Here is a 285,794-nt window from a genome sequence, read left to right on the forward strand (position 1 = left end):
GCAATTCCCTATTTGATTTTCCTAAGTATCTTTCCGAATAAGATTGTAATAATAAATATTAAAAGACGTCATTAATCAAATGATATCAATTATATACTCTTATTCCATTTATAATTTCCTCAACATCTTTTCGGATAAGATTATAATAATAAATAATAAAGACATCATCAATTAAATAATATCAAATAACATCATCTAATTTTCATATTGTTTTCCTTCTCTACATTTATATTGATATGGAATTCGACAAATATAGATTTCATTTTTAAAAATTTGTTACACCTTTGAGAAAAGCCAAGCACTTTTCTCCCGCCAACAGCCAACTAAATAGCCACGTGTAATGCATGCATCTGGAACATAGACGGCTATATCTCAACCATATCTCTAAAATATTTATATTAATCTCTTTTCAAACGCAAATTTCCAACTTGCACTAATTAAAAATAAAATAGGGAAGAAAGAGAAAAGTTTCTTTAATTTAAAAAAGGGGAAAAAAGAAAAGGCAAGTTGATAGATGGGCCACAAGAGCAAGCAACATGCTCCTTGATCTTTCCAACCCACCCATTGCATCTTTTATTATTATTAGTTTTTTAATATGATGGTATATTATTGTAGGGGTGTGATTGGGGTGCCCCAATTTTCTTTGCCCCATCGGCCTTTTTAAAGGAGTGGGTGAGCTCATTGTGGAAATACAAGGGTACCCCCCTACTTTTTGAGGTGTCAACATATAAAGTTGTATACCTTCCTCCGTCAATATTTTTTTAAGGCGAAGTAAAAATTTGTCTCCTTGAAAAATAAAAAATCCATGAAAACTTAAATATTTTAAAATTTTATTTATTTTTTAAAGTAATAAAAGGTTTTTTTTTTTATAAAAATAAAATAATTGATATTTATTTTTTAATTAAATAAAAAATTCAAAATATTTAACTTTTTTTATTTAGTTAAAAATAGTAACATAATTAAAATAAAATTATTATCAATAAATTTAATTATATTGGTTGATATTAATAGATTGTTTTTAATTAAATAAAAAATATAAAATATTTTGACTTTTTCTATTCAGTAAAAAAAAAATATCACTGGTCTCTTTTGAGATAACATTTTGTTTTTATTTTTAATTATAAATTGAAAGACAAACTGAAATCTAAGAATAATATTCATACAATAAAAATATTAATAAATATTAAATAACTTCTCATTTAAATCAAAATAAAACTTTTTAGACAAGCAGCATTTCATTGATTTTTGTATTAACCTCTCTATTAAAATGTAAATCAAAACATTGATTGAATCAAAATAAAAAGCTTTTAATTTTCTTAAAAAACTAACTCAATCTAATAATATTGTCAATTTTTAATTCTTTTTTTGTTTCTTATTTTTTTATGATATCACTTGTATAAGTTAGTCAAAAGTCCCTTCTATTCACTGAAATTTCCTTCCACATGCATAGAAGATAGATATCTTGGATCAAAGTCAAGACTAATAAATGGTGTGAACAAAATGAGATGAGATTGAAACTTGAGAGGGTAGTTTGGGGGTTTGAAATGCAATAGAAAAGGGAAAGGTCCCTTTTATCAAGTAGAAGATTACTTTAAAAAAATTTATTCAAAAGAGACTCCAAAAAGCACCCCTAAAGAAAAGTGCATCTCTTTTCCGAGAAAAAGGAACGAAAATTCTTCTTTGTCTACATAAAATATTGGAAAAGGTGTTGGAAATGAGGCTGCTTTTGGGTTGATTTATTATAAGATTCCTTTATTAAAGCAAATAACACCTTATCAACACCTGCTTTTTCCTCACAACAACAACTGAAAGCCACCCGAACCCCACAACACCCCTGGTTTTTTTGGAAACGACAAAGTTGTCTTCAAATCCACAGAAATGAGAAACCCTGAAAAGATGAGTTGAAGCAAAAGAGGAAGAGCATTACCTTTAGGAGCATCCAACTTTTGGGATCAATATGCCCTTCACCATTCTTCATTATTTCACAATTTCTTTGTCTGACCCACATGCTTTTTTTTTTTTTTTTTTTTTTTTTCTTGTTTTTGCCATTATTTATTTATTTTTTTCTAATTATGTAGATGTGTGTGTGAGTGATTGTGTCGCCTGCGGGGAACAAGCTAGGTCACCCATGAAATGTGATTGGATATAAAATCTGTTTGGAGGCATGTGCTGTTTTCTTTTCATCAATCATGGTAACCCTTCATTTTAATGATGGGAGGAATTGACTCACAGATCACAGATTCAGCCTTTGCTTTTACGCTATTCATTTTTCTTGTTATATATCGCTAGTTTTGAAAACCCTTATCAGAGAAGAAAAGAAAAAATATAGAATAAATCCAAAATAGCATGATAAATTATCTCTCTCTATATCTATATTTTTAAGTAATAAGACTCTATTGGGCATAATATAATTATGCTTTTATGGAATTTATCAAAAACTTTAGGATAAAAAAGTTTTAAAGAACAAAAAGTAATAGAGTTGCGATAAGTACTAAAGATATTTTGGGTAAAAAAAAACCCCAAAACCCTCTTGATCTCCTTGAACTTATTCTAAAGAAGACTTAAATCAAAAGTTACATTGGCTATCAAACAGGCTTTGGAAAAGTGAAAGAAGTTGGAGAAAAAGTGGAGCAATTAAACAATTTATTGAATTGATGGGCGTTGAAAAAGATGGGTGCTTGAAACCACCCCAAATTTCACCTAATTAACCGGATAGAGTTCAGACACATGCATCAGAGCATGCCCATCACCATGGCCAACATGTAACTTCCAGAGAGCTTCCCTGTAACAATTCATTTTTTGGAGGTATACGATGTGGCATTATAGTCCATAGAAAGTAAATGGATGGAGATGTTTGATTGAAAAAACAAAAACAATAATTATATCAATAATAATAATAATAAGGTTTTAGCTTTAGCTTTATCTCTTTATGCTCTCCCATGTCCCACCCACACACCTCCATGGCTCAGTACGCAACCTAACTGGCTTTGGACCCACAATTAGAGGGACTTTCCAACACTAGTAAAGGGTGCTTTGCTTATATGGAGTAGTGATGTGTACAAAAAGCTCAGCATCACCTTTTTCACGCTACCTACCTGGTTCCTGGCGGCTGTCACATGTATAATTTTGTGTTATGTTTATGTGTGTTTGTGGTTTTGGGCGCTTTTGTTGTTATCATCCCCTATAAATACCATTGGTTTCTTGGTCTCTTTCCTTCAACCATGAAAATTTTCTATCTCCTCTGAGAAATTCCATCCCTTTCTATCATGGCAAACCAGGTCCATGCCGCCCAGGATGCGCCGGGAATCAAGCTGTTTGGGGCAACGATTGCGTTGCATGGGGGAGAGGTAAAGGAGGAAGCGAATAACAAAGGTGATCACAAGGAAGAAAAGAGGCCTGAAAAGATCATACCATGCCCAAGATGCAAGAGCATGGAGACCAAATTTTGTTACTTCAATAATTATAATGTTAACCAGCCTCGTCACTTCTGTAAGGGTTGCCAGAGGTACTGGACCGCCGGTGGAGCCCTGAGGAACGTGCCCGTCGGAGCTGGTCGCCGGAAAAGTAAGCCGCCCTGTCGTGGTGTGGCCGGGTTCTTGGAGAGTTGCTTGTTTGATGCTTCAGCTGGGGTGCACCAGTTTGACCTCGAAGGCGTTGTGGTCGAGGAGTGGCACATGGGTGGTTTCCGGCATGCTTTCCCGGCTAAGAGGCGGAGGAGCAGCTCATCGGGAGGTCAAACTTGTTGATCTTTATCTTCTTCTTTTTATTAATTCTAAATATATACTAGTTGAAAAAAAAAAAAAAAAAACCAGAAATGTTGGGTAGTGGTGGTTAAGGGTGTACATACAGGCCGGCTTTATTTCAATTAGATATTATTATAGTGTAATATATATATATATATATATATATGGAATCCAATTCAATCAAGTGGATGATAAGTATTATCTGGTGTTGCAGTGCATATTCAAGATATATGATTTCTCTATTCAGCTGTTGAGAGATGTACATATACATATTGAAGATACCCATCTCCTTGGCCACAAACAAAAAAAAAATATATGGATCAGGGAGGGTCTGATCCAATTATAATGAATTTGAGGCCATGGAGATCATTCAAACCATCGATGGTGATAGGCTATAGTATATACTGATTAATTATAATCAAACCAATCTGGAAGATGGGTTGAAGCTGTATATGTTACTGTGTCTGGTCTTTTCATGTAGGCGTGGTAAGTACTCCTTGCAGAACTTACCCAAGTACATGTATAAAATCAGATGGGAAATTGATAATCCGATTGAACAAATTTTTATAGAAATTAAAATTGATGTATCTATCGACTATACCCGTAAGAGTAGAATCTTCTTCTTCTAAGTTCATGATGTTAGATAATAACAATTGTACTGAAGCATAAAACCAAAGATTGAAAAGGCAAGGCTTTATCCACATGATTGCCTACATATATCATGGCTATTAATACATCTTTCAGGAGATGAAAAGGCTTATGGTCCCTCGGACACGCCATGGCTCAATTTGGAAGAGGAAGGCTCAATGTCTTCCACCCAGAAATCCCCGCCTTTTGATCCAAAGCTCCAGCGTTCTGAATAGTGTGCCGAACTTTCTGCAAGGTTCCTGCCCTTGACCTTTTATTATAATAATCATATGCATAATTTAATGCCAACAAAAATATTTGAAAATAGAAAAACAATCAATAAGGGATGTCTCTAAAAGGTAAAGAATGTGAATATATAGAATATGCCGCGGGCATATCATCTTGCAAATATTTTCACCCTAACTGACCCTCTCTCTCTCTCTCTCCCTCTTCCTTTCTTTTTCTTTATCACTCTCAAGACAATTATTGCCAGCCCAGCCAAGAAGGTTAGTCAATGTGATCATGCAATTAATCAAGCATTTAGGACATGGGAGAGAGAATTCAATTCAAAATTTGGCAATTGGAAAGACTGGGTTTCGGCTAGCTTAAATGTAACGCGTTTGCCTTTAGAACAAGGGAAGTGGAGTAATAGACGGAAGAACATACCAAAGACCAACACATGTGTAATTTATTTCAATGTATCAAATATATGAGAACATAAATGAGGTGCTTTGACTTTATTGACACAAGAGTAAGGTTTCATACGATGACACTTTGTACCGATCGAATTAAGAATGTCTATAACATGTCGGATGACATGTCATAATCAAGATAAAGAGATGAATGGGAATGCTTGCGAGATTGAGTAGAATGTCGGTGCTATATATAGGCTAGTGATGGGAGGGTGAGAACAGTACACGAATTCAAGTGTACACACACAGCAACCATGCAGGTGGTAAATTTTAGTGCAAAAATTCAAGTGTGAGATTTCATCAAGTTGAGATTTTTTTCCTTCAAAATGGATGACTTGATGCCTTGAAAAGAGGTTCGTAAGTGGAGGATTGATTCTTTTTAGGATTTTCTTTGATTATAGAAACCATGATGCATATGGAGGCATTTATGATGTCTCCTCCTGTGAAAATGGCAAATGCTTTAAAAACACCTTAAATGGGGAAGTGTGACTTTCTCCAACTTGTTAACACACGCATGGACACAATGCCGCAAATATGGTGCGACATTTTAGGATTGTAAATCATGATTTCATTAGTACTAGTTGTTTCTCAGTAGCAGATTGTGTCTTGTAGGTAAATGTTGGAAACCAGAGTTGATTAATTCCACTAACATTTACCATTGTAGCTACGATCGACCTAAATGCAATTATGGATAAATGGCTGACGATGAAACACTCAACCAAACAGTACATCAACCCAAGAACAATATTAGAACGTACCGCTTATAATTAACTGGATTGCATTACATTTAAGTATGTAACTTCACTGCCTCAATTATGAGTTCATTACATAATGAAACAGACACCAAACTATTCCAAACCAATAATCCAAGACCCCACCAAGCGTAGTATTTAATTTCCATATGCACCCACAAAGCCAGCAAATTAAAACCCCACCCTCATTAATACATTCTTTTGGATCAAGGAAAAAAGAAAAAAGAAAAACCCAATGTTTATTTAGCAAGCAAGTTGTGATTCTTGGATCACTTTGTTTATATCAATCCTGTGGGGAGGATGCCAAGTTCCTTGAGGACTTCAGGGCACTCGGAAAGAGATTCCTGCCTCAAGAAGCCAAGAGGATTAGCCAGACGATCTGAAGAGGCCATGCCATTGTTGGAAGCCAGGCTGATTCTTGCACTCCTCCTCGCAAACATGCCGCGGCTAATCTCCGAGCACTCGGGCTTGCTGCTCTTGATTAGCTGAACCTCGCACACCTCCTCCTCATGCTCTCCTTCCACCGGAAGCCTGTATGAACCGGTCTCATCGGTTTCGCCATCAATGCTGTATGTTACGCTTCCACCTTCACGGTCTCTGCACTCCAGCCGCACCTTGGCACCTGCATTCAATCACACCAATATATAATATATACGAGAGGAGTTTTGAGAAGTATGAAACATATAATGATATAATTCGAAGACGTACCAGGCACGTACTCGCTGACTCTAGTTATAAACTGGATGCGACAGGTGTCACAGTAGACCTGGCCCTTAACAAAGAAGTGGGGTTCGGCACGGACGGAGGCCTGGAAGGAGAGAAAGCAAAGGGCAGTGGCCAGGAGGATAACAGCCTGAAGAGACCTTGCCATTGTTGCTGTATGTGTTGGGATGGAGAGTTAATGCAGAGATGACTGGTATCGAGGACGAAGAGAGAGGGGGTGTTTTTTATAAGGGCTGTAGGGAGGTTGTTGGTTCATTTGTTTCTCGCGGTTATGTTTTGTGAGGTTATTATCTCTCTCCCTTTCTCATGGCTCCAAATTTTTATTTGACCCGTTCTTTTCTTTCCTGCCCTTTTCCATAATTAACCCCTACAAACCCGGCAGATTGTTCCTCTGTCTCTTGGAGAAACAATTTCAATTTTGCTATTTTTATTTTTATTTTTATTTTTTTTAATTTTAATAATATTTAAATTCTTAAAAGCAAAAATGAATAAATGATTTCATTTTTCCATGTTTTCTTATCTTTTTCTTATATTTAATAATATTTTTAACTAGTAATATATATATATTTGTAATAATAAAATTATTTATACTATAATTAATTTTATGTACTAAATTTAATATATAAAAATAATTATTAATTAATGTGGATATATATATTATTTACATATAATAATATTATCAATAAATGATTTTGCATTATTTTTAAATAATAATATTTATAACAAAATATGTAAATTATGTTTATATACTAATAATTAAAAAACTATTTCGACCTTTGTCTTCAATTTTATTTTTAAATTATTTCAGTTAACTATTTTTGAAAAATAAAAATTAAATTTTGTTTTATATTGTGAAATTTATCATATAGGAAAACAACTATCTTTTGTTTTACATATCACTTATAAATTCAAACCACAAATTTTTTAATTTGTATGGATAAATTATATTATAAATGATGAATTACATGGTGGGAAATTAATTTCAATATTTGTAAATTATATTTAAATGTTAGTCTTTTAATTGTAAAGTGTGTTTGAAGGTGAGGAATTGTGGACTCCACATTTCGGCTCAATGCGTTTCCCACTCGAAGGCGAGCTCAATTTTGATTTCGAAAAATTGATTTTATTTATAAAATCAAAAATGACTTGGAGTCGCCACTTATTTTTGTTTTTATTTTTAAAGGGTAAACAAAATAAGAAAGAAAAACCCTAAGTGTGACTCCTTGTTTTGGAAAAGACGGTCTGTGAAAAACCAGATCGGGTTCGGGGGTCAGGTTACTCATCGGGAAGGTACGGTAAAGACCGTAGCACCCCTCTAAGCCTCTAAAGTCAGGTCTCTACTAATAAAATGAAGCGATCATGGCGATGGATGAGTAAAACAGTGAATACCCGGAACTATCATGCACATAGGAAAATCAAACATGCATATAGAAATACCAGAATGGGAATAGATACGTACCCGGACAAAGAACTTTCATGCGCTATCAAGATAGGGTTAGTGCACAATTAAGGAATAATAGCATGCATGTCAGAGAGCAGGGTAAATAAATCATGTATGATAACCAAGTCAATCAATCAGATCAATCAATAGATCATAAGATCATATATGTGGGGCCCCCACCAAAGCCTGATTATTTTTGCATGGACCAAATCCGTAAATTCCATTATTCAAAATTACAAAATTTGATTCTTTGCTTATTTCAAAACATTTTTAAAACAGATGAGGTGTGAAAATGCTTGCCAGAAGGAAAGATGACAACAAAATTTTATTGGAAATGAGACTCTTGGGTGATCTTAAAATTCTAAGGATGAAAGATAGGATGCTTTGAAATGGTTTTAAATAAAAGAGGTTATAAAACGAGGATCCGGACATGCCTGACGGGGGAAGTTGGATCGCCCCCCTCTCCCATCCGGCGTCAGGCGTCGGATGTGAGACATCCGGAAAAGGCGGAAGGTCGACGAACAGAATTCCGGATGCAAGGCATCCGGAGAAGGGAATGGCGGCCGAACAGAAATCTCCCCCCGGGTGGAATGATGGCGGGGCAGGGGGTTCCGGATGTGAGACATCCGAAAAAAGTAAAATGGCGGCTGGGGCAGGATCCGGATGTGAGACATCCGGATAAGGTGGGATGTTGGCCGGATAGGGGTTCCGGACTTGAGACATCCGGATAAGGTAGGGGTGTTGGCCGAATAGGATTCCGGACGTGAGACATCCAGATAGGGAATGAGAGGAAAATGGGTGTGGTGGAGGATGCTTGATTCCTGTAAGCTTGAGTGAGGAAACAAGTATGACGACCTAGAGAGAGAGAGAGGTGGATAGATGAACGATGGGTATGGTGGATAAAAGGAAAAAGCATGGGGATGAAATGACGACACGCTTGGATGAGAATAGAGATAGGGGTCATGCAGAGTGAAGACATGTGCATGGACATAAACACAATGGACAGGCCACCAGCAGACGTGCCTTCACGTCTAGCCGACGAATATGCCTGGTAGCATGCAACCTCGGGTGTTTGCTGACTGTGAAAGCTTGGAGGAAACTGAGAAGGCCTGTTCTCATCATCACTGAAAACCCAGATTCTAGCCACAAGGTTAAGAGCCTTGAAGCTTCATGGAAAGCAGTTGAGACCTTGGAGCCTTGAGTATGCACTCACGGAGGAAAAGAAAACAAGGGGATAACAAGATAGCAATAAGAAGAAGAACGTGAAGACTTTAACAAGCATATCGGACCCATTTCATCATTTCATCCATGGGTCCAACATACAGTGAGTTAAGATGGAAAAATACTCGTCAGAATAGAGCATAAAACATAGCAAACTCTTCCAATATTTAATCAATAGTCACCAAAACAGAACAACCCAACAAGCAGAAATAAAAAATAAAAAAAAAAATCACTGAGAATCAGACCTGGACAATATAAAAAATGGAAAATATACAAAAAAAAAACGAATGGTCATACCTGAAAATCTTCCTTCTCAGCTCTGTGTCTTGGACTCCCCAGCAACTCCACGCTCCTTTGTTCTTAGCTTCTTCTTCCAGTTCAACCAATACTCCTTTCCTCTCCAGAACTCTCAGAGAAACTCCTCTGCCTTCTTCTACGTGAATGTCTTTCCTCTCTCCTTAGCTTCTTCTTCAAGTTCAACCAATACTCCTTTCCTCTTCAACTCCCAGAAAAACCTCTCCGTTTTCTTTTTCTCCACCCCTGTTCCCCCCTTCTGTTTCCTCCTAACCTCCTTTCTTCTCCCCCTCGTATCTTCTTTTGCAAGCCACCCTTCTACACTCTACAATGTTGTCACCTCAAACGATCTCAGCAGCAGCCACCTTTCCTTCTCTCCCATCGGCGCCTCCTGACGGCCTATGGGACCCCCTTCCAGAAAGTCCCTCCACGTGTCAAAGTCCTATTGCAACTTCAAAAAGCGAGGTTGATTCTTTATGGCCACTAAGGATGTGACACGTGGCCCGCTGGGATGGTGACACCTGGCAAAATGGAGCTATTGAAAAACGAGCCCCAAATAAGGGTTTACAGGAATATTTTAATTTTTAAACGTATAATTTATTGTGACATCAAAATATTAAGGGTCAAAATAGTTTAAAGATAAAAATCAAAATATTTTTCTAATAAATATCTACTACTTTTAAAAATATTTTCTTCAGGTGTCACTTTCTCTGCTTTAGTCCATCCACTTATTCTCGTAGGCAATAGTGCGCATCCTTTGTAGCAGCAGTATGCATAGCCAATTAGCCATTAGCCATTAGCCACCCAATAGAGACCACGGAAGTTTGGTTTATCCAGGAAAGTGGAACGATTCGCTTGTCGCATGTTTGATGTTTCCCCACTACCCATCACATTATTTTGTGGGATGAGATTTTTTAAATGCCTGGGATTGAGGGCCGTCCCTTCAAGCATCCTAAGTTTCGAAAAACACTTTCAACAAAAATAAAAATAAAAACTCAAAAACGTTTTTAAAATGTTAAAATCTTACTTATACTGTTTTTCCAAAACACTAAATAAATAATTTTTTTAAAAAAAATATTTCAAATGGGAACACTGATAAACGTGTAAGGCGTGCGCACTTATGAGTGCGCACAAGCTGGAGGATAAATTTTCTTTCTTCTACACAAGTGCTGCCTAATCTTGCTGCAAGGCTTCTTTAATTTGCTTCTCTTAACAAATTCACTGGGAACTTCTTTAATTTTGAATTGACTTGGGTGGAAAATTTCTATAAAATTTTGAAACACACTCATTGTTAACTAGAAAATTGCACAGCTTCTTCGGTGTACACGGCTGTTCAGACTACAGATTTTTATCAAAAGACAAATATCAAGCTTAAAGAATTACAGATTATAAATTAGAAATCAAGTATTTCCTCATCGAAAGTTGCTGAAAACAAAATAGACATCTACCATTTGAATCCAAACTTGAGTGAGAAAAACAAAATCCCGTCTCTAATAAGCTCCCAACCACACCACAACTTTATGATCCTAGGTAATCTTAGTATTTGCACCGATTTGAAGGCTTCAATCATTTCCTAATATTCTAAAAGCTATGTTTTCTAAAAGAAACCTTTTCATAAGGCAAAATTAATAAAGGTTACATTTTCATTTGAGCAAATAGTAGGGCAAACTATAGCAACTTATCATTTTCCTTAATTTTATATGGGACTGGTTTAGCAGTAGTGGCAGCAATACGATCGCTCGCCCTATTTTTTAATAGAAGAATTTATATACCAATTAAGTCAAGGTAGAGCATCCAAATATAGAAACCATGAGCAAGCTTAACCAAGGGGGAGGCAGGGATCTAGAGTTAAAAAAAATAAAATAAATACAATTTGAAACTTTAAAAAACAATGAAAGAAGATCTGGGTTGAGACAAAAAAAAAAGGGTGGTGGGGAAAGAGAGAAACAGTAAATAAAATTTTCATTGAACAAAAGGCTACAGTGATGGGGAGGGGAGAGGGGCTTCAGGGAAGCAAATGGTTTAGAAATGTTCAACATCATACAACTATCAAAACAATACACGCGATTGGAATGGAAGGATATAAATTTGACACTCTTCAGAACTACAAAATAACCCAAGGATTATTCAGGCATCAAATACTCTCCCCATTACATGCAATATATCCCAGGTTATCGTCTGCTTCACTGCAAGAAAATTATAATGGAAATCCATGTGAACAAAAGTCAAAAACCCAAAGATATAAACCACCACAAACTTCAAAAACCTAAGTTACCTCTGCGTTTTCATTCCCACCAGCCCTAGCAGAGGTTTCCAGCTTCCAGCTCTCTTCTGCTTAATAAAAATAATGACCAAATAACATAAACACCATTATACACAATTAAAACATATAGTACCCCATTCCTTGCACCACTAGTGAAAAAAGTTACTCATAGATGAGTGGATATAAAATGGAATATATGACACTATTTTACAAAGAATAGTAACACAGATGCAATGACAGAGACAGCATTCTAATTTGCAATACCAACAAATTGCATAAACTTCACGAGCTTGGAAACATAATCAAATGATGGTGTAGAAAAACATGTTACCCTTCCAAAGTTCACCATTTTAAGTCTAGGCAATAGTGTAACTTCGCTCAATTAGGATTTCTATTATGTCAAACCTTCCACCTAGAAACAGAATAAGAAAACTAGAAACTTAAGACGCAATTAAAGCTTTCAGCACAGTAGACCTCAAAGTACTTTTACTACTCGCACATCCTGATGTGATATCTTGCACTTGCAGACCTTTATGTCTTTGGCAATGTTTCTTGATGAATGACAATATTGTTGAAGCATTTTCTCATAAATATACAATGCAATTCATTAGAAGCGAACCATGAAATATCATATCATCTAAACTTTTCCAGCTAACTTATTAGTGCTCTGCCATTTAAATTTATATTTCCTACCATGTCTTCAAATCTGAAATCTTTTACACGATACTCCGTCTGTCAGATTCTAACCTGCACACTTAACAATGAAATGAAGTACAAATCCAAAGCTTTTAACTCAAATATGATCCCATGATTCAGCAATCAGATATTGCAATGTGCAAACCCTCCAAAGAAAGTGAATAAGACTAGAGAATAAGCATATCACGTTATATATGCAGAAAGCAACAAACTCTTTATGCACAAACAATAAAATCAATGTATTTTGACAGAGAGAAAGCAAAAAATAAAGAGCAGGATTAAGGCCTGGTTTTGATTGGATTCTAAAAGTCAAAAACCCTCTTTTTTTAAAATGATTTTGGCCTAAAAAAAATAAAAGCTTAAGATGGAAGCAAAAAGATGTTATTTCTCGTAGTCACTTTTTGTCTTATGCAAGGAGTTATTTTGTATTTAATAAAACTTTGTCAATAACAATATTGTCCCTTTAAATTTATGACTTTGGCTTCAGGTTCTGCTTCTAGTTGATCAAACACAAAAGGCTGTCTAAGAACACAACAGGTGCAGTAGAAAGACAATCAAGCAGATTGTATATGCTCATTACGAAAAAATCAATCCTTCAACTATCATAATTTGGTTTAATTCTATGCATATATTCTTGGAAGAATTATTATTTACCATCATCCCCTGGGATGTCAGTAGTCCACAAGGTCAGGTTGTCCCTCAGAAGTTGCATAATCAATGTGCTATCCTTGTAAGACTCCTCATTCAGAGTATCCAACTCTGAGATAGCTTCATCAAAAGCTTGCTTTGCGAGGTGGCAGGCCCTTTCAGGGGAGTTAATAAGTTACCATGTAAACAGTTTCAAATGGACAAAAAATCAAAAGACACAAAAAAGGGACTATTACAGAACTCTCTCTGAAGATTACGATAGGAATACCTTTCAGGGGAGTTCATAATTTCATAGTAAAAAACAGAGAAGTTCAAGGCCAAACCCAGCCGAATGGGATGTGTGGGAGATAAATCAGCCTCTGCTGTCGTAGAAGCTGTCTGCAAACCCAATCACACAAATGGATGAATATTTCAAATAACTCAACTTGACAAAACTAATTCTGGAACTCGGAGAGCTATTTAGCATTTCATAGTACAACAAAGATAGTTGACACCCACAAATTTATTAAACAATCACACACATCTAGTACCAAAAACCTGTCAGCAGGAGATGGTCCAGAACCTTCTTATCCTCTTGTCCCTTTCCCATTGTCCAAAAAACTGATATTTACATGATAAGTGTGTAATGAAGACAAAAAGGATCTAGCAACGCCTATAGAAAAGAGGATCTAGCAGGGTTGAAAAGAAGGAAAATCAAGAAAGGACATCTGTGTTACAAGGGTACTCATCATATGCAGCTTAGAAGGTGTGTCTACCTGTTGGAATCATCAAAGACATGCACAAACCCCTCAGTTGTCTAAGTGTCACACCTTATGATGGAATAAAGGATAAACATGGAAAGTTCACTCATTATCCATGCGACACATGAACAAATTACAATGCATCCCAGAAACTAGTAAACAGATTTAAGGCCGCATTCATCTCTTCCTTGATAAGTGAGACCTCCTAGGAGCGGGTCTAAAAGTGTCATGTCCAACACAGATCTGGTATTCATGTCATGCACCTCTCTTGCACTTCATATACTCGTGTAACTTAAAAAGAAAATGAATAAATATAATCTCTCTCACCCAGAACTTGCACAATAATAGGTTCTCAGCAAGGACACATGTATGGCCAACGCCTTAAAATAAAAACACAGAGAGTCGTATGCACAGAACAATTGATCAAATAAGGTTCCCAAATCGATCAAAGTTTCTACAAGCAATAACTTTTTGCCCCAGTAAATCGAACCATTACAAGGTGATAATATACCAAGAATTATAGCATTTGAAGCAACCCAAGCCACACAGAAAATAAAATCTCGTTCTTGCAATTTTATACATGCATCAACCAAGAACTTATAAATTAGACCCTCACAGCATCAAACAACACATACCTGATAAGCTTTCAGTGACTGATCAGCAGCCTCTTTCTTCTCGTTCCCAGACTTAAACTCCGCCAAATACCGATAATAGTCGCCTTTCCTGCAACCACACACGAACCCAAACCCTAAAAATCTCCCAAACTAGAGCATAAATCATCGTCAGAACCAAAAATACTCACATTTTGTAGTAAAAAACGGTAGATTCACCGGCCGAAGAAGATGGAATGAGATGCTCATCAATAACAGTCATAATTTCACTGCAAATTCCAGAAAGCTCCGATTCTACCTTTTGCCTGTACTCCTTGATCCGCTTCGCATTCTGATCGTTCCCTTTCGCTTCCTCCTTCTGCTCGATCGATGAAAGAATCCTCCAGGAAGCCCTCCGGGCGCCGATCACGTTCTTAAAGCCAACCGAGAGCAGGTTCCGCTCCTCCACGGTCAATTCCACGTCCAGCTTCGCCACTTTCTTCATGGAATCCACCATTTCTACCAAAAAAAAAAACAGAGTAAAATTAAGGTAGTGATCAGATAATTGGAAACCCTAACTCTAACAGTGAGAGTGCGGTAATTCGAGATCCACAAACAGGAGAAAGAGAGATGGAAACCGTCATAGCGCTCGGCTTGCTCGGCGAGCTTGGCGACGTAGACGAAGGTGTCGCGGTCTTTGGAGGAGGCCATCACCGATCTCTCAGAGATTAGCTTTTCTGCTTCCCCTCTCTCTCTTCCTGTGGGATCAGTATGTGTGTATGGTATTCAAAATGGTAGGATCGGGAGCAGAAGAAAAAAGAATGGGCGGGGACCCGTAATCACACGCGCGCACCTTTGCCACCTCACTTACACTTCCCACCGATAGCCTACGAATACAAATTCCCTTTTTTATTCAAATTATTTAAACCATCTGATTTTAATTTTTTTTTTTTTTTTAATTTGAGAAATCTCCGATTCTCCATAATGGTCATGTGATGGGTTGGTTTGTTATGAACCATTATTGGGAGAGTTGCCATGTTTTTAGGCTTTTTCCATAAAAGAAAAATTTTGGAATTTGTGTCCCGCAACTTGACAACAACTGTCATGCAGTACTCACCTACTCTTACATGGATAGATCTTGGGAAACTTCTCTCTCTTCTTCCTTTTTCCAAATTTTAGTTTCCATCCTGTACTACTCCATTTTGGTAAAAACATTTTCTCCAAAAATTTCGAAATTTGGGGGTTCCCTTGGAAGATTGTGTGAATGGGTATGCCAAATGTGAGAGCACAAAAATACCGAAAGAAAAAGTGCCAAAATGAAAGAATCTAAAATTATGTAGCATAGTGGCATGGGCCTCGCTCCCATTGGTGGTAGGTTTGAAAATTCAATGGTCACAAATAGAGTCATCATCACAAAAACGACAAGGAACCCACCCCCACCACTTGGAAGGATCGTCTCACCAATCACCAAAATGAGTGTATCAAAATTTAGCTTCAACATGCCTATCCAATTCTAAGAAATTCTTTTAAATCTAACTAGATTTTTTGTACTAATTTGGGTAACTTTATTCAACCTTATAAATTTTTAAAAAGATTAATATAAAAATTAATTATAAAAGTTTTATTTTATCTTATATATAAAAAAAAAACTTTTATATTTAATAAAAAAATATTACTAATATTACTTTTTAAAAATTATATGAAACTTACTAAAATGTACTAAAAATTTAATCACATAATTTTAGCTCAATTAACAAAAAAAGAACAACCGGGTTCCATTCCTTGTCATATCAATTAGCAAGATGAAAGGAAAAAGGAATGGATGAAAATGGATTGAGTATGAGAATTGTTGTAATTGAGACAAACATGGAAAGAATAATGAATTACGGATGGCTCAAAAATACCAAGAGAAGCAGGAAATGAAAGAATAGGAGTCCAGGTGAGGCAAAATGAGATTCTTGCTTCCATTGAAATCTGCCTTTTCAGATTTGACCTTCTATAATTAAGATTATTTTAATAAAATTAATCAATTAAGTATAAAAACTTTTCTTACATTAAAAAAAATCTTCTCATTTCTCGGAATTCAATGGAGGCATCCTATTAAATGGAGCTAAAATCAATTAATAAAGGGAAATGTACAATCTTTCAATGGAGGCATAAAAATTAATAGGACATTATCATTCAAGTAGTAAGGTGATTCTCTAAACATGGGTGCATATAAATATTCATTATAATGTAAATAAATGTGTGCATATCTAGTTATGCATATTTATAGGTGAGAATATATAGATAGGTAAAATCCAGCATAACTTCATCATGTAATGTTAATACAATGTTGTTTAGCAATGCTACTTGAATAATAATGTCCTATTAATTTTTATGCTGTGGCAAATTAGTAAAAGTATCTTGTATAGTTCACAACCACAGCACAAGTATGGGTTTGGTGGTACTTTAATGGATCAAGATTTGCAAATCTTGATCTTCTGTACATTCAGAAGTGGTTGGGTTTAGACCCCCAGGTCAAGATGAAAGGAGAGTCTGATGGCCGTTGAGAATTTCAAATCCACTAATAGACAAATGATTTCTTAAAGATTTCCCATCAAGAAACTTCGATTGGTAAAGGGCTATGTCATGAAAACAAATCATGAGAAATGTGACAAATAGAATACTATGGAAAGTCAAGGGGAAGATTGAATAAATTGTAACTTTATTGGTCACTTTGCAGGAGAATTACTTTTTAACTCCTTCCTTCAAGAATTTGAGCCATCATGTTGGACTACTGTGTTCCAACTTTTGTTAAGCAGACTGATTATAGCCCAATGTATAGATACAGAATACCCACAAAAATCTTCAGTAGCAAGTTTTTGAAGACCAGGCTGATAGCAACTAAGTTGCACTTGCACCAAATCTTTTATTCCTCTCCTGGAAATGTGGACAAAGAGGAGCTCAAGGAAATAGCTAATGCTGGTGACAGTGAGCAGCCATTTCCCAACCAACAGAGTTCCAACAAAGAATCCAAACAGGCTCTGTCCCCCTTCCTCTTTCATGGCACCAAATCCCTTCAAACCACTTTAGCAAGTAAGCAAGCCATATTTGGCCAACAGAAATTACATGAAATGTCATGAGTCATGACTGCCTGAATAGGCTGAAATCAGACATAGCATGGAACCATAAACTAGGAGTTAACCACTCCATGCTTTAACCAAAACAAAATGCTTCAGCCCCAAGCAAAGACAGATTTTACAGCACTATGCCAACACTCTGGAAGTCATACAAGAAATTAAGGAGCAAACAAACGAAGTTCAACCTTCTTTTCTTCATAAACAAAATTAAATTTTTATTCTACAATTTATGGTATACATAACACACAAGTCTGTGAGAGAGATACAAACAAAAATATGTGAATGTGTGATTTATTCTAAATCTTTATGTGTGCATAAAAGGCACTTCAGTGAAAAGTATACATAGATGTTGTAGACACAATGACACAAAAGAGGCCCTTCTGGCAGAAAAACGTAAACTTAGTAAGACAAATGCTTCAGCATGCATTAAAAAAGGGGTGATGCAGTTCCAACTTTCTAGCAAAAGAGTAAATCATTTGGTAAGCCAACATCATGAGAGAGAGATTTTATCAATGACCAAGATAAATAAAATTATGAATTGTTATATTGCATCATTGTACAAACATGTTTCAGCTGTATAGGCACTCACACTTTGCTATAAGTTAGCAGCAATGAATGTAGAAGATTCTTGTTGCTTCAGGCTTTCAGCAACATGAGCAACCACTCCCACACCAGCATTGTAGAGCCATTCATTTTTCACCTGAATTGTGATAACAATAATAAAGTTATTGATTGGAATAGAGGAATAAATATTCAAAAATGAGAACAGAAAATTCAGTGATTAGTACATGAATGTTGTTATGGGCGAAGAAGGGCCAGAAGGCTGAATGAAAGCTGACGTCAACTTTTTTCCATCCTAGCTGTTGTAAGCCATGTATCATTTCCTCTGTTGGCAAACTGAAACTGTCACTCTTGTTTGTCATGGGGCAGCAATTAAAGATTCACTGATAATTTTTGGATCATCATATCTCTGGGCAAAGATATTAACCTTCCAAAATTTCATGATATTCTACTGTACTTTGTGTGCTGGGAGCATTTTGTGCTGCCTCCTTTGCTTTGGCTGCTTCTGGAGGAAAATGGGGACCGTCAGACAAAACTGGTGGACAATACTCCACATCTACAACATGCTTGTAACCATCCAAAGAACGGCGAGGGGGCTGCAAAATAGGAAATGTCAAAATGTTACAGAAACTTACAACATACTCCTGGTTCGATAATTATATATCAACCATTTAGGTTTCGTTCAATAATTCAATCACCGCTCCTTCCAGGTTTAGAAACAGCAAATAAGAAAGAAGAACGGCAAAGCCTTAATCCCAATTATTCAGTCAGCTATGTGAATTGTTCTTTTCCCTTCTGCTCTAACCAGGGCAAAGAAACAATGCTGCATGAAAAGTTAAAATTACTGGTTACTGAGATCCAACAGACTTAGGCCCTACTCAGCACACCACTTGCAAGGTATAGAAGATGTTAGTTGTTACAGTGCTTATACACATGGTGACACTATGGGTTAAAGACATTGATAGGCTAAAAACTGTCAACAGAAGTCACTGCTTCCTTAGGAAGATATGCAGGAAGCTGGTCCTACTTAAAACTAAAATGTTTACATGAACATAAAGAGTTCATGAATTTTATGGAAGGACAAAATTAACCATTCATCATTACTTATCCAATGTTCTATACAGCTGAAAACTATTCCCATATTATTGATCAGTCTCAAAACCTTCACCCCAGATTTAAGGCTTTGTCATGGTGTGGATTCACTTCCACCGACAACCCAATCTGATCTTTCATTAATCCCTCCTTTAATCAAAGGCTCACACCTAGAGCAATGCAATGAGAAATATATCAGAATATGGCATGGTTCAATAAGAGAAATCACCAAATCACCTTAACAAGTTCTGTCTCCCTACGAATAGAGGATGTGCGCCATCCAACCATATCTGGATAGTGTTGAGGAAACCAGTCCTCCAAAGCAAGAGAGAACAACCAGACAAATATTTTAAATGACCAGATAATTATGATAATAATATATACATATATAGTGGATACGATCGTAAGAGACATTAGCATAAAGAATGCGACAGCTAAATGCGCCCAGAGCAGCTCTGCAAGACAAACAAAAACACATTAAAGATATTAAATAAATTGGTTAAGATGATTATTTTATAGTAATGAATCATAAAGAGCCTTCCTCACATAAATTTTCCATCTTCACAGTCGGATGCCATCCTCAGAAGAAGAGGTGGTTTGTTGGGTTTACCATCAGTGAGAAATAGCTGACTTCCAGTTCGACCAGCAAAAATAGGAGCAATTGGTGCAGCAATTTTTTCTAAGATGGGAACCCCCAGTAGAAATGGAAGCTGAAAAACAGTCACAAACAATAAAATAACTTAATTGTGACGTTGCATTCCAATTTACCAATTAGCCATTCTTAAAAATCATAAATTCTTCCTTCATAAATGTATAATCTATGAAATTGAAGAAGCATGAGCACAAGCATAAGCAAGGGCCACAAGCAGAGTTTGAAAGCAACACAATATGTGCTATGAATATAGAAACATACCAAGCATAAGTCTAAAATTTCATATAAGTACTAATTCTGAAAGCAAATATAAAATTTTATTTACAATATTAGTTAAGAATGAAGTTACTATCTATAACAGATCATGGATCAGATGATTAGAAACATGATAAATAAAAATTATAAATGCATGAAATAAATAATAGAGACTTAGAAACTAACATATATGATTACAATGCGTGAAAATCAAATCTTACATGCAGAGGGGGTAATTCCATTACTCACTTTGGGGACCTATAACCAATTTTCAATTATCATGAAAAAAATTCTCAGACCTGGATAAACAAAATTTTTTGGAATGGCAAATAGCGATGTTATGATACTGCTATAATTTTAATTCAAACACAACCTAAACAAATATCAAAACCAATCAATGAAATTGCATCTTTGGTTCTACAAGAAGGTATAATTCATATTATTTCTTCCTTTTTGATAAGATTCTGGAAAGCCATGAACTCCACCTATTTACACAGTCCTCTTGTTAAAAGCTAGCTATGCTGTCTCTTCTGGTTTGGGAGTTCAGCAAAAACTAATGACAAGCTTATTCATTTCATTATAAACAGATCAGAACTCTTTTTGCTTTGTCAGTTTGTACATGTTTGGGGGTACTTCATGGATGATGCTCACATGTAATTAACCATCTAATTCCATCATGTATGGGAAACCTGATGAATTGAAATTGACAATGAAAAATGTTGGTATCATTCATTTAAGTCCCACTATCTAATGGAACATATATAATGGAATCGTGTCAAACAAATGAGTCTATTAAAAGCATACCATGCTGGCCTTGGGGTAAATACTCTAATGTGAAGAAATAGAATTTACTAATGCTTTGAGGTGATTAGTTAACAAATAGATGGTATTTATGTTACATCATTCCCTATTGCTTGAAATGATCCCTTAAAAAAATTATTTTAGATTGGGAAAAAACGAAAAAAGAGGATTGAGAACAAGAACTGTAGGAGTTGGCAATTTGTTCAATCTGAGTCTAGGCCTTACCAAATATTTTGAAAACTCGAAGATGTAACAAACAATTTGTTAAAAGGGAACAAAATGATTTTGGCAAAAGCCAAAGCATTGATAAGTAGAAAGCAAATATTTAACCCAAACCTCTAGCACACTCTCATCTTCTTACTTGGGTCTTCCTTTGGGTGCTTGTTTCAAGGATGTGGCGGTTTGGGATGGTGTAGAGGAGAGGATAAGGAAAAGACTTCCGATTTGGAAAAGGCAGTATATTTCCAAAAGTGGTAGACTTACCTTGATCCGGAGCACTCTATCCAGTATGCTTATCTATTGAGAGTGAGATTGAGGTTGGAGTGGATCCAAAGGGATTTTCTATGGGGAGGTGGGGCCCTTGAGAGGAAGCCCCATTTAGTAGATTGGTCTATTGTTTGTTCAAATAAATGAAAGGGTGGTTTGGGTGGTGAGGAATTTGGCGTTGTTGAATAAGGCTCTTCCATGCAAATGGAGTTGGCATTTTGCAGTGAAAAGGAAGGCTTTGTGGAGGCAAGTTATCCGTGGGAAGTATAGGGAAGAAAAGGGTGGATGGCAGTCTTGTGAAGTGAGAGGAAGTTTTGGGGTTGGTTTGTGGAAAGCCATCAAGAGAGATTGGGATGTGATAGGCAGTAATATGGTTTATTCTGTGGGGAATGGGAGGAGAGTTAGATTTTGGAAGGACAGGTGGGGTGGAGATTTTCCTTTGTATACTTCTTTTCCCTTCTTATTTTCTATTTCCTTGTCTAAGAAGGCTTGGGTGGAGGATGTGTCGAACCACTCTAAAGGGGGAGTGTGGGTTCCTCGGTTCTCCAAGTGGCTTAACGATTGGGAGGTGTTCAATGTGGAGCTTTTTTTCCTGAGATTGCAAGGAAAGAGGGTGTGTAGTGATGTGGAAAATCAAGTAGTTTGGACAAAGTCAAAGGACGGTAGATTTTCTGTCAAGTCTCTCTATAAGGCTTTGGAATCGGAAAGACAAGGGGATTTTCTTGCAAGAGTAATTTGAAACTCTTAGGTGTCGCCGAAGGTGAGTTTTTTTGCTTAGGAAGTTACGTGGAAAAAGGTTTTAACCTTAGATCGGATTCAGAGGAGATGGTGGCCTTTGGCTAATAGATATTACTTGTGTCTTTTAGAGGAAGAGTCTATTGATCACATCCTCTTGCATTATGAGTTGGCAAGGAGCTTATGAAACTTGCTATTTTCCCTGTTTGGGGTGGCATGGATGCTTCCATCCTTAGAGAGGCGTTATTAGGGTGGCTTGGATCTTGTGTGGGAAAGAAGAGGAAGAAAGTATGGCTATCAGTTCCCTTGTGCCTTTTTTGAATAGTTTGGAAAGAAAGAAATAGTAGGGCTTTTGAAAATGAAGATCATTTGATTCAATGGTGTAAATCTTTTTTCCTTTTTAACTTGTGGGCATGGGCTAAGGGGTTTTTAGTCTCCCGCCCCCCTTCTATTGTGATTTTGTAGATTGGTTGGACTCTGATTGAGGGGGTGGTTTTTTTTGTTGATCCCTACTTCTTTTTTAGGCATTCTTTAGCCTCCTTTGTATACCTCCTGTGTGCTTTGGGGCGCTTCCTTGATGTGCCTTTTATTTTTAATATATTGTTGTTTGTTCATCAAAAAAGATTTAACCCAGACCTAGGTCTTGAGATCCAGATGCAGAAGCTAGGATTCTCTGGGAACTAGAGGAGGTTCGCTTCCCTTGAAAATTATGTGATAGCAGAAATCAATTATTCATTAGTTTCTAGAAACGAAAAAACACTAATTTTTTTCATAAAAGAACTTCCAACCACATTTTAATGAGAACTTTTAATTGTAGGGCTAGTTTCCTCATTGTCTCAACTACTAGGCTGTTAAAGACAATCTATTTAACACGCGGAAGACTTTACTCGTTTTAACTTTTGCACAGTTCTTCAACCTTTGACACGAAATATGGGATGAAAAATAATAATTTCTGTCTATTAGATTGACTATACACAGTTTATATAGGAAATTACAAGAGAAGAAATAGGAAACAAGAGACATAATAGGAAACTAACTTATTCCTAAATCATAAAACTATCTATTTATAGAAATATAAAACTAATAAAACTATCTATTTACAGAAATAGGAAACTAACATAATAGGAAAATAATTCTCCTATTCTATTTACAGCTCAACAACCTTCAATGCTAGTTTAACATGAAATGCTTATATAACCTGATCCTGGATACATCTGCCACAGCTAATCAAATCCCCATAAGTTTAACAAAATATCCCAAGCCCGTGTCCAATGGAAGAACTCCAACAACCCAACAACCCAAAAAATTAAAAAAAGAAAAAAAAATGATAATTTCTTTCTTTTCCCCTTCTTTAGACTTAGACCTTTGTATTCTAAACCCATAGCTTGTGGATTTCAAGCCTCAGTTGCTGGAAACTGTAAAAGTCTAATTTAGAATCAGACCTTCAAGTGTTTCAGTCTAAGATATCAGCATCCACAGGTCTGCCTCTCAGTTGAAACACTTGGATCTGAACCAATACTACTTCAGTTGAGCTACCAACCAAGTACATAAAAGGAAGATTTTGCCATAACCAATAATATCAAACTAAACACATGGGCAGACAACTATACTTTTCACCTGAAAAGGTTCAGAAGTTCTAACCTTAGATATGTTTCACTCCTATATTTCTAAATACTCAGACACTGGTCAGCTTGTAATGTATTAAAAAGAAAAAGGCCATGATGGCCAAGAGGAAATATGAACATGTAACTTTAACATCTCCATCAGAACCATGCTAAAGTGCAACAAAATAATCAGATCCATCCATGGCAGAACATGAAGTATGTGGATAACTTTGATCAGAAGATGCACCAACACATCAAGATTGACATATATTTTGGTTAACTGTTATATAATAATATCAACAATATAAGCTATACCCGTTGGAACAGACCTGCTTTTTCCCTCTCACCCCTAGATGTGGAGTTGCCAAGGTAATAAAATTGATTGGCTCCAATCCAGCAATCATACCTCGTCTTGAAGAGCATGATGATTGTGAATTTTCTTTCTTAGAATTCTTAAGATCATCAGATTGACTAATGCTTGAAGTGTTTGGTGTATACAGGACAGCAATTGCATATCTTGCAAACAAACCACCAAGGGAATGGGCTAAAAAGGAGATCCTTTTTAAGCTCTGTGTCTTTTGCACAACTTGCATAACCTGTTTATGGCAAAAGTCATTGATGATGTAACAGAATTAGGTCATTACTAAATGCAGCCACAGGCTATACCAAATGTAAATCAGAGGTTTTCACACACACAAATATTCCAAGACTTACTTCATCCGCTAATCGTTTTCCAGCTCCATCAATCCCACCGAAGGTTTTTGTGTAAGTATTAGATGAACTTACTGCGCAAATCAAAATAGTCTTAAGTCTTTCAAAACTCGCAAAATGTATCCAATCCACACATACACGTCAGAAAATTCGAAAAAAAAAAAATGTTCACATCTACGCTAACAAAAATCATCCATAGAACCTATTTCTAACTATTTAGTGTTCACCTAGTGTAACTAAAGCTTCTAACCCAGTGCTACACTGAAAACAAATCTACACAGAGAAGAGGTTGCTTTTAAAAATGTAAACATACTTGAAATTCGAAACCTCTTCCTAGAAGCTCTTCTTCAAAAGCATCCCATCCCTAGTTTTACAAAAGAAAAGTTTTTGGTCTCAAAACACTATACTTTAATAGTGCTCTAGTGTGTAACTTAACATGCACTAAAGCACTTTGTTAGTCAGAAAGAATGTTTAGGCAATTAAAAAGCTCTGTCAAATGGGAACACAGTTTCATCAATACAAATTTTGTTATGTCATTGTCTATCTTGATAATTTCTTCAGTAATAGAATAGGATTATAGCTCTTCTCACACTAATTCAATCTTTATCCTTTTCCATCTATATCACTCCCTATTAGAACTAGAACTATTACACACCAATTCATTCTTCAATTGGCTTCATTCTTGCTCTTCTTGGCAGTGTTCTGAATAACTTCTCTACTACTTTACCACCAATTGATAATATGCCAACATTTTCTCATATCTGATAATTTATCAAATGGAAAGGGAATAAAGGAGAAACACTGAAAATATTAAGACGAACATACCATAAATTAAAAGTTTCTTCCCAGACGCTTTTTCAACTCTGCTTCTGCATATGTCCAATCACTTGGGCTGCATTAGTAAAAGGGAATGACTTTTAGAGCCTCTAACCAACAGAAACATAATATTTCAAGTAACAATAAAAAAATAAAATGGCTGATAGAAGGCAATTTAGGAAAGATAATGGCAACAGAAGCTCAAAAATGTTTAAAACACAAACACAAAACTATATTTTCTTTTCCTTTATTTTACCCTTATGACGACAATTCCTTTTTTTCTAATTTGGGGACATACTACTCTGTGAATTGCTTTTCCTGAGAATATACCTAGCCAAGATGCCATGAACAAGGACAAGGAGATGATCAGGTTCATGCTTCCCATGCATAAAGCCCCTGGGTGATGCAGCATTTCCTTGAGTGGTACTCATAGCTTGAGCTCTGAGGCTTTTATGCTTCCAAGTACTGTTTATGCCTGCACAACATATATGTATATATTTAGTTTTTTTCTAATTGATAAGTAAGAATATGTGTATGTTTAGACAGACATTTAAAGCAGCATCACCCAAATACAGACAAAGCAGACAAGATGCACCCAAAGGAAAAATATGCTTGCACAAGTTTATAAAACACCCTCCACCGAAGGGAAAAAGGCAATTTAAAAGAAAGCTAGTGTGTGTTCACATGCTTAAACTATCGTAGAATAATATATCTAAAACATGAGCAAAGAAATAAAATAATATGCAGTTGTTTGGACACTTTCAAGCAAACAATACTTAAGTAAATGGCATTCCAGATGTTTATGACACTAGAGACATATGTCAACTTTTATAGAAGTGTTCACTTCTATTTACTTAAAAAAATGTGCAGAAGCACAAGAGTGTTTTTTTTTTTTTTTTTTTGTGGAAAATATTATATGGTTACTACTATCATATTTTCTTTATTCTATGATTCTTCTGTATGTGAATACATAATTAACATAGTTAAGTAAATTCAGAGCACACATTTAGTTTGCCCATGTCTGAATATTGTGAGTTTATGATTGGTCATTCAGAGTCCAAGCGAGAGTACATCAACCATGTCTGTTTCAGAGATCATAGCTAGCAACAGTTTTGGATGTCAACAGGAGTTATATCCGATCCTTTTCACTGTTTTTATCTGAAATTGATGGATGAAAGATTTTGTTCATACATTTTTTTTTTCCTTTTTGTGATAGACAAACAGAAGATATATTAAACAGTGCTTAACAAAATGGGAGCATCCTACATACACAGGGGGATACAAATTCTGCCATTATGCTATATCAAAATGCACCAAAACAAACATAGAAAGGTCATTCTCCAAACCTTCTTACCCCACTTATCCACACCTCTACCATGTCATCCCAACAGAAACTCTGTAATCATTGCAATACCAACTTATTAGACAAACTCCATATAGTTCTGGAATGTTTTGGATTGTAATAATGATGTGCTTCTGTTTCCAGAACTTCAAACTTTCCATATCTTTCATAACTTTAGCATAATCCAAAACTCACAAACTCCAACTCCTTTAATATAAAAGCCTAAATGAGGCACTGTCTGGATGTTACAATGGATGCCATGAACTCATAAGTAATTCACTAACCCTTTGTTTTTTATTATACAGGCAACAAGCACGGATCCACACCATTAGACTACTTGCTAAAGCAGCTTAGCCCCTCCCTTCACCAACCCCCAACCACTGCACCCCCAAAAGAATCCTTTTTTTTCTTTTCTCTTTTTTTTTTTCCCTTTTTTTTTATAAGCGAGTAACCTTCCATAGCCAAGCCCGGACTCAATCCTCAAGGTGTTGACCACCTCACAACAACCAACACCGGGTAAATTCAAGGTATCATCAGTAGCAGGATTTGAACCCAACCCAAAACCATGTGCCACTTACTGGGACCACACTTCCGGGCTACCCTGGCGGGTACCCCAAAAGAATCCCTTCCTCCCGCCAATGCAGTGGAATTCTCTTTAACACTATTAATTGACGATTTGCACCAGACAGCAATTACTAGCTTTCTCAAATTATTACCACAAATTAGTGGCAGCAAGCACAGGTAACTATTGCTGAAAATAACTGCCTTCTAATAGGGATTTGAGATTGAAAAGTCATGGAATAGCGATTCTTTGCTTCTGCCAACATGCCCAAATACAGGATGTAGAACCAATTCTAAATTCTGTTGTATTTCCCACAATGCCCCGTTTAGAGAAATTTGAGCTAAGTAAAAATTAAAGGGAAATTAAAAATAAATTTCAGTTGGAGTAAGAAACTCTTACCGAGAATTCAACATGGCATTTGCAGTTCTGAATTATCATGTTAAAGTATCAAATTTGCCCTCAAATTTTCGCGGAGATTTCAAACACTGCCTTCAATTATTCGCTAATTAGGACTGGCAAACTACACTGAACCTAGTGCGAAACCAAAAGGGAAAAAAAAAAGTTTCCAAGTATTCACTTCTTTTCCCAGAAACCAAACGGAGAATCATCTGAAAATGGCATGGAATTTCATTTCCTAAATCAAATTCCGATCACAACCCAAACAATCAGCGAAAAGGGAAAAAAACAAACAAAAAAAACAAACAAAAAAGACAAACAAAAACGCCAACAATTAAGTCAATGAAAAGAAAGAAAGAAAGAAATATACCAGAGAAGGTCAAACCCTGACGATGATAAAAGGAGGAACAAGAATGCGAAGAGGAAGGAGGCGAAGAATAAGAATGAGAGGAGGATCCTACATGTCCATGTCCATGCCCTCCATTTTTTAGATGAAGCCTCGAAGAGTAACGGCAACGAGCGTGAATAAGAGACGCCGTTGCCATATATATATGAAAAAAACCCACCAACCAAAACAGACAAGAGAGAGATGAATTCGGGTCTCTTAGGTCAGCATGGACACCATGATCTTCGTTATCCTAAACTCAGCGGCTCAGCCCCATGCCCTGGCTGATTCTAATTTCAGTCAGCCTTGGACTTTCGCGAAGATGCCTCTCTCCCTATCTTTAGGACTTGGTTCCACCTTCCATGCTCTTCATTACATACCTGTGCTTGGGCTTTGGGAATCGGGAATTGGGAATTGGGAATTGGGAGGAGAAGATGATGATGACGACACTTGTGTGTTATCTACGGCCGCGCCTACAGGACAAATTCATCCTGAATCATTAAGCATCACTGGAACTGGACCCTTTTTTGTCACTTACTCGACCCACAAAATTAAGGATATCAAATTTTATTAATCGGTTCAATTCAATGAATCCATTAATGTTTCAATTTTTAACTTTTTGAGAAAAATAGGATAAGAGAAGTAACATATGAAGTCTGACGTTATTCTTTTACTAAAATGGTTGTTTATTTATCGATGTGGGAATCTGGGTGAGATTAATTTTCATGGGCCTGGAGGATGGTTTGTTGAAGTACATATCCTTGATCCTGTCATCCGTACGTCATCACCAACCACCTCCCATATTGAAGAGAAAATACAGGTTATATAATGATTTTCATATTTTATGCTCTTTGTAGTTAGGGTTTTAAATTCTTGGGCAAATGTATTAATAGATTTTTAATTTTTTGATGGATGAAAAAAAGTTTTGGTGGATGCGTTTATAATTTTTTTTAACTTTATTAAAAATATTTTTAATATAAATTAACAATAATATTATTTATTGTAAATTGTTTTCAAAAATTGTTTTTGTAAAAATTTTCATTGATATTGGCAATTTGGCATGAAAAAATATTTTCAATCCCTATATTTGGAAGTAAGGTTGTACCTAGAGTGGATTGGGCCGGTTTGATGGTTAACCCAAGTCCAGCTCAAATAAAAAAAAATTAATAATGAATTTAACTTTTATCTTAAGATAGTTAATTCAATTCTAACCAAATCTTATTTTTCTAATTTCTTATTGTATCTAAATTGATTATATTAAAATCGAGTTAGTTGAATTAAAGTCAAGTTGATTGTATTATATAATTCAAAGTTCGCCCATAATTTTTTTAAAAAAAATATCTATATTTTATTAAAATTTAAATAATAAATAAGACAAAATCTCAAAAATAATAAGTTAATAAAAAATATATATATTTTTAGAAAATTTAAAAAGATATGATATAATTATAATTTTATATTTTTAAAATTTTTTAAAAATATTATTATATAGAAAACTATATATTGTAAATACTATAATCATATCAAATGGGATTGGGTTAGATTCAAATTGTAAGCATTACACATTCAACCCAAGTATTAAAAATGGTTACTCAAATCCATCCGCACATAGGATTGGGTCGGGTCAACCCGCCCAATTGTAGCAGTAGTCGAAGGAGTTTTGCCCTTTTCCTTTTTCCTAGTCATATTTTCCCTTCCTTGTGTTGCGGCGCCATCTTTTTGCCAACTGGCCTGGACAGCTGGAAAGCTCCCTGGGTTTTTATTTTTTGAATTCAGACTCTTATCTTTGTATAATTTTGACCCTGCCCCTCTGACGCATGCAAGGTTGCTTTCTAGTATATGTTTCCGTACCACACGTAATTACACAAAATCATAATATTTATCAAAGAATCTAATGACAAACTCTTCTATTTGGAAATGAAACAAGAATCCAAATTGAAAAGCAAAATTTACAGTTCTTCCATCAAGCATCTTTACAACATCATATTACGTACACTCATGAAAAGAAATATTCTAAAGAACGGATATACAGAGAAGACAATGTCTTAATACTTCATCACATTATAGAGCAAGCGTTGGGGTTTTCATCACTGAACATCGCTTCAGCCCTTGCATCAATGACGGTTGAATGGATGGGCTGATGATAGTAACCATGATCATGGCCATTGTAGCCGTGCTTGTAGTAGTTGTATGAAGAAGACGGCCGAGAGTCACTGTATGCGAATGGAAAGCGACGACGATGATGATGATGATAATAGTTCTGATAGAACTGATCGGTATAGTTGTAGTACTCTGGGTTGTAAGGAAACGGCCATAGTTCGGCCTTTCTTCCGGTCTTCCTCACTGCTTTGAGAACCTTCTTCTGGTCTGCCCATCCCATTACAGTCACCTTCTGCATGGCCATGTCCACGTCTATATCATCTATTCCTGGTATTCATTCCAAATCCATAAACCAATTAAGCTCTTTTTAGAAATCAATGAAATGCGACTCATTTCAGATATTTTTATGAAGATCCATGGAAGGTGATATTGGTTAAGATCTGTGCCATCTAAAATAATGAAGATGAGAAAATTAAAAAGAAAATATACATACCATCAAGTTTTTGAAGAGCTTTCCTTATCTTGCTCTCGCACCCTGCACAATCCATGTGCACTCTCATCTCTACTATCTGAAATCAAAAATAGAGAAACAGTTCAAGCATGATATAGTTTTGGTAAGCCAAAAGAAAAGTATATATAGAGACATCAACATAATCATATATAGTTAAGACAAGATCATCTTCAGATTAACCCATAAAAATATTCAAGTATTTTTCTCTCAACATAACCAACTCCTTGGCTTATTTCTCTCATTTGCTGTATACATTGATAGAGATGGATAGAAGAGAGACAGAAGAGAGGAGAGAGAATGAGAGAAGAGGCCTCACCGTCATGTTGGGAACCGGGGACTGAGGCTTCTGTCTTGAGGTTAGGGAGGATATGAATTAATGTGTAGGGAGTGCATGAGTATATTTATAAGGAAGAAGGGTGGTAGTGAATATCCTCTTCAAAAAGAAAGCGCAGCAAATAAAGCGAACGAAGGTGATAAGAAAGAATACTTCATTGAAATGGTCCTGCCGCAATTCCTTTTCTTAAGCCTTTCATCTTCTGTAGCTTGCTTGATTTCCAAGGGACAAAGCGTGTGGAGGACCTCAAAACTGGAAAGCACATAGAAGCTGCTTAGAAGGTATAACGGACCACAGCCCAACAACTTGCTGGCTTTACAGGGTTAAGCATTTGCTTCGCTCACTCAACAAAACGCTCAAATATATGTAATATAATATTAAGATACGTAAAATGGTGAATTATATAATATTGAATGGAGGCCGGCCTTGATCTCGGTCGTTGGCGGTGTAGGGTGCTGGGTAATTCATATGATGTTGACTCCATTAATGCAAGCTAATGATGCCAAACAGACCCACACCCAGCTTATTAATCAATGTTGCATTTCTGTTGCCCATGAGAATCGTCAAAGGAGAGAGACAAAGAACGAAAGTTCTGGAAAGGAGTTTTCAGCCAAAAAAAATAATAATAATTAACATATTTTTGAGAGGCCTCCTTCAAAGTACTTTCCCAGACGTTGTTTTTGTAAAAGTATCCATCTCTCTCATTTCAGAGAAACTCATCCTAAGGCTGAAAGGTGGACTCAAGTCAGCGGTTGATTTAAGGGGTTTTTTTTTTTTTTTTTTTCTTCCCAATTTTAGTGGAGAGAGAGGAGACACAATGTTATTAAATTAATAAAGTCAAAATTAATTACCAAAAGGAAAGAAGAACTTGTCTAGACTCTAGACCACAGCAGTTGTAGCACGTTTTTTATTGTAGAGTGGAGAGGGTTTAGAGAAAAGGAAATTTAGATAAAGAAAATATTGCAGAGGGACATACAAATCTACAAAGGCAAGTTGAAATTGATATGATGGCGAAATGTGGTATACTCACTAGTCACTACCCTATTCACAGTACTTCCCAAAAATTCCATTCAGAGCGTGTCTTAAATCCCATATCAAGTGATGCCTTAGCTAGGAATGGCAATTCCTCTAAAGGGGTCCTGTTTATGTCTTACCAGAACCTAGACGTTCTACCACATGGATCAACCTAAACCCGACATGAATAATCATCATGTTAAAACACAAACTCAAATATCACTTAATTATTAAATATGTAACATATCATATAATTCATTTAATAATAAAATTAAGTTAAATCTTGTAGAAGTCCATCAGATTATTTTTTAATTAAACATGTTTATAATTCAATTAACATATTTATTTAAAAATAAATTTAAATTAAGTTAAACATTATTAAATAATTTGAAGTGATAATTATATAATTAACAAGATTATTAAATAAGTCAATTCAAATTAAATTCATATTATATAAATTGACCCAAAAACTACTTATTTCTTGAACAGAGTATATGGGTGAATATAAATTTAACTCAAACTCAATTATATTCAATTCAAACTCATGATAAATGTATTGGATTCAAGTTGTCTTGGTGAATCTAATCAAACTTTGTCACCCCTAATCTTAACATCCCCTTTACCCATAAAAGAAATGTCCATTAAAGCAATTAATAAGTGATATTAGATTATTAGTAATAAAAGAAAATAACAATTATACACTCTCCTTTGGGATACAAAAAAGATTTATTTACAATACAAATATTTGAAATCTAAAACCTGAAAAGCATTTGAAGTCAACTTCTCCAGAAAGAGATTCTATGGCTCAAAATTTCTTTTTCTTTTTGGAATTGTTCTTTTCATGCTCACCTTTCACAGGACCACTTTGATTATAGATCAGAAATCCCTTCTTTAACAAAGCTGAGAAAGCTTATTAAGGAGTGAATATGAATACAGATTTTCTATGATTTGGATTAAATAAAATCATATCAGATTGCTGCATGCCTTCAATGGTATATCTGAGGAGATGATACCAATGGGGATATTTGAAAATGCATAGAGTCGTATATCCGAGGAGAAACCAATGGAGGACTCTAAAAAACCAGCCCGTTTCCCACCTCCAATGTTTTTTCTGCTAAGAAAATATTAAAGAAAACGACTTTTGTTTTATATATTTATCTTATCATAAAAAATCCAAAATATAATTGAAATTAATTAGTTAAATTAATTTGAACAAATATATAAAAATAATGTATTGTTTTTAATTTTTAATTTTTTATCTTTCATTCTATTTTATTTCCTCAATATTTTTCTTCAATTTTCCAAAAACCATGCATAGTATTACGCTATGTGTAGCTCCTTAAAAAGTCTAAGGGAAAATAAAAGGAAAAATATTATAAAAAAAAAAAAGTCAAAAAAGCAAAAAAATTGATTTAAATTCAATAAATTATTTTTATATATTTTTTCAAATTCATTTTATTTATTTTCTTCCATAAAAATATATATATATATATATATAAATTTTTAATTAATTTTAATTATATTTTATTTTCTTTTGAATTTCCTATAGCAAGATGCTTCATTGCATGGAGAAAAGAATAAAGAGAATTTCACGTAGTTGCAGACGCTTAAAACACAAGGCTCTAGACAAAGATGAGGGCCATTCCAAAGTGAACTGCCAGAAGTGGTGGTTAATTCAATGCTAATCACTTCGTTTGGTCCAATTTAATATGTCTTGTGTGTGTGGTTGCCCAATATAAAGAGTCTAGTTGTTTACTCCAGAGTAGCAATTCAAAAGGAACTTACAGAATACCATCGATCATGGCAGAGAAGGAAGGAGGAATTGTCAAGACTGGCCATGAAGAGGGGATGAGAATGGCAGTTGCACTTCTTGAGGAGTTTGGACTCCCCCTGGGACTTCTCCCCCTTGTAGACGTGATTGAAGTAGGATTTGTTAGGAGCACCGGCTACATGTGGATCCTGCAAAAGAAGAAGGTGGAACACAACTTCAAGATGATTAGCAAGCTTGTGAGTTATGACACTGAAATAAGAGGTTATATTGACAAGAAGCATATCAAGAAGCTCAAGGGAGTGAAGGCCAAGGAGCTCATGCTCTGGCCTCCGGTCAATGACATAACTGTTGATAGTCCCAAAATTCACTTCAAGAGCCTCGCTGGCATCACCAAGACCTTCCCAGCCGAGGCGTTTGCTGCCGGCCAGTAAACACATTTGGAGTATTTAGTACTTCATGGTCCACCAGGAGTTGGAAACAGCTCCATAATAGCAAACTATCCTTTTCTTTCTATCTATGTTTTTCAGGGGTGGATTTCATCCATTGTTCAATTACTTTCGTATTGAAGGTTGTGTGTTTTAGAGGGATTTCTCAAAGGGCTTTGAGGAAATAAAGATTTAGTGGTTTAAGGTATCCTTTTAATGGAAGGGGTTTGTTGCCCATGTAACTGATAAAACAATTATGGACGATCTTGACTTGCAGAAACAAAGGACTTTATGCAGTACAAAACAATAAAGGAAATAATTTATCTAGTCTTTTAGAGAAATTGGAAACAAGAAGAATCCAGTATCTATTTATTTCTCCATATATTTCTTGATCCAAAATTGAGAATAAGAAAAGCTAGTTAATAATGTTTCATCCCTCTCGATGAATCTACTCATCTTTTGGTTAATGGAGAAGAGAATAGGAATTCCAGGATCAGTTCTGGAGCCTCCATTAGAAAAACTAAACCTGAAACCTGCAGCAGAATTGTAAAGTTGGAATGCTATAGGCAGTGTGTGTCCCTAAACTAAGCTCCATAAGGTTCCACTTGATTATTCAGAGTCTCGTCTGAAAAACCATTGTCCCAACATCGTCATAAATCACTATTTGGAGTCACTAATCAACAATCAGTTATACTAACCATGTTCTGCCATTCCATTCTATCTGCAGCCAGATTTTGTGTTAAATCATATAGATATCATGTCTCCTCCCAAGCTCAAAGCTATTTTTTACCTTTCTTTCTCCACAAAAACAAGAATTCTCTGAAAATCCACATCTGAAAATGAAGTCAAACAAAACGCAGAAAGTTATCCCAGACCCACTGGTCCACACACCGAACAGAATCTCAATTTCTTAAAATACATTCAGCCGAAAGACTAGCAGAAGATTCTCAATTCAACACAACCTCACTCACACTGTCAAATCCCCTTTTGCCATTCTTTCTATGTACAACTATATTCTCTAATATATCATTGGCCAATGTGGAATCTCTCACTAAGGTCCTTGTCCATGGGGCAACTTCAACATAAACAACACTAATCACTAGTCCATAAAGCATTCTTTCGACTCAAATTTCATAATAAGGTAAAACCATGATCCCTCTTAAGATTCATAAAATCTCACAAAACAAGATGTGCTCAAAATGCTGACTTACGGGAAACACATATACAATGCAATTAAACATTAATACTGCATGCACAAGGGAAGGCAAAATGAATCAAAATTATATTGCACAAATGCATGACTAACATCTTTCTATAACAGCATTCATCTCCTCAATAATGCAATCTTTTCAAATCAAAAGGCAATGAAGTAAAAATATTACAAATTAGATTAGGAATTTAGGGCAACCATTTGTCAGACTCATTAGCTTCACTTTGCAATAACAATGGAGAAGAAAAGAGAGCATGGAAAAGTACCAGGGAAACAGGAAAAGTAATAATCATCCCCTTGCAAACCAGTCTAATGATCTTCAACTGTTCAACTCTTTTAAGAGAAACATACTCAACTCCCCATCTTGAGGGTAAAAATTGAAGGCAAGCCAAGACATTTTAATGCTCTATCAATTTCATAAGAAAAGAAAGAAAGTAGGAAAAATTAAAGCTTGAAGTGATTTTTGTCACAAGTCAAACCAATATTCTCCAACTGCACCATTAAATTTCTATTAACCATACAAGGGAATCAAGCCCATAATTTAGTTTTTAAGGATTTTGCAACTAACACAAAGCAGAGCACATCCTGATTTTGAATAAAAAAATTAATCCAAGGAATTAAGTAAATTCAGTAATGAAAATAGTTTTTCATATCTTAGTCTTTAAACTCTGTTATCTTGATTATATTGGTCACTCTACTGCAAATCTAGCTTGCTTAAGAGGTTGATCACAGCCTCCATATGTTAACTTATACATGGTAATCAACCTCTGTGCCTTCAACCTCATGAAGAAAGAGGTTCACATGCTTTACAATATCATCAAGGACATCCAGTCATTGAGCCTAGTAGAAAAGTTAAATCCGTTTGTTATAAGAAAAACCAACTATACAACTTCAATACATGGATCAGCTACTTTTGGTGCATTTGGTATGTGTCTGAACCTTATACCGGTATCCAGCTAAGTTTGAGTTAAGAAATACTCCCATAAAAGAGGACAGCATAAATTAACACTACTTACCTATTCTGGGTAAAAAATCTCACTTGAATCAAATGTTTGTCCAACAAAAAGCACCTACTGCAAATTAAACATACAATAATAGATTTTAAAAAATATGTTCATGCTCTGTTTGATTAGACCAATAAAAGAAAAAAAAATATCAGGTTTCATTGCTGAGAAAAGGAGGGGAAAGAAAAGAAATGACAGCTGAACCTTAGAGCCCTCATATATGTAGAGGCCAGAGAAAAGAAGTCTTCCTTCAATTGACCCTGATAAAACTATATGACGGTAGAATTTTTGGAAGCCGAAACAATAGAAAATATAAAACTCAAACTTTTCTATCGCTGTTTTTATTCTTTTCTTCATTCCCTCTTGTTGTATTAGCAACCAAATCAATGGTGTAGGGATTGAAAAGGAAGAAGAACGGGTCAATTTGCCAAGGAAAAACTAAAAAAGATAGGTAGTAGACTATTGTAGAGAAGACATCTATAGAGCCAAATGATAGTATCACTAGATAATCACAATTTTTTTGTATCATGTGTTTTAGGATTTTCTTTTTTCTTAACAAAAAAAGAAAGCAATGTCTTTCTTGTTGATGCACGATTTGAAATATGTTGAAACTGTCCCTCCAGTCATGTCATTGCTGACTCGAGAATGTATTAAGCACCATTTCTTTGGCACTGGAACCTCTCACAAACACCCAGAGTTGAAAACATGCAGATCCAACAGGGTATTGTAGTGCCCCTTCTCAATTTCATCCTCTTTAACATGATGAAGGAGAAGGGTTTCAATAACAAAATCCTCCCAATCAATTCCATTTTTTTTTGTTTTCCTCCTTTTCTTCTTAGCATGTAGATGTTCCTCAGAGGAAAACTCTTCCGTGTCACCCATATTAGCCTTTGATGGATACATAATCTTACTGATGCGCAACTTAGCAGCATTTATCTTTTCTCTCCTCTGTTCATATGCCAAGCATCCAGAAACAAAAGATGGAGGCAAAGCATCCAATCCTACATCTTTCTCCAATATCTGCTCAAGCAAAAGCTTTTTACTCATATTTGATTTTCCATTCCACCACTCATTCATTGCAGGAGGATCATACTCTCTCCTCCTTTTTCTGCTGTGATCCCCACCATTCTCTCCAACAGGGTTAACTCGAGAATCCTCATTCAAAAACCTGGAATAAATCACAGATAAGCATTCATGCGAAAGCTTGAGCTTGTCTGAGTTATCAATGTCCAACCCACTCTCACTGTCTGCCTCAAAATACTGAGAGTCATTTTCCATGTCATAACCTTGTGGAATATAGTCAAATTCTTTGTTCAAACAATCACTAACAACACCATCCAAATCAAATCCGCCACCCTCCAAATTCTCCCTCCTTTTCCCAGGCAGCAACCTCGACTTCATCTCCATATACTGAATCACAAAAGGTGCATTCTTGATTATATTCTTAGTGGAAACATCCTTCCCCCAGGGCAATGCTTGGGCAACTTTCACAAGAGCCTCTGAAAGCTCTTTATACCTCAACCTAGTTGTAGCCACTCCAGCATGAATTTCATTTGCTATATTCTCAATCCGAACATCGACTTGATTCAATTCTGCAACAAACATTAAAATGGCTGCAATCATTGGCAGCGGCCTCCGCCCCGTTGTCAAAAACCACTTCACTGCACATTGCACCAAAAATGTCCCTTGTTTAAGCATTTTATTCACCTTATCCTTGGAAACCCTATTCAAACTCCCACATTGTCCAAACGCCAATTCCAAGGAATTCACAATGTCAATATCCGGCAATTTCAAATTCAAAAATTCAACAACGCGGCGAATCATTTGCCCTAGCTCATAAACATCGGAACCAATCACCGACCCCACTTCAGCAATAGACAATGCTCGATTGCTCTGCCGCCTTACAACATACGAGCAAGCACCAACAAGGACAGGAAGCCAGTCGCCTTGACCGAACTCTCCTTCAGTAATGGTGGCAACCATTGTCCTGACCTCATTCGACTTCTCACTCGAAAACCCTAACTTGAAAAGCAAGTCATCGATGAGTTTCTGGGCTTCAAAGATTTTCTTGTCCTTGTAGTTCAAGGAGCTGCCGGTGCCCGTTGTGCCAACACGGACGAATGTACCCTGAGGACCATTGAGGCCACCCAATTGGGGATCATAGTTGTCGAAAGGTTGGACGAGTCCACAAGATGAGCACACCAACGAGCCCGTTACATCGTCCCGAATCAAAGCCTCCTTTTTGCAACCTTTGCAGGAGCCGGAGGCCTCCATCTGGAGGCTGTTTGTTTGCCAAGAAAACTAGGTTTGCAACAAATAATTAATATTTTGACATTAGGTTCTAAAACCTCGCCAAAAAAGGTCAACAATAATTTTCTTGCCAAAATTTCCTTTATATGCTCAAAAAGACCAAAGGAGAAGCCCTCCAAGCCTTCAAACCTTTGAAGATTTTACATTTGCTATTTAGCTCTAAAATCTTGCAACAGGGAGCGTGTTTGTGTTTCTTTTTCTTAATTAATTCTTAAAGGTCTATAATTCTTAATTTTTATATTTAATTTTATTATGAAAAAAATTAAAATTATTAAAAAAATCATATTTTTTAAATTACTTAATTCTTATTTTTTAAAATTAAATAAATAAAAATTATTTGATGTAAAATATAAAAGTAATTTCTTAGATTACAAATTGATGTAAAGTGTAAAAGTAATTTCTTAGCCCTGCAAATGAAAGAAAATGAATTTAATTTTTTTATTAATAATCAAACAAGTGAAAAACATTTATATTCTTTTTCTTAATTTTTTATTTCTTTTCAATTTTCTTTTTCTCGCATTTTCTGGAACCAAACATAATCTTAAATTTATTTTTATTTTTTTCTTCTTCTTTTTTTCCCTCAATTTCCTTTAATTCTTATTTCCTATCGAACTTTCTAGGAACAAACATTACCTAAATATGCCGTTTGATATTGTGACCCACAGATTCAACAATATCATTCAGCAACAAAGGATTGATCTGTGGCATCTCCTGAGAAAAACTTACCATTGTTTGGTTGCTGAGAAAGCCAAGGAAGACGGATTACAATAAGATATTGAATGTGTGATTTTTGTATTCTTCCCTGCCTTTTCTCTCAGAGACCAAAGGGAGGGTTAGGGTTTAGGGTTTAGGTTTACAAAAGGCAAATGTAGATTGCAAAGATAGTATATTTACATCTAATTAAAAAATTAACAGAGGAGTTCAATCCTTCCATGTGATGAATACAGATGAGGTCCACCTTCAGCCTGATTTTACCGCCAATCTGTATGTCTCACTCTCACCTGATTGTAGTGAACTGAGGAAATGTAGTTTTCCATTTGAAACATTGGTACGTGAATTTCGATAGAAATGGGAAATAATAACATTAAGGGCAAAAGGCACATTTTGAACTGAGATGTTCTTAAAAGACAAATGACAAATGAAAGTAGATGCTCATGCTTCGAACAACTAACAAGAAACTAGCCCTGCAGGACAAGATAAAATTTGGATGGCTAACAGCCTAACACTCCATCCTAAGAGAAAAGTTCCCATGCAGCTAAACTAAATCTTCCATGTCCCATCAACTACTGGACTGCCGCAACTCTGGGCGAACAAAATCTGCATCTGGAGGCACTGACATGTCAACAGTTGGTCTCAGACTCTCAATTGAGCACAGACTTCAATGGCTCCATGAACCGGATCAGACAAGAAGTTGCTAATAAGATCCTGGTTGACAGAGGCGCTCATGTCCACTGCCACTAAAGCCTGTTGGGTGATAATGTAGTCCAAGCGTGGGGCCCATTTTCTTGATCCCAACCTTGCCGTTGTCGAACAGATATCAACCATGAATGAGACTTCCCGGGCATGCATAAAGGGATTCAGAGAATCAACGGATTCAATCAGACTTTCATTGATAATTTCTGAGTATGAATGCCCCTTTCTCCTCAAGACCTCAATCTGGATTTTTATAATTTTAGAAAATTATTTAGAAAAATACAATAGACTGGAAAGAAATTATGTGCTTTTGTGTAGCCACCAGTCTGGGAAACATGCTAAGCTATTGAAAGCAGCCAAAAGAGATGGGAGTTATTACCTGAGACATCATTAGTGCCACAAAAACCCCAGCAGTGAAAGGATATAATGGACCTAAGTCACCTTTAAGCCGAACCCTTCAAACATGCTCACCAACTTTTTCCACATTCGTGTTTGATCAATCTTTACCCATTGGAAAAGCTGGCAGGCCCTCCTTCTGTTAACAGGGTGCAATCAGAACTTCTCATTAATAACATCTTTTCATTAATGAACAGGCAAAAATAATGCACTATAAATCTCTACAAGATAAATCTTTTGATGTGCAATCAGAAAGGTAGCAATTCATGGGGACCAACGTACATAAAATCGTCGCCCGGCCAACACAACACTACGAATCTCACTCCCACTAGCAACATCTTCATAACACTCATACAGGATGTCCATACAATGATAAAATGATGCACTATATGCAATCTCAATTTTTTTTTCCCATCCTCTGACAAGGAGTTGTATACAGCCAGCATGCCCGATTGAAACACACAAGCAAGAAAAATTTACAAGTCTCCATACTACCAAAAGTGCAAGTAAAACAGGTTACACACACCACAGACCAAAGACAAGAATGTAACCTTTGCAGAGATGTTCTTTGATATTATTCCTGTAATGCACTCAACACTGTTCTTGTAAGCCAGATCTTCATTCATTCCATTCTCGGTATACCTTCTAAACAGGGACTCCACAACTCCATGAACAGCACCAAGTAGAATCCCTACAGGTTAAAGAAGTAACAAGACACCATTAAAAATAATGAAGTAAAACCACAAAAAAAAATTAAGAAAACTAAAAATTTAAAATCAATATATATATAGAAGACGACTGAGCTCACCCCGCTCTCCAAAAATGTCACTCTTATACTCCTACTCTAATGTAGTGGCAAATGTAAAAGGAGAACCAAGGGCAACTGACCATCCCAAGGCAACATCTGTAGCTCTACCATCAACATCCTGCTCAATAATTAAAAAAACCAAATATTCAATATGAAACTTGTTTTATAAATTCCATAATTAAAATCTGACTAAATAAGTCTCATCAAAATAGAAAGATAAAATGCAGGTTTGAGAGAAGTACCTGATGAACAGAAAAACCGGAATTGATTCCTGCACCATTTACCTCTTTGCCCTGAACATACAGTCTTCTCACAGAAGGCTGCATTCCCTTGGGACATACAGTAATTACACTGATGTTTTCAGGAAAATCAAGCCCCAGAGACTGTAAATGTCCAAGAAGAAAACCATGGGAAAGTCCAAGCATGCTGTTTGGTTTCATGTGGGAGAACACCTTCTCATAGCTATGATCAGCCTGCAGCAAAGAAGGAAACTCAAAACCACCAAAATAGCTCAAGACATCTAGAAATAGACCATTGAAATGAACATGTTAATGGACTGTGTTCTCAAAATCTTTAAGCACGGGAGGAAATTCAAAACCATCGTAATGGAAATGCATAGAATTAGAGAATTAAAATGGAATGTGGTAAAATGTCCTTGCATCATGTGCAAGAAAAGCTCATTAGAGATTCAGCCACAAGCAATATGAAACTTAACTTTATTTGCTGAAAAGTTACAATTCACAACACAGAACAGATTCATTTGAAGCCAACAAATCATATACACTAAAGCCCCAACCTGTAAATAGCTCAGATAAGCCTTTATTGAGTTGTATCAATTTAAGACCTGTAATAACGAATAAGAATAAAACTCCCAAGTCTTTGTTCTCTGTTGAGTAATGTAAAGTGAAAAAAAAAAAAAAAAAAAGAAGGGATTAACCAATTGGATGGCTTCCAGCTCCAAGAAAAACAAAACCAAGCTTCATTAAAATTCCTCCAGGTTTGAAGTTTCTTTTGTCCATTTTTTGTTTATCGCCTTTAATTGATTTCTACAAGTATTGACCTAATAATTAACATCACAAAAAAAATTTAATAGGCAAATGGAGTTTTACTTAACACAGTACATATATTATAGGCAAAGGGAATGTTAATTAACATAGTACACTTCTTTCCTTTTATAGGAAAAAGGAATTTTACTTACCATCATACGCATGTTATGCTGAGGAGGATATTGAAGAGAGATGCTAAAAGGGAGGATCATTAGCACCCCCTACCCACTGTCTATGAAAGTATAAATTAAATTTCAACAGAAAAAAAAAATGCCCACCTCAACGGCATAATACAATTGAGATATCTCAGTTGACAATGATTCACCCTGGTTAAAAAACATTACGTCCATGTTGGCAAGCCTGCCTTGTAAGCTAATCCCCAGACCCAAACTCTTGGTGGCATCTCAAGAATCAATTCCAAATAATTCCCTACCTTCCATATCATTCTCTTTGATTTAATCAAGATGAAACCAATCTCTCTATTTCAGTTTTTTTGGTGTCTGATATTAGGCTAACTAATTTGGTCTCCCTCCATCCCACACACTAAAGCATGACCCCAAAAATTTTCCTTCTTTATTTAGTATATATGCAACTTCATCTTTTTGGGTCAGTTTGTTCTCTAATGGCTTTGCTAATTGTACTATTTGATACTTAATGAAATAAAAAACATGCCATCTGCCAACATCAAGAAATATTTGTGAAGAAGCAAAATCTTTATTAGACTCTGACAAATATTTCTCTCAACTCATGTGAGTGCAGTCCCCAAATGAAAGGGGAATTCTTTTGTTCAATAAATGAAGGTTCTTAGCCATTTGAATAATTGAACCTAATTTACTCTGTTGCCCTTTTAATAGTATAATAGTAACCCCATTAATGCACTCACCATCGGAGCTATGTTCAAAAGTGGCAGCTCTCTATTCTCCTCTGTTTCATGCAGTTACTTTTTCCATTATCCAATGCATATCAGAATGAGATCTTGACAGGAAAAAAGATAAAACACTCAGAGGAAGACTCCATTGGTTTACCTCAAAGATATTTTCAAATCTATCTTAAGAATATGTTAGTTTACAGAATTTTCAAAATCAACTTCCTTATCCTACTATTTTTTTTTTTCTTTTTGGAGCAAATGATCTAATGTATCAACCATATATCATGTACATGATCCACATTGCACCCATGACATGGGAATAGTGAATGTTACTAATGCTACCACCACCATTGATCATTTGTATTCCTTTCTAAACATTGCATAAGGCCCTCAACCAACGAAAAGGACTAAGACTGACGAACTAAGTCATGTGCTACCAAAACAAGAAAAGAGCAATGCAGGACTTTCCACAATCTACCAACCTGTGCTGAATCAAAAATCAATAACAACACAAGATCACTGCCAGCAATGGTTTCCCATATATCACCCAGAGTTCCATTCTCTTCAGTGAATCCAGCAGCATGAGCTTCAGCTAAACACCGAGAACCCTCCCTTAATCCAATCTGTATTACCAAAAACCAACAGCATAAGAGAGCCACTCAATTGACTGATAAACCACTTAGAATGTCTAAAATACAACAAACAAATAAGAAGAGAAACTCACCTTGACCACAATATCCGATTTAGCCTCTGCAAGAGAATCCCTCGGGTTCTGAACTTGGGCTGGAACCTATAAAAAAAAGGGTAATGGCGTGAGTAGAAAGAAGACAAAAGTGAAATGTAAATATTTCAAAAGTACAGTATAAACAAAATCTTAAGACATGAGAACAATTGCTTGACCATACTCGTGGCACACAAAATCAACCAAACCAACAAGCAGAATCTCAATGATTGATCTACAGATATTGAGATGAAGAATCCACCAATTTCAAAACATCTTGATAGCACATAATTCAGGATTCACAATAGAACATCACCGACAAAATTCAGAAGAATCAGAACAATCCCATGAGTGTGGACAGAATGATGGCACAAAAGAAATTAGATCAACCAGAGAACCCCAACCAATAACTCCAATCTGTTTGATCCCCTTGAATGCATCAGGCAACAGATGAAATAAATCACGCCCTCCTCTGACAATATACTGCCAAAGAAAAAACAGAATATAAAGATCACTAGCATCGAAAAGAAAAGTTATACATCGTTCCTTTGCTGAAGAAATGCAGGAAAAGGGAAAGGCGAATTGAAACAGAACTCATTTACCTTCCTGTTCCCACGTTTTCTCGGTAACCAAATGGAGAGAGCAAACGTTTCGAATTTACCTCGTCGTGACCAGCCAGAGCGATCTTCTCCTTCTTGAACACGGAGGTTTCGAAATCGAGCGACGTCGTGGGGAGAACAGACGGAAGTGATACCATGCGAACTGAGAGAGAGGGACGTCCAATGGCGGGAGCACGTGAAATGAGGGTTTCAGGGTGGTCGAAGACGACGGTGAGGACCCTAGCTTAAATCCTAGGTTTTTGGAGAACGCCTTACATGGTGATGAAGAAGACAGCGGTGCCGGAGCAGACACTCCAGGGGTAAAGGAGGTGGTCGCCGCCATCAACGCGCAGTGATGAACGCCAGTACAAAAGCCAAGTTTTTGTCGAGTAGGGGTTGCAGAAGGTGATTGATAGAATGATAGGAAGGAACGTTTGAGTTAGAACGGCGTCGTTCAGCGCTTAAGGGATTTGAAACGACTAGTTTTAGTTTGGAATGGACCCAGCTTTGTGGGATTTCAGCCACGTGCTTTTAAGTGAGAAAGAAAACAAAAAAAAACTTGTGTCTCGACTGGGTGGCCAACTTCAATTGAATTAAGTATATTAAATATGATTTTTCAAAACAACAATTTTATTATAAATTTTTTACTTTTTTAAATTTTTTCAAAATATTATATGTGTTTTTAAATCCCCACCTTGTGGCACATTAACACTTGTAATTGTTCTTCAATGTAGTCGAGTCCTATGTGATATCAAGTCGAGTTGGATGGTGTTAGACTTTATGGATTGAATTTGTATAAGAGTTGGTTCATTTAGTCACATATGTTGTATGGAATTTAAATATATATTTTTGTTTTTACGTTTGATTTTAGATTAACCTACATTAAGTTATATTTGATGAATTGGTTTAAAATTTGATCTATTTGTAACTTATCTTAAACGTGTAAGGGTGACGAAGTTAGATACAATTAGTCAATATGATTCAAACTTAATATATTTTCCATCAATTTGAGTTTAAATCAAATTCAAATCAACTTATATGACTCATTTAATGAATATATAGTTTTTAGATCAACTTTCATTACATGAATTTGATATGAATTAACCTAATTGACCTATTGAATAATTTAATTGATTAACTTAATTATATCTTCAAGTTTATTAACAATTTGATTTTAATTTTATTTATTTTTATATTGAATTATACACATATTTGGTTATATATTAATTATATAATCATATACAAAATCTAATTCTACTTAATTAATAAATAAGTTTTAGATATTATATGTGTTTATGCTTTTTACATTGCTATATTTGTAATGTTTCACATTTGATAGGAAAAAAAGTTTTTTAATGTTACATAAGTACGAATTTCTGTTAACATTGTGAATGAGTTTTAAAATCGTGGAGGCCCATTTAGGCATAAAGTTGACAATATCTATATAGTTTGATGCGAATCATCATAAATGATATTAGAGTCAAATCCCCAACTTCGATGTGGGGGTTTGTTTAGGTCAACAGGATATGTGTTGTTTGTTTGATCAAATAATTCCGTAGAATATAACGATGTTGTGTTTATATATACAAGTGTTTGTGGTATCTTATATTCAATAGGGACAAATCAGATGAGGGAAAATGTTATTAGCATTATATAAGTATAAACTCCTTTTAACATAATAGATGTGTTTTAAAATTGTGAAAATCTTTAAATTTAAAATAGATAATATCTATATAGTTAGGTGGTCGGTCATTTAAAATTAAGTTTCACCTGCCATTGAATTTATTTTTGTTAAATTTATAAACGTGTGAAGTATAGAAAAGACAAACTTTCTAAAAGTAGTGATAAGATTGATTGTTAATGCTAACTAATGTGATTTTGGATGGGTGGTTGAATGATAAAGACGGAAGAAAGAAACAAAGATGTGACATTTAGCGTCACTAATATAGTTTTAGTTGATTAAATAAAAGAAAATAAATAATTGTTTTTATTATTTATTATTTATTTATTTTATGTGGTGTTTGATAATTGATGTGACATCATACCGCCACCGGCTTATAATTATTGTATAAAATTAATCAAAAGTCGGAATAAGTAAGGATGAATAAAATATTAAAACTTTTGCGTATAGTCAGCCTGATTAAAAATAAAATGTGAGGTATGATTGATTAATGCACAATGATACTTTTTTAAGATATTTCTAAAATCAAATTATTTTAATAAATATGATTTTTCTTATTTTTTTTAATTTTAAATTTTTTTATAGGAAACAACAGAGAATATGAAAAATATTTTTAAAATTTTACATTTATATACTTGATGCATGATTTCCTAAGTGCTTTGTGGTTTCGTTGTAACCAAGGTAAAAATGCTACTTTTTCTTAAATAAAAATATCGTTACTAAAAATATTTAAAAATGGGTCTCAACTTAAAAACAATTTTTAAAACCAATAAGTTTGAAGTCAAATAAAACCTATCATTTTCTATTTTTTAAAAATAAAAAAATACATCCAAATAGTCCCTCGGAAAACGTTTTTTCAAATAGTTTTTGAAAACTTTCCAAAAATAGTTTATGTTTTATAAATAAAAGTATGGTTTAAGAATATGAATTGTTCTTAACTTTTTTTTTTACTTTTTTATTTTTATGTTTTTAAATATTTATTTAAAATTATTTTTATCCTAATACTTTATTTATGATGATATACAACTATTTTTAAAAACAATTTTTAATAAATAAATAAAAACGTTTTCTAAAATCACTATTAAACAGATTTTAAAGAGTCAATTTGAGAGTGATTATAAAAAATATTTTTAACATTTAAATGATAAAAAAATTTAAATATTAGAAATATTAAAAATGTTTTTTAAAATGATCGTAAAACATACTATTAAACAAATTTTAAAAATAGATACAAATATGCTGATAGTTTTAAATTTATTTTTTCATTAGGTGTCTTCATTTTATTCTTCTTACCCTCTATTAAAAAATGTCACAATCCAAAGGAGAGAGAGAGATGCATGAACAGAGTGGGTTTAAAAACCAAAAGACTAATAGAGTAATAAGGAATGCTGAGTGACTTGAATCCGGACAATCCTCCAAATTTAAAAAAATCATAATTTTGCATAAGAGAAAGCGCCATCGTGGAAAGCAGTGACCACTTCCGAGACATATAAAAAAACAAAGGGAAGACTTCCGCACCCAACTAAAGCCAAGTCTTCCAATAAACAAGTAGCAAAGTTTTGTTTGTCTTTGTTAATGGTCGGATGGAATCTTGATATTGATGAAAAGCTGATGGGGAGAAGCCAATTGGCCCTTGTAAAGCAAGGGGCCATAGCCTCACTTGACTTTCTGCCATTTTTGTTTATCTTTTGGCCTACCTAAACAATACATTTCCAATCTCAAATCAATATCATCTAAAAATAATAGTTTTGTTTTGTTCATAAATTTTATTTTTGCTTTTATCTTCACTCCATATGCTGATGTAGATTTTATCATACATACTAATAAAGAAATTGTTGTTAGGAATGGTCCAAACGTGGCCTTAAAGTGGAAGCAAGAGAACAGGGGTATTTTGGTCTTTTAACACATGCTGCACCAGAAGATATAATAGCCGGAACACCTCCACAGGTCTCACACACACACACACATCCTCTTCTCGAGACTCTCTTCCAAAGCCTCTCTCACTGCCTTTGTCCGTTTTACAAATTCCTAGGGTTTTGATTCGTTTCTTTGAATATTCATCGATTCTCCAGCCGGGTCTGGCAGATTTTGCCTCCATCCACCAAAAACGTCTCTGTTTTCCAATCTCGAAATGCTCCAATTCAAGACCATAAAGAAGAAAATGTGGATGTTCTCTCACTGATCTCGCTTCCTAACACTCTTGTCTTCTTACGTAATGGAAGGTATGTCCCTGACCATAACCGCACGCACCGTACTCAGCACCAAAGATCGTCAACGCAAGCTCCGTTTCCGCACACTCTCTTTCTGGTTCGCACCCACGACTCGACCTCCCGGTTTGAGCTTTTTCGGGTCAGGTTAATCCCAAACTATGGCTTCGAGCTCCTGGAACTCACGCTCTTCACATGGGTCCGATTTTTTTCAAGTGTTCGACCCGTTTTCGCAGAATAAAGGAGGGTACGGTGGGGTTTTGCGGGGTGGGTCTTTAGTGTTGGATTCTGAGAAAAGAGAGCTCGTGAAAGCTCCGGTGAGAGCGGTGAAAAAGGGGGTGTCGGAGGCGAAGGCTATGGCGGCCTTGAAGAATCATAGCGAGGCGGAGAGGAGAAGAAGAGAGAGAATCAATGGTCATCTCTCCACGCTTCGCGGCTTCGTGCCATGCACTGAAAAGGTTATTTATTTTCCATGTAGGTTATGATCAATAATTGTTGATATTATAGTCGCTGTCAATCTTGTGTTTGCCTTTTTTAATTTACTTGTTGCATCATTTTTTAAGTGCATATAGGTTTTTGGCAAGAAATAGATTACTGATATCAACCATGAACCGCCTTATGAAGTTTCTGAAAATGGAGAATTGTTTCAAATAGATGCAGATCAAATATTAATATCCATTTGGGAAAAAACAGAATCTTGAGTGAAAGTCTGATAAAATATTTCCAGTTACTTGGTAGATATTTGAGATATCAACTTATTGACAGAGATTTAAGACCATAGTTTCTGAAACCATCTTTGAAATTTGGAGAACTTTTGGTTGATATTATTGTTTTTGTTTTTTTGGGTGTTATCTACTGAATAATTGCTTAGTATTGTGACATAAAGAATGGCAGCAGTCCTAATTGTTATTGTTGCAGTATGTTTAATCATTCTTGAACTGTTTATCCAGTTTTTTTTTCCCTTGAATATATTCCTCAGGATTTCTAAAATCAATTGCAGAATGAAGAAAGTTAACATGGAGCAGAGTGGTTTATTCGGAGAGTTTGCTAAATCTTTTATGTTTTCTGGTTTTATTTTGAAGTGCTTTTAAGACTAATTATTTCTTGCAAAATTAGCTTTTCAAATTACTTGATTTGGAAAGAATGAGGAAAAGGTGAGAAAAGGTCATGCTTGAGAAGGTTCTTGGAAGTGTTAGGAGCTAAGAACTATTTGGATTAGTTGAAATTGGTTGTATATTTTTAGCACTTATGTGATGTCGTGACAACATAAAACATCATATTCAAAATTATATTTTCTTCTTCTTTTCTTCAATTTCCCCAACAACCAAATGGGAATTTAAGAGATGTTGACAAATTATGAGAGGATTGCAGGGCAGAGGCAACATTTTTTTTTTCTGCCTTTCATTTTGTTCTTATTCAAACACTAAGCATGAATTACCTCCACATTATGGTAGGCTTCCAAATTTAGGGGGTTGCAATAATTTGTTCTGGGTGATTTGTCTTGAAGAAATAAAGAAATTCTATGATATCAGGAAGATTTAATGTGCTTTGCTTGCGATTAGCTTGGTGTTGTGAATAAATGTAGTTAGGTTCTATATTTTTCATTACTTATTCAGGCTAGCCCATGAGGCCTAGATTGAAAGGAAGTATAAAAGAAGTATTTTGTTATCAAATAGAAGGCAAGAGCTGGTAAATGTGTTTGTGTGTGCACTAGTTTAAGGCACGGAAGAACAGAAAAGAGATGGCTTGTGGATGGCATAGAAATTCCTGAGGTCTTAATTAATGTTTTTGCCTTAGTCAAAAGCACCTATAATAAAGAAAGCTAAGGTCCATTTCATGATAAGTCCAACCTACTATTTTATTGGATATCCTTAGAGAAGTTCGACAAGTGTGCCCATGAGAGTTATTGCTAATTTATTAAATGCTTGGTTCATTGTCAAAGGTTGCAGTCGGTACAAGACTGTATATGTAATTGAAAGTGATTGCTAGTGATTATTATTGGATGGTGGAGCACCATACCAGCTGTTCTGCTACGTATCCCATTTTGAGATATTTATACATAGCTTCGATGTGTCTTGGTTAACTATATTTACGTGTGTATGTATGCATGCGTGACTAAATATTATGGTTAGGAGCATAAGCAACAAACAGATGTTTTCCATTCCATTTCCAAACCTTTTTTTTTAAAGATTATCATAATTTTCTTTTATAGCTATTTTGTTCTTCTGATATTGCAAGCTTGAAAAGTTGACTTGTATAAAATAAATTTAACAACTAATTTAAAAAAAAAAAGAAGAGAAAAGAAAAAAATAAAGAAAAGAAAAGAAAGAAGATGCTTGAGAAGTGGACTGACACAAAGGAGTCACCGAGTATTCATTTTGCTTGACTGGGCATGTGTTCATATGGTGTCAGCACTCATGAACATGAGCCAATTCCTTATGCTCTGGACTTGAGTTGACTTAGCCAATACTAAGGGTTGAGCATGTCATGATCTAACTGAAATGGAAGAAATAAATTTGGAAAAGGTATTCACTTCCTGACTGAGGTTGTTTCTTTTTCATTTCTTCGTTTTCTTTTGTGTGTGAATTTGCTTTCCTTTCCTATAGCCACCATAATCATATGGTAATCTGAACACCCTGCTGTTGTGCTGGTGCCCTTATCATTAAATAAAACACGCTGTGGTTTATGAATTTTAACCGTTTTCTTATTACAATATAATTATTATGAACTTTGAACTTGAATATTATGACATTAACCAATCTTATGTGACAATATGGTTATTTAAAAGCTATAACACTAGAGTATATCAACTTTTTGATCTTGTTTCTTTACAGTCAATATCATCTTTAGATGTTTCAACTGAAAACTAAAATTCACATAATTCTTGCCTAAACCTTTTCCATCGGAGGAATTCTCTGGTCTAAGTGTTAAACAGAAAAAGGGTGGGATCTTATAAATATATTCTTCCTAGAACTGCTTTTGCTGAGTCTATTTTCTCATCAATTCCTCAGTTCTTTTAAATTTGTTTTCTCAGTTTGATAATCTGAATGAATAATTCCTATTTCATGCATGAACAAAAATGATTAAGTGATTTTTGTTTGTTCCTCAATATCCTATTTATTTAACTGAGGTTGACTTGTTGGTCGTAGATGGACAAAGCTACATTGCTTGCCGAAGTTATCCAGCAAGTGAAAGAACTGAAGAAGAATGCTGCAGAAGCCAGTAAAGGTTTACTGCTTCCAATGGAAGTTGATGAAGTAAGAGTAGAACCACATGATGACGGAACAGGAGATGGAACTTCTTATTTCATGGCATCTGTCTGTTGCGATTACAGCTCTCGGCTTCTCTCTGATATAAGACAAGCCCTTGATGCCCTCAATATAACTACAGTGAAGTCAGAAATCTCCAGTTTGGGAGGGCGGATGAAAAGCATGTTTATTTTCACAAGCTGCAAAAAACACAAGAGCAATGATTCTGAGGCACACCGGCTTCTTGCAAGTTCTGTCCATCAGGCCCTCAGTTCTGTCCTAGACAAAGTTTCTGTGACAGCAGAATTCTCGCCCAGAACACCACATCCAAACAAGAGGCGAAGGGTTTCCTTTTTTGATTCTTTGAGCTCGTCTTCCTGAGAGCATAGATCTTGGGGTGGTGAATTCTCTCTCTATATATACATATGGTGATCCTGTATCTGTATATCCCGAATGACAATGCAATATATCTACTTTGTAAGTGTAATATGTTACAAAACACGGCCTGTGGGCTGATGAATGATGATAAAATGCAGGAGTATCTGCAGCTGCAAACATGAACATGAATGTATCATGCGTGGAAAGCATTCTCCCATGTGCATGACATTTAAATGTATCATAAATGAATTTTCATGGCTCCATAATCCAACGTGCTTTCTGCAATTTTCTTCTATTCGATCATTCCATTATGATTGTGTTGTTGTCACTTAAAAGTTACAATAGGAAAAATTCAACTTCTGAGAAGAGCCATGGAAGAAAATACATGTAACATTGTAGCAAACATTAAAAGTTGAGGTTAGTAAAACTTAATACTAATCATTTAATCACTTGGTTTTTAGTTGTCTTACTTAATTTTAAATAGAACCTTAATGTTTAATAGTACTAAATATTAGGTTGTTTGTTTTTATAGTATTTTATTTCTATTAAATATTAAAAAAAAATTATTTAGAAAAAATTACATATTTTGGTTTTTTATATTTAATAAAAAATAAAAAAATAGAAAAATAAACTATCTAAATTCTGAAAACAAATCGTTTTCACTAAAAACCCAAAAAAAAATATTACCTTAGTTTAATTTTTTTTATTGCTAAATTAATATATTTATTTTTATTAATTTTAATTAATATTTAATTTCATTAATTGTAATTAATATTTGCTTTCAATTGATAAATTTATCTTTATATATATATATATATATTAAAAGTATTATAGATGTAAAATAATTAAAAAAATTTATAACAAAAAATAAATGGTATGTGCTATTTAGTTCGGCTTAAAATTTAAAAGCTTTTTTTTTTTTTTAAACTCAATAAATTTTTCTATGTCTATTCTAATTTTGTTCACAAAGTTTATGATTCAAAATAATAATAATAATAAAAAAAATTAATATGTAAGTAAAATAGGAGAACAAATATTTGAGATAATGAGTTATTTGATTTAATAGTTATATTTATTTATTTATTTTTAACTTTTAACTTGTAATATGAAATTATTTTATCCAATATATTTAATAATTTAAATTAAAATATTAAGATATTATTTGAGTAATTATCTTTTTTTTTTTTTTTACTTTAGTTTGATGATGAAATTAATATTAGAATCACAATTTTTTTAAAAAGTGATATTATTATTTTGTCAAACATAAAATAAATTTTTACATAATTTGAAATAAAATTTTCTAAAACACAATATTTTTCTTAACATTTATATTCAAGTATTTTTCAAAAAAATAAACAAAAAAAGCTTCTATTGAACTTAAAAAAAAAAAAAGCTTTTGACTTAGAAAAAAACGGATTGCAGAAGAATGTTAAGTTATTCAATTTCAATCCCGTAAGAATCACAAAACTCCACAAATTCCATTGTGTTGCTTAAATCTCAGTGAGATTTGTACCCTAAAAAAATTGTGAAAGCTACTAAGACCTTTGTAATCGTAACCGCAGAAGACAAAAAATAAATAAATAAATAAAAATAAGAGAAAAACCAATTCTAAGAAATCGAGGAGGCTCGTTCACTTTCATCGTCTCGCCCAAATTGCAAATTTGCAATACCGGAGGTGGGGGAGAGAGAGAGAGGAATCAGATCCGACCCGATCAGACTCGGAGTTCTTTTCTCACAGACCGTACCATCTTTTGTGACGCAGAGAGCGATAAAGTTGAAGTCTTTCTTGCGTATGATTTTGCCCTCCTTTTTTTTTTTTCTTTTTTTTTGTTGAGAAAATTTTGGATAAATCAGGATGGAATTTGTTTGTTTTTTTACTCTCTTTCTTCAACGTACTTTGTTTCCCCTTCCTGGTATCTCTGTTTTGGGTTGAATTTAATTTTGCTGAGGTTCGTTCAGATTAAAGTTTTTGCCCTTTTGTAAATTTTTTGATCGAAATACTATGTTTCATGTGATGTTTTGATTGATTCGTGTTTAGAATAGCTCGGTTGCATGCAGGATTTGATTGATTCTGACTTAAACAATGTGTGTTTTTCTGTGCTTTGCCTATACCTTTAATTTACTTGAATCATAATAGCAGGTATGGCGGGGCAGGAGAGCGGTGCCGTACTTCAATTTGCGCCCTTTCAAAGTTCTGTTGATGAGGGTTTCTGGCATAGATTATCGTCATTGAAACTCAACAAACTGGGCATTGATGATTCCCCAATTTCAATCACCGGTTAGGGTTTCTTTATCCTTGGAAAAATTTACTTTGTTTGCCTTATTAATTAGCTCATGATGGTCGTTCTCAATAATTTATGGAATTCTAATGTTCTGTTTACTCGGTGAACGAAATTGAATTAATGGAATGGGAAGGAAAAATGAATTGATTTAAGTTGTTTCCTCTTGTTGGGCAGTAGGAAGAATTTAAACAGGAAGGAATTTCTATTGGTACCTTTTGCCACTGTTGTTGTAAAAACAAAGGATAAATCTCTACATTAAAATTTACATTTTTTTTCCTCCATTGTGAACACCAGAATTCAATTTTTTAGGAAAGTTTATTCCCCCTCATCCCAATCCTACATCCCAAAAGCAATGCAACTTTAGAAGAATCTTGCATCTGGGTGAGGGATCCTTAGGGAACGTTGTAGTTGAGTTTTTATTTTCTTTCTATTGTTTAGACCTTCTCTTGTATCTACAGCGATCAGTTTGGTTGCTCAGAAAGTTTGGGGAGGGAGGACCAATTATTGAATATCATACATTATAAGTAATTGAAATAGCTGAATCAGGTTTAATTGAGTGCAGGTTGTTCTTTGGGTCCCAAATTCTGAGAAATCTTCAAATTTGCAATTTCTTTTCTTTTCCTACCTGTTTTCTGAGCAAAAAAAAAAAAAAAATGGAGCATAAATGTGAATCAAACTATTCAAACATTGTACTATGGGGTGAAATTATCCTAATTAAGATTGGAACTTGACCCCTAAACTTATGTTGTTTTTTGCGGAACTGTGGGTTCTATGCAAGAGGGCCTTGATGTTATTTGATGTAGTGAGGTGTGGACTGACTTTGTGACAGGTTTCTATGCTCCATGCTCACATTCTCAAGTATCAAATCATTTAACTCTTCTTGCTGAATCATTGCCCCCTGAACCAAGTGAGCAATCATCAACTCCGCCGATAAGTCGTGGGAACAGGAATAGATGCTCTGTTCCAGGCATCCTTTATAACACAAATACATTGGAGAGCTTCCATGCCCTTGATAAACAAAGTTTGCTAAAGGCTGAAGCAGAGAAGGTATATGATATATCTTAATCAAATGGGTTCTATTCTTGATTTCTTATAGTTTATATTGAGGATGCATTGTTGCACTGATGACCAGTTCTATCTTGCAATCATCCTAGAAAGTTGCAAGTAGGTTAAAATCGATTGACCCAGGTTCTTTTAAAGGGTGGGAAAACTGCGGAAAGAAGAAAGTGAGCATATTTGTAGTCTTTATTTTCTGTTTATGGGTTAATAAAAATGATACAAGTTGTTGTTGTCTTTTTTCTTTTTTCCTGGTTTGGGTCTCTGGAATCAAGACACTTGGAAATTGGCTCTGAATTGCTTTTTATTTGTGTTTCTTTTCCTTCATTTGTGAACAAACAAACAAAGCTTAAATGGAAACACATATCTCACATCATTAGCTTACTTTTGATTGACAATTAGATTTGGAATGACATTCATTCTGGAAAAGCAGAGGAGGACTGTTCTGTACTCTCAAGGTTCCTTCTTATCTCATTTGCGGATCTAAAAAAATGGAGCTTCCATTACTGGTTTGCTTTCCCTGCTTTGGTGCTTGATCCTCCAGCAACCTTGGTTGATTTGAAGCCAGCTTCACAGTGGTTCAGCCTAGAAGAGGTGCTTAGATTATAGAGTTGTTGGAAATATAATAATTAACCTTTTAATACTACTTTTTCTTAATTTTCACATTATTGTGGCAACATATAGGCAGAGTCGGTGTCAGCAGCCTGTAATGAGTGGCGTAACTCAAGCTCAACAGCTGGTAACTTTGTCCTTGGCTATTATGACTTTACTTTCTGTATTTCACTCCCAATTTCTAAATCATATGACTCTACTGCAGATGTGCCATTCTTTCTAGTCAGTATAGCTTCAAACTCACGTGCTACCATTAGGCATCTAAAAGACTGGGAAGCCTGTCAAGAGGATGGCCATAAGGTCTGTCTGCATGACCTTTATCATTCTTTAGAATGCTTATGCTTGCCTTTTCAAATTGATAAGGCAATTCTTGTAGATTGTTAAATTGATCAACATCTGGGATAAATTATCAAAATGTAGAAGTTCTAGATGCCTGTTTCTAAAAGCTATTATACATTGTACTGGCAGTTGCTGTTTGGTTTTTATGACCCATGTCATCTTCCAAAAAATCCCGGTTGGCCTCTTCGCAACTTCCTTGTACTGATTTATTCAAGATGGAATATAAAAAAGGTTCAGTTTTTATGTTATCGAGAGAACCGTGGATTCGCGGATCTGGGGTTATCCCTTGTTGGTGAAGCACAGATTTCGGCTCCCCAAGGTAGAGCCGCAGAAATTGGGTAACAGTTCTGCTCTGTTTGTTGGTTTCTCATTTTTAATTGCCAGAACTGGTTTTTATGACCCTACTTTGCTAAATTTGTGAACAATGTTCTCTTAGAATGGAGGGATGAGCTGCATGTTCCTAATGTGGTGGGATGGGAGCTTAACAGAGGGAAGAAAGTATACAGGTGTATTGGCCTTGCTAAATCCATGGATCCAACTAGGTATGTTATCAGACTTTTGATTCCATGGTCTGTAGCATTAATACATTTACCTCAGCGTTTTCTGACAATGTTTGCAGGTTGGCAATATCTGCCGCAGATTTGAATTTAAAACTAATGAGATGGCGTGCTTTGCCATCTCTAAACCTAAATATCTTGTCCACCATGAAGTGTCTTCTCTTAGGAGCAGGTACCCTCGGATGCCAGGTTGCGCGCATGCTTATGGTGAGTGCTAGAGAAGATGTGACTGAATTTTCTGATTCAATTTCTTGGCTGATGAAAAACTATTTAATTTTGCAGGCTTGGGGTGTCAGAAAAATTACACTACTGGATAATGGTAAAGTGGCTATGTCTAATCCATTGAGGCAGTCCCTATATACATTGGATGACTGCCTTAATGGTGGTGAGTTTAAAGCCTTAGCAGCAGTCAATAGTCTAAAGCGAATATTTCCAGCTGTGGTAATTGATTTTACTCATCATGCCTTTATGAGCTAGGTACAAGTAAGCAAAAGGTGGATATCTCAAACTATGTATTTTTGCTGTTGCTTTTATCAGGAAGCAGAAGGTGTTGTGATGGCAATCCCAATGCCTGGGCATCCAGTTCCTAGCCAAGAAGAGGAAAGTGTGCTGGATGATTGTAGACGCCTTTGTGAATTGATTGAATCTCATGATGCAGTTTTCTTGCTGACTGATACAAGGGAAAGTCGATGGCTTCCAACACTTCTTTGTGCCCATGCTAACAAGGTTGATCCCTTTAATCTCACTTCATTCAAAATTTTATTTTTGGCACTGCACTCTTGATTCATTCAAGCTTGGGTCAAGTTTTAATCAAGCATGATTCTCATCTGTCTGGCCTGAATAGTTGTACTGTTGATTCTTTGAGAAAGTATCTTAATTTTGTGTCATTTTTTTTCCTATGCAGATGACAATTACTGCAGCTTTAGGGTTTGATAGCTTCTTGGTTATGCGTCATGGAGCTGGTCCTCTTAGCTCTACCATTGACAATAGAGCTGAAGCTATGAATGCTTTATCTGCTGATATGAGCAAATTTTCTCTAACTGACAGCGATGGAGGGCAGAGATTGGGTTGTTACTTCTGCAATGATGTGGTTGCCCCTGTTGATGTAATTGTCTTAAGTGAAATTGGTTTAATTATGTAGATAGATAGATAGATGGATGGATGGAGAGAGCCAACATCCAGCCACAACTGGGATAGAGCAACTTATTCTTAAACTCCTTAATAACTTTTTGTGGGGTTTATGTTTTGTGAAGCCTATTATTGTGTAAGATGTCCCTCTTATGCCTGTCATGCATACCAATTATTGAGTTGAGTGGATATTGTTAATTTATCTCTAATTTAAGCATTTTTGTTTTTGTTCTTTAAACTAAAATATGAGATTATGGATTAGATGACTAAGGATATATAGCCAATATGGTATTTGATACATGACATGCATGAGAGGGGAATGTAATTCAACATGGTTTGACAAAATATACTTCGACAAAAGTTATGAAGGAGTCTGAGGGTAAGAAGTTTGGCATCATGTATCATCCTGATTGCTTATATTCTTTGTGCAGTCAACTTCCAACCGAACTTTGGACCAGCAATGCACTGTTACACGTCCAGGGCTTGCTCCTATTGCTTCGGCTCTTGCTGTAGAGCTTTTAGTAGGAATCCTACATCATCCTCATGGGTAAATCCTTGATAATTATGTGACAAAGCCTTGTTGTTTGATCATTTTTTTTGGGTTCTTTATGTAATGTGTGATCTTGTGTCCAACCATGCATGTGTAGGATATTTGCAGAAGGTGAGAATGCAAACTCTAGCAGCAATGGAATCAATGAGCAACCACTGGGTATTTTACCCCATCAAATTCGAGGTTCCCTTGCTCAGTTTTCTCAGATGACACTTGTGGGTCATTCCTCAAATAGTTGCACAGCTTGTTGTGATACTGTAAGTTCATATGATCCATAATGCCCTAAATCAGTGATTTAGCAAGCGCTTATATGTTGCAACTTAATGTATTACTATTTAGCAATGTTGTCCTTGGCTTTCTTTGCAAGCTGCTTTTGACTTTATGTTTGTTTAATTATTCTATACCTTCACTACTGTCGTGGCTGCCATTTTGTTCGTCATATGTTTCATTATCTAGGTGCTAAACATATTTATCTGGCTGCCATTTTAAGTGTATCTTATGATGCAATGTCCAATATGAGACAGAGAAGAGAATGACAAAGTGGTGTCCTATGTTTGCATGCCAGGATTATCCAATTTATGATTCTTGGGCAGTCCATATTGCTACACCCTCTCCTGCCACCAGCAAAATAAAAAAATGATTGTACTCCTGTTGGTATTGGAAGTGTAGACAGAAAAAGCTTGTATAACAAGATAGAAGTTCAGTGGAAAGGAGATGTGGTGGGGATGGGGGAGGTTCCAATTTAGATCCCATGCAATAACCAGAAAGAAAAAGACATTAGCTATAGAAAATATATATTATGTATAAATTCATAGGAAGACTGTAGGAGCGTTACATTTTTAGTTCCAAGGATTAATATGTTGGTATGTCAAACATTGAATACGTATAATTATAAAAGCAACACGTTGAAAAATCTTTTTAAATGATACTTGTTGTAATGATCTGTGTGAGATTGCTTATCTCAATATAATCTCCCTGTTGTATATTCTTTCCAATATGGTTATGAATTCCCATCACATTGAACTGTTCAGGTGGTGTCAGAGTACCGGAAAAGAGGCTTGGACTTTATCCTCCAAGCGATCAACCACCCAACCTATCTGGAAGATCTCACTGGATTGACAGAGCTGATGAAATCGGCGAGCTCATTCAAATTGGACTGGGATAATGACACGGATGCTGATGATGATGATTGTGTAGAAATCTAAGGTATTTCTTTTGAAATAGCTAAGTTGCAACTGGTCCAATTCTCTTCAATTGTACAAAATCCAAAGCAGGAAAGCAAACCCCTAATTGATATTCTTTCTGGGCTTGATCCTTAGACTTCAGTAGTGTTTGAAAGATTCCCTGAAAATTGATTCAGGTGCTCTGTGTATGACATAGCAATTGAGCATACTAATCATGTATCATGGAGATACTAATTGTTAGTGTCGGTTAACGTATTTGGATCTTTTATTCTCATTGATGTGTTTTTCAAGGGATGGAATCCAAATTATAATGTCATTTATACATGTTTTTAATGACTATCTCTGATTGATTGTGGGAGTTATAAGCCTGTTAGAGAATGTTTTAAAAAAAATAATTTTTAGTTTTTATTTTTTATTTTTATGTTTTTAAGAATAAAAGGAATGAGAAATGTTATTAACCTATTTTTTATATTTTAAAATATTTTATTTTTAATTATTATTTATATTAATATAATTATTTTTTAAAACATTTTTTATATAAAAAAAGGTGAAAATAATTAAAATATATTTTCTGAAAATTATTGTCTAGTCTGGAAATAGACTAAAATCTCTTTTGATGATCATTGTGCATGGGCGGTGGAGGCTTTCTTTCCCATAAGCTATGCACTGAGTCCCCCCATGGGCCGCATTGCTAGTTTTATCCAGGGCCCAATAGCCACATGTGTGTCATTTTGGTAACTTTTGAGAAATCTCATGTAGATTTGTGCAAAGATTTGTAGAATTCAGAAATGCAAAAGAATCCAAATTTAGTTTCAAACCAAAAATTGATCAAAGGAATCAAGCTGGTGGTTAAACTCCATTTAGTCGAAGCTAATCCGAACTGAATTCTGGTGTGCAACTCTTAAATTTAAGCTTTTTATAAAATATTTGCAAACTCATGGCATGTCCGCACCAGTGGTCTAGTGGTAGAATAGTACCCTGCCACGGTACAGACCCGGGTTCGATTCCCGGCTGGTGCAACCTTTAATTTTTGGTCCAAGTTGTGCATTACAAACTTGGGTTTTTTTAGCTTTTTTTTTTAAAAAAAGCTTTCCCAATACATGGAGAGCAACAAATTCCGACTCTTTTCAATGAATCCCCTGTTGTCATATCTCATATAAGAAAAGCCAAAATGGGTCATCGGTCAAAACAATGGCAACATGGAGCTCAAGAAGCATTCAGAACAATGATAATTTGCCCTGCTAAATCCAAATATACTGCAAAAACTTAGATGAAGTATCATCATGTCATCTCCTTTTGTGATCCTGCATGTGCTGCTCTATTGCCACTCAAATCATTTACCGCAACTTGGCAATGGGTGGTTTCCTCCCTCCCATCACCATATTTCTCTCTTCACGTGCTTGGTTGGTTTAAGATTTCAAAAATAGTTTCAAATGCAAATGCATGATAACGACTAGAAATTGGTGATTTTTCTTAACATATTTTCAATCCAAATTTATAAAGAAAAAGTTGACGGTATAATACTCCATATTCATCTCAATAAATATTCTAAGGAAAAGGCCGACACGTAGGAAAATGTATAATTAGGTAGGGAAGGAGGACGAAAAGGAAACGAAAAATTTTCCCATTTTTGAGTAGATGGTATGCGGATGGTTGTCTAGATTAAAACAAACATCGGATTCAAGTGCCTGGTGGAGATGGAACGACAATCCAAATGTCGTAATAAAACCGAAAACAAAAAGGGATACGAAATTTGAAATTTTCTAGTGGATGAAATTCAACGCAGAGAAATTAAAACCTTGGTCTGGTGGGAGCTAGTCAGGGGCCAAAATCTGACCTATCATTTCAACTAACGTTAGGCATAAGTTGGCAGCCTAAAAAAGCTGCCTACATTCTACTATTCAACCCCTGTACGATCTCCTTTTTCTTTGATAATGGAAAAGTTGCAGATTTCCTAACAAAAAAAATCTGATCAAGCCGATCTCAATGATGTCAAAATCAAGCAGGTTACATTGACATTTTTCAGTGTCTAAACAGAAGCTGTACATCTTGGGGCTTCAACTTGCCCTGAAGAACGTGTTGGGGTTGGGGGGCCTCAGGTGAAGCTTCCAGCTTTGGGGTCACAAATAGGATAAGAGCAGAGGAGTCAAGAGTCGTACCACTATCAAGTGGCCTTTTCACTTTTTAGCCTCCATCCAGTTACTTTCCTTCTTGTATGGCATACCCACATGGCATTCCAATGAAGGAAGAGCGTGCACTCACTCACCCTCGCTTTGGTGCAATATGGGGTTTTGATTTTTGGCGTCTCTGGTCTGAAAACCCATCATAATGGAGCAGTGGGGGCATTGGGGCATTCATTTTTGCAAGACTACTTCCACCTCTCATACGCTTCTTCATTAGTGGAATCCCCATTTTGAGCCCCGACCTTTCTCTCTTTTTTGGGGTCCTTTTTTCGAAATAAAAATCACTTATCATTATCCCACGTGTTTTGGGAGATCAGTAAGTGGAGTTATAAGCTTACCAAGTGTCAATACTCGGATTCTGCGACTTGCCACATGACTCTAGTGGCCGTGCTGAGACTTGAGAGTCTTGAAAAAGATCATGTAAGGCCCCTAGACCTAGATTGTGAGAGAGAGAGAGAGAGCATAAACAATTTTTTTCTGAAGTCCATGCAGCCGGCTGCTTGTCTTGTCCAATTATTGACAAATAAAAAGGAAGAATTCTTTTTGAAAAGGTGACATACGTGTACATGGGAAAGTCCTTGACAGAATACGGATTGAAACTGGAAGCTTCAGCCCTGGGCACTCAGACAGCACATGGTTAAAGCTATTCATTTGGTCAAATATGCATCAAAGTTTCTTACCCCTTCGTTGCATTCTTTCATCCTTCCTTGTCACCTTTCCCATGAGTAATTAAGTATCATTTGGCCTTCCTCCTTGGGTCAATTTTACAAGTTACTCCTTTATTCAAATTTACTGTTCACCTCTGATTCTTGGATGACTAAGGGAATTTGATTATTAGAATAATTTAATTGGAGTCACGAAATCCTTCGAGATCCTACCAAGTGGGCTCGCCCTCACGAGGGTTCATTGAATACCTTTACGCATACCTTTACCATATGTAAGCTTTACGTACCTTTAGATAAGGGCAAAATTTGCCCATATCTTTAAGAAGATTTTATGTTAAAAGTTTCCATTAAAAATGGGTACTTACATGAAAAATATGTGAATTTTAGACATGAATTAAATATAAGTTATTAGAATAGGGTGGATGCTCAAGTTAGTTTGACCCAATTCAATTCAACCAAATAAGAGATAAAGGGGAGAAGTTTTTGGGGATGAGACTTTTTATTTTATTTTTTTCCTGAAAAAAGAAAGACATAAAGATTTTTGTAAAAAAAAATATGAAAAACTTTTATGTTGTGAAATGGAATAAATTTTTTATTTTACTATGATTCTATTTACGATTTGAAACGAAAAATTAAATAGTAAAACAATTAATTCATTTATGACATAAGTTTTATTGGATATTATTTGAGACATACAACTTTTTCCTTTTAAACAAAGAGACTACTAAATATGTTGATATAATTCATTAATTAAATACTAAATTAAGATATAAAGTGGTAGCAAGCAGAATGCTTGTCTGATTATCATATAAATTTGAAAACACTGGCCGAAATCAACGTACTTCAAAGGGTTGGAGCAAGTGGGGATTGGATTCAATGAAGATAGGGAATTTGAAAGACCACTCAAATATCAACAGATGGCAAATGAAAGAGGTAAAAAGATGAATGCCTGATCATGTGGGTGTGGTACACCTCATACAAGCACCATATGCTTTCGTTTTTTGGGTTTATTCAACCACAAGCTATATGCTTAATTCTGGTAACTGTTTTACACGTGGTACAAATGGATGCTGATGGCTTACATGTACGGCGATATTGTAGACTTGTAGTGGATTATGACGTGGATGTGCCATGTAAGCAACTCCCATCCCCTCTTTATGCAATCCCACCCAAATTTTGGACAAAAAGAGAGGCCAATTTGGGTTGTTGTTGGTGCCTTGGTGGGAAAGTGCTGCACTAGCTACGAATGTCATCCCAATCCCAATATATGTTACTCTTCTAAAGTTTTAAAACTACAATTTGATATTATTAATTGTCTAATAAGAGAATTAAGCCGGAATATTTGTTAAATATAGGTTATATAAATTCGATAAAACCTCTATACTTATCTGACATCATCGATATTATTTTTTAAAAATTATGATCGTGACTTAAACTTCAAATTATTTTAAACGGGCATAAATCAATCATGTGATAATTGGAGCACATTATAATATTTTCTTACAAATTTTAGGAGTTTATATAGGTTTCAAAATTAAAAAAGAAATTATAAAATTTAAAAGAATAAAAATATTTTTATTTTTATTATATGAATTACAAATTAACCATGTAGGATTTGACATTATGGAGTAGATCTATTTACAAAATAAAAGAGGGTTTTCTAAAGCTTGTGTCACGTGCCATAAATGCTGCCCATGGTGAATAAATGAATTAAGGTTTAGAAAAATAATCTGTGAAGGAAGATAGTGGTGTATGCTTAAATGGAAACAATGAATGAAGCTTCATGGGGCGTCAGGTTTTGATGCATCCGAGAAACTTGTCCAATTGAAATCAGATTGGTAGGTACTCCTCCAATGTCTGTCTTTTTCAATTTCCCTAACTTTATCATAACTTTCATTGAAAAATAATTATACCCTTTTATTCAGAATCTGATTTCAATTGCAGGAGTTTAAGTTTGAAACTAATTTTAAAAAGGATTAAAAACATTTTTTTTATAAAAAAATGTTAGGTGTTTGAGAAATTTTTGAAAATCATTTTAAAATCTTCTAAAAAATAACTTTTTTTATTATTATTATTAATAGTATATTCTAAAAATATTATTTAAATATTTTTAATTTATATTGAAATATCAAATGATGTTTTTAAAAAACATTTATGGTGAGAGTACTACTAACAAAAAGATTGATATTCTTTGTATAAAATAAATCAATATGATACCAATTAGGCTTCATATTAATAATTAAGTAGAATTGAAAGGAGGAAAAAAATAAAAATGTACAAAATTATATATTTCAAAATCCTTCTTTATTTAATAAAAGATAAAAATAAAAAATATATTATTTTTTTTTTGTTGATTGTGTTTTTTTTTTAGTTTTCTCTTAAAAGTAATTTGTTTTTAAATTTTAATTTTTTTTTATGATTTGTTATAATTTTTTTATTAAATAAAAAAAATCAAAATATTTGATTTTTTTAATATAAAAAATAATTAATTAATTTTTTATTTAAATTTTTTAATACTTAAAAAAATAAAATATTACAAAAATAAATAATATTATGTTTATTACGGTTAAGTATTATTTAATTTTAAATTGTATCCATTTTTAAAATTAAGTGAAAAAAACAAACAGCCCCTTCCTAAAATTTTTGAAACATCTTGGAAATAACATGGGAGAAAACTAGTGGATAAAAAAATCGAAACTTATAATTTCTATTTCTGAAAATCTAAAAAGAAAGGAAAAATTAGTGAATGAGGGAAGAGAGGCGGATGATTCTATAATTTGGTCAGGTGATTGAATGAAAGCACGATGGCACTTTTAGTAATAATTGTGGTGAAGGGGAGGCAGAGGGGGAATAGAAACCCAATAGTGGGCGATGTTAAAATTCAAGTAGCTATCACAGTTGCTAAAAATTGAATAAAAGGACACTGATTGGGCTCTGCATGTGCACCCTCTCTGCTCGCTCAGTCCTTCGCCCTCTAAGTCGTCTTCCTTCTTGTCTCGTTTCCATTCTTTTGATTCTCTCTCCTAAAAGTCAGTACCAAAACCCACTTGTATATGTACAAAATAAACCCACATCCTTTTCTCTCAATTTCTGTTATCTCTATATCTCGATATGTCTCCTCTTCAACAACCACCAACCCTCTCTGATTCTTTTTCTTCTTCTTCTTCTTCTGCGTCTGCGTCTGCTTCCTGGTTCTTTCCCTACCCTAAGCTCCGGTTCTTCACCCGCATACGCCGCTTCCTCCGCTCTAAATCTTTAGCCAAACGCTCTTCTCCCTCTGCCCGCTTCGAGGAGGAGACGGTCATTGAAGGGATGGGGGAGGAAGAGGAGTCGTTGGGGTTGCAGAGATCGGTGAAGAGGCTTCACTTTGGGAGCTGGGAGGAGAAGGAGGTTGCCGCTATGGAGATCAGGAGACTCGCCCAGGAAGATGTCAAGACCAGGAAGTCGCTGGCGGAGCTCGGCGTTGTACCGCCCTTGGTGGCGATGGTTGGTTCGCCTGTCGTCGGGCGCCGGAGGTTGGCGGTTCAGACTTTGATCGAGCTCGCTAATGGAACATACACGTGAGTTGTTTGAACCTCTCCAGTTAATCTCAATTTATTTTTATTAATCTACTGATTTTGATCGGAAAGTGGGATAAATTCACGTGAGCACCACGTGCTTACCTCCTGAATAATTCATAGAGTGATATGATTTAAATCATAGTAGATGGGTCACACATATTTTTGTTGAATTATAACTTTATAATACAATCTTTTGTAGGTGTTCTTAAGCAATCAAACCAAGGTGAACCCCATTTGAATAACAAATTTGCTGCACAAACATGTATCTAAAATTTCGAATTTGATATTAAACATAGGCATAAAAACGATAACATAAGATAGGATATTCATAATTTGGAAAAATAGAAACAAATTAATTATTGAAAAGTGGGCCAGTTGGTTGTATCAATTTGACTTTTGGGGAATAGGCACATCCAAAAACGCAGCCCACACAGTCCACCTTATAACAGACTATTTTGCAGCCCACCAAAATTGTGATGAGTTGAAAGACGACCAAATCTGATTGAACTAAAGAAAATTGGGCGACATCCACTAAGTGCGCTGACTGTCCACTAAGGTCCACAGTGGTAGGAAGAGTGGTAGCAAGTTTGGGGACGAAGTTCATTTTTTATATGTATAGATTAATTAAGAATAATCAAGTTTTGAATAGATTAATCAAGGGTCGTCCATGAGATTGTTATTGTAGTTGCTCAGATTCCATTTGATCTCTCCTAGTCAATCTTCAATATTTATGTCATATTGTTGACCTTCACTCTCCAATAATAGAGGCTCAATTTTCAAAACCCCCTTGAAATCTATGGGCAATAATAAACCCTTTCTTTATTTTCTCTTGGATTTAAAGTTTGACAAAAAAATTGTGATTCCATTATTGACTCTTTCCTCCATTGCTGTTCATTTTTCCAGGAACAAGGCCCTCATGGTGGAAGCAGGACTCCTATCAAACCTACCACAAAACACAGACACCATAGATGAGTCAACAATGCATGAATTCGCACGGCTCCTGCTGTCGATATCTTTTCTAGCCAACACCCAATTCCCTCTCAATTCAACCGAAATTCTCCCATTTCTTGTGGCCATTCTTGAGTCGGGTTCAAGCATTGAAACCAAAGAGTCATGTATATGCACTCTGTACAATCTCTCTGCCGTGTTAGACAATTCTGGGCCTTTGGTCAATGGTGGGGTGGTGCAGTCTCTTTTGAGGTTGGTATCAGTAAAGGAAGTCTCCGAGAAAGCACTAGCCACACTAGGGAACTTGGTTGTGACCATGATGGGGAAAAAGGCAGTGGAGAATAGTACATTGGTGCCTGAGAGTTTGATAGAGATCATGACATGGGAGGACAAGCCCAAGTGCCAAGAACTGTCTGCATACATACTGATGATCCTAGCTCATCAAAGCTCAGTACAACGACAAAAAATGGCTAAGGCAGGGATTGTCCCTGTGCTGCTTGAAGTGGCCTTATTGGGAAGTCCTCTAGCTCAAAAAAGAGTACTAAAACTATTACAGTGGTTCAAAGACGAGCGGCAAACAAGAATGGGGCCTCATTCCGGGCCACAGGCCGGGAGGTATGTGATGGGTTCGCCCGTGAACCAGAGGGAGACGCTTGAAGGAAAGAAACTGATGAAGACGATGGTAAAGCAAAGTCTAAATAAGAATATGGAGATGATTACACGACGGGCTAATGCTGCAACCGCTGCTTCCACGCTCAAGACCTTGGTTATCAGCACAAGTTCCAAGAGCTTGCCTTACTAGAAGGCTCATAGATCATAGCGCACACGATATTCAAACTTCCATTGGAAATTAATGCCCAGAACTGGAAGTCATGGAATGGATGGTCTGTCACCTTTCATTTTTGGAATGCATGCATTTCTTGTACAATGGATTAGTTTGTTGTACATTATGGAAAATAACTTTTTTTTTTGGTTTTCCAATATGGAAAACTATGAATTTTTTTTGGGATCAGAGAAAATGTCACATTTGAGAATCAAGCCTTGCCATTCTTTATATTGGAAGTCAACATTCATCTATTATGAATACTCTTAATATATACCAATAGAAGGAAGTGGGGATCAAGAAGAATGAACTTGTCTTGTCACGGACGGGTTGTACAAGTCCATTGTGGCCTGATATGAATGAACTTGTCATATCATAAATCATACAACAATGAAATATTACCAACTGATTGTGACTTACGTCTATCGGTTTTCACAAGTGGAGGGTCAATATCATTCTTGTTGGAGAAAAAAACAGGTTTACATCATTCTTTTTTAAGACAAACTAAGAATTTAAACGAAAATTTTCTTATACAACTGGCTAAATTTATTTCTCTATTATATAAATAATAACTAATTTAAAAATATATGATTAATTAATAAAAGAAGTTATGCCCAAAGTTACGTTATTAATTTTAACAACAAAAATTATCTTTTAAATTCTAACAAAATAAAAAAAATAGAGATATGAAGTATGCCGAAGTCCTTTTTATTTTAAAATTTTCTAGATAAAATGAAGGAATATTTTATCATTAAACTTTGCATCTCAATAGTTAAAGTGTGAAATAAACTTTATATTAATGGATGATGCATAAGCAATGAAATCAAAGTGCATACAAATATGATTAGACACGAGTAATGACATTAATGTACAAAAGAATAAAACCAAAATAAAAAATAATAATATCTAATTTGATACAAAGTAATAGGACCTGAATATATATGTGATACATATGATTAGTTGTGTTTTTAAGTATATCCCAAATGAATACTTGAATCAATGTAAATAAGAGGGGATGGACAAGATGTCAAGAACGACCTTGCCTTGTCTTGGACGGATCGTAAAAGTCATCTGGATTGGGATTAATTTGGTTTAGAAGGATTTTTATAGGAGTAGTGTAGTTTTTTTAAAAATCATATCATAAAATAATTTTAAAATTATTGTTTTATTTATTTATTTTTTAAAAAACAAGTACAATATAAAAATATATATAAAATAAAATCGTCTTTTCAAAAGAAGAGTTTATAATGAAAATCGAATTTAATACTAAAAGTAAACTTAACTTTTCAAAGTACAAGTTTCATATAAAAACGAATTTAGCAAAACAATATTAAAATAATTGATGAAAGATATCTTATTTTTTATTTATTTTTTAAACAACCACTCTTTATATATATATATATATATATATATATATATATATATATATATATATATATATATATATTAATTCCCTCGTTTAGAAGTGGCCTGTATGGGTTTAAAAAATGATGTGGATTAGGCTTGTGGTTTGGTTTAGTTTAAAAGTGGATTGCTCAATGAAAAGACATGATTGGATGTTTCTTTAGATATGGTGGACAATACTTGTTAAAACTTGTGATTAATGCATGTAAAAAAAAATAAAAAAAAATAAATTGCATTTTAATACGTATCAATAAGTATTCATCACATCTAATAATAAAAATTATAGGAAAATTAAGTAGTGGGATATTATATCAATTTGTATTCGTCATCTTTAGGTAGTAAAGCTAATGATGATCATATAACACTATCTACGGATACATGCACATAGCAAAGTATTTGTATTTCAAAATCTTTTAAAAATGTAAACTCGTCAAACATATGCTGGATTGCTACAAAAAATGAAATGAAGTGGAATCAAATCATTTCCAAACAAGCGTGATTTTAGTCTCTTGCAATTTTGTCCTTGATGCTATTTATATTTAGAGAGTACATCTAATAGTCTTTGTTATTAGCTCAAGAGTTTAACTAATCAAGTTTTGATGATTATTAAATAAAATTAAGTTAATTAATAGTTTAAATTAACCAATTAAAGTTATCAGGTTTAAATTGGAAAATCTAAAAGAAAGTTCAAGCAATTATTAAAGAAAGTCAACATCATGAAAACTTAGATTTCTTCAAGAATTGAAGTGTTCTAAGAAAATCTATAAGATGGTACTTATTGGTGTGCTTAGGTCTAAAACTTGTTCATGTACTTAAAAGCTAGTTTTCATATTTACTTTAGCTTAAAATAGTTGTTTTTATATAAATTTGGATGAATATTTGTTTTAATTCCAAATTTTCAGCCAAATTCTTTCTAAACTTATTCAAAAAGGTCTTTAAAAAAATTACACAAGTTGTTGAAAGTTTTAGGCCTTAAATTTGATCTTTTTAGACATTTTTAGGTGTAACCTATAGTTGAGGTGCAGTTGGTTGAGACTTTGCCTTTACCGATCGAGAATCGATTGAGGATTAATCAAAACTTTGATTAACCTTAAAAACCCTAATAGTCAAATAACTAGTTAATCGATTGAATTGAAACTTGATCAATTGAGGTGTTTTTATGATTTTTTTTTAGTTCTTAAGCTGAAAAATGTATAAATTGAAGAGCTCCACTACATTTATGAACAAAAGAACAATAATATTCAATAAAAAAACTTCTCTTTTCTCACGTTCAAAGCTCTTTTTACAAGCACATTGATTCCCAACTTTCAAATTTCTTGGTGCACCTTACAAATCGATCATAGTTTCTTTTGTATTGTGAGTTAAGCTTATACCTAAGATTGATAACATTAAAACCTTTATTATCTACTTATTTTGAGTGAAAAGCCGTGTCACGTAAGTGAAGTACTTGAAAGGATTGTACCATTGGAGCTCATGAATCTAATTGTAAAACTTAAAAGCTTGTGTTGGATGCTTAACTAGTGAAACCTTCGTTTGATTAAGAGATTTAGAAGAGTGAATGTAAATGGATTATTAAACCAAGTTTGCATTTTTTTCTCCTTATCCTATACTTATTTGCTATCTTATTAATTATCTCTTGACATTTTGTTTTTAGTTGATTATTTTTTGAAAATATTTTAACACTCAATTCAACCTCCCTTCTCCCTCATTAGTGATTTACGTAATTTAATTAGCCATTTTTCATATCTATTTATGTCTTGGAATTCGACCTTCCTCCTTTTAGATGATTTATGTAATTTAATTAGCCATTTTTCACATTTGTTTATGTATTGGTTTAGGATAAATTGAAAGTGATAGATGAAAAAACTATACTTGGAAACTGAAGAGGTAGTGCAAAGGCTTGAGCCTAATTCTCATTTTTTTTAAAACTTTTATTCAAGTTCATTCTAAGTTAACAAAAAAATGCAAAAGAAGATCACATGTGGCGTACGTGGAGTAGGGGTATCACATTGAAATTTACCAAATAATAAAAAGAGAACAAATTTTCAAGCATTGTTATTTTCCAAATAAGTTTAAATGATGTTTGTTTTTTAACTTAATATTGAATGTAATTTGCTTTTAAAATTTAAATATTTTGTTTTTAATTTTTAAATTTTTTATTTATTTTTAAAATGTTTTGATGGAATAAAAAAGTTAAAATATTTTGTCTTTTATTACATATTGAAAACAACTTTTTGAAATAACCAAAGCACAATCTCAACATGACTTTCACCCTATTAATATTTAATGCTTAATAAAAATAAAATAATAAAAAACAAATAACTTAATACTTAATATTATTAAGTTGTATTTAGAGTTAAATTAAATTAAGTTTTATTTAGATTTAAGTAAAAAAAACAAAATGCTATTGTACTATGTTAATACCTACAATTTTCTTCATGCCTTTGGCATGACACCTTATGGTTTTTATTAAATCCATCTCAAATTTGTTTGAAGCATGCAATTTGACTAACCATTGTGCTATTCCGTCAAAAGCATTTTCAAAAGTCATAAAAAAATTTGAGAGCTTAAAATTTTAGGCAAAATAACAAGAAAATGTTTCTATTTTTCACACCAATAATTAAAAAGAAAAAAGGTTTTTGGTATTGTAGGTGCAAACATCTACATCATCGAGTCTTTTAAAATTTGGAAAGTACTAATGAGTTAGAAGATATAAATTTTAATATAAAAAGTATATTTTCTTCTTAAATTTTGACGAATGCTCGAGTACCTTATAATATGTCTTACATGTTTAAGTTGACTTAAACACTAGTTAGGCCAAATCTCGCTCTAATATCAAATGATGCGGGGCTACTTATATACACTCTCAAAAGCTTAAGCTAATGGAGGGTAGAGGAGCCTTACATATAAAGCCCAACCAACTTTAATAATCAATCAGTGTGAGACATTCCACGATAACTAATCCCAAAGAAGTCAAATCAACTAGTATCATAAAACATTTAAATTACATACAAATTCTAGACTTGTAATACTTGGTTACTTATGGTAAATATTTATATGAGTTTTTATTTTCCAAGTGTTGTAAGTTGTGAAGACATTAAAGGGGTTTGGAATAAATAGGAGGGACAAATGATGGAAAAAGATATTTCATCTTTTAGTTCTAAATTTGTAGTCAATAGAATTTTTTTTTGAGAGTTTCTATGGCGGATTCCAAGTTTTCTTAAGTTAGACATGTTCTATCCTCAATTATTTCTTGCTTTATGCTATGTTAAACAGGGGCTACGGTTTCATAACTTTCAAACGCGTCGACGGGGCCCTGCTTGCTCTCAAGGAGCCAAGCAAAAAAATCGACGGTCGTATGACCGTTACGCAGCTCGCTGCCGCCGGAAGATGTGGGCCCTCGGGGACTGGGGCGCCGGGGGATGTTGCAATGCGGAGAATTTAAATAACCGGCATTCCCCAAGAAATGTCATCGGAGTGCCTCTTAAGGCATTTCTCAACGTATGGGGAGATCGAGGAGGGTCCTTTTGGGTTCGATAAGCATACAGGAAAATCAAAGGGGTTCGCCTTTTTTGCTTACAAGACAGAGGAAAGCGCAAAAGCAGCAGTTTTGCATCCAATAAAAAATATTGATGGGCATCAGATAGTCTGCAAGTATGCAGGCGAAGGGAAAAAAGGAAATCATGGGGGCAGCACCAAATGTTGGGGTCGGTGGAATTCAGGCCTCAATTGGGTTCCCGGGAAATGATGCTCTCCAGCCGTTAACAACGCTTGGTTCACAGTACGGCGGACCCAGAGGTCTGTCTTCCCATGGGGGTTTCCCTCAGGTTGGAGGGGGAGTGGCGGTTTTACCGCACCACCAGCACCCTTTCTCCATTGGTGGTCCGGCGTTGACACCAATTGGGAGTCGGGCGCCCCCATCACTAGGTAGTGGTGGTGCATATGTTGGTGGAACGGGAGGAGCTTATGGTGTGGGATCTCAGTACGGTGGCCCGAGATCTGGTGAGTCTTCACAGCATAGGTACGTTTTCTCTTTCTTTTCTGTCAGTATAGCTTCACGAATTTCTTGCTCTGCTAAAAACTGCTGCCAGAAGTTGCTGTTTGTCTTTTCAGGAAGCGGTTGGGTTGCTGCGATTATTGGTTTTCACGCCAAAGTTCTTTTGCATGCGACTTGTTTGTCATTTTGTTGGTTTTTGGCTGATATCTTTTCTTAAGATGCTCTTGTACTAAACTTTGGTGTTTGGTTTTGATTATTGGTGGTCTTTAATTTGGGTAATGGATTTTTGCCAGCTTGTCTTTTGCGAGCATTGCAATGGTTTTTCACCCGTCCCTTTCAAACATTACAATTCCCTTTTTACCTATCTCCCCAGACGGGCCAGACCCCACCCCCACCATTGGTTGTGCCCATGAAATATTGTTTTATTTCTCTATTTCCCTATTCTTTTTCCGGGTCATGGCGGCTTCTATTATGAATTTATGATGTAGACCTGTGGTTGCCTCTGAGGTGCTTTTGGATGATCATGTTCGAGGATTAATGTGTTTTTTTCAAGACAAAAACACACACCTATATCAGGTGTCTTTCTCCCCCCAAAGAATCAAACATGCCGACGTGGACCTTTCAAGCTCCACCCTGACTCCTTGCCACCCGGGTCAAGCCTATTAGAAATGAGTTTACTTTTTGTTTAGCATATTGTATACATAAATGCTTTGCATTAGACACTGTGATTTACTACATTTTTACAATATTGTTTGCCTTTTTTTTAGCATGAGTTTTGAATCAAGGATTTTATGCCCCAAATTCTTTGTAGCATTAGCCTTATTTCCTTCATGTACTTTTGGTATTTGCTCCATTTAGTAGTTTGTTTTAATGATGGCTGGTATTATGTTATTATTATTAATTATTTTACTGCAAATACTACTATTATTATTCCCATCATTATCATTATTGATTAGGTGAAGTACGGTATTTACATGCAATGTACAAGGGCTTATTGCATCATTAGATTGAAGGGCAAAATTATCCTTACTAGTCGTTTTAAGTACTAGTATCTTGGTTATTTTGATGAGAGATGGTTATTTTGATGAGAGATCACATATCTCTAGGAGTTAGGATTTGTAAAATTAACCTTTACAAGCCTCTCAACTCTATGTCATACCTTAACGTGCTAGTGAAGAAATGTATCACATTGGAGAAGAATCAAATGGATTCCTTTTTTGATGGGAATGAATCTCTATGGCCTATGAAAGAAAATGAAGAGAAGGAAATTTTTTTGAGAGCCTTAGTTCCCCTAGACTAATTATTAATAAATAGTGCTATTTGGGTCTTATTTAGGATTTGGGAAGGTTCTTTATTTATTTATTTATATATTTTTTAAAGGTTGTGAGGGGTGAGGGGATTTTTTCATTAAGTTTTGAGCTTTTAATTTTAAAAAGAAAGCTCCTATTTTCTTTAAATTCCGTTATTTGGAAGATCTAAAAAATAAGAGTCTTAATAACTTGTTTTGAACGAAACTCAGACTAAGGAGGGAAATTTTTGCCAAAACTTGTTTCCAAGACAAAGTTAAGCTATTGGCAATTCATAGGATAAATGCCTGCCAAAGTTTTCAAGTTTTTGGAAGTATTTTTCAGTTTCAATTGGAATCATTTTCAAAACTCATGGGCAACATGCTTTGCATAATTCTGATATATGTTCTTTAAAATGTTTTCCAAGCTTTTTGTGCCACAGTATGTAAACATTTTCACAGGTACGTTTGTTCTTTCATTAAAATTTCCACCCTATTTTTTCCTTATGCTGTCTCTTGGTTTTGCCAGGGGTTCCAATTAGGTCTCTTATTTGGGTTGCAAACATTTCTACACCTCACATTTTCCATACATTTGTGGATTCATGTTGATAGTTTTTGTTCTATCCTTGATTTTGAAAACTATGTAATAGCCTATGTTTTGGAATGTTAAGGCATCCATCATATGTATACTATAGAAGAAGAAAAGAATGAAAGGTGGGATCAATAAGCAATAGCCTGCATGCTTTCCAAAGAGAAAAAGTAGGTAAAACTGTAGAACGTGCACCTCTTTGGCAAATGAAATGTCATTCATCTTTTAATCTCATTTTCCTATGCAAAGCAATAGCCTGCTTTTAGTTGTTGTTTTGATGTCATGAATTCAGAGATTGAAAATTTTGGTTTGATTTGTATTCACTCGTGTACATTTATTGCTGCTTCTCTTCCTCTGCTCGTAAAACTTGTGGTGTTCTTTGTGATGGCTGTTACTGCAATTTACAAGTATTGGTACAGAATCTAGATTCAGTACTTTAAAGAAAAAGGAAAAAAATGTAGTACTTGTGTGATCAAATGGCTATTCTCTTGTTTCTTAAATTGCTCCACTTCCTCTGGCCTTGGCTGTTACTGCAATTTTAAGTATTAGTATAGGTTCTAGATTCAGTAAAAAATGTAGTACTTCTGCGATCAAATGGCTATTTTGTTGTTTAAAGAATAAATGCTCATCTTCCGAAGCTAGGTTTATACTTGTGCTTTGCATGCTGCTATAAATCTCTTTATGGTATACTTGCCATGGATCAATCCTGATCTATACTTGAAATAATTGTTTCTTCACATATGTGCTCACACAGATATATAGGACATTGGTGTGGGTGGGATGGGAAACCTTGGCATCAGTTGTGAGACATGTTCATTACAGGGATTTCTTCAATATTATCATACAGACCTAATAGTCTCGTTTCCTGCTCACATGCACTGCACGCGCAATCCTATGTGCCCATGATTCTGTAGTATTACTAGTAGTTTTATTGTTGTTGTTTTCATTTTGTTGTAATTATAACAAATTGCTATTGTGCTATTACCAGAATAATTTATACAAGGTGGTAGTCCAATGTATGCCAATAGAGAATGAGAAATTAAGGGCATTAGGTCCTGTCACCTATCAAAAAAAGAGAAGGAAATATATTCTAGAACATCTCTTATGAATCTTCAAAGTTTTTGAAATATTGAAAATATTGCTGCAAGAAGGGCTAAATACTAGTGGAATTTTGATCTATGACCAATCTTCTGCTTCGATATTGTTTACTTGTAATCATTGAACTAGACTTTAGGTTCATTTCTCCTCTCAATTAAACAAAATCTTAGGGGGATATGCTTGCAATGTTTTTCTTTTTTCTTTTTTCGTTTTAAAGGCTTATATTGTATACATTTAGAGGTTGTTTGATAATACCTTTTCTTTGTTGTACACCAAGAGTGCCCCAGGCAAGTGTAGGATATATAAAATGGTGCCAAACAAAAAGGGGGCACAACATGAGTACAGAGACAGTATATGGGAACACCATGAGTGCCCAAGGCTATACACTGAAACATGACCTATTAATAAAATTCAACTAGAGAGATCAAACCCTCACAGGAACTGAGAACAATCCCAGAAAGTTCTCAAGAAAAATTTCTTAGTGACTGATCTTCCTGCTTCTCTTCTCTAAAAATTCCAGTATTATGCTCTCTCTAGATGCACCAGAATTGGCAGGAGGAGGATTCTGTCCATACTTCTCTCTCTCTTTCCCACCCCAGGACTGTCCCATTCTCAAAGTAAAACTCTTAACATTTCTAGGAAGAATCTAATGGATAGCAAGCTAAAAGAAAAGATTCTTAAATAAGTGAGGATTATCACAATGATAAGAATGTGATTCCCAACTCTCTCCTTGCACTGAGAGCATCCAATTACCAAGGCAAGAAGAAAAACGGAACATGAAAAAGAATCGAGGCTGCCTGCTCCTGTCAAAAAAAAAAAAAAAAAAAAAAAAAACAAAAAATCAAGATGTCAAACCCCCAACAAATCCTAGATCAATCATTTCTGGTTGCTGGTTCAGAGCACACCTCCTTTTGGAGGTTCTGTGATTGCGCTCCCTCCAAATGCACCAAAGTATATGCCCAAGGAGAGGCAATCTCCATGCCCTTTTGCACCACTTTCCCATACCTTTATTGTCTCTGCCTAAAAGTAACTCCCTTATTATCCTTGGAGGTGCCTACTGCAGGCCCAACAAAGAGAGGAGACCCTAAAGTATAAGCGCCTTACAGGATGGAGGATATGCTTCATTAACTCTTTCATATCCTTGAACAAAGAGCCTCTATTTACCAAGGACCAACTCCTACTCATGAGCTGATCAACTGTAAAAAAAATTTCAACTGTTTTCTAGGCAAAAAAACAAGCCTCTAAGATGCCTTTAGAGGTGCCCTAATTCCCACACATCCTTTTGTAGGGAACTTCTATGAAACATCACAAGGAAGAACAAGAATACTTTACATCCTTTGCACCTCTTTCCACTAATCTATCCTTAACATCCCTCGCAAGGTTACTGAATGAGTATGCTCAAGCAAGCCACCCTATCAATTGTGAAAAATAGAAAAATGGTCCTATCCATTACTTAATAAAATAATTTGACTTAATAGAATATGCTTAGTGAAATTAAAAAAAAAGGGACTTAATAGAACAATGTTAATAGAACTTCACAAATTTTATATTGATAAAATGTATTTTTCCCTTTTTCTCCTTCAAAATCAAAGCCTTTTCCAACTTTTTCTCTTTGTTCAACTTGTGGTGGACCCAATATCTTCCCATCACTTTTATTCTTTGTGAAATGTCTTTAATCTACATTTTGGTCATGGAGCTTTTATTTGTGAAGCTAAGAATTATTCGAGGGGCATACTGTTTATTTATTTTAACCCAAATATTGATTTTGTATAAGGATTTTGCACATATATAATAGATAATTTAATTATGATGTTATTTGTCTACTTGTCAAACATGGCTAAAATCATTGGCCTCAAAGTCCATAGTAACCTTACAAGTTTTTTTTTCTTTCTCTTCTTTAATTTTTTATGACTTTCATAAATTTATTTATTGATTTCTTGTAATGCTGGCTGAATTCATATTCAAGAACCTTAAAAGGCCAGTGGGAAAAGAATTCTTTGGATGTATATGGATAATTTATGTAGTCTCATGATGCATGAAATACGAGCAACTTGAGTCCTAGTCCTTTTTACCGTTGTTAGAAATTTAGCCAACATTATTTGCTCCAAAATCCATAACTATCTTTGATTATTCATTTTCTTTTTTTTTTTCCTCACAATATTTTGGGTGGTTTTTTTTGTTCTTTAGTGTATTATTATTTTGGCGTTTGTTTTCATTGTAGTGTTTGTTGGAACACATATTATCGTTTCAAGATAAAAGGAAAGTAAATTTTGGAAGTCTAATTTATACAAAGCCCTTGTGAAAGTTATGAGAAAATAGTGTAGAATGTAATTATTTATTTAGTGATGATTTTTAATCTCTAGTTTTTTGTAACTTCAAAATTTGAACTAGTGTTCATTACTAGCCTACTTGCAATGAATGAAGATGTCAGTTGTCATCTCCATGCAACATCACTTCATCAATGGCATACCCTAATCATAAGTTGATCAATAATTAGAAGTTTCCCATTGTAGCCTTTCACAATAAAGAGTCGGAGCAACTGAAACTCAAATTTCTTTAGAGAGTGCTTAGGATAATGAAAATAAAGGATTTAAATGTTAGAACTTATTCCTCTTTCCATTGACTATATCTAGCCTTTTCTTCCTTGCTTTTGGGTGCTTTTGGTGACGCTAACATGGCCAAGCCATGAGGTCTTCTTTTGCTTTTTCTCCTTGCTGAATTGTTTTAGGCTCTTCATCATTTTTCAAGTTCCTTATTTTTGTTTTTGTTACCAAACTCCTGTCTAACCAGCATGTCTTTACCACTTTCTCTGTGAGTTTGATAGGAATAATGAAGTGTTTGCCTTTCACATTTCAGTAAATTGTTTAAGAATGCATTCTGCTGTACTAGACTCGAAATATTTTGCTCATGCTCATCCTGGTTGGTTGCTTTGATTATCCAGTGATTTGGGTGTAGTTTTCTTGTCTGTTGTGTATATAAATACTCTGTTGTGGTGGGCTTGGATGAACTAACCATGTTTCAGGAGGCTGTTTCCCTCGCAACTGTTTATGTCAATTTTGGTGGAATGCCGCCACAAGACATTTTGGGCATTTGAAGCTTGTTGGATAGCCAGTGGAGAAGCTGTATAATAAACAAAGATCAAATGGAGGACAGAATGCATTCTTCATATTTGAGACTGGTTACTTATAACATTTCACAGTTTTTTTACTTACAAATTGTGTAAAGTATTGAATGGACAATTTGGAGGCCACAAGTCACAAAGCAGCTACCACAGCTCACAGGCACTACTCTGTGTGCCAATTAAGGATTTTTCTAAGTTCTGTGGCACCGCCAGCAGTGGATGAACTGAATCCAGATGCTACAACACCTGAACCCATCCTTTGGAATATATATATATATATATATATATATATATATATATAAATTGCACGAGAATTCAAGGACCTGTTTTATAATAACATAGAAAGTGTTAGAATAGTTCTCAAAAATGATTTTTGGGAGTGATTATGAAAAATAGTTTTTCAATTTATTCTTTGTGAATGCAGTTAAAAAAATAAAATTCTTTCCAAGACTAATTACCAAACCCTAAAATTTCACAACTCAGAAAAAAGAATTATTCACTTCATAAAATCATGACTTGCCGCTTAGGCGGTAGTCCTTCATTATTATTGAAAAAAAAAAAAAGATTTTTAGAGATAAAAGGCTAATGCGGCTTGTGAGATAAGATCATAAGAATTCTATTAAATTCAAAATTCATGTGGTTGATATGTGTAATTGTAAAGTGATTTATATATATATATTAAAGTTTTTATCATTACCTGTTTATCCATATGCTAACTTTGATGTTAGGCTTAGTTATGTTTGCATCGGGAAAGTTTGATAGAAAATATAAGAAAAAAAAAAAGAAAAAGGAAAAATGGGAAGAGAAACAGCGTATAAAGATAAAAAAAAAAATTAAAATCAATAAATTATTTTTATATTATATTTTAAACTTATTTTAATTATTTCATTTTTTTCATATAAAAATTAAATAATTTAAAAATATATAAGTTTTTTTTATTAATTTTAATTATATTTAATTATTTTTTAGAGTACAAATAAATAGGAAAACAATAAAAAATATATATATTAAATTTTTTTTTAAAAAAAAAAAATTAACTCTCTGGTACCAATCATAGTGTTAATATTTATATAAGAAAAATTAATGCCGATAATGGGATGAACTTGAAGCCCGGATTTGGAGGTGGTCCGTTTTGTATCAATGCAAGTAGGCCGTTAGACCGGTTGGGTGCCGCCAATGGCCAAGTGATCCAAGCATTCTCAAAATCAAATCAAATACATACAAAGGAAAATCCTCTCCATTTTTAGACGCTTGCCTTCATTTGGAATTTTCTCTACTTATACGTCACCTTGCCTCCCTTACTTATTGTCACAAATTTCTGTTTTGCCTCTGGGTTTTCATTGTTGAGTATTTTCTGTCCTTTTGTCTTCTCTTTCAGTTCTTGCTTCACTGATTATTTTTTGAATTTTATGTTTTGCTCTTCCTTTTTCTGGATCAAAGTTTGATAGTTTGCAATAGGTGTAAACCTGTTTTGCATGTTGATGATTTGGGGCTGTTTCAGTCTTGCACTGGTTTTTTTTATCTTCTTGCCTCCGTTTGGTGGCTAAGAAAATGAAGGAAAGGGAAAAGGAAATAGCCTTTGAGGTCTATGGTCTCTGTTGTTTTGCTCTGTGTGTTTATGAGACACTTGTTAGTTCAAAATCTCGTTTCTTTTAGGGTCATCAATGATAAAAATTTGTATTTTTTCCTTTTACATTGTTTCTCAGGAACAACTAGGTAGACGATTTATACTGTTTTGTAGAAAAACCCTATGCATTTTTTTACGAGGACAAGCTGTACAGTTTGGTAGAAAAACCCTATACATTCTATTTATGAGGACATTCTTGTATTAGTTATAAAAATTATGTTCTTATGATCTATTTAAACATTTAGAAGATCAAAATTAAGTTGAGAAATTAGAGGAATGAGGTCCACTACTTCAGTTGGAACATAGACATCTTGCATTAACTAAAATATCAGGACTTCGCATGATTTAATAAATTGTATTCAGAAATTGGTTCCTTGGGCTTTTCTTGAAGAGGATTAATTTTCAAAGTATATGGGTTAACATTTCATTTGATTTGTAGGATTCAAAGTGTAAATACTAAACCCTTATCACATTATGATTGCTTAAGATCCATTTACATGCCCATATGACAGAATATTGGATGTAATAGATTATGGTATTCTTTTTTTTTCTTTTGTTCTCTTTGTTTATTACCTTTTTCTCCATATATCCTACTGATGTGTTTAGGAGCTTATTACCTTTTTATTACTTTATCACATTATGATTCCTTAAGGCAACATGTTTGGATGGTGATCAAAGCCTTGATCCATCGAGAACCTTTAACAAGTTGTTTGTTGCTTACATGGTTTTTTATTTTTTTAAGTCATTGCTTCATTGTAATGCTTCCCACCTTTCCTACCTTCCTCTCTGTGCATGTCCATATTCGGGTGCTTTAGAAAAAAATCATCTTAAGGGACTTTGGACAGTTTTTATAAACTGTCTTTAGGTGCTGTTGGCATAATTTGGGTTTTAATGCTTCTTGTACTAGATGAATTCACTCTCTGCATAGAATGGTTACATGTGAATGGATTGATATTCGTATGCTTATTGCATTATGTTTCTACCAGATAATTATAAAGCTGATGGATTTCAACCTAGCAACACACCACCAGCTAACCTTGCAAATTCACTATGTAATCTTGACTATGCATTCATCAGAATAACTACATATATGTAAATCTCTATATTTAAGTTAAAAGAATTATATCGTCAGTTTTACCTCTCAGGAAATAGAGATCGAAGAAACCAATTTCGTAAGAGTCATTTTTGTTTAGTATGGATTTCATAGATAAAGGTGTAGCCTGGGCTAGGAACATATGCGAAACGTTTGAAGCTATGTGCTTGGAGGTGGATGATATCATGTACAAGGTATTCTTTTTTTCTTTTACACATGTTTTGTTCTTAAGGTCACTCCATTTTATTGACATTGAGATGGTTGTTTTTTTGAGAAATTACTAATTTTTGAGTGTGGTGCATTGATCATGTCCTGGTGAGTTTTTTAATGCTGTTGCCTGATGTGTTCTTTTTAATTTACAAAGTTAAGAGCAAACTTTTGTGTATCTATTGTTTGTATTCAGTGTTGAATTTTAATTTGTTTGATATGATTTTTTTGAACTTCAACTAAATCACAAGTTTCTGCCTGAGTTGTGGGACATGCTTTATTCTCTAGACAGCTATTTAAAAATTTTGAAAAACTAAAAGCTAGAGTTCCTTTTGAAAAATAAATTCATCCCAAGAATTTCTGAACATGCATAACATCAGTTTCCTGTGAACTGCAGCATGCAGAACAAGCAATGGGTAGCCAAGACGATATGTCACTCCCAACCTCATATGAGTTTGCAGGGTGCAAATTTTTCAGGAAGGCAGTGGAAAGTAGTAAACTTGTAAATGCCATTGCTCATCCTTCAAGTGCTCTGCTATCTTCTAGTTCTGTTACTTGCAATGAATCTTCCAAGTGTAAAGGTTGGGATATTGATCTTATCCCTGGTGATGCCTTGTATGCAGAAACAGTTAGTAAGTTTGTTATCCTGATTTGTGTGTTTATTTGTTTCCTTCTATCTTTCCCCCTTTTGATTTTTGTATATGCTGGCACAGACAACCCTGCAGCCTATGGGACTGTATCTGCATTAAAGCTTTCCCAAGATGGGTTTGAGGCCTACAATAAATTTGCTGAGTCAGAGCTTTCTGTTTCTCTTCTTGAAATTGGTAACTTGGCATGTATTTCTTTTCTTGTTCTTCCTTCTTTTTATCTGATGATGGAATTTGTTTATGCTTCTGCAGTTTTGTTGCATTTATTCTGGTGTTTTGATATGTTAAATTGTATTGAAACATAGTTTCTCAACGTTAATCTCTTTTTTAGATGCATGGATTGCAAATCTGCCCCATAACATTCCTTGTTTCTTTATTGTACTCTTTCTTATGTTGTAACTTACTCAGAATATAGTGCATTTTATTTTTATTGCTAAATGTTTTGGTTCAATATCCAGATCCTTAGTGCTCAGTGTGTTCTTGCATCTTTGCCAACTGGAATCAGTCACTTTGTTAGAGGCAGAACCTTCAATATGTTTACCACTAGTTTTCTGACAGCCCTAATGTTCAACTTTTTGCGAAAAAAAAATGTTTATTTTTGAGAGTGGAAGAGAGGAGTGACAGAGTAGAAGAAAAAATGAGAGAAACCCCACAGAAGGAAAAAGATAAAAAAGAATGAAGGAGACCCAAAAAAGAATGCTGAGAGTGCAAAAAAAATAATGAGGAACCAGGCCAAGCAGAACTTTCCATTGGTTAAAAAAAATGGGGACATCTTGAATACTGGTTCTCAGATGTCTATAGGCATTCTGTTTTTGAAATAAGGTATGGTTTTAGCAAGGGTGAGAAGCTGTCTTTTGAAGCCATTCCATTCAATAGGGCAAGAATCCCAGAAAATGTGATTAAATGATTGTCAAGTGTTTCAATTACCTATAATAAAACAAAAATGAACTTCTAATCCATCAATTGATGCTGATTTTGTTCACTTAATCTAATAAGTAGGACTAATTAGATTATGGATCATGACCCCTGCAAATGCAAGCCAAGTGGACTGCATATCTATACTGAATCCCTGCTGAGATCTTCAGTCGTCAGCTTCTGGTGCATTTGTTTCCCTGAAAACTCTATTGGGTTGTGATGTGGTTGGATTATAAGCATGATACATATCTATAGGGATTTCTTGATTTTTATGGAAAATGAGACTAGGATGGAGTCTATCAATAATGTTGAAGAAGCATTAAAATTACAATTGTAATCTTGTATGATATTGATGCAAATATGTGCCTGCAAGAGATTGCTGAAGAAATTCTATGCTGCTTATTTCTCAGAATTCAGCATTCCACTAGAAACTAAAGCAAGCAAGCTACTTTAGTTTGGGCAGTCACAGAATTTTATTATTAGCATATCAGTGACCTAGTACATTAAACAAAGCATTAGCTGGAATTTTTCAGATTAACATGGCAGCAATCATCTACCCAGCTGAAGATCATTTCTGTGTAATATTTTAATATGAAAGCTATATAACATTTTGGACTTGTCTAGGGGTTTGCCCTATTTGTTTGGTAACCCTCTTGCTTCCAAACTAATCGTTATGATATTACACACTCTATATGTTTTTTTTTGGACAAGATTATTGATAACATCACCTCCTGCCTTTCAAAATTGTTGCAGGAATTACCAATGTTGCTGAGCCAAGCATGACAACCATCCGGGCAAACGATAAGTTGAAGCTTGATGAAAATTACACTGTAGTGGAGAGTCATGAACGTTGTTCTGCCTCTTGTAAGGCAGCAAATCATAGATATTGCAAGGTATATGTTCCTCAACTTTGGTCCCCTACAGTGTCTTGAACTTGGAATGTCATGCAATTTTTGAACTCTTGCTCTCCACCTGCATCAACAATGACATATTTCCCTATCTATTTTTTTTTTTAAAAAAAAACTGCAGGAGTCTCAAGTCTCGAAGACAAGGTTAGCGAGAGGGGAGGATAACAAGCTGCAAGCAGGAGATGTTGATGCGGGATCCAATCAACAGAAGGGTCATGATTTGTGGGAATCTGAGTGGGTGCTTGTCTAGATAAATTACCACTGGTTTAAGGATGCTTTAAATTGTGGGAGAAGGTGGATTGGGGTTTTCTTGATGGAGTATTTTTAATGCTTTTATGGACATAACGAAATTTTGTTTTGTTACTTGAATTTTCAGACAAGAGTAGTCATATTGACAAAAATTCAACAAACTGATAGGGAAACAATGTTAATGGTGAATGAGTGCTTCAAATATACCTTTTCTATTGGATGAGAGAATCCTAACCCTAGTTTATGATCTTTGTTGATGTCATGCAGAACATGTGGAAAATGCGCATGTTTTGTTGGGCCACAAATTCCATGAGCTGTTCCTATAAGAAGCCCTGTGCAGGTGATAAACTACATTTCCTATCTCCATGTGTCCCCCTCTCACTTTGTGACTCATAACATTTCAATGATGATGCCCCCTTTCTATAAGCTTTATCATCACTAAAATATTTAGTTGTAAAGAATTCCAAAAGCATTCCAAAAACGGTAATGTTTTCAAAAGGAGGGGCTACTCCACCTCCTTCCATTTAGTTTGAGCCTTTTGAGATCAGGATTCAGGGTTGGATTATGGTTAGGTTGATGTGAGTTGCTTTTCCAAGTGAGAGAAATGAAGTCCAAGTGTTTCTTTGTCTATTCTTATTAAATTAGTCCGGATATTTTCAGCCGTTAGTTTCAGAGAAAAATGTGTTTTTTTTTCCCGAGAAAAATTAAATCTAAAAATACCCAAATAATTGAAGGATGGAGATGGTGTAGGACATTTGAGTTTGTTTCCTTTATTTATGAACACATTTTCAATGAGCAGAAGCTAAGAGGCAAATTCTAATATCAAATATAAATTTGCAAAAAACCAAATTTATAATTTTTGAATCCATCAACAGAGGAAGAAATGGTGTTTAGGATTAAAATATAAAGGGTTACCATAAAAATAAAAGCGTGGGGAAATGCGGTGGAGATTGGGTCGCGGGGGAATCGAAGGAACATGGCGGACCTTGGGTTGGGTCCCCCGTTTTCAAAGGCTCTACCATTCCACTTTCCAATTTCTCCCTCCCGTTTTCACTCTGCACCAAGGTCTCTCACCATGGCTGCCGATCATCCCCATTCCTACTCCTTTTCTAACCCTAACCCTATTCCTGACCCATCAACTTCCCAGCCTTCCTTGCTCGTCTTCTCAGGTCAGTCTTCCTCTCTCCTTTTCATGCTCAGTTTGTTTCCCGCTGAACAATGGCAGAAAATGTATGAAAAGAGGGTCTCTTTTTTCTACGAAGACCAAAATGTTGGTTAACCTCCGATTTTTGTTTGTTTGTTTGTTTATTCATATCCTTGTTGCTGTAGAAATGTTTGATTATGTTAAGAATTGATTGAGAACTTTCGTATTATCCTTCTTTCCAATTTTTGGTTCCTCTTTGGCTTGCAAATGTCATTGTATTCCTCTTGCCTGATTAGGTTGTTAATTGTGAGTAATTGTTATATATAAAAAAATATATATATATATGACCTAAAATTTATCAGGTATTTTTAGTTGGGACTTCTTCATTATGCATGTGTACTCCTCCATGCCCAAATGTACTTCTTCTTCCACTGTAAGAGATTTAAAATTGAATTTTCTTACTGGTAGAAACTTCTTTCTTCTTCAAGAAAAGAGGAGTACTAGTGGTTCTTTTTGTTTTAATTTTTTCCCTTGTATAAATTACAAAAGATCACCCATTGTATTATGACTTTTTTATTTCCTTTTTTTCATTAGTTTAGGTGATGATTCAATGCTTTCCATTGGAATTTAGGTAGTAACATTGACAATAGTTGTGACTCTGCCGTGCCTATATAAACACACACACACGCACACAACTCATGCAACTAAAGGCATGAGTTGTAGAGGGCACCACTACGTCAGAATTAGACCCTTGTTAGAAATTCTAGATTAGATGACCTGGTTTCCATGATAGGACGTTAAACATGTCTATTTGGAAAAAATTGTTTGGGCTTAGAATTGCTTGTTATTGAATTTTTTTCTTCTTCTGTTGCAATTCCATGTCAGGGAAACATCATAGTGTACAGTAATGATGCAAACATAGGTTGCTCTTTGAACTAAAAGGTACTTGGTACCAAACTCTTCTTTATTCTTTTGACTAGACTTCAGCAGCTTCAACTTTTCTGCCTACACAAAACAAGATGTGTAGGAGAAAGAAGGGAGCTTTTCTTTAGGAGAGGGTGAGCGAGTTTAAAGCTTACCCCTCTTGAATAGTTGTGGGGTGCAGAAAAGAGAGAGTTTAAAGTTTAAGGGTTCTAGCTGGAGACAGAAAGCAAGAGCCTTGTGGCCTGTGGTAAGTAATAGAAACATCAAATATTTCACAGGCTGGCAATTGGAATAGGAGTTATAATCATGTGCAGAGTATAGCAATTGATAAGTATGATAGGTTAAATAGGAGGATATCTGTGCAAGGATTTCCCCTTCTTTCAGCACTTGAGCTTGTAGTTTGTTGGTAGGAGCTTTCACTGGATGGATTAGAGCTTGAATCTATTTGTGTTGATGGGTGGACCTTGATTGGGAAGGTGTTTTGAGTTTTGTTTAAGAGCAGGTTGAAGGAGCTTTGAAGGGCATGAAAGGGAAATGTTGCTTGGGAGCTTGTCACAACTATTATAATTATTTGGCTAGAGATAGAACATTAACAAAATTCCTTGATTTGTGTACAATGGAAAAGAAGACAGTGGACCACTTATTGTGGCATTGCCCAGTGGTGATAGGATTTTGGTTGATGCTGTTCTTTCTGTTTGGGTCTGATCAGTGATGCCAAGTTCTGGAGTGGAGATGTTTAGCAGTTGCATGAAGCTTTTGCTGAGAAGAAGATGAGGAGAGTGGTTCCAATGTGTAAGTTAGTGGATTTTGTTGAATGTGATGAATACAAGATGTTTGAAGGAAGGGATGATGTAGGACAACTCTAGGATGGTTGCCTACACTCAAGGGTAGGTGGGCTAGGGTTTTATTTTTAGGGTGTAAGGAGAGGAACAAGGAATAAACTTTATGATAGAGAAAATTATAAGATAAGAAATAGAGAGAAAGAAGAAACAATGAAGAAGAGATGGAAAACCTTAGAGTCTCACGAAGGCCTTCTAGGAGTCTCACCTAGAAGAAAATCAATGGAGTCTCACCATTGAGGATTGCAACCTTGCAATAAAAGAAAGTATAATATTATTCATCAAAATTCATTCCTTTGATTTACATTGATTAGCCTATTTATAGGCTTCTCTAAGAAATCCAAAGTCTACTAGGACTCTAATAACCTATTCTACTAGGACTCTAATAACCAATTCTACTAGGACTCTAATAACCTATCATGACTCAAATTCTAATTATATTATAACTCAACTAGCTAATCCTAATTAGACTCCAACAAATACCAATCCCTATTCAATTCTAATTAATATTAATCCTACTTAAAGTTTACTTAGGTCTTCCCTTTCTTCCTTGAATAAACTTTAAAAGGCTTTCCCCCATCAAGGGAGCTCCTAATGGATGAACTAAAGCTCCTTATTCTTAGATCTTTATTTCATTGGCTTTCTATTTATCATCATTTTTGGATTTTTTTGGATAATTTATTTGGATGCTTTATACCGTAGCTGATCTTCTACTTTTTTCTTTACATGATCTGATGTAGCTGATCTTTTCTGTGTCTGTTATGCTCATGCATATCTGTGTGTAATTGAGCTGTGCCCTTTTTGTGCTCTTTATTGTCATTGTTATCCATCTAGAAGAAAAAAGAAACTTGGTTGCCAATCAAATTAATGGTTTGTTGTGAACAACTATTATTAATAGTGAAAAGATTTATCCAGTACCTTGAACTTCTCCAGGTGGCACTGCCTTTAATGGTGTTGTGGAAGAGCTTAAAAAATTAACAACTTGTGTTGCACATGTTCTCCCTGTTTCTGATGATGGAGGGAGTACTGCTGAGATCGTTCGTGTGCTTGGTAAGTTTCATCAGTATATGATTTCATTTCTTTATTGTTTTTTCTTCTTCTTCCTTTTTTTTTTTTTTTTGGCATTATGAAATATCTGTAATTACTAGAAACTGAACACAAATGTGGGGGGTGTGGATGTGTTGTGGCGAAAACATGGAACCAAAAGTTGGGGTAATTTCAGGGTCACAGCATCCCAGTGCAATTTTATCTTGATACCCACTCTTTGAAAGGACATTGATTCTTTCATCAGCATCTCTGGAATAAGCTAAATGCATGGTGTTCCTAGTAAATATTCAACTTATATTTGCTTGATGAGAAAATGCCATTTCCAAGTCAATTTTGTTAGTTTGTTACTGGATTCGCCTTTTATAATTAGGTTTTTGGTACCATTTTCCTTGGAATATCAAGTCCTTTGTCTTTTATCAAAGTCTTGTTTGTTCCTTCTTTCTTTTTGCCCCTTTCATGCTATAGAATGGATCTGTTTCCTCAAGATGAGAGAAAATAACTGGTTGGATATGTTTTAGGTGGCCCAGCAGTTGGAGACATACGATCAAGATGTTTGAGATTGTCTGACCAAAGTACTTCAGAGGCTCTTGCTGTGCGCAAATTGCTTGGTCATCGCTTGCCTCTTGATGCACAAGCAGCCAAATTAGAATGGTACAAGAACAATATTTCTACAGTAATTCTTCTTTATTACTTCGTATTATGTGCTGTAACATTGTCTGGCAACATTAACTACATTAACAAGAAGCACCTCCTTGCTCTCAACCCCAAATCCATGTACAACTAGGATAAAAACAAAATTCAACCTTGAAAATTGTAGGTTTTGTCAGTCAAGTTTTGGTATTGATATGGTTTATTATTTATCATATTTGACATATTATTTAATTCTACTAATGAAGTTATTGGGTTACTTTGAATTTCCTCTTTTATGTGATAGGTATCTACTTTGATGGGGTTTATTGAGTAATAGTATGATCCATTGAGGATATGACAGGTATCAGATTGTGGAAGGAGAGCATGCTCTTTGGGAAGGGGTATCAAAGCCCTACAGGGAAACAATTCGATCTTTTTTAGCTTACTTTCAGAATCAGGTATGCTAATCCTGTAATGGTGTTGGATTGTAAGTAATAATGATTCGTGAAAACTTGCTTTTGTTATATGTTCAGCAGAGCTTCATATTGTCAATGTATGTTGCATCTTATTGCAACTTTGGGCTACAATTGGTATCAATCCCACAACATATCAACCCACACCTCCTTGTCTTATCTGCCTTTTTGTGTCTCATTATGTTGTTCTAATCCAAATTTTTAATTGCTTTTTTTTTTTTTTTTAAATTTTTTGAACCACTGCTTCTTATGCAATTTATATGTTATACCTTTTACATATACAGATTCTTCGACGGTCTAAGGAATCATTTTGTTTCAGTAATGGCAGGTACTTTGTCTTTTTAGTTGGATCAGACCAGAGCTTTTATTTATGATGAAAATAGTATTTTTGGAATTTTGGTGAATGGTAGAGTACATAAAGGTCAATTGTATACTGTGGGTCGCTCTTTTGGTGGCCTTTTTTTAATATATTTTACTTTTTTATCTATCAATAATAAAAAAAAAAATAAAGATCAATTGGAATTTATATGCCATTGGTTCAATGGCTCATGATGAGACGGTTTCAGATTGGCTGACAGGGCAGGAACCACTATTTTGGTTTTTGCATTTGTTGTTTTGTAGCATTCATAAATACTTGTTAGCTTTTGGCCTTGTTTGTGGCCATTGTCCCTGTGGGAGCTAATGTTTGCCCCTTTAATATGTTTTGCTTGCCTATCCCCCCAGCGCCCCCACCAACCTACCCCAAAAAAAGGAATCTTGCTATAACATGCCCAGTAACGATATTAATTGATTCATCTGGATCATATCCTTTTTTTTTGTAAGTCATTAATGTGGAAAATAATTCTTCTATTTTGAAGGAGAGCTGAACTGTAAGAAGTTGGACAGAAACTCACATCAGCAATGGAGAGATTTTAGTTTTTATCAAACTTAGGAAACCATTTGGGAACCTTTGCCATGAAGTTCTTGATGTGTTGAAATTCTTTAGCCCAAACATGAAGGAACTCTTCCTGTCACAATAAATGAATAAAAAATGTTTGGTATTTAGCTTACCTATTCACCTTTGGAAAATCGATTAGTGTCTTAATCTTTGTACTTATTATTTTTTATGTTGTGACTGACATAGGAAAACTTTGAGAATCAGATTATTTTGGATTCTCAGAAAACACTTGCAATCAGCTTTTCCACTTTCATATGCACAAATGTCTTCCAGGAGTCATTCTCATATAAAACACACCTTGAACAATATTTTTACTTTGTGATTACTTATTTCACTAACTTTTGATGCTATGCTCGCTTCTTATTTCCTCCTTGGTCAAGCCAGATTTCTAATGCATTGTTGTTATATTCTCATTCCTTATCATCAAGATTGGGTTATAGTTATGACTTAACTGACTCTCCTCATGTTCGCAGCATTGGGAATTTTTTCTTTGCAGGAGCTCGCATATTCTTTGACTCTTTAGATGCTGCAATATTTTTGTTTTCACGTGTTTCAGATCTTCCCACAGAAAGTCTTATCCTTCCAGTAATTTCCACCAATGACAGGTTTACACTGGGATGTGAATTGTGGGTATGGTTATCAGTTTAATTGATCTAGTTTTTATGTGTCACAGGTTGCATACATACCTTGTCATCAGTATCAATTTGCAAATGATATATTTATGGTCCATTTATTGTTATTACCATTGAGAACGTGGTTGATAGTTCATGAGATGTGGTGTTTGTACATATATTTTGTCAAATACATCTCTATGTATCAAAATAGAAAAAAGGTAACTTATTTGAATTATTCATTTCACTCCTTTCAAGAACTGAAATGTTTTGGAACATGTTTTAAAATTCAAGGAAACATGTTTCATACTCAAATGCTCTGAACGTTTTTTTTTGTTTTTTTGATAGATTCAAATGCTCTGAATGTTTTGAACTAGGTTTTATCTTTTTTGTTTTGTCCAACTCAAGGACCCTTACCATGCTTTAAAGTTTTGCATTATGATTATTAAGTTCAATCTTTCTGAAAACTGAAACATTTAGAAACATGTTTCAAATGCATGACAATGAGGAAAAATCTTATGGAAATGGTGAGAGGAGATTTTGAACTGAAAGTAACACTTGTGAAAAATAAAGAAAAGGAATGTTTAGGGTAACTTGTGGAAACCATAACAACACTTGTGCAAGGAGTACTTCTTTTCCTTTTTTTCTTTTTAGTTTCAACACCTGCTGGCTCTGAGATAATTGTCTAATAAAATTGTTAGTTTTGAATGGTAGTCTTAAATGGAGTGGGAGAGGCTTGTAGCCACATTTTGTGGAAGTTGGTCTGTCAATTTTATTAGTTGGGAGAGTTACTCGGCAGGAGCCTTGGAGATATATTCATTTTTGTTCAAGGAATTAATGTCTTTTTCCAAATACTACCTTGTCATAGAGATATTTTCATTTCTTATGACAGGGGAACTTTGTCTTGAGCTCTTGAATGAGAATTACATGGTGATATAGCAGACTGTTTTAGTTTTTTACTGCAGTTGGACATGATCTCTCTCTCTCTCTCCATATATATATGTGTGTGTGTTTTGTATAACATTTAGGAGGCTTCCCTCCCCTTATTTTACCCATTGTCTTGTTAGTACATTCATTAGTATTAGGGAGCATGATATGCATATTGAACCCAACTTCTACAAGTGTAAACTTTTAGGAAATTTGGTAATTCATCATGGTATTAGAGTCTGGTTTGACAGGAGGTCATGGGTTTGAGCCACCTCTCCTTTACCAATTCCATGGTATCTCCCCATGTGTGGGTATAAGGTCGCACATGAGGGAGGGTGTTAAGGAGCATTATATGCATATTGAGCCCAAATCCTATAAGCTTGTAAACTTTTAGGAAAATTGGTGATTCAACAATTGGTGTAAAGATATAACTAGGATAGTGTAACCACTGTAAATATAGATTAATGGATTGGATTTCAAATTCATATCTACATCTTTTCCAAGTCATTTTTGTACTAAATACTGAAGAAGTAGCAAGACAGTCATGCTAAGGGAACAAGTAGATTGAATGTCCTCACCAGTCAATAATTTATAGGTTGGGTATTGGTAAATTAGATAATGGGAGAAACCTGTTCTTTGAAAAATAGTAAAAACCTCTTGAAGTAGGCTTTAGCATTTGAACCATTGAGTTTGCTTTAACAAAAGTGATCTAAGCAGTAATCAAATCTTTCCAGAGGCAAAATGTTAACTGTGATTTACATGGGATCAGATCATGTTAATAGCTAATAATTTATAGGTTGTAGGTCAGATCTCAATGTTTTACTGATTTTCTGTTCATTTCTTAACTGTGTTAGGATACCATTTTCTAGCTTAAAGAAAATGATAATAATAATGATGATGATGATGATGATGATGATGATGATGACTATGACGACAACGATGATGATGATAACATTAATAATAGTAACGATAATGATAATAATAACTTTGAAAGACTATAATGAATAAGTTTCTTCTAACCAAAAAGTGGACTTTTTTAATCATTCTGAACCTAATGTTTTTTTCCCTAAAAGGCACATACAGTAGTTCCATGTCTACAATTAATCCTCTGAACTGTTAGTCTTGGCCTTATTTTCATTGGCTTATTTTGAATATGGATTGCATTTACAATTGGTTACATCATATTGTGTCCCTAAATCTCTTTTTTCATCTTGTTACTTGTTAAGATGATAAGGATAATAGTGATGACACTAATCATGAAAACTCTTCGATCCTATACTTAACATTATCTTTGCTCATCTTTAACTCAACCAATGATACCATATAGTTTTCAAGAAAATGTTGCATTATACTTATCTGTCATGTGATTTGGGAGTTTTTCCATCATTACATTTATGTTTATTTCTTTTTTGAAATTTACAATTAGGATGGATCTATTATACGTGGTCAGAATGAGATATCTCATCCAACAAGTGGATCCATGCAACCAATAAACAAGGTACAAATGTATCCTCATCATAATGGGGAAGCATATGTTCCCTGCTGGTTTCTTGTTAAATCATTTTCTGTCTCAAACTACGCCATTTTGTCTTCCATATTCTTGTTTTTCTTACCGGGATGCATTAATGGACTCATTTAGTCTAAGATGTTTGTTCTGTCCCAAGAATCTCCTTGGCCTTCTCTTGTCAACTGATGTCATTGGAGCAGAACCCTTTCCAAGATGACCTGGCTCAATCCTCCCTCTGGATTTCTTTTGACTGCTTTTGAAAAAGGCTCCCAACATTGCCCTTAAAGCTTCTCCTGTCTGCTGTGTAACTGTCGTACAATGACTATAATAAGTATGAAATAGAACGTTTCAAGTACTCAATCTGATCACTATGACCTTATTCTTCAAAAGCATTATTTTTTGGATGTTGATTTTCATGTTTTTGGATTCAATATCCATTGTTGGACACCAAAAAAAAAAAACCCTTCTCCATTGATAGTCACAACAACTATGATGTCTGAGGTGACAGTGTGAAAAAGATGGTGGTTGCATGTTGGCAATTATGTAGTTATCTGGAGGGGATATGAATTCTTCTTGATTTGAATTGAGAATAACTAGTTATAGGATTACTTCAATTTCCTTAACTTTTGGGTTAAAAATCATATTTTCTTTTGAGATGTAAGTAATTTTGTGGAAATCCAAATTCAAGATGTTAAACTCCCAAATTATGGATTTGTTTTAGGGGATTATTTTTCATATGCAATCCTTGAATTCAAGTGCATTGCTGTCACATTTACATTATACAATATTTTCTTATTTATTTGAGTTTTGGATTTATGAATAGGAAATCTCTTCAGTTCGACCTCTACCTTCAGCAATAAAGCGGGTGTTCTATATGTCAAGTGAAGGAAGAAATTTGTTGCATGAGGTGAATGATGTTTTATACGGTTCTTGGTTCTTCGTATGTTATACAAGAGATGATATTATTGTTGCATTTTATTCCAATATCTTTATTTGGCATATGCTATTATTCTGCTATACAAGCAGTTCTGTCTATGATATTCATCTTATCCAATGTGACGACTGATGTTAATTACCATTTGGACCTGAGATTGAAAAAGGTTTTTGTCATTGGTGTGTAATAATATGATTCATACTTCTTTTATTTGCAAGGGATATTTCAATTTTCTTCCAATGAATTGCATACATGTATCAAAAGCAATTTTTGTGATTGAACATACCAAGTGCTCACTTTCCAGGTATATCTATGGAACTAAATAAGCATATCTATGGAACTAAGTATAGTTTCTTTTAATCAATCATTGAGGTTCATATAAGGGGTTAGATGGCCTGACAGTTTAAGATCAGGTGTAGTTCTCTTCATCTGAAATAGAAATCTTTCCAGGTCTTCTTATATGCGTATAGGAATAGAATATTGTTGGATTTTTCTTTTTTCATAAGTTTAATCAATATAGAAAAGTCTTCAAAGAGCATATAGATAATACTAGACCATGGATTGGTTAGAGAAAAAATAGCTTCTTTGCTAAAACTAGACTTGATGGCCACATGCTAGGCAGATTCAGTTCCTTTATTTTGAGTCCTATATTTGTTACTGCTTATTTATTTAAAGTTCCAAATTTTAAGTCTTGGTTGTGTTTCTCTTCATTGCTACTATAGCAGTAAATTACCAATGGCTTTTTTACATTTAGGCTTTATTCGATGATTGAGATTTATTTGATTTAACGGAAATAGTTATATCTTTTAGAGTTAGTGAAGGATTCATTGGAAATTTATAGCTTTAAGCTCTCCTTTAAAAGCATGGTTGCACCACTTTTGGAGTTAATGAAAGATCCGGAAGAAATCACTCTCTCTCTCTCTCAATGTTGATTTCTCGGCCCTCTTAATTGTTTTCTTTCTCCACTTTTCATGAGTGATTGTGAACTGTTCTTTGCGGTTTGGGCCGAATTCACATATTGAACTGTCAAGGGGTGATCTCTAAATCTCTCTTTGATTATTTTCTTTCTCTACTTTTCATTTATGATTATTAACTGTTCTTTGTGGTTTTGGCGGAATTAATATATTGAACTATCAAACCAATCTCTTTTCCAAATTTCTAAACTCTTAAACCAATCCACAATAAACCCCCAAACTAATCTCTATGCAAGTTGTTCTGATATACACTGCAGTAATAAACCTTACCAATGATACTAATTGTTGATTCTTGAAAATTTTACAGTGATTATTGGACATATTTATGCAAGCCCCAAAACTGTGGTTATATATTTTAATGAAACTCTGTAATTTTGTGATTTCATTTATTTTGACTTTGTCCTTTAGAAAGTTCAGTATTTTGTTTTTGTTTGTTTGTCTGTTAGTTTTGTTCTTTTTTTTTTTTTTTGAGTTCAACCTCCTTTGACCCAAATTTTTTTACCTACCTTTGGAGACATTAGTAGTTATACGCAATTGCAAGATTTCAGTTTTTACTATTTTCATTAGTGGTCATTTTTCTTCTTTTGGAATTAAATTCCATTTTTCTGGTGTGGTGGTAAACATCTCTGGATGCCAAGCGCAAATGTGCAGGCTTGAGTCTTGAGAGTGGCCACTTCTTGCAAAAGTGCCAGAGGATAGGACCATATCCAACTGTGTCCTCCTAGGTCCCTCCTTTGGTGGGATTAATAACGGGTAATGGACTTTTTATTCTATTGCAGTATGGCGAAAAATATTATTTACACATATTCAATATTGGCATATTTTTATACCATGTGAAATGTGCATGTCTATGGTTCATATCTTCAAACTTTTCGTAATTTCTTTACTTTTATTGTACAGGTGTTCCCCACAGCAAACCCAGCTGTGCTGGACCAGTTAAGCAATGTAGATTGCATTGTTTATGCTATGGGCTCCCTCTTTACTTCCATTTGCCCATCACTGGTAACATCCTAGACCATTCATGGGCACTTTATTTTGTTATTTCATTTTGTGAAGCTGTCGGAACATGATGAATTTGTCTCTAACTTTGTTGCATGGTGATTTTATAATTTGATTTAATTAATTTTGTTGCCGTTTGATTTAGTTAAATCCTCTTGTTTTGTGCTGACTAGAACCCATTTCCTCAATCCATCTCTCTTGCAATGACTTATGGTTCTTTTTCTTGTTTATCGTTTAGGACAATATATCATTCAGCAGAAATTTCTCTATTAGAAACATGGGAAATTTGTCTACTTCTATCTTCTTATTGATCATGTCCCATTATAGGTATTACTTGGCATAGGGGAGATTATCTCTTCAAGCTCTTGTTTGAAGGTACTCTCTCTCTCTCTGTGTTTCTTTTTCTTGTTTAAACTGAAGCGATTAAGCATGCGTATGAATATGATATAGGCTATTAAGAAGTTGTCTTACTACCTCATTTATGTGCTATGTCCAAGATTTGGAGTTTGCATCCCTACTAGGTGCCAGTGAAATTCTTTGGATGTATGGATATCTTCTAGTTTGCTCAGGGATGTAGTCTTGACACCTAATATGGTTATTATTATGCAGGGTTTAACAATATTATGTTGAATTGATTTTTTTTTTTTTAATATTAGGTACTTCTGTTGAATGGTACACATGATCGAGAAACTAGTGGCTTCTCTGCTTCTAGATTTGTATCTGCCATTACAGATGCTCTAAATCGAACTTATGGAGATCCTCAGAATCGTCTTAAGAACCCTGTAAGTAAATAGATTCAGTTACAGATGAGATTTCACATGTCAAGAATTGGTTGTCATAAGACCTGATCAACAGATCTGTTGATGCACTTAATTATTAAGGTGAATCGTTTCAAAACTCATGCAGTGATCTTGCCTCAAGGAACTGAGTGCTATTATAAATAGGGACGGTATTTGTATTGGATTTATCTTTTAATAGTCAAGCGTATGCACTATTATAAACTGCAGTGCTGGATTTAGCAGATATAGTCTATGTTAGGATGAATTCCATAGAACACTGATTTCTTCTAGAAGTTCATGATTTATTTGGACTACTTTTCAGCAATTTTAACATTGTTTGAATGCATTAATAAGGTTTTGGCTTCCCTCTTGTCAGTCTATACTGATATCTCATGCATGTTACTTAATCAAGTTGGATTGCTCTTCTTGAACAACTTGAGCACCATCTCCTTGCACTAACGAGCTTCTTGTGTAAGAATGTGGTGAAAATCAACCATGCCATGATGTTAATCACTGACCTTGCCTGATGTATTTGTTAGTGTAATTTACAATATTAGCTATCTGCTGCTTACACCCGGACTTGATGTTCAATTAACTATATGCATATCTACTGTTCTTTCCCTGCATTTTTTTTCTGTGGAATGTTTGTCAGGGCTGTCTATATGGTTGCCGGAACAATGATATTGGCTTCTATTTTCAATTTTTTTAAAATTTTTTTTAGATGGTATAATCTTAGGGGTAAAACTGGAAGGAAATATTGATTTTGGCATCCTCTCTCTCTCTCTCTTCCTTTCTTTTTTGTATTTTAATATGCATCGTTCAATAACCTCATGAGTTTTACCCAGAATAATATAACAATTTTCGCAAATTTTTTATTTTTCTTTTTGAATATGTATATGTTGCACAAAAATCTCATGAATTTTGATGTTAATTGGTCATGTTATTATATAATTAGTATCCAAAATAGGTATATTTATGACATATACCTTCAAGCTAATAAGATGCTAACAACCTTTACTTCACTGTGTAAGTAAAGGTTTTCTATCCAGAATTACCTTTATTGCTGTTGCTGTCGTTTTTATGTTTTCTATCCTGAATTACCTTTCTTGGATATGTAAGAAGTTCGAATTTAAACTCATATATCACATGGAATTTTACTAGAAGGTGTTTAGTAGTTTATTCAGCTAAAGCCAAAAAACAAAAAAAAAGGGTTCTTGTGCTTGTGTTAGTTTGCTTAATGAAATTTCGACCATGATTCAGATACACTGTCTTTGGGTTTTTCTTGAATGTATTCCCTTTTTTACTTGTTTTTCCTTTTCAATTTTGTTCTATGTATTCATTTTCTTTGTTTATTTTTTCTTTTTCTGATTGAGAGTCTACTATTGAAGTTGCTTTTAAGAAACAAACATCTCTTGTAAATCTTGATATTTCCACCAAAAGTTTATGAAAAAGAAAAATATGTATGCAATTACTTTCTTCTGGATCATTGGGGGGTTTTTTTTAATGTACCTTCATGCTATGATATGTAATCTTAACATTAAAAGGTTACCCTAGTGTACCCACAAAGATAAAAAGGGAAACATCTCATTTACTGGAAGCCATTCTCTCTTTGCAGCCAAGTCAGTATATCAATACTCTTCTAGTGCCCAAAGATGGTCAAATTCCTGTAGATGTTCAATGCTTGGCTTCACAAGGAATCTTTCATGTGGTGCGTATGCCTTCCACTTTCATTTAGAGTATCTGATTTAGCATCAAACAAAAGATCTGCAGTTGTTGTAGAGACAGTATTTATAAATTCCATACTTCAACTTTGAATTTAAAATGGTCTTGAAAAATATAGGTATGATTGTGTTTATGAGAAAGATTGAAGTTGCAATAGCTGTTTTATTCAAGATTTGCTTTACTTAAGCCTCTTTATTTGTTCTATTCAAAATTTACTTAAGCCTTTTTGTTCAATCAATTGATGGAATGCGACAATCCTAACTTGTTGGCTTCAGCTTTTCTTCAATTTCATGGACATGATTGGTTTCCCTTGCTGTCAATAACCTGCAGAAAGAAAAGTTCCTTCATGAGGCTAAATTATTGGTTGACACCCTTTTTGAAATGGTATTGTTGGTGCCATCAGAGTGGCCTTGTTAAGTCAGCATCTTAACAATTTGAACTCTGAAGGCAGCTCGGGAGGAGTCCTGTAACTTTTCATGCTTGTTATGCAACTACTGCTATCCTTATTTATGCCTATTGAGGTACTAATGTGGTTTGATTCTTGCAGATAACTGTGGATTCAATATGTGATCCCGACATGGGTATAATTTTTGACCCAAAATCATTAATAAGAGCTCTGGCAGATTTGATAGGCAGACAAACGACCACAAATGTTATAGAGGCACAGTGAATCTATGGAAGCACAAACAATATTAGCAAGCTGGTTAAATTACACATGACACCTGATCTTGCTTCATGTCAGGTCCATTTTGAGATGTTTAGCACATCTTGTAGTGATTCCAAAAAATGAAAATATCGTGGGATTCTCAGAATCTCAGATAGATTTGTTCTGCCTCATGTATCCAGCATGTGAAATTGATTCAAGGGGATATTTGAAGACATAACCCATTTGGTTTTTATCAACTGATAAATGGGGAAGCCTGGTTCCCCTGCTCTGTGTTTCAAATTCCGTGAAATACTTGGTGTTGTATGTTTGTTCCTCGAGTTTTTCCCTTCAATCCAGTAAATATGGTGCAGTTGCGGTTCCCCCGAGTGCAGAAAGGGAAACCATGAAATGTGCAGAATTTAAGATGTATTTATGTATTCTGAATATGCAAACTTCAAAACATGATTATATTGTTCTCTGTAAGTAAATTTGATTTGCATTTTGTACCCTTTTCCTGAAATTATGAGTCATGGATGATGTCCCTGCATTTAAGTTATCTCGTGGCTAAGAAGGTGCTAATTTATATCTCAGCAGGTTAAATCATGGATCATGGTTATTGGACGCCATATCAACCAGCATTCTTGGCTACTGCCTTCCAAAATTCTTCCTTATTGTCACCTGGTTGGTTTCTTCCATGCTCGTGTCTCTCCGCACGGTTGCCTCTTGCAGTGCTGGAGACATGGTTTGAGAAACCCAGACACTAAGATGAACAAATCCTATGAAAGACGCTAAGGTACTGTAGCAGCATCGACGAAATCCAAATTTGGACTGCTGATTATGTTTGATGAAATTTAAATATAAATAAATGGGATCTAAATCTGAACCTTGAGGGTAAAAATAAGTGAGATTAAATTACTATGGTACAAATAAATGAAATTGTGATATAAATATTAAAACTTGAAAATTTATATCTGACATTGTAATCTTTAAAAATACATTTCTGTCTGGAAGATGGAACCAACCCTTCCACTTCACCAGTTTCAAGCCAATAAGTTAATTTCAGGTGTACTGTCAGACCATCAGACTCAAGTGATCTCATTTTACGTAGACACGATGGCATGAATTGTTTTCACAATCAGTCACGTCTGCCGTGCCCAGCAAGGTACGGCCAGTTAACTGACTACAAAATTGGGTTTTGGATGGTTCTCACTTCCAAGTTTGCAGCTCGCACTAGATGAAAACAAAACCAAGCGTATAACACAATCACACAGGACAATAGGACCTTCAAATTTAAGTTCATTATTATTTTATCAAGTTCCAAAATGTTTGCAAACAGAGGTTAATAGAATAATGTAACCATGAGATAATACAGAAGTGAACTCTAGCGCAACAGAGCGGCGTACGGAACCAGACTTGGTTGTCTAGATCATAGACATCTTACCGGACAAACTGGGGAATTGGGTCTGTCTCCATTTGCATAATTCATGTCATGGTAAGAATGCTGTTTGACAGAAGGGTGTGTCCGGGAAGCAACTGCATTTTCTATATATACCTACGCCTCTGAAGGATTTATAGAATCATATTCAGAACATCATCATTACAAGATTTTTCTTCACTTGCTAAACCATGGCATTAGAAAGTAAAATCATCTGTATCACATTGCTAATTATGGGGATTTGGGCTTCTCAAGCCTTGTCCCGAACATTGCACGAAGTTTCTATGTCTGAGAGGCATGAGGACTGGATGGGTCTTTATGGGCGCACATACAAGGACATTGCAGAGAAGGAAAGGCGTTTCAAGATATTCAAGGAAAATGTGGAGTACATAGAATCCGTCAACAGTGCTGGGAATCGACGTTACAAGCTGAGCATAAACGAATTTGCAGACCAAACAAATGAAGAATTCAAGGCCTCTCGCAATGGATACAAGATGTCTTCCCGTCCAAGGTCATCAGAAATTACTTCATTTAGGTACGAAAATGTAGCAGCCGTGCCATCTAGCATGGACTGGAGGAAGAAAGGGGCTGTTACTCCCATTAAGGACCAAGGCCAATGTGGTAAGGCCCAACTATCCTCCTTGTTTCTTCTCATGTAAAATGGTATATTTACTTTGTTTCCTAGCTAACTTGTCCTTCTCCCCCGAAAAAAAGGGTGTTGCTGGGCATTTTCTGCAGTGGCAGCTATGGAAGGGGTAACCCAGCTCAAAACCGGGAAGCTAATCTCATTGTCTGAGCAAGAACTAGTAGACTGCGACACAAGCGGTGAAGATCAGGGGTGTGGGGGTGGTCTCATGGACAGCGCATTTGAATTTATCATAGGCAACGGAGGCCTCACAACTGAAGCAAACTACCCTTACAAGGGAGTAGATGCAACATGCAACAAGGAAAAGGCAGCCTCCAGTGCGGCCAAGATCAAGAACTATGAAGATGTGCCTGCCAACAGCGAGGCAGCACTGCTCAAGGCCGTGGCCCAGCATCCTGTTTCTGTTGCCATTGATGCTGGTGGCTCCGACTTCCAGTTTTACTCGAGTGGGGTGTTCACAGGACAGTGTGGAACTGAGCTGGACCATGGTGTTACTGCAGTTGGATATGGGAAAACCGATGATGGTACCAAATACTGGTTGGTTAAGAATTCGTGGGGCACGGGATGGGGCGAGGATGGATACATATGGATGGAAAGGGACATTGGTGCTGATGAAGGTCTTTGTGGGATTGCCATGGAAGCATCATATCCGACTGCTTAATTAGGATATGGGTGAATCATCATTTTGGGTTCCCCCTCACTCTCATCTATTTCTCCTTGCTTGCAAGAATGCATCTGCTCTGTTACTTGTTCTTGGTTGTGTGAAATATATATGGCTGTATACTGTTGTGGTTTGTATATGCATTCCTCAACTTCATTAATGAAACTGCTTATCACCTTTCTTTTCATCTGCAAGTCTACTCCAACCAAGCTCAGAAAATTTTCAGTTCAAGTTTAAATTTTATAAGGTTTATTGAAGGATCTCATCTTTTGTAAACGAGCTTTAATAGTCATTTTGTAGCCCATATGGGATAGCTTTTATTTTTTATTTTTAACAAAATCAAAGGGGAAACCAAAGTCATTAGTTCAAATGACAATATTCATATCGTACAAATTTTATGTATATATAAACTTTTTGTATAAGCCAAAACAGAGCTTCTTTGATAAGTAATATTCTTAACTTTCATACTAAAAGTATTTTTAGTTGTAAGTTTTTTGAATAAAATTAGCTAATAGGACAAATATATATTCATTAATGAAATTACTTATCACCTTTCTTTTCATTTGCAAATCTACTCTAACCAAGCTCTGAAAAATTTCAGTTCAAGTTTAAATATTGTGGTCTATTCAACGATACCATCTTTTGTAAACAAATTTTAGAAGTCATTTTATATCCCATATGGGATAGCTTTTATTTTTCACTTTTAACTAAGGAGTAAAAGTTGAAATCAAAGTCATTAGTTTAAATGATAATATTGATATTGTAAAAATTTTATTGAATATAATTTTCATTTTTATTTTTTTGTATAAGCCAAAACAAAACTTCTTTGAGAAATAATATTCTTAACTTCATATTAAAGTTTTTTTTTTTAGTTATGGGTTTTTTGAATAAAATTAGCTAATAGGACAAAGAAATTTTAAACTTAAAAAAAAAAGAAGAAAAGAAGCTATATATATATATATAGAGAGAGAGAGAGAGAGAGAGAGAGATTAATATGGAAGTTAAGAAAATAGTTATAAAAAATAATTTTTGAAAACCATTTTATGATGTTTTATATAACAAAAATGGAAGTTAAGAAAATAGTTATAAAACATAATTTTTGAAAACCGTTCTCCAATGTGCTCTTAATTTACTTTCTATTTTTTAAAATGTATTTTAAAAATGACTTTTATATATAATACTTTATTTTTAATCATTTTTTATATTTATATAATTATTTTTTTAAAATAGTCATCAAAAAGGTAAAAAAATAAAATAAAAGATATCACATCAAAATACTATGTTCTTTTTATGAACAAAATTTTGTTTTCTAATTTTTGATTGTCAAATGTGTGTAAGTTATGTTTCTTATAAAAGCTTTATGATTTGTATAAGAAGTTCATTCATGTTTAATAAAACTTCTATAGTACGAATATGATCCTTTGAAAATTGTAATTTAGGTTTTGGTTTCAATGTCCTCTCAAAATAAAAAATAGAAAGTTATCCTAAACTAGTATAAGTTAATTAATAAGAATTTTAGTAATTTTAATCTTAATATAAAGTTATTTGTTTGCATGACACTACATATATACTATTTAAAACATACTAATTATAATATTTGAAAATAATTTTCTAATATAGTCAATCAATTTGATAATTCTTTTTGAGAAACAATATTCTTAACTTTCATATTAAAGTATTTTTTAGTTATGGGTTTTTTGAATAAAATTAGCTAATAGGACAAAGAAATTTTAAACTTCAAAAAAAAAAAGAAGCTATATATATATATATAGAGAGAGAGAGAGAGAGAGAGAGAGAGAGAGAGAGAGAGAGAGAGAGAGAGAGAGAGAGAGAGAGAGAGAGAGAGAGAGAGAGAGAGAGAGAGAGATTAATATAGAAGTTAAGACCATTCTTTAATGTTTTGTATAACAAAAATATGTTGAAACTTCAAATGTTCTTAATTTACTTTCTATTTTTTAAAATGTATTTTAAAAATGACTTTTATATATAATACTTTATTTTTAATCATTTTTTATATTTATATAATTATTTTTTAAAAATAGTCATAAAAAAGGTAAAAAAATAAAATAAAAGATATCACATCAAAATACTATGTTCTTTTTATGAACAAAAATTTGTTTTCTAATTTTTATTGTTAAATGTGTATAAGTTATGTTTCAAGCTCTATGATTTGTATAAGAAGTTCATTCATGTTTAATAAAACTTTAATAGTACGAATATGACCCTTTGAAAATTGTAATTTAGGTTTTGGTTTTAATGTCATGTCAAAATAAAAAATAGAAAGTTATCCTGAACGAGTATAAGTTAATTAATAAGAATTTTAGTAATTTTAATCTTAATACAAAGTTATTTGTTTTCATGACACTACATATATAATATTTAAAACATACTAATTATAATAATTAAAAATAATTTTTTAATATAGTTAATCAATTTGATAATTCTTTTAACAAATTTTAGTATATTTTATAAATATAATATGTTGTCAAGTATTCAACTTCAATTAAATAACTTTTTTTTCATCCTCGTATCAATATTTAGTATTTAGTTTCAAAGTTAAATTATTAGCGTGGATTATATTATTGACAAATATTCTTTTGTATTCAAAAGTGGTACAAAATTATTTAAATATAATTAATAATTTACAAAATTTATAATTTATATATATATCAATATTTCTATTGATATCATTATTTAATAAGCATCCATATGCTTGAGCTTGATGATTTTTAAAGAAATTGTTGATAGTAGCCCCGGTCACCTGGGCTGCTGCATGGGGAGTTGGGCTTCTGAAGCCACCTCCCGCCCACTGCATGAAGCTTCCATGTATGAGAGGCATGAGCAATGGATGGCTCGTTACAGTCGCAATTACAAGGATGATGCGGAGGAGGAGAGGCGTTTTAATGTTCAAGGACAATGTGGACTTTATCCAAACTTTCGACACTGCAGGGAATATGCCTAACAAGCTAGGTGTCAATGCACTTGCTGACATGACCCATGAAGAATTCAGAGCCTCTGATAATACATTCAAAATTCCCCCCAACTCTAGGACTTCGATCGGAAACAACATCATTCAGGCACCAGAATGTCACCAGAATTCCATCTACCATGGACTGGAGAAAGAAAAGAACTGTCACCCATATTAAGAATCAACTCCAATGTGGTCAGCCACTGCTAGGCTACTAACTTATGCATCTCATCATTACTTACCTTTTCCTTTACCATCCTTCTCTAACTAGCTTTTGTCACGGGCTTTTGAAAAAATTTACTTATATATATTATGCATATATATATATATATATATAGGAGGTTGCTGGGCATTTTCTGCAGTGGCAGCCATGGAGGGGATTGCCAAGCTCCAAACCAGCAAGTCGATTTCTCTCTCAGAGCAAGAACTCGTAGACTGTGACATTTTTGGCAGTAACATAGGCTGTGAGGGTGGTTGCATGGATGATGCCTTTAAATTCATTATTCAGAACAGAGGCCTTAACGCAGAAGCAAGGTACCTATATAAGGGAGTTGAAGGATATTGCAACAAGAAAAAAGAATCCTCCAGAGCAGCCAGGATCAATGATTATGAAAACATGCCTGAATTCAGCGAGAAGGCACTGCTGAAGGCGGTCGCCCACCAGCCAGTTTCTGTTGCTATTGATGCTGGGGGATCTGCCTTCCAATTTTATGAAATTGGCATCTTCACTTGAGAGTCTGGAAACGATCTGGACTTTGGAGTAACAACAGTTGGGTATGGAAGGAGCGCTGATGGTAAAAAGCATTGGTTAGTCAAGAATTCATGGGGCACTGACTGGGGCAAGAATGGATACACAAGGATGGAAAGAGGTGTTAAAACCACCACAGGCCTCTGTGGCTTTGCTATGCAAGCCTCCTATCCCACCGCTTAACAGTAGCAACGTGGGTGAATCTTCTTTGGTATAGGTATAAAATACGATTTCCTACTCTTTTCTTGGAGTAGATGAGACTGCATTGCAGTCTCAATCTACCTGCAATCTTGAACTCCATTAATGGAACTGCTTGGCTTTTCTTTTCGCCTGCAACGTCACTTCAACAACCACCATGATTTCTTGGTTTGGTAAGTATGATTGTGAGAAAGGAGCCATTTAAGGGCTTCTGAAAGCACTGTCCTAAGTGCTATAACTATAAACTCCAACTAATTTGATCCAAACCAAACGTGAACTCTAGCAAATACTAAAATCTTATCACATTTAATTTATAGCTTAAGCATTTGAACTTGCCCATATTTGTATTTCCACAAGCTTGCAGCAGATGTAGTAACAGATGACATCTGAAGCAATGGATGAGAGGCGTGCCTCCAAATAACAAGGTGGGCACTGTTAAAAACTTACCAATCAACCAATTTCAGTCTAACAGCAGTAGCCTAGAATAATAATCTTCCACTAACTCAACTTGTGTAACTCACCTGAACCATGCTGTTATTACATGTGGACAAGCTCTAGGTCTTGGATAATCTAGAATTCATGAGGTGAGAGATGGGCTGATGTTAGCTACATGAGGACTCAAAAAGATGATGCCAAGGAAGGCTTCATGGTAGAAAACAAAGGCCTGTGCAGTGCTACTCCTGTAATGGCACCTGCAACACCAAGAAAGCACCTTTCTGTGCAACTTACGTCTATGAAGATGTACCTGCCAACACTAACGGAGGCTGTTATGCTGGCTAACTAGCCTCATTTGCAATTTGTACCAGTGGGCATGTATTCCAGTTCTACATGGGTGGGAGCGGCATCTTCACCAAGGACTATCACACTAAATGGATGCAATGTAAATGCAACAGGGTGTTGAATGATTGACTAGAAGAAACAGGTATGGGCTTCAAGAGGCTAGAATCAAAATGTATATGAATCCCTAAATTGCTCATATACACTATAAAATTTTCATTCCTAAACGACCTACTTTTCACATACCTGATGTACCTGCCAATAAATCTCAGAAGCGGATGGAGGTTTGTTTTATTCGGGTGTTCATGTGTGCTTGACCACTTGATCATTTGGCACAAAAAGGAAAAGACTTACACAACTCAGACAAGATAAATGAACAGCGAAAACCAATAATAATAATAAAAAATTCACCTGAAATATAGGTTAAAAATTAATTGTTAAAGCCATTGACTAGAAATATAACTGAAAAAAAAATCACCTGAAATATAGGTTAAAAATGAATTGTTCAAGCCATTGACTAGAAATATAACTGAAAAGGTACCGCATGTAAGTTTGCATGGACCACATGTAAATTTGCATTCCATGGGGAAAAGGGTGATCAAGCATGCCACTAACACAAAGAAGCTAGAAATTGGGTGCCAAGCCCATTGAAGTAGTGTAACCTCACCCATCTAGGGTTTTCCGATATTGAGTAGGCAACAAGAAAATGACTAGAAACATGAAACATAGTTATTTTTGGCAAAAAAGATATAATTACTACAAAAAGGGGAAAGACAAGAAATAAAATTCAAATTTCGACCAAATACTTGAAGTGAAGAGATTTCCATGTTGTGCTATGTTGTTATGTTGTAATGTTTCTGATTCAGTAAAATTTTGAAATGCCTTATCATTCTGGAAAAAAAAAATTGTCATAGTTAATTTAATGTTGATAATCTTGCAGAATACCATTATGTTATGTCAAAAAGAAGACAAAGAAGAAGAAGAAGAAAACAAACACCAAACTCAGCAGTTGATTATTTCCTTTCTTTCATGTTTGTATCTTTTGATATAAGAACTTCCATTACAAGGGGTTTACTAGGTACAAATTTGTATCTGATGTTTTAATATTACTAACTATTAAATTGCTCAAAAATGAATAAGTAATAACAAATTAGTAAATAACAATGTAATATGCACCCTATGCATTAGTTGCAAGATATAAACCAGGAACTGACCAAGACACCTGGTCCAATGACTGTGAATTAGCCTTCCTTTCCCGGTCCCCCAAGTGTTCAACCACTATGTTAAGTAGGTTTTTTCTTTCTTGTTGTTTTCAAACAAAAATGCAGTAGTTTAAGTCTCTTGAACAGGCTATGCTATCTCTTAAAAGCAAACACACAGGCAAGACACAATATCCATAATTAGAGGTTTAGGCATGGCCAAATTTCTAACATGGGAATAGGTCCTGCAAAGCAGTATCATACCAACAATCAAACCACCTTTTTTCTTGCATCAACAGGACAACGACTGGAATAGCATATAATTCCAAAAGAACTTCTAGATCCACAGGGAAGCTTTCACATGGTGTATATGTGGATTTACATAATTCACAGGAAGAAAAAAGACTTGGAAATTCCACCTCCATGTAACAATGGGCATTCATTGGGAAATCAAATTTAGAGCTTAGGAATAGCATATATTCACATGAACTCCACCAGTCCAGCGGAATTGTTTGATCACATGCTACATTACAGGAGTAATTACAGCAGCATGTCAAGAGAGAGTCGGAGGTGGAGACATGGCATGGAGACAAAGTGAGAGCGGTTAGAGGAGGCCATTACTTTTCAGTAGGGCAGAGAAATTAGTCAATTACAAAAAGAAAATATCTCAAGGGGCTACAGTAACAAGGAACTTCCTAAAGAGAAACCAAGAGGGACCAAATCTTACAAGTCTTGGCTTAACAGAGAGTAGTAAGTATACACAAACTAATACCCTCAATATCTAATAATCTGATAATATTTTAAAAGAACCCATTTAGTTCCATGATTCAAATGTTAACATTCTTCTAATATTATGAATTGACATGTTTTTAGAATAATTCCATATTACACTGTATATAAAAATTAGTATTGTATAGGCGTACAACACAGTTACACATATCAAGTATCCATTGATAAATAACCAAACTATTAGTTTGTAAGCCACTTACAAGAAAAAAAAGGCTCACTAGAGCTAGCAACTTCTTCACCTGGTCCAGTGGGAAACCCTAAGTGAAACTAGAAGCAATAAAGCTTACCCCTAAAATAAGGGGAAAAAAAAGAAAGAAAATAAAACTACCAGCAACAATCACATAGAAATAGAATAGTAGAAGATAACCAAGACAGAGAATGATGCAGCAAAAAAAATATTTCTCAAATGAAACAATAGACGGGGCACTGTTTGTTAGGCATAAGCCTGAAACTTGATCAAACTACTCATGAACCAACCAGTAGAAGTTACATCATTGAATTGCCACATTTACCTACAGAAATTTGTCCAAAAAGGTGACTGGTTAGGCACGTTTTCCACTGCTGGGGTTGGATTTTGTGCAGAGGACCTTCCTTCCCTTGGCACGTCGACGCTTCAATACTGCTCTTCCACTGGTGGTTCTCATTCGCCTGCGGAAGCCATGCGTCCGGGCCAGAGATTTTCGAGATCTATTTCTCTTAGTTTGACAAAGAGCAGCCTTCCCAGCTCTCACCACCAGGCCATGGCCTCTCTCTTTTCTTACCCCAACGCTAGAGTTCAAGTCCAACCCCAAAGATAAACCTGCAATTTGTGAGTTGAATTTGAGAGCAAGCCCTTCCCACAGATGGCTAAGCAATGACAAGGGCAACAGACAAGTCTAAAATTCTAGTATTAGTACAAAGTTTAACAAGGGTTCAAGTCCTTTCACACCACTATTGACTATAGAGGTAGATTTTTCTCCCTATGAAATGGATTCTAAATAACAAAATGTGCCCAAGCAATTGGATGTTAAATGCCCATCCAAATCCCTTGAAATGTCAATTTCAAAAATGAAAACTAGCCACTTTCCATCATACTCAGAAAAAAAAAAAAAAGAAGTGGAATTGTTTTCAAGAAAGCACCCATAGTCTTTTGCTGCAAAAGCAACGATAATTTTTTATTCCTGAACCTACATTCCCAAATGCCAATTGCCACAAATCTGAAAATATTTTCAAGCACACAACCTGAACTTCGAGTAGGAAAATAACACCCCAACCTTTTAGTAATCTACGAAATTCAACAACAGATTAAAAATAAATCAATTAATAAAGAAACAGATTCATTTCAGCCCAAATCACCTAAAATCACCGACATATGAGTTTGAACATGGTACCAAAAGAAAGAACCAAAACAATCAAACAAACATGATCAGGCAGCAATTAGGAACTTCATGAATGACAAAAGAGGAGAAAAATGGATTACCAGAAAAAGAGGAAGGAAAAGAGAGAGAAACAGTGGGAGTGAAGGAGCAGTGAAGCAGGGCAGGAAGTTGGGTTGTTCCTCATATTCAGGGATGCAAGGCTTCTTCTTTTGGAGCCTGCGAGTAAGCTCAGAGATGCTGATGGAACTGCTCTACTTGAACAGACCCATGATACCGAAATGGAACCCATTATCACTTGATTCTTCTTCTCTCTACCCCCTATCCTACCTCTGTTATCCTCCTCAAAACACCAATCCACTCCTTTCATGTCGTCGCCTTATCCAGTGTCCGTACAGCCTTGTTCCCCATCCTCAAACGGGCCATCTTGAACTTGGCCCAAAGGCAAAGCCCAATCTAAGGACGACACCCAAAATCAACCTGAGGCCCAAACCAATTCTTACGTCGTATGGGCCCAACCTTGGGATTCAGTTTTGGGCCAATCAGACCTCAACCAGACGAGTCCCCTTCTCTGGACCCCTATTTCTCAAGATAAAAGTTGACCAGACAGAAAGGCAGAGGAAACGGATTCCACACTAACTAATTTAAAATATAAGCATCAAAGAAACTAAAGGAAAGGCTGACTATATTGAAAGCAAATTTTGTATCTTTCAATGGACATCACTTACTATAATAAACAAAAGTTCGCCAAATGGAATCATTTTGTGCTAGACACAAAAGCATTTTCAAAAAGACAAAGAAGAAATTAATTATTAAAAAAAAAAAGAAAAAAAAAGGAGAACCTAGTCCATTCTCCAATCTTCTATTAATTATCGGTTATTAATTAGGGTTTGGATGTAAACGTGAATGGCACCTAGTACATGGAGGTTGTAACTTGTTTTTGAGGTAGGGATTTTTGTAGTTGTTACAAATCTATTGCTATTTTTAAGAGAATATTAATGTATTGAAATAATATTAATTGAACTCGTTGTCTTGACTATTAGGTGTTTGTGTTGAAATCTAAGTCATTGGATAATGATATAAATAAATGAAATCAAAGTATAAAAATATAATATAAATAATTGAGACTCGGGTGCAGAACCATGGGACCCGTACATGTCAAATATAAAACTATGGTATTCATAAACATTCACATGTCACCACCAATTCAATATTGTTGTAGCACCCCAACTTTTATTTGCATATTTGACATATGCCTTTTTCTATTTAAACCAATGGCTAGATAGAGAATTCCATGAACGCTAACAGTCATGCAAATTTCATAATAAAGCATAATCATGGATGGAGGAGTTGCTTAGAATGTGGATAAGACTTAGGATAATGATTGATTGCCATTCAATGTAACCTAACTCACAGACAACCCATTACTAATAAAAAAAGCTCTATTAATTTATCATTTGTTGGATGTTCAAGAAAAGATAGATGCTCCAACTAATTATAATAATCTATTCTCACCAAAGTAACCATAACTAAGAATATTGAAGGGATGGGGGTGGCTTAAATGTCAAAATCATTCATCTCCAATTTAGTTAAAAGCCCACATGTTACTGTGTGGACATTATGGCACCATCATATATACCAGTGGGGTATAGATGGGGTATGAGGAGTGAGGACATGGTGCCAAAGCCATACAACATTATGGGGTATTTTGAATAATATCAATTAGGAGATAAGGCATGAAAGTTCAAGAAGGATACTACAATCTGTCCAGTGTTATCTTACTTCTGCTTCATATTAACCCTCATTTTCCTAAGATATATTGTCAATGATTTACACATAAATTTTGTATGTTATGAAATTAAAGAATAAGAAAATATAAACAAATTTATATTAATAAAAAATGTGAGAAAAAAAATGAATAAAATTGGTTGCTTTATATTTGAAACTTGCAGTGTACTTATGTTTCTTCTATTTTCTCTCAATTTTTTTTACCATAATGTGGATGTGGAGTTGAAACCTGCTTCTCAAGGATTGGAACCCATTATTAAGCATTATCATTAATATTCAATGCATGCCTTGAAGTAGAAGTCCATGAAAAATGAAGTGAAAATAATGCCTAATAAGAGGGTAGTTAGTTATATGATTGTCATGATGTGGACAAAATACAGACACAGAATCCCACTGTGTAGATCATGCTTATGCGATAAGCAACTTTTGATTTGTAATAAAGGCATGGGAGTGGGGCTCCAGGCCTCCAACCCAGCCAAGTTGGCTTTGGATGAGCACGGTTTGACTCACACAACTCTCAAGATTCTCCAGCGCGCTCCAAAATCCAAGCTATTATGTTTGTAATTTGTCCCACTCCTCCACTACTTGGATCTGTTTATGTTTGGCAGCCCACTTTTCTGAGTACGCAGCCCTTAGTACATCATTCAATCACCCAAGTTGTGATTATAATCATCACCTCAATCTTTTATTTGACAGTCGAATGAGTAAAATCAAGCACACTCCTATTACTCCGCCACCATCCAATGATTTTTTTTGTTTTTTCAAAATTCTCGCACCACAACACAATTGGATTTTTTTTTTTTTTTAATTTCCTTTGAATCCGGAATTAATGTTGAACATGGTGTCAAGAAGTTGACAAAATTCTAATATTAAAACAGTGGAAATGGAGGCGTAGAGGACTTAAAAACAGAAAAGAAGAGTTGCCAATTTCCAATTCCTCATACAGCTAAGCGCCTGCAGTGCAATTCTAGGTGTCAGAGACTGAAATTATTAGGACTTGGCTTGGAATTATGGACACAAATTTTATTAAGGTGGAGGTCCACGAGCTGTGATATCATAGTCCATTTATATTAAAAATCTATGAAGATGAGCTGTTTTCTAGTTTGGGATGAAGAGTCCCAGGAATTCCAAAATCCATCTCACAATCATGGTTTTTCTCATTTTCAACTTTCCCGAAAAGAAAATAATTTTCTGTGCTTCCAACCAACCTCCACTTCCCACTTTCCACCCATAGCGAGTGAGTGGTTTTTCCCTGCTGTTTTTCGAATACGGGATGATGGTGTGGGCACCAGCCACTTCACCATTGCCTCATATGTCATCACCACCATCATCATTTTTGTTTCATTGCCACGGTGCCACTTCATTAGAAATAAATAATGGCGTTTGATTTGGATTTTTTTTTTTCTTTAACGGTTTACCAACCAGAAAGATGGAACCAAGTATGGAGTGGGGCCCAATGGGCCTGGTGGGCTTTGATGGAATGTCATAGGCCCAAGTCCAAGGGTGTTGCTATATATAGTAGAATAAATTATTAGGAGAATCATGAATATCCAGATGAGCCCTTGAGTGATTGATTGGTGGGATGAGAGTGACTCAAAATTTATGAACTACTGTTATATCCAAAAACTAAGGTAAAGTCAACAAGTAAGACATTGAATTTCCTTTTGAATTCAGTCTTCAAAATTTTGGATCTTGCAAATGAAATTATAAATTGAAATATTATAATGATTGTGTAATATTTAAGTAATTGAACTAAAAGATGGTAAACTTCTGTCAAAAGTCAATCTTATATTTTAAAATTTACAAATCATTGGGAACTTGTTTGCTTATCCCATACCTTAAGGCCCCTATGGAAAAAAAAAAAAATTAATATAGTAAAGAATGTGTAAACAATTTTCCATATAAATCTAATTAGACCCGAAGAAATCGGTTTTAGTCATTAAATTATCAAAACTCTAATCATGAATTAATTTATGACTTTTAACCATCGAATAAAGGAAAAAGTTTGCAACGCTATATATGTACATCCGTATGATAGGTAAGGCATCTAGAACTATTAGTTGGTTCCTCTCCCATTCAATACTATTTGAATCTCTTTAGGTTGAGCAACTAGGTTGAACAATCAATCTTGAATTTATAGGTGTAGGAGATTCATTCGGGTCTCAGCTAGCTACCATGCATATCTTTTTCCGATTAGACATCTATTCCAACAAGGAGCAAAAGGTGGTTGGAATGAAAGGGTTGATAAAAGTGGAGGGTTGATAAAAGTGGGTATATAACATTCGGACAATTGGATGACAATTAAAATCCCACAATTTTGAAAGTTTATGTGACATTGAAACCTTGACAATTTCCTTGATTAGGAAGAATATTAAACAATTTTTACCACCATAGTTTTCAAACATTTTCCTTGAAACAAATTTTAAAGAGCTCACAACATTGGTTTACAAGTTACCATGAACTTTTTATCTCCTAGGTATCAAGCTTTGATACCTTGTTAAGAATGAAAGAGAAACAAAAGAAAGACATATTTTGAATGTTGAAAATTCTTTGGAGAACTAATTGATCCAAAACTATATGAAATGAGTGTTTTTAAATGACTACGATTATACTAACTAGCTAATTAACAGGACTAATAGTGAGCTGACATGTGATAACTACATTCTAACAAATCTAACAGATCATAGCAGGTAGACACTAATCAATAACAATCTATTAACTTAACTAAACTTCCTAACACCCCTCAATTAAAACCAACGTTTAAAACACCATAATTTCTCCACTCTTCCATTAAATAAAAGTAGGATTCAATCAAAACTTCAAACAAAAAGCAGTATCTTTTCCATAGCTGTAGCCCCATTCTGAAGAAAAGCAGAACCCAACTAAAATTTCAAATGAAATGACTAAGAAAGGGAAAGGTCGACGATGGGAAGGCAGGCAAAAGCGTAATTTTAGAGACGTCTTAAACCATTCAGCATCTAAAATGATACTGATGTCAACGGATGGTCCCGGGAAATGATTAAGTCGTCGGGTAGTGCTTACATTAGATATTAATTGTATGCTTGGCAATGTGACCTCCAAATTACAGGAAATTGAAATATTGGTACCTATATGCCATGGAAACTTGATAAGAAACGACACCTTACCACCCCACTTCGCATCCATCCAAGATTTCCCAACTCACGTCAGAAATTAAAATGAAAGTTTGTGCACCCAAACCATGTGAACCCCAACCCCATACTCTCTCTCTCTCTTTCTCTCCCTCTCCCTCTCTGTACTTCTATATAAGCTCCAAAATCAGGCAGCAACTTTTCCACAGAAACATTGAGATGGGTGTGAGCACTGTAAGGTGCCATCTCGTTGTTCAAAGCCTCCTGTTTCTGATTCTGCTGCTGCAACAGGCAAGGGCGGATCACCAAGTGTATAACGTGAGCGGGTTGAGGAGTAGAAAGCAAGTGAGCAGCTGTAACTTGTTTCAAGGGAAATGGGTGTTTGATGCCTCCTATCCATTCTACGATGCTTCCAACTGTCCCTTCATAGATCCTCAGTTTGATTGCCAAAAGTACGGCAGACCCGATAAGCAGTATCTTAAATACAGCTGGAAACCAGATTCTTGCGACTTGCCCAGGTACTCTCTCTCACCTCAAACTCAAAAACTCTTTGTAGAAATATTCCAAAATGACCGACATATGAGTCTTCTTTGCGGGTGTAGGTTTGATGGGTTGGATTTCTTAAGGAGATGGAGGGGGAAGAGGATAATGTTTGTGGGGGACTCGCTGAGTCTGAACCAGTGGGAATCGCTGGTCTGTATGATTCACCAGTCGGCGCCAAACGCCAAGACCAGCTTCGTCAAGAAAGATGGACTAGCTACTGTGACATTTGATGTGAGTTCAGACGTTTTTATCCTTGGTCCTCTCCTTTTATTTTTATGTTGGAAAATCAAACCATTTGGCTTCTTCTCCTCTCACGGTCTCACCTCACACTGCATGCTGCATCTGCTTGTCTGTCTCTTTCCGTTTCCTTTTAATTAATTAATAACGCTTTTGGGCGGGCAACTCTTTTTCCAACCCTTCTTTTTCTGCTTCCAATATTTCCTCTACGTCTGGGGGTGTGTGTTTCCTGTTTGCTTTCCAAAACAAGAAAAATGTTTTCTATGCAATTATTTCTCGAAAGTGTGTTTCAAAGAAGTAACGCCCCTGTATAAAAATTTTAACACCAATTTTCAAGAAATGAGTAGATTTTTTAATTGATCATAGGATGGTAGAAGGTTCCTTTTTGCCAGTGGTAGGGAAGTCTTTTATTTTCTTTGAAAGCAGCTAACGATGGCATATAAATAAATAAATAAATAATTAATTAAAATCGTCCATTTCTCTTTTCACTTTTAATTTTGGTATCATACCGTGTCTGGAAAAAGCGGAGCCCATGTCCTGTAAGCATCATTGGAAGGAGTTCAAAAAATTAATGGCATACCCAGACATTCCTTTCTCCTTTTAATACTCTTCCATCCTTGGGAGCACTCCTCTTCTGGATTCAAGATTGAAGAGGGGTTTGTATGGTATATCTTCAACCATATAAAAAAAAAAAAAAAAAAATTCAATCAAAGACTTTTAGCTCCAGAGGTGCCTGATCCACACCTCCTCCTTTTTAAAAATAAAAATTTATTCATGGCCTATGGGTATTTTTAATGGGTACATATAGATTTGGCATATACGCCGATCAGAGAGTGAGAAAGATGGTGGTGTATTTGCAGAGCTGCCACAGTGCCACGTACATATGAAGGCCATGACTCAGTCATGGCCTGTCAACACGGCAACACCTAACCCAACTCCCTACTTTCTTTTACATGTATGTTTAGGCCTTTTCTGGGGTTGATTTTATACGGGGATGGGGCTCTGAAACAATTTATGAACCGATGACTGGTTTGTAATTTATTTGGTGGTCAAGTTGCAACAAACACAATTATTGGTTTGATTCATCACGTGAATACTTTAAGACTAAGATTCCGCACTTCTCAAAATATGATTGATTCATGTCACATGAACATGACCACCCCCCCTGCACATCATCCTCTCCGCTTATTTATTTTCAAATCTTACCATTCCAAAACTAGAGTAATTTTTCAATAATTATAATAACTAAAAGCATGCTCCCAGATGATTCTGAAGAAAATAAAAGAGCACTCAAGTCTTCTCACCCGTGAGTCCGTGACCACCGACAACAGGAAAAAAGAGACATATCGACCAGAATTACATGAAATTGACAGGAAAATTTCATAGTATTTTATTGTTTTACTTCATTTCACATGCTTCCAAACAGAGCTTAATGGGTTAGGGAATATGTATGGGCAATGGGCGTGCAGGGGTATGCTGTATCGGTGAGTCTGTACCGTACTCCCTACCTAGTAGACATAGTGAGGGAATCGGTTGGGCGCGTACTGAAACTGGACTCCATCCAAGCAGGGTATACATGGAAACAGATGGACATGCTGATCTTCAACACGTGGCACTGGTGGACCCACAAAGGCAATTCTCAGGGGTACGGTACCATCCATCTTCTTCCTTCTGCTCTTTCTCTTCAACAATTAGGAAATTAATTTGAGTGTTTGATGGAAGAGCAGATGGGATTATATGAGCGAAGGAACCAAATTGTATAAAGATATGGACCGCCTCACTGCATTTTATAAAGGGTTGAGCACATGGGCCTCTTGGGTTGACCTTAATATTGATCCTTCCAAAACCAAAGTTTTCTTCCAGGGGATTTCTCCCACCCATTATATGTAAGCTTCCTCCCTACTACATACATTCTACATCGGAATCTTTCCAGCTTGCAACTGTATTTACACTAAATTATTTCTGCAAAATGTCAATGATAGCAAAACAAGAAGCAATCAGCTAACAATGTGAGTTCTTCTATGAAACCAGGGGCAAGGAATGGAATTCGCAATCAAAGAACTGTTATGGAGAGCTAGAACCACTATCAGGGCCTACTTACCCAGCGGGTGCACCTGCAGCAGCTGCTATTGTAAACCAAGTGTTGAGTAAGATTAGAAAACCAGTCTATCTGCTCGATATTACAACACTCTCACAATTGAGAAAAGACGCTCATCCATCCGCTTATGGCGAAGATCGTACGGGCATGGACTGCAGTCACTGGTGCCTTCCTGGATTGCCTGATACTTGGAATCAGCTCCTATATGCAGCTCTTGTCATGGGAACATGAAGGGGTACTTCAAGTCTTATGTTTGCTCACGTAAATGGACAACAAAGGGGGAAAAGAATCAATTGTAATTTATTTAATTTTTCAAGTGCAATAATAATAAGTGTTATCAAGTGACATAAATACAGAGGCCCCAATGAGGATGGTCTAGGACTTCTTTGTGACAGTTCAAATACAGGTAAACACAGCATTCAGGACACCAGCAAAAAAGCAACTTATTGCATAAATTGAAGCAGCAAGTGTTAAATGACAACAGCGACATACAGAGCTTAAATTGAAGCAACTTTTCGGCCACATATAAATGTTATCAGCAGGTTATCAATCTTCTTTCGTGTAACAAAACAGGGATCTAGTTAAAACTTATGAAGTGGTAACGCTAATTCAATCAGGATGACTTGAAACAACACCAAGGTTTTGTTTGATTTGAGTCTTGAAGCAACTTGCTTTTAGACTATAAGACATTTTATAAGTGTTTGTTTTTTTAATAGCAACTTGTTTTGATTTAATGGCATACAGATCCTAAATAAAACAAACATGTCATCAAGACTTAAGCATTCAACTCTATTAACACTCGGGTTGAATTAAGATCTATTCAGATTTAAGACAAAAATAAACATCACCTAAGTTGCACGTTTCTTTATACAACTAGCCTCATGTGTATTCACACTAACAGATGCAAGTTATCATTTGTCAAGAGAGGAAAACAAAGAGCTTCCTGCTGGCACTGACAAGGACTTTGCCTTATCTTACTTTTTGTGTATGCCAATATTTTCACAAGATCACTTCATAAGAATTAACCTCTAAAGTCAATGTTTTCAGCTTTATTCCCACCAGTTGTAGCCGCAGTTTGATCAGCAAGATAGATAAAGTTGGTGGGTTTCATCTTGGAATACATGTACAGACACCAGGCAGAGTTGCATTACCTGTAAAGATCAAAACTATCACTCCCAAGCCCTTCTTTCACAAGCAGATCCATGTAGTAATGTTCTGGACTCACCCAATCAGAATTGTTAGTCTCACTTGCATACTTTGTGTAAAATAATAGAGCTTATAGAGCATAAGTTTCAAACCACTTGAGAAGATGTGACATAACAGCAACTTCTATATGCTCCCAGGTTTAATTTTGATCATATGCTTCTTTGGATGTTACCATTGAAATAAACCCTTCTGTTTTCTCATTTTGCTGAGCTACCTGTTAAGGCCATACTTGGAATCTTAAGTGTCAGCAAACCATATACTCAACTAATTATGGAAAGGTCTCTCCATTAAATTGGAATCATGAATTAGACACCAGTGGATGAGTATATTCCCTAAAGGAAGCAAATATTGAACACTATTTTTATAAAGATATAAAAAAATTAAATATACATACACACACACACACACACACACACACACACACACATATATATATATATATATATATCTGCATAATTAACAACTCATTCATCACCGTAAGTAATAAAAACTAATAATTAAAAAGAATTAGCTCTTACAAAAACCTAAAGTGCCTTTATTTTGTTTTTTTAAACTAGAAACTTATTTAGATGTACAGAAGACACGATAGCCTCATCTTACAATTTTTATAAAACATAATTGTATTGAAGAATTTCCATCATGTCCAAATGAAAATCAATGGTGGGAAGTTGCAAAAGGGGAATATCCTTGATGAGAAAATAACACATCCAAAAATCCATCCATAATTTGGAAATAGTAGCATTCAGCACCAATTGGAGAAATAGATCTGCATTTGGCACCAAGGAAACAAAGACAAAATGAATTCAAAAGTACAAATAAATCCTCTTGTTTCTTCTCATGGCTCCAATGCTCCACTAACTCATCTCTGCTACCAGTTTAGCTAGCTCTGATGCCAGTCTGGGAAAAAAATTAAAAGAAAATAAAAAGATCCATATTAAAACAGAAGTTTTTGCCTTTTGCTTGTGAAACTTGAACGGGAAACTCAGGATGAACAATTGAAGCATAACAGAAGAATTACAAAGCAATACAGAAATAAATGTCATTGGCATGATGGACTAGAATAGATTATTTAATTCAACAGCATATAAAAATGAATGAATTCAGATCAAAGAAAGCATGCAGAAGAATATTGTGATGGGAAACCTCATTGTTAGCCGTGCATGTCTCAATTGGTACCTTTTATCAGCAGAACCAATTAATAAAGGAGAATGTCATTCAATTTTAACTATGATTAACCAAGATGATTATTAGAGGTCAAAATTGCAATGAAAGTAAAGGGAAAGAAAATAGTATGTTGGAACTATGACAAAGTAATTATATGCTAAGTTGCCTAACTATTCCTACTTGAAAGAATAAATAGTGGTTTCTTGTGTATTATATCAAAATGGGTAAAACTGAGTAAAATCAAACCTCACAAAACTCTTGAGAGGTAAGAGAGGAACCAGAAGCTAATAACCAACATAAACTGCGGCATTAACTATGTAACAGTCATCATTCTTATCTCCCATTTCTTCCACCTGTACACCACTTGAGCATATAAGTCCACCATCTACAACTTCAAAGTTTATAATCTTCCCACTGCAATCAATCACACAATTCTCAGTAAGTAGCGCTCACGAGAATTTCATATACTGAATCTAAAAGGGATGGTGAAATAAATCATCACAGAAATTACACTGCAGATAAATCCTACAATTAGAAAAAAAATTTTCTTAGTACTTAGAGAAGATGCAGAACAAGTGATGAAAGATTTCTAGACTGGTGTAGGTATGGATAACAGAAGTGCAGGCCTAAACAAGACCAAGAGAATATCAAGATCTATAACCTCAACTAAGCACATCCCTTAGCAAATTAACATGTCTACAACTAAATGCATCTAGCTATATATTGTTCCCAAAGGTGGTGGCACAATATTACTTAAGCCTGCTATGAGAGTCTAACTTGAATCTCTACTTATGGGAAAAAAGTATTGAATCACTTAACCGCGGAAGCACTGTTGTAGAACTTTTACTGATTTGCTTCTGCCTTTTAACCAGGAGCTGAGAGGAAAGTAACAGGGGGTTCAAGACCATCTAAAAGGTCAACAGAATTATCTTAAAAAACATAATTTTCTCTGGACCTCACTCTTTGCATTCAGTAAACATATTTCAGATCACCATCAGGTGGTTCCTAGCCATTAGTTGGCTTCTGCCATATAATAATGATCTAAAATATGTTTAATCAACCCATAACTGCTCCCAATATGCTTCTCTCTCACTTTATTCAGTGGCTAAGCAGTGATTGGTTGTTAGTAGCTGGACAAGGGTATGCTCCCATTTTAGCTTGAGCTTTATGATCAATGTTCTTGTTCTTCCATCCACATTTTCCGCTTCCTTTTTAATGCAATTTCTTTTTCTACAGACAACAAAACCAGGATGAAGTTTAGAACCCAGGTCATTTGGTACAAATGCAACTTCACAAGCTGGCATCCTCATGTTTGCATATGTTGGCCACTTTGTCACATATCACCATGCAGATGTATTGTATTTAAAAATTCTGGATGCTTCTTAAACTGAAAACACCTTTTTTTTTTGTATGAAACTAACAACCCACCAAGACCTTAATCTGAATGCCCCTAAACTGGAATTGCCACAACCAAAGACAACGCAAAGAGTTCAAATTATGTTTTCTTTTATTCCCTTAGTATAGCATAGAAAAGACTACAATCAAAATTCATGCATCCAAAGGAATACTCACTATGGGAAGACAGACTTGACCCTCTCAATATCCAGGGAATGTTGGAGAGAACGAGGGACTCCCAACTTGATCTGGAGTTTCATTTGATCAAATGTAACACCAGGTATAGATCCTGCACCAAACTCATTTTATAACAAAAAAAAAAAATCACACCAGATTAAATCTCAACAAACCAATACTGTCCACATAAAATGTTGAAAAATCCTACATCCACCAACAAAAATCATGTGTCTGTTATGTTTAGCTCATAGGAAGAATTTTAACTTGGGTACAACTTTGTTTCCTTACATTTAATTATGTCAGTGTCCCAGTCTGTTTAACTAACAAAACGTGGAATTTTGGCTTAAACCAACCCTCTAACCAGACAAAATATAGGTTTTGGGCATGTTTTGAAACTATTATTCAAACTGACCCTCTTTTATTTTTTTCTTTAAATTAGTTGGAAAACGCATTTTGAAAATGTAGCTTCTATAGAAATTAAAAACCACAATTTCAAAATGTAGTTTCAGAATGTGTACTAAGACTGCAATTTTAAAATGCAGTATCTAAATTTGTACTAAAACCATACTTTCAAAATATGATTTCAAACAAATTTTTTTTTTAAATATATTTATAACAATAAAAGATAAAGTGGAAGTAAGGGGTCATTTTGAACAAATGTTTCAAAAATGCCCCCAAAAGCATCACTTTGAACCCAAGAGTTTGGGTTCAAAATAACCCAATTTGGGGCCTATTTTGAAACATTTGTTCAAAATGACCCCTTTTCTCTCTCATGTTTCATCTTTTATTTTTATGTTTTAAATTTGTTTGAAACTGCAATTTGAAGTTGCTTCTAATTTCTATAAAAGCCACATTTTCAAGAAGCGGTTTCAAACTATTTCTTTCTTTCTTTCTTTTTTTTTTTTAAGAAAAAAAGAGTTAGTTTGAATAATAATGTCAAAATATGCCAAAAACCTATATTTTGTTTGAATAAAGGGCAATTTCCAAAATTCTGAACCCAAACTCCAAAACTTGGCTAGGAAACTTCTTGAGTTAAAAAAAAGGGCCATTCATGGGAAGCTCCAACTAGCCAGACTGAATGAACCACATTTTCTGGGTTGTTTTTATCTCATTGTTTCTTCATTTATTTACCACAATGCTACCCAGAAAAGGAGTTGACCTTGAAACCTGTGCTTGAAACATTATCATTCAACACACTTAAATACTAATTTAGCGTTCCTAAAGAGTTGAGAGGCTTTGGGGTTGAGAAATAAGCATATAATGCCCCCACTTTTGGGAATTCAGTGTGATCCCATGAATAAAATGTTGGATAACAAAGATTCGACAATGATAAGCACTTGCATTCAAATTTCCTCATAATAAATACCCAAACGAACAAGAACACTGAAACCAAAAAATCAAATACCTCTCCGGAAAGCAGGAATAGAATTGGAGGAGATAGCATCCCTACAAGCCCGCATAGCTGCAGCAGTAACATCTTGCCTGCATGCAATTAATTCATCATTTCAGGGGTTCGATACAAAAATAAGTCTGAGTAAAGAAAAACACACCCATGTTGATCGTAGCCGACACCCATTTCTACAAACAACAGCTTCATCGATTGGGCGGAGCCACTTTCGATGCTGGCAGTGCCTCCACTTTGCTCAGCTTCCATGGCGGTTACAGCTCTGATGGGAAACGAAATTCGATGCGACTGGAAAGAAGAACGATTCTGGAAATGGAGCAGTGGGTTTGGACACGGACGATTTCCGAATTTTTGGTCAGCGGAAGCGAGAAACGGAGGATTTGGGAATAAGCAGTTTGATGTCATTTCCTTTTTTGCTTTTTCCTAATTTCTTTATTCCACTTCGTAAAATAACACTTGACTCTTTTGGGCTTATGGAAATTAGTGGATCTGCAAATGGAAGGGTTGAGCCCAACCCAATCTAAATTCATTAAAATACATGTTTGGCGTTTTGCTTTTACTAACCCAACCTCAATCCAAATTATAAGAGTTTAGCTTAGAACTGTTTGAATCTCGGGCTAAAAATTTCTAGTTGGATTTGAGGAGTGGATCATTACAAATTAACCAATGGAAGGATCATTTAACTTAGAGTGGATAATATCTAAAAAAAAAACAGCTGCAATGTAGGACATTACTAGTAACTTGCTGTAGTAGTTGGGCAAAATGTATAAGACTAAACTGTTGTAGGATGAAAATAAAACCTCCTTATTATGATGATCGATTTAAAGAAAAAGAAAAGGGATGAGAAGGAAATGAAGTCCCAACGGAATGGAAAGAGCACCATAATCAAGGAGGATATTGCAGCTTCGGTGTCAAAAAATTGGTCAAGTCCCAATGGAAAATACATTTCAGTAGTTATAACTTATAAGCGTTAGTGTTTCCTTTTGTAATAAATTACTAAAAGAAGGGACATTTAACATAGCTTGTGTACAGTCTAGTTTTGATGCAAATGAGGATGGGGGGATGAATGAATCTGAATTGCAAAATGGCTGTCTGCCATTGTATTCACAGACATAGTTTATCTTTACAACAAAAACTCATAGCAATTCTGGAGCTGAGTTTGCTACAGATTAGCAAGGTGTGGACCTGCATACAAACTTCTGTGGTTGCTGGTTTTGGCACTGTATATGGCACGACCTAGCTTTATCTCTTAGCTCTTGAAATGCTCTCATTGTCTCAACATCAAAACCTCCCGCAAACTGCCAGATTACATACACACACAACAACACCCTTGGTTACTGAAAATTAGATTGTGAATTCACTGTTGATCTTCCAAGGTATGATGAGAAAGCATTTTACCTGATGTACTCTGAATGCAAACCTCACGCCTTGAACTATCAGCTCTTCTTCTTCTGGGCCACCGCCCACTGTTTCAAGCTCTGCTGATACTCTCTTCATGTATTTCATTGCTAATTTTACAGATGCCAGCTTGATCTGCAATTACCAACACCCATTACTAACCAAGTTTTCATCTGTTTTGAATCAAAACAAAAGGAAAACACAGCTTGGAAACACAAGGGATTTTCTTGAAAATCTAAACTCACAGAAACCCATTTACGCACTGAGGAAAACGACAACATGTTCCAAGCTCATTATACCCCATAACAGTTCTCCGACAATAGGTTCTGTCCTATTACTAGTTTATTTCATAGAAATTTCACTCCTTGCATTTTAAAATTTTACTGTCATCCCACTGCAATTTGAATAACATGAGAATGTATAAATGGTCAAAATCAGAATCTGATTCTATGCCTTACTCATCTGCCCAAAGCAGACAAGCAAATAAATCTGGGAGTTCACATGGGCGCGTGCAGACGTGCACAGAGAAAATAAGGCAAAACCTCTCTATCATTTTGTCATCTTGCTAGTAGCTACCCACAACGGATAGTATGTTGCATAGTAGACTGTGTCAAAAGCAGTGTCCCTCAGGTACCCCCACAAGATTTTGCATGTAGGATTTCACTAACAAATCCCACATGAACTAACAAAATAATGCGTAATGGGTACATTTCTAATTAACTATGGCTTTGAAATTGAAATTCACGCATCAAGGCTTTGAAAAAGTTGAAGAGCAGGACTGAATGATTATACCTGACTAACAAATCCAGTTTCGAGAATCCAATCTATTGGAATTTGAAACAATTTGTACCGCTTTGCAGCAGATTCTCTCATTCGGGAGAGGTTGTAGACCCCATGTTCAAGCCTGTTTTAGTCCCATCAAAAAGTAAAGTCAGCCAACACATCAGGGAAAAAAAAAAAAAAAGCAAACGAGCCAACACTAGACACGTTTTTTCATGGTAGTGAGAATGGTAATATACTTTTCAAGCAAAGCCTGCATTTTCTTGAGAGCCGGACCACAAGGCTGGCGGGCAACATCCCTAAAAGATGAAGCCTCGGATTCAAGCTTCTTCAGATCACAAAACCCAAATGCTGCTTCACGCAATGCGTCGGCTTTTTGCTCCGGCCAATTGAAGTGTTTCAACACCGCCCTTTCATCAACCTAAACACAACAAAATCAACATTTCACCATGAGAATTTGGCAAAAAAAAAGGGTGACATTAACTGGGTCTTGACAGATTAAATAAAAAAACATACCAAGAAAGAGAGTTCATCGTCCAGCCACTTTACGAAAGGCACCACATCCTCAATGTTTGTGAAGGCGGCGTTTTCGACTTCTTTGATCAGAAATCTTATGAAATCACCCTGTGTTTCTACGTCGGTTTTGATCTGTGAAAAATAGGCACTAAATGTATCAGATTACCAAAGACTAACCCTGTTTCTCCTAGTGATGACGATCGTGTCCTAATTCAGACATTTTAGAACTACTTTGTCTTTGCCTACCATGACATGTAGAAATGTCTTGAAATGACAAAATTGCCTCTTGAATTTGAAAAAAGATTGCAACTTTATGGCAAGCCTATTTTGAATCTAAACAGTGTCTTATCCTCCAAGGCAAAAACACCCCAACAGGGAAAGTAAGGGCACCAGTAAAGACAAAGGACTTGTCAGGTTGGGTACTGGCATAAAGCCAATGGCAGTTTGGTGAATAATAGTAAAACTATGCCGGAAACTGGAACTTACTGCCAGCAAGTGAGAGGACCGGTTCTCGATTTCTCCGATCATGTCGCGGGCGTTGGCATTCGCCGGCACTTCCTGGGCTCCGGCTCCTGAATCACGCCGGGAGTCTCTTCGCATTAGGGAGTGGTAGAACTCTACCACCTCCGGCACTCTTCTCACCTTTGTTGGCATTGGTTTTAGTCCTCTTGGAGGTGGTGGAGGCGGAGGTGGGGCGGCTTTTGATGGTGGCTGTGGTGGTGGAGGCACTGATTTTTTTGTTAGTGTGGGTGGTGGTGGTGGTGGTGGCGGTGGAGTAGGAGCTTCTGGTGTAGCTCTGTTTTCTGGTATTGTGGTGGATGATGACGTTGACGACGACGACGACGACGATGATGAACATGATGGTTTTGGAGGAGGTTTTGGAACCCTAGGAACTCGAGATCTCACAGACTCGGAGGTTTCGGCGATTTCTTCGGAGTTGCACCGAGAATGTCTCGGCCTTTCTGGTTCGCTTTCATCTTTCTTCAAATCTGAAACTTCAAACTTCTGATTGTCGTGAACTTCCGGACACTTGACTCCTTTCCTCAAGCTCTTGATCAGATTCGATTTCACGGACGCATCGATCAGCCCCTGAAACCGCTGAGAAGACGAAAGCTCATCGCTCTCCCCTGTTTCGGTCCACAACGCCTTCGACTCCACTCTGCTCCGCTCCGACGCTGCTTTCTTCAGTTCCGCCACCTCCGCCTCCAATGCCTTCACCTTCCCTTCGCTCTCTCGCCTCTCCTCCTCCATCTTCACCTTTAACTCCTCCACCTCTCCTTTCAACCTCTCGTTCTCACCCTCCAAACCCTCGATTTTCTTCACGCACTTTTCAATCTCACCTTCCTTGGCCGTGATCTCATTCTCCAAAACCGGAAGTATTGCCACAGACTCCTTAAGCAACTTCTGCTCAAGGAGCTCAGTCTTCAAGCGAGACTCCCTCTCCCTCAACTCCTCCACCAAACGGAGCAACTCTGTCACGTCAGGCGGTCGGGGCTGGACCTGAGCGGAGGAACGAGGGAAGTAGACCCCAAAAGAGCGAGAGAACACGGGCTTCTGAGGACCCTTGGCAGAGCTAGGGGAAGGCAACGGAGGTTTGGGCGGCGTCTCCGTCTTGGCATTATTGGCGGGCGACCTCTGCAACCCCATTGCGACCTTAACCTTGCCGGCCACCATTATCACTCCAAGCAGAGCCGCTCACTTCTCCTTCTCTGGTCTCTACACAGACTACACTCCTCTTGTTTCTGATAGGAGTAAACCACGCACGTCCTTGTCTGTGAGGTCTGCAAGCTGTATAGTTAGTGAGAGATTTTTCGAATATTTCGAGAGAGAAAAAATAAAAATAAAAAATAAAACTGAGAGAGGAGGGAAAGGGCACATATGACGAGGAACGGTCTTCTCTTCTCTCTTGGATCTTCTCTTCTCTTCTCTTGGATCCAGTTTAAAAAAAAAAACAAAAAAGAAAAGAAAAGAAAAAAGAAATCATAAGTTTAAAAACAAAAAGAAAAACCAGAAAAAGAGAAAGGAAAGAAGAACGATTTGAAATGGTATAAACACCGTACGCACCCGAGTAGGTAAAGTTGAATTCTCGCATCAGTCATTAAGAAAACCTTGACTTCACGCGCTGAGGAAGGGTAATTGGGTCATTTACCATAAACGAGGGTGGTCTGATCTCGTGGGCCACCGGACTCATGGAGTATGGAAGTTTTCTAGGGGCTTTACTGAGGAGACGGGGAGACTGTCATTCAACTAATATTTGGAAAAGTAGAAATTCTTTAGAACTAAGAAAAGTTCGCTCTAACGGTCGGCTTGCTATCTCGACATCCAGTTTCTCGCGATATTCTCATTTTATGAGAAGTCAAAGAGTCCATTTAAGTCTTTTTCTTTTTTTCTTTTTTCTTTTTCTCCATTCTTAATCGTCGAAAAAAATATAATTTGTATTAAACTAGTTTAGTTCTCCTTAAAATGATAATTAAGAATAATTTAATAGTGAAGATGAGTCCAAGGAGATGTTTGGTAAGCTAATTTAAATCATTAAGTAAATTAAATATATTTAATAAAACAACTTAATGATATTACTTAAAATAAAAAATAATTTTAAATAATAAATAAAAATAATTAACTTATTTTTAAGTCTACATTTTCGTGTTATATTTTTACCTTAATTTAAACTAATACATCTATAATCTTATTTTTTATACCAAAACTTCAATTGTTATTTAACTTCTTTTACCTTAATTATGATTTATAAAAATAAATATGTCAATTTAATAATTTAAAATATATTCTTAACTTAATTTTATTAAGTAATCTTAATAAGCTTTAAATCAATAATTTAAATTAAATCAAATTAAGTTATTAAGTAAAAGAATTCTCACCCATTCCATTTTCTTCTTTGAAGAGAATAGAAGCCTTTAATTTTGTAAATGTTTACAACATCATATTCATCATTAGTGAAGACCAAACAATCAAATAAAATATTTTGATTTTAATATTTTCAAATCTGTAATTTTAATAAAAATATTTCTCCAAAATTCATCTTTTTTCTCACCTTAATTAATCAGTCTATCAAAAATAAAATAAAATTGTAAATTTTAATACAAATAGAATTTGGAAAAATAGTAGGATTATGCTTTTCTTTGGCATAAGTGTATATCCTGATGCTAAATTATTATTTTTTGTTCAACTTATTTGTTGTAATAAAAGAATAGGTGTGAAGTGATTTTTGTGTGGACAATTTGACTATGGAGGGGAATGTCTTTAAATGTTAGCATGTGTTTCTTTTCAACAATGTTCATAAATAATTTTTATTGCCCCCTTTAGTGTTCATAAATAAATCTAACATTTATAAGAATTCTTATATTTTATATATCAAGTTAAATTTACATTAATTTTCAAAATAACTAACCATTACAATGAGAATACAATCAAATAAATTTATTTTTACCTTGGAGACACTATTCAATTTTTGTTTCTCTTTGGGTGCAAGTGGCCATTTATGCTCACATAGAATTGGGCCCAAACTAGGTACATTGCCTTCCCTGGCATATGCATCAACTTTTTGAATATCTTTCCTTTTATGATAATAATTTTCAGCATTCAAACATTCAATAATTTATTTTTTGAAAATTTTTGCAGAAGTTTGAATATTATGAAATAGAGTTCGAAAAACGCTTCCATCTTATTATAAGATTACGCTTCCATCTTATCAAACACGTTCAAAGTTAACATTGAAAACTTAGGACCCATTGGATGACTATTTTTGTCTATAGTTTTATGTTTTTGGAAATATATAAATTAATTTTAAAATTACATATTTTGAATTATTTTTTTTTTTATAAAAGATAAAAATAAAATCATTTATTAATTTAAATTTATTTTTCATTTTCTTTCTTTTATATTTTCTATTAAAATATTAATAACCAAAGATACATTGGGGAGTCAAACATAGCCCTGAAACTACTTTTTAACTTGAATGGGCAGTCCTATTATGTGAAGTAAAAATTAAATCAACACATTAAGTTTTTAGTTTCTTTCACAAGCTATATATGCATGTGATGTGATTATGTCTATTTAAGAAGCAACCCCAAAGATCAATTTGAAAGGATCATTTCACCTAAACATGAGAGCCGTTATTAAAAAAGTAAGATTAAAATATTTTTTAAAATATTATTTAGCTACTTCATAATAATTTTTTTAACAACCTTAATAATTGAAGAAAATTAAGAGCATAAACATTCCTTGACAAAATTTCAAAATTAAGTTGCTAACATGGCCACCTAGAAAAGTTGAGATGGTTGATAAAATCAATAATTTCATCTTTTCCCACTTTTAAAAGCTAATAATTGGGGGTATTGGTGCCGTTATAATGGAAATTAATTGACTTAGGTGAGATATATATATCAAGAACACATACAACTCATTGGGGGCAGCTCACACCAATAAGATACTCTGCAACCCTACAATTTTTAGGTGGGTGGGGGGGCAGTTGGATGGTTTTCCCCTCTTGGAGGCTCATGGCTGAAACATCACTTTCATTCTACAAAAGAAGAAAAAAAAAATTGGTAGCACACCCAAGGATTGACCATTACCAGACCGAGAAAACTCCCTCCTTGTCTGCAATTATTTTTCCTTTTGGTCTCATGATCTCATGGCCTCTTGTCTGTAGTAAAAAGAGGTGAAAGAAAACAGGGCATGGGGTTGGGTGTGAGGTTGACGTGAGATTGGTTTATGAACAATCTCACGTTGCTTGCCCTTGTGGTTATGGTCTCCCTCCCTCCACTCTCTCTATCTCTCGACTGTAGGGCGATGTTTTCAAATAGCTTTGTCCGACCAGTTGTATTTATTGAATCATCAAGAGAAAATGATCAAAACGGGCTATTGTCTGGTTTTTTGTATTTTAAGTCGATTGTTATAATAGATTGATTCAAATAGCATAGAATATTCTCAAAATAATTGACCAAAAACAGTGTAAGATGACAATGGAAAATGTGGGCTCTCCCTTGATCGTAGGGACCTGTACATCATATCCCCAAATATATTTGCTTTTTGGCTTGTTTCTCTCATTTCACATTACCATAGTCGGGTTTTGGATTATTTTCTATTTTTGGTTTTAGTTGGGTGTCAAATTTATAATTTTTTAAAAGGATAGTATTGGTATGGTAAATGTTATATTAAAGATGAAAAAATTTCTTATATAAAGTCAAAATATGGTTTTTAGAAGTAATATTATCTTTACTTCTATGTTAAAACTCTTTTTCAATAGTAGAGAATTAATCAAATAGATTAAAAAAAAAAAAAAAAGTGTTTGGCTTTTCAAAATTGGAATATGTTTTGTTATAGAAAGCTTTTGTTTAATTACCCTTTAAAAAGTTGAAATTTTTTTTATTTAGTTTTAGCTTGAATATACTTTTGTTTTAAAAAATAAAAAACATTAATAAATTCTATATAAAATGTAAGATGAGTATAAACTTATTTAAACCTTGTTTGGTAACTGTTTTAGGAAAAAAAAAAAAAACCATATTTTATAATGAAAAATAAGAAAATAGTTTTTTATCATTGAAAGTATAAAAACATATTTTTATCTTTAAAAAAATAGTTTTTTATTTTTAAAATAAAAAATATGATATTTTTAAATAACATATTTTTATTATTTTTATTTGTTTTCAGTTGATTTTTTTTAATAATTATAAAAATATAGATAATGATTAAAAATAAAGTACTATATATAAAAAAGTTATTTTTAAAACATGAAAAATAAGTTTAAAATATTTGAAATTTTCAAATAGGCATTTCTTCTCTAAAAATATCATAAAATGATTTTCAAAAATTATTTTTCAAAACCAAACAAACACAACATTTCATTCTTAAAAAATGGATAACATTTAGTGTGTTCTACCACGAAGAAAATTTTTTTTCTAATATTTTCTCTTTTTTATCCAAGAAGAATGGAGCCAAGACCACAATGACTTGGGAGGCATTTTTGAAATGAAAGATTTCCGAACTCAAAATCTTATCAAATTGATTGCCTGGCCATCTCTAGCATAGAAGGCCAAAATATGATGAGGTTTAGAGGCATTTTCACTTCTTTTTTTCTAATAATTGTTCCATTTCTCAACAAACGCACAAAACTTTTTCTAACTTATGGCATGTCATGGGTCATTCATTAAGTAACTGACATGGAAATTTTGATATTAGGAATGGCTTATCAGGCATAAAACAGTGACCTAAGCTTAAAAAGGGGATGTTAATTAATCTTGAGAGAGGTGAATGAAAGAGAGCAATGAATGTGAGGAGCGGTCTACAGAAGCAAGAAAGGAATGTGAGGGGAGGTGTGACAGGAAAGAATAAATGAAGAGTGGTCCTCCTCCTCCTCTTCCTCCGTCTTCAAAGCCTACATGCCCAAAATTATTCGTGAATGTGCCGGAGCCACTGCACGTGCATGGCCAACGAAGCATGAGTAAATGTACATGGCAACATGGGTCTTATTTAATCTACTGAGATGGACATTTGCCTGTTAGCCTGGACTCTAGAGGTTTTGCCATTTTGCCTTTCAGCTCTCAAGGAGGGCCACACCCATCAGCCCTGGACCCATCACATGATAGGATTTGGATTTTCAGCTACCATTTTGGTATGTCACCCTATTAAAGAGCGTAGTACACATTATGAACCTAATTCTTGATAGTTTAACATGATATCACAGTTTCATCTGATGAGAGTTCATAATTTATTTGTGTCCGGAGATGTTAAAGAGCATGATACATGTCATAAATCCAAATTATGGGAATTTAAATTTTTAGAAAAATTTGGAGTTTTACTCATGGAGTCACTAGGATTAAACTGAGCAGAGGCCATCCATAAAGCAGAGGACGTCAGTCCACTAGTACTTTTTTTTAAGAAAAAGGAAGAATGGGGTGATGGGCATGCATACCTGGAGGACAGCAACTACACATAATGGGAAAAGGCTGATTACTTTTTCTCCCACACACCAAGGTGGTCTGCACAATGGTCTGGCTGATATTGAATCTTCATCCCCAGATGACTAATGTCTTGACTCTGGAGAGTAAGGACATGAAATCTGGAATAATGTATGAGTATCAGCGCAAATGGGTCTGCCAAATTATTAAAATGTAATGAATTTATATATGCTTGGGCTCTGAGCCCTGCTTTGACATTTCTAAGACATGGTCTAGAGAAATATGAGTAATATATATATTAAATCTTAAAGTTCCTAGGGCTGGCACACACAGGTACGGTACACAATACAGTTCCCTAATTTATGTGCACCCTGCACACCCAATTTTCTAGGTGGTGGCGACTTGGGCCACCTTCATTTGCAGAACCTAGATTCCCTTTAATGCCATAGCTTTTGCGTTGAGCCCTCAAAAGAACAAAGAAAATGTTTCCAAAATACCAACTGTAAGATGGCCCCTCAAGCTTACTCTATTTTTGCAAATTTACTTGAACATTCCAAAATGAAATCTTGAATATCATTAGTAGTTAACTGATGTGATCTATTTTTTTAATGAACTGTTGGTACACCATGGACTGCCCATCGGCTTTAATAAAAGAAAAAAGAAATCATACATTAATTTTGTGATTTGGATGGGATGTATTACAATATTAGCTAGGGGGCCAAAATTCTGATTTAAACAAGTCTTCCCATATCATATCGATTCGAGAAGGCTACTTGGACAAGCCCAAATTAATGTGGATGCTGCAGCTTTTCTTGACAACAGCAATCAGAACGGCGACATCCTTGCGATGGTCCATTTGGACCACGTCTACATATGATTGCGTTGTCTATATTACCTCTAAACATTTGAAGGAAGAGTGTAAGTCTCAAGTTGTGTTTCAAGTGTTTTAACTTGTCTCATAAAACACTTGTTTCGCCACACGCATCCAACGCAGGGTTGCCCCCTTGTGTACACAAATTTTTTTCTTTTTGACTTTGTTTTTTATTTTTCTCCGCTCTACAGTACTTTCTAGCCATATTCATTATCACCCTTGATGCATTCATACATCTATTTAGAAGAATATTTTTGAATTGGATCTGTACACGTCTCACATACAGAGTACAATACCCAAGACTAAATTCATTAACTGTTAGATTCTGAAAATAGACTACTAGTATCCAAATATACCGAGTTCGTCTTTGAGGATTATTGATCTATTTCAAGGATGATATATTGTCATGTCTCAGCCTATCTCCAATAAGTTTCTACTTCCTCGTTATGTTATTTGCTTTATGTATTTTGAGTTATTACTCTATTTGATACCATTAGAACAACATCTCGATCAGAACAGTGATTATCTAAAACATTTTTTATCCATTTCCATTATAGTTTCAATATGTTGGGATCTGATCAAAATATACAAGTCTTTAAATTTAGTGCCGGTGCATTTGAGGACAAAATTTTCCTCACCAGGCTTGGGCTTGAGATTTATTTCCCAAACTGAGAATGGCCTGGCATAAAATCCATGTTTGGGTTGAGAAGAAGCCGAAGCCAAATAAGGAATGAAACCCGTGACCACCCTGAACAGTAACTGTTGCAGTCCGGCCATTGAAGCTGCCGCCCTCTCCCACCACCCTTTGTGATGATCCACGAGTCACGAGAGTCTTTATCTTCAGCTCAGTGAGCCAACACACATTTTTGCACTATATGTATATTTATCAGAGTTTGTGAAACTTAAGGCGAGATTGGGTTACATTAAAATCCCAATAGTTGTATGTGAGGATGGTTTCAGCCTTGTTCGTTTACTTGCTATTTCAGGGATACATAACTTTCAAGACAGCTCAGGAGACTGTCTTGTCCGACAGCCGATGGAAACATACAAATGAGATAGAAATGTGATCAAATAGGGTCGGTGGTGGTGGGGTTATTCTGGGCTTCATCACCATTTGTTCCTGTTGGGGCCGTGACCAATCTCCACTACTCCCGTGACATGGTTTTTCAGATCGGTAGTCACGCTGTCTCATTGCGCACTTACTAACATTGCAATGGTAGGGGACCCAAGTGGTTGGACCAACCCATGTAAGGTTGTACCATTTATCTGTCTCAAACCGTGTATTTTCCCCCACAAACAAAACAGAAGACCACCCTCTGCATTGTTAGGACACATTTTGATGGAATAAAATCGTTTACTCGTTTCCTTTTCTCAAACTTGTCATAATTAAGCATATTATTATTATTATTTTCTCTTTAACTAAAATAATTTATGGAACCTAGCTACAAAATGATGGGAAACTGCCAGAGTAGGTCTCACTTACAGCAGAAAGCCTGTGAGGCCTCAGACTTGAAAAAGTAGCGGGTTGAGTCATGTGTAGGGCCTTCGTTCCCCTTTTGAGTTTTTGTCTTACTTACGAATTTGATTTATGACTCTTGGGAAAGGGATGTCTGGAACATCAACGTGGGTTAAAACTTGAAAGCAGTTTGTGCATCGCAGTCTGAATTTAAAGCCATTCCTCTAGGCCTTAGAAAAAAGGGCCTCACTCAGGCCTCTTCCTAATGGGCTTAATGCCAGTGAAACAGCTGGCTAGACCAAGATAACCATCAAAACCGATCCACCCATTGGCAGTCGCCTTGCCCGCATGGATTTCTCACACCCCCACCCCCCCCCCCCCCCCCCCCCCCTCTCTTTTTTTCCCTCTTGAGCTGGAGGTGACTTTGCTTTCTAGATTCATTGCTCTACCCACTCACCAACCTGACCCTGAGTACTGTTTTTCTGTGCAACAAGGAACGAGGATATTCAAACCCTGACATTTTGATGATAACTTTACGAACAATCCCCACAAACCAGGCTAAGAGTAAATGCAAACTAGAATAGCCTTGCATTTAAAGCGGCACACCAAACAATTTTAATGCTATTTCCAAACATCACCTAATTAAATTGAAAAACCCAGCCGAATATCCAAACAACAAGCAATACCTGCCTTCTTCAACGTGCAAGCATCTTCGTTCTTCTTTTATTTTCTTTTGGTAACTTCAAAGCAAAGACTACCAGTTTTGACATAGATTCTTCCCTTTCTTGGATTGTTCTAAACAACACTTTTCTCATGTCTTCATGGCAAACCCAGAAGACAAATGAAAATGTCAGCCTCCAGGCCCCTTTTATTGGTACAACAAGGCTCTACAAATTTCTAGAATTTGGAAAAGCAATTTCTGAATATGAACATCAATTTCCTACCAAAGCAAACTTGGCAGCAGAACTCATCACAAGTTGGAAATGTTAGATAAGGAGAGGAAATCAATCTGCCTCTCCAACTAAGTTATAGGAGTTATTCGTAAATCATGTTCTTTAATTGTATTTTCAGCAATCACAAACCAAGATTATAAAGTAGATACTGTAATGCTAGTATATTCTATTCTGAGATGGCTTTAGTAAGTTGGCCAAGTTATCAAACGACATAGCAAATTAATGTATTGACACATGCTAATTTTTCATTGCCAACAAAACTATTCTTTGTTAGATGGATGTACTTCTTATATGCTAAGAAACATACTTTGAGAAGCAAAAGAAAATGTTTATTCTGACAATTTCACATGACCTTCTGGTTATGATTATGACTAGAAGAGAAGCACGTTATTTAAGAAAGGTATGGCAACCCAAAATAGGATGCGGAGTCAATAAATTGTAACCATTCTAACGTTTCGTAAGCCAAGTATATATGGGTATACTTGCGACAAAGCCATGGTTCAGGGTGAACAAGACGATGGATAGCATAGCGAAAAAATGGAGGCATCTCAGTGGGCAGAATAACTGGGAGGGCCTATTGGATCCTCTAGACATTGACCTTCGTCGATACATCATTCACTATGGAGAAATGGCTCAAGCAACTTATGACACCTTCAATTCTGAGAAGGCCTCTAGATTTGCTGGAAGTAGCCGCTATGCGAAGAAGGATTTCTTCTCCAAGGTTGGTATAGACATAGGAAATCCATTCAAATACCATGTGACAAAGTACTTGTATGCCACATCAAAAATCCAAGTCCCTGATGGGTTCATCATAAAATCATTATCAAGGGAGGCGTGGAGCAAGGAATCAAACTGGATGGGCTATGTTGCAGTCGCAACAGATGAGGGGAAGGCTGTATTGGGGAGGAGGGACATAGTGATTGCCTGGAGAGGAACAGTGCAGACCCTGGAATGGGTCAATGATTTTGAATTCAATTTAGTTTCAGCTTCAAAAATACTTGGAGAGGCCGGCGGTGAGCCAAAGGTGCACCAAGGCTGGTATTCCATCTACACTTCTGATGATCCACTATCGTCATTCAGTAAGACCAGCGCCAGAGACCAGGTGAGTTTGGACCCAATCATCTGCACCCCTGGTTAATTGGAATTCAGGTCATTATCTCACATTACAAAAGAAAGAACCACACTAGCTTTACAGAGCAAGTACTTAAAACTGATTTTTCTATATATATTCAGGTTCTGGGCGAGGTTAGAAGGCTAGTGGAAGAGTTCAAGAATGAGGAAATCAGCATAACCCTCACAGGTCACAGCCTGGGTGCAGCAGTAGCAACGTTGAATGCAGTGGACATAGTTGCCAATGGATTGAACCAGGGCTGTCCAGTCACAGCCGTGGTATTTGCAAGCCCCAGGGTGGGAGACTCAAACTTCCTGAAGCTCTTCTCCGGACTCAAAAATCTTCGAGTTCTACGTGTCCGCAACGCCTCGGATATCATCCCAAACTACCCATTACTAGGCTACTCAGATGTGGGAGAAGAGCTAGGAGTGGACACTCGCAAGTCCAAGTACTTGAAGAGTCCTGGAAACCTGTCAACTTGGCATAACTTGGAGGCACACCTGCATGGAGTCGCAGGAACACAGGGGAGTAGAGGAGGATTCAGGTTGGAAGTTAATCGTGATATCGCACTTGTAAACAAATCTAGTGATGCCTTAAACGACGAATATCTGGTTCCGGTTTCATGGAGGTGTGAGAAGAACAAGGGTATGGTTCAGCAGGTGGATGGTTCTTGGAAGCTGATGGATCATGAGGAAGATGATCTTGTGTTTTGAGCAGTGTTTTCAAGTTTGAGATATTACAAGCAGAGTCTGGCTTGGGTTATTTAGGTCATGAAGTGGGAGTTTGGTTGCGATTTTTCCATTAGTTCAAGGGAGCCTGGTGGGTCTGGAAAAGATTACTAGGGTGAAAGCCTATTTTCCCTGGACTTTGGGAAAGGCCAATCAGTGACCAAATCAGTGGATACTGAATTCCAAAAAACTAATAAGTTAGGGAACTCTCTGTATGAAAGACGAGAACTCTTTTCCCACAGGATGTGAAAACTTTGATACATAATGTATTCTTGTCATTGAATCTGATTTGAAAAGATATAAAGCTTATTTCATTCGAACATAGTATTATTTCATGATAATCAAATGGAAAATCACTTGCATCACCCATCTGACATGCATGTTAAAAAGATCCAATAATATTTAGGGATTTTTAAAGATTTCTGTACTTTAAAAAAATATTTTGAAATTTAGAACAGGTAGATTTGAGAAAAAGTAAATAAATAGCTTCAATACTTAAAACAGAAACTGTCTCTACAATGGATAACTTTTTATTGATGCCTCAAAACATGATGAATTTGAAAATAGTTTTTGAAGGATCATATTGTAAAAATATTTTTAAAAGTAGATTTTTTTTTTTTTTTTTTCAAAATCCCTTGGAATATTTGCATGTAAGCAAGATTTTGGACCGACCCAAATGTGGGTTAGGCCTGAATTTCAATGATCAGGCCAGGCTGGGTTTGGCCCTTGTATCACAGGAAGCGGGACAATGTCCATCTTTAGGCCAGTTAGGGCCATAGTTTTGGATATTACTGAAACGTTAGCCATAGAAAAGCCCGCAGTGGCCGAACTAATTCTTTATTTCTTTTAGTGGCAAACCCATCATTAGTTAATACAGATATGTATACTTAAAGAATAAAAACATACAATTGATATGATTTAGGGGCCAGACGCGGGCCTAAGGTTGTGCTATCAGGACCGGACCTGGGGTCAACTTTGAGGCCAAGGCTAAGTAACTGAGCACAGCCAAATTTATATTTCACTATCCAATCTAATCTATGAGCGAGTAAAGTCAAGTGATCATTTGTCACTTGCAGTTGCAGACGCTTATAATTTATGCATTATGTAGTGATAATTTGTCATGACCAATAGAAGCAAAGGCACCTGATTACGTTGAATGGAAATGAGTGATTGAACTTTCATATCACATGTATGCCATTTTGACATTAACCTTTTAACTGATAGAAAGTTTAGGTTATCATCTGGACTCTTTCTTCACTTCGATTTGAACCATTCGAACCTTTCACCACCAATAAATTAAGGGGAAAAAAATTCCTCGTCTTTTTCATGCTTGCCTAGGCTTCTTACTCTTATCCATGAAAAGTAATTGTTTAAATGAAGAGTCGGACAGAGATGCACGAGTGTGTGTGACTTTGAGCTTCTGACCTTTTCTTGGGGTTTCATCTGTCATTGAATCATTTACGTACAGATAATGGCCAGAGGTGACACTGATGATAGCGCACTTGGACAAAAACCAGGTGATGTAGAACTGATCAGGAAGAAAAGATGCCAATGTGAAGGTTTCTTATTGGTAATACAATGATAGCTTCTTAGAGAATTAATATGAATTTGATTAGGAGACGTTTGAACTCCCCTCCAACATTCCAAAGCATCCCTTGGGATGTTCATACGTTCAACCCTCCCTACTATATTTTCAATCCATTTTCATATTTTTAAAGGATTTTTTGGTAAGTTTAATTTTGAAAATTTATTCAAAATATTCTCCTAGGGTTTTGATATAAAAATGACAATTCCCAAGTTGAAAAATAAGCTCACGAATCTATCCATCTTTTTGCCCTAGTAGCAATTTTGAAAGAAATTGATGTAGCACCACATAACAAAAGAAAGGTACAATGTCTACTAGCCTTAACATAGGTTGAGATATCTATTAAGAAATATGTGGTGCTACATCAGAAACATGAAAAATTATACAGGGTGATTTGTTGGGAATAGATGCTTCTAGATTAAGTAAACTTATATATAATATCTTTTATCTTTAATGGATTTTATTATTATTGTATGAGATGTTGCTTTCTATATATATATATATATATATTCTAAGAGACTTCATAGGTGTTTCTTCTACATAAATATGAAGTTCTTATATGTACTTGAATTTTTATATTTATTAATTGAATCATTAAAATATTTTAAATCATAAAATTAATGAATTAAATAAATTACTTAGACCATCTATTAGATAGTTTCATCATCAATAACATTGTTTGATGCATTGTATTAGATCAATGCTCTCTTTTTTTTCACATAGAATGCAAATTAGAAACCTATGAAACTTACATAGGTATTTAAACAAATGACAATTAATTAATTATACTCTTGTCGTTCCTATTGATGAGCACTAGCATGGCTTGCAGTTGATACGATAAGCCAACCTAATAAGGATGACAATCTAAGTGATACAATCCACACCATGAAATTGAGAAACTTGTGGATCAAGAATGACTCCAAAATCGTCTAAAAACAGATTTGTATGAAACCTTGACTCGTTGCTTATATGGAAGCAAAAATCTTGGTATAATGAAAACGCTGCAATTAATTATGGAATGATTGATTGATAAGTCGAAGGAGAATGTCATGGAAATCTTTTTTCTGATAAATTCAAAGAGTTCTAAAAAAACCAAAAAGAATTTTCTCTCACAAAATTATGAATAAAATTTTTCAATAAGTTGATGACTATTTAAATACAAAGAGGTCCACAAATTTGGTAATTAGAAAATCCTCAAATATTTTGCTTAGGATTCATAGATAGCTAGAAAAGGGAAACTAAAATATCCTAAGTTGGATTTTGAAAATTAAATCCACTATTTCCTAAAATCATACCTATCCCAAAGTAAAAAGGAAACAAGGGAATTTCTAATTTATTACTTCTTCATAAAATTCAAAAATCAAAATATAATAATAAATAAGAAAAGTAATTTAGCAATCTTAAAAGATTGTTTTAAATTCTCCTTGACAAGTCAAAAATTGGGTAATCACTAATTTAGGAAACTTCATTCAATCCCAATTTGTAAGCTATTCTCTTTGAGGGATTCTTTTAGATTATTCAAAGCTTGAATCATGAAAATCCAACCTTGTGGAACATGTAGAGCCTCTTTCTTGGGCCTCCATGAATTCACCTCAACCCAAATGTTTTGAATTAGTCAATTGAGAGTTTTTTTGAACTTTTTAGCTTGATCCTTTATAACTGGACCAACTAGAAATTGAATAGGATTTGCATTCTATTTGTTAGTCGTGCCCTCATCACTAAGTATCTTTTGAAGATGACAATTTAAGAACATAAAGAAAGAATTGAAGAGATCATCTTTGGACTAGGTCTCCCATACATATAGGTGGAAAAATGATTGATTTTTAATAAATAAAGCCCAAAATTGACCATATCCAAGTGTTACAAGTGGAAACATAGCTTTGATGGTATTACAAGAGAAAACCCATAGAAGTTTCATTTCTTATTATTTGCTCGTCATAGAGATGTATGGGAGGTTGGAGGCAAACGGGAACAAAACATGAAAAATGGTGTAACTAATGCTAGCTCATCCCTCATAACCAAAACAACTAAAATATAACTAATCAACTCTAATTAGTAAAGTAAACTATCTTAATACTCCCCCTCAAGATGGAGAATGTATGTTATGAACTCTCGTCTTGCCTAATAGGTGAGTAACTATGTTGGGAAAAGGGCCTTTGTAAGCAAGTTTGCAATTTGATGCTGAGATGGTAGTGTCTTCAAAATGCCCTTTCGAATTTGTTAACGTAGTAGATGACAGTCTATCCCAATATGCTTCGTGCGCTCATGAAACATGGGATTTGCTGCAATGTGTAATGCTGCTTGATTATCACATAATAATAAGGCTGGTTGCGGATGTTCAATATACATATCCTTGAGTAGAGATAACAACTACATCAACTCATAAGTAACGTTAGACATGGACCAATACTTTGCTTTGGCAGAAGAGTGTGATATGGTCTATTGTTTCTTGAATTTTCAAGAAACTAGAGACTCTCCTATAAAAATGCAAAAACCACTAATCAATTGACGTGTGTTTAGGCAAGCAACCTAATTTGCATCAACAAAAGATTTGAGCTGAACACGAGACACTATGCTGAAAAATAAGCCTTAGCCAACTATTTACTTAATATACTCTAGAACATGATAAACGACTTGAAGGTGAGGAACTCAAGGATTAGCTAGGAACTGACTTAAATGATTTACTGAATAAGATAAATCTGATCTAGTGATTGAAAGATATAAAAGCTTTCCACTCATCTTTCTGTACCTAAGAGTGTCATCAAGCAAATCACCATCTTCTTGATCAAACAACTTCAAGTTTGGATCTATTGGAGTCTTTCGAGTTTTGCACCCAAAATATCCAGCCTCAAACAAAAGTTCTAGAGCATAGTGATGCCGACTAATCGGAATTCCTTTAGAAGACTTGACAACTTCAAAACCAAAAAAGTATTTTAGATTTCCCAAGTCTTTGAGTTTAAAATATTATTTAGAAAAAACCTTTAAACTGTCCACTTCTTACTGATTGTTACTGACAATGACAATGCATGCATGTCATCAACGCACCTTGATGAATAATCAACTGTCAGAGGCAGATTGCTTAAAACCTGTGGCAAGGAGCACACCAGGAAACTTGAAAAACCACTATTGTGATGCTTGTTTCAGACCATATACTGATTTGTGCAAACTACAAACAACATTTGGAGGTAAAGGCTCCCTCTCATGGTGATAACAAAGAGGAAGAGACATATAATCTTCCTCATGTAGTGACCCCATGCAAGAAGGCGTCATTAACATTAAGCCGAGTAAGAACCTTTATCCATCTAGAGAAATCAAAATGAAATATATGAAAACTCATCTTTTCTAAAAGTGCTAGGTCAAGTTTGCAATAATACACAACTTGTTAGAGACATGGACTGCCTAACAACAATTACTCAAACAATCAAATAAATTAACAAAGCAAACGCGTCAAGCCTAACACAAATTGAAACTAAATGGTTTTTCTGTGTGAAGATATCTTTTTTGGGAAGGTCCTTATCTGATATTTTGGAAGAGGAAATGAGATATAAACTTGCTGAAATTAAGTTCATACACGTAAGGCATGTGAATGCATGTGAGAATCCTTGTACTTTGCCTTCGTTCCAAAGCAATTGACCTTGAGTCCTTGATTGAGGAAGCATTGACAATCGGGTATATGCATATATGTGTGGATATTTGATCCTTATTTTGGATCATATGAGAATCCCCAAATCTCATGCATGATGAAACGCGTCAACTAATTTGGATGTGCATGTATATAGAATGAGTGGTGCTTGTTGGAGGGAGAGAGAGAGAGAGAGAGAGAGAGAGAAGAAGAAGAAGAAGAATAAGAAAGGAAGAAAAATGGCCACCTCATATGGGCCATTTTGAGGTTTCAATTTTGTGTTAATTAATGTGGACCCAATTGTTGGCTCTATCAAGGTGTAGATGGTCAATATCCTTTGAAAACGCTTACAATGGAAAGTGCTACTTTTTCAGAAACGTGAATAACCTTGGTTATTATTATTATTATTATTTGTCATAAAGTCACAATTATTAATAATGGTTTTAGTAATTGAAGAAGTCAATATAGAATTACAATTGTTAATAACTTAACATTAATTCTTGTGGTTTTGGAAAGTTGAGTTTAAAATATCAATTATCAATTTTGATTGTGGATTCCAAAAATTTGACTTCAAATTAAAATTACTAATATTGCTCGTAGTGTTTTTTTTTTTTTTTTTGATAAATTTCATTAAAACCATGGTCATTTTAGTGAATTTTGTAATTTTGGCTTAAAATTGTATTTGACAATATTTTTAAATATTTTTTTATCTTTTTTTTTTTTTTCAATTTTATTTGTTTGAATTATACATGTGTATGTCACTCAGGTCATACTACTTATTATAAATGTTTATATTTAATTTAGTACTAAATTTTCACTTGTTATATGTTCTTAATTATTAATGTTATATTTTAAAATGAGTATCGCCACCTTAAAAGAAAATTTTATCTTTTATTTATAAAAACATTTAAATTAATTTATATCTTATTTGGGTTTTGTCAAAATTAGTGATTTTTTTTAATACATGTACTAAAATCTTACCAAAATTAATAAAACAACAATTTTGAAATGTACTAGAATTAACATTCACAGTCACAAATCAAAACTTCCCAAAACAATTAGAACCCGAGGATGTGAATTTTCAGAGTGCACTTAGAAAAGGGAAAGTGGTGTGAATTTCTATCTTCTTCAATGGCAAAAAATCAAAGCAAAAATAGGAAAGCTAGCTGGATTTTGGCGCAGGTTTTAAAAGTCATACACACCAGCCCACCACCAAGTAAGGCATTGTCTCTACATTCACATTTGCTTTACTTGAACTCTAGCTAATACATCCGCCGTATAATTCCACATATGGGTAAATGCTTCCAATCTTGTAAGAAATCGCCTTACAAGTCATTGAATTAATCCAAGGCATTGAAGAACAATTCAGTGCTTCTGCTAAGAAATTAGTTCAATAATCCAAGGCAAATATACATGCGCCACCATGGAAGTGCTTATTTAATTAATTATTGGCTTTGAGCTTTAACCTAGTCCGGATTCATCAATTGCAATTCAAGTTGCTTTTGAATTCAGACTCAAGTCTGACAAACTACAGTGGTGCGTAATTCTTAAGTTAAGAAAGATATGTGGAGTTGCTGATAGTCAAAAATCTAGAGTTGGATTGGATAATAAGATATATAGTCTAGAAACGCACTGGAAATTTGATGATTCCTTGGGCAATCGTGGGTGTACGAGTTGGGTAGCCGTGGCCCACCCGTGTCTGCATGTGTGCCAATTACGAGGCTGTGTGCCGTCTTCTTTCTTTCTTTTCTTCTCATGTCTCCACTGAGAACGTACCACTCTTCCGAGGATGGCCTAAATGTAAGCCTGCTATAGGTTTTATTTTCTGTCAATTTTTGAGTCCTGGAAAATATTCCGAATGTTATGTCAAAAACATTTCAGATGACACATCATCGTCCACATAAATTTCCAAGTCATTATTATGCTGAATCGTTGAGATAAGGCCAATAGAAAAATCAAAATAATATACCAACCTCATTTCAAACATAATGATTTGATGCCATATTAGAAGACGGATATTGGTCTATAGTGGCCCATGACCCCTGCCCGCAAATGCCAAGGTGACCCACTCAAAATCCAATTATAATAATTTTACAAATCAAAATTCGACATCTCAGTAGTAGGAATACAAGACGCAACAATAGGTGTCCCAAGCTCACAAGGGAATTAATATAGTATTAAGACTATGTTTGGTTAGCCAGTGGGTAGTGAGGCTATGTTTTATTAACGGGATAGAATATGATTTAAGTATGATATTAGTTATTAAATCTAATCAATATAATATTAATTTATTTTTATAATATATTTTATAAATAATTTTTATTTCTTCTAATCATAAATTTAATTTTATAATAAAAAATTGATAAAAGAAAGTAACTTTACGAGAAAGTGCTTTTTTTTTTTTCCCGTGTGGAGGAAATCATGACACTGGATAAGTTGATAACCATGGTACAGTGGTTATGACTCTAATTCCACACTAACATAAATAAATACAAGAATTCACCGGCACCCCAAGTATCAATTGCCTCTCTCTCTCTCTCTCTCTCTCTAATGTTGATGAAGTCAATCACATTGCCATTATGATCAGGTCAACTTCATGGGTCTTCGTGAAGGCTTATAAAGCCAACCCTGGGCACAAGTTTTCTCACTGAAGCATTCTCTTTTCCTCGCTTTACTTTGTGACAGTAGTTTGCTCCTGAGAAAACGAGTATGAAAAGCCCAGAAAAGTTTCCAAGGTTTTCAAGCTGCAGAGGTGTGGCTTTTGAGATTAAACCTCATTCAGACCCGTTTGCCGTCCCAACTCCTTTGGTTGTTGATGGTCGCTGTGGTAGCAACAGGTTTTGGCTTCCTTGGAATCAGGATGGCTCTTTTAGAGCATACCCGTCGGATTCCTTGGGAAGGAGTATGAGCAGAATAAGCAGCCATTTCTGTGATCTTGATATAGATGAAAATGATTTTGAGGATGATTTGAAGGACCTGGAACAAGGCGCTGTTCATGAGGAAAAGGAGCAGAAGCTAGTTCCAGTTTCATTCACTAGCAAACGTGAACAACCGGCAACAGTTGCGAGACAGCTAGAGTCGAGACTTTCGATTATATTGCTGGATCAAGGGCCGTTCACAGTCTACAAACGGCTGTTCATGGTTTGCCTGCTCCTGAACATTATTGGTTTGGTTCTTGCAGCCACTGGGCATTTCCCATATGCAAGGCGTAAAGCTGCTCTCTTCTCCATTGGGAACATTCTTGCTTTGACACTGTGTCGCAGCGAGGCCTTCTTGCGAGTCGTCTTCTGGCTTGCGGTGAAGGTCTTGGGACAGTCGTGGGTGCCTCTCGGACTCAAGACTGCTACCACATCCCTCCTCCAATCTCTTGGTGGGATACATAGCGGCTGCGGGGTCTCTTCCGTAGCATGGCTCGTATATGCCCTGGTACTCACACTTGAGGACAGAGAAAATAGTTCTCCCGAGATCATGAGCGTGGCCTTCACCATTCTTGCTCTTCTCTGCCTCTCTTCTTTGGCAGCCTTCCCTCTTGTCCGCCATCTCCATCACAATGTATTCGAAAGGACTCACCGTTTTGCTGGATGGGCAGCTCTAACCCTCCTCTGGGCCTTTGTCCTCCTCACAATCTCTTACGATCCAAAGTCAAAGTCCTACAGCAATCAACTCGGCTCTAGGCTGATGAAACAACAGGAGTTCTGGTTTACATTAGCCATCACCGCACTCATAATTATTCCATGGGTGACAGTGAGACGAGTACCAGTCAAAGTCAGTGCGCCTTCAGGCCATGCCTCCATTATCAAGTTCGAGGGAGGAGTGAAGGCGGGTATACTGGGAAGGATTAGTCGATCCCCTTTATCCGAGTGGCATGCCTTCGGCATCATTTCTGATGGTAAAACAGAGCACATGATGCTTGCTGGAGCTGTTGGCGACTTCACAAAGTCACTGGTTTCAGACCCGCCAAGCCACTTGTGGGTTCGGAAGGTGCACTTTGCTGGGCTGCCCTATCTCATCAACATGTATGACAAGGTCGTGATGGTGGCTACAGGTTCGGGCATTTGTGTATTTCTCTCATTCCTCTTGCAGCCATGTTCAGCTGATGTGTGTTTAGTTTGGGTGGCTAAGGGGATTGAGCACAACTTTGGAAGGGAAATTAAAGAGATAGTGAATAGGTATCCCAAAGATAAGGTCATTGTCCATGACACAGCTGTGTCTGGTCGACCCGATATTGCTCAGTTGAGCGTAGATGCTGCTAAGAATTGGGGTGCTCAAGTAGTGATTGTTACCAGCAATCCTCAAGGAAGCAGGGACGTAGTCAATGCTTGTAAGGATGCAGGAATTCCTGCCTTTGGTCCTATTTGGGACTCCTAACTCCATAACCATAAATTCATACTTGATTTTCTTTGGTTTTCAACCTACTCCTAAAGTTATAAGATATGGTCAAGAATGTGTGTCCAGTGTTCAAGACATACAGAAGAAAGACACCAAGTCTAATTCACTACCAGACCCCAAGTGTACATGTTCGAAAACTATGTCGTGATGAATGTGTCTTTGTTATTTAATAATGTAATTAGATTTTGAGTATTCTCGGAGGTACGTAGATCTCTAATTTCTCGACCTAATGGAGATGGAAGAATGCTAGGAACCATTATTGGAAGGGCAATACCAAGAAGACGCTGTCTCATAAGATAGAAAGGTGGCATAAAATTCAGCTGTATATCTGAACCAAATCCAAAGGCTTCTGACAAAGAGTTAAACTAACATTTCTCCAATCTAACGACTGCCGTAGTGAGGTTGACGTCAATTCTGACTCTCTGTATTTTAGAATTGAGCAATTTCCTTTAATAGCTTCAACCACCGAAAGGAACATAAAGAACTATTTTATTAGTGTGAAAGGGGCATCCATTTGGAGGCCAATCTATAATCGTAGATGATCCTTTCGGCGATACTATTTACTAGAGTTATTCTTATTGCCTATTGCGAATGCCGTACAAGTTGATGCAGAGAATATTATGCTACTTGTAGAATGTCAGCAGAGATACACACATAACATACGGAAGAACCAGATTCAATATAGATTAGGTTCTGCAACAAAATTCTAGGAATCCCATATAGGTCCAAAGGCTGTAAGTCCAGCGGCCCTCCAGGCACCAATAACGTCTCTGCTTCCATGAGGATTACTGGTGACGACGACTACCTCTGCTTTCCAACTCTGGGCTGTTTCCACACTCATCTTTGCCACATTAGGACGGTCACATACAGCAGTATCACGTACAATAACCATTTCCATTATAGCAGCAAGAAAAATAATGCTTCTCAAGAAACAAACAATCAATGATCTAATGAGAAGGAAAACAAAGGATGAAGAGCATCATCACAAGATTTAACGTGGTTCAGCTTGTTCAAGCTTACATCCACGGGAGCAATAGAAGAACAAATCCATCTGAGAGAAAAACTGAGAAAATTACAACACACAGCCCTTTCAGCACACACACAACCCTTTTACAACTCCTTTTCGGCTTAAAACAGAGAACACAAGAAAACCTAGCTTAGAAGTGTGCTTGCATACACCGTCATCATACCGATTAAAAACCCACATAACAACCTTCCAGCTGGAAGGTAAAAAGAAATAAACTGTTATGTGTATATATTATTCTGAGAGGGTTGCCACACAAATAGACTAACTCACCTGCTTGGCTTATATATTTTGTATCACATCACAAAAATCTCCACCTTAGCACCAAAATAAGAAAACCAAGTTCAGCTTGGATTGATTTCCCTTTGCCTCTTGTTGTTACAATCAAACAAATCCAACATTGATCAAGTTTAAGCATTGCTTAAACTTGGCCTTTGGAATTGGTTTTATAAACATATCCGTTAGATTATCCATAGTTGAAATTTTCCTGACATTCATCAATACTTGTTCCATTATATCCTTGATAAGTGCAATCTCACATCTATGTGTTTAGTCCTCCCATAGAAACCTTGGTTCTTTGTCAAACAAATAGCATTTTGGCTATCATAGAAAACTGTTGCACTTTTCTGATTCATTCCTAATTTAGATACTAGACCTTTTAACTACAAAGCTTCTTTAGTGGCTTCTACAATAGCTACATACTCAGCTTCGATGGTAGAAAGAGTCACAATATTTTGTTATGTAGATTTCCAACATACTGCACAACCACACACTGTAAACAAATAACTTGTTATTGATCTTCTCCTATCCAAGTTCTTGGCATAATCTAAATCCACATAACCTTCAACCAAACCAGTTGATATATTCTCTCTTTGGTATATGAGCCCAAAATTTGCAGTACCCTTGAGATACCTCAAAATCCATTTTAGGGCTTCCCAATGATCCTTTCCAAGACTACTCATATAATGGCTAAACAAACTCATACCATAGGCTATGTTAGGTTTCATGCAGACCATGACATACATAATACTTCCTATGCCATTAGCATATGATAAATTAGTCATATCTTGCATTTCTTCTTCTGTTTTTGGTGACAAATCAGAAGAAAGTTTGATTGGGCTCGAATTTGTGTATTGACCACCTTTTGCAGCATCCATGTTAAATCTTTTCAACACTTTCTTAATATAATCTCTTTGGGAGATTGTCAGAATACCAACAGATCTATTCTTATACAGCATCCCCAAAATCTTTTTAGCACATCTAAGATCCTTCATCTCAAATTCAAATTGTAGTTATGTCTTCAAATGAGTTACCTTTGTTATGTTCTTGCTTGCCAATAGTATATCATCTGCATAAAATAACAAATAGACATAACTCCCATTTGTTAGCCTTCTCATCTATACATAGTTGTCAAACTTACTCCTTGAGTATCCAACACTAGTCATGAACTTGTCAAAGCATTTATACCATTGCCTAGGGACTATTTTAGCCCATACAACGATCTCTTGAGCAAATAAACCTAGTTTTCTTTTCTCTTAACTGCAAAACCCTTTAGTTGTTACATAAAAATTTCCTTTTCTAATTCTCCATGAAAGAATGTCATCTTAACATCCATTTACTTAAGTTTAAGATTCCAAAATGACACCAAAGCAACTAATACCCAAATGGAAATGTGTTTTATCATAGGTGAGAAATTTTCATTGAAATCTACTCCTTCTCTTTGTGTATAACCTTTGGCAACTAATCTTGCCTTGAATCTTTTAGATTCTACATGAAGGATCCTCATTTTCTTTTTAAACACCCACTTGCATCCTACTACTTTACAACCTTTAGGCTTATCAACAAGCTGCTATGTTCCATTCTTAAGCAAAAATTCCAATTCCTCTTGCATAGTAGTCATCCACTTTGGAGATTCTTTACAAGAAATAACTTCTAAATAATTTCTAGGTTATGCACAACTCAATTCTTCCCCTATGCTCAGAGAGTAATTAAGCCACCACATCACAATAGCCAAATCTCTAAGGAGGTCCTATTGATCTTCTTGCTTTATCACTGGTCATTTCATAATTTTCTAATGGAATGTCATGTTGTTGTGGTTCAATTTCATACTCAGAATCATTAGTTTTATCTTCTAATTCCACCTGAAACTCTACCTTATCCTTGACTTCTTCATTTTCTTTACTAATGGAAACTTCTTTGTCATCCTTTAGAAATTCATACTCTCTAAAGAACATATCCTTGCTTATAAAGAATTTCTTAGTGGTAGGACACCAAAGCTTATACCCTTTCACTCCGTTTGAATAACCAACAAATATACTCTTCCTAACTCAAGGCTCTAGTTTGCCTCATTTTGGTGAGCATGGGCAATGCATCCGAAAGTCCTCAAGTTACTGTAATCACAAGGACTGTTTAACTACATTTCCATAATTGTTTTAAATCCTATAGCTGAGGAAGGATACCTATTCACCAAGTAGGCAGTTGTATGAATAGCTTCAACCCAAAATTCTTTTGGAAGTTGTGCATTTATAATATGCATCTGATTCTTTCTAAAAGGGTTCTATTCATTCTCTCAGTTAAGCCATTTTAAGTTTTTCTCATTATCTTATGTCGAACTCTGCCATGAATTTTGCAATAATCATCAAACTTTTCATTATAATATTCAAGTCCATTATCTGTTTTAAGACATCAAACTCTTTTACTGGTTTGATTTTCAATCAAAATTTTCCAAGTCATGAACCTATCTAGTGCCTCATCCCTGTGTTTCAACAAATACACTCATCCCTTTCATGAACAATTATTAATTATGGTAAGAAAGTACATATTACCACCACGAGAAACTACTGGTACAGGTCCCCATAATTTTGAATGCATACAATCTAAAGTTTTTTTTGTTCTATATACTGTATGACTAAACTTTACCCTATTGGCTCTTCCATAAATGCAATGTTCACGAAATTTCAAATCCCCAACTTGTCATTGCCCAAAAGCCCTTGCTTAACATTTTCATGAAACCCTTTCTGACTGATATTTCTCAATTTGAGATGCTATAGCTTATTGTCTTCTGAGATAGTACTAATAGCTACATTTATAGAGTCATTTAAAATCTCTTCTCATGTAATATATAACCCATTCATCTTGTCAACCTTAAATATCACCAAAGATCCTTTTAACACCTTCAAAGAGTCATTCTCAACTTTAAACCAGTATCCAACATCATTTAAGACCCTAAGAGATATTAAATTTCTCTTGAGATTAGGTACATGTCATACATTTCTCAAGGACCTAATTGTACAATCTATAGACCTTATTTTTATTGTTTCCATACCAATGATTCTTCAAGCTTGATTGTTCCCCAAATAAACACTACCACAATTTAATTTGTGGTAATCACATAAATAAGTTTTTATTAGACACATGAAATGAGCACCCTGAATCCAAAACCCATTCCTTTTTAGTGGAAATTGTCAAAACTTCTGTAGAGTCATAGCCATCTAAAACCATTGCAACATTACCTTCCTTCTTTTAGGACAATTGTTTTTTTTTCTAAAATGTCTTTCTTTATGACAATGATAACACTTTCTTTTGTCAGGGGATCGATTTGGATCATGCTGAAACCTTTCCTTTGTTGTTTCTGTTTTCTAACCTTCCTCCTAACAGATGAGTCTTTTCCATTTAACCTTTCTTCTACAGCTCTAGTTCTTTTGATCTAAGAGCAGATTGTACTTCTTCAAGTATTAAGGTATTCCTACCATACTTCATAGTTTCCTTAAAGATAGAATATGAACTAGGTAAAGAGTTCAACACAACGATTGCCTTATCTTCGCTATCCACTTTGATGCCTACATTAGACATCTCAAGTACAATTTTGGCAAAATCATCAAGATTATTTGCAATTGACCTATCTTCTTACACTTAAATCCATGGAGTCTTTCTTTCAAATACAACTTGTTTGAAAGTGAGTTCTCCATATAAAGTTGCTCAAGCTTGTTCCAAACACCCTTAGCTGTAGTTTCTTCTGAGACCTCCCTTATAGCTTTATCTCCAAGAGTTAGAATGATCAAATGATAAGCTTTCTCATCTATGTTTGATTTCTCTTTTGTAGTCATGGTGGCCGGTAGCTTTGACTCATCCTTCAATACATCTTTTACTCTTTGTTGAAAAAAAATGACGTTCATCCTCATTCTTTAGACATTAAAATCGTTTTTCCTAGTGAATCTTTCAATCTCGTTTTTCATTGATCCCATTTCAAACATCAACCAAGCTTTGATACCAGTTTGTTAAAATAACAAGAAAAATAATGCTTCTCAAGAAACAAATAATCAATGATCTAATAAAAAGAAAAGCAAATGGTGAAAACCATTAACACAAGATTTAACATGGTTCAGCTTGTCCAAGCTTACATCCACGGGAGTAATAGAAGAACTAATCCACTAAAGAGAAAAACTAAGAGTAAATTATAACACACAACCCTTTTACAACCCCTTTTTCAGCTTAAAATAGAGAGCACAAGAAAACCTAACTAAGAAGTGTGTTTACATACACCCGCATTACACCAAATAAAAATTCAGATAACAACCTTCCAACTTGAAGGTAAAAGATATAAATTTTTAAGTATATATATATATATTATTCAAAGAAGGTTGCCACACAAATAGACTAACTTATGTGTTGCGCCTATATATTTTGTGCTACATCACAACAATTTCAATAGGAGAACCACTCACCATCTACTTTGGTTAAGGATGGCATAGGAGGAATGATACAAAGATGTAGATGCTAGAGCTGATCACAACTAGTAGAACTTTTTGGTATAAGTTTTTGAGATAAGGTAGGCTAACCAAGTGCAATTTCTGAACCCAAAGGTGGCTCAAGGATTTTGAGACTAGGGACTTGGTGAAGTCACCAACTGCACTAGCAAGCATCATATGGCATTTCCCCTTATTTGATATAATGCAAAAGGCATGCCACTCAGAGAAATGGGAAGGGTTAATTCTACCCAATAAGATTGCTTGGACACCTCCCTCAAATTGATAAGGGATGCATGGTTTGAAGAAGCAATAACCTTAACAACAACCTTCTCATTGTCACCTATGAAATAATTATTATCATGGTTATTGCCAATGTGAACCAAAAATCTTGACTTTTCTACAACTTTTAGACTCGAAAAGCGCAAGCTTGGAGAGTAGGGTTAAAATAGTTTTTAAGAACAATAAAAGCCAAAAGAGGTACTAGGGCAATCTAGCCAACAAATCTATGAGTAGATTTTCATTATTGTATGTTTAATTCTATGTATCTATCATTCTATATCATGTGTCCTGTTACTCTCTGTCCAACCATTCAGTGTCATCTTTTATATGTTTCGCAAATTGGAGTGAGAATGAATATGGATGCTTAGGTTGTCACGCCCCAAGACCCACTTCAAGGGCGTGACGGTCATTTCACACTTTAAACCTGAAGGCTTAAAGTGTAACATGACCCAAACAATCATATTATAACTGGAAGTAACTAATTACCAAATACCTGTTTAGAGTAGCGGAACAAAATTTTAAAATCTTCAAACTTAACTTTAAAACTAAGCATCCATCAACCAAAATTCATTATCCAAATATATTGCAAACTCAAATAAATTAAGTGCTAACAAATTTTCATAATCTCCAAATCTCAACTTCAAACTATCGTAAAAAAATTTGTAAGTTCAAATCTAAATAGCTTCCAAAAACCAAATAATCCAAATGAACATAAACTTATAAGCTAACAATGTCCAAAAATAACATCTTAAGCAAAATCCTAATGATGACTATTCCTTGACCTAGCCATCACTTCTCGCTCAAACTAAGGCTACCTGAAAAATTATCAACAAATAAGAATGAGCTCAAAGCCCAATAAGGAACATTAATACAGTCCATGGATCAAATATTTCAACTTTACTTGCAAAATAGGAGATATTATAACTAATTATTTTCATAAACCTTTGAGTCAGTTTTTCCAATAATTCAAAACTTTTAACCATACACTTTCATTTCTGATTCAAACATTTTCATATCAAATTCAATCAAAACATTCAAATTATTTATTTACTCTGGTCATCAAACATCAAATGGTGCTCAGTTAGGTGAGACTTTTCAAATAGGTGGGTTAGTCACAAATTGTACCTTTAAGGTGGACGGAACCAAACACTACTAGTACTAGTAACCTCTAACCAAACCCCTAGAGAGTGGGGTCCAAATCAATTACATTTCTACAAAAAAATGTAAAGGTCAACTATTATATCTCGTTGACAAGGGTCAAAAGTCAACTATTATATCCCATTGACAAGGTCAAACAAACCAGAGTCAAACACTTATTTCAATTATTCAAATTTGCAAAACATAATATTTTTACATTTCTCTGTTATAAACAAAATGTAAGGTTCTAACATACTTTTTATGCAAAACATATTTGATCCATGTATAAAACGAATAATAACTCAAAATGTTTCCAAATGATGTATATAAAAATTTGTTTAAAAAAAAAAAAACAATTGCATTAATTTCTTTTACCTTAAAAGAAGTTCTAAAAAACTTTGGAGAAAAATAATTCTGAAAATCTATTTTTCACCTAACAAAATATAAGAGAAATAACCATTACTATTTATCTAAAATTATAGGTTTGACAATCCTAAAATTTTAGGTATTCAAATTAATATTTTTAATTATGAAAGATAATTTAATCTGTTCCTATTTTAGAAAAATTAATAAATTTCTAATTTATATAAAACTTAATTTTATTTTCAATTTATTTATTGGGACGCAACTTAATTTAATTAAATTACAATTTATTTCACTAATTAAATTTTATGCTACTTATTAACTTAATATTTATCATTAATCTAATTATAATACAATAAATTTAACTAATTTGTACTTCACCTTATTTATTTATACATAGTTTATTCTATCACTTTCATATTTTCTAAACACAACTATCATAACACTCACACAACTATCATTGTAATATATATAAAAATATACATATCATCCACCACTCACATACTCCACAGGCATGCCTCTTATTATTATTAATATTATTATTTTTATCCACCTACTCACACCCTCCGCATGCATTATCTTTTATTATTATTAATATTATTATTTTTCTCATTCCCCTATCTTCCAATTCCCACACACATACAACTTTTTTTTTCTCACCATTCTTTTATCTTCCAGCACACGCGTTCCGTTTTTTTTTTTTTTAAACTTCCACTAGTGCACACGCGTTCCTTTACATTTTTATTTTTTATTTAAAAACTTCCTCTAGTGTACTATAAATCGTTGAAAAGAAATTAAAAAAAAAAAAAAAGATTGTTGATCAAAGATATAAACAACAAGAATGAACGGAGGCAACTTACTTGAGGAAACGAAGACCGGTGCTACCCCTTAAAAAACCGGGGGGGGGGGGAGGAGGGATGTGCAGTTGGGTTTGATAGCTTCCACCCATTTCAACATCAAACCAACTTTTTATTTATTCATTCATTCTTTCTCTCTCCCACCATTTTCTCCACACTTCCAATCAATTTTCATTCGCATTTAATTCTTCATTTTATTATTATTATTATTTTTGCTATATCAAAGTTTAATTTTCCAAAACAAACTTCCATCTCCAAATAACTTTCAAATTTTAATTTTTCAAAACTCCATTCTCAAAAGTTTTCTTTTAAGATTACAATTTCCAAATTAAAATTTTAAAATTCCTATTTTCCAATAGTTTTCCAAAATTCCAATCTTCACATTTAATCATTATTATTTTATTTTATTTATGTATTTATTTTTAAAATTCCATTTTTAAATACTTCTTCAAAAATTCCGATTTTGAAATTTAATTCCAATTTTTCGAAATTCCAATTTTCCAATTTCCTGATCCAATTTCCAATTTCCCAAATTCCAATTTTCACATTTATTTATTTATTTATTTATTTATTATTATTATTATTATTATTATTATTATTATTATTATTATTATTATTATTATTATTATTATTATTATTATTATTTTATTAAAAAAATCAATTTTCAAATAATTTTCGAGACTCCAAATTTTCAAATAAATAAAAAAAAAAATCCAATTTTCTCTCAAATAGTTTTAACTCCACTATGGTTTTTAAACAATCTTCTGCTCCTTTTGACTTTAATAAGTAGGAACGACTTTTCCGTAATTCCGAATAATAGAATTTATGGGATTAATTCATGCAATATAAATCGAGCTTTGATGAGGGCCCAACATATGTGATTTCCTTATGATTGATTGATTGTTTGTTTGATTTAATTGTCATGCATGATTGATTTTATTCTGTTCTATGACATGCTCGAAACTATTTCTTAATTGTGCACTAACCTCACTTCTTGATAGCGCTTTATGGATCATTGCCCAGGTACGCATCCACATCCGCTCGGGTTATTTTCTGTATGCATGTTTAGATTCTCACATGTGCATGATCACTCTGAGTATTCATTGATTCCCTCATCAATTGCCATGATTGCTTCATTTTATTAGTAGAGACCCGACTTTAGGGACTTAGAAGGGTGCTACGGTCTTTACCGTACCTTTCTGATAAGTAACCTGACCCCCGAACCCGATCTGGTTTTTCGTAAACCACTTTTTCCAAATAAGGAGTTACACTTAGGGTTTTTCTTTCTTATTTTGTTTACCCTTTAAAAAAAAAAAAAAAAAATAAGTGGCGACTCCAAGCCATTTTCTTAATCAATAAAAATCATTTTTTCGAAATAAAAATCGAGCTCGCCATCGAGTGGAAAACACATTGAGCTGAAGTGCGGGGTCCACAGTTCATTTTTTTTTTCCTTTTTTTCTTTCTTTTTTTTTTTTTAAAAAAATACTTCCTCCAGTGCACACACGTTACTTTTCTTTTTTTTCTCTTTTTTTTTTTTTTAATTTCATTACTTAGATATATTCAACTAAGAAATTTTGAATTTCCCTATTTTTATCAATAGAACAACCTATATTCTTAATTTCAATAAATTGACTTATAATTTTTTTAAATGAATTAACCCTAGCCTAAAATCGAAATATTTCAAATAATCTTTTTTTTTTCATCTAAAAACTTAAGATTTCTCAATTTCCAACAATAAATCAAAATCTTAAATTTTCAATATTTTGACATTAAAACGAATTAAAGAAAAAAAAAAAACTAACCCTAATCTAGATTTGGATTTTCCAAAAAATATCTGATGTGTTTGAAATTAATTAATGAATCCAAGATATTAATCTAGGGGTTAGAATCTTACCTATAGAGATCTGTTATTCAAACCCTGAAATCTGACTACAACCTTACATTCTCTAGAATTTTGTGAACAGAAACACTATTAAAAAAGAATAGGAAGAATAAAATTTCTAATTTATAATTTGGAAAATTACATTTTTACCCCTCTTTCATTTTATTAAATTAATTAATTAATTAATTAATTATTAACATTTTCCTAATTTACCCCTAAAAAAAAACTTGGGCGTTACATAGGTTGTCTCAAAATATGATAAAGACATCTTTTGATAAATACTTGATAAAAATATCAAATTATTATTATTGTTACTTTAGAATTGCGATACATAAGAAGAGTGAAACCTTGTCTAGCTCCTCAAATTGAAATTTCTACTTTCTTAACCATCCTGACCATGATTGTATTGTCTAAATAAAAACTTGTACATGCTCTAAGAACATTTTCTTTTGTCTGTTTAGGTAGGAAGTGATTGTTTATGTCACTGAAGAACTATTATGAATTGGCTAAAAGAGTATTGTAAAAGGGAAAAAAAATCTTACTTTTATTTGTAGTCATAAGCGAATTGACAATTTTGTCTTGGTCTAAAATTGGTTTTTCATTGCTACGAGATTATCACATATATTTTGAAGTCTCTTAAATATTCTTCAAAAGATCATGATTGAGTTTTTTTTTTTTTTTGGGAGTCATCAACATACTTTTCAAATTTTATTTTTTAAATATACTGGAGAGTGTTTTTAAAGAGAAGTTCATACCTCATAAATCATGTTAATAACAAAGATCATATTAAAAATGATTTATTTTTTTATTTTTTTTATAGTTCCAATAACTCATGAAATGACAAATTAATTCGTCAATTGTTGATCCATAATTGGTATTACAAGATAGGATTTTTTATTCTCTCATCATCATCAATTTCTTTGGTAAGTTTTTTTTCCACCTAAGAGATGTTGGAGAACATCAGCACCACAAACTAAGAGGATGATTTGGTTTCGCAACAATAGAAGATTTGTGGTGTTTAGCTGGATTGAAATCAATGTAGAAAGAACATTGATGAAAACTATAACACAAAGGATGATTATTATTATTTTTTAGGAAGACATAATTTGTAAGAGTAGGTTGAACTTTTTATGATTTTCCACCACTTTTGGAGAAGGCATGAATTCAAACCTCCTCCTCTAACTTTAATACCATGAAGAGTTTGATAATTTGGTAATTAAAGTTATATGCATTTATTATTACTTTTAAAAAATTATACAAGAATGTATTATGAATTATATATATAAAAAAATGAATAATAAATATTTTAAAATTAAGAAAAATAAATATTATTTCTTAAATTAAGAGAATTAAATATCATTAATATCTAATTATTCTTAATTTATGGAAATATTGATCGAAGTTTATTCTTATAATTATGTATGTGGTTTTGTGCATATCATTTCTAGAATCTATATACATTATTCTATGTCTTATATCCTTCCATTCGATGTCCTACCATTTTAAGTCCCTCTTTTATTTATTTAATTTTTTTCTTACAATATTTTATTACCTTTTATTTATGGAAATATTAATTGGATAGGTTCTTATCATTATAGATATGATTACGAGCATCTTTTTCTGTCATTGTGTCCTATATTCTCATTTATACTTTCCCTTAGTTACTTTTCATTTATGAAAATATTTATCGGATGGGCTAATCATCATGTGTGTGATTCTGTGCACCTCCCTCATGCCATTATGTGTCCTAGCTGTCATTACGTGTCCCTTTATATTCTTTGTCCTTTTATATTCTTTTACTTGCTACAAATAACAATCGCATTTTTTTTTCTCTATAATATGGATGGAGTGAATCACATTGCTATTGAGATTAAGTCAACAATTCTTAGAGGAGGCGCACCTCCCTCATGCCATTACGTGTCCTATCTGTCATTACGTGTCCCTTTATATTCTTTGTCCTTTTATATTCTTTTACTTGCTACAAATAACAATCGCATATTTTTTTCTCTATAATATGGATGAAGTGAATCACATTGCTATTGAGATTAAGTCAACAATTCTTAGTGGAGGCTTATAAAGCCAAGCCACACTTGCCATGGGCACAAGCCTTCTCGCTGAATCTCTCTCTTTCCCTCGCTTTACTTTGTGACATAGTTGTTTGCTCCTAAGAAGACAACTATGAAGAGCCCAGAAAAGGTTGCGAGGATTTCAAGCTACAGAGGCGTGGCTTTTGAGATTAAACCTCATTCAGACTCATTCGCCGTCCCAACTTCTGTGGTCGTAGATGGTCGCTCTGGCAGCAACAGGTTTTGGCTTCCTTGGAATCAGGATAGCCCTTTTAGAGTACGCTCGTCGGATTCCTTGGGAAGGAGTATGAGCAGAAGGAGCAGCCATTTCTGTGATCTTGATATAGATGAAAATGATTTTGAGGATGATTTGAAGGACGTGGAAGAAGGCAATATTCATGAGGAGAAGGAGCAGAAGTTAGTTCCAGTTTCATTCACTAGTAAACGTGAACAACCAGCGAAAGTTGCGAGACAGCAAGAGTCGAGACTTACGATTATATTGCTGGATCAAGGGCCGTTCACAGTCTACAAACGGCTGTTCATGGTTTGCCTGCTCCTGAACATTATTGGTTTGGTTCTTGCAGCCACCGGGCATTTCCCATATGCAAGGCGTAAAGCTGCTCTCTTCTCCATTGGGAACATTCTTGCTTTGACACTGTGTCGCAGCGAGGCCTTCTTGCGAGTCGTCTTCTGGCTTGCGGTGAAGGTCTTGGGACAATCGTGGGTGCCTCTCGGACTCAAGACTGCTACCACATCCCTCCTCCAATCTCTTGGTGGGATACATAGCGGCTGCGGGGTCTCTTCCGTAGCATGGCTCGTATATGCCCTGGTACTCACACTTGAGGACAGAGAAAATACTTCTCCCGAGATCATAAGCGTGGCCTTCACCATTCTTGCTCTTCTCTGCCTCTCTTCTTTGGCAGCCTTCCCTCTTGTCCGCCATCTCCATCACAATGTATTCGAAAGGACTCACCGTTTTGCTGGATGGACAGCTCTAACCCTCCTCTGGGCCTTTGTCCTTCTCACAATCTCTTACGATCCAAAGTCAAAGTCCTACAGCAATCAACTCGGCTCTAGGCTGATGAAACAACAGGAGTTCTGGTTTACATTAGCCATCACCGCACTCATAATTATTCCATGGGTGACAGTGAGACGAGTACCAGTCAAAGTCAGTGCGCCTTCAGGCCATGCCTCCATTATCAAGTTCGAGGGAGGAGTGAAAGCGGGTATATTGGGAAGGATTAGTCCATGCCCTTTGTCCGAGTGGCATGCCTTCGGCATCATTTCTGATGGTAAAACAGAGCACATGATGCTTGCTGGAGCTGTTGGCGACTTCACAAAGTCATTGGTTTCAGACCCGCCATGCCACTTGTGGGTTCGTCAGGTGCACTTTGCTGGGCTGCCCTATCTCATCAATATGTATGACAAGGCCATGATGGTGGCTACAGGTTCGGGCATTTGTGTATTTCTCTCATTCCTCTTGCAGCCATGTTCAGCTGATGTGTGTTTAGTTTGGGTGGCTAGGGGGATTGAGCACAACTTTGGGAGAGAAATTAAAGAGATGGTGAATAGGTATCCCAAAGATAAGGTCATTGTCCATGACACTGCCGTGTCGGGTCGACCCAATGTTGCTCAGTTGAGCGTAGATGCTGCTAAGAATTGGGGTGCTCAAGTAGTGATTGTTACCAGCAATCCTCAAGGGAGCAGGGATATCGTCAATGCTTGTAAGGCTGCAGGAATTCCTGCCTTTGGTCCTATTTGGGACTCCTAACTCCATTTGGCTTTCAGCCTACCCTCAAATTTATAAGATATGGTCAGGAATGTGAGTGTTCAGTGTTCAAGACACAGAAGAAAGACACCAAGTCTAATGCACTAACAGACCAAAGTCTACATGTTTGAAAACTATGTTATGAATGTGACTTTTTGTTTGATAATGAAATTGGATTGCAGGTATTTTCTGACGGCCATCTCTAATGTCCATAACTGATTACTGGTCATCTTCACGCCACCTCATGGGGATGGAAGATGCTGTCTCATAAGCTAGAAAAATGACATTAATTCACCTGTTAATCTGAACCGAATCCAAACACATCTGGCAAAGAGTTAAAATGACATTTCTCCAACCTAGCGACTGCCCTAGTCAGGTTGAGGTCAATTCTGACTCTGTATTTTAGAATTGGATTTTTCTTTCAATAGCTTCAGCTACCAAAAGGAACAAAAAGAACTATTTTATTCGTGTGAAACGAGCATCCATTTGGAGGCCAATTTATAATTGTAGATGATCCTTTCGGAGATATTATTTACTTGAGTTATTCTTTTTTGCACATTCCACTAAGGAATGCCGTACAGAGAATAATATGCTAGTTGTAGAATGTCAGCAGAGACAAATAACTAAGATACGAAGAACCAGATTCAATATAGTTTAGGTTCTGCAACAAAATTCTAGGAATCCCATATGGGTCCGAAGGCTGGAAGTCCAGCGGCCTTACAGGCACCAACAACGTCTCTGCTTCCTTGAGGATTACTGGTGACGATGACTACCTCTGCTTTCCAACTCTGGGCTGTTTCCACACTCATCTTTGTCACATTAGGACGCCCACATATAGCAGTATCATGTACAATAACCAATTCAATAGGAAAGCCACTCACCATCTGCTTACTTTCCTTTCCGAAGTTCTGCTCAATGCCCTTGGCCGCCCACAACAGACAGACTTTGGCTGACGAGGGCTGTAGGAGGAATGATAGGAAGACGCAGATGCCAGAACCAGTCGCAACCAGTAGAACTCTTTGGTATAAGTTTGTAAGACAAGGTAGGCCAGCAAAGTGCAATTTCCAAACCCAAAGGTGGCTTGGGGGTTTTGAGACCAGTGACTCGGTGAAGTCACCTACCGCACCAGCAAGCATCATATGACCATTTTCTCCATCTGATATAATGCCAAAGGTATGCCACCCAGAGAGAGGGGAAGGGCTAATTCTACCCAATAAGCCAGCTTGGACACCTCCCTCAAATTTGATAATGGATGCATGGTTTGAAGAAGCAGTAACCCTAACAGCAACCTTTCTTACTGTCACCCATGGAAGGATTATTATCATGGTTATGGCCAATGTGAACCAGAAATCCTGACTTTTCTGCAGCATTGAGACTCAGAAATCATAGGCTTGGAGAGTAGGATTGTAGCAGTTTTTAATAACAATAAAAGCCCAGAGAAGTACTAGAGCAGTCCAGCCAGCAAATCGATGAGTTCGTTCAAAGACATTGTGATGGAGATGGCGAACAAGAGGGAATGCACCCAACGATGTGATGCATAGGAGAGAGGATTGTGGAGGCAACAACAATGATCTCTACCGATGTGTTGTCTCTGTCTTTAATGGTCAGCACAAGGGCATACACAAGCCAAGCTATTGACGAGATGCCACAGCCGCTATGAACTCCTCCATGGGATTGGAGAAAGGATGTGGTGGCAGTTTTGAGAGGAAGAGGAACCCATGGCTTCCCCAACAATTTCACAACCAGCCAGAACACAACCCGTAAGAAGGCCTCACTCCGGCAGAGGCTCAAAGCGAGTATGTTCCCAATGGAAAACAAGGCTGCATTGCACTTGGCATATGGAAAGTACCTAGTAGCTGCAAACACCAAGGCTGTGATGTTCAATGCCAAGCAAACCATGTGATGTCTCATATCGGATAGGAGAACAAGTTTCTAGTGCTATATATGTAGAGGGTCCTCTTAACCAAGTAGACGCGTTTTAAAGCCGTGAGGGCCCCCTTGGGCTCAAAGCGGACAATATCTATATGGTTGGGTGCGGGTCGTTACAAATGGTATCAGAGTCGATCCCCGACCCCGATGTGGGGGTTTGTTTGGCTCTGTAAGGGGTGTTTGGCCCTACAATCTCATGAGACACAACGAGGACGTTGTATTTACATGGGAGGGTGTTTGTGATGTCCCACATCGGATAGTGGAGAATGTTTCTGACGCTATATATGTAGAGACTCATCTTAACCAAGTAGACGCGTTTTAAAGCCGTGAGGGCTCATTTGGGCCCAAAGTGGACAATATCTACATGGTTGGGTGCGGGTCGTAACAAATGGTATCAGAGCCGATCCCCAACCCCGGTGTGGGGGTTTGTTTGGCTCCGTAATGGGTGTTTGTCTATTTAACCCCGCAATCCTGTGGGACACAACGAGGACGTTGTGTCTGCATGGGGGGGGGTGTTTGTGATGTCCCACATCGAATAGGGGAGAATGTTTCTAGTGCTATATATGTAGAGATTCCTCTTAACCAAGTAGACGCGTTTTAAAGCCATGAGGGCCCCCTTGGGCCCAGAGCGGACAATATTTACATGGTTGGGTGCGGGTTGTTACAAATGGTATCAGAGTCGATCCCCGATCCCGGTGTGGGGGTTTGTTTGGCTCCGTAAGGGGTGTTTATCTGTTTGACCCCACAATCTCATGGGACACAACGAGGACGTTGTATCTACATGGGGGGGTATTTGTGATGACCCATATCGGATAGGGGAACAAGTTCCTGGCGCTATATATATAGAGGCTCCTCTTAACCAAGTAGACGCATTTTAAAGCCGTGGGGGCCCCCTTGGGCCCAAAGCGGACAATATCTACATGGTTGGGTGCGGGTCGTTACAAACCAAAAGAAGGCGCTTGTAGACGATGAACAATCCTTGATCCCGAAGTATGATGGACAGCCTAGATTCTCTTGGTTTCTCCACTTTTGGTGCATCACCCTGCTTTATTTGATCACCTTTCAGAACAAGGACTTGTTTCTCCAAATCTTGGCTTTCTCCTTTCTCCTCCAAGCACTCCAATTTGTCTGCTTCATCAGCAAAATCCAAGTCGCAGAAATGGCTGCTTGATCGTTGGCTCAAGGACCTCTCTAACGCATTGGACAATGGAAACACATCCATACTAATCTTCTGACTCCAAGGAATCCATACCCACCTTCAACTCCGCTCATTTTTAGGCCTCTCTCGAGGAGCCACAGAGATATCACGCTTGCCTCTATCACCCTCAAAAGCAACCCCTTGGCAACTCCAGCTCCTACCAACAGCTCTATCTCCGTCTTCCATGTTCATAATGTTGAGTTTCCAGTGAAGGCAAAATTGCCTTTGAATCCATTGGCACAACCTTATATAGAGAAGAAGATCCTTGTAGAATGGAGTAGCTGTAATATTCCTGCCGTCATTGAGGACTAAAAACAATCCGATGATAATTACAAAGGATGCATGAGCTTTTTTGGTATGAATATATAGTTGTATATGGTTCATCATCTTGTCATAGCTTTGCCACCCGTAAGGATTAAGGTGTGTATTTGTAAGATCCTCTGTGTCTGACGGCGATCCCATCCTTGGGTTACCAAACTGGTTAATAGAGAAGAAAGCATAGGGTATACCACACATGCTCATTACCAATCTTCTATTACATTCATAGGCTGAACTTGTTGAACTCCATATTGATAAGTCTACGTGTGGATCATGAAAAATGTACCAAAGTTAAGTAGAAGAATTAAACCATTATCTTAATGACATTTGAAACTTTGTGGTAATCGAACATGGTGTATTCATCTTTTGAAAGTTATGTCCAGAAAATATGTTCTTGTCATATAAAAATACTTCGAGGGGAGCTGATAGATAGTTTCTAAATTTTGGGAATTTTAATCCCATTTACAAACTCCATAGTTATTTAAATAATTCTATAATCATATCTAGTATCAGGAATCAGTAATCAATCTCAATGGCAGGGAAATTAATTTGGGTAACCTCTAAAGAAATCATAGGCTTTCTCACATTAAAACCACATGCTTTAGGCCAGAATGTTAGTGCAGTGCCCTTGATTTATGCTACATTATACGCCCACATACACCAATATTCATCTTATTCATACTATGGGAAATCAGGTCTCCAGATACTATTTAATGTCACATTCTGGAACAGTTAAGTTCCAAGATAGCATATAATATTAATTAGTTTATAGATCAATTGAGTGAGCCCGAACCGGAGAAAAGCTTGAACAAGAATCATCCAATCAATTAAGGGGTCTAAGCTCTAGATTTGGAATAAATATAAATATTCGGCACTGCTTGAAGATCTACCAACCATAATGCCGGTTTGAAAGATAGCACAGAATTTCTTTGATTATGATTGAGATGTTGTTAAGTATTGGTATCCTAAGAATACGTTTGTTTTTTTTGTTTTTTTTTATTAAAAACAATTTATTTTTAGATTTTAAGGTATTTATTTTTCTATTTTTTCATAACTTATTATTTAATTTTTAAAATTTTTTATTAAATATAAAATACAAAAATGTTTTGTTTTTTTAAAATAATTTTTTTTTTAAATAAAAAAAAGTAACAAATTGGTTTTTTTTTTTAACTTTCTAATACTTAATAAAAATAAAATATTAAAAAAATAAATAACCTAATATTTAATATTATTAAGCGTTATTTAATTTTAAAATTAAATAAAAAACCAAACACCACCTAAACAAATCTCAACCCAGTTGAGAGCAGCAAATTCGAATCAAAGTGGCTTTAATCCATATGTTTTAGTTGGCCTTCAGCCTTGCTTGATATCATGCCCAAAGTCCAACTCACTAGGCAACACATGGGTTGGATCTGCCTTAAGTACATTAGTTTAGATTGAAATTTTGGCCTACTAGCCCTAGATTTTAATGGGTCTGAGAGATTGAACCAATTAATTTAGGGCTTGATTCTCCAATTCCAAATGAAAGATGTCACTAGATCAACTCAAGCCCAGTTAAGAGCAAAAAATGAAAACCTAGCCAACTGGCCAGCTCTGTTTATTTTCTGGGATCTAATTCACCTCTAGAGATATCTTAATGTCATGTCCTTCAAAGTTGTTAAGTAGCTTTCTTAATATCATGTCCTTCAAATTTGGTAAATCATGCCTTCATGTAATTCCAACAAAACCTCATATCGTAGAAGAACAGAAGCTCATCTAGTTGAATGAAAATGAACTCACTTCAAGTTACATACAAATAAAGAGTAAGAACTACTTGTGTGCTGTTTAGCAATCCCAATTTCATGGAGTGCACACATAGATACCATTTTATTCATGGTGATTATATCACAGCTCAGAGAACTGTCTCAAGGAGGAGAAGAAAAAGAGATATTGATCAAACTAGTGGCAATAATCTTGTAAGCTCCTTCTGTCAAGTGAATTCCATCCCAGTTTGCATAACTTGAAGGATCATTGCATGCTTTGGAGCCAATATGACCACACCTTGCTGAATTATTGAAATTGTATGGTCCACCTCCACCACAACAAGCTCTTAGGGCCCCATTATAAAATCCTGCATCATACATTTCAAATAAATTTTTTATAAAATTAATAACATTTATATATTGTATGAGAGAATGCTTTTGAAAAAAATGTTAAACAAAACTCACCAAATGATCGAGGAGATTGAAAAAGAGGCATAGCAGCATTGTAGTAGTCAGCATAAATGATCTTGGCATGCGGGTACTTCAGTCCAAGTTTATCCAAAGCCAGCTTGAGATGAGTGTTGTGATACTGAGCGAAAGCATTGAATGCCTTTAAACACCCATTATTTTCATCATAATCAGCTTTGTTGGGGCTTCGGAATATAGTCAGGTACACCGCCGAGCACCCAATTGGAAAGTTTCCAGGAACCATAAGCGTCACCGCACCTTCCTCTATCAACATCTAAAATATCACCCACAAGTTAAGAAGTTGTCAGGCCTCACATTCCTTGAACCTGGTTAATCCAAATTACACGATACAAGCACCAGAAAGTCGAAAGAAATAAAAATGGAAACAGGTGAAATAGCTACAGGGAGAGAACAAACAGTTGGGTACATTAATTCGATATGCTCATCTTACACTGGCAGCCTTAGTAATTGCTTCAACAACCAGAGGCACTAAAGCTTGAACTTGTTTAATGCTTCCACCGACAAAGAATGGGTAGTTGTAGTCATTTCCACCGATCTCTCCCACCAGAAATATCGATTTCCGGAAGAAATTATCACAGCCTGTGTGAAGAAGTAAAATGAGGTTAATCGGAAAAGTATGTTCATGTAAAGGGACATCCAAGGTGAAGTACATATAGATAGGCTTATATTGTTACCCTTTTTAGTGGTGCAAATGGAGGGTTTTAGCTTCTTAAACCAGCCAAGCTGGATGCTCAATGAATTGTTTGTCCACAAGATCCGACCAAGTTTTTGGTGGTAGAAGAATTCTGGGTCCAATGCAGTAGCTCCAGCAACAGCAAAATTTACTCCATGACGGAAAGACTTGCCCTTGCCAAGTGATAGATAGGGCGGCAGGTATGGAATCCCAAAAGCCTCAGCTACATTCACCACAATTTAATCTTTTGAGGGAGAAATTTTTGTAAATTGTTAGAGGTCAGCCATGCAGCTAGCCTGCATGTGTATATATGAGATACATAATGTTGGAAGTTGGGAAGCTTGGAAGTTTGATTCAACTACAAGGGGGAAGAGCAAGAAAAAAGACCCATTAAAGAGAAAGCTTGCATTCGTGGTATTGTCAATCAGTGATTCAGTAAAATAAAGTGTATGATTTTAAACAATATCCAACTTATACAATTGAGTGACATTGATTTGGGAATAAGAAGGCCATAAGAGAGGTGGGGATGAGAGGTATACCTATGAAGTCCACTATCAGACGTCCATCAGAGCACCGACCTGTTGCATGTCTAAAGAAGGTTTCTCCGTAAGGTAGCTCTCTGATGACAGGAAAAGCAAGGGCCCCAGAGAGAAGGAAATTTCCGGTGTCGGCTAGAGAGTCACCGAAGCTAAAAATGGACTCATACCGCTTGTCACATGTTGACACAGTACTGAAGCGACATAAAATGAAAAGGAAGGGGATGAGGAAAGAAAATCTCATAGTGAATGGTGTTGAATCAATGGAAGATGTGGAGTTTGGTTTGTGATTAAATATCGGAAGGCCTTGAAGCAGTAGAGCTTTAAAGGAAAGCAACTCCCAACTGATTTAGCAGCCCTTTAGAGCAGAACAGTTACATATAAATACAAACGGTACCCCTCACATGTGCTTCCTTACTTTAATATTTGTTAAGCCATTAAAGGGTACAAGCACAACCTTGCAAATAAATGGAGTTCCATTTTTGGATTTGCCCCAAATGGCATTATCCAGACAATATTTTTCGCTATTTGTTCCTAAGAATAAGCACTTTTCCAAGCTCTGCAGTAAATAGGAGAATTTTTGTATCCAAAGCATTTTCTTTTTGTTCACATAGAAGAGCACCAACACTGTTGTTGGATGAGGTACGAATTTAATGCTATGATTGTTAGAAAGTTTGAGGGAAAATGTAAGGAAAAAAAATATAAAAAATGAATTTAAAATTAATAAATTATTTTTATAACCTACTTTAAGTTTATTTTATTTATTTAACTTTTATGTATAAAGATTAAATAATTTAGAAAGATATGAGTTTCTTACTCATTTTAATTATATTTGACTTTATTTACTATTTTTCATATGAAAATCAAATATAAAAAAAAAAATTATATTCTTTCTTAATTCTTTCTAATAACTAAATATAGTGTAAGAGATCATTCAATTTCATCATCTAAGATAAAAGCTCTAAAGAGAGGTTATTGGGATCCTAAAAAGAAAGAAGCAATCCTATTAATGAAGAAAGTGGAGCCCCTAAAAGGCTGATGAAGAGTTCAACAAGTGGGAGGATAAAAATATCAAAACTTTTCATAAAATGACAACACACGAACGGAACCTTATAAGCAAGCAACATAAAGGTGAATAGGATAAGGCACTTACAAGAATCTAAATTAAAGGAGAAGGTGACAAATGCTTTTAAAGATCCTTTATAAGAAACAAGGGATGAAGAGTTAGTATCAATGAGATGTGTATCAAGTCTATTCAAAGCAAGGAGACAAGGTGCTTGGAGAGATCCTTTTCTAAGGATCATGGGTCTTCAAGGTTTTGAAAAGCTTGGGTGAGGATAAGGCCCTTAGCCTACATGACTTCTCTATGGCTTCCCCCATACTTTTCGAAAATGTTACCTTCATTAAGAGGATTTAGCTTCTCTATTAGGATGCAAAGTGGGGGAGCTCCTTCTTATTAATTTAGGTCTTCTGGTAGGTATTTCTCTTTAGTTATGAGAAGTTTGGAAGGAAATTAAAGAAAATTTCATTAAAAGGCTTGCTATCAATTAAAGGGTGAAAGACTAATGTTAATTAATGGTAATTTGGGAGTATAGCGTATGTCCTTGTTCACCATTCCAAGAAACATGTACTTGAGAAGCGGAAAAATTCAAAGAGATTCTTTGTAAGGAAGAACACTTGTGAGAGAAGACCTTGTTCTATTTACATAAACTTATTTCCATCCCTATCCCAACAAAAATTTTAAACTAGGTGACATGGGATTGGGAAATTATTACACCTGGCTCACCCCATCCCCCTTTTTTTTAATATGAAAATTTTCAAAAATATTTAAATAAATTAAAAATAAATATATTTTATAAATAAATAAATATTATAATTGATATAACTTTTTTTTTTTTAAAAGTAGCTTTTGTTTATGTGTTAAAAATGGGAAAATGAAAATATTTAAATTAAAATATTTTTAATGTAATTGTATACACAATCAAGGAAGGACAAAACAATACTCAAATTCTCCCAATAAAAAAATAAAATAAAAAATCTCAAACTCATCCTTATCGCATTTATTTATTCCCAAACCTATCTAATTAGGGGTGGGAAGGTCACTAAAAATTTTCATCATAATGTCATCCTTAATCATGTCCTTTATTGTGCTAAAATGAAATAAGAATATTAATGCATGTTACTCTTGGAAAAATGCTATTAAGTTGACATTGGACTTTTGTTGGGAAGAAGCATATGAAGTTGTGGAGAGCCGCCACTACATGCTTATTTTAAACCATTTGGAAGAAAAGCAAAACTTTTGTCCATAAAGAAGAATCGGATCAAGCCCTTTAAACTTTTTCTTGAGCTCTCATTGGCTTTGTGTTAGAAAATTTTTATACAATATCTTTATATCTATTTTAGATTTATTGATAAGTTAGTCACTTTTAGTTACAAGAGAGATGTGTTTTATTAATCTTTATATCTGTCAGAGTTGGGTTAATTAGGTGTCCAAGTGGGCTAACTCGATCCGACCCAACAAAATAAAAAATTAAGAGACAATTTCTAATAGTTTTAAAACTACCACTATTAAAATTAAAATAAAAAAATTATTAGAAAAAATATGTTTTCTACTCTCTCTTTATATTTTCTACTCTCTCTTCATGAAAACTTGAAGAATAGAAAAAATACAATTCTTCTTTTTGAAAAATAGAAGTCCTCTCTTTGATTTTTTTTTTTTCCCATAAAAATGAAGGTCAAGACACTTGTACTGTGTAAATAAAGCGATTCTCGTATTCATAGTTTCATTCATGTCTTGAGGTGAGAAAAGTAATTAATGAAACAACGAATTGAGATTTTTTGGCATTTTAAAATATAACCCGAAAAACCTTATTTTTTCATCATTATCTAATTACCTAGGAGTTAGAATTGTTCAAACTCATACCAAGGACGAAACCTTCAACAAACTTGCCCCGCTACTCAAGGGTGAAATTAGTCACATGTTGATAAGGATTCAGGAAAAGGAATACTAGAATATGTTGAAATTCGAAGTAAATTGCCCAACAATAACAACCTATGTTTTCTTGGCTACATACCGCTAGAATATCCAGTAGTTACATCTGCAGAAATGCAAGAGGCATTAAGGGGAGGAAAGGTGTATGGTTCTTCAAGCAACCCATTCGCAATCCATTTATATGCAGCTTCGGTTAGGTGCAAACCGTCCCAGCTAACATACAAGGAAGGGTCATCACAAGAAGTTGCAGGTAGATTGCCACATTCCACTGATGAATTGTAGTTGTATGGGCCTCCCCCTCCACAGCATGCTGTAAGAGCTCCTCTTTTAAATCCTGAGATTACATAATCACAGTGTGAGACACAGCAGTCTTTCAACCCCAGCACTATCTACTGGTAGCTACATCACACTACCACAACAAATATATCCAGGCCAAAGGCAGTATATTAGAGATCACAAGTACCAAATTTGTTCGGAGAACGATAGATACGCATTGCAGCATTGTAATAATCTGCATAGATAATGTTGGTATGAGGATAAAGCTCACGAATCCGATTCAATTCTGTCTTAAGCTGTTCATTGTGGTACTCAGCAAACTCGTTTAGCCAATTTAAACAGCCGGTTACAGGGTCATAGTCTTCAATATTTGGAGTCTTGAATAGTGTTAGGTAGGATGCTGAGCATCCAGTCGGTAGATTTCCAGGGACCATGAGTGTCACTGCCCCGAGCTCAATCAACTCCTGCATTGCAATGGCATGAACCTCTTCCAGTAACAGGTCAGCAAAAGAAACAAGCATAATGCAACCAATCATCTTACAGTGATGGCATAAGCAATGGCATGAATAACTGGAGGCACATATGTCCGAATCTCTTCTAAGCTTCTTCCTTGGAAGAATGGATAACCGTAGTCATTACCTCCAATCTCTCCCATAAGAAACAGAGAGCTTTTAAAGAGCTCATTGCAATCTGTGATTCACCATTGGATTGACAAAGAAGCTATCATCAGCAGAAACCACATAAATTTATGATTGTTGTGTTTTGGTGTTCAGGGTTTTGTCACTAATTAAAAACATAAATATATTTTTTCTTTCTTTCAACAACAAAATGGTATGTAACCCTTTGTCCAGTCATGATTGTCCATTGTTGGAAACGTGCCTTAAGTTGCTACAATTATGGGCAAACAAAAAGTTGCTGAATAATTGGTCAATAGACATGGCTAGAAATTAGCAAATTCTCTTGACTTTCTATTATGTTTCAGCTCTATATAAAGAGCAATGCAATGAATAAAAGTATACTTCCAGATACCAAGTTTTTCTTTACTGAAAAAAATTTGTTTTTCCTTTGCTGTCATAAATTTCTGCCCCGTTCTTGTGCCATATATCAACAATTTGGTATCAGAGCTCTTCTTCTTGAGGGAACTATGAGTTGAGTGAATCCAGAAATGGAAACTGAAACAACTTTCTCCCATGTTGCACCACCGATTTTTGATGGTGATAACTATCAAGCCTGGGCTGTTAGAATGACAGTCCATCTTGAAGCATTAGATCTTTGGGAAGCTATAGAGGAAGACTATGATGTTCCCCCATTGCCGGCGAACCCTACGATGACTCAGCTTAAGACCCACAAAGAGAGGAAGACCAGGAAGTCCAAAGCTAAAGCCTACTTATTCTCTGTTGTTTCAAGCACTATATTTACAAGAATCATGAACTTGGAGTCAGCAAAAGATATTTGGGACTACCTCAAAAAGGAATACCAAGGCAATGAAAGAACCAAAAATATGAAAGTACTCAACTTGATCAGGGAGTTTGAAATGCTGAAAATGAAGGAGACAGAAACCATCAAAGACTACTCTGACAAGTTGCTGGGCATAGTAAACAAGGTGAGGTTGCTTGGTAAGGACTTCTCTGATGAACGAATTGTGCAAAAAATTCTTGTAACTCTGCCTGAAAAGTATGAGTCTAAAATTTCTTCATTAGAAGAATCTAAGGATTTGTCAAGCATATCCTTGGCAGAATTGGTGAATGCATTGCAGGCACAAGAGCAAAGGAGAATGATAAGAAAAGAAGAATCGATGGAGGGTGTGCTTCAAGCAAAGGCAGAAAATTCAGGAGGAGGCAAAGACAAGAAAAACAACAATAAGAAGAAGAACAACAAGACTGACAACAACAACAAAAACAAGGATGGAACCTATCCACCTTGCCCACACTGCAAAAAGACAAATCACCCACAAAGGAAGTGTTGGTGGAGGCCTGATGTCAAGTGCAGGAAATGTGGTCAGATTGGACACATGGAGCGGATTTGCAAGTCACAACAACATGAAGAGGCAAAAGCTTCTACTGAGCAACATCAAGAAGAGCAACTTTTTGTTGCAACATGCTTCACAACAAGTAACAGCTCTAGCGATTCCTGGTTGATTGATAGTGGCTGCACAAACCACATGACCAATGACCAAGAGCTCTTTAAGGAGCTTGATAAAACTATCATCTCCAAAGTAAAAATTGGAAATGGTGAATTTATTTCAGTTAAGGGTAAAGGAGCTGTGGCTATAGAAAGCTTAACAGGTTTGAAGTATATTACTGATGCTCTATATGTGCCTGACATTGATCAAAACTTGCTTAGTGTTGGACAGCTGATTGAAAAAGGTTTCAAAGTCATATTTGAAGACAAATGGTGCATGATCAAAGACGCGAAAGGTAGAGATGTATTCAAAGTGAAAATGAGAGCAAAAAGTTTTGCTCTAAATCTAATGGAGGATGAGCAAATAGCATTTTCAAGCACTGTAAGCAATGCAGAATTATGGCACAGAAGGCTCGGGCATTTCCACCATGTTGGACTTCTACATATGCAGAAACAGAATTTGGTGAAAGGTGTGCCATTGTTAGAAGACAAGCTAGCTGATTGTGTGGCTTGTCAATATGGCAAGCAAACTAGAAGACCTTTCCCTCAAACAGCATGGAGAGCAATGCACAAGCTGCAACTGGTACACACAGATGTTGGAGGACCTCAGAAAACACCATCTTTAAATGGTAGTAAGTACTACATTGCATTTATTGATGATTATACCAGATTTTGTTGGATTTATTTCCTCAAATCCAAATCTGAGGTTGTTAATGTATTTTGGAAATATAAAGCATGGGTGGAGAATCAAAGCAGTTGCAGGATGTAGAAGATAAAGTCAGATAATGGGAAAGAATACACAAATGAAATTTTTGATAAGTTCTATGAAAAAGTCGGTATTGAGCACCAACTCACAACACCTTACACTCCACAACAGAATGGAGTAAGTGAGAGAAAAAATCAAAGTATTATGGAGATGACAAGGTGTATGCTACATGAGAAGGAGTTACCAAAGAAATTGTGGGTAGAGGCTGCAAACACTGCAGTTTTTTTGCTGAATAGGCTGCCAACTAGAGTTTTGTAGAAAAAAACTTCATTTGAAGCCTGGTTTAGTTATAAACCAGATTTGAAGAATCTAAGAACTTTTGGTTGTCTCTGTTTTTCTTATGTGCGACAGGTGAAAAGAGACAAACTTGATAAGAAGGCAGAACCAGGAGTTTTCATTGGATATAGCAACTCTTCCAAGGCTTACAGAATTTTCCAACCACAAAATGGAAAAATTCTTGTAAGTAGAGATGTCAAGTTCATGGAGGATAGACAATGGAACTGGGAGGAGTCAATAAAGATGCAACTGCCAGAGGTTCCGCAATACTTTGATGAAGACATAGATGATGTCTCGGTTAGAGGTATAAGGTCCTTATCTAATGTTTATGAAAGAAACAATGTTGCTGTTTTTGAGCCTGCAGAATTTGAAGAGGCAGAGAAGGATGACAAGTGGATTGAAGCAATGAAAGAGGAGCTTAGAATGATTGAAAAGAATGACACCTGGGTGTTGGTGGACAGACCTCAACACAGAAAGGTCATTGGAGTCAAATGGGTTTATAGAACCAAACTTAATGCAGATGGTTCTGTAAATAAACACAAAGCCAGATTAGTTGTGAAGGGGTATAGTCAAGTGTTTGGAGTGGATTTCTCAGAAACTTTTGCTCCAGTAGCACGCTTGGATACAATCAGAATGTTGCTTGCTTTGACAACACAAAAGGAATGGAAAACTTACCAGTTGGATGTAAAATCTGCTTTTTTAAATGGTTATCTTCAAGAGGAAATTTATGTAGAGCAGCCCAAGGGATTCCAAGTCAAGGGACAGGAGGAGAAGGTCTACTTGTTGAAGAAGGCCTTATATGGTCTTAAACAGGCTCCCAGGGCCTGGTACAGTAGGATTGATGAACATCTTCAAAGTCTTGGATTTGTTAAAAGTCCAAGTGAAGCTACATTATATGTAAAAGGAATAGATGCTAACTTAATTGTAGTTTCTGTTTATGTTGATGATTTGCTTGTAACAGGTAGCAATGAGAAATTGGTAAAAGAGTTTAAAGCTAAAATGCTCAAAGTATTTGAGATGACAGACCTTGGCTTGATGTCCTACTTTCTGGGTATGGAGGTGAAGCAAGATCATGATGGAGTCTTCATAAGCCAAAAGAAGTATGCAAAGGAAATTCTTAACAAATTTCACATGGATGATTGCAAAAGGACCAGCACACCAATGAATCAGAAGGAGAAATTTAGCAAAGATGATGGAACAGAAAAAGTGGATGAAAGCCAATATAGGAGTCTGATTGGTTGCTTGATGTATCTTACAGCCACCAGACCAAACATAATGTTTTCAGTAAGCTTGCTTTCAAGATTCATGCATTGTGCCAGTGAAGTGCATTTTCAAACTGCCAAAAGGATTGTAAGATATATCAAGGGCACAACAAATTATGGCATTAAATATTCTTACTGTCAGAATTTTAAACTTCATGGTTATTCTGATAGTGATTGGGCAGGTTCTATTGATGACGTGAGAAGTACAACAGGATTTTGTTTCAGCTTTGGATCCGGAATTTTTTCATGGTCCTCAAAGAAGCAAGATGTGACAGCTCAAAGTACAGCAGAGGCAAAATATGTAGCAGCCAATGCTACTGTAAATCAAGCAATTTGGATCAGAAAAATACTTGCAGATCTACACATGAAGCAAAATGAGCCAACACAGATTCATGTAGATAACCAAGCTGCAATTGCAATTTCAAATGATTCTGTTTTTCATGGCAAGACTAAGCATTTCAAGATCAAGTTGTATCACTTAAGAGAAGAACAAAAGGATGGTGAAGTTAAACTGCTTTATCGCAAGACTGAGGATCAAATTGCAGATGTGTTAACCAAGGCTCTACCAAAAGCTAGATTTGAAACCTTAAGAAGCAAAATAGGCCTCTACAACTACTAAGGCAAGGAGGAGTGTTGGAAACGTGCCTTAAGTTGCTACAATTATGGGCAAACAAAAAGTTGCTGAATAATTGGTCAATAGACCAAGTCTTTAGGAAATATTTTCTGGATATATATATATATATTGTTTTGGCTTGATATTAGGAATTGGTTAGACATGGCTAGAAATTAGCAAATTCTCTTGACTTCCTGTTATGTTTCAGCTCTATATAAAGAGCAATGCAATGAATAAAAGTATACTTCCAGATACCAAGTTTTTCTTTACTGAAAAAAATTTGTTTTTCCTTTGCTGTCATAAATTTCTACCCTGTTCTTGTGCCATATATCAACATCCATGTCCTCCACCACGTATTTGAAAAGAATTATCATCTTCCAAACCCTTCATAATAAGAGAAAAATATTTTTCAAAAAAAAAAAAGGAGGGAAGAAATTCTCTTACTTGAAAATGTGGGGCAAAGAGATAGCAGCTTATCTTTAAACCAACCCAACTGAATTCCCAAAGATATGTTGGTATAAGGAATATGAATATTTCTCGCTTGAAAAAATTCATCATCGAGCGCCGTGGCTCCAACAATTGCGAAATTCACACTCTGGCGAGGATCCGTAGTTTCAAGATACGGGTGTATTAATGGAAGACCAAGAAACCCAGCTGGAAAAAAATAAAACAACACCGTAGTAAAGGCAAATGAGAAGGGAAAGAGCACGCATGAATACAGAGGTACATACCGATGAAATCTATTATAAGACGGCCATCGGAGCATCTTCCGGTGGGACGATGAAAGAAGGTTTCTCCATACGGGGGTTTGGCGAAGTGCGGAAGGTTATGGGCAGGGGAAGCAAGGAGCAGGTTTCCGGTGTCAGTCAGAGAATCCCCAAAGCTGAAGATTGATTTGTAGCAACCAATGACTTGTTGGGTGTGAGCGAATATGAGGACAAGTATGAATCTCCAAACCATGACGACCTACAATTTGAAGCCTTGTCTTCCCACTAGGATTTTGGTGCAGAGACTCTAGCCTTTTGTGGGTTCCTTTTTTTCTTCCGGTCGGAGTGGCACGTGTTGACAGTCATGTGATTGAAAAAATGCCACTTTTAGTGGACCCAATTCAAAACCCCCTAAAAAATATTTAATAATATTTATTAGGAATTTCTTTTAAAAGAGAGAGAAATTGATAGAATTTACCCCCTAAACTTATATTTAAGTTTTTTTAAAAATAAAAAATAATTATAGTAAAATTTTTATTATTCAAATTCATATAATACATGTTAGGATTTAATCTTAAATAAATTTAATAAAAATAAAACATTTAATATTCTTATTTATCTTTTTTTTTGTCCTTATCCTATATGTTTTTCCTTCCATCCATAAATTATATTTAAAATTTTTAATTTTTAATTTTTTTTTTGTAACTTTTTGTAATAAATTCAAATTTTTTTAATTTTTGTTTGATGTTTTATTGAATATTTTTTTAATGGAAGTTTCTAATCAATTTTGAAATATTTAAACATTTTAGACTTTCATATTTAATTAAATAATGAGGAAATAAGAATGATAATTATCAAATTATAGATAATTATTTAACAAAAGCTTTATATTTTTCAACTGATTTATAATTTTTTTTAAATAAAAAATTAATATTATTAAAAGAATTATTAAATTTTTTTAGAAAAGTGTAAAAAAATTTGCTATAAATGTTGTAAAATTATTGAAAATTTTCTAATGAAACCTCTTACTATTTTTCTAATTCTCTTGAAAAATTCTTTAAATTTTTTTAAATGTATGGATAAAATTTGTGGTTTTTTTTAATATCTAAAACATCAAATAATTTAATTTAGGCATCATTTTGAATACGCTTCTTGTGTTTTATTTTTAAAAATAGAAACTCTTCTATAAAATATAAAATATCTTTATACAAATACCTTGTGTATTTAAAAACTCTTTTTAAATATCATAAAGTGAAAATCTTTTTATTTTCTTAAATTTTAAAAATAATTAAAAAGTGTTTTAAATAATGAAAAAGAAAAGAAATATATCCAAATATGCAATTAACTAACTTTTTACCCTTCATAGTTTTTTTTTTAATTTGCCCCTTATAACCATTTTTAGCTATGTTATTGCTTGTAAATTACTTGAAAATGTTACTTAATCTTATATGGCTATTTTGCTATATTTTATTTTTGTTTTTAAAAACAAACTAATTCAACTTAGCTATATACCCTAGGGAGGGTTGGGGATGGGGTGTTAGTCCTTTTTTGGAAATATCAATTAAAGGACAAGTTGAGAAGTAGATAATGATTAAGTAAAGAGCAAAAATAAGTAAATAAGAGAAGGAAGCATAAACTCTATTATAGTGATTCAATAAATAGCTTATATTCACTCTTTTTAAGTTCTTAACCAAGTAAGGGATTCACTAACTCTAAAACTTGAACCATAAGCGCGTAATTTGTACACTTCAATTTCAAAGTTCCATTGAACCTTACAAATACTTCAAGTGATCCAACTCACTTGAAATTTTTTTCTCACAACAAATGTAGATGTACATGTAAACTTTAATACTAGTAGCAAGTAAAGCTCTCGATATAAAAGAAAACTAGGAAGGACCTAAAGGTGCATTTGAGAAAGTAGCAAGTTTTGAATTGAATGCACTTGAAAGAACTTTGAATGAGAAAAAAAAGAAGTATATATATATATATAGTTTAGCAATTGAATGTAATGAGTTTCATACGGATAAATACTTTTAAACACTTCAATTAATAGGTTTCTAGCTCGAAATTCCCAAAATCTTAAAAAATATTCAACCATTTCACTAATCATTATATAACTATTGGAGTTTAAAACCTTAATCGATTGAATAAATTATTTGACCAGTCCTTGATTAGTCAAGACTCTAACTCAATTGGCTAAACATATGATACCCGGAGAGAAAGAGAATACATAAAATGCACCTCAATTGGTTTGAGCCTAGCTGGATCCTCTCTACCTCAACTGATTGCATTGTAAAGTGGAGAAAAAATAAAAATAAAAATTTGGTTCAAGGCCTAGAACCTCATGCAACATATCTTCACTTTCACACCACCCTTTAAAGTAAGCTTAGAAATAAAAAAGGTTAGGGATATATCAAAAAACATTAAATCATCCAAATTTTTAATGAAATATGATCTTTGTAAGTTCAAAGAATGATGATTTTGAAACCTTAAGTGCATGAAAATTTCTAAATTCAAGTGCACTAGCAAGTGACAACCTTACAACAATTCATACTTCACATAAGTCTTCAAAGCAATTCAAACCCTTGAGGTATTGACTTTCTTTTATAATTTCTTGAGCTTCCTATAATCCTTTAAAGAGAACATGAAATGATTGACTTTATTTGGATTGTTAGTGGCCTTTTTTGTTATCATTAAAACTTGATTAATACAACCCTTGAGCTAATGGTTCTTATTTTAGAACTTTCAATACAACCCTTTTTAAATGAATGTTATGAATTTATATATTTATATATTGATTTACAAAGGTTGTAAAACTCTAATTAAATGAATTTTCATAATAATTTTTCACTAAAAATAGATTGATCTGTAAAATATTTAGAAATCTTTAAAAAGAGGCAAGAGGACTCATCCTGTGATAGCAGGAAAATGTAAGCCTAAATTGCAAAGACAGTTATAGTTACAATACACGGAAACTTAACCTTTATTTGGTAATTATTTTAAAAAATAATTTTTAAGAATAATTTTTAAAAAATATTGTGTTACAAGACAAATATCTATTTAGGAACTTATAATATTTTTAACTTGCTTAGTATGTTTTTAAATATGTTATTAAAATAATTTTCATGTATAATATTTTATTTTTAATTATTATTTATATTTGTATAATTATTTTTTAAAATAAGTAAAAATAACTAAAAAATATTTTTTTTAAACATCATATTTATAGTCTTTATGAACAAAAAACTATTTTATATTTTCTAACAAATTTATTTTCTTTTTTCCTTTTTTCTCTTAAAATTAGAAAACTGTTCTTGAAGGAAATAAACAAACCCTTGGAAAGTTAATGAAGCAGCCAAGCTACAAAACTTAAGGGAATAAAAAAAATAAAAATAAAAAAGAAAGCCTAACTTTTTGTGATGAAGCTGATGTTGCGACACTAATAAACGCCGAAACCGTTAAAGGTGCTGATTCTTGATGTTCACATGGAGGCGTCGCATTAGAACAAAAAATTCACGTAGAAAAAATACAGCACACACCACACTATCCACATCCATGTCACAATCCTAAGAAAAATCAAATACTCACTCGAGACCATAATCAAAAGCCTAATACACCTCGCTTTATTGGTCCTTCTCTTATTTTAACATAAAAATTCTAATGCTCATTTAACAAATCAAGAACGAACTTATTCCATTTCACATCCTATCACTTTCATTCACTGGAGACTATGTGGCCAGTGGAGAAATTGATTAATAAACCTGAATGAAGGATCATGTTGATCCAGTATGCAATGAACTTTTATTACAAGAACACACTAAAGATGGCCGCTAAAACTTATTATTGTGCTCTCGAGTCAATAAAGCTTAGTTCTCAGCAGATTTAGCTGGTCCCGTAGCTACAACAGGCAAATGGTTCCCCCAAGTACACATAAATAGTGACAAACAAAACTGTGATGAATTCTGAAATAAATGCTTGTGATAATGGCACCCACAAGCCTTGTACAATTCAAACACTTAACTTTGAGTGGCAAATTTGATTCCCTTCTCAATTGAGGCTTTGAGCTCATGTTTGAGGCTTTCAAGACCTTGTTTCTCATAGTCCGACAAAGGACCCAACCCAAGGACCTCTTCCACACCATTCTTTCCAAGCTTTACCTGCAGCAACATGATATGAAAACCAGCTTAGCATAATCCGTAAGTTGTAAATCACCCAACACTGTCCTAAGTCAGCTAAAGTTATAACAGAACTAATAGAATTAAGAAAAATAAAAATAAAAACTGCAAAGAGTGTCAACAACAGGGAGCTAGCAGAAAGCACATAGAGATACACCGGACCTTTTTTTTCTCAAGTATTATATTCTTCAGTCATGAAAAGATCAATGCTATCAAAGTGCATTTGCAACATTAACAAATACGAGAAACCAGTGCCATTCAGATACTCGATATTTAAATAGCTATAAGGAACTACATGAGACAAAGAGCTGATGAACTTTTTGAAGGATGAAATAGCAGAGTAGACGAAGCTCAAAGAGACCTGATCACAAACCGAACAGACAAAGCTAAAAGAGACATGATCTTAAGATCTAGCATTTGTAGTATGATCCTCCATATACATACTGCATGCCATGTGATTTAATGCTTAACTATAAATTGAGCATGAAAAGTCATAACATGGACTAAGATAAACCTCCCAGACAAAGAAAGTAAAAAAAAGCTACAAGGACATACACTCAGTCATGCAGATTACTAGAGCACGAGGATAAGATTAAAAAGCTAAAATAAAATTGAAAAAATATACATCATGATCCCCAAAGTCCAATGTAATCACCTTAGAGGCAAAGTAAGGCAAATCAGGAACAATAGTTGATTGAACAAAAGAGCATTCAACTACATCTGGAACGCCATTAAGACCCTTCAAGCAAGCATCTGCAAAGACTGCTCCAGCATATCTGCAAAAAAGAACACACTCTTAGTTCCCACCTTTATGGACAAGTTATGTCTAGATTTTTAGATACGCAACAACAAAATAGATATGGTGATGGCACATGGAATTACTAAAAAAAAGTTGATAAGCATGACTGCAGAGCCAAATTCAAACAACAATACGTACTTGCCTAAAGCCCAATTCAAACAATAATACCTCCTTGCCTACTGATATGTTAAAATATTATCAATTTGCCTCTTCTAACATACAGGTAAAATAATTCTACCTCCATATGAATATAAGCAACCTCCATGAACTTTCTTCTTCAAAACTGAAACTCCATTAGACAGAGAAGAAGGTAGCAAGGCAAACAGATCTCTGACTTACCTTATGAACCAAATTTAGATCCACTATTAACCAGAATACTATACATACTAAAAATAAATAAATGTTTCCTTTTTCCAAATTCAGATAATGCTCATAAACAGGTAGCACTATCTTGCAAACCTGTTCCAATGCACATGTTAGTTTATCATAATGGCACAAAATACCATCATGTACTATGTTGCTATCATTTTTGCAATTGAGGGATATTTTCTAGCTTTTACCACATTTGTGTTTGCAACAAATTGGAATTATGTTAAGGGATTCCCAACAATGAATAATCCTCCTCAATATCTAACTCATAATCTTTTCTTTGATAGGCAAATAAAATACTAAAAAAAAAACCTAAGTATAAAGGACACAACCTAGGAAGTTCAATGCATGTCAAAGGCCGGTAAAGAAAGAACCATAAGCCAAACAGCTTCCTGATTCCTTATTAACCAATCAATAAATGTCAAGTAATGATCTAGAATCAAGGTTTGAACAAAGAGAGGACCAAGAAAACAACAAAATGATTTCAAAGCACAACTATATTGAGGATAATTTCTTAGAATCCCAACAGAAACAATACATCAATACACACTGAATCCTTCTCATGTACAAATTCTTAAGGCTCAAGAAGCACTGATAATCCTCTAGAATTTTGGGTAAAACCTATATGCAAATATAAACTAGAGGTAAAATTCAATATTAGACTAAATCCATACAGCAGTTAAAGTTATAAGCTGATGCAAACACCAACTTTTGGGGGCTAAATATGATGATATGTTTCAAAGGGATAAGCGCATACAACTTTTTAAACCAACATTTAGAAATCAAATTCTAAACAACTCATTATTCTTATATTAGAGAGAGAGAGAGAGAGATTCTTGATTGTTCAATCAAAAAACCTACCACAGGCGACACAGTTAAGTAAATTTCAATCCAAAGTTTATGAGTAATCCCAATCTCTCATTCATATTCTTCTATACAAGATCACCAAGATAAACAACCATTTAAATTATCTCAATCAATAAAACCCAAAAGTCCAGCTGGTAAAATGAGATTGATCAGACATACGCCATTGAGAGGGTTGCAGATCCTTTTCCAGCCTTGGCTTCCACAACCTCTGTCCCTCCATCTTGTGTTCGTTTTGTTAGAGCCACAATATCTTCATCTGACAAATTGTTGGATTTCGGTGTGGCCTATGAAGATGATTCACCAAAATAAGAAAATAGCATTTAAAATTCTAACCTAGCAATGACATTTTCACAAAAGATGCCAATTTTTTCTCATCCAAATGAAAAAGGGATATTGAAAAATAAAAAGACAAACCATACTTGAGAAAAGAGTGGAAGGATCGTTATGCCTGCGTGACCACCAACAACTGGTACATTGGCCTCTGCAGTTACACAAGATAAGTAAAGACATGTTAAGAGAAAATCAATCTATTTACAAAATTGTTTGGTCGCCGAACACAGGTGACTGGGGGAGAAAATAAAAATTTTGAACCTGATTTTGCATGATGTCTTAGCTATCAGAAAGTGAAGGACTAACTGTAACTAAGCCAAACAGTGCAATTTTGTTCAAAATAATATTAACATTCAAAATTTTATGTTTCTTTCATTTGATGGGAAGCTGAATCAGGAGAAGTGTGCTCAAAGCATTGGCTTGAGTTTCTTTTTTCTTTTTTTTTGGATAAGTGGCATTGGCTAGAATTGTTTTACATAGGAAATTGCAGACCTAATAAGTATACTATGAAATAATTCACATAAATGAGATCAATAGGTCAGTATCCCTTACAAATTCCACTGAAAGTGGTAGGGCAGAGATTGAAAAAGAAATGGTCTTTCCCTGTTTCATAAACTATAGGGTTATCATCAAAAAGCCACCTACATAATTGTGATGTGAGCATCAAAGCAATATTGATTTTTCAATGCCATTTCCAGAATCTAATTCTTCCCAATAATCAGTATTTACCTGTCATCTACATTCTTAGCAACCAATAACTCAAAGCAAGAAGAGCTAAAATAATTCATTAAGGCAAGAAAATTAATATACCAGCAACTGGGACCTTGGCCTTCCCAGCATAGAAGGTCTTAGCCCTAACCACATCTAGTGTAGTCACACCAAACAGCTTCTTCTCATCATAAGTTCCAGCCTTCTTGAAAACCTCAGCAGCAATTGGCACAGTCGAGTTCACAGGGTTGCTTATCATATTAACCAATGCCTGATCCAATCAATTAGGAAAAAAATATTTTTAAATGCATGAAGAAGAAATCCTGGCAAAATGACTGTGAGGAAGAGACTCACATTGGGACAGTACTTGGCAATGGCAGTGCATAAGGACTTCACAATTCCGGCATTGATGTTGAACAGATCGTCACGAGTCATACCGGGCTTTCTTGGAACACCGGCTGGAATAATCACCAGATCTGCTCCCTCCAAGGCTTGCCCTAGCTGATCGTCGCCCATGTACCCCGCGACCTAAAGGGGAAAAAAAATTAAGAAAGTTGAATCGGGGTCAGTAATTCACAACACGATCACTGAGAAAATGAAATTTTGAGTCTTATGATGTTCGTATATTCGGATCGTAAATGAAAACCATAAATCAACTCCACTAAGCGTAGTAGTTTTACTAACTCAGTTGAGTACATAGTTTTGTAACTTCTTTTAGATCCGAAAATGAAAGGTTCAAAATTGAAGATTCCCTATCTTAATAATTTTCTCAGCAGCTTTACGGAGCCCGAGCTTAAGTCTCGGTTTGGTCACTGGAAAAACATGTCGCCCAAAAAGAGTAAAGTAAGAGTATAAAGAACATCACTCAACTAAAAATCTAATAAAACCATCTTTTTTTATGCCTCAGATCACCACAGCATAAAGGATCTAAGATTTCAATTCCATTTCCGTTCCTACGTTTTCTCAGAAAGCAAACAGACCTTAAAAAGAAACAAGGTCAATCAAAAAGGGCATAGGGAAAGAGAGATATACTTGGGAACGAGTGTTGATGTGGCTGACATCAGCGGCGACGCCAGGAGTACCAGCGATATCGTAGAGAGAGAGCGAGGAGACAAGAGGATTGAGCTTCATGAGGAGGGCAAGGGGCTGTCCAATGCCGCCGGCGGCTCCAAGAACGGCGACCTTGCGTTCTGGCTTGGATTCCACGCAGTAAGATCGGCGGAGTAGATGCGAAGATGCGGAGGGGGATGAGACCCTCCTTAGAGCTGCTTCTGCAGATCTGAACAACGAAGCCTTCATTTTCAGCTACAGAGAGAAGAAACAAACAGAAATTGAGAAGACTCCGAAATCGGCTCCCTCACTCCCTGAAAATATATAGACTTAGAGAGACAAGGGAAAGCAGGGCAAGTTGGGGGATCTTTAAAAGAGGGAGCGAATAAAAGGAAATAGAAAAAGGTGTGGTTTTCGAGAAGTCCGCTTAAATGCAGGCTTCACCCAAAACGACGACGTTTTTGGTGGGTAGTTCCCACGCGCCTGGCTCTTGAATTTTTGTTTTGGACCTTCGGTTGTTGCCCCTTTGTCAATAGGTGCACCTCACAAAATTCGTTACGAGTCTCACATTTGGACTACTCCCCATCAAACTCCAGTCAATTGCTATGTTGCTTACAGCAGTGCTAAGAAAATAATCCTTTTTTTAAAATATTTTATTTATTATAAAAAAATATAAAACATTATTTAAAGTAGTTAAAATTTGATATAATTACAAATTATATAATATTTAGATAAAAGAGGGAAAAAATATGAAATAAGCCAAAAATAAAATAAAATAAAATAAATTACAAGGTAAGGATAACACAAGCACGGTAATTGTGCATATATGATAACAACATTGTTATCCATGCATTGTCATTCAAATTTATAATACTTATTTTATTCGATGACAAGAAAAAAAATAGTATAATATTCTTTTAATAATATTATTGGAAAAAATCTAGACAAAAGAAAAAATAATAGTGTAAATATCCTAATTATTGTGTTTTTTCAATAATTATGCTTTCTTGAGTAGATCAAGGTTGAGATTTTTAAATCTACATATTTTCATATTATACATGAACTTCGTGAGTATTGTAGTTGGTAATGCTTTTATAAATAGATATGTTATATTGTCACCCCCATTTGTTAAATATTAATTTCATTGTTTTTCCGAAACTTATGAGTATAAAAAAAGTTGGATATGGTATGCTTACTTCTATCAATCTTAATATATTAACCTCTAATATGTGTAATGTGTATAGTATTATCCTCATGTGACATTATTATATTATCTTTAATAGAAAATAGCTCATGTGATTTTCAAATGTGTTAGGATTACATATATTAACTACACACTTTTAATTTATAGTATGAATTACAAGTATTTTTTAATAATTTATATATACTCTATTTAAAATCGAGTCTTATAGAGATGTAAAAAATCACCAATTTCTGCACATGCAAGCAATTATACTTTTGGTCATCTTAAGTCAAATAAACTCATGTCATTATTTCATGAATAAACCACAATACATGTTTGATCTCACTTTAATGTCTTCAAATTAGTATGGAACCCCATGGTTTACCCCCACAACAATCCCATGACCATATGATCCCATTAAAACCCAAAACCCACCCTATAAATGTTCAACCTTATCGTTGTCCCTATGCGAAAAAAATGAAATTGAGAAGATAGTGAGAGAAATGTAGTTGGTTGGTACTATTCGATCAAATGTAATCCTTTTTCCATTCCCAGTACTGTTAGTCCCTAAAAAGAACAACACTTGACATATGTGTATCGATTATCAAGCCTTGAATAAGGAGACCATTAAGGATAAATTTCTTGTATTGGCGATTGATGAATTTCTCAACAAACTACACGGAGCACAAGTTTTTTCAAAGTTGGATTTGTGCATTGGCTATCACCAAATATGAGTTAATACATAAGACACTGCCAAGACAACCTTTCACACTCATGAGGGCTATTATAAATTCCTTATCACACCTTTTTGCTTAACAAATGGGTCAACTACCTTCCAAAGTCTGATGAACAAAGTATTTTGGTCTAATATTTGTCAATTTATTTATTTATTTATGACATCTTGATTTATAGCTGCACTTAGGAAGAGCATTTGGATCATTTGTCTACCACCTTAGAAGTATTACAACAACATAAGCTCTTTGTCAAGAAATCTAGGTGTAACTTTGGTCGATCACAAGTGGAATAGTTAGGGCACTTGGTTTCTAAAGATGGGCTTTCTACATATTCAACAAAAAAAAATTGTTGTGCTTGCACGGCCCACTCCCACAACATTGAAGAGTTAGTAAGGCTTTCTTGAACTCACAAGTTACTATAGAAAATATGCTCGAGATTACAGAAAACTTAGTTAACCTCTTATTATGCTCTTAAGGAAGGATCAATTCCAATGGTCCACGGAAACTAAAGTTACATTTAATTCCTTGAAGCAAGCTATGGCATCCGCATCTGTTCTCACAATACCTAATTTTTCCAAAGAATTTATTGTTGAATATGATACATCAGGTGTGGGGTCTTGGGGTTGTCTTGATGCAAGAGAGGCATCCAATAGCAGTTTCTAGTCAAGCATTATTCCTTAAAAACTTTGGCATGTCCAAGTATGAGAAGGAATTGATGGCAGTGGTTTTTGTAGTTCGTAAGTGGCATTCCTACCTTGCTTAACATCATTTTAAATTCGAACAAATCATTTGAGTTTAAAGTATATGCTAGAACAAAGAATTAGCACCTATGCACAACAATGTTTTTTTAACTAAATTAATGAGTTATGACTTTGAAGTTGTCTATTGTAATGACAATGAGAACAAAGCAGTTGATGCACTTCCCCAAATTCCAGAAAATTCCAATGTTGGTTCACAATTTTTAGGCATATAACTAATGGTTCTATCAAGTCCTATTTCTACTTGGATCAATACATTAAGGGAAGAGTGACAACAAGACTCTTAACTATAATCACTAATTGACACACTTAGACATGATCCACAATTCAAGCATGGTTATACTTGGACAAATTATCAACTCAAGTACAAAGGTCGTCTTGTCTTAAGCACTCATTCTTCCTTAAAAAAATGTAATTTTACATGAACATCATGACAATCCCATTGGAGGACATTTTGAGGTTCATGAAACTTATCATCGAGTCAAGCAAGGATTTTATAGGTCAAGATTAAAAGGAAATGTACAACACTATGTTGCTAAATGTGATGTGTGCCAACACAATAAATCTGAAAAATGTTGCTTCTCTAGGCTTGCTTCAACCTCCCCCAATCCCTACTAGAAATTGGAGTGACATTTCAATGGATTTCATTAAAGGGTTTCCTCATTTGATAAGGAAGGATGTCATTTTTGTGGTGGTTGATCAACTTAGCAAATACATTCACTTTATAGCATTAAGTTATCTCTATTCAACCAAGGACATTGTTAAACTTTTTATGAACCATGTCTTTCGTTCACATGGCATGCCTACCACTACTGTTAGTAATAGAGATCCTGTTTTCACTAGTACTTTTTGGAATACTCTTTTTGAGTTGCAAGACACTCAACTATGCATGAGCTTTGCATATCACCCTTAATCCGATGGACAAACAAAGGTTGTTAATCATTGTTTGGAAAATTACCTCCACTGCATCACTAGTGATAGCCTAAAAAAATAGTCACATTGGCTCGCTCTAGCAGAATGGCGATTCGACACTTCTTTCCACACAACCTCTAAACTTACACTAGATGAAATAATTTATGGTCAAATTCCTCCTTTTTTACCAATGTATACTCCCGATGATTCTAATATGGCAATTGTTGACCAAGACTTGAAAGATTGCAATGCCATTATGTGGGTACTGAAAGAGAAGTTAGAGAAAGTTCAACACCGTATGAAACAACAAGCTGATCAACATCATTTTAAAATATTCTTTGAGGTGAGGGATATGGTGTATCTTTGACTCCAACCATACTAACAATCCTTTCTTGCATTCTACAAAACTAAAAAACTTTCTTCTCAATTTTATGCGTCTTTTCAATTTCTCACTTATGTTAAATTTGTTGCTTATCATTTGGTACTACCTCCTCCCAACAAAATTCACCTTGTTTTTTATATTTCCTACCTGAAAAGGAAGATTGGCTAACAATTAGTTACATAACTTGAGCTACCACTAATTAATAAAGACATTTGGGTCTTGTTTGAACCTTTTACATTTTTGGATCATCGTGTTGTCAAACATGACAACTACCCTAAGACTCAAGTCTTGATTCACTGGTCCAATTCATTTTTAGAGGATGCCCCATGGGAAGATTTGGAACCACTTAGCCGTCTTTTTCCTCACTTCAAACCTTGAGGTCAAGGTTCTTTCAAGGGGAATGGAATGTTACATATCTTCATGTAATTAAGGGTAATACATTTAAGAATTAGTTGACCATTATAATTTTAGGAGGTTTCCATTACATAGATCAATAAGGTTTGATTGTTGAGATCATGGACATGAAATGCTATGTTTTCTCTTATTTAATAGGCATTGTAAGTGAGAGGGAGAATCATCTAGCTTATGTATTTTTATTTTTTTTTTAACTTTCAAAAATAAAGTTCTCTCAATTTTCCTTTCTTCTTAGGTTATATCATAAAAATTGAACTTTTTACCCTAAAGACAAAAAAAAAAAGAGCTCACCAAACCCCCTTAAGACAACCAAAATTGATCTGCAAAGTTTCAAAGGTATCTTTTGAGTTGTGGAAAATGGAGGGAAGAGCGAAAAGGGGTGTTTTGGAGAGGACCATGGGAAACACTTACAAATATTTTTTTTATAGATCTAAATTTTTTTAAGTGTTTTTTCGAAAAATGTTTTTAAAAATTTTGTCCAATGCCTACTTTTCAAAAATTAAAAAAAAATGATTTTTAGTCTTAAGATAATAAATACTTTTTAAAACCACTACCAAATGTGTTGTATAGTGCATCAAAACACCATGTAAAAACAAACAAGCTGATTCTTGATCGAAAGGTACGGTTATACCCAGTAGTCCCTAATAGTTTGTTCCCTACAACTTGTTTGGCAACAAGAGAAGAAAACTCAAGCAGGTTTGCCAAATAAAATTTTCCTCCACTTATTTTCTCAACTTTACCTTCCTTTTCTCAATGAAATAACATATAATTTATCATAGTCTCTATCATGCTCATCTACTTCTCTTACCAAAGACCAATCAAGAGAATAATGGGCTCTTATTTTTTCTTCTTCGCATTCTCCAGATTTACAGAAAGTTCAAGTATGCATGAGAAGTTCCAACAGGAAATCCTTACAAAAGAACAGCTCAAACAATGAAGGGCACAATTTGATAGAAAGACCCAAGCACCATGCCTTCAAGCCTTGAATCAACTCCATTTACAAAATGGAAGCAAAATTTTCAGTACTCCATTAGAAAATCCAAGACCCAGAAGACAAACACCAACAAACAAAGGGTTTCCATGTACTAATCCAACTGTCCACAGCTACCCTGATACAAACATGTCTTTGCAATGTAGTTTGTATCCACCTGAACCATGAATAAAATATAGCTCCAAAGAGAAGTATCTAAACACAGTCAAAACATTTTATTTATTTATGGTTGATACATACCATTTCTCACAGTTAAACATTGATTTGAAAGAGCCATGCAGCACCAGGGCTTATACAAAGCTCATACAAATGAAACTTCACCTTCTTTCTTCTATTTTATTTCTAGTTTTCTAGTGCATGTTCTCAGTCAAAGCTCACACTGCTCCAGCTTCTGATCCTGCTGCAGCATTGGACCCTTGAAAATCCAATGTGCTATTGAGGATTTGGAGGACGGCTGTTGGCAGCAGAAACTCGTGATCCCCACTCCAGCAGTTCCTTGCTGGTGTCATCTTTGTGCACAAAAACTTCAATGAAACATAAAGAATCCTTGTGTGCTCCTGCTGCTGTTGCAATTGCTTCTGTCAATTCATCCTCAGTGCGTACCTGTTTTACCCCAATATTAAAAGTTTGTAACAAAATGAGCGGGTTATTGTTTACAAAGAAACTATGAATCATTAGGCTCCATGATTTGAACTTGAGAAAAAAATTCAGTAGTAAAATCTCATAAAAAAAAATGTTCAGAAGCCAGTGGCAGCAGGTGAATACTGCAGCAGAAAAAAAAAAATTAAGAATAAATCTGAGTGAGGCAAAATGAATGAATTTTAAAGTCAATGAAAACTCAAAATAGAATGATTTGTTGCCATTCTGGAATCATTTAAAGAAATTTGTATGAATAGTTATGCAATTATGCACAATAATTTTATTTTAATTTTCAGAACAAATAGTATATTTTGATTATACGCAACATGAGCCACGTATGTTTTGTAATACAAGGTAAAATACAAGAATTAGAACTGTGTCAATGGATCAAATAAAGGTGTGTGCACCAAAGATATACCAGGGAGCACAAGTTGATAAAAGATGGTAGAAAATTATGTTACCCATGCTTACCTTGGCAGTCCAGCACTTCCCTTCACCATTATGGATGGCATTAATGAGAGCAGTGTAATCCCAGTTCTTAATCACATTGTATGGACCATCATGAATCTCTACTTCAATTGTGTATCCTCCATTGTTAATGAGGAATATAATGGTCCTCTGCCCACATCGGATCATTGTTGAAACATCCTGAGCTGTAACCTGAATAGAAAGAAATCATTTACTCATCATACTCTGGATTTTTTAAAAATAGAAAATAGAAAGGTCTTATATTTGGAGCATCAAAAAAAGATTCAAAATTGGGATGAGGATCAGAGTGATGTTGCTTTCAGTTACACCAGTGACATATACATTATTATTCACCATTCTTATGTTGAGAACAGCAACTGCAACCTCTTTTCAGCATTTGTATTGTTTATCACTAAAATTTAGTGTTTGAAAGAATACCTGCAGACAGGTTTGGTCAAGGTTCATTGTGAATGCCTCTTTCACCGGCAACTGGCCTTCTAGAAAGTTAGTCTTAGTTCATAGAGGGTTGACCTTAGATTGAAAAGTGATTATATCAGACCTTGATGGATCATACTTTGATTCACCCAGCCAATCCCAATTCCCAACTAGTTGAGATAAGGCTACTTGGTACTAATTCTGGTTCTATTTGTTCTGAAAGATCATTTTTACAGTTCCAAAAACTAAGTACTGGTTGTAAATGGCCAATAAACAGCTATTATAGGGGTAACTGCAACAGTGTTAACAAAACCATAGGTTCTCTAGCATGGAAGCTCTATTTGTTGAATTCTTGCCCACATATAAAACCTTCTATTAGATTATGATTATGACTGACCTGGAAACTCCCATCACCAATGCAAGCAATCACACGCTTATCTTTGGCACCTTGAGCATATCCAAGGGTGGCACCTACTGACCATCCAATGGATCCATACTGCATCTGGAATTCATACCTGAATAAATGTGCTGATCAATAAACATGCAGGAGCAGCACTGAAAAATGCTGAAAAATTCACATAAATTTCAACTTTAATGAAAAGCCCTGTCTTACCCACAATTCTCAGGGAGGCGAAGCTTCTGACAGTTGAACCATGAGTCTCCCGTCTCTGCAATGACTGCAGAATTCCCATCCAGCATAGCCTGCTTAACAATTTCAATTTTAATAAATCAAGATAATCAAAGAGTATAAAAGAGGTTCAATTTATATTTCCAACCCCAAAAAATTTAGGACTTCTACCACAATTAACAATCCCAGTGATTGTAGGTACTACTCACCTATCATGTCAAGCCCTATGTTTTAACTTCTAATGGTCATACGTAAGCAAAAGATCTTGGAACTTGTAGGTCCTTGTATCACAAGTGTTCCATAGTTCCATGGATATGGTCAAGTCCTTCACAAACCCAAGCTACCATCTAAAAGTCTAACTAGGATGGTTCTCATTCACTTCACAAAAGATATGGACCTGCTGAGTATACTGATCATAGAAGTAGAAAAAGAAAAGAGAAGAATGTGTCTCGTTTGGCTTGCCTGAATGTGCTTGAAGAGGACATTGACTCTAAGAGGCTCATGTTCCTCCCGTCTCAGAGGAACACCTGGAGGGACATAGATTCGGCGGTAATTCTCCACAGCTGTTTCGTTCTTCTTCAACTTCTTAGCCAGTGCACTTAAGAAATCAGCCATGAAAACCCAACCAAAGGAAGGACCATTGCCAACAGTCACACGATTGGGCTCCACTATGACTGCTTTCTCCTTTTTTATCAGCAATGAGTATCCAACTGAGCTGTAATCATTGAAGATGGGGCCGGCAAAGACATAGGCATCAGCAGACTCCACTATCTCCCCACAGAAAGTGGTGCTGACAGCACCCCAGTATGTCCCAATGAAGTGTGGATGCTGCTCTGGCACCAGGCCCTTACCTGAAGGCATGACAGCAATTGGATATCCACTAGCATCTGCAAGCTCTATAAGTGCCCGTTGTGCCTTTGCTACTCTTAGCTTGGGCCCACCCACAATGACAGGCTTCACAGCCCTATTCAGAAAATCAGCTGTTGCTTCGACCGCTGCTTCTAACCCTATCTGATTGCTCACTCTGCATAAAAAGTCATGGGTAGTTGTATTTAGAGGAGTTGCACTATGTCTCTGGCTGTGGACATTAAAATAATAAAATAGCACTAAGAAAAAACCGGCTTGTGTAGAACAGAAGCCAATCCATGGTTGTGAAATTGCTTACAATGGTGCCTTTTATAAAGATTTTAGATAGAAATTCTCTGTTTTTTTACCAGTTATTTGGATTCACCATGTTTTGATACTCCATTTTGTAAACTTTGCCCAATTGGCCCTTTAGCCCCCTTGTTTTCAAACACAATTTTATTCAAACAAATTAAAATTTATCCGACATATTTGTTCTCAGGAATATGCAGCTTGTGCATATGTTTGCAAGCAACTGCATACAATTTTTAGCTGAAATACCAGGACATTTTCAAATTTAATGGCAATCATCTTTTGCTTTTCATCACCTCTAAAAAACATCCCTTCACTACTCTCTCGATTTATCAATTTCAACTGCTCCTCCATGCTCATTTCTCATTGTTGTAGCCTACAGCTTTCCACATATGCATACATAACGCAGCATGATTTGATCTTTATTTAAAATGCCAACTAAACAATAACAAGTTCTAATTTTTTTGAGTTTTTGTTCCCCTGATATTACTTCTTCTTATCCTTCCTTTACCTTGGCACAAGGTCATGTTTGGAACGCTGGAATAGAGAATGGGAATGGGAAACCAACTACATCTCCTATCATTCAGGTGTTTGAATTGTTTTGTGAATGACAACTAGAATAAAAATCACTATTTTGATTCCTCTCTTCTAGATAGTATTATGATTCCCTCCATTCCCATCCTTTTTCCATTTCCATTCCCCTGACCAAACACTCTCTTAAGGTCACACCCACACTTCAAATAAAAACATTTTTGTGTTCTAGTTCACCAAAATGGATTGAAAAACAAATTGATAGACAATTTCAAATCCGAAAACAGAGAGCGAATAAGGAAAGAGAGAAATCATACTTTGGTGCGAGAAAGAAGGGAACTGGCTCCCTAGAGAACGTTGGATGGGGAATTCCAGGCAAATTACAGCTTATGCTGAGATAAACTGGCTTGCTTTCCTTCAAAGCTGTTGATATAGCAGTGTCGATCTGCTCATGAGCATCTTCCAAGTGGTTCACTACTGCCTGTCGCACCACCACATCACATCAACAACAGGGGTCAGTCAGATACACTCCAAATACCATAGAATAAATAAGCAATCAAACACTCTATAGAACCCTCCTTTCTTCTCATCAAACCACTCCCTAAAACCCTCTGTCCGTCCCTAAAAGTGCCATACCTGAGTACAGGTGACCGTCTGAAAAGAACGAAGCTCCTGGGTGAAGTCCGGCAACCCAATTGTGTGGTGAAGAATCCGGTTGGTGCCGTAATCGTTAGAATTAGGCCCACCAACTATACAAATCACAGGCAAATTCTCACTGTAGGCACCCGCAATGGCGTTCAGAACGCTGAGGCCACCCACAGTGAACGTCACCACACAAGCTCCCACGCCCCTCGCACGCGCGTAGCCGTCGGCGGCGTAGCCGGCATTGAGCTCATTGCAGCAGCCCACAAGGTTGAGCCCCGGCTCGGCGATCAGGTGATCAAGCAGCGTCAAGTTAAAGTCCCCGGGAACAGAGAAGACATCCCTGACGCCGATCTGGACGAGCCTGCGTGCCAGGTGGCTGCCGAGAGTGCCAGAGCAGGAACCGGTGACTGCGCTCCAATCAGCTTCTTCCATGTTGGTGTGTAAAATTATTGGTGAAGATTGGGATGATGGCCCTGATGAGAGATGTGCTTGTTTTTAACGGGGAATTGGAAAACCATGGGTAGAATTTTAAAAGGCCATTGAAAAGGATTGGTAGGAACGATGGACCGTGGTTTTGCTGTAGACCGGATTTGGCCAAGTGGGCTATTACTTTTGATTATTCTACTGACCTTCTCGGAGGTTGAAACCCTGCGGTCTGAATAGGATACTCAAATTTCTGATGCGGCGGCCAAAACTACACTTCGAAAACCACCGACTGTGGACCAGTTTCGATTCCGACGAAAACCTGCGTCTGTTCCTTGGATTTTAAATATATATTTTTAGCTAATTAGAAAATATTTACTAAAAATATTAATTAGATATTATTTTTTAATAATATAATTATTACATTTGACTTGAATAACTATACTCTTCTTTTTTACTTTCAAAATTCCCCCTCAAAACACATTTTTTTCATTTTAATTGCACGTTTAGGATGTTCCCAGTTTTGCCAATTCCATGTACCACAATTATTTGGTTTTTAATTAAAAGTAACAAATTTTGGAAATAAGAAAAAAAAAAAAAAGAATAGCATCTAAAATGTTTACCATGGGTGGTTTTGCAAGTGCCTTTTTATCCTTTGTTTCTAAATATTTTAATTTTTGTAAGAAATAAACAAAAATTAAATTAAATTTGATAATAAAACATTTAAGTTATGTTTGATTTCTAGAAAATTTGAAGAAAAAATAAGAAAAAAAAAATTAACCTCAATAAATCATTTTTATATGTTTCTTCAAATTTTATTTATTTTTTTATTATATAAAAATTAAATAATTTAAAAATATATAAAAATTTTAAAATTTTTAATTATATTTGATTTTTTTTATTATTTTTTTAAAAACAAAATATAAGAAAATAATTTTCCTTAATTTTTTTTTTAATATTTTTCGAAAATAAAATATAATATTAAAAAATATCTGATAAATTAATTTAATAAATTAATATGATTTAATAACTCCAAAAATAACTAATTTTCTTCTAGAATATAAATGTATTTTACCTGAGTTGTTTTATAAAATATTTTCGATGTTAGTGGTCCACGCCCATGCCCATTTCTTCCTTTATTATTTTCATGTCACGATCTAAAATATCTTTCTTCTTAATTGTCCATGTCTATCTCTTCATTTATTTTTGTCATGGGATCCATGTCCATCATTTGCCTCTCAAGTCATAACGGAGAACCTCAATTTCCTTGTAGACAATAAAATTACTTTGCATTATTCTCACTTTCGAGTTGGCTTGGGTCTCTTTTCCGATCGCTCATGGGTTGCTTAGTTGTGAACCACCAGCATCGCCTAGATCTTGGGTTGGGTGATGTCATTTTTCTATATATTCTAAAGAAGACAGAAGATGAGAACCCTTATTTCTTGTCGTGGTTAGAAAAGGTACACAGGCTGGGAAATCGACAACATTGAAGTGATCATCGAGTGGGATTTTGGGGTTCCTAATCAAACAAAATTGTGGGATGTGTTTGGGTCGTTTGAACAAATATTGTTTGTGGTATCTCACCCTTTCTATTAATCATTCAATTTCTTTGTTTGGCATAGACAAAGACTTGTCTTTGGATAATGTCACTTGTGCAAGTTGGTCACGCAATGGTTAGCCTTTCAAAGTACCCAAGCAAGTCTATTCATCTGAATACTCCACAACCGATGATTCTACCTATTAGCTATGGAGTTTACACTTATTCGAGAGTTTTCTGGAAAAGTAGTTTTAGGGAAAAAAAAAAAAAAACAATTTATATTTAGATTAATTTTGAAAATATTTATCAAATTAATCTCTTGGCTCGACTTTTATATTATTATTATTATTTTTTTTTTATGACAAAACTATATTTGATGATTGTGATTTTAGCTTTAAGGTTAAAATTATAGTTACTAACTCCAGTTTTATCTTGAAAAAATTAAAAAAAAAATTGTATAGATGTTGATATGATATGACGAAATCATTTAATAAATGTTTTAAAAACAAATTTATACTAATAAATTTTAATAGTCAATATTTTAATAAAATAGGTGTTATCGGGAAATTTAGTTTAACCTCAAGGCTTGAAATTGAATAATTTAAAATAGATTTAAATTAAATTATATTTAAATTTATAATTTAAAAGTTATCATTCTCTTATTTCTATTTCTTTGGTTATAAAACACTTTTCATTTTAATCGTTGATGTCTATTTCTTCATTTATTTTTCTGTCATAACTCTATCACTTACCATCAATTACAATGAATATTTCAATTTAAATTCATTTTAAATTTATCAATATCAAAAGAAATCATAACAAATAAAATAGGAAAATATGTTTAACAACTAAAAAATAAAAAATAATTTTTATTATTAAAAATAGATAATAAAGTGTTTTTAGATAATAATTTTTTTAATTATTTAAGTTATTTTTACTTTAATATAATTATACAAATATAGAAAATGATTAAAAATAAAATATTATATATCAAATTTATTATTAAAATATATTTAAAAAATAGAGAAAACAAATTGAAAACATTTTAAATTTCCAAACAGATATTTAAACCTTGTTTTGTTATTGTTTTTGAAAACAATTCTAAAAAAATATATATATATTTTTTAAGAACATTTTTTGAAAAGTGGTTATTAATATTTTGTAAAACAAATATGAACTTAAATTTTTTTTTAACTTATATTCTATGTTTTAAATATAATTTTTATATATAATATTTTATTTTTAATCATTCTTCATATTTATATAAGTATTTTTTAAAAAAATAATCCATAAAAAATAAGTGAAAACAACTAAATATTAAAATATTTCAAATAAATATTTACAACTAAATAAATATTTCAAATAAATATTTACAACTAAATTAAATATTCACATTCATATTTATTTTTTCCTTCATATACTTAAATTTAAGAATACGTTTAATAATAATTCTAATAAGTGTTTTTAACATTTATAACATTTAAAAATTTATATATTTTAATTATATAAAAAATCAAAAATACTTTTTAAAATCACTACCAAATGCAAATTCAAAAATAACTCATTTATTTTATATTTGTATCCTTTTATTTTTATATAAATTTGATTTTTATAAAAATTTTTATAAATATATAAATATAAATGTCTATTATATTATGTATTATAAAATATATAATAATATTATATTTTATCATATCTATAATTATTTTAGAATATTTATAATAATATATATATAATTATAGATATTCTATTATTATTATACTATTTATATATTATAGATATTCTATTATTATACTATTTATATATTATAGATATATTATAGATAAATTATAGATATTAGAATATCTAATTTTATATTTATATGTAATTTTATAGGTATAAAAGATATTTGTATTTAAAAATAAATAAACATGTCATTTCATTAACCTAATTTATGTGAAAATCCTATTTTATTTATTTGTCGACCGCTACAGAGCACGTCTCATGTCATGGTGCGTCAGGGAGAGCTAACATGTTATCCATTTCAAAATTTAAAAACTTGTAAAATTTCAAGGGCATACATTTAGAACAATCTTTCAACCATCATACATTGAAATCAACGGGTCTATAATATTTTATAAAAGGAAATCATGGGTTGAAGTGGCTCAAACCGAAACCTTTAGGTATGAATTAAGGTGGGTTTGAAAGCAAAACATTGGAAACATGAACACGATTCCTTTCCCCTTCCTTGTTTCTAAGTCAATCTTCCAGGCAACCCATCCATGGAAAGATGAAATTTTGTTTCATAAAATTTATTGAGTAGGAGGCAATATGAAAGAAAAAAAATGAAATTAATTACTTGATAATACACCAACACCAACGGAGATGAATTAATGTTTCTGTCATACACTTCTTTCGAAACTAAAATCTAACAAGGGATCTTGGAGGTGAACCACTTCATCACGTGGATTGGAGCCTTGATCAACCCCAGAGCCAGCTCCACTATGATCGTCACGCACAGGCAACACGGGCATATGCAAGTCAACGCCAACCTGCATCACAAACCTCTACCATTAATTCTCTCATTCACAAATCATATGGCTTATATATAATTATAGGCAGATATGGAGAGAGAGAGAGAATCAGACAGACCCAATGATCCAGATAATGACTCCGATGATGGAAAGGAGGAGGGAGAGGAAGGCGAAGGGGAGACCCAGGAGAAAGCCCAGAGGCCGGCATTCACAATCGTCACCGCAGCACATGGCTTCTGCTTTCTTCTTCTTCTTCTTCTTCTTCTTCTTCTTCTTCTTCTTCCTCCTCCCTGTTTATATATTTTATGCTTATCTACCACTCTTTAGAAAGAGAAAGACTGAACCATATAATCGGGTGTGGGGACATAGGGAGGTTAAAATGGACACGTTTTCTGCCGGTCACTCAAAGCCAAGCCATTATATCAGTCAAATTGGGACGACCCACCTATACCGGGATTCCACGTCCCCCGCTTTCCATACTGCTCCTGCATCACTCCACCAACCTTGTTTCATCATTTGTTTGGTTTTTTTTCTTTTTTTTTCTGCTACAATTTTGTTAGATATTGCGCATTGGTAGCCAAGAAGGAACCGTTTTGTTTTCCCCTTCAATATGATAGTTTCAAAGTAGGGGGAGCAAAGCGATGCCGCCGAGATGCACCTTCTTCACTTTGTTCAGTTATTAAATAATCAATCTAAAACAGAGGATGCGTTGTACAAATTTACAATTAATAAGACACTGAATGTAGGTTTTGGGTGTCCCATTGGAATAGTGGTCAAAACAATCGTCTTCCCTGTGTATATCAACGAAGTCGGTGGATTCTTCTCCTCCGAAAAAGGTGCTCTGATATGAAGAATGTCCATTTTGACGTGAGTATTTCAACGCAACCCAATCCCAAACCTGCTCCGGTTGGTACTTGAATTTGGAACTTTGAATTGGTACTTAAAATGGTTGGGTTTGGTTTTGAGCTTTTGAGAATCGAAGTTCAATTTGAATTCAATCTTTTATCCGTATAAAATTTGGTTTTGAGCTTGGAGAATCCAAATTCTATTCAAACTTGATTATTTATGCCTATGAAATTTAAATTATATATAAATTTAATATTGACATGTATATTATTTAATTTTCTTTTTGTCTTAGAACTTTTGATATATATATATATGATTAAAAGTTAGAGGTTTATTAATTAAAAGTGAGTGAATATATGTTCACACTCATTTGGAAAGTTAATTAAAATTGCATTTAATATTGATTTTGAGAAACATTTTTAGTTTTTAATATTTAAAAATTAAAAAATTTTAATTATTAGAAATATTAAAAACACTTATCAAAATCACTATTAAACATATCCTAAGAATTTATTTTATAGTGATTTTAGAAAACATTTTTAATATTTTTAACACTCGAAAATTTTTTATCATTCAAGTGTTAAAAATATTAGAAACGTTTTCTAAAATTATTTCAAAACATACTCTAAAAGTGTACTTGGTAGTAATTTTAGGAAATGTTTCTAACATTTTTAACACTTGAATGATAAAAAATTTCAAGTGTTAGAAAAGTTAAAAACGTTTTTTGAAATTACTACCAAATGGACTCTAATAATGTGTTTGTTAGTGATTTTAGGAAATATTTCTAATCTTTTTTTTATACTTTCAAGATAAAAATTTTCAAGTGTTAAAAAACCTAAAAACACATCTTATAATCAATGTCAAACACACTTTATCTGGTAGTACTGTCAAACACATTTTATTTAATAATAATTCTAGAAAACATTTCTAGTCTTTCTAACACTTGAATTATAAATTTTTTCAAGTATTAAAAAAGTTAAAAATATTTCCTAAAATCATTATCAAATATACTCTTATTTGAAAAATGTTTTTTAAAATAGTTTTAAAAAAATAATTTTTAAAAATTGTTCTAAGATATTTTGTACTTCTAAAAAATAGTTTTTAAAAACTATTTTATAAAACAAAAATTTGTTCAGAAACATAAAAACCTTGTTTGATAACTAAATAATTTTAAAAAAATAATTTTTAAGAACTATTTAAAAAAAAATATTATCTAATGTTTTGTAAACACAAATGTGTGTTTGGAATATAAAATGTTTTAAATGTATTTTCTATGTTTTAAAAACAAATTTTATATATAGTATTTTTATTTTTAATCATGCTAATTATTTTTTAAACCAACTCTAAAAGAATAAGTGAAAATAATTAAAAAAATATTTTCTATTTTTAAGAATAGAAACCTATTGTTTATTTTTAAAAACAAAAAACTTTTTTTTTTCATCTTATCTTTTATTTATTTATTTATTTATTTATTTTTGGAATAGAAAACTGTTTAAAAGGCAATAACCAGACAAAACCTTTAAGTTCGCGCAAAATTTACAATTTTACATGATTCGAATTGGTATAAGATTTAATTACTTGTTTTGCTATTCAACTCAACTAGTCTAACCTAATTTTGTGACTTGTCCAATCTAATCTAATTTGAATCGGAGTTTAAAAACAAACTTGAATCAGACATTACAGTCTGAACACGGTTGGATTGAGCTTTAGAAGCTTTAGATAAATGAGTTCCATGTTTGGATTGAACTTGGTCTAACTAGATATAATCCACCAATGCACTCCTAATTTCTCTCTGTTGGCCAATTCACAGCTCATTCCATGACTATCATAATGAAACCAGCCACTATTAACAGATATCACCTCAAATTTGCCACTCTAATTCTCAGTCAGCAAAGAATATGAAGAAAGTTGGACCTTTCTCATCACCACCATCTAATCAGATAGGAGACAATTCGAATTGTAATTCATATTTGGCATAGACATTAGACACTAGATTCTTCTCCAGTGGCTCTAGGATTTTGGGGATTTATGGAAACCAAAGTTGTATTAAGAGGACATTCATGGTTAGAAACCAAAGCAAATGGGAAAAACATAGTGTGACTGGCTGCCAAGAAGATAAAATAATCATGCCAAAACACAACATATATGATATACGCATGTCAGACTATGTGCAATACACCCTGAAACCATGGCAATGTCTCACCTTTGATTTCTCCTTCAAAAGAGTGATTCATCTGCTTCCAGCTGCCATGGATTTGAAGAGGCCTAGCACTTGGAAGAAAAACATACAACCAGGCCAATGCTACAACATGACTCCTTGTATTTAAAACAGAAGCCTCCCAAGATGTCCGTCAGGGAACCCACATTTCATGATCTCTTCCAATATGTTGTATTCAGTAGACCATTAACAACCAGACCATATCCACGTCTCAAATACTTGCACTGCCATTAAATGGGAAAGAAATTGTCCACAGCACTCTGAGGAATTGCAACTTCACAATTCCAGGGGCCATCAGGTGATTGATGAAATTGTGATAGCCCTATAAACTAATCTCCTTTACACCCACTGGGATATTGGACACAGGGCCATGTTTGTCCTCCATCAATTATGCCAAACAGATACTGAAATTCTTCAATTCTAGATCGCGTTCTAGCTTTTACTGTTGTTCATCTTATCATTATCCACTAGATTTCTGAATTCCTGATGATCCAGGAGTTATTTCTTCCACTCAGGACTCAAGAATAATACCCAGATTATGGTAGAAACGGCCTCAAGATCCATTCTCTTTACATTGAGACTTAATAATCACCAGTTCAGCATGCAGTAAGCTGCAATCTCATGCTCCTAGTTTCTTCATGCAGTTCAATACCTAAATCCTGATTAAACTTATCCCCAAAGGTGTTTAGCTTGATTGATCAATTGGAAAACAATTCCCCAGCACTGGAGAGACAGCCTTGCCTGAGTGCTTAACTTCAGCCTTTCTGGAGGATGGGTGCATAGAAGTTCCCCAAGGCATTTTATTTTGTTAATTCTCTCAGATAAACTAAAAAATCCTTCGGTGTTTAGTGAACTTGCACAAGACTCCAAATGGATGTTAAGAAGAGTTTTTTTGGGGGGAAATTTTCCTACCATGAAATCTGTGACAGTATGCTTCTATTTGGAGAAGCAAATATGCAATGTTGGATTTGTACTGGTTAGAGTCTAACCAAAGACAGAAAAGCACCCTAAAATTGTAATCTACAAAAAGGGCACCTTTGCCAATACTCATGTATGATGTTTTGTAAAGCTATTGAAGAGATTCCTTTCACCTTCCTTCTCTGGTTGCATCTTTTTCTTGATATGGAAACCTCATGGACCACTATCAGTGCCTACCCAACTGCAGCCAGTATCTTTTGATACTCCTCTTACCTTCATTAACTGCCTAACTTCACTAACACTGTCCCATTTTCCAGCAGCTGCCAAAGCATTAGATAGTGCAACATACGCCCCAGGCCTACCATCAGAATTCAACTTAAAAATTTCATGGGCAGCCATACTTGCCATCTCTACATCACCATGCAGCTGACATGAACTGAGCAAAGCTGCCCAAACATCAGAACCAGGCTTCTCAGGCATTCCCATTACAAACTCCCATGCCTGCTGTAGTCTTCCCGCACGCCCAAGGAGATCAACCATGCAAGCATAATGCTCCATCCTCGGTTTCAGCAAGTAATCTCTCTCCATGCTCTCGAATATTGTCCAGCCTTTAGCAACTAAGCCAGCATGTCCACAAGCTGACAGAGCACTAAGGAATGTAACATAGTTGGGCTTGACGTGGTACTGTATTTGCATCCTACTGAAGAGCTCAAGTGCTTCATTGGAATTTCCATTCTTCCCATATCCATCAATCATGGAAGTCCATGAAAATACATTCTTTTCAGGCATGTGGTCAAAAACTCTCCGCGCATCCTCAATTCTTCCACATTTTGAGTACATGTCTATAAGAGCACTTCCCATTTTTATGTCATTGTAGAAATCCATCTTCACAAGCTGACTTTGAACTTGTTGACCAATTTCATACACTGTCAAAACTGAGCAAGCCCCAATCACACTAGCAAAAGTTGACATTGTGGGTCGGAAGTTCAACCGCTGCATGTCAATATAAACTTCAAGTGATCTCATAGCAGTCTCAACTGCTTTGCTATAACCTTCAATCATTGCATTGAAAACCACCACATCTTTTTCAACTGTTCTCTTGAAAATATCTTCAGCATCTTCCACAGACCCTTGACTCATGTAACCTGAAATCATTGATGTTGAACATATCACATTCTTGTCCAACATCATGTCGAACACCCTCCTTGCATAACCAACCTTCCCATTTTTAACATACGAGTCAACAAGTGCCGTATAAAGAACATCATCAGACTCAACATTAGATCTCAGTATCTGGGCGTGTACAACTTTTCCTAAACTATATGGCAATGGAAAAATCCCACCACTAGCACAACCAGTCGCCTTTAAAATCATCGAAAACGTAAACCCATCAGGCTTTTCATAAGAAAAGGTCAGTCTAGAAACCAAATTAAGCAATTCTTCGATTTTCCCATGTTTAAGATACCCACTAATCATATAATTATAAGCAGACAGAGTTGGCTGAGGCATTTCATCAAACAGCTGGCGTGCATATCTCAAACAACGCGATTTCAAATGGAGAATAAGGAGCTTAATAGAGACATTGGTGTTGGGTTTGAACCCAATTTTAAGAATATGGGAATGGATCTTTTGGCCATGGGAAGGAAAATCTGAATTGATATAGTGTTGCAAAGCAACGGATAGAGAGATGGCAGTTGGGCTAAAAATGTAGTCGCTTGCAGGCGGGAAAGACTGGTTTGGTGGGACCGAAGGTCTCTGGTTTTGAGATGATGAGAAAATGGACGGTCTGATTGAGGGTGATTTGACATATTTCATCTTCTACCATTGGATTCGCTGACCAACTGTTTTTGAAGCCTGTGAAGTGGGAAGGTTTAGCATATACGCTACCAAATCACGGCGACAAGCCAATAAATAGTCTATGGTCAAGAGAAGTGGAAATGGTTGCTGCCCCACTAAACGACGCCGTTTTACCAAAAACTCAAAATTTATTATATATTTAATTTTATCATTCACATTTTAATTTGATATATAACCACACTTTTTAACATGGAGTGGCATCGCAACAAAACTAAAACTCCATGCAATTAAACCATCAATGGGTAACACATTTTCCTCTTTAGGTGGAAGGGAAGATATTTTTAGAAAGGTGCCTAGTTGTGGGAAACAAAGTCATTCTCCAAGGTCATGAGGAAGGGGAAAACCGACAAGTATAGGAAAACCTTTTCTTTTGTTGGGGTTGGGAAAGACCCTCCAATTCCATTTTGGTTCCACACTGATGAATTGAGCTGCCTTTTCATTTTCTTATTCTTCCATTTCATCATATCAATCCAATAATCCAAACGCATGCAGACTGAAAATTTGGTTCCAAGGGTTTTGCTTTTTAAGTGGGTAAACTTTAGGCTTTGCATCAATCTGATCAAGTTTTTTTTCACCTCTTTGACGCCTTTCTTACCCTAATTGGGGCCATGCCCAACTTTTCCTTTAATCAAGCCTAACACAATCTTACAAAATTTGATTTACGTTTGGTAAGAGATGAAGAAAGTATTACATGATACTCAAAATTTTGTACAATTTTAGTCCCAATTGCCTTAAAAAAGTTGCATCGATCAAGGAATATGCTTAAGTTGAATTGATTAAGTGATATGTCATGACAAATATTTGTTATTCATTGAGCGAGCCACTTTGGTATTGTCCAAGGAAGAAAGATAATAGGAAAACTTTTAGCATGCAACTTGGTTTTAAGTAACTTTATTAGTATGTAAAAGCATAGAATTGTGGAGAAAAGAGAGAACAAAATAAATAATTTGAAATAGGATATCAAGAAAGAAAATGAAAAAATAATTGATACTGAGTTGATAAGTGATCGATTCATTCTTAAAAAATTACAAATTTAAATATATCATATCCTTTATCTTAATTATTTTTTATTACATTTTCTTATTTTATATATTTATTAATCTATTTTTTAATTCATAAATAGGACAATTAAGGTTTATTAATTTTATTAAACGGTTGTAACGATCTCTTTTTCATTTTTGAGTAGATGTTATTTACTTTGAGTCCAATAAACCTTCATAACTTTAAAGTATGTCTATCCAATTCAAAATATAGGTTTAAAAATTTATTTAACTATTTTCCTTTTTATATTATATGATATTATAATCATTTTCAAAAAAATATAATGTAACAATCGTTGAATACACTAAGAATGTTGTATGAAGGAAGGAGATTATTAATTTGGTAATGCTATCTATTCTATTGATTATATAAGTTGATGAATTATTTGCTTTATACTAACCAACACTTTACTTAATTACTTTCTTAGTTAAAGGATCAAATCAAGGCGGTGTCAAAGGGACGATGAATATTACATATTGTTTGGAGGTCTTGCCTTAATAATTTGACATCCTTTTGACTTAAAACTTCAATTATAGTTCTAAATGGGTTTAAACATTGATTACTTTGGAGCATGCTAGTTTACTTTTTTGTTCAATTTTTTAATCGGTCTTATCATTTCATCATTTCAACTTTCCATTTCAATAGGAATATCTAGGGAGAAAAAGTGATGTATAGGACTATTAATTATAATTTTTTTTTTACAACATATATGATATTTATATGGTGTGATTTAAAAATAATTTTTTACTTTTAAAAATAGAAATTATTTTTAAAAATTTATAATATTATTTGAATTAAAAAATAAGTAAAAATTGTTTTTTATAAATATTTAAAATCTAAAGAAAGATGTCCGTTTGAGGTATTTTCATAAACTTATTTCTAAATTAAAAAATAAAAATAATTTTTAAAAATAAATTTAAGACCGTAAAGGAAAATTCCAAACTATAAAAGTTTTTTAATTTTTAATTTTTAATTATTATTATTTTTTATTTTAATAAATAAATGTTGTTGGCAACGTTCAAAAAAGTAAGACCACAACCGACTTTTCTTAACGTTGAAGCATAAAATTAAAGATTGAGTGAAGTCATCACAGGTTTTTTTAAATGATTTTCTTCGCCCGACCGCCCTTTCGTAGGCCATTGAGCCAAGATAGAAAAAGAAAAAAAAAATAGAAAAAAAAAATAAAAAAGCTACAAACATCTAAAATTTTTATTTAAGTTGGTCCTTTTCTAGTTTTTTTATTTTATTTATTTATTTATTTTAATATTAAATCTGTATATCACGATGGTACATCAACGGTTCAAGTTAGCTGACTGGCGTGATCCCATCACCTTCCTATAACTTTTTCGTTTGATCAAAATACCCTTGCCCACATTAACCAATAACCACATAGTGGTCCACCACATCCCCACCCCATCATGATCAATTGGACCGTCTCAAGACCCAAAAGTGAGAAGCGTGGCCACCCCAATCGATATCCTCTGCCCGCCTCTGCAGCGGAGAGGTCAGAGGAGCCACCATCCACCCTCGTCGCTCTATCGTAGAGAATTAAATGTAATAAATGTGAAGTGGGGCCGTGGCAGTTGAGTTATTAGTGAAAACGGTGGAGGGCATTTCGGGAATGAAAAAGATTTTTTTGGGTGACGTAACCGTAACGTAGTGGGTGGAAATAAAACTGCAGTCATTGGCGGATGAAATGACACGAAAACTGTGAAGCAAGCCTTGCTGTAGCCTGTAGCGTGCCTAAGCGCCCATGGTCGCCACCACCACATTTACTCATCTCTTTCTCTCTCTCTCTCTCTCTCCCTCTCTTTCTCTCTCTCTGTCTCTCTCTCTCCAGTCCCCAGGCTTTTTAGGGTGCAATTAAGTGGGTCGCATTTAAGTGACTATCAGCTTTAAAAGATAGCAGTTAACTCGGTGTACACACTATAGACAGCGGATTAGAATTCAGAAGTTGAAAGTTTTGATTTGTTGTCCTGCAGGTTTTTGCATGCCATGTGATGTGAAGTGGGAGTTCAATTTAAAAAGAAGGGATCAGAAGATTTTCTGTGGAAAACGTGGCTTCATGAGACCAGAGATTTATCTTTTTGGAGACTCTATAACGGAGGCCTCCTTCTGTGATGGAGGTTGGGGTGCTTCTCTCGCCCACCATTTTTCTCGCACGGTATAATCACTATTGATCGGATTTCATTTTTGATTTGAGAAACATGTGAAAGCAAGTTTTATTTTTTTTGGAATATTGGGTTGATGGGGTGGAATTTTTTCTATTTCTTTTTCTTTTTCCTTTTTCTTTTGAGGTGGGATCAGGTTGACTTGGTGCTGAGAGGGTACAGTGGGTACAATACAAGGTGGGCTTTGGAGGTGATAGAGAAGGTGTTTCCGGAGGTGAGTAGGGGTGGTGGTGCGCCGCTGGCTGTGACGGTGTTCTTTGGAGCAAACGACGCTTGCCTTCCCGATAGATGCTCTGCCTTCCAACACGTCCCTATTCATGAATACAAGCAGAATCTACACTCCATTGTCTCCTTTCTCAAGGTACTCTCTGCTCGTACAAACACATTCCTCACTTGCAAGTTAGTCTCTGTACTACTCCGGTTTCCATCCACTCTCAGCGTCTCACGTACAATGGCTTTCTGTATAATGATGCTTCCCTCCACATTGGATGTACCTTTTCCCTAAATCCTTTCTTTAAAAGCCGTTTAACAGTGTTGGGGTTTTGGTATTTCAAATAACATTATTAAATGTTTCATCTTTATGAAAATACTAAATAATAGAAGCGGTATATGTATTGGCAATATCTCTGGTCATATCTCCAAAGTCTGGCATATTGGTGCATATCGTCGACCCTTTTATCTGACTATATACCATTTGTGAGGAGATGATAGTTTGACCAAGTTTAGGGATTACAGGAGAGTTTTGTGGGTTGAGTGGAGGGGAGGAGGGGGGGACCCAAGAGTATCCACTAAAGGGAGAGAGTAGGGATGGAGCCAAACAAATAATATGTGGGTGTCGCTGTTATTGTTTGCCACTCGGCTATTTTAATATGTATGGCTATATATATAAATCTAGAAGATGGGCTTGTGTATGTGGTGAGGAGCTATCGCCTGTCCTTGTCAGTCTTCTCTTAACCTGCCTTTCTTGCACAAATGGAGAGGGGTTGCTTGGCATCACATCCACTCGTGACCTGTCTCTCCCACCTCTGAACTGAGTTGCATGCTCACATAGATCTTTTATATATACATATGGGTTCTACAAAGTTTTTTGTATATAATCATGATGATTGATGGGATTCCAATATTTTAAGCTAAAACATATGGGAGGTACTTTTCTTGAAAGATTTTTAATCCTATGAATGGATCATGACTTCCTATTTTGGCATATTTATTTTCATATGGCTATGGTGGATGATATCTATATATTTTTTGAAAGGCTAAAACAAGTGTGGTTTCAAGTTTTTTAATTGTTTTAGTTAGGTTATGAAAAAAGCAAGGGAGATAAGAAAAGTCTAATGACCCAAATCCGATCATCCCATAAAAAAACTTGACCCAAACCCACCCGAGCTCCAAAAAGCCAAACCTTAAGTCAGCTCAAAATTTTGTAGGGGCTGAGGCTGGGGATTTTCGGATTTTCATTTTTTTATTCTTTTTGTGTGGGCCCGTCTCGAAGTATGATCAATCTGTCCCAAAATCCTAAACTAGGCCCGGTTGCTCAGCCGGCAAATCATGTTTTTAAATCCCCATATGACCTCTTGTCACCACCCCTTTTATGTTTACCACCTCACAACAGTATCAATACTTTAAGGTAAGAGATTTGAAAGTCATGCAATCCATGATGATAATGTACGACATACATAATTTGATTTAGCTATGTGATTAAACGTATTTTTGTTTTTATAGTTTAATTTAATGTGTACCTTGCAATACATTATTTGAGATGTATTATGGAAACAAAGTAATAAAAGTTTAGTGTAAAAGTTTGCACTCGTAGTTTTAATTTATATTAAAATTAATGAGGTATTTTAGATCATCAAAGTTGCATAGTTTTGTTAGCTAAAAGTTTTACATAAAATATAATACAAAAATATTTATTACATAGTTTTAAAAGGTGTCCTTTATGTGTGCCTAGGCTAAAGACGCAACCATTTCCTAGTTATAGAGCCTTGCTAGCCAAGACATGCGCCTTATTGAAGAGGCGTGTCTTGTCAACTTTACTCTTCTTTTTTAAACACTTTTATTCTTGAAATCTTTAATTGTAAATTGAAATTTATATAATTTCATTACTTTTTTATTGAATACTTCTTTTAAATGTTTAGAATCTTAAATTTTTTATTGATTGAATTTGATTTCAAGTCATATTTTACAAAATTGATATGCATCTTAAGTTGCATTTCAAGCCTTGTGCTGCGCCTTACGTCTTAAGCTATAGGAGACTTTGCCTTAGGTGCACTTTGCGCCTTTTAACACTATGATTTATTATACATATGTTTTTGTCTTGAATCATATTCTATAAATCTTTTAGTATCGAATGTCAATACTTAAGACTTTGCTAGATCAAATGTGAGTAAACTGACCACTTTAGAATGTGAGTAATACTTCTGAATATTTTGGAATGCGAGTAAACCTGAATATCGTTTAATGCATAGAATGTGCCAAAATTAGGTGAGAGGCCAACATCTGGAAGATTGCATATCAGAATATGTTAAAGCTCTTAGAATGGTGGAATAGGACACTATAGAACCAAAGGGAAGGCTAAACAATTTTTGCATATTCTGACCAAATTTAAAAATGTGTTAGGGAATGGGTAGGTTTTATATAATTCTCATTTAGAGCTTATGAATAAATATATTGTGGAGAGAACCAACACCTTCAATATTTTTAACTACTTCTAGTCTCTCTGTAACTTCTATATATAAGTTTCTATTAACCTCTCTGTACATTTTCGATGATGTCTCTTCATATGTTATCAGAGGCTTGTAAAACATTTTCAAACTCTCTACAACCTTTGAATAAATTTTTTTATCAATCTCTCCGTTTGTTTTGATTAATGTCTCTTAATGTCTACTTAATGCCTGGTAAAGCTTTTTTTTTTTTTGGTTGAATTCTAAGCTCCCATTTTTCAAATCTTGTTCTATTTCTAGTTCAATTTCTCGACTTGCTTCATCTAATAACTGTTTCAGAATCAATCTAAGCCCATTTCTTGGCCATTTTGTGGATGTCATTAATGTATAGATTCTATCATTTATTATTTATCAAGAAGAACTAGACTAGAGTTTGTTAAAGTAGTGTCAAGAATTTCTAATTTCAAGGTATCTTTCTTTGTTTTGATATATATATATATCATCAGACATTACTGTGACTCAACATATGCTTGAAGTGAGACATCATTTTGAATTGTGTGATTGAGCATTCAACCTCTTATTGAATCACTCTTGTTGTAAAACATTTCATATGCTCAGTCGATCCAATGATATTTCAGGTGGCTGTCATAACACTATTGCTGGATGAATGTTTCCTGAAAATTAGCCATTTATTGCATTACAAGTAGTAACATTGTAATTTATGCATGGAACATAGTTGTCTACTACATCCATCCATGCAAGGAAACCCCGACCTTTTCTATTCTAGCAAATCATATCTATTATTAGGTTTTGTGTGTTTGTGTTTTATTTTATTTTTATAATTTTGCGACAAGACTATCTGACACTTCTTATTTGTATTGAGCTTCAGAAGCGATGGCCTACCACCCTTGTTCTACTTATCACTCCTCCTCCTATAGATGAGGAAGGGCGCCTTCGGTACTGTTATTCTATATACAATCTTCAGATGGTGTTTCTATATAGCTTCTCTGCCTCTCCATTTCCTTTACCCTTGTAGATAAACCTTTGATAAGCTAACTAATATTATAGGAATCCTTATGTGGAGAATCCAATGGGTCTTCCGGAGAGGACAAATGAGGCAGCTGGTGCTTATGCTAAAGCATGTGTTGATGTTGCGGGAGAATGTGGGGGTCCAGTGGTGGATATTTGGACAAAAATGCAGCACATTTCTGACTGGCCAAGAATTTGCCTAAGGTATTTCAGGGTTTTCAATCTGCAATTCACACATAATTTAGAGGCTTTGTCTTGTCGTGATGTATTTTCTCTTAATCATGCAACTGGATATGTAGATTATATTGCACATAATCATTAAGCTTTTATTTTTTCACTTCTATTTCTAAAGTAAGAAAACCATTTTATTTCATGGCATTAGGCCAAATGAATTGTTAGGGTAATAATGTAACTTTTATTATTGAAAATGCAGTGATGGTTTGCATCTCACCCAAAGTGGCAACAAAATTGTGTTTGAGGAAGTTGTTGCAAGGCTAAGAGAGGAAGGCATAAGTCTAGAAACTTTGCTGGTTGATCTCCCACATATCGCTGAAATAGACCCTAATGACCCCTTGAAGTCTTTTTCTTAGTTGAAATGTTCATAAAAGCATGTTTTGTACAACCAACTTATATGCCAACTATATTGTTAATAGCTTTGCTTTGGCTATAGCTGCGCCCTAGATGAGTGGTTTTTGGTGAGATGTCCTTATGATTGAATTATATTGTTGAATTGTTGGTTTTGGCTACTTGAGGGTATTTTTTTGGCATATTTTATGTGAACTTTTCCCATAGATGGATGACCTTGGTTCTTTGCTTGCCATTTGAGTTGGAGATTAACCTTTTTGTTTGTACTTAATCTTGTCTACAAATGGCTTCATTTCATGCCCCAGACATGCCCCAAAAGTTAAACTATGCAAATTGATGCAAGGAATCTAGAATAGTTTATAATGCCTTGGGGTTAAGGAGATAGATGAGCTCTAGAATACTAGAATTATTCCATATTAATAATAGGAATCTGGAATGTTTTACAATGCCTTGGAGTTACGTGGATTATGGAACTGTGAGCTTTAAGGTTTGTTTTGTATTTGTGAAATGGGTAATTTCTGGAGACCTTTTTGGAAGCTTATAAATAAGAGACCCTCATTTTGTGGTCATCTTCTACACCACCAGACACTTCTAGGATCTCTAACATCTACCAAACCTCTTGTTAAATTAGTTGAGGCCCTCATTTTCTAAAAAGAGCTTGAGAAAAAAGTTTGAGATCTATAGTTTTTTGAATAATTTGTCATGTTTGATAGTTACGGTAATCCAGATGCATTAAGAAAAGTAATGGTATTGATGGTAGGGATGATAGTGGCGTGGGTTTTTTTGAGTGCCTGTCCAACCTCGTCCCTAATGGAAAGGATTTGGTTTAAAGATAAATGGGTTCAAGACGGATTTAAGAAGATTTTAAAAACTCGAGATGGGTTCTAGGCAAGTTTGGGTATGACTTTGTCCCATACTCCCAACTTTGATTATATAAATAAAATATTACTTTTCATGAAAATAAATTATAAATATTTAGAATATTATTTATTATAAACTATATTTGTTTTTAATAAAACTTAAAATTTTAAAAATAAAAAAATTGAAAAATGTTGAAAAAATTTAAACATGTAGGGTGGGGTGACAATTTTTTATATTCCTCATGCCATGTCCTCTTATATATATATATATATATATATATATTTTTTTTTTTCTTTTTTGGGTGGGGATGGTTGGGGTAGGGGTGATATGTCCAAACGGTTGAAAAAACTGCCAACCTTTTGTCAAATGTTGATGTTATTGACATCAATTTTCATTCATTCTATGTTCTTTTAATCAACAATTATGCTCTCTTGGTGCGACCAATGCAACAATAGGGAACTGCCATAATGGTTTTTTTTGTCCCTTCTCTTTTTACAGTGAACTTCATTAGAAGCGTTGTTTGCAAGCAAAGATTACTTCCACAATACAATAGGTTAGAAAAGGGAAACTTGTGTTTTGATGGGGCTATTTGGGAAATATATGGTTTTCGGAACCCAACTTTATGAAATTTGAAAATCAGCTTTTAATGTGGAAAGTTATATATTTTTCATGCACTCTGAGTTGACTGCATATTTTGTGCCAAGATTGTCCCTGGGTCTAGTGATTTTCCAAAATGATCCTTTTTGTTTTTTTTTTTTCCTCCCGTACCCACCATCCGTTTCTCCCTCCCTCACTCCCTAGTGCAACCGATTGGCATTTTGCTGGTGTCATCACCAGACACTACTCACACCTCTCTCCGATCGGCAATCTCCCCTTCTTTCCCTTTCCCTTCCCTCTTTCTCTTCTATGTGTATTCTTCCACAAGGCTCTACGTGCAGAGCTTACAGAGCTACGATGGTTGGTGGCGATGGAGAGTGGGTGTCGCGGAGGTAGTAGTAACGACAACCTGGTTGTCAAAATCCATCGACGATTTGAGTTTTTGAAGCTTTTTTATAAGTATCATTGTGCTGTGGAGGATGAGGTCAAGTCAACTTAGCCTTTGTTTGGTTACTGAGAAAATGATGGAAAATGACATAATTTAGTTCTTTTGGTCCCATTTCAGCTCAACCAATCCAAATATTTGTGTTGGGATAGTTCGCTTAAGGGTTTAATTTAATGATGAAAAAGTGTAAGACTACAAAATCTCAATTCACTTTTCTTCTACTTTTTCCTGCATTTTCTCCCTAATCAAACGGGTTTTGTCAATCTGAAAGTTTATTTTCAAATATCAAATTCGTTTGGGTGTTAGTAAACAGAGGAATCAACCGCCACCGCACACACTTTGTCAGCTTCATCATCGGTCGTCACTCACAGCTCTCTCCGGCCGGCAACCTCCCCCTCTCTCCCTTTCCCTTCCATTTTTCTCTCTCTTGGTGATGTCAAAAGGGAAGGAAAGAGAGGGGGAAATTGTCGACCGGAGAGAGGTGTGAGTGGTGTCTGGTGATGACGCTGGCAAAGTGTCGGCCGATTTCACTAGGAAGGGAGGAAGAAGCGGATGGTGGGTACAGGAGGAAAAAAAAAAAAAGAACTAAAAGGATAATTTTAAAAAATCACTAGACCCGTGGCAATCTCGGCACAAGATATGCAACCGGATCAGAGTGCATGAAAAATATATAACTTTCCACATTAAAAGCTGGTTTCAGATTTTATAAAGTTGGGTTCCGAAAACTATATATTTCCCAAATGACCCCATCAAAACACAAGTTTCCTGTTAGAAAACCTCTATACCACGAAAGGAATGACATGATTTAGCTTGTACTACAAAAAAATGGACCTAGCAATTTATCATGTTTTCTTCTAGCTAAGCTTGATTATTAAACTACCATTCATAGAGTAAAATCGCTTGCCTCTTTTTATATAGTTTGAATTTTTTTGAATACAAACATTTATTTATGGAGAAAAATATGGAACCAACCTAAATGGTGATTGTCCACTCACCTGGATACTTAACAATTGGTGCAAATTAAGATGAACTAATCTTGGTCTTATTGTTTGTTTATTTTTTTATTTTTATTTTCTTTTTGGGTTGACAATTAGATTGGTGATTTGTGATGGATGAATCCACTTGTCATTTTATGGAGATTTTTTTTTTTTTTTGGTTTTTTTTTTTTTCCCATTCTATTTTTTCTCAGTTGATAGTATGAGTTTTCTGTCAGTAGGTGGAACCATACAACTTGAACCTTTTTATAAAATTCAAGATAGTTACATGTTTTGATGTGTTGAAGAACAATGTAGAACCTAGGTAAAAAAGAGTTTACATATTTCTTTGAAAAGGTACCGGACCATTGTTGGCCTTTCAGTCTAGTGTGCAAGTAGTCTATTAAAACACACCAAAACAAAAACAAATAGAAAAAAAGTGGAAGAAAAGATTAAAAGCAATGATTATTTAGTTTGCAAATTAGCACAGGCCACTGAATTAGTGAAGGATAAAGGTCTACCATATAATGACATCATTTTTTTCCTTAATTATCTTATTACTTGAATTAGCAAAGGATTAAGCCTGCCATATAATCATTGTTGCCAAAAGCAAAAGGTGATAAGAACTTCTTTTGGTTTAAAGCGAAAGGTGAAAAGCAAAGCCATAGCTTAACTATAATAAGACGATAAAAAATATACATATACTTACCTATTCGACACTTTAACCAATATAATTATCGCCTTAAACAATCAACACTATCAAATTTTCATTCCTCATGGTATCTTATAAGATTAACTATTCAAAGTGTTAAATATTATATCTTGCATCATAAGAAATATCATATTGTTTAGAGAATTTTATTTGAATGCATATTTTAATTTTTTAGATATCTAAAAATTAGAATAAAAAATAAAATAACGGAATGAACGTCCTAGAGAAGCTTTGAATATCATCATTATAGTCATTGTTAAAATTAAAATTATTATCACTTTCATCAAGACTATACTCGTAGTCTTCTCTTTCATTATTACTATGGTTAATCATATAATATTAAATTCCAATTTAAGTATTATTGGACTTCCTGTTAGGATAAGCTCACAAAAAAGTGTGTTAGAAATTCACTCCGACTTTGGCTTGGAAATCCAAACTTATTTTATACTATGGTTCATCAGTTTTAGAATCTTATTGCAGCTGAGGGTTGGCGTTACAAGTTACAACCATATGCAATCGATTCCGAGTTTAACAGGATGTGCTTGCAAGTGGAAACTGTGAAACACAGCATAAAAATGAGATTGGAATAAGAGAAAGATGAAATATATGATATTGGAGACGAAACTGCAGGAAGCAAAAAGTGAATCTGGGAAATGCTCTTGTGCTAGTTCCGTCTGGGCTACTACCAGTACTAGGACACTGAGTTTCTAGTAACTCTATTTATTCGACACTCATAAAACCTAGATGCAATAGCATTTTACACACATTATAGTCTAGATTATGACTTCTACCACAATGGATGCAATAAGCCTTTACCCTGAAACTAGTGCACATAGTGCAGAGCACTCCAAGCAACCGAATGGTCTCAGCTGGTGGTCATCTAGGATTGTGTTGGAGGTTGAGCGTGATGTTGAGGATCCGGCCCTCCAGGTGAAACTCTTGTGGGCCCCACGCTCCCCATTGCTCTTCTGTAATTATATTTATACCTCATCTTCAACACATCGCGTAAAATAGTACTGCTATCTACTCTCTTTTGCATAGTTCGACTCTGAAGCCCATGAAAAGTAAGTGCTTCTGAACTTGTCATGTGCATTACTGAAAGGACTAGGATCAATATTGGAACTCTAATGGCAGCAGAATTAGCCATTATGCACAATAGAACAGATGAAGAGGAAAGCAGAGTAGCTTAAGCTAGATGGGCTGGATGAAGTAGCATAACAAGTTACACGAGCTGAAATTTATAATGCATATGTGAGGGAAAAGTCCAAGTTTACATGCTGACAAATCCAGCACAGATAGTGATCTTCCTTATCATGGAGTTTTCTGCTTTCTTGTGTTGGCCCATTACCTGAGATTAGTCAAAGCAAACGACCTTGGTCCCCACTCAGCACCTTGGTGCTTCTGTGATCTCCTCCTTCCTCCTTGTCTCCCCTTGTTTGGCTTACCAAATGTATTTCTATGTTGTCCATCTAGTCACCTTCTGTAGTTTATTTTGCATATCCTTGGACACTTCTCAAAGATATTGTATGGCCAAATTTAACAATTAATATAGCACATAAGGACATCTAACCCTTTGAAGTATAAAACAAAAGTATAAATATGCCAAATTTTATCAGGTCATACTTTCATTAATTCCATATTGCTGCTTCTACATCTGAATTGCCACGTACATAATGTGTCTTGCCCACTTTGGATGTTGGAGGGTGTCTTTCCAGATGGGTATTCATAAATAAGTTAGTGCTTCTTTTGATGCCTAGATAGGCAGTTTTGGTTTGTTTTTGTGTATATGTCTATTGGCTTATCCAACTAAAGGTGTTTTTGCTTTCATGCTGAAGGAAGGGATAGAGGGCCTGACTTAATTAAGGATGCTAAAGAAGGGGCTCTTTCTTGTAAAAAATTAGGAATATATAAACCTCAAATAGTCAGGCATTAGTTTGATCAAGCAAACCAATGACTTCATGTTATCCTCCTGTGTTTTAAAAAACGAAGAAAAACGTAACATTTATCTTCTTAAGCAACCTGTGTATGCTCTGCTTACACCAGATGGTAAGGAACAATAGATTTTTATAGTTCAGAAGATGGTTAGAAGCCCATGTCCATTTGTCATTTTTGCATTCAGGAACTTGTTGCTATTGTATGCCCAAAACATCTTTGGTGTCATTTCTTTATTGTGATGAGTGCATGGCTCAAGTTTCTGTACAAATTTTTATTACCCCCGCATTGTTCCACGATCTAGCAGAGGTTGTCCATATAATTTCAAAGTTTCAGCCAAAAACTCTGCTGCAACCTAGCTCAGAACAAATTTTATATAGCTGGCTATGGCATCCTGAATTCAGCCTTCTAAATCCTAGGAGATACCCTTAAGAAAGTGCAGTACAATTTGCCCACCATATTGTTCTTACGCTTATGTAGGAACAGTCTAATCCTGAGAGCTGATGGCTATCTGCATTTCATAGGGTTGTCAACAATTATATAACATTAATGAAGGGTTTTCCCACCACTCATAAAAGGAAAAAGGGCTTAGTGTATTATTATCCAATCTTATCAGTTCTCATTATAGTGTAGCATCTTATCTAGATTTTTGCAGTGTATATTTATATCGTGAAAGATAATCCAGCAAATCCTAGAAAAAGGACGTAGTCTTTTCAATTGGCTTTCTGTTTTAGAGGGAAGTGATTCAAAAGAGCCTAGTCTCGTGGTTGGGGTGTGATCAACCAAAATGAAAATGCTTACAATGATTGTAGTGACTGGTTTGGACTGGAGTGTGTGCCCTGGTGTGTCGTTGTCGTGTATTGAATGCCGCGTGCGCTTGTGATGTTGGAAAGCCTAAAGGTTTGGCCTTGCATAGGATGGAAGTGGCCGCTTTAGCTTCTCTTTCCCTGTTGCATGTCTTGAATTTTTGGCTTCTTCCCTTGTTCCTAAACCCCACCCTCAGTCTATGTTGCAAAAGTGTACAAAATTATAGATTTCAGAACTTAGGTCTTGTCTGTATTGTAATTGCCAAACCAATTTAACATCCTTTCGGCTTCCATATTTATGTTCTTTTTGAATGTCCATCCAAATGGTTCATAGGCAACTTGATTACAGCAGAGTGAACGGCGGAGAGGAAAATGGGGCCAAGCAACATTGCTGACATGTACTCCCCATGCTTAACTAATGGAAACTCATTCCCGTTAAAAGTTTGAAGATCCGAGGGTTTGAATTTTGTGGATGCTAGCTTAGAAAAATAATATGTAACATGGCATCTGTTTCTGCTGTAGTTTCTCAACCAAAATCTCTTTTCCTGATTATTGCTATTTACTACCCTGCTTTGCTGAAAGGGCAAATGACCTTAATTTTGTCAAAAAGTTATATTGTATATCATTGGATCTTTAGAGAAACTAATTGGTGAAAAAGCTTTTCTTTCCATCACCTTACCTGGTCATGAAGATTTGGACTATCGCCTAATCAATTTCTTCAGCTATCCCCTTCAGCGTTCTGTTCACTCCCACGTATCAACCACGTACACACAAGTCACTAACATTCCCCAAGACCCAAGTCTTATGGGTTCTCAGGATAAAAAGACGGGACATTGTCCAAGGTCATGCTTTAGCTGTTCCATGTGCTAAGCTTTAAGGACAAACTAGTTGAGACACTTGGGTAAAAAGGTGTACGAGTACTAGAAAGATGAATTCATATACCAACTAGATGCGAATCATGACCAGCTTTTCAGCTCAGTAATCTCAAATAAGAAAAAGTTTTTGAGAAGTGAACAAAGTAATTGCCCTCTCCCAATATGCATGTTTAAATATTTGCTTGAAAATGTGGAAGAGGACAATGGGAATCCCTTGGATCATGAACTCTTTGATTGATACATGAATTTCTAGCACAAACTTTTCTGAGAGCAGGTCCTAACAGGAAGTCCAATAATGCAAGTAATATGGCTCAGATTTTAAAATGACTTGTCACGGATCTTACTTCACGACATCTATGAGGAAAAAACTGAGCATACCCTTCAAAGAAATAGTCACTTACAACTAAATTAGTTCTCTGCACTCAGTTTTACAAATATTTGACCCAATATCATTCTTCATGGATCAAAACCTATTGATTGGAAAAACCAATTCATTCTATGATTAAAAAATAGTACACATATATGTAATAGTGTCTAAGAGTTTAAAATCCAATTTACAGTTGTCCTAACCATTAATTTACAACCATCCTTATCAATAGTTGACTGTTTTAATTATCCTAATGTGTACATTGATTGATTAATATACACCCAATATAACTCCTTTAGAGCTTATCAAACCCTAAGATTAAGGGAATATGTTGATTTCGTACACTCTCTTTCAAGTTGGTTCTAAGTTATTCTTCATGCATAGCTTGCATGTTACTAAGTTGAAGTTTGGATGAGATACTCCTTTAGTGAATATATCTGTCAATTGCAGTAAAGATGAAATAAAAGGAGTGCAAATGAGACCATTATCAATATTTTCTTTGATGAAGTGTCTATCCACTTCAATATGTTTAGTTTTGTCATGTTAAATCGGGTTATAGATGATGCTTATGGTTGCCTTATTGTCACAATATAGCCTCACAAGTTCTTCAATATTTAGTTGTAATTCCTTTAGTAGAGTTTTGATCCACATGAGTTCACAAATGCCTAGGGTCATAGCTTAGCGTTCAACCTCGGCCCTTGATCTAGCTACTACTAATAATTTTTAACTCCTCCAAGTCACCAAGTTCCTCCTCTAAAGATGCAATATTTTGAAATAGATCTTCTGTGTTGACAATAGATCCAGCATAATCAACATCAATGTAAGCTTGTACTTGCATGTGATTGTATTTAGAGAATAACAACCCTATGCCTAGGGTAGCCTTTAGATATCTCAATATCCTCATTGCAGCTTCCAAGTTGTCTTCTAAGCGAGCATGCATGAATTGACTCATGACACCAACAATATATGCAATGTCTAACCTTGTATGAGACAAGTATATCAACTTGCCAACAAATCTTTAATAACTTCTTTTATCAACCAGTACTCCATCTAACTTTATCCTTGGTTTATGATTATGACTATAGGTATAGATCAAGAATGTACTTTCTTTGAGACTCATATTTCCTTTCTTAATCATGCAACTTCAATGCCAAGGCAATGTCTAAGGCTCCCGAAGTCTTTAATTTCAAAGTCCTTGGCTAATTTACTTTTCATTGTATATCCTCAAAACCATCCTAATTGAATATAATGCCATCCACATCAACAATAAGTTATGACCATTTGATGAACAAAGTGTGGTCTCCTTGGCTCTACAAATATTTGAACCCCACAAGGGATTGAGTAAATCTTTGAAACCAAGCCCTCGACAGTTGTTTCAAGTCATACAAAAACTTTTTCAACTTACATACTTTCTCATCCTTAAACTGCCCCTCGAATCTAGGAGATACATCTATGAAGACCTCCTCTTCTAAGTTCCCATGAAGAAAAGTGTTTTTTACATAAAATTAATGAAATGACCAATCACTATTTGCAGAAAGAGATAACAAGATTCTAATGGAGTTCATCTTTGCAATAATTACTCAATCCTGTAGGTTTGAGTATACCCCTTGGCAACTATCTTGCTTTATATCTCTCTATAGAGCTAGCCATCAACTTTGTACTTGATAGCAAACCCCCACTTACATCCAAATGAACTCTTTCCTTTAGGTAGATAAACTATATCCCATGTATCATTGTACAAAGCCTTCATTTCTTCATCTATTTCCTCCTTCCATTTTGAGTAAGTAAGTGCTTCTAGTATTGTTTTGGGACTGAACTTGAATTCAAGTTTGTAGTAAAGGCCTCATAGTTGTTGTTCATTCTATGATAAGACAAGAAATTTAATGAAAGAGTCCCAAGCCATGGTATATGGGAAAAATAATTTTTCAAAGTTTCAATGGAGGTTAGTTAAGGGATTGTAAAGTCATACAGTTTATTAAATAAGCTACTATAAGGATAGCATTATCTCAAAAAGTCATTGGAACATTTCTTGAAAATATAAGTGTTTGACCTACTTCAAGAAGATGTTTATTGTTTCTTTCAACCACCTCATTTTCTTGAGAGATAACCACACATATAGATTGGTGTATAATGCCATTTTGAGGGGAAAACGTACTTCATTGAAGTACTCAATTCCATTATTAGATCTTATCACTTATACTTGGACACCAAACTATGTTTGCATTATTTTGTAGAAGTTTTGCAAGATGGAAATAGTTTCAGATGTTACCTTTTAATAGATACACCCAACTAATCATACTACAATCATCAATAAAACTAATAAACCACCTAGCTCCAGAAAGATAAGTTACTTATGAGGATCCCCACACATCCATATGTATAATACAGAAAGGAACTTCACTTCTTTTATTACTTACGCAATAGGGAACCAAATGGTTTTTTGCCAATATTCACACTCTTCACACTTGAGCTTAAAGTTATCTAAGTTGATACAAAGTTTAGGATACAACCGTTGTAGGTAAGTGAAACTTAGATGTCCTTATCTCTCATGCATCAACCAATAGCTTTCAAAAAAATCCTTCAATAGTCTCTTTTATTTGATAAGCCCGAACTTTTCCTCTTTCCTCAATGTCTAAGTAGTATAGGTCATTTCCCTCCTTGGCACTACCAATCATCTTCCCAAAAGTGAGGTCCTAGAAAATACAATAATTTTGTGACAACATCAACTCCCTCCATATGGCAATAACCCTATCTTTCATGCAAGCTCCGAACACATTGAGTTGGACTACCATTTTGTTCTGTGAGAAGGTGGCCATCCGACATATTATTTATTACTCAACACATTCCCTCATTATCTCAACCTGCAGAGATCTTCACAAACCACTTCCCAAAGACTTGTTTCATTCTCTCTAATCCAAGCTGGGAGTCCACTGTCATTCCCCTTGCAGCTTGAGGGGGTATGAAAAAGTAAACAACATCAATCAGAAAGCAAATTTCCTACAGCCAGTTAAGGAAGATTACAGCACTTTGGTCAACCTAAGTTGTCACATGGATTCTCTCCCCTTTATCAGTAAAATCAGCTCCTAAAATCGTTTTCTTTACTTTCTGTAATCATGTTCTTTATTTTCTGTAAACTCCTGTTTAAATAATACGTCCATTTGATAAAAATAATGAGATTCCACAACAAACTTCCTGTCCTAAAATTTTCAGTCAGCATGAGCGGTAAATATTTTTTATCTAGAGCTCCCATTCAACAAAATTTCTTGGATTTCATACAAGTTGGGTTGGATCCATACGTTTGCAGCAACTTTAGTAGAGTACTGGTAAGGAAAAATAAAGGATATAATAGAGATAAGGGATTAAGCCTCAAATTGAATACAAAGCTTAGATCATCATCATAATCATCATTAAAATTAAAATTGTCATCACTTCCATCAAAACTATATTAATAACCTTCTATTTCATTATTAATATGGTTGATAATATAATATTTCATTTTATATTTTGTTTAATATAATATTAGATTGAATTAAATTACAATTGAAGTAAATTACAATCTAAATATATTTAATCTTAACTGATGGTTAAAGGTGACCGCCTTTATGCCTTATGCCTTATCCTAAAACGACAACTTAGGCATTGCCTCTTTGAAGCAATATGGAATTATTACACAATATTCATTACCCGGTACACCTCAGTAGAATGGTGTAGTTGAGAGGTGTAACTGGACACTTATGGATATGGTTAGGAGTATGATGAGTGATTGATACATCTTTGCCTTTATTTTTATGGGAAGAAGCATTAAAAACTGCAATGTACATATTAAATAGGGTTCCTAGTAAGGCTATCCAACGAACTCCTTTTGATTTATGGACAAATAGGAAGCCTATTTTGAATCATGTACATGTTTGGGGATGTCCTGCAAAAGCAAGAATTTTCAACCCACGTGAAAGGAAATTAGATCTCATCAATACAAAATCAGTTAGTGTCAAAGGCTATTGACATAAAATATCTTGTTGTGAGAAAAAGAGTATAGAATCAGTTAGTGTCAATTGAACACATTAGTACAAACTTGATGATTGCATACCCTTAGACTAAAGCATTGGCGTCAAAGACATTTAAGGAACATTTTTGTAGCATGGGTCTTCATATTTTTTCAAATGATTTTTTAATTGAGACACTATGAGATCTCTTTATTGTTTATTATGATTCTACTCTATCATGTTACCATTATGTGCACATTTTGATGGAATAATATTTAGAACAGGATTGTTATGTGTTTGACATTAAATTTGGACCATTAAAGTTTGTGGGCATAATAGAATTATTTTAGCCTAGATTCTTCATCAAAGATTGTTTGAGCAAGAAAATTACTAATATTGTGGTGCATGTTTGGAATTACATTGAAAGAGTAATATAGGAGTGTCATGATCCATATTAGTAGTTAATTTGTTCAAGCTATACAATTTTGGAATTTAAAGCAATTGTGATTATGGATGACCACTTAATGAATCTAGTAACTTGCTACTAGAAGCTTGGGATTATTAGAAGTGATACATACTAATATATATGGGCCCTTTCTAAATCCTTGTATAGGCGGGAACAATATTTTATCACCTTTATCCATAATTTCTCAAGATATGGATATGTTTACCTATTAAAGGATAAAGCTAAAGCTTTGCAATATTGCAAAATTTTTGAAGTTGAAGTTGAAAATCAATTAGATAAAAAAATAAAAGTTATGAGAGAGGTGGAGAATACCATGGTAGATATGATAAGACTGATCGTAATCCTAGACACCTGTTGAAATTACACGGGTGACCTTTCTCTCACGTAATATTGGTGTTTCATCCTGTGACTCCCCATTATTATGTGGTGTGGTAGCTTGACTTACACCAAGAGCATATAAAGAGGGCAGGACCTATTTATTTTCTGGTGGCACATGGATACAAGAAGGCGGTCATTGGTAGTCGGAGCCTGCTGGCAGTGCCTACCCTACAGGGTGGGTGCGCACAAGAGGCAAAAGGATCAGCAATCGTATACCCGTAGTTAGGATCTATTTCTCATTATCTATTACATTGGGTTATTGAATACAAAGCTCAGAATTGGTTATTTCTTAGCGTATGCTTTTGCTTTGAAAATCTAATAAGGAAAAATGCTCCTAATTAATTTGTGTATATGCTCAACATCTTAATCCAAATTGAGGTATTCATGGATATGCCACGGAGCTGATCTGGTATCTCTATCTAGCAGCATGCAGAACATATGAAAACCTACCCGGGCAATGAGCAAATTGTAGTAATTAATTACCTGCAAAAGATCAACAACGGCCTTATGCAGGGTGAGGCATGTTAGGGGGGTCTTTATTGACGGAATCCATTTATAAACTGATATGAACCTCTGCTTGGCCAATGGACGTTTCCCTTGGCATCAGCGTTCCTTAAGGAACTGATGATACGTGTAATCAACTCTTTTTTAGAGAACTCTCAGGGTTATTACTCAACTAGAATGACATTGCATTTGGATTAGATCAAGGAGGGCCTTTCAAGAAAATCAACACAGCTTGTCCATATTGTCGAAGCCTCCATCCAATTCTCATGATTCATGCATTCTGCTAAGATGGTTTGAGCACAAGGCAGCTTGAACAAGACAAGATCAAATTAAGTCAGCTCATTTGTTTGTGAGCTAATATAGAAAATACTAAAACTTGGCATGCAGTCTGTTGAAAGCATGGGGATGGATGGTGGGGAAGAAGCTAGAGGCAAAAGGCCAAAAAATATTGTCTCTTCCACACCCCATCAGCGAAAAGGGAATCACTTGTGGAGGGTAACCCTCCATTACTAGCAGCCCACCCCTGGTTTTCTAATATTACTAGTACAGATAGACATGGTGCATTCAATGCAGGAGGCGATTGGAGAATAAAAATAGAGAAAGAATTCAAATTGAAATCTCATTCATATGTCCATGACAATTGAATGAGCTACTTTTTAATGGGTACACCTCAGACATCCGCATAATCTATTCAGAAGTTTTGTTTCTTTTGATATGAATTAATAGGTCAAAGACATTGGCATGTAAGAAAGTTGTTAAGCCCATTAATGCATATCCACAACACTCATAGGTTTAAAGATAATATTGTACCATTTAATTTGAACTTCCTTTTAGCTCCACTTTGCTTCATATAAAATGAGAACAGCCACCCATGGCCTAGCTATATATATCCGATCATCCAACCTTGAATTCATAAGCAAGCTTTCTCAAATCCTTATGGCAAGATTAAGCATTTGGGTGTGTCTTTTCTTGGTCTTTCACTTATTTTCAAGCGTTGAGGCTCGCCCTCTCTATCCATGTCCGGAGAGCAGGAACCCAAACCAATATGGTGCAGTACTGAAGGGTGCTAAAGGCACTTTCAGAATTAATTGGGAAAACAAGGGAAAAAACCCAAGCCAGTACCAGCCCGAGCGAGCTAGTCCTGGAGGACCTGATCCAAAGCATCACGTTTAAGAATCCTTAGAAGGATCTTCCAGTGGAGTTAGCTGGCATTCTGCTCGGATTGCATTGTGGAAAGGTTTTTGTATCGCTGCTGCCAATATTAATGTTCCATGGATGCATGCATATGTAAGACTAGCCATAGTAATGGTTGAAATGCATGCATTCACTGTCTATGAAATTAAATAAAGTTCTATAATAAAAGGTCGGTAAGAAAGTTCTACAATTTAAGATTAGTTATTGAAAATGCTAAATAGAAAAGCCTTTGTCAATGAGAATGCAGCATTGATATATCATAATTGACATTCTTCTGTGATTTGAACACATCAATTTTGAGGTAGAATTAATCTGTAACAAATAACAATCATGATATCCATATTGCAATGATGATGCATTCTAAAACTGAATCGGAATAGGAAATATATGCAAGGTTTTATGGTGGAACATGAAAAATGCACACTGGAATGCACAATACTGGTTTGGCAGAATTTTTGCCATTGTACCGATCAAGAGGGTTGCTCTTATACTTTTCATATTTCACCAGAAGCCAAGCCACCAACCACAAAAACCCACCACTTCTTTAGACCTTGCAAAAATACTCAGACTTCAACAATCTGGAAAATTCAATGGTGTCCCTCATGCTATAATATTATTCTATAATCTTCTTAGAATGTTGTCAAACTACTAATCCATGTTGCTTTAATTTTGTCATGCAAACGGACTTCCACCCGGCAATGAAGGTATTTAATTTACATTTTCTCCTAGCCAATTGTGCTGTTCTCCCAAAACTGGATTCTCATGCACTCTCATGTCACCTGCATTGCTGTATTAATATACAAATATGTGGAAATCATATCACTAATTGCTTGCTTCAAGAAACATTTTTGGGTGGACTTTTTGCTGGGAGCACTACCTATCTATATACAACTACATCACTTTAGAAGTGCTTTAAGTCAAATTCCTTTTGAAACTTGTCAACTACCGTAAAGAGGTTAAAAAAAGAGATTTTGTTTGATTTATTCATTTAGGCCGTGTAACATGTGATGATCCACTGTAAAATGTTTTTGACTCGAAAGCATTTGTTTATCGTGATAGAATCATTTTTGCCATCGATCGTTTCAATTAATATTGCCCATCCAAGCTCTGGATTGTGGGTGCCCAAACAAGGTTGGGAGTGGGAGAATGACATACCTAAAAGAGTAAACAAGCCACCACCAAACTCTAAATTTTGTAGCATAATATAAATTGAAGATAATAGGTTCATTTTTCATCTTGAAGTTTGAATGAAGAAAAGGCAGAATGTTAATTAGCCCTTGAATCTCCTCATCAGCTTAAATAATTGATTGCACAACAATATTAGACCAACTGAAGTGGCTGGTGAACACGTGCTGAGATTTATATTTAGACTTCAGAATGTAGTAGGCAAGTGCATTTGAAGCCACATCGGTGACCCGTGGAAGGTCTATTACCCAAGCCCGAGTGCTGTAAAGTGTTACTAAGCCCATAAATTAATTGATAGTTTATTCCCTGAAATTAAACTTTAACGTTTTGAAGTAAATTAAAGAAGCCAGTCTCCTCCAAAGCCATTTCTAACCAGTTTTCTATATCAACGTGGGTGATCAAAGCCCATCAGTTACCTAAAAATACCTAACAATCAGCACTGAGTCAATTAAGAGAGACCTGATCATGAAATAAACACATGCTTTATGTATTACAAGAACTTTATGGTCTGCAATCAGTTGTAAGCAAGGAGATGCTCATTGAGTTGCTGGCACTATCAGTGTTAGGTCATGCACGATCAAAAATTTTGATAGCTAGTGGTGAATTAGGTAACCATATCTTTCACTATTCTAGCTTCCATTACAAATTTACAACCTTAAGGACTAGATCTTCTATACAAGTACAACTTGCTGGATCCCAAGGTTACTTGGAATAAGAATCACGAAGATAATGAATATTCAAAAGGATTTTATTTCTTACACCATTTGACCCATCAATTTGTTTAATATAAAGTGATCCAAAATGACTGAATATTTTTATCCTCATAAGATAATGCTCTTGATAGGTAAGATTTGGCCCTGCTACAATTCATTATTGCTTAGTTAAAATAAATTTCCTTCAGTACGTTGAATTAATTTATATATACACAAATCTCAAAACTCTGCTATCTTTGAATACCACACAAACCAGAGTTTTTAAGATCTTGGAAAGAGAAATATGGCTAGCTTGAGGTTCTGGGTGTGCCTCATCTTGGTTGTGCTTTCATTTGTGAGGACTGAACCTCAGCCTCTCAGTCCATTTATAGAAGGAAACGGCAGAAAATCCTTAGGTGCCTTCATAGAGCAAGCCAAAGAAGAGTTCAAGGAACGACTTAGAAGGGAAGATGACAATAGGAATACGTACAAGCTTAAGCGACAGAGTCCTGGAGGCCCAGACCCCAAGCACCACTCTAAGAATGCATAGAAAGTTCTAGTGGAGTTGCTAATTGAATATCATGATATGAAAATAACCTTTTAGTAGTTCTTTGTGTGATTTTCCTATCTTGTGATATGCATGCAATGCTTACGTTTAGTTCATCGAAATAAACAGGAGACAAGTTTATGCTTTCAAGCCGCTCATGTTTAACGGTACTCATCAGAGAAGTGCATCGAAATAACTAAGATGGAACTTTCACTTGGACCAATATTTTGTAATGCCACTTATGATTGAATGCATGTACTTCCAATAATTTAGCCATGGTTGAAAAACAATGCACTTCAATGTTACTAAATTGTGTGTCGATGTTTCTAAATTTATCTGTGTAAGATATGGGAATGAAAGGGAAGCAGTCCTAAAAGGGTTACCAGCTTCTTTGGTCATGTTCTTATACATATTATACAAACAGACAATGAGAACAAAGAATATAAGCAATGATCAACTAGCTAGTAGCAAATTTACACTTGGATGTCCATATTCTTCAAATTACAAAGCATCATTTTAGTCAACATACTATAGACAATTACGTGATATCACATACTGATGAATATTTCTTGGCCATTTTACTATGTCAATTCACAAAAAAAAAAAAAAAAAAAAAAAAAAAACACCCAAGCAATTTGAAGAACATGTGTGGGCCCTAGGATCTGCTATGCATGCATGGGAAGCACTAAGAGTTCATGATCAAGCAAAGATGTGTTAACTATATGTGTTAACTATATCACTCTGACTTTGGCTTGGAAATCCAAACTTATTTTATACTTTAGTTTATCAGGTTTAGAATCTTATTGCAGCTGAGGGTTGACGTTACAAGTTACAACCATATGCAATTGATTCCGAGTTTAACAGGATGTGCTTGCAAGCGGAAACTGTGAAACACAATATAAAAATGAGATTGGAATAAGAGAAAGATGAAATATCATAATATTGGAGACGAAACTGCAGGAAGCAAAAAGTGAATCTGGGAAATTCTCTTGTGCTAGCTCCGTCTCGACTACTAACAGTACTAGGACACTGAGTTACTAGTAACTCTATTTATTCGACACTTATAAGATCTAGATGCAATTGCATTTTACACAGATTATAGTCTAGATTTTGACTTCTACGACAATGGATGCAATAAACCTTTACCCTGAAACTAGTGCACATAGTGCAGAGCACTCCATGCAACCGAATGTTCTCAGCTGGTGGTCATCTAGGGATGTGTTGGAGTTTGAGTGCGATGTTGAGGATCCATCCCTCCAGGTGAAACTCTTGTGGGTCCCACGTCCCCCATTGCTCTCCTGTAATTATATTTATACCTCATCTTCAACAAATCGCGTAAAATAGAACTGCTATCTACTCTTTTATGCGTAGTCTGACTCTGAAGCCCATGAAAAGTACGTGCTTCTGAACTTTTCAAGTGCATTACTAAAAGGACTAGGATCAATATTGGAACTCGAATAGCAGTAGAATTAGCCATTATGCACAATAGGCCAGATGAAGAGGAAAGCAGAGTAGCTTAAGCTAAATGGGCTGGATGAAGTAGCATACCAAGTTACACGAGCTGAAATTTATAATGCATATGTGAGGGAAAAGTCCAAGTTTACATGGTTACAAATCCAGCACAGATAGTGATCTTCCTAATCATGGAGTTTTCTGCTTTCTTGTGTTAGCCCATTACCTGAGATTAGTCAAACCGAACCACCCTAGTCCCCACTCAGCGCTTTGGTGCTTTTGTGATCTTCTCTGTCCTTGTCTCCCCTTGTTTGCCTTACGAAATGTATTTTTATGTTGTCCATCTAGTCACCTTCTGTTGTTTATTTTGCATATCCTTGGACACTTCTCAAAGATATTGTACGGCCAAATTTAACAATTAATGTAGCACATAAGGACATCTAACCCTTTGAAGTATAAAACAAAAGTATAAATATGCCAAATTTTATCAGGTCATACTTTCATTAATTCCATATTGCTGCTTCTACATCTGAATTGCCACGTCCATAATGTGTCTTGCCCACTTTGGATGTTGGAGGGTGTCTTTCCAGATGGGTATTCATAAAAAAGGTAGTGCTTCTTTTGATGCCTAGATAGGCAGTTTTTGTTTGTTTTTGTGTATGTCTTATCCAACTAAAGGTGTTTTTGCTTTCATGCTGAAGGAAGGGATAGAGAGCCTGACTTAATTAAGGATGCTAAAGAAGGGGCCCTTTCTTGTAAGAAATTAGAAATATTTAAAACTCCAAGTAGTCAGGCATTAGTTTTATCAAGCAAACCAATGACTTCATGTTATCCTCCCAAGTCAGAAAACAAGAAGAAAAACTTCTCATTTGTCTTCTTAAGAAAACAAGAAGCTGAGCATCTCGTATATGCTCTGCTTACACCAGATGGTAAGGAGCAATAGATTTTTATAGTTCAGAAGATGGTTAGCAGCCCATGTCCATTTTTCATTTTTGCATTCAACACGTTGGTGTTGAATGCCCATAACATCTTCTGTATCATTTCTTTATTGGTGATGAGTGCATGGCTCAAGTTTCTGTACAAAATTTTCCATTTTTATTAACCCCACCCCCCCCCACCATTGTTCCATGATCTAGCACAGGTTGTCCATATAATTTCAAAGTATCAGCCAAAAACTCTGCTGCAACCTAGTTCAGAACAAAATTTATATAGCCGGCTGTAGCATCCTGAATTCAGCCTTCTAAATCCTAGCATATACCCTTAAGAGAGTGCAGTGCAATTTGCCCTCACATGGCTGATGTCTGTTCTTTGGCTTATGTAGGAACGGTCTAATCCTGAGAGGTGATGGCTATCTGCGTTTAGAGGGTTGTCAATAATTATATAACATCAATGAAGGATTTTCCCACCACCCATAAAGGGAAAAAGGGATTGGTGTATTATTATCGAATCTTATTTGTTCTCCTTATCATGTATCATCTTATCTAGATTTTGGCAGTGTATATTTATATTGTGAAAGAAAGATAATCCAGCAAATCCTGTAAAAAGGACGTCTTTTCAATTGGCTTTCTGCTTAGAGGGAAGTGATTCAAAAGAGCTTGATCTCGTGGTTGGGGTGTGATCAACAAAAATGAAAATGCTTACAATGATTGTAGTGACTGGTTTGGACTGGAGTGTGTGCCCTGGTGTACGTGTGGTTGTCGTATTGAATGCCGCGTGCGCTTGTGATGTTGGAAAGCTAAAGGTTTGGCCTTCCATAGGATGGAAGTGGCCGCTTTAAGCTTCTCTTTCCCTGTTGCTTATATCTTGATTTTTTGGCTTTTTCCCTGTCCCTAACCCCACCCTCAGTCTATGTCCCAAACGTGTACAAAATTACAAATTTCTAAAGTTTAGGTCTTGTCTATATAGTAATTACCAAACCAAGTTGACATTGAAAATAACAAAGTCGGCCCTTTCGGCTTCCATATTTATGTTCTTTTTGAATGTCCTCCAAAAGGATCATAGGCAACTTGATTACAGCAGAGTGAACCACAGAGGAAAATGGGGCTGAGCAACACTGCTGCCATGTACTCCCCATGCCTAACTAATGGAAACTCATTACCGATAAAAGTTTAAAGATCCGAGGATTTGAACTTTTGTGGATGCTAGCTTAGAAAAATAATATGTAAACATGGCGTCTGTTTCTGCTGTAGCTTCTCAACCAAAATCTCTTTTCCTGATTATTGCTATTTACTACCCTGCTTTGCTGAAACTCACTTCCACATATCAACCACACACACACACATATATGTAAATATATATATGATGGGTTGGCTTATTGTAAATAACTTACAGGACCATTTTCCACAAAAATTTGTTTCCACCAAAGAAGGAAGAGGAATGGCGGTTCAAACTTTTCTTCCTTTCTCAGGTGATCAATACCTGGACTTAATTAAAGACAAGCCACTAATATTCCCCAAGACCCAAGTGTTATGGGTTCTCAGGATAAAAAGATACAGGACATTGCTCAAGATCATGCTTTACCTGTTCCATGTGCTAAGCTTTAAGGACGAACTAGTTCAGACACTTGGGTAAAAAGGTGTACGATTACTAGAAAGATGAATTCATATACCAACTAGATGCGAATCATGACCAGCTTTTCAGCTCAGTAATCTCAAATAAGAAAAAGTTTTTGAGAAGTGAACAAAGTAATTGCTCTTTCCCAACATGCATGGTTAAATATTTGCTTGAAAATGTGGAAGAGGACAATGGGAATCCCTTGGATCATGGACTCTTTGCTTGATATAGTTAGCCCATCTTGAGGGTTCTACAGTACAGTTTCTATTCTTAGCACTTACCATGCATGCATCGCAGATCCTAGTGCCCACACATGTAATTGCCTATAGTATGTGGACTAAAGTGATGCTTTGTAATTTGAAGCATGGATTAGAATATGGACGTGCAAGTGTAAATTTTCTACTAGCTAGTTGATGATAGCCTATATTCTTTGTTCTCATTGTCTTTTTGTATAATATGGATAAGAACGTTACCAAGGCTGCTTCCCTTTCATCCCCATATCTTACAAAGATAAATTTAGAAACATAAACAGCAAATTAGTAAGATTGAAGTGCATTTTTTTTCAGCCATGGGTAAATTATTGGAAATACATGCATTCAATCATAAGCAGCATTACAAAATATCGATCCAAGTGAAAGTTCCATCTTGGTTATTTTAAGGGTGATGCACAGGGTCAGGTCCTCCAGGACTCAGTCGCACAGGCTGGTTATTCAGAGTTTTCATTGTATTTCCTCCATTCGTTTTTACCTCAAATGCTTCTCTGGAAACGTCAATGGAGGCTTGGAATGATGGGCTTAGGTTCCTGCTCTCTACATGTGGATTGAGAGGGCGAGGCTGGGTCCTTGCAGATGAGAGCAGGACTAAGATACTGCAGATGAACAACTTCAAAAAGGCCATTCTCCTCCTGGGTTCTTACTCACTAGGTGGTGTGATTCAAAGCTGGGAGGTTTCAGTATATATAGACCTCCTTGGTTATACTTTTTTCTTTATCTTAAACCTAGTGGGGAGAGGATATGATTCAATCCACAAAATTTATTTGTCTTCCTACGTGGAATGGCAGTTTTTCGCATTGGCTTAATGACCTAGTTCGGTATCACAGGATCAAAACGATAGAAAAAATGAGGTGTCCATCATACACTGATCCCTCATGAAAAGTTTGGGACCATTTCAATTACTCAACTTTATCCTAGGAAGCTTTTGCCAATGAGGTACCAAAGATTCACCTTGTTTTGGCTGTTGCTTGTCACTCTCCTATGCTGGTAGATAAAAGATCAATTACCAAGAGGATTGAAAACTATTGTGTCATTATCATAAAAGGATAGCTCTAGAGTCACTGACTGGAAAGACAGTTGGTGATATATAATCAGTAATCGAAACCAATGCTGAGCTAAAGAAGAACAACCATTGGTTGGACCGCTTGTCGTTGGATGCTGGCCAGTTCTTCAGTTATCCATCCACTGGATATATTCCATTATCAAAAGATTACACTTTCTTTTTTTTTTTTTTCACTGGTTATTATTTTCAAATGCTGTGAGATAACAATGATGCCACTAGCTAGGCTACACTTATGAATATCATCAATAGAATTGTCCAGTTGAAACACAAATTCTGATTTCAATCAGATCACATATGGCCTACTACATCACTGTTTTGTTGATGGAGCCCATAAAGACCAAGGGGCTTGAATATCAAACAAGGTGTAGGAATCTGAGAGGGAAGAAAGCATCCATTCACATGCATATGTAGGAAATTTGTTAACAACAAAATGTACTGGATAATATTTTTGCAGAGATCTGCTTAAATTGATGGACTTTTTCTTGGTGACAGCAATCTCAATTGCGCTATTCTCCTTACATTTCACATAGAATTTGAAACTACAAATTCATATTCATAGACAGTGCTGTGGAGAGAATGAGACTCATTACCTCATAAGCAACATAGAATAGGACATGAGGTTCATTAATTCCGCCTATCTTCATGATGCAAGAGTGAAGAATGTCGGCTGTCTACGTTCCTTAATCCATTGTAAAAAGTGTATTTTAGGGTTCAACATGGCTCAACAATGTGTAATCAACGGAGTGAGCTTGACTTTATAAACTGGAGTAGGATGCCTTCTTACTTTGCTTCATATTGTGCGACTGGATGGTCTGTACCATAAAAAACTGGAGTTGATAAAGCAAAATATGGATTTATATCCACCAGCATCTATACTCTATAAACTGGAGCTGGAAAATGCAGGCCACACATAAGGTAAAATTAAAAAGAGGGGCACCTAAATGAAATCTGAAAATGTCCCTGCAATACATGGGATATTTGGTGAAAGTATATAACAAATAGTAGGATTATTAAATATGTAACATGCACTTCTCTGATGAGTACGATTAAACATGAGCAGCTTGAAAACATAGACTTGTCTCCTGTTTATTTCAATGAACTAAACATTATTGCATGCATATCACACGAAGAACTACGAAAAGGTTTCTTTTCATATCATGATATTCAATTAGTAACTCCACTAGAACTTTCTATGCATTCTTAGAGTAGTGCTTGGGTCTGGGTCTCCAGGACTCTGTCGCTTAAGCTTGTACGTATTCCTATTGGTATCTTCCCTTCTAAGTGTTTCTTGAACTCTTCTTTGGCTTGCTTTACGAAGGCACTTAAGGATTTTGTGCCATTTCCTTCTATAAATGGACTGAGAGGCTAGGTTCAGTCCTCACAACCAAGATGAGGCACGCCCAGAACCTCAAGCTAGCAATATTTCTCTTTCCAAGATCTTAAAAACTGTAGTTTGTGTGGTATTCATAGATAGCAGAGTTTTGAGATTAGTGTGCATATAGACGTTAATTCATGGTACTGAAGAAAATATATTTTAGCGAAGCAATAATAAATTGTAGGAGGGCCAAATCTTACCTATTAAAAGCATTATCTTATGAGGACAAAAATATTCATGGTCATTTTGGATCACTTTTTATTAAACAAATTGCTGGTCAAATGGCTAGGCATCTCTTATGGTGTAAGAAATGAAATCCTTCTGAGTATTCATTATCTTCCTGCTTCTTATTCCAAGTAACCTTGGGATCCAGCAAGTTGTATAGAAGATCTAGTTCTTGAGGTCTTGCCGGATGCTGGAATAGTGAAAACTATGGTTACCTAATTCATCACTAGCTATCAAAATCTTTGATCCTGCATGACCTAACACTGATAGTGCCAGCAACTCAATGAGCATCTCCTTGCTTATAACTGATTGCAGGTCATAAAGCTCTTGCAATACATAAAGCATCTGTTTATTTTAAACAAGAACTTCCATTATGTCATGAACTTCCATTTTTGGATCAAGTGCTCTACCAGACTGCTTCCAAAGAACTTCACAAAAAAACATTGGATCTATAAGATTCTGCAGATCGTAATTTCATAATCAGGTCTCTCTTAATTGACTCAGTGCTGATTGTTAGGTATTTTTAGGTAACTGATGGGCTTTGATCACCCACGTTGATATAGAAAAGTGGTAAGCCATGGCTTTGGAGGAGACTGGGATTCTTTAAGTTACTTCAAAACCTTAAAGCTTAATTTCAGGGAATAAACTAACAATTAATTTATGGGCTTAGTAACACTTTACAGCACTTTGGCTTGGGTAATAGACCTTCCACGGGTCACCGATGTGGCTTCAAATGCACTTGCCTACTACATTCTGAAGTCTAAATAAAAATCTCAGCACGTGTTCACCAGCCACTTCAGTTGGTCTAATATTGTTGTGCAATCAATTATTTAAGCTGACGAGGAGATTCAAGGGCTAATTAACATTCTGCCTTCTCTTTATTCAAACTTCATGATGAAAACTGAACCTATTATCTTCAAGTTGTATATTAATACAGCAATGCAGGTGACATGAGAGTGCATGAGAATCCAGTTTTGGAAGAACAGCACAATTGGCTAGGAGAAAATGGAAATTAAATACCTTCATTGCCGGGTGGAAGTCCGTTTGCATGACAAAATTAAAGCAACCTGGATTAGTAGTTTGACAACATTCTAAGAAGATTATAGAATAATATTATAGCTTGAGGGACACCATTGAATTTTCCAGATTGTTGAAGTCTGAGTATTTTTGCAAGGTGGAAAGAACTGCTGGGTTTTTGTAGTTGGTAGCTTGGCTTCTGGTGAAATATGAAAAGTATAAAAGCAACCCTTTTGATCGGTACAATGTCAGAAACTATGCCAAACCAGTATTGTGCATTTCAGGTTGCATTTTTCATGTCACCAAAAACCTTGCATATATCTCTTATTTCGATTCAGTTTTCGAACGCATCATTGCTGCAATATAGATATCATGATTGATTTATGTGCTGCATTCTCACTGACAATGACATTCTATTTAGCATGTTCAATAACTAATCTTAAATTATAGAACTTTCTAATTAATAGGGCTTTTATTATATAATTGCTCTTTTATTGTAGAACTTTATTTAATTTCATAGACAGTGAATGCATGCATTTCAGCCATTACTAAATGGCTAGTCTTAAATATGCATGCATCCATGGAATATTAATATTAGCAGCAGCAATACAAAAACCTTCACAATGCAATCCGAGGAGAATGCCAGCTAGCACCACAGCTGGAAGATCCTTCTGAAGATTCCTAAACGTGATGCTTTGGATCAGGTCCTCCAGGACTAACTCGCTTGGACTGGTAGTGGCTTGGGTTTCTTCCCTTGTTTTCCCAATTAATTCTGAAAGTGCCTTTAGCGCCTTTCAGTACCGCATCATATCGGTTTGGGTTCCTGCTCTCTGGACATGGATAGAGAGGGCGAGGCTCAGAACTGGAAAATAAGTGAAAGACCAAGATAAGACACACCCAGATACTTAATCTTGCCATAAGGATTTGCAGAAGCTTGTTTATGACTTTAAGGTTGGACGGTCGGATATATATAGCTAGGCCATGGGTGGCTGTTCTCATTCTATATGAAGCAAAGTGGAGCTAAAGGAAGTTCAAATTAAATGGCACAATATAATCTTTGAACCTAGCTATAAGGTTGTTGTGGATATACATTAATGTGCTTAACAACTTTATTACATGCCGGTGTCTTTGACCTATTAATTCATATCAAAAGAAACAAAACTTCTGAATAGATTATGCGGATGTCTGAGGTGTACCCATTAAAAAGTAGCTCATTCAATTGTCATGGACATATGAACGAGCTTTCAATTTGAATTCTTTCTCTATTTTTATCCTCCAATCGCCTCCTGCATTGAATGCACCATGTCTATCTGTACTAGTAATATTAGAAAACCAGGGGTGGGCTGCTAGTAATGGAGGGTTACCCTCCACAAGTGATTCCCTTTTCGCTGATGGGGTGTGGAAGAGACATATTTTTTGGCCTTTTGCCTCTAGCTTCTTCCCCACCATCCATCCCCATGCTTTCAACAGACTGCATGCCAAGTTTTAGTATTTTCTATATTAGCTCCCAAACAAATGAGCTGACTTAATTTGATCTTGTCTTGTTCAAGCTGCCTTGTGCTCAAACCATCTTAGCAGAATGCATGAATCATGAGAATTGGATGGAGGCTTCGACAATATGGACAAGCTGTGTTGATTTTCTTGGAAGGCCCTCCCTGATCTAATCCAAATTTAATGTCATTCTAGTTGAGTAATAACACTGAGAGTTCTCTAAAAAAGAGTTGATTACAGGATAGAAACCTCCATTTCATCCACAAATTATCATCAGTTCCTTAAGGAACGCTGATGCCAAGGGAAACGTCCATTGGCCAAGCAGCTAGAGGTTCATACCAGTTTATCAATGGATTCCGTCAATAAAGTCCCCCCCAAACATGCCTTACCCTGCACAAGGCCGTTTGTTGATCTCTTGCTAGTAATTAATTACAATAATTTGCTCATTGCCTGGGTTTTCATATGTTCTGCATGCTGCTAGATAGAGATACCAGATCAGCTCCGTGGCACACCCATGAATACCTCAATTTGGATTAAGATGTTGAGCATATACACAAATTAATTAAGAACGTCCTTTCTTTAGATTTTCAAAGCAAAAGCATAAATTAAGGAATAACCAATTCTAAGCTTTGTATTCAATAACCCAATGTAATAGACAATGAGAAATAGACTTTTAGGTGCTGATGAAACACTATATATAATTAGTTCTTTGTATTATATTTGAGGCTTAATCCCTTATCTCTATTATATCCTTTATTTTTCCTTACCAGTACTCTACTAAAGTTGCTGCAAACGTATGGATCCAACCCAACTTGGATGAAATCCAATAAGTTTTGTCCAATGAAAGCTCTAGATATATATATATATATTTATTGCCCATACTGACTGAAAATTTTAGGACAGATGCTTGTTGTGGAAGCTCATTATTTTCATTAAATGGTCGTATTATTTAAACAAGAGTTTATAGAAAATAAAGAACATGATTGAAAAAAGTAAAGAAAATGAGAATGAGAACCATGAAGAAAGAAGTTGGGAGTAAATGCAATCAAGTTTAAAATGAAATTTGGAACTTAAATCTGGCAGCAACACATCCTGACTTTTTAAGGTAAATTATGGAACACTTCCCATGATCTTTTTGGATAAATTCACATATAATTTTGAATCTCAAGAAGTAAAAAAAATACAATGCTTCAAACAATTCATGAAATAGAGAGTTGAAACTACGAATCAATTGAAGCAAGAAAACATGGGGGCAAAAGGTTAAGTTGAAAATTTTCAACATGTCAAAAATTTTGATTACAAGGAATCCAACAAATTTCTAAGTTAATTTTTTTTCTTTCTATTCCTATGTTGAAATCCATGTGGAAATTTTTGACATATATGTGCCTTGCTCAATTTGAAGTTGGTTGTAATCCTTTGAAATTTTCGCGTTTTGGCACTTCTCCAACGTAAAGTGGGCCTCAAACATTTAGAAATTGTAATTTTATTATTCTTAGTGATTTTTAGGTAGGTTTTTTGAATAAGTGGCTAATCACAAGATGCTACATGCCTCTTATATGTATGCTTTGTTTTAGGATTTATGGGATATGGAACTAGGAGAGAGATCAATCTCCTTGAATAAAAGGTATAGGTTTCTTTTACTTTCCATTCTTTTCCATTTTGTTTTGTTGGCAACTAAAGATGGATTGTGAGAAGAAATCCTCCACCATGTTTGGCTAATTCGATGTGATTCGGAGATGCTAATATGAAAGTGAATAATCCAAAATAAGAGTAGCAAGAACACAACAATGCATTGAATGGTTTGATTATGTTTTCAAGTTTGAATTGATAGGAATGAATCCTCTATGTTAGTTCACCTTAGATAAGGTACAAAGGATTCTTACAAAGGTACTAATGATTCTTGGGAAGACCTTAATCACTAGCTAGTTATCTCAATTTGATCCCACTATTAATGAATCAAAGGGTTGAATATATATGATGGATATAGGCTTTTGATTGAAAAGAACCGAAAGCCAAAATTAACCATTATAATTAATTGGTTTTAAAAGATCCGCTTTCAAAAATAAAAATCTAAGTTTCAGATGTAAATTTGGTCTTAAGATTCAATTTGATTTCGGATTGATTTTGGTCTTAAATTGTCACACCCCAAATTCTAGAACCATGGTTAAACTAAAATACCAAGTGATTAACCTATAATTTTAGAATTTGAAATGTAAATTAAAGGATAATAATATAATATTTGTAATAGACCTGTGCAGGGTGGGACACTACACCCAACTTATGCACCAATCAAATTGTGAACTATAATGTTGTGATGTAAATAAAACTGTGCAGAGTGGCACACCACACCCAACATCCTTTGAAGCACCACTTGAATCATGCACCTTCTTAGTTTAAAAACATTTAGTGAACCTCCATCTTTTAAGCATTTTGCACACCTTCTACAAACTAAAATTGTGTACCTTCCCAATTGCGCACCTCTCAACTTACACCTTTTGTGCACTTCTTCCCCTTTAATTTATCCAATGTACCACAACCACACATCTCTCTAGTTAAAATACTTTGCACACTCCTAGCTATGTACCTACTTTTTTTTTTTATAGTCTTAGGCTTATACACCAATGCAACTTTTTCTTCCCTATTTTAACTTTATATTTTTTTTAGTTCTAGACTAAGTTATGTAACCTATCTTTTTGTCATTTAGAGGGCCTTAAACAACTTAGAACCTTCCTATTGTTCATTTCAACTAGTAATAATCAAACCCAAGCAACATCAACCAAATTAACCCATAATATTAGAATTTTACATTTTATTTATTTCATCAAAATGTTGTACATACTATTCAAGTTATAATTTATATACAAGTACAACTATTTCATACAACTATAGTTTTCTTTTAATGTTAATATTACAAAACTTTCCAACATCAAAACACCTATAATACAAAAACATAACATCCCAAATCCCCTAACTTTCACACTATAAATCAACTTCTTGCTCCTTCTAGTTTGGTTTGTAGAAAATAAGTTTACATAAAAAGGGTGTGTTATAACTTAATAGACAAGGGTTTAATTGTCATAAAAAGTTTGTAAAACACCTATTTAAAATATTTTTCACAACTCAAAACAACAGTTCATATAAATAATAGATTTACACTTCATACATATAGTTACATATCTAACAATAGATATCACACCATATACCTCTCTTGAACCTCTTTCTATAACATGTGACAATCATAGCAGTGCATAAAAAGTATTCTTGGGCTCTCACTTGGGAATATGTGCGATCCCACATTTTCACATGCATTTCCACTCGATGGCGAGACTCACTCTTTGTTTGTGAAAACTAATTTTTTAAAATAATGGAGTCACCACTTATTTTTGTTCGATTTTTTTTAATAGGAAAACAAAATAAGAAAGAAAAACCCTAAAAAATAACTTTTATTTATTTATTATTATTTAGAAAAGCCTATTTTTGAAAACCTAAGTCTAAGTCTAGGGGTTAGGTTACTTATTGGGAAGATACTATAATGGTAGCACCCCTTTAAGTCCTAAGATTGGTCTCTACTAAGTAAGTTGAAGTAATTATGGTAATTAATGGATAAATCAATAGATACCGTGGATCAAAGTATATGTTAAACGTGCATTCTCAATAATCAATAATCACAGAAAGTGAAGAATTTACCTTTATAATTTGTTAAGCGCTTCCATAAAACAAGAAGATTAGTTCACAGGCAACAATGTCATAACATATACAATATGCATTCCACACAAGATCATTAAGCAAGGTTATCAACACAAAGATCAAATAAAGCAAAGTCAACCAATCACATGAGTTAAACATAGATGTTAATGTATACAAAAAGGTAAGGGAAGGAAGCGTACCTTGATAGCATTTAAAATTGCTTTCACAAAAATATGGTTAATTCACAAATAACAATAATGAGTTTAACGAGGAATTAAAAACTAAACCTATATTTACATACTTTGCATGTCTCAAACCAAGGAAGGTTCGCAAACATGTTCAAAAGTGACCAAATTATCAAAAGCAAAGGATCGTTAACATGGTAGGATATTGATTCATAAAATAAACTCCAAATAAATACCAAGAAATGTTATCTCACCAAAATAAAAATTAGGTAATATCTTTAACATATCCAGATCACTATCCAAAATACCAAATTAATTAATTATATTCCAACTAATATCAAATTTATTCACAAGTGGGTTGCTTCAAAAAAAAATCAACAAATGCTTAGAACAGAGGAATCTACAAAATAAATCTAAAACAAATATCTAGAAGTCAAGTGTTATCATGAAAATTTTAAGAGATTATCATCCAAGTGATCAAATTAATTAACTAGCTCTCATTTAGTACTAGATTTTGTAATGATGTTAATAGGTTCAAAATAGGGCATCTTTTTAAGGTATTCAACAATTGATTTTTTTTTAATTAACTTAGAGATGTCCTAAAATCATACAAAAATTCAAAAAACTAGCTCAATAGGTCTATTTTAAATTGGAAATAATCATAGAGCAATATAACATTCATAACATATTTAAAAATAAATAAACATCTCTTAGTTCTAGAAAAGTGCCTGTGCAATGGGTGTAAGAAGAAGAAAAAATCATCTCTCATTTTAGAAATTTTTTCTTAATATTTTATGCATCAAAAATTAAATTTAGGAAGTCTATATTAATATAAAAATGTTCAATGAATTTAAATAAATATTTTAGTAATTTAATTTTGCAAAACAAAACTGAGTGTCAAAAACAAAGTGAAAACTAAACCTTCTGAATGATTGGTTTATATCTTCTAATTGGAAAATTATTTTTGATTCAAACAATTCAAAAATTCTAAAATATCGTGGAATAATTAAAAAACTTTTAAAGAGTTTCTAAATGATCAAATTCTAATTGATAAGTTCAAATATACAGTGAGTTGTCAACAGTGTCAATAGAAAACCAGATTTTGAAAAGAAAAAAAACAAATTTTATTTAGGGATCTATCAACTCCCATTTTAATTTCCACAAATTTATCCATAAAGACTCCATTAATTGGAGTTATGAATTTTAATTTGTGTATATTAAAAATCCAAAATTCATTTCAAAACTTTTGAAAGTTGCATACCAAATAAAAGAGGTAGCATTGTCTTCTGGAAAATTGACATATCATACTTAAAAGGACTAAGATGAATTTTAAATATAGGTTTAAGGATTGATTTTGTTATAAAAGAGATATAAAAACATTTTTTCTAAAAATATTAATACATATAGATTCTTAAACTTGGATCACCAAATATATATTTATATATATATTGTAAGCATGCATGTCAAAAATCAAAATTTCATGAATCAACATTAAAAGAATTTATCCAAAGCCAATTGTCATGTATTTCTCCAATGGCTTACTTAAATAAAATGGAATTTTGAAGAAAAAATTAATTCAATCCCAATCACAATTTATCAAGCAGTCAACATTCAATCATACAACTTCCTAGGTGTTAATTCTAACAACACTCGTGTGCGGCCCAATTTGTCCACTCCCAACCTAAATTAACATGTATTCAAAAAATTAAAAGACCTAAATAAAGAATAAAATGTAAAGTATAAATTTAATGATAAAAAAATAATTTACTTACATCAAACTAAAGTGCAAACCAAACATAAATGTTAACCCAAGGGTTCTCCTAATCGTGTTTTGATGATAACAAACATGGTTAAGTTATTAATTGGTTTGAATTATAAAGAATTTCAGGTGTTAATTTGGAAATTCATCAAATGACCCAATGGATGCATGATCAAGACAATTGGAAGACCTTTAATCATAGAAAAATATGTAAGATGAATGCATGGGTGCACTTAGGATTTTCATATCTTTTCATGTATCTTTAAAAACTTAGTAAATGCATTAAAGTAATATTTTCATTTAAATATGAGATCTATCAAATGAACCTTAGGTAAAACGTTTCAAAATTGACATATTAATTTACCTAAAGACTCTACCTAAGTGTTAGAAGCAAAAAAAAATCAGAAAAAGATAGGTTTTCAGGCCAAAAATGGTGAACTAGTTGAGGCACTGACCAACTGGCTCAATCGACTAGGACACCGATTGACCAGTTACTCCTTTCTAGTCGAGGTCCGCTCGAGAATTGCAAAAAAATCTTCTTTCTATTCTAGTAGCCTTTCATTCTTGGTCAAAGGATATGCTTTCTCAGTCGATGTTCGATAGAGGGTAACTGATTACTACTCAAAAATTACTCTTTTATAGCTTGAAACTAACTATTTTAAATAATTTTGAGCAGTAGTTAATACCTTTTAACTCAATTGGCACATTAAGGAACCTAGCAAGGGTTACTTATCAGTTTTTGGTAGCTATTTGATCATTGAAACAAGCCAAGAATGAGGAAGAATTTTGTGAAATCCATAGAAATGTAAGTGGAAGCTCAAATACATGAAGAATCCGAGCTTTGGAGCACTTCATAGCCCTTTTCCAAGCTTGGCAATAGGTTGCCAAGCCAATAAGAGATGCAAGGAAGAAAACCAGAGGAAAAAAATCCAACAACCAGCATTTTCGCATGGCTATGCGAAAATTTTGCACACCATGCGAAACCATAAGAGACAGCCAAAGAATTTCGCACACCATGCGAAATTTCGCATGGAATGCGAAATCTTCCTGTGCATCGACTCCGTTAGATTTTTATCTCCAGATATTTTGTATAATTTCCTATTTTCTCTTTGTAATCAACCTAGATATTTTTTTTTTTTATATCTTTTTAGATTTTTTGGTAACATCTTTGGTAGGGAGAGAGAAAGACAGAAGATGGATGGAATTCATTTGAACACTTGTAAAAAATTAGCGTAGTAAAAAATATACAGAGCTTTTGCTTTGCTTTTCCTTCTCAGTTTTGTTTTCACTTTTCTTTCTAGCCAAACAACCTCTGATAATGATTTCTCAGGGGATGAGTGGTTAGGTTTTAGGTTTCTTGGAGTGATGGAAGCTAGGTGAAGGACCCGAATGCAAATGTGGGAGTTGTCCTTGCTTTAAATGAAAGTAATTGTTAACCATTAATGGTTTTTATTTCAAGGTTAAGCTTTAAATCCCTTAAAATCACCTTAAATGGCCAATACTTGGTAAGCTTTACGGATTCTATGGATGCTTGTTGCTAGATCCATGGATGTCTATTAGTTATCATTTACGAGCCATTGGAAGGTGGTTCAAGGTGAGGGTCTTTAGTGTTTGAAGCCATTAATGGGAAGCAATTACCACTTTTCATGAACCCTTTGGATCAAATCTAATTGCTAAATACAAAACTGGTTTGGGAGATAACCATCCTTTATGTTATTGTCCCCAACGCAAGGAGAAGATCTGGAATCTCCCCCTTTGCCTAAGGAACCCGATCCTAGTGACCTAAAGCTCCAAGAGACCTTTTCTTTATAGTTAACTTTACTTATTATTTTTGTTTAACTTAAAATCAATCTTTGCAACCACAATTCCATTTTCTTTTAAAGCTAATTTTCATAAGGAAAAGCACCATTTTATTTCCTTCACTAAAGTCAACTGTACGATGAAAACCCATCCCTGTGGACGATCTTAGAGCCACTATACTATGTTAACTATGCTACCCTAGTGTAAGGTGATTTAGGTTTTATAAATTTTGTTGATAACACCCGTTTGGGCCAGAATCAAATGGCATGACTACAATGGGGATGGATTAGTAACGATCACCTACCAAACATTAAATGCTCCAACGACTAGTGAACCAATCGTTGTTACTTTTTGGCATTTTGGCTCCCGAGGTTACAAACCTATAAATTGAGAGTTCCACTTTATTTATGAATAAGAGAACACCCGCATTTGTTTGTTTACCTACTTGTTCTTGCCTTAAAAGTTCTCATTCTTTTCTTGGTGCATTAAATCTCTATTTGCATATTCTTTAGTGCACCTTTGTGATTCATCCTAGCCTTGAGTTGTATTTGAACCATTTTTTAGCTAGGTTGAGATTCAAACTTATTATTTGAGTGTTAAAACCTTGAAGTGAGTAGAGATTTGAAGAGATTGTGAAAGAGCCCATTTGAGCCGGAATCCAAGTGTAAAAGTGATTAGAAGCTTGGTTGAAGCTTCAAGTATAGTGGAACCCTCACTCAATTAAGAGCTTGAGGAGAGTAGATGTAGGCAAGGAAGTGTTGAACCTCTATAAAATCTGAATTTGTTTTTTCTAACCTTATCTCTTTATATTTGTGTTTCTTATGCTTAAATTTATTGTGTTTGAAAAAGAATTTTTTTAAACTCCTATTCACCCTCCATCTTAGGTGTTTCCCTATTAAGATTAGCCTTTATTTTCTCAATAAAATATTTATTTCATCGTTACATGAACAAAACACTAATTTTTTCAATAACCTTCATATTATTAATTCAAGTTTCATATGACACTAACAATAAGATCATTGAAATTCTCTATTTAATGTAAGCATGTCCAATAACCTTATTAGTATGTTTTCATGGCTGGTTTGTACAATCCTCAAATTTACTATTCATTATTTATTTATTTAAAAAACACATGCATGTCATTAAGGTTTCGTTCACATGTTTTACTTTTTCATTCAATAGATCACATTCTCTTGAATGCATGCATTTTCATTACTTTTAGCATGCATTTCATTAAAAAATAAAAAATAAAAACCAATCTCTCTATTCTACTTTCCATTGAATTCCAATATGCACACATAAAAAAATTCACTCACAATATCTCATTTTCTGTTGGATTTCCAACACCCATTTCCATAAAATAAATAAATAAATAAATAATAATAATAATAATAATAATTCAATTTCTACATCTCATTTCCCATCATATTCCAACATGCGTTTCCATATAAAAAAATTCAATCAATATTTTCCATTTCTATTGAATTTCAACATGTCTTTTTCATAAAATAAAAAAATAAAAAATGAAAAAAAGATTAAAAAAAAATCAATCACTACATTTTAATTTTCATTGAATTTCAACATCCATACACAACCACATCAAATTTCTATCCACTTTAAAAAAATAAAATAAAAAATAAAAACACAAACTATTATCATGATCACAACCGACTACATTAATTTAATCCATATATATCTCATTAAAGGAAATTTCCAATCTAGACCACTAACAATGGTTCTCCAAAACTAGATGAGTATATGCATGATCCATTTCATTGATTTTTAATTCTTACATTTGAAACTTAAGTCTTTAAAGAATCTCACAACAAACATGATTGCATGCTACAAGACATTCACATGTTAATTCCAAACTAAAAAATGGTCAAGGATAACTAACCTGTGTGTCGATTATGGAAATGGAGAGAAATCGAAGCACATATAATTTGGATGATGTACATGAGCTGGTATGATGAATATCAATTGGTGATGGACCCTTCCGATCAATGGTGATGAAGCGTACCAAAACTTTGAAGGTCTTGTACTACCGATTGAGAGATGAAGACGATGATGATGAGATTATGGATAAGTGTAAAATAGCCAGTGACACTCTATTGGTCTAATCCAGATGTGAGCAAGGTACTTCCATGCATGGAGACCTCTGCTTCAAAACTACAAGTGTGTTGGTGTGATGTAGGTGTTGGTGTGAGTCCCATAATTAGCCAGTTATGGAAATCTTAGATTTAGAAATCCCTTCACTCAAGGGTCGAACATGATTGTAGCCGTAAATATTGTATAGACGAAGAATAGCTTCCAAAAATAGTTTCTTGTATCTTTATATCTTGTACTCTGTTTTATGGAATTGATTATGAAAAAAAGGTTATGTTTTACATGGTATCAGAGCATGATCTTGGGTTCCCTGTTTTTTTTATTAGGCAAGGGTCAAGTTTTTTGCTTGGCCTCCATGGTTGACTCCACCGAAACCATCCTTGATAATTTAACATCAAAGATGACAGAGGTTTTGTCAAGGGTCTAGACTTTTTTTGCTCCCATCACTGATTCCCCGATGGTTCCACTCAATATTAAGTTGGATAGTTCCAACTATGGATTATGATCCCAGGTTGTTGAGATGTACATCTCAGGAAAAGACAAACTGGGATACATCAATGGAGACTACCCCTAACCACCAAAAATCGACCCCTTATTTCTTAAATGGCACACTAAGAATGTCATGGTGAAAGACTGGTTGATCAATTCCATGAACCATTCTTTGGTCGTGAACTTTATTTGCTACCCAATGGCTAAGCAAGTATGGGATTCTACTACCACAACATACTTTGATGGAACTGAACCTCATAGGTATACGAGCTCAGACGTCGTGTATCTCGAATGAAACAAGTTGGTGGATCTATAGAAAAATGCTATAACGATCTACAGGGTTTGTGGTGAGAGATCGATTTTTGTCGACTGAATCTGATGGCATGTGTAATTGACATACAAAACTACCACTCCATTTTATAGGAGGAACGAGTATACACTTTTCTTGATGGACTAGATGATCGATTGGATCATGTTCGGAGTGATGTTCTTTGCTAGTGGTGCTATTATGGCCATCAAAAGAGTGAAATCTGGCTACTCACAAACTTTGCTAAAGTCTGGGTCTTCCTCACGATCCAAAGGTCACTCAGATGGGATTAAGTGGACTCATTGTGGGAGTACCAAACATACTCAGGAAACCTGTTTCAAATTGCATGGCTACCCAGACCGGTGGCACGAATTACAAACCCGAAAAAAATGAAATGCTCATGAAACTAAAGACGTCCTAGGTAGAGCAGCGGTGACCATAGTTGAATCTCAACTATCCCTTATTCCTGTGGTTGAACCTGCTACCTCAACCCCAAATCAAGGTAATTGTGGTCAAGTTTTTTGCAACTCTACTACTCGGAATGATGGTGCCTGGATTATCGATTTCAGAGTGACGGATCATATGATATTTGATCCAAATGACTTTTCCAACACAACTCAACCAATGAGGACTTGCATTGCCAATGCCAATGGGGCAACTTACCCTGTCATAGGGGCTGGAACTGTGCCCTTGTCTCCATCTCTCTCTTTAGCTCGCACACTTCTTGTTCCATTTCTCTCCAACAAGTTGATGTCTATGAGTCAAGTTATTGAAGAACTTAATTGTGTTGTACTGATATAATCTACATTTTGTCTTCTTTAGGATGTTCTCAGCAAGAAGATTATTGGGCATGGTACTAAGAGGGGGTGGGGGGGGGGGGGGGGGGGACTATACTACTTGGATGACTTCAGCCTAGGCAAAGCAAATCACACGCACCATCAATCCAGTAGCTACAAACGACAAATTTGGCTATGGCATAGGCGCTTGGGGCACCCATCATCTGGCTATCTCCAGTATCTACTCCCATATTTATTTTCCTGTTTGCAGAATGTGGACTTTAAATGTGATACATGTATTAAGGCTAAAAGCCAAAGAGTTTCTTATCCAGTTAGCTTGACTAAAACTAATACTCCATTTGCATTGATATACTCCGATGTGTGGGGACCATCCCCGATAACTACTTCATCTGGTCACCGTTGGTTTGTTATTTTTGTCGACGATTGTACTCAAATGACATGGCTCTATCAGCTAAAAACCAAAGACGAAGTTTTCACCATTTTTCAAGCATTCCATGCATGGTTCAGACTCAATTCTCTTCCAAGATAAAAATTCTTCGTTCCAATAATGGTGGTGAATTCATCAACCAAAGATTTCAGGCTTATTTCTAACAACATGGCCTCCTCCATGATACCTCATGCTCTTAAACACCACAACAAAATGGTGTCACCAAGAGGAAAAATCGGCATATTTTGGAAACATCCCGTGTCCTACTCCTTGGAGCAATGGTGTCGAGTTTCCATTGGGGAGATGTTGTGGCTACTGCCGTGTACTTAATCAACCGTATGCCATCTAAGATTTTACACTTTAAAACCTCCTTACAAATCTTCTCTACTCATATATCCCTCATTTCAATATTGATGCTTCATCCTAGAATTTTCGGGTGTGTTTCTTTTGTCCACCTCCACAAGAATCAGTGTACCAAACTAGACCCATGTGTCGTTCAATGCTTATTTTTGGGATATGCTTTACATAAAAAAAGGCTTCCAATGCTATGACCCCACTACCAACCAAACCTATATTACCATGGATGTTACGTTTCTTGAGTCCGAGAATTTTTATCTTTCACCGGTACCCAATTCTTTTCTTTAAGAAGAGACTTAAGTAGAAGAGTCGAATTGGTTGATGGCCCACGTGGGTGAGCATGGAACTGGAAATAGAGAGGTTGAACCACATGAGGTACCACCAGAGATTGAACATGTCGAATTACGAAATGAAGAACCTGGAGATGAAGAAGTTGAGAATGAAGAACCAGAAAATACAGAGTACTCTCAGTCCCCTCACTCCTCAGTACCCGAAGACCCTTCTCTTCCTGAGAATGTCCCTGAGGTATGATTCATTCCCAATTGGTGTCTCAGCTGATTCATGTCCAGCTAGTGCTCTTTGATTGAGAGAGTAATCAACAAAATTTATAACCTATATCACCATGCATTAGGATAGCTTAGCTAATATAGCATAGTGGCTCTAGGATCGTTCACTGGGAAGGGTTTTCAACTCACAACTGATACCAATTCAAAGTAAATTGGTGCCTTTTCATTTCAAGGTTAGCTTAAGAAATAAAACACAAACTTTGTTTAAATGAGGTTTTGTTTAAAGCTAACTAAAAAGAAAGTAATGGAAATTACTTATGAAGAAAAACATTCCTTGGAGGTTTAGGTTCATAGGGGAGGTTCCTTATGCAAAAACAGAGCTCTGGTCATTTGGTTCATTTCCTCGCATTAGAGAATTAACATATAGTCAATTCTCTAACCGGTGTTGTACAGATGTAACCTTTAAATGGATTTCAGCTCTAATTCCCTTTCACTGATGCAACTTGCAATGGCTCGTGCCTCTCACCTAGCATTTGCCATTCAAGGTGATCTTTAACTTTGGACTTCCCTTCTCAAGCTCGTAAGAGATAACTAATGGATGTCTCCTTGGAGTCTAAAAGCTTACAAAGTGTTGGCAATTCTAGAAAATCCTACCTCCAAGTCACTTCCCAAAAGCTCGCAAGAGATAAACAAGTGCATCTCTATGGACAGAGATCACGTGCCTTACCAAGTGTTGGCTCAAGTGACTTGGAGGTGTTTTAAGTTAACTAAAAACATAGAAATCATTAAAGGATCACACTTTCTCTTCATTAATGACTGAAACCACAAAGCTACTAATTCTTGCACTTGGAACCTTTCCCAGCAACCTTAACTCCAAGGAACTAAAAGTCTAGCCACTCATTCTCTGAGGAAACTTCCTCAGAACTTGTTTGGCTAGTAAGAAAACTAACGAGAAAACAATTATATGAAGGAAAAACAGAGCAAGTGCTCTGCGAAATATATTTCTTTTTTCCGCCGATTACATAATAGATCTTTGTAAAGAAAATTACAAACTATATATACGAGGTTATTCACCCTTTTCCTTGCTTAAAGACTAAGGAATCCTATGATAGGTGGATTACAAGGAGACTTTGGGGATTTAGACAACAAATATCTAAAGAAAAATATCCCAAAATATCTCAAAATGTCGGTCAGAAATATCAGGAAGCTTCAGGAGAACACCGCTGCACTGTATATTGAGAGAAAAACTCTACAGGTAAGCATTATCAGAAGGTCCGGATATATCTATCTAGAGAAGTTGAAGCGTCCTCCTCTCCCATTCGGCTGTGAGATATCCGGATGTAAAATGTCAGCGCACGGAATTCCGGATATGAAATGTCGGCGCACGGAATTCCTCCCCGGTTGGAATGAGCTATGCTGCGCAAAGGGGACCATCTACGTGTGCAAAGTGTAGGGACCCCTTTCCCGGATGACACAGAGCGCGCAAGGCTATCCGGATCAACTCCACCCGGATTCCCAAAGATGACATGTGGCACGCTTCCCTATCCGGACTCCCTCAGGGAGAAGCATACGACACTCATGAACATCACACCCGGACGATAGTATATTCTATCCGGATATGTTGTCCGGATCGACAGCCTACCACAACCCATGTTCCGTTGCCATCCTGTCCGGAGGCCCTGTCCGAACATCTTTTACTCCTTGTATTCTGGATTTGCTTATGGAAAAGGACTTCAAAGCTTCGGTTCTTCATGTTTCTGAGCTTTCCATTCCTTTGCCATGGATTCCAAAGAACTCTCCTTAATCACGGATTGCTTTGGTGATCAAAAAGCTATCAAAACACCAAAACTTAACACAATTTGATTAGAATTGATTGCAAGGGTCCTTAATATGTTAATTGGGTTAATAGGTGATAACTACTACTCAAAAGTATTTAAAAGAGTTAATTACAGGCTATCAAATAACACTTTTTGAGTAGTAATCAAGGTAAGTACTCCTACTGCACATTTACATGCTAATATTTTGTATTCTTCTACTGGTTATGTGTTGCCTTTTAGACATAATTGTGGGAAACCACAAACAGATACAACCCAGATGAAGAAGAAAGAAAGTCCAAATACCCAATTGCAAATTATGTATCTACTCAAGGTCTATCCAAGCCACTCAAGACTTTCACTCAAACACTATCCTCTTGCCATATTCCCAGTAATGTTAAGGAGGCGTTATCTGATCCAAAGTGGGCACAAGTGATGCAAGAAGAACTAGAAGCCTTAAAGAAAAATAATACCTGGAAGTTGGTCCCATTACCGGAAGGAAAAAAATTAGTGGGATGCAAATGGGTGTTCTCTATAAAATACAAGGCTGATAGATCAATTGATCGATACAAGGTGAGACTTGTGGTAAAGGGTTTTACCCAAATGCATGGCATAGACTACTCAGAAACCTTCTCACCAGTAGCTAAACTGAATAGTGTTAGAGTCTTACCATCTCTTGCAGCAAATCTAAACTGGCCACTACATCAACTTGACGTGAAGAATGCTTTCCTTCATGGAAACCTTGACAAGAAGGTATACATGGATATTCCGCCAGGATATATAGGATTGGTTGAGACCAAAATTTTTTGTAAATTGGAGAGGGTATTGTATGGGCTAAAACAGTCACCGCGAGCATGGTTTGGACGATTTAGTTCAACTATGAGGAAGTATGGCTATCGCCAAAGTAACTCTGACCATACTCTCTTCTTGAAACACCGACAAAACAAGGTGACAACATTAATAGTCTATGTGGATGATATGATAATTATGGGGGATGACGCTGAGGAGATCTCGAGGCTATAAGAACAATTGTCTACTGAATTTGAAATGAAGAACTTGGGAGACCTTAAGTATTTTCTAGGAATAGAGGTGGCGAGGTAAAAAAATGGCATATTCCTCTCTCGATGGAAATATGTACTAGACTTATTGATGGAAGTGGGATTACTAGAGTGTAAACCTGTGGATACACCAATTTTGCAGAACCATAGGCTTGGAGAATATTCAGATTAGGTGCCAACCGATAAGGTGAGGTATCAAAGACTAGTGGGGAAACTCATTTACTTATCTCACACTCGTCTAGACATTGTTTACGCCGTAAGTGTGGTAAGCCAATTTATGCATAATCCAAGTAAAGACTATATGGGTGTCGTAATTCGAATTCTTCAGTATTTAAAGTCATCGCCAAGAAAAGGATTAATATTCTCCAAGAACGTCGATCTGAATATTGAAAGGTACATAGATGCGGACTGGGCTGGGAAGATCTTGGATATAAAGTCTACCTCAAGTTACTTTACATTTGTGAGAGGAAACTTAGTTACATGAAAGAGTAAAAAAACAGAAGGTAGTAGCATTGTCCAACGCTAAAGCTGAGTCCCGAGGCATGGCGAAAGGATTGTGTGAGCTTCTTTGGCTTAGAAGTTTGCTAACAGAGGTCAGTTTTTCTCCTAGTTCTACAATGAATTTATTATGTGATAACAAAGCTGCCATCAACATATCTCACAACCCAATTCAACACGACTGCACCAAGCATGTGGAAGTAGACTTTGAAGACCAGTTGGATGACATTCTTACCAAGGCAGTTTCCAGTAGAAACTTCAATGACTCACTTGACAAGTTAAGTGTTAGAGATATCTACACACTAACTTGAGGGGGAGTGTTAGCGTGAGTCCCGCAATTAGCCAATTATGGAAATCTTAGATTTAGGAATCCCTTCACTCAAGGGTCAAACATGATTGTAGACGTAAATATTGTATAGACGAAGAATAGCTTCCAAAAATATTTTTTTGTATCTTTATATCTGGTACTCTATTTTATGGAATTGATTATGAAAAAAAGATTACGTTTTATAGTAGGTACAGCGCCGGTGGAGATGAACTATAGAGATGAACTATTGTTCGTACAAGAATGATAATCTACAGGTTTGATGATGATGACTTTAGTTCATCTGCAAATGATCACCCTCTAATGACGACGATGATGATAAATGTGGATCTTCGACACTGTGGAAATTACGAGTTCCGATGGCGGTGGTAACTTGTAGCAGCATCGATTTTCGGTGCAAAAATGGCAAGCTCTAACGGTAGTGGTGACCTAAAGCGGTACCGATCTCTAGTGACTGTAGTGATAAACTCTAATGGCGGTAGAGTACACCGGAAGCGATGATCTAGTATTGCAGGAGATAAAGTTGGTTTCTCCAAGAATGTCAAAAAGAGCTTCTCTGTCAATGATGAAGTCTTATTTTTCAGAAATGCCAAAGAAATAGACTCTTTATTTCAATGATCCTTCTTCTCTCTCAGCCTCAAAAGTCTTTGGAACTACAGTTGTTCTCCTTCCCGGTGTGGTGTGCATGCTCCCTCAACATTCTTTTGGAGACTTCTCTCCAAAAACCGCCTCATTGAATGCATGGCAGTTGAGAAACATCATTGGTAGTAGCTTCCTTGCATGGCTTGTGGTGATGCTCCCCATGTTCACATGTTCTTCACTCCCAATTCTCCTTTATAGAGGCTTCTCAAAACCAATGTGAAAAAAAACCCCTCATAGGCATGTGATCACATGGATACGATGCATGCATGAACTTCCAACTGGCATGGTTCTTATGTCCCCCTCCATGTGACCTTGCAAAGAAAGCCTATGTATTAGTATCCTTAATGCAAATCACACATTAACCAAAATCCAAATTCATTTCATGCAAAATTTAAATACATTAGCATGCAATTAAAAATTAATAATAAATTTTATGTAACCAAAAATAAAAAATAAAAAACTATTACCATTAACAATTAAAAATATCAAACTAGCATAATCAAATATTCTTATGCATAAAAAATAAAAATCAAATCCAACATATCTAATCTTAAAACTATGCCCTAGAAAAATTGAGTCAGGTCTAAATATACTAAAAGAAAATCAAACAAACTAAATCCTAAAAAAATCAAAGGTCACTAAGCAATCACATCAAGGATCCCTGAAAAGCTCCCTAAGATATCTCCAAATAAAGTCCAAAGATAGTGACAAAAAAGTCATAGTGGACCACCAGTGAGGACTCAAAAAAATAGCTCAAACAAGGACCCTAAGATCACAAACAAGTAACAGAGGATGAATGATGGTTGACTTGAGTATCATGTGCCAAGAGAACAAAATGGAGGGTCTACAATATGCCACCATGCCCCTCATTAATCCATGAATGGATTTTCTCGTGAATGTTTTGGGTCTTTTAGCATAAGGTACTTTACCCTTCTTCTTTTAGGAATTCTCACCTAAGGATCATTCCCTCCTATTGTTGTTTTTTATTTCTTTACCTTTATTTCAGGCCATCTAGTGTCTTTTCCATAAATTATATCAATCTTTTCAACTCTTCTCCATATTACTCAAGTTGCAACAAGAAGTTAGTTTCAACAAGAATATAGATCTCAACCAAAATAGAGCACATCACAACTTGTTTCAAAAACCAAATATAGCAAATATATTTGCTCAACTTTGTATAAAGAATTAAAACAAAATTTTCGAATAATTTTTTTTACTTATTACAACAATTTGATTGTCTTTAACTTTAACTTTTTTCCCTTGGTTTCTCTTCAGTTGAGTCTTTAGTTTCCTTAAAGAAAGCTTTGTTATAGACATCCTAATTTTCCTAAAAAACATAGAGATAAAAGCTAGCAGCCAATTATCCTTAAGAAGCTATTGCTAGTTGTTCAATTTTGAAACACTAAGTGCTCCACAATTAATCGGTTTCTCACACCTATTTCAAACCATTTTTAATTTAATTTTAAGGAGGAAAATAACTCTATTTTAGCCAAGCAATAAATCACCAGCTGTTGAATAATCAACTACCTACTCAAACACATAGCTGACTAAGCTACCAGCTTACGACTACTAGGAAAATTTTCATAGAAACACCATTTACTCTTAATCAATTTTCAATTAGCTTAACAAGTTCATTAACAAACTAATCAATTTCTTTAATTTATTAACTAATCAATTCACTAACCAAGTCATTTATATTCATTAAGGGATTAAGAGAAGTTAAGTTAACCTTTAATTAAATTCAGGTCATATTACCATCCCCTTTCTAAGAATTCAATATCAGATTGTGAAAATCTCCGGGACACTTTCTTATGTTCTATTTATTTCATTAAATATTTTAGCATATCTTTATCCATATTTTTATTATGATTTATTTAAATTATGTTTTCATTAACTTAGCAAATAATTTATCCTTCTAATCTAAAAAAAAAAAAATTGATCACATTATATAGTGTTGATTCTAGAGGAAAACAACCCTAGAATACTATAAAGTTGTGATAACTATGTCTATGGGTTTTCTTGGTTAGGTATCATGTATTTAGGTTTTAGCATTTTAATTAGAGTAGAGATTTTCAGTCAACAATATAGACTTATACCCTCCATCATATACTAGCATTAGATATGGTTGCCTATTATGGTGTTAATCATCAAACTCTCTTCTCATCCTTATCTTTTATTTTGCTTATCTCTCACATCTATACATCTTTTTGCTACTTATCTTGTTTTTGTGCAAGATATGTTTTTATGATACAAAAGTCTGAGTTCATGATCAATGAGGTAATGTTCTTCTACCTTACCCTTTTTACTTAATGTTTTACACACTAGGGACAATGCCTAAATTAGGTTGAGGGGGGAAGGTATTAGCCCTTATTATTATTATTATTATTATTATCAAAATTTTGCATAATATCTTTGGTTAGTTAATGAGATTTTGGATTTTCCTTAGTGACTCATGGGTTCTTTTACATGAGAATTTTTTAAGTAGGATTTTTTTCTTTAAAATTTGAGAAGAGACATGGTTAGGGCAAAATGATTAGTTTACTTACCTTTTCTTTTTATACATTTGATAGTAAAAGTAGTTAGGTAATTGAAAGCTTAGGATACCTTAAAATTTTCTTTTCAGGGTTATTTTTTGCTTAAAACTTATGTCTACTATTATGATATCTTAATTAAGATAATTTCCTTAGCTTAAAAGACATTGTTCTTATGCAACAAGAGATGGGGGATATTAAAAAAAAAAAAAAAAGGACTCATGAAAGCTTGAGAAATTATTTGAGGAAGTAATGACCTTGTGTCTTTAGGCTTAGGTGCCTATAGGTTAAAGCGATTGAAGACTTTAACACTAGCTCGATATTCTCTCAAGGTTGATAACTCATGTAGTATAGTAGCTCAATGAATCATGAATACTTAATAGCCAATATCATGATCCATCATAGGTCATGTCCAATGTGTAACCATAAACATTAGAACACTCATCATGGGAAACTTATACCAATGGCCAAGACAAGTCATCCTTTTAGTTAAGAGGTAGTGTACTATAGTCTCAGATAATTAAATTACTTAATTTCATGATCTGACCATGAACAAATTATTATCTTGTAAAGAACCTATAACTTGGATCTTCTATGCAGCTCTTAATACACATAAGTCATGTAAAACTGATATAGGCATGAATGCTCAAACAATAAATAATGCAATCAAGGATAAAAGGGAAATAAAAAAAATCATAATATACAAATATATTAATGAAAGCTTATTCTATTACATTACATCATGCTTTTAAGGACTCTATCCTAACACATCATGTTGTTGCTCACCACCACATGGAATTGCACCTATGTGTGGGTGCTAGCAAGGCTCGTCTGTGTGCATGCCTTGCTCCAATTTGAGGCCTTGTATCATGCCCCCTTGGTGTGGCCAAGCTCAAGTTGTGTTGGCTTCTTTAAGTCATGCAACCCACCCACCCCCCCCCCCCCCCCCCCCCCCCCCCCCCCCCCCTCCTCCTCAAAGAGCATTTTTAGCCATTTATGAAGAATTAGAGGAGACATGAGGGTGCTTAAAGAGGCATAATGTTTTTTTTTTTTATTAATTATGGGAAATTTGAAAAATCAAAATTTCTACTTGGAGACTCCATCTCAAAGCTTCATCTGTAGGGGGAAAATACCTACATCTCAAAATTCAACACTTGAATTTTGTCAGAATCTAGTCTTGCCACGTGCTACACCACATGCTGCAACATGCTAGGGTAATGTTCCACAACATGCTATGGCAATGTGTTGCAACATATTGCAACTTGCTAGGATGTGTTGCATCGTGTGTTGTGTGCTACCACATGGTGTTAGCAATGTGTGTTTTCCCTCTAGTCACCACCAAGTCCACTCATGACCCATTGTAGGCCTCGTTTCCACCTTGCTTCAGTCCTTGGGTCCTCATGGGTGCAAGGTCCCTACCCATAAAGCTCTTGGTGTTGTATCATTCCTCTCTTTATCTCTCTCTCTAACCTTTTCCCTTAATTGTCTTATTAATTGAATTAGCAATAGATCTATTTAATGTTATCTCTAGTTTTGATTTGATTCTCTTCTTTTTGGTTGTTTGATTTTGATCCTTGAAGAATGATATTGGGCCAAATATTTTAAAGACTGAGTGCAGAGGACTAATTTAGTTGTAAATGATTGTTTCTTTGAAGGGTTTGCCCATTTTTTTCCTCATAGATGTTGTGATTTAAGATCCGTGACAAGTTATTTAAAATCTGAGCCAAAGTATTTGTACTAGTGGACTTCCTGTTAGGATATGCTCACAAAAAAGTTCATATTAGAAATTCACTCTTGACTTTGGCTTGGAAGTCCAAACTTGTTTTATACTATAGTTTTTCAGTTTTAGAATCTTATTACAGATGAGGGTTCAAGTTACAACCATATGCAACTATGGAAACTGTGAACCACAACATAAAAATGAGGAGGATATAATAAGAGAAAGATGAAATATGATATTATAGGAGATGAAACTGCAGTATGCAAAAAGTGAAGCTGGGAAATTCTCTTGTGCTAGCTTCATCTGGACTACACTCAGAAGACGAAGATGCAATTGCATTTTACACACATTATAGTCTAGATTATGGCTCCTACAATAATAGATGCAATAAACCTTTACCCTGAAATTAGTGCACACAGTGTAGAGCTCCATGCAACCGAATGCTCCCTCCGATCCTGGTGGCTACTAGGAAACCGTTGGAGGTTGAGAGTGATGTTGAGGATCTGGCCCTCCTGGCCTAAGTCTCTTGGGTCCCACTTCCTCCATTGCTCTCCTGTAATTATATTCATACCTCATCATCAGCAAATCACGTAAAACAGAACTGCTATCCACTCTTTTATGCGTAATCCGACTCTGAACCCCATGAAAAGTCCGTGCTTCTGAACTTGTCATATGCATTAATAAAAGGACTAGGATCAATATTGGAACTCGAATGGAAGTAGAGTTAGCCATTATGCACAACAGACTAGCTGAAGAGGACAGCAGGGTAGCATGAGCAAAATGGGTTGGATGAAGTAGCATTCCAAGTCACATGAGCGGAAACTTATAATGCATGTGCAAGGGAAAAATCCAAGTATTCATGCTGACAAATCCAGCACAGATTGTGGTCTTCCTTGTCATGGAGTTTGCTGCTTTCTTGTGTTAGCCCATTACCTGAGATTAGTCAAAGCAAACGACCTTGGTCCCCACTCAGCACCTTGGTGCTTCTGTGCTCTTCTCCTTCCTCCTTGCCTCCCCGTGTTTGCCTTACCAAATGTATTTCTATGTTGTCCATCTAGTCACCTTCTGTAGTTTATTTTGCATATCCTTGGGCACTTCTCAAAGATATTGTACGACCAAATTTAACAATTGATGTACCACATAAGGACATCTAACACTTTTAAGGTATAAAACAAAACTATAAATATGCCAAATTTTATTAGGTCATACCTTCATTAATTCCTTATTGCTTCTTCTACAACTGCATTGCCACACCCATAATGTGTCTTGCCCACTTTGGACGTTGGAGAGTGTCTTTCTAGACGGGTATTCATAAAAAAGGTAGTGCTTCTTCTGATGCCTAGATAGGCAGTTTTGGTTGTTTGTCTTTTTGTAGATGTCTATTGGCATATCCAACTAAAAGTGTTTTTGCTTTCATGCTTGGGCAGGATCTAAGAGGTTCTCTTCCAAATTACAAAAGGGATACAGAGCCTTCTTAATTAAAAATGCTAAAAAAGGGTCACTTTCTTGTAAAAAATTAGGAATATTTTAACCTCAAGTAGTCAGGCATTAGTTTTATCAAGCAAATCAATGACTTCAGGTTATCTTCTTAAGCAACCTGTTTATCCTCTGCTTACATCAGATGGTAAGGGATAATAGATTTCTATGTTGGGAAGATGGTTAGAAGCCCATGTCCTTTTTTGCATCCAGGAGCATGTTGGTGTTGCATACCCATAACATATTCAGTATCATTTATTCATTGTGATGAGAGCAAGGCTCAAGTTTCTGTACAAAATTTTCCCGTTTTGTGACCCCCAATTGTCCAATGATCTAGTAGAGGTTGTTCATATAATTTCAAAGTATCAGCCAAAACTCTGCTCCAAGCCCCCAACCTAGATCAGAACTAATCTTATATGACCAGTTGTGGCATCCTGAATTCAGCCTTCTAAATCCTAGTATATATCCTTTAGAAAGAGCAGTCCTATTTGCCCTTACTTGTCAATAATTGTATAACATCAACGAAGGATTTCCCCACCACCATGAAAGGAAAAAGGGCATAGTGTATTATTATACAATCTTATCAGTTCTCGTTATCATATAGGATCTTATCTAGATTTTTGCATTGTATATTTATATCGTGAAAGAAAATCCAGCAAATCTTATAAAAAAGACATGTCCTTTCAATTGGCTTTCTGCTAAGAGGGAAGTGATTCAAAAGAACCTAGTCTCGTGGTTTTTAGTGACTGGTTTGGACTGGAGTGTGCCCTCGTGTGTGGTTGTCGTATTGAAGGCCGCGTGTGCTTGTCTTGTAACGGAACTTGGCATCTTGTGGGCTTGTGATGTTGGAAAGCATAAAGGTTTTGTCTTGCATAAGATGGATATGGGCGCTTTAAAATTCTCTTTCCCTGTTGCACATGTCTTGAACTTTTGGCTGCTTCCCTGTCCCTGGGTACAAAATCACGAGTTTTTGAAGTTTGGGTCTTGTCTGCATAGTAATTGCCAAACTAAGTTGACACTGAAAAAAACAACGATGGCCCTTTTTGAATACTCTCCAAAAGGATCATAGGCAACTTGATTAAAGCAGAGTGAACGGTGGAGAGAAGGGGGTCAAGCAACACTGCAGCCATGTACTCCCCATGCCTAACCATTGGAAGCTCATTCCTGTTAAAGTTTAAAGATCCGAGGATACGAACTTTTGTGGGTGCTAGCTTAGAAAAATAATATGTGGCTTGGCATTTGTTTCTGCTGTAGCTTCTCAACCAAAATCTCTTTTCTCACTTATTGCTATTTACAGCTCTGCTTTTCTGAAAGGGCAAATGACCTTAATTTTGTAAAAGGTTATATTCTATGTCATTGGATCTTTAGAGAAACTAATCGGTGCAAATGCTTTTCTTTCCACCACCTCACCTGGTCATGAAGAATTGGACTATGCCTAATCAAGTTCATCAGTTGTCCTCATCGGTGTTCTGTTTATTCCCACGTATCAACCACACTTGATATATCATTCTCTAGATGGGTTGGCTAGGTGTAAATTACTTACGGGACCATTTTCCACAAAGATTTGTTTTCCGCCAAAGTAGGAAGAAGAGTGGTGGTTCAAAGTACTTTTCTTTCTTTTCTCAGGTGATCACTACCTGGACTTAAAAGATAAGCCACCAATATTCCCCAAGCCCCAAGCCTTATAGGTTCTCAGGATAAAAAGACAGGACATTGTCCAAGATCATTACTTGCCTAGAATTCATATACCAACTAGATATGCTAATCATGACCAGATTTTCAGCTCATTGATCTCTGATTAAGAAAGTCTTTGAAAAGTTGACAAAGTAATTGCCCTTGGATCATGAACTCTTTGCTTGATATTTAGCACATTTTGAGGGTAGTACACTGTTTCTATTCTTAGCACTTCACACGCATGCATTGCAGATCCTAGGGTCCACACATGTTCTTCTAATTGCTTGGGTATTTTTTGTGAATTGATATGGTAGAATTGCCAGGAAATATTCACCAATAGGTGATATATATCACATAATTGGATATAGTATGTGGACTAAAATGATGCTTTGTAATTTGAAGGATGGATTAGAATATGGAAATCTAAGTGTAAATTTCAATTAGCTAGTTGATCACTGCTTATGTTTTCTTTGTTCTCCTTGTCTTTTTGTATAATATGGATAAGATCGTTACCAAAGAAGCTTGTAACTTTTTTAGGATTGATTCCTTTCCATTCCCATATCTTGAAAAGAAAATTTTAGAAACATCAAGAAGCAATTTAGTAAGATGGAAATGCATTTATTTCAACCATGGCTAAATTATTGGAAATACATGCATAAAATCATAAGCAGCATTACAAAACACTGGTACAAGTGAAAGTTCCATCTTAGTTATTTTAAGGGTGATGCACAGGGTTAGGTCCTCCAGGACTCAGTCGAACAGGCTTGCCGTTCTCAGTTTTCATTGGATTTCCTCCATTCATTTTTACCTCAAATGCTTCTCTGGGTACTTTGATGGAGGCTTGAAATGATGTGCTTAGGTTCCTGGTTTCTACATGTGGATTGAGAGGGCGAGGCTGGGTCCTTGCAGACAAAAGCAAGACCAAGATACTGCACACGAACAACTTCAAAATAGCCATTCTTCTCCCGAATTCCTACTCACTAGGTGGTGTGATTCAAAGCTGGGAGGTTTCAGTATATATAGACCTTCTTGGTTATACTTTTTTCTTTATCTTAAACCTAGTGGAGGAGAGGATATGATTCAATCCACAAACTTGATTTGTCTTCCTACGTGGAATGGCAGTTTCCGCATTGGCTTAACAGCCTAGTTCGTTATCAGAAGATCAAAACAATAGAAAAAATTAGGTGTCCATTATAAATTAAAGATATCAAGGACCATTTTACTTGCTCAACTTTATCCTATGAAGCTTTTGCCAATGGGGTACCAAAGCTTCACTCCTGCTTTGGCTGTTCTTTGTCACTCTCCTATGCTGGTAGATAAAGATCAATTACCAAGAGGATTGAAAACTATTGTGTCATTATCATAAAAGGATACCTCTAGAGTCACTGACTGGAAAGACGGTTGGCAACATATAATCAGTTACTGAAACCATTGGTTGGGCAGCTTGTCGTTGGATGCTGGCCAGTTCTTCAGTTATCCATCCACTGGATATATTCCATTATCAAAAGATTACACTCTTTTTTGTCACTAGTTAATATTCGCTAGTGCTGTGAGATAACAATGCTGCCACTAGTCTACGTACACTTGTGAATATCATCCATAGAATTGTCCAGTTGAAACAAAAAATTCCATGTCGGATCAGATCACACATGGCTTACTACTTCACTGTTTTGTTGATGGAGCCCATAAAGACCAAGGGGCTAGCTTGAATATCAAACAAGGTTTAGGAATGTGAGAGGGAAGAAAGCATCTGTTTAAATTGATGGACTTTTTCTTGGTGACAAAAATCTCGCTATTCTCTTCACAATTTACATAGAATTTGAAGATACAAGTCCATATTCATAGACAGTGCTGTGGAGAGAATGAGACTCATTATCACAAGCAATATAGAATAGGATATGTGGTTCAACTATGCTGGAGCCATTGAATGCCCATGATGCAAGAGAAGAACGTGTATTTTAGGGTTCACCATGGCTCAACAATGTTTAATCAACATAGTGAATTTGACTTTTATAAACTCGAGTAGGATGTCTTTACACCAGCTTCACTTCTTAGTTTGCTTCATATTGTGTAACCGGATGGTCTGTTCATAAAAAATAAAATAAAATAAAAATCCGAAGTTGATAGAGCAGAATATGGATTATATCCATCAATGCTCTATACTGGAGCTAGAAAATGCAGTCCCCACAATTAGTATTAAGGCAAAATTCAAAACGAAGGCACTTGATGAAATCTGAAAGTTTCCCTACGTCGGGATATTTGAGTTGTATGTAACAAATCGTGCATGACCTAACAATGATAGTGCAAACAACTCAAATGAGCATCTCCTTGCTTGTAACTGATTGCAAATCGTGCATGTGTTTATTTTAAACGAGAGCCTAGTTATGTCATGAACCTCCATTTTTTTTTTTTAATCGAGTGCTCAACCGGCCGACTACTTTCAAAGTATTTCACAAAAAAAAAAAAAAAAAAATGATCTATTAGATTCTCCAGATCGTAATTTCGTGATCAGGTCTCTGTCGACTCAGTGTTGATTATAAGGTATTTTTAAGTAACAAATGGGCTTTGATCACCCACAGCCACCTAAGTATAGAAAAAACTGGTTATCCATGGCTTTGGAGGAGACTGGGCTTCTTTATTCTTTCCTGTCTAGGGTTTCTGACCTGTTCTTTTGTATGGCTTCTCACACCATTTTCCATTATTAATCAATCATCAAATTCTATTAATTGGTCTGATCATTTCTGTATCCCATTTTAGCCTTAAGGTACTATTATTGAGATCTGCTACATCTTAACTGACATTATATACTTAAATTCTACTGCCATTATTGATTGAACTCTGAAAAGCAGCCTCCATGTTGAAGTGACACTTTTCCTGTTGGGCAACAATAATGGATCCTTTACTTTCTACATGTGCTCCATAAAATGGTAGATCAATCAGGTGGAGAGGTTCCCACCTACGACATTGACGAACTTAGATTACTTTTGTCAATGATCCTAGGAATCAGTTTTAATTTAGAAAGTGTCTTTTAAAAAAAAATTAGGAGGTTCCAACTATGACTTGAACGAACTAAAATTCCTCAATGTTCTAGAAAACGTTTTTAATTTAAAACATGTTTTTTTTTAAAAAAAAAAATAGATGTTTAATAAAATTTAAGAAACACTTTTAAAATTTGACAAAATATTTATAATATTGAAAAAATACTTATTGTATTTTTTGAAAAAAAAAACACTTAATAGATAATTATTCTACAAACACTTCTATTAAAAATATTTCGAATAAAAACGGACAAACATACTATAAATATCTTATAAGATATATGTTAAACTAAAAATTATACTTCAAAACCTTAAAGCTTAATTTCAGGAAAATAACTAACAATTAATCATAGTAATACTTTACAGCACTTTCATAAAAATTAGTATGAGAAAGAATTAAAGAACCTTTCATAAAAATTATTAATTTTTCAATCATAACTCCAATTAATATTTATTTTTTCTAATTAAAATAATTAATAAAAAATCCGGATATGAAAAATATATTCAAATAAAAATAATAAAAGATTAAAAACATCAAAGGAAAAGATATTCAATATTTTAAATTTTAGTTTTGATATTCTTTAGATCAATAAATTATCAAATATCTTTTTTAGAAAAAAGAAAAATGAAGAAAATGAAGAGTTTTATGGAAGGGATTGGAAATTTTTTTGTAATAAAAGGATTTTATAGAAATTTCCTAACATTGAAAGGAAAATTTCATCATCAATCTCAAATTACTCCAAAATTTGGTCAATGCATATAAAAACAATAAGAAAAGAAGACAAAAATAAAACAAATTTTTAGAATCCTTTGAGGGAGATGACAATATTGAGAATAATTTTCTCAAAAATTATTTTCCAAATATTACCAACCAATATCTTCATCACAACATATTATAATATTTTTAGAAAATAAACAAATTAAAGGAAATTTCATAGAAAATCAAAAGAAAATTATAAAATATCTTTTAAAAAAAAAAAAAAAAGTTTTATGGAAGGAAAATTTATGTAATAAAAGGATTTTATAGAAATTTTTTAATCTTGAAAGGGAAATTTCATCATCAATCTCAAATTACTCTAAATTTTGGTGAACGCATATAAAAATAATAAGAAAAGAAGGTAAAAATAAAAAACAAAAAATATATTTTAAGAATTAAAAAATATATATGAATAGGACAAGATGAGATATTAACCATAATACAATTAAAAGACTTTTTTAAAAAAAAAATCAAAATATGAGATTTGATCATTTTTATAATCATAAAAATTTTCATTCCTATTTAAATTTTAAAAAACAATTCATTTACATTAATAAATAGAAAATAAAATTAATTTCTCATTGTTAATTCCAACATTCTAAACCAACTCCAACATGATATGGAAACTATTTCATTTTTCCTTTAGTGGGAGATGACAATATTGAGAATAATTTTCTAAAAAATTATTTTTTAAATATCACCGATGTATATCCTCATCACAATATACTATAATATTCCTAGAAAACAAACAGAAAATCTCATCAAAAGAAATTTCTTGTAAGATCAAAAGAAAATTTCATACTGTAAAATGTTTATCCCTCATTTTGAGTATAAAAGATATTAAAAAATCATTCATTTATCTTATTTTCATTCGTTTTGGAGTTTATGGATTTAACAATGAAACAAAAGATATGGTGGAATGTTAAACCTAATTTTTATTTTCCTGCAACTCAATAAAAAAAAACACTATTTACACAATCTACATTACAAATATACCAAATCAATGAATGTAAATCAGTTGTGCTAATAAAGATTTTGACATTAATAAAAAAACAAAAGAAAAAAAAATGATAGATTTAAGAGATTTTGGGTTACCTGAGAGTCCACAAAGTAGAGAAGAGCAGTTGTGTGTGAACTATGGGTGTGAGAAGAGAGGTAGAAGAAAGTTATGGTTATGGGTTATGGAATGAGATTTTTTGGATTGTGGGAATGTGGAAACAATGAGTTTTTTTTTTATATATACTATCATTATTCTCAAAGTGGGCCCATTTAGTTATAATATTTTAAAATATTTATTTTATATGGTGTCACTTTTTTAAAATTGACACTAAACTTAAAATTAATATCATCTATCCTAATTAAAATTTTTTATATGATGTGTCACATTTATGAATTTTAAGTCATGTGGTGTCATTATTTTAAAAGTGACACCATAAATAGTGACACCATAAATTATTTTTGTTGTAGTGGTGGTAGTTTTACAACACTCTGAGATTATTATAAAAAAATTTTGTAGCTAGCATGAAGGACATTGTTGAATTTCCAGATTGTTGGAGTCAAGAGTATTTTTGCAGGACTTTTTGAGCAGTGGTGGATTTTTGTAGTTGGAGGCTTGGGTTCTGGTGAGATATGAGGAAGTGTAAAAGGAGGTGCATACACACCCTCTTGATCAGTACAATGACAGAAACTCTGCCAAACTAGTATTAATGTGGGGTGCTTTTTCATTTTCCACCATAAAACTTTGCATCTCGTTATTCTGATTCAGCCTCTCCAGGTTTAGAATGCATAGCCATTGCAAATTTGCAATTTAGATATCATTACCGGCATATTCTACATCAAAATCGATGTGTTCAAATCACAGAAGAATGTCAATTAAGATAGATCAATGCTGCATGCATCCTCTCTGGCAAAGGCTTTTATATGCATTTGCAATATCTAAATTTAAATTAGAGTCTTTTATTATATATACTACTCTATTGAGTTTCATATATTTAGTAAATGCATGCATTTCAACCACTAGGAAATGGCCAGCCGTACATGCATCCATGGAACGTACATAAATATTAGCAGTAGCAATACAAAAAGCTTTCTACATTCCAATCCTTGCAGAACGCCTGCAGCTAGCTCTGCTGGAAGATCCTTCCAAGGACTCTTAAACGTGATGCTTTGGATCAGGTCCCCCAGGACTAGCTCGCGCGGGCTGGTACTGGATTAGGTCTGTTTCCTCGTTTTCCCAACTAATTCTGAAATGGCCTTTAGCACCCTTCAGTACCGCACCATATTGGTTTGGGTTCCTCCTCCCCGGATGCGGATAGAGAGGGCGAGGCTCAGAGCTCAAAAATAAGTGAAAGATCAAGATAACACACACCCAGAAGCTTAATCTTGCCATGAGGATTTGAGAAAGATTGTTTATGAATTCAAGGTTAGGATGGTCGGATATATATAGCTAGGGGATGGGCGGCGGCTTTCATTTTATTTGAAGCAAAGTGGAGCTAAAGGAAGTCCAAATTGAATAGCACAATATTATCTTTGAACCTATAAGGCGGTTGTGGACATGCATTAATGTGATTAACAACTGTATGACATGCCCATGTCATTGACCTATTAATTCATATCAAAAGAAACAAATTTTCTGAATAGTTAATTTATGCGGATGTCTGAGGTGTACCCATTAAAAGTTAGCTCATTCAATTTGAATTCTTTCTCTATCTTTATCCTCCAATCGCCTCCTGCATTCGATGCACCATCTCTATCATTTGTAATATAGAAAACCAGGGGCGGGCTGCTAGTAATGGAGGGTTACCCTCCACAAAGGATTTCCTTTTCGCCGCGGAAGAGACGCATATTTTTTGGCCTGTTGCCTCTTCTTCCCCACTGTCCATTCCCATGCTTTCAACAAACTTCCAAGTTATAGCATTTTCTATATTAGCTCCCAAACAAACGAGCTGCTTGTTCAAGCTGCCTTGGGCTAAAATCATTCTAGCAGAATGCATGAATATTCATGAGAATTGGATGGAGGTTTCGACAATATGGACAAGCTGTGTTGATTTTTTTGAAAGCAAAAACGACACACGAAGGCCCTCCTTGGTCTAATCCAAATGCAACGTCATTCTAGCGAGTAATAAGCCAGAAAGGTCTCTAAAAAGGAGTTGATTACACGATGGAAACCTCCATAAATGCTGATGCCAACGGAAAAGCCCATTGGCCAACCCAATTTTTTATCAATGGATTCCATCAATAAAGTCCCCCAAACGTGCCTCACCCTGCACAAGGCCGTTGTTGATCTCTTGCAAGTAATTAATTACAATAATTTGCTGATTGGCCGAACGTTCATATGTTCTGCATGCTGCTGGATAGAGATACCAGATCAGCTCCACGGCATATCCATGATGAAGACCTGGACTTGGATTACGATGGTGAGCATGTATACAAATTAATTAAGTGCATATTTTATCTTAGATTTTCAAAGAAAAAGCATAAATTAAGAAATAACCCATAGTAATAATTAAGCTTTGTAGTCAATAACCCTACGTAAAAAGACAAACACAATATAACTGCTTCTAGTCAATTTCCTTTCTCTGTCCACAATTTGAGGGTTAATCCATTATTTCTATGATATCCTTTATTTTTACTTACTACTCTCTTACTAAAGTTAGTGCAAACATATGGATCCAAGCCAACTTGGATGAATTCCATGAAATTTTGTTGAATGAAATTAAGTTTACTAGAAAGACGATAATTTTATGCAATATGCAAAAGTGATGACATAATACATGTAGTGTTTTAATTATCACAAACTGAATATAATGGCTATAAAGTTTTTAAATTCCAAATCCTAAAACATTATGAAGCCAAATTAACTTATTAATGATTGGTGTTGTTGATTTTATTTGGCTTCTCCATTTGATAAGGGGAACAACATTTTGCTTTTTATTTTTTTCAAGTACAAGATTATTATTAGCTCCTTGACACCAAGCATATGCGACACCAAGGCCTTATGGGACAACACCTTGGTCTTATGAGTGACCTATGACAATGACAAGATGGCACAAGAGTGCAATGCCTTATGCAACAATGAGGTGATTTGGTGAGCCATGGGCCCAATGCCATGGCTTGTTGTAGTATCAAGATGGACTTAGATGAGGTATAGCAATGTAGCAACAATGAAGCCAACTGAGATGGGATGCCTAATGCTTGGTACAAAGGGGCAATGCCTTTTTTGTGGAGATAAAGAGTCATGAGCATAACATCAAGACTCGTTGCTACACCAGGAGAGAGCTCAACCATGATATGGCGTCATAGTAGCAATAAGACATATGTAGAAGCATGTTGTCTTAGCATGGACATGATCTAGATGTTCAGGCCAAGAGAGGGCTTGCCATGCACATGAACTACATAGAGATGCATGCAACAAGTTGTCTTAAGACATCTTAGCATTAGGGCAAGCCCAAGAAAGATGAGTTGCACAACAAATCAGAGACTTGAAGGGTTGGTACATGGATAGAGGCAAGAGGCAGCGACATAAGGAGTTTCAAATGGATGAGGAATGGGCCATAGTCATTTGAAAGCTTAGAGTCGGATTCAAAATGGGATTGCAATTTGAGTTTGAATAGAGTTCAATTTTTTATTGTAATTGTAGTTTGAATAGAACTAGGATTGTTTACTCTTAGTCAAATAGGGAGTGAGTGGTGCCACACCTATAAAAAAAATGAGGCTTGGAAAGCTTCCTAGTAAAGAGAGAGGAGAAACATAAGCATAAACTCACTAGATTTATTGTGAGGGTCTTGCTAAGTTATGCCTTGTATTATTATTCAGGGAGGAAATAAAATACAAGTTGGGACTTGAGCCTTGTAATCTCATGTGGGTTAGAGTAGGCTAGCTTAGAGGGCTTCTAAGCACATATGGACATGAAAAATTGCATGGAAATTTTGTGCCCATAATAGTTGGTATCAAAGTCCAACAAGGGAATGTTTGGGAGAAGTGCTACGAAACCTCTAAGAGAAAGGATTTCGCGATTGGAAGAATTGTTAGGAAAATGGTAAGGTGATAAGGGCACTATGTCCCTATAGGCAAACCACACCAAGGAAGAAATCTTGGTACAACGGAATTTGTAGGAGTTCCATGACAAATTCATTCAAGACAATGTGGCAAGTTTGAAAGTAGACATCAAAGCCTTACTAGATGACTTCGTGGTAATCTTTTAAGGAAGACATAACAATTCTCAAGAAGGTAATGCTACAAGGAACTCCATCAAGTTTGAAAGCCCCTTCCAAAGTTTGTGTCCTAGAACCGAAGGGCTTAAATGGCAACCGAAATGCCAAGGAGTTGGAGAACTTTTTATGGGATATGGAGCAATAGTTTAAAGCTGCTCAAATCCTCAGGATAGAAATGGTCACTATCACCAATATGTACCTTACTAGTAATACAAAGCTATTGTGACGGACCAAAGCCAAGGATAATACTAAGTCAAGAAGGCCCTAGATCATCACCTGGGAGACTCTTAAGAAGGAATTGAAAGATTAATTCCTACCCACCAATACCACATGGTTGGCTCAAGAATCCTTGAAGAGACTAAGGCACACTAGTTCTATGCGAGGGTGTGTCAAGGAGTTCAATTCCTCGATACTACATATCAAAAATGTGTTTAAGGAAGACAGATTGTTTAACCTTATGTTTGGATTACAGGGGTGAGTCCAAACTAAATTGCAAAAGGCAAGGGGTGTGCGACCTTCCTGTTGCAATGACTGTAGCAAACTGTTTGGTGGACTACAAGATAGTTGTGCCACCTCCATCAATAAAACCACAAGTCAAAGGGAACAAAGAAACCTAAAGCAGAGGGAAATATTTTAAGAAGTCGGGTTAGAAGAAATATTTTAAGGAGAGCATTGCAAAGTAAAAACGCAAAAAAAAAAAAAAAAAAACAAAAAAAAAACAAAAAAACAAAAAAACAAAAAACAAAAGGAGATAGCCCAACATAATGAGCATTTTCCGGGCAAGCCAAGTTTGCTGGGCATGCAATCCTGTCGTTAATTAAGGTCAAACTGATCAGGCTAAACCCAATATTGATAGCGAGCTCTTAATACTGTGTGATCAGAAGTATAATTGTAGCATGCCTTATTCTATTTATATCTTCTGAATATCACATATAGAACGGGTAGAGACCCCAACCATGCAAAACCTTGGGAACCATGGATAGCTAAGTTAAAGATAAAAGAAATGCTCCATCAGTCCACAGTGGCCAGAACCTTCTAGTGGGTTCGTACATCCCACTTGGCCTTCAACCGGTGAATCATGAAAAAGGTTCTCATTAACATGCTTATGCTTAACAGTTAAAAAGTGCAAAAGATAATTTTGCTTTATTAATCTAAGTTGGCTGCTTCTCCATATAATATTTCCGCAGCACCTGGCAGTGATTTTGTTTTCATGTTGATGGTGCTCCACGCATAAAACAAAGAAAAATACTTCTCTTGTATGCTTTATATGTGCATAGGGCGTTGTGTGGTGGTTTCACTGGTGTGTCTCATTTGCTCATAATTATCAATGCCGCCCTTAGCTATCTCAATGTTTTATCCATGATAAGTGATCTACTCGAGAATTTTGTTGATCCTGATCAATGGCTTTGATAAATTTTATATGTAAAATGACTTTAGGAAGCCGCCCACATAATTTTTTCTTTTCTAGGAAAAGTGAAGTCAAAGGTGAGGGTAGATTCTGTGTTCTGAGTTCTTTATGTTATCAATAGTCACTTCTGGTAGGGCACTAGGAATCTGTTATCGATAACTATGATGCGCTTGTGTTTGATGCTAATCAAAATGTTTCTTTTCATGCACTAAACTTAAGCATGAAAGCGATAGTCAATTCTTAATGTGCTCGGAAGTATAAAAAATAAATGGCAATAAAACTTCAGCACCACAAGCATTCTTAAATAAGCAGCATTACCCTATTCGATATTCATAACTTCTAACAGAGTTAGCATCGGTGATACAAGCATTCACGAAAGGCAAGGCCATAATAATTTACCACAAATCACTTCCATTTGCCAAAATATCACAACCACCTCTGCCAAGAGTTCCTTGCTACTGATTTTTGGAGTGGTGCTGAGGATCGGGTCCTCCAGGACTCGTGCGAGCAGGCTTATACCGGGTTTTGTTTGTGCCTTTATTTCCAAACCCTGAGTTCTGTACTTCCTCGGTACCCTTGGATCATGAACTCTTTGCTTGATATAGTTAGCCCATCTTGAGGATACTACAGTACGGTTTCTATTCTTAGCACTTACCATGCATGCATCGCAGATCCTAGGGTCCACACATGTAATTGCCTATAGTATGTGGACTAAAGTGATGCTTTGTAATTTGAAGCATGGATTAGAATATGGACATCCAAGTGTAAATTTTCTACTAGCTGGTTGATGATAGCCTATATTCTTCCTTCTCATTGTCTTTTTGTATAATATGGATAAGAACGTTACCAAAGAAGCTGGTAACCTTTTTAGGACTGTTTCCCTTTCATCCCCATATCTTCGAAAGATAAATTTAGAAACATAAACAGCAATTTAGTAAGATTGAAGTTCATTTTTTTTTCAGCCATGGGTAAATTATTGGAAATATATGCATTCAATCACAAGCAGCATTACAAAATATTGGTCCAAGGGAAAGTTCCATCTTGGTTATTTTAAGGGTGATGCACAGGGTCAGGTCCTCCAGGACTCAGTCGCACAAGCTGGTTGTTCTGAGTTTTCATTGTATTTCCTCCATTCGTTTTTACCTCAAATGCTTCTCTGGAAACGTCAATGGAGGCTTGGAATGATGGGCTTAGGTTCCTGCTCTCTACATGTGGATTGAGAGGGCGAGGCTGGGTCCTTGCAGATGAGAGCAGGACCAAGATCCTGCACATGAACAACTTCAAAATAGCCATTCTCCTCCCGGGTTCTTACTCAGTAGGTGGTGTGATTCAAAGCTGGGAGGTTTCAGTATATATAGATCTCCTTGGCTTTACTTTTTTCTTTATCTTAAACCTAGTGGAGAGAGGATATGATTCAATCCACAAAATCTATTTGTCTTCATACGTGGAATGGCAGCTTTTCGCATTGGCTTAATGACCTAGTTCGGTATCACAGGATCAAAACGATTAAAAAAAAAAAAAATGAGGTGTCCATCATAGACTGATCCCTCATGAAAAGTTTAGGACCATTTCAATCACTGAACTTTATCCTAGGAAGCTTTTGCCAATGAGGTACCAAAGATTCACCTTGTTTTGGCTGTTCCTTGTCACTCTCCTATGCTGGTAGATAAAAGATCAATTAGCAAGAGGATTGAAAACTGTTGTGTCATTATCATAAAAGGATAGCTCTAGAGTCACTGACTGGAAAGACAGTTGGTGATATATTATGATCAGTAATTGAAACCAATGCTGAGCTCAAGAAGAACAACCATTGGTTGGGCCGCTTGTCGTTGGATGCTGGCCAGTTCTTCAGTTATCCATCCATTGGATATATTCCATTATCAAAAGATACTACCTTTTTTTTTTTTCACTGGTTGTTATTTTCTAGTGCTGTGAGATAAAAATGATGCCACTAGCTAGGCTACACTTATGAATATCATCAATAGAATTGTCCAGTAGAAACACAAATTCTGATTTCAATCAGATCACATATGGCCTACTACATCACTGTTTTGTTGATGGAGCCCATAAAGACCAAGGGTTTGAATATCAAACAAGGTGTAGGAATTTGGGAGGGAAGAAAGCATCCATTCACATGCATATATAGGAAATTTGTTACCAACAAAATGTACTGGATAATATTTTTGCAGAGATCTGCTTAAATTGATGGACTTTTTCTTGGTGACAGCAATCTCAATTGCGCTATTCTCCTTACATTTTACATAGAATTTGAAACTACAAAAAGAATTTGAAACTACAAATTCATATTCGTAGACAGTGCTGTAGAGAGAATGAGACTCATTACCTCATAAGCAATATAGAGTAGGATATGCAGTTCATTGACATGTGAATATAGGAAAACCTAAGTTGTACCCATAGTTTGCTGGACCCGTTAATTCCAGCTGTCTTCATGATGCAAGAGTGAAGAATGTCGGCTGTCTACGTTCCTTAATCCATTGTAAAAAGTGTATTTTAGGGTTCAACATGGCTCATCAATGTGTAATCAACAGAGTGGGCTTGACTTTATAAACTGGAGTAGGATGCCTTCTTATTTTGCTTCATATTGTGCGACCGGATGGTCCGTACCATAAAAAACTGGAGTCGATAAAGCAAAATATGAATTATATCCACCAGCATCTATACTCTATAAACTGGAGCTGGAAAATGCAGGCCACACATAAGGTAAAATTAAAAAGAGGGGCACCTAAATGAAATCTGAAAATGTCACTGCAATACATGGGATATTTGGTGAAAGTATATAACAAATAGTAGGATTATTAAATAGGTAACATGCACTTCTCTGATGAGTACGATTAAACATGAGCAGCTTGAAAACATAGACTTGTCTCCTGTTTATTTCAATGAACTAAACATTATTTCATGCATATCACACGAAGAACTACGAAAAGGTTTCTTTTCATAACATGATATTCAATTAGCAACTCCACCAGAAATTTCTATGTATTCGTAGAGTAGTGCTTGGGTCTGGGCCTCCAGACCTCTGTCGCTTAAGCTTGTACGTATTCCTATTGGTATCTTCCCTTCTAAGTGTTCCTTGAACTCTTCTTTGGCTTGCTCTACGAAGGCACTTAAGGATTTTGTGCCGTTTCCTTCTATAAATGGACTGAGAGGCAAGGTTCAGTCCTCACAAATGAAAGCACAACCAAGATGAGGCACACCCAGAACCTCAAGCTAGCAATATTTCTCTTTCCAAGATCTTAGAAACTGTGGTTTGTGTGGTATTCACAGATAGCAGAGTTTTGAGATTAGTGTGCATATAGACATTAATTCATGGTACTGAAGAAAATATATTTTAGCGAATCAATAATAAACATCTCCTTGCTTATAACTGATTGAAGGTCATAAATTTCTTTCAATACATAAAGCATCTGTTTATTTTAAACAAGAGCCTAGTTATGTCATGAACTTCCATTTTTGAATCAAGTGCTCTACCAGATTACTTCCAAAGAACTTCACCAAAAAACATTGGATCTATAAGATTCTGCAGATGGTAATTTCATGATCAGGTCTCTCTTAATTGACTCAGTGCTGATTGTTAGGTATTTTTAGGTAACTGATGGGCTTTGATCACCCACGTTGATATAGAAAAGTGGTTAGCCATGGCTTTGGAGGAGACTGGGCTTCTTTAAGTTACTTCAAAACCTTAAAGCTTAATTTCAGGGAATAAACTAACAATTAATTTATGGCTTAGTAACACTTCACAGCACTTTGGCTTGGGTAATAGACCTTCCACGGGTCACCGATGTGGCTTCAAATGCACTTACCTACTACTTTCTGAAGTCTAAATAAAAATCTCAGCACGTGTTCACCAGCCACTTCAGTGGGTCTAATATTGTTGTGCAATCAATTATTTAAGCTGCTGAGGAGATTCAAGGGCTAATTAACATTCTGCCTTTTTAAGGTAAATTATGGAACACTTCCCATGATCTTTTTGGATAAATTCAAATATAATTTTGAATCTCAAGAAGTCAAAAAAATACAATGCTTCAAACAATTCATGAATTAGAGAGTTGAAACTACGAATCAATTGAAGCAAGAAAACATGAGGGCAAAAGGTTAAGTTGAAAATTTTCAACATGTCAAAAATTTTGGTCACAAGGAATCCAACAAATTTCTAAGTTACATTTTTTTTTTCTTTTCCTATCTTGAAATCCATGTGGAAAATTTTGACATATATGTGCCTTGCTCAATTTGAAGTCAGTTGTAATCCTTTGAAATTTTCGAGTTTTGGCACTTCTCCAACCTAAAGTGGGCCTCAAACATTTAGAAATTGTAATTTTATTATTCTTAGTGATTTTTAGGTAATTTTTTGAATAAGTGGCCAATCACAAGATGCTACATGCCTCTTATATGTATGCTTTGTTTTAGGATTTATGGGATATGGAACTAGGAGAGAGATCGATCTCCCTTCTCTTGAAATTCTTGAATAAAAGGTTTAGGTTTCTTTTTACTTTCCATTTTGTTTTGTTGGCAACTAAACATGGATTGTGAGAAGAAATCCTCCACCATGCTTGCCTAATTTGATGTGATTCGGAGATTCTAATATGAAAGTGAATAATCCAAAATAAGAGTAGCAAGAACACAACAATGCATTGAATGGTTTGATTATGTTTTCAAGTTTGAATTGGTAGGAATGAATCCTCTATGTTAGTTCACCTTAGATAAGGTACAAAGGATTCTTACAAAGGTACTAATGATTCTTGGGAAGACCTTGATCACTAGCTAGTTATCTCAATTTGATCCCACTATTAATGAATCAAAGGGTTGAATATATATAAAATGGATATAGGCTTTTGATTGAAAAGAACCAAAAACCAAAATTAACCATTATATTTAATTGGTTTAAAAGATCTGGTTTCAAAAATAAAAATCTAAGTTTTGGATGTAAATTTGGTCTTAAGATTCAATTTGATTTCGGATTGATTTTGGCCTTAAATTGTCACACCCCAAATTCTAAAACCATGGTTAAACTAAAATACCAAGTGATTAACCTATAATTTTAGAATTTGAAATGTGAATTAAAGGATAATAATATAATATTTGTAATAGACTTGTGCAGAGTGGCACACTACACCCAACCTATGCACCAATCAAATTGTGAACTATAATGTTGTGAAGTAAATAAAAATGTGCAGAGTGACACACCACACCCAACATCCTCTGAATCACCACTTGAATTATGCACCTTTTTAGTTTAAAAGCACTTAGTAAACCTCCATCTTTTAAGCATTTTGCACACCTTCTACAAACTAAAATTGTGTACCTTCCCAATTGCGCACCTCTCAACTTACACCTTTTGTGCACTACAAATTGTGCACTTCTTTCCCTTTAATTTATCCAATGTACCACAACCACACATCTCTAGTTAAAACACTTTGCACCCCTAGCTATGTACCTACTTTTTTTATCTTAGGTTTATACACCAACACCACGAACCATGTATGCGACTTTTTCTTCCCTATTTTAACTTTGTATTTTTTTTAGTTCTAGACTAAGTTATGTAACCTATCTTTTTGTCATTTAGAGGGCCTTAAACAACTTAGAACCTCCCTATTGTTCATTTCAACTAGTAATAATCAAACCCAAGCAACATTAACCAAATTAACCCATTATATTAGAATTTTACATTTTATTTATTTCATCAAAATGTTGTACATACTATTCAAGTTATTTATATATAATAAGTACAACTATTTCTTAGAACTATGGTTTTCTTTTAATGTTAATATTACAAAACTTTCCAACATCAAAACACCTATAATACAAAAACATAACATCCCAAATCCCTTAACTTTCACACTATAAATAAACTTCTTACTCCTAGTTTGGTTTGCAGAAAATAAGTTTACATAAAAAGGGTGTGTTATAACTTAATGGAGAAGGGTTTAATTGTCATAAAAAGTTTGTAAAACACCTATTTAAAATATTTTTCACAACTCAAAACAACAGTTCATATAAATAATAGATTTACACTTCATACATATAGTTATATCATATCGAACAATAGATATCACACCATATACCTCTCTTGAACCTCTTTCTATAACATGTGACAGTCATAGCAATGCATAAAAAGTATTCTTGGGCTCTCACTTAGGGATATGTGTGATCCTACATTTTCACATGCGTTCCCACTCGATGGCAAGACTTGTTTTTTGTTCGTGAAAACTAATTTTTTTAAATAATGGAGTCACTACTTATTTTTGTTTTTTTTTTTAACGGGAAAACAAAATAAGAAAGAAAAACCCTAAAAAATAACTTTTTTTTTTTATTTATAGAAAAACCTATCTTTGAAAACTTAAGTCTAAGTCCAGGGTCAGGTTACTTATCGGGAAGATACCATAATGGTAGCACCCCTTAAAGCCTTAAGATTGGTCTCTACTAAGTTGAAGTAATTATGGCAATTAATGGATAAATCAATGGATATCGTGGATCAAAGTATATGTTAAAACATGCATTCTCAATAATCAATAATCATAGAAAGTGAAGAATGTACCTTTATAGTTTGTTAAGCACTTCCATAAAACAAGAAGATTAGTTCACATGCAACAATATCATAACATATACAATATGCATTCCACACAAGATCATTAAGCAAGGTCATCAACACAAAGATCAAACAAAGCAAAGTCAACCAATCACATGAGTTAAGCATAGATGTTAATGTATACAAAAAGGTAAGGGAAGAAAGTGTTCCTTGATAGCATTTAAAAGCGCTTTCATTAAAATAAGGTTAATTCACAAATAATAATAATGAGTTTAAATAGAAATTAAAAACTAAACCTATATTTACATACTTAGCATGTCTCAAGGTATTCAACAATTGATTTTTTTAATTAACTTAGAGATGTCCTAAAATCATAGAAAAATTCAACAAACTAGATTAATATTATATTTTAAATGAAAAATAATCATAGGGCAATATCACATTCTTAACATATTTAAAATAAATAAACATCTCTCAGTTCTAGAAAAATGCCTATACAATGGGTGTAAGAAGAAAAAAAATCATATCTCTCATTTTAGAAATTGTTTCTTAATATTTTATGTATCAAAAATTAAATTTAGGAAGTCTATATTAAGATAAAAATGTTCAATGAATTTAAAGCAATCTTTTAGTAATTTAATTTTTCAAAACAATACTGAGTGTCAAAAGCAAAGTGAAAACTGAACCTTCTAAACGATTGATTATATCTTCTAATTGGAAAATTATTTTTGATTCAAACAATTCTAAAATCAAATTCAAAAAGTCTAAAATATCATGGAATAATTATAAAATTTTTAGGAGTTTCTAAATGATCGAATTCTAATTGATAAGTTCAAATATACAGTGAGTTGTCAATAGTGTCAATAGAAAACCATATTTTGAAAAAAAAAAAAACAAATTTTATGTAGTGATCTATCAAATCCCATTTTAATTTCCACAAATTTATCCATAAGGACTCCATTAATTGGATTTATGAATTTTAATTTGTATACATTCAAAATCAAAATTCATTTCAAAACTTTTGAAAGTTGCATACCGAATAAAAGAGGTAGCATTGTCTTTTAAAAAATTGGCATATCATACTTAAAGGGACTTAGATAAATTTTAAATATAGGCTTAAGGATTGATTTTGTTATAAAAGAGATATAAAAACAATTTTTCTAAAAATATTAATATATATAGATTCTTAAACTTGGATCACCAAACAAAAAAAACATATTGTAAGCATGCATGTCAAAAATCAAAATTTCATGAATCAACATTAAAAGAATTTATCCAAAGCCAATTGTCATGTAATTCTCCAATGGTTTACTTAAATAAAATGGAATTTTGAAGAAAAATTAATTCAATCCCAATCACAATTTATCAAACAGTCAACATTCAATCATACAACTTCCTAGGTGTCAATTCTAACAACACTCATGTGCGGCCCAATTTGTCCACTCCCAACCTAAATTAACATGTATTCAAAAAATTATAAAATGAGAAAAAACCTAAATAAAGAATAAAATGTAAAGTATAAATTTAATGATAAAAAAATAATTTACTTACATCAAACTAAAGTGCAAACCAAACATAAATGTTAGCCCAAAGGTTCTCCTAATCGTGTTTTGATGATAACAAATATGATTAATTTACTAATTGGTTTGAATTATAAAGAATTTCAAGTATTAATTTGGAAATTCATCAAAGGGTCCAATGGATGCACAATCAAGACAATTGGAAAACCTTTAATCATAGGAAACATATGTAAGATAATTGCATGGGTGCACTTAGAATTTTCATATCTTTTCATGCATCTTTAAAAAATCAATTTATGCATTAAAGTAACACTTCCATTTAAATCTGAGTTCTATCAAATCAACCTGATTCGTCCCCAGCAACGGCGCCATTTGATTCTTGCGCCAAACGGGTGTTATCAACAAAATTTATAAAACCTAAATCACCTTACACTAGGGTAGCATGGCTACTATAGTATAGTGGCTCTAGGATCATCCACAGGGATGGGTTTTCTTCGTACAAGTGACTTTAGTGAAGGTAATGAAATGGTGCTTTTCCTTATGAAAATTAGCTTTTAAAGAAAATGGAATTGTGGTTGAAAAAGTTGATTTTAAGTTAAGCAAAAATAGCAATTGAAGTTAACTACAAAGAGAATGTCTCTTAGAGCTTTAGGTCACTAAGATCGGGTTCCTTAGGCAAAGGGGGAGATTCTGGATCTTCTCCTCGCATTAGGGACAATAACATAAAGGATGGTTATCTCTCGAACCGGTTTTGTATTTAGCAATTAAGATTTGATCCAAAGGGTTCATGAAAAATGGTAGTTGCTTCCCATTAATGGCTTCAAACACTAAAGACCCTCACCTTGAACCACCTTCCAATGGCTCGTATTTGATAACTAATGAACATCCATGGATCTAGTAATAAGCATCCATAGAATCCGGAAAGCTTACCAAGTATTGGTCATTCAAGGTGATTCTCACCTTGAACCACCTTCCAATGGCTCGTACTTGATAACTAATGGACATCCATGGATCTAGCAATAAGCATCCATAAAATTCAGAAAGCTTAGCAAGTATTGGGCATTCAAGGTGATTCTAAGGGATTTAAAGCTAAACCTTGAAATAAAAACCATTAATGGTTAGCAACTACCTTCATTTAAAATAAGGAAAACTCCCACATTTGCATCCGGGTCCTTCACCTAGTTTCCATCACTCCAAGAAACGTAAAATTGAGCCACTCATCCCCTGAGAAATCATCCTCAAAGGTTGTTTGACTAGAAAGAAAAATGAAAACAAAAATGAAAAGGAAAGGCAGAGCAAGGGCTCTGTATATTTCTTCCTCCCAGAATTACAAGTGTCGTATCCTTCCAAAAGATTATACAAAAACATATTATATAGAGAGGTTTTTCCAACCCCCCTTTATAGTTTCCTAACCAAGAAATCCTATCATTGGTTGATTATAAGGAGAAAATAGTAATTTACACAAAAATCTAGAGATAAAAATCTAACGGATTCAGTGCACAGGAAGATTCGTAGACCATGCGAAATTTTGCATGGTGTGCGAAATTCATTTTTGCTGCATCTTGTGGTTTCGCAGGGTGTGCAAAATTGTCCTTCACTCAATCCTACAGCTGCTCCTCTTGATTTCGCATAGACATGCGAAATTGCTACATGTTGGATTTCTTCATCTGGTTTTCTTCCTTGCATCTCTGATTGGCTTGGCAACCTATTGTCAAGCTTGGAAAAGGGCTATGAAGTGCTCCAAAACTCGAATTCTTCATGTATTTGAGCTTCAACTTGCATTGCCATGGATTGCACAAAATTCTCCCTCATTCTTTGTTTGTTTCAATGATAAAAAAGCTACCAAAAACACCAAAACTAGCCAAAAACTGATTAGTAACCCTTGCTAGGTTCCTTAATGTGCCAATTGAGTTAAAAAATATTAACTACTACTCAAAAGTGTTTAAAACAGTTAATTTCAAGCTATAAAAGAGCACTTTTTGAGTAGTAATCACAACCTTAGGTAAAACGTTTCAAAATTGATATATTAATTTACCTAAAGACCTTGCCTAAGTGTTAGAAGCAAAAAAAAAAAAAAGGTTTTCGGGCCAAAAATGGTGAACTAGTCGAGGCACTGACCAACCTGCTCAACCAGCTAGAACACAATCGACCAATTACTCTTTCCTGGTCAAGGTCTGATCTAGAGTTGCAAAAAGTCTTCTCTCTTTTAGTAGTCTTTCATTCTTGGTCAAGGGATATGCCTTTCCGGTCGATGTTCGATCGAGGGTAACAATCACCTACTAAGAATTAAATGCTCTAACGGCAAGTGAACCGATCAAGGCTACTTTTTGGCATTTTGGCTCCTGAGGTTACAAACCTATAAATTGAGAACTCCATTTCATTTATGAAGAAGAAACACCCACATTTATTTGTTTACCTACTTGTTCTTGCCTTAAAAGCTCTCATTCTTTTCTTAGTGCATTAAATCTCCATTTGCATATTTTTAGTGCACCTTTGTGATTCATCCTAGCCTTGAGTTGTATTTGAGTCATTTTTTAGCTAGGTTGAGATATTCAAACTTATTATTTGAGTGTTGAAACCTTCAAGTGAGTAGAGATTTGAAGAAATTATGTAAAAGCTCATTTGAGCCGAAATCCAAGTGTAAAAGTGATTAGAAGCTTGGTTGAAGCTTCAAGTATAGTGGAACCCTTACTCGATTAGGAGCTTGAGGAGAGTGGATGTAGGCAAGGAAGTGTTGAACCTCTATAAAATCTGAATTTGCTTTCTCTAACCTTGTATCTTTATATTTGCGCTTCTTATACTTACATTTATTGTGTTTTAAAAGAATTTTTTTAAAACTCCAATTCACCCTCCCT

General features: G+C 35.1%; 28 protein-coding genes, 1 long non-coding RNA gene, 1 other non-coding gene and 3 pseudogenes across 38 annotated transcripts; 16 read left to right on the forward strand and 17 right to left on the reverse strand.

Moving 5' to 3' along the window:
- Positions 1–3,195: 3,195 nt before the first annotated feature.
- LOC117923979 (dof zinc finger protein DOF1.5) lies at positions 3,196–3,961 on the forward strand. Its single transcript, XM_034842511.1, has one exon. The coding sequence runs from the start codon at positions 3,267–3,269 to the stop codon at positions 3,744–3,746; it is 480 nt and encodes a 159-aa protein (XP_034698402.1). The 5' UTR covers positions 3,196–3,266; the 3' UTR covers positions 3,747–3,961.
- A 1,846-nt stretch (positions 3,962–5,807) lies between these two features.
- LOC117924151 (olee1-like protein) lies at positions 5,808–6,748 on the reverse strand. The gene is made up of 2 exons (XM_034842725.1): positions 6,523–6,748; positions 5,808–6,436 (listed from the first exon to the last, which is right to left on the reverse strand). Exons 1-2 carry the CDS (start codon positions 6,683–6,685, stop codon positions 6,093–6,095), a joined length of 507 nt encoding a protein of 168 aa, XP_034698616.1. The 5' UTR covers positions 6,686–6,748; the 3' UTR covers positions 5,808–6,092.
- A 4,681-nt stretch (positions 6,749–11,429) lies between these two features.
- Positions 11,430–15,256, reverse strand: LOC117923932 (14-3-3-like protein D). Of its 2 annotated transcripts, none has more exons than XM_034842433.1 (7): positions 15,069–15,256; positions 14,643–14,949; positions 14,476–14,563; positions 13,369–13,478; positions 13,107–13,255; positions 11,769–11,827; positions 11,430–11,679 (listed from the first exon to the last, which is right to left on the reverse strand). In XM_034842433.1, the coding sequence occupies exons 1-7, from the start codon at positions 15,139–15,141 to the stop codon at positions 11,677–11,679; spliced, it is 789 nt and encodes a 262-aa protein (XP_034698324.1). In that variant the 5' UTR covers positions 15,142–15,256; the 3' UTR covers positions 11,430–11,676. The 2 variants fall into 2 exon arrangements, with proteins under 2 accessions (XP_034698324.1, XP_034698325.1); XM_034842434.1 differs by having other exon boundaries at positions 11,769–11,824; positions 15,069–15,252.
- A 2,497-nt stretch (positions 15,257–17,753) lies between these two features.
- Positions 17,754–28,475, reverse strand: LOC117923783 (putative lipase YDR444W). The gene is given in 11 exon segments (XM_034842230.1): positions 17,754–18,252; positions 18,341–18,438; positions 18,541–18,709; positions 19,443–19,495; positions 19,605–19,660; positions 19,752–19,915; positions 24,068–24,334; positions 24,453–24,519; positions 25,267–25,341; positions 25,596–25,740; positions 27,936–28,475. Coding segments are annotated over 11 exon segments (1,374 nt in total). The 5' UTR covers positions 28,111–28,475; the 3' UTR covers positions 17,754–18,147.
- Positions 28,476–29,810: 1,335 nt separating this feature from the next.
- LOC117923275 (heavy metal-associated isoprenylated plant protein 28) lies at positions 29,811–33,787 on the reverse strand. Its single transcript, XM_034841498.1, has 4 exons — positions 33,695–33,787; positions 30,878–31,147; positions 30,544–30,619; positions 29,811–30,377 (listed from the first exon to the last, which is right to left on the reverse strand). The coding sequence occupies exons 2-4, from the start codon at positions 30,881–30,883 to the stop codon at positions 30,007–30,009; spliced, it is 453 nt and encodes a 150-aa protein (XP_034697389.1). The 5' UTR covers positions 30,884–31,147; positions 33,695–33,787; the 3' UTR covers positions 29,811–30,006.
- On the reverse strand, positions 33,488–38,730 carry LOC117923274 (plant-specific TFIIB-related protein PTF2-like). The gene is made up of 2 exons (XM_034841497.1): positions 34,804–38,730; positions 33,488–33,868 (listed from the first exon to the last, which is right to left on the reverse strand). The coding sequence occupies exon 1, from the start codon at positions 38,591–38,593 to the stop codon at positions 37,001–37,003; it is 1,593 nt and encodes a 530-aa protein (XP_034697388.1). The 5' UTR covers positions 38,594–38,730; the 3' UTR covers positions 33,488–33,868; positions 34,804–37,000.
- LOC117923276 lies at positions 33,593–34,258 on the forward strand. The gene has a single exon (XM_034841501.1). It carries the CDS (start codon positions 33,710–33,712, stop codon positions 34,109–34,111), a length of 402 nt encoding a protein of 133 aa, XP_034697392.1. The 5' UTR covers positions 33,593–33,709; the 3' UTR covers positions 34,112–34,258.
- Positions 38,731–39,686: 956 nt separating the features above from the next.
- Positions 39,687–44,638, reverse strand: LOC117923149 (annotated as a pseudogene).
- A 3,474-nt stretch (positions 44,639–48,112) lies between these two features.
- LOC117923789 (transcription factor bHLH30-like) lies at positions 48,113–52,287 on the forward strand. Its single transcript, XM_034842238.1, has 2 exons — positions 48,113–48,826; positions 51,518–52,287. Exons 1-2 carry the CDS (start codon positions 48,530–48,532, stop codon positions 51,995–51,997), a joined length of 777 nt encoding a protein of 258 aa, XP_034698129.1. The 5' UTR covers positions 48,113–48,529; the 3' UTR covers positions 51,998–52,287.
- Positions 52,288–53,591: 1,304 nt separating this feature from the next.
- Positions 53,592–60,035, forward strand: LOC117923985 (ubiquitin-like modifier-activating enzyme atg7). Of its 2 annotated transcripts, none has more exons than XM_034842517.1 (15): positions 53,592–53,784; positions 54,132–54,272; positions 55,106–55,323; positions 55,735–55,926; positions 56,017–56,071; positions 56,150–56,244; positions 56,413–56,602; positions 56,720–56,825; positions 56,903–57,047; positions 57,123–57,281; positions 57,378–57,566; positions 57,745–57,945; positions 58,400–58,515; positions 58,616–58,775; positions 59,550–60,035. In XM_034842517.1, the coding sequence occupies exons 2-15, from the start codon at positions 54,137–54,139 to the stop codon at positions 59,721–59,723; spliced, it is 2,136 nt and encodes a 711-aa protein (XP_034698408.1). In that variant the 5' UTR covers positions 53,592–53,784; positions 54,132–54,136; the 3' UTR covers positions 59,724–60,035. The 2 variants fall into 2 exon arrangements, with proteins under 2 accessions (XP_034698408.1, XP_034698409.1); XM_034842518.1 differs by having other exon boundaries at positions 54,135–54,272.
- Positions 60,036–60,650: 615 nt separating this feature from the next.
- Positions 60,651–60,721, forward strand: TRNAG-GCC. Its single transcript has one exon. It is a non-coding gene; the product is annotated as a tRNA-Gly (tRNA).
- A 4,770-nt stretch (positions 60,722–65,491) lies between these two features.
- Positions 65,492–68,125, forward strand: LOC117922897 (U-box domain-containing protein 7). The gene is made up of 2 exons (XM_034841105.1): positions 65,492–66,110; positions 67,014–68,125. The coding sequence occupies exons 1-2, from the start codon at positions 65,662–65,664 to the stop codon at positions 67,858–67,860; spliced, it is 1,296 nt and encodes a 431-aa protein (XP_034696996.1). The 5' UTR covers positions 65,492–65,661; the 3' UTR covers positions 67,861–68,125.
- Positions 68,126–72,611: 4,486 nt separating this feature from the next.
- Positions 72,612–73,561, forward strand: LOC117923330. The gene is made up of 2 exons (XM_034841582.1): positions 72,612–73,306; positions 73,399–73,561. Exons 1-2 carry the CDS (start codon positions 72,942–72,944, stop codon positions 73,484–73,486), a joined length of 453 nt encoding a protein of 150 aa, XP_034697473.1. The 5' UTR covers positions 72,612–72,941; the 3' UTR covers positions 73,487–73,561.
- Positions 73,562–80,509: 6,948 nt separating this feature from the next.
- On the forward strand, positions 80,510–85,225 carry LOC117923645. Of its 3 annotated transcripts, none has more exons than XM_034842038.1 (6): positions 80,510–80,717; positions 81,989–82,289; positions 82,700–82,934; positions 83,016–83,126; positions 84,618–84,757; positions 84,894–85,225. In XM_034842038.1, exons 2-6 carry the CDS (start codon positions 82,197–82,199, stop codon positions 85,020–85,022), a joined length of 708 nt encoding a protein of 235 aa, XP_034697929.1. In that variant the 5' UTR covers positions 80,510–80,717; positions 81,989–82,196; the 3' UTR covers positions 85,023–85,225. The 3 variants fall into 3 exon arrangements, with proteins under 3 accessions (XP_034697929.1, XP_034697932.1, XP_034697930.1); XM_034842041.1 differs by having other exon boundaries at positions 82,148–82,289; XM_034842039.1 differs by lacking the exon at positions 80,510–80,717 and having other exon boundaries at positions 80,738–82,054; positions 82,148–82,289.
- A 219-nt stretch (positions 85,226–85,444) lies between these two features.
- Positions 85,445–100,634, forward strand: LOC117923641 (uncharacterized protein YNL011C). Of its 3 annotated transcripts, none has more exons than XM_034842034.1 (13): positions 85,456–86,190; positions 88,862–88,978; positions 89,494–89,626; positions 89,967–90,063; positions 90,363–90,406; positions 91,489–91,645; positions 93,980–94,051; positions 94,884–94,967; positions 96,869–96,970; positions 97,295–97,342; positions 97,624–97,749; positions 99,362–99,454; positions 100,016–100,634. In XM_034842034.1, the coding sequence occupies exons 1-13, from the start codon at positions 85,998–86,000 to the stop codon at positions 100,136–100,138; spliced, it is 1,389 nt and encodes a 462-aa protein (XP_034697925.1). In that variant the 5' UTR covers positions 85,456–85,997; the 3' UTR covers positions 100,139–100,634. The 3 variants fall into 3 exon arrangements, with proteins under 3 accessions (XP_034697926.1, XP_034697925.1, XP_034697927.1); XM_034842036.1 differs by lacking the exon at positions 85,456–86,190 and adding an exon at positions 87,153–87,881; XM_034842035.1 differs by lacking the exon at positions 93,980–94,051 and having other exon boundaries at positions 85,445–86,190.
- A 437-nt stretch (positions 100,635–101,071) lies between these two features.
- On the forward strand, positions 101,072–103,050 carry LOC117923643 (senescence-specific cysteine protease SAG39-like). The gene is made up of 2 exons (XM_034842037.1): positions 101,072–102,170; positions 102,264–103,050. The coding sequence occupies exons 1-2, from the start codon at positions 101,741–101,743 to the stop codon at positions 102,854–102,856; spliced, it is 1,023 nt and encodes a 340-aa protein (XP_034697928.1). The 5' UTR covers positions 101,072–101,740; the 3' UTR covers positions 102,857–103,050.
- A 2,579-nt stretch (positions 103,051–105,629) lies between these two features.
- LOC117923644 lies at positions 105,630–106,755 on the forward strand (annotated as a pseudogene).
- Positions 106,756–109,681: 2,926 nt separating this feature from the next.
- On the reverse strand, positions 109,682–111,260 carry LOC117923150 (50S ribosomal protein L34, chloroplastic). Its single transcript, XM_034841390.1, has 2 exons — positions 110,995–111,260; positions 109,682–110,381 (listed from the first exon to the last, which is right to left on the reverse strand). Exons 1-2 carry the CDS (start codon positions 111,258–111,260, stop codon positions 110,078–110,080), a joined length of 570 nt encoding a protein of 189 aa, XP_034697281.1. The 3' UTR covers positions 109,682–110,077.
- Positions 111,261–115,853: 4,593 nt separating this feature from the next.
- LOC117924255 (protein trichome birefringence-like 38) lies at positions 115,854–119,017 on the forward strand. The gene is made up of 5 exons (XM_034842847.1): positions 115,854–116,306; positions 116,391–116,562; positions 118,038–118,213; positions 118,296–118,454; positions 118,600–119,017. Exons 1-5 carry the CDS (start codon positions 115,876–115,878, stop codon positions 118,895–118,897), a joined length of 1,236 nt encoding a protein of 411 aa, XP_034698738.1. The 5' UTR covers positions 115,854–115,875; the 3' UTR covers positions 118,898–119,017.
- LOC117924256 lies at positions 117,925–120,212 on the reverse strand. Its single transcript, XR_004652750.1, has 3 exons — positions 119,965–120,212; positions 118,670–119,881; positions 117,925–118,530 (listed from the first exon to the last, which is right to left on the reverse strand). It is a non-coding gene; the product is annotated as an uncharacterized LOC117924256 (long non-coding RNA).
- Positions 120,213–120,474: 262 nt separating this feature from the next.
- LOC117923824 lies at positions 120,475–124,444 on the reverse strand. Its single transcript, XM_034842295.1, has 5 exons — positions 124,159–124,444; positions 124,014–124,090; positions 122,609–122,720; positions 121,283–121,450; positions 120,475–120,769 (listed from the first exon to the last, which is right to left on the reverse strand). The coding sequence occupies exons 1-4, from the start codon at positions 124,416–124,418 to the stop codon at positions 121,321–121,323; spliced, it is 579 nt and encodes a 192-aa protein (XP_034698186.1). The 5' UTR covers positions 124,419–124,444; the 3' UTR covers positions 120,475–120,769; positions 121,283–121,320.
- Positions 124,445–124,924: 480 nt separating this feature from the next.
- Positions 124,925–128,641, reverse strand: LOC117923823 (protein CHUP1, chloroplastic). 2 transcript variants are annotated; one of them, XM_034842294.1, is made up of 7 exons: positions 128,584–128,641; positions 127,194–128,488; positions 126,708–126,839; positions 126,431–126,612; positions 126,204–126,315; positions 125,412–125,546; positions 124,925–125,311 (listed from the first exon to the last, which is right to left on the reverse strand). In XM_034842294.1, the coding sequence occupies exons 2-7, from the start codon at positions 128,379–128,381 to the stop codon at positions 125,183–125,185; spliced, it is 1,878 nt and encodes a 625-aa protein (XP_034698185.1). In that variant the 5' UTR covers positions 128,382–128,488; positions 128,584–128,641; the 3' UTR covers positions 124,925–125,182. The 2 variants fall into 2 exon arrangements, with proteins under 2 accessions (XP_034698185.1, XP_034698184.1); XM_034842293.1 differs by having other exon boundaries at positions 127,194–128,641.
- An 8,662-nt stretch (positions 128,642–137,303) lies between these two features.
- Positions 137,304–139,037, forward strand: LOC117924120 (phospholipase A1-IIgamma). Its single transcript, XM_034842687.1, has 2 exons — positions 137,304–138,003; positions 138,135–139,037. Exons 1-2 carry the CDS (start codon positions 137,374–137,376, stop codon positions 138,723–138,725), a joined length of 1,221 nt encoding a protein of 406 aa, XP_034698578.1. The 5' UTR covers positions 137,304–137,373; the 3' UTR covers positions 138,726–139,037.
- A 7,598-nt stretch (positions 139,038–146,635) lies between these two features.
- On the forward strand, positions 146,636–148,738 carry LOC117923506 (adenylate-forming reductase 06235-like). The gene has a single exon (XM_034841827.1). The coding sequence runs from the start codon at positions 146,657–146,659 to the stop codon at positions 148,313–148,315; it is 1,659 nt and encodes a 552-aa protein (XP_034697718.1). The 5' UTR covers positions 146,636–146,656; the 3' UTR covers positions 148,316–148,738.
- Positions 148,739–160,673: 11,935 nt separating this feature from the next.
- LOC117923479 (adenylate-forming reductase 06235-like) lies at positions 160,674–162,653 on the forward strand. The gene has a single exon (XM_034841790.1). It carries the CDS (start codon positions 160,805–160,807, stop codon positions 162,461–162,463), a length of 1,659 nt encoding a protein of 552 aa, XP_034697681.1. The 5' UTR covers positions 160,674–160,804; the 3' UTR covers positions 162,464–162,653.
- Positions 162,654–163,134: 481 nt separating this feature from the next.
- On the reverse strand, positions 163,135–165,611 carry LOC117923151 (annotated as a pseudogene).
- Positions 165,612–167,617: 2,006 nt separating this feature from the next.
- Positions 167,618–169,655, reverse strand: LOC117923419 (GDSL esterase/lipase At5g45910-like). Its single transcript, XM_034841689.1, has 5 exons — positions 169,349–169,655; positions 168,811–169,032; positions 168,567–168,715; positions 168,113–168,389; positions 167,618–168,015 (listed from the first exon to the last, which is right to left on the reverse strand). Exons 1-5 carry the CDS (start codon positions 169,587–169,589, stop codon positions 167,810–167,812), a joined length of 1,095 nt encoding a protein of 364 aa, XP_034697580.1. The 5' UTR covers positions 169,590–169,655; the 3' UTR covers positions 167,618–167,809.
- A 2,626-nt stretch (positions 169,656–172,281) lies between these two features.
- Positions 172,282–178,678, reverse strand: LOC117922836 (GDSL esterase/lipase At1g28580). Its single transcript, XM_034841021.1, has 5 exons — positions 178,383–178,678; positions 178,096–178,305; positions 173,155–173,303; positions 172,801–173,077; positions 172,282–172,671 (listed from the first exon to the last, which is right to left on the reverse strand). Exons 1-5 carry the CDS (start codon positions 178,609–178,611, stop codon positions 172,412–172,414), a joined length of 1,125 nt encoding a protein of 374 aa, XP_034696912.1. The 5' UTR covers positions 178,612–178,678; the 3' UTR covers positions 172,282–172,411.
- A 3,392-nt stretch (positions 178,679–182,070) lies between these two features.
- LOC117923908 (malate dehydrogenase, mitochondrial) lies at positions 182,071–187,026 on the reverse strand. Its single transcript, XM_034842394.1, has 7 exons — positions 186,639–187,026; positions 185,961–186,134; positions 185,709–185,877; positions 184,988–185,049; positions 184,728–184,852; positions 183,189–183,309; positions 182,071–182,515 (listed from the first exon to the last, which is right to left on the reverse strand). Exons 1-7 carry the CDS (start codon positions 186,903–186,905, stop codon positions 182,375–182,377), a joined length of 1,059 nt encoding a protein of 352 aa, XP_034698285.1. The 5' UTR covers positions 186,906–187,026; the 3' UTR covers positions 182,071–182,374.
- A 5,069-nt stretch (positions 187,027–192,095) lies between these two features.
- LOC117923839 (pyruvate decarboxylase 1) lies at positions 192,096–197,228 on the reverse strand. The gene is made up of 7 exons (XM_034842322.1): positions 196,523–197,228; positions 196,204–196,367; positions 194,663–195,224; positions 194,186–194,274; positions 193,970–194,087; positions 193,141–193,329; positions 192,096–192,633 (listed from the first exon to the last, which is right to left on the reverse strand). The coding sequence occupies exons 1-7, from the start codon at positions 196,961–196,963 to the stop codon at positions 192,463–192,465; spliced, it is 1,734 nt and encodes a 577-aa protein (XP_034698213.1). The 5' UTR covers positions 196,964–197,228; the 3' UTR covers positions 192,096–192,462.
- Positions 197,229–200,798: 3,570 nt separating this feature from the next.
- LOC117924016 (signaling peptide TAXIMIN 1-like) lies at positions 200,799–201,278 on the reverse strand. Its single transcript, XM_034842560.1, has 2 exons — positions 201,123–201,278; positions 200,799–201,022 (listed from the first exon to the last, which is right to left on the reverse strand). Exons 1-2 carry the CDS (start codon positions 201,233–201,235, stop codon positions 200,899–200,901), a joined length of 237 nt encoding a protein of 78 aa, XP_034698451.1. The 5' UTR covers positions 201,236–201,278; the 3' UTR covers positions 200,799–200,898.
- Positions 201,279–203,971: 2,693 nt separating this feature from the next.
- LOC117923397 (pentatricopeptide repeat-containing protein At1g28690, mitochondrial) lies at positions 203,972–206,835 on the reverse strand. The gene has a single exon (XM_034841658.1). It carries the CDS (start codon positions 206,799–206,801, stop codon positions 205,200–205,202), a length of 1,602 nt encoding a protein of 533 aa, XP_034697549.1. The 5' UTR covers positions 206,802–206,835; the 3' UTR covers positions 203,972–205,199.
- A 2,775-nt stretch (positions 206,836–209,610) lies between these two features.
- On the forward strand, positions 209,611–214,544 carry LOC117924275 (GDSL esterase/lipase At5g45920). 2 transcript variants are annotated; one of them, XM_034842872.1, is made up of 6 exons: positions 209,611–209,640; positions 209,867–210,048; positions 210,192–210,416; positions 213,608–213,675; positions 213,787–213,951; positions 214,181–214,544. In XM_034842872.1, exons 2-6 carry the CDS (start codon positions 209,875–209,877, stop codon positions 214,335–214,337), a joined length of 789 nt encoding a protein of 262 aa, XP_034698763.1. In that variant the 5' UTR covers positions 209,611–209,640; positions 209,867–209,874; the 3' UTR covers positions 214,338–214,544. The 2 variants fall into 2 exon arrangements, with proteins under 2 accessions (XP_034698763.1, XP_034698761.1); XM_034842870.1 differs by lacking the exon at positions 209,611–209,640 and adding an exon at positions 209,650–209,751.
- The last annotated feature ends 71,250 nt before the right edge of the window (positions 214,545–285,794 follow it).

The sequence above is a fragment of the Vitis riparia genome, chromosome 10 (genome assembly GCF_004353265.1).
Source record: "Vitis riparia cultivar Riparia Gloire de Montpellier isolate 1030 chromosome 10, EGFV_Vit.rip_1.0, whole genome shotgun sequence".
Classification (NCBI taxonomy): Eukaryota; Viridiplantae; Streptophyta; class Magnoliopsida; order Vitales; family Vitaceae; genus Vitis; species Vitis riparia.

Coding starts and splice junctions, on each gene's coding strand:
- LOC117923979 (XM_034842511.1), top strand. CDS start 3,267: ATGGCAAACCAGGTCCATGCCGCCCAGGATGCGCCGGGAATCAAGCTG.
- LOC117924151 (XM_034842725.1), bottom strand. CDS start 6,685: ATGGCAAGGTCTCTTCAGGCTGTTATCCTCCTGGCCACTGCCCTTTGC. Junction 6,437..6,522: donor AGTCAGCGAGTACGTGCCTG/GTACGTCTTCGA, acceptor GATTGAATGCAG/GTGCCAAGGTGCGGCTGGAG.
- LOC117923932 (XM_034842433.1), bottom strand. CDS start 15,141: ATGGCCTCCTCCAAAGACCGCGACACCTTCGTCTACGTCGCCAAGCTC. Junction 14,950..15,068: donor GCAAGCCGAGCGCTATGACG/GTTTCCATCTCT, acceptor TTTTTTTGGTAG/AAATGGTGGATTCCATGAAG. Junction 13,479..14,475: donor AGTCACTGAAAGCTTATCAG/GTATGTGTTGTT, acceptor TTGGGTTTGCAG/ACAGCTTCTACGACAGCAGA.
- LOC117923275 (XM_034841498.1), bottom strand. Junction 30,378..30,543: donor AGCTCTTCAAAAACTTGATG/GTATGTATATTT, acceptor AATGAATACCAG/GAATAGATGATATAGACGTG.
- LOC117923276 (XM_034841501.1), top strand. CDS start 33,710: ATGGCAGAGAAGGAAGGAGGAATTGTCAAGACTGGCCATGAAGAGGGG.
- LOC117923274 (XM_034841497.1), bottom strand. CDS start 38,593: ATGGAGGCCTCCGGCTCCTGCAAAGGTTGCAAAAAGGAGGCTTTGATT.
- LOC117923789 (XM_034842238.1), top strand. CDS start 48,530: ATGGCTTCGAGCTCCTGGAACTCACGCTCTTCACATGGGTCCGATTTT. Junction 48,827..51,517: donor TCGTGCCATGCACTGAAAAG/GTTATTTATTTT, acceptor TGTTGGTCGTAG/ATGGACAAAGCTACATTGCT.
- LOC117923985 (XM_034842517.1), top strand. CDS start 54,137: ATGGCGGGGCAGGAGAGCGGTGCCGTACTTCAATTTGCGCCCTTTCAA. Junction 55,324..55,734: donor TAAAGGCTGAAGCAGAGAAG/GTATATGATATA, acceptor ATTGACAATTAG/ATTTGGAATGACATTCATTC. Junction 56,603..56,719: donor ACAGATTTCGGCTCCCCAAG/GTAGAGCCGCAG, acceptor ATGTTCTCTTAG/AATGGAGGGATGAGCTGCAT.
- LOC117922897 (XM_034841105.1), top strand. CDS start 65,662: ATGTCTCCTCTTCAACAACCACCAACCCTCTCTGATTCTTTTTCTTCT. Junction 66,111..67,013: donor CTCGCTAATGGAACATACAC/GTGAGTTGTTTG, acceptor TCATTTTTCCAG/GAACAAGGCCCTCATGGTGG.
- LOC117923330 (XM_034841582.1), top strand. CDS start 72,942: ATGCAGGCGAAGGGAAAAAAGGAAATCATGGGGGCAGCACCAAATGTT. Junction 73,307..73,398: donor GGTGAGTCTTCACAGCATAG/GTACGTTTTCTC, acceptor TTGTCTTTTCAG/GAAGCGGTTGGGTTGCTGCG.
- LOC117923645 (XM_034842038.1), top strand. CDS start 82,197: ATGGATTTCATAGATAAAGGTGTAGCCTGGGCTAGGAACATATGCGAA. Junction 82,290..82,699: donor TGGATGATATCATGTACAAG/GTATTCTTTTTT, acceptor TGTGAACTGCAG/CATGCAGAACAAGCAATGGG. Junction 83,127..84,617: donor TGTTTCTCTTCTTGAAATTG/GTAACTTGGCAT, acceptor AAATTGTTGCAG/GAATTACCAATGTTGCTGAG.
- LOC117923641 (XM_034842034.1), top strand. CDS start 85,998: ATGGCGGACCTTGGGTTGGGTCCCCCGTTTTCAAAGGCTCTACCATTC. Junction 88,979..89,493: donor TGAGATCGTTCGTGTGCTTG/GTAAGTTTCATC, acceptor GATATGTTTTAG/GTGGCCCAGCAGTTGGAGAC. Junction 89,627..89,966: donor CAAGCAGCCAAATTAGAATG/GTACAAGAACAA, acceptor AGGATATGACAG/GTATCAGATTGTGGAAGGAG.
- LOC117923643 (XM_034842037.1), top strand. CDS start 101,741: ATGGCATTAGAAAGTAAAATCATCTGTATCACATTGCTAATTATGGGG. Junction 102,171..102,263: donor TAAGGACCAAGGCCAATGTG/GTAAGGCCCAAC, acceptor CCCGAAAAAAAG/GGTGTTGCTGGGCATTTTCT.
- LOC117923150 (XM_034841390.1), bottom strand. CDS start 111,260: ATGAAAGGAGTGGATTGGTGTTTTGAGGAGGATAACAGAGGTAGGATA. Junction 110,382..110,994: donor TTTTCCTTCCTCTTTTTCTG/GTAATCCATTTT, acceptor GTCATTGCTTAG/CCATCTGTGGGAAGGGCTTG.
- LOC117924255 (XM_034842847.1), top strand. CDS start 115,876: ATGAAAGTTTGTGCACCCAAACCATGTGAACCCCAACCCCATACTCTC. Junction 116,307..116,390: donor GATTCTTGCGACTTGCCCAG/GTACTCTCTCTC, acceptor TTGCGGGTGTAG/GTTTGATGGGTTGGATTTCT. Junction 118,455..118,599: donor ATTTCTCCCACCCATTATAT/GTAAGCTTCCTC, acceptor CTATGAAACCAG/GGGCAAGGAATGGAATTCGC.
- LOC117923824 (XM_034842295.1), bottom strand. CDS start 124,418: ATGACATCAAACTGCTTATTCCCAAATCCTCCGTTTCTCGCTTCCGCT. Junction 124,091..124,158: donor GTCGGCTACGATCAACATGG/GTGTGTTTTTCT, acceptor AATTGCATGCAG/GCAAGATGTTACTGCTGCAG. Junction 121,451..122,608: donor GTCAAGTCTGTCTTCCCATA/GTGAGTATTCCT, acceptor GATTGATTGCAG/TGGGAAGATTATAAACTTTG.
- LOC117923823 (XM_034842294.1), bottom strand. CDS start 128,381: ATGGTGGCCGGCAAGGTTAAGGTCGCAATGGGGTTGCAGAGGTCGCCC. Junction 126,316..126,430: donor ATGCAGGCTTTGCTTGAAAA/GTATATTACCAT, acceptor GGACTAAAACAG/GCTTGAACATGGGGTCTACA. Junction 125,547..126,203: donor AAACTGGATTTGTTAGTCAG/GTATAATCATTC, acceptor TGGTAATTGCAG/ATCAAGCTGGCATCTGTAAA.
- LOC117924120 (XM_034842687.1), top strand. CDS start 137,374: ATGGGTATACTTGCGACAAAGCCATGGTTCAGGGTGAACAAGACGATG. Junction 138,004..138,134: donor AGACCAGCGCCAGAGACCAG/GTGAGTTTGGAC, acceptor ATATATATTCAG/GTTCTGGGCGAGGTTAGAAG.
- LOC117923506 (XM_034841827.1), top strand. CDS start 146,657: ATGAAAAGCCCAGAAAAGTTTCCAAGGTTTTCAAGCTGCAGAGGTGTG.
- LOC117923479 (XM_034841790.1), top strand. CDS start 160,805: ATGAAGAGCCCAGAAAAGGTTGCGAGGATTTCAAGCTACAGAGGCGTG.
- LOC117923419 (XM_034841689.1), bottom strand. CDS start 169,589: ATGAGATTTTCTTTCCTCATCCCCTTCCTTTTCATTTTATGTCGCTTC. Junction 169,033..169,348: donor TCTGATAGTGGACTTCATAG/GTATACCTCTCA, acceptor TGGTGAATGTAG/CTGAGGCTTTTGGGATTCCA. Junction 168,016..168,112: donor TCAATCTCCTCGATCATTTG/GTGAGTTTTGTT, acceptor TGTATGATGCAG/GATTTTATAATGGGGCCCTA.
- LOC117922836 (XM_034841021.1), bottom strand. CDS start 178,611: ATGGTTTGGAGATTCATACTTGTCCTCATATTCGCTCACACCCAACAA. Junction 173,304..178,095: donor TCTTTGCCCCACATTTTCAA/GTAAGAGAATTT, acceptor GGTGAATCACAG/ATTGCAATGAGCTCTTTAAA. Junction 172,672..172,800: donor TCGTTCTCCGAACAAATTTG/GTACTTGTGATC, acceptor ATGTAATCTCAG/GATTTAAAAGAGGAGCTCTT.
- LOC117923908 (XM_034842394.1), bottom strand. CDS start 186,905: ATGAAGGCTTCGTTGTTCAGATCTGCAGAAGCAGCTCTAAGGAGGGTC. Junction 183,310..184,727: donor TCTGCAACCCTCTCAATGGC/GTATGTCTGATC, acceptor TCTTTTTTGCAG/ATATGCTGGAGCAGTCTTTG. Junction 182,516..183,188: donor TGCCTTACTTTGCCTCTAAG/GTGATTACATTG, acceptor ATGTTGCTGCAG/GTAAAGCTTGGAAAGAATGG.
- LOC117923839 (XM_034842322.1), bottom strand. CDS start 196,963: ATGGAAGAAGCTGATTGGAGCGCAGTCACCGGTTCCTGCTCTGGCACT. Junction 195,225..196,203: donor CCCTTCTTTCTCGCACCAAA/GTATGATTTCTC, acceptor CTTTTTATGCAG/AGTGAGCAATCAGATAGGGT. Junction 193,330..193,969: donor TTGGTGATGGGAGTTTCCAG/GTCAGTCATAAT, acceptor CTTTCTATTCAG/GTTACAGCTCAGGATGTTTC.
- LOC117924016 (XM_034842560.1), bottom strand. CDS start 201,235: ATGTGCTGCGGTGACGATTGTGAATGCCGGCCTCTGGGCTTTCTCCTG. Junction 201,023..201,122: donor GTCATTATCTGGATCATTGG/GTCTGTCTGATT, acceptor TTTGTGATGCAG/GTTGGCGTTGACTTGCATAT.
- LOC117923397 (XM_034841658.1), bottom strand. CDS start 206,801: ATGAAATATGTCAAATCACCCTCAATCAGACCGTCCATTTTCTCATCA.
- LOC117924275 (XM_034842872.1), top strand. CDS start 209,875: ATGCCATGTGATGTGAAGTGGGAGTTCAATTTAAAAAGAAGGGATCAG. Junction 210,049..210,191: donor CCCACCATTTTTCTCGCACG/GTATAATCACTA, acceptor AGGTGGGATCAG/GTTGACTTGGTGCTGAGAGG. Junction 213,952..214,180: donor TGGCCAAGAATTTGCCTAAG/GTATTTCAGGGT, acceptor TTGAAAATGCAG/TGATGGTTTGCATCTCACCC.